The sequence below is a fragment of the Crotalus tigris genome, unplaced genomic scaffold (assembly GCF_016545835.1).
Source record: "Crotalus tigris isolate CLP2741 ecotype Arizona unplaced genomic scaffold, ASM1654583v1 scf7180000017683.1919423, whole genome shotgun sequence".
In the NCBI taxonomy this organism is placed as follows: Eukaryota; Metazoa; Chordata; class Lepidosauria; order Squamata; family Viperidae; genus Crotalus; species Crotalus tigris.
The window spans coordinates 846,361-1,126,228 of NW_024096563.1; the positions used below are offsets into that span (position 1 = coordinate 846,361).

The 279,868-nt window shown below is 43.8% G+C and overlaps 17 protein-coding genes across 40 annotated transcripts in view; 11 read left to right on the forward strand and 6 right to left on the reverse strand.

Moving 5' to 3' along the window:
* Positions 1 to 15,446: 15,446 nt before the first annotated feature.
* On the reverse strand, positions 15,447 to 19,019 carry ISLR2 (immunoglobulin superfamily containing leucine rich repeat 2). Of its 2 annotated transcripts, none has more exons than XM_039337500.1 (2): positions 18,882 to 19,019; positions 15,447 to 17,689 (listed from the first exon to the last, which is right to left on the reverse strand). In XM_039337500.1, exon 2 carries the CDS (start codon positions 17,680 to 17,682, stop codon positions 15,541 to 15,543), a length of 2,142 nt encoding a protein of 713 aa, XP_039193434.1. In that variant the 5' UTR covers positions 17,683 to 17,689; positions 18,882 to 19,019; the 3' UTR covers positions 15,447 to 15,540. The 2 variants fall into 2 exon arrangements, with proteins under 2 accessions (XP_039193434.1, XP_039193433.1); XM_039337499.1 differs by lacking the exon at positions 18,882 to 19,019 and adding an exon at positions 18,404 to 18,543.
* Positions 19,020 to 25,852: 6,833 nt separating this feature from the next.
* PML (PML nuclear body scaffold) lies at positions 25,853 to 38,051 on the reverse strand. Its single transcript, XM_039337570.1, has 9 exons — positions 37,913 to 38,051; positions 36,713 to 36,899; positions 33,214 to 33,690; positions 31,711 to 32,294; positions 31,175 to 31,230; positions 30,360 to 30,458; positions 28,330 to 28,582; positions 27,129 to 27,181; positions 25,853 to 26,366 (listed from the first exon to the last, which is right to left on the reverse strand). Exons 3-9 carry the CDS (start codon positions 33,687 to 33,689, stop codon positions 26,364 to 26,366), a joined length of 1,524 nt encoding a protein of 507 aa, XP_039193504.1. The 5' UTR covers position 33,690; positions 36,713 to 36,899; positions 37,913 to 38,051; the 3' UTR covers positions 25,853 to 26,363.
* A 2,007-nt stretch (positions 38,052 to 40,058) lies between these two features.
* Positions 40,059 to 53,307, forward strand: LOC120305555 (protein PML-like). Of its 2 annotated transcripts, none has more exons than XM_039337571.1 (8): positions 40,059 to 40,330; positions 41,827 to 42,305; positions 44,132 to 44,709; positions 47,140 to 47,177; positions 48,785 to 49,058; positions 50,357 to 50,415; positions 51,315 to 51,447; positions 52,265 to 53,307. In XM_039337571.1, the coding sequence occupies exons 1-8, from the start codon at positions 40,280 to 40,282 to the stop codon at positions 52,984 to 52,986; spliced, it is 2,334 nt and encodes a 777-aa protein (XP_039193505.1). In that variant the 5' UTR covers positions 40,059 to 40,279; the 3' UTR covers positions 52,987 to 53,307. The 2 variants fall into 2 exon arrangements, with proteins under 2 accessions (XP_039193505.1, XP_039193506.1); XM_039337572.1 differs by having other exon boundaries at positions 44,189 to 44,709.
* A 2,735-nt stretch (positions 53,308 to 56,042) lies between these two features.
* On the forward strand, positions 56,043 to 62,472 carry ZP3 (zona pellucida glycoprotein 3). Its single transcript, XM_039337501.1, has 9 exons — positions 56,043 to 56,691; positions 56,829 to 56,947; positions 57,260 to 57,363; positions 58,011 to 58,188; positions 59,645 to 59,762; positions 59,869 to 59,960; positions 61,122 to 61,252; positions 61,602 to 61,724; positions 62,301 to 62,472. The coding sequence occupies exons 1-9, from the start codon at positions 56,248 to 56,250 to the stop codon at positions 62,417 to 62,419; spliced, it is 1,428 nt and encodes a 475-aa protein (XP_039193435.1). The 5' UTR covers positions 56,043 to 56,247; the 3' UTR covers positions 62,420 to 62,472.
* Positions 62,473 to 64,312: 1,840 nt separating this feature from the next.
* On the forward strand, positions 64,313 to 69,372 carry COMMD4 (COMM domain containing 4). The gene is made up of 8 exons (XM_039337573.1): positions 64,313 to 64,374; positions 65,221 to 65,292; positions 65,490 to 65,555; positions 65,874 to 65,913; positions 66,968 to 67,087; positions 67,412 to 67,492; positions 68,155 to 68,331; positions 68,922 to 69,372. Exons 1-8 carry the CDS (start codon positions 64,372 to 64,374, stop codon positions 68,960 to 68,962), a joined length of 600 nt encoding a protein of 199 aa, XP_039193507.1. The 5' UTR covers positions 64,313 to 64,371; the 3' UTR covers positions 68,963 to 69,372.
* Positions 69,373 to 71,339: 1,967 nt separating this feature from the next.
* NEIL1 (nei like DNA glycosylase 1) lies at positions 71,340 to 82,474 on the forward strand. Of its 2 annotated transcripts, XM_039337575.1 has the most exons (10): positions 71,340 to 71,480; positions 72,161 to 72,592; positions 73,836 to 73,955; positions 74,585 to 74,648; positions 74,737 to 74,839; positions 75,951 to 76,078; positions 77,957 to 77,984; positions 79,082 to 79,143; positions 80,281 to 80,521; positions 81,950 to 82,474. In XM_039337575.1, exons 2-10 carry the CDS (start codon positions 72,162 to 72,164, stop codon positions 81,970 to 81,972), a joined length of 1,200 nt encoding a protein of 399 aa, XP_039193509.1. In that variant the 5' UTR covers positions 71,340 to 71,480; position 72,161; the 3' UTR covers positions 81,973 to 82,474. The 2 variants fall into 2 exon arrangements, with proteins under 2 accessions (XP_039193509.1, XP_039193510.1); XM_039337576.1 differs by lacking the exon at positions 73,836 to 73,955.
* Positions 82,475 to 83,131: 657 nt separating this feature from the next.
* MAN2C1 (mannosidase alpha class 2C member 1) lies at positions 83,132 to 102,000 on the reverse strand. The gene is made up of 26 exons (XM_039337574.1): positions 101,640 to 102,000; positions 99,980 to 100,105; positions 99,464 to 99,587; positions 99,119 to 99,189; positions 98,544 to 98,721; positions 98,172 to 98,361; positions 96,100 to 96,206; positions 95,516 to 95,626; positions 94,876 to 94,968; positions 93,749 to 93,865; positions 93,495 to 93,590; positions 93,199 to 93,344; positions 92,367 to 92,490; positions 91,769 to 91,890; positions 90,998 to 91,083; positions 90,299 to 90,469; positions 89,875 to 89,957; positions 89,213 to 89,307; positions 89,015 to 89,119; positions 88,487 to 88,643; positions 87,748 to 87,891; positions 87,082 to 87,191; positions 86,708 to 86,787; positions 85,431 to 85,579; positions 84,109 to 84,212; positions 83,132 to 84,030 (listed from the first exon to the last, which is right to left on the reverse strand). Exons 1-26 carry the CDS (start codon positions 101,756 to 101,758, stop codon positions 83,901 to 83,903), a joined length of 3,138 nt encoding a protein of 1,045 aa, XP_039193508.1. The 5' UTR covers positions 101,759 to 102,000; the 3' UTR covers positions 83,132 to 83,900.
* Positions 102,001 to 102,187: 187 nt separating this feature from the next.
* Positions 102,188 to 128,115, forward strand: IREB2 (iron responsive element binding protein 2). The gene is made up of 22 exons (XM_039337577.1): positions 102,188 to 102,421; positions 104,437 to 104,526; positions 107,439 to 107,604; positions 108,723 to 108,860; positions 109,465 to 109,683; positions 110,167 to 110,236; positions 110,853 to 111,036; positions 112,326 to 112,465; positions 113,444 to 113,615; positions 113,712 to 113,812; positions 115,406 to 115,522; positions 116,988 to 117,147; positions 117,805 to 117,940; positions 118,392 to 118,476; positions 119,035 to 119,191; positions 120,487 to 120,611; positions 121,537 to 121,641; positions 121,716 to 121,858; positions 122,586 to 122,733; positions 122,821 to 122,943; positions 124,357 to 124,542; positions 124,969 to 128,115. The coding sequence occupies exons 1-22, from the start codon at positions 102,403 to 102,405 to the stop codon at positions 125,077 to 125,079; spliced, it is 2,895 nt and encodes a 964-aa protein (XP_039193511.1). The 5' UTR covers positions 102,188 to 102,402; the 3' UTR covers positions 125,080 to 128,115.
* A 2,010-nt stretch (positions 128,116 to 130,125) lies between these two features.
* On the forward strand, positions 130,126 to 134,487 carry HYKK (hydroxylysine kinase). Of its 2 annotated transcripts, none has more exons than XM_039337586.1 (5): positions 130,126 to 130,336; positions 130,862 to 131,214; positions 131,986 to 132,128; positions 132,661 to 132,844; positions 133,691 to 134,487. In XM_039337586.1, exons 2-5 carry the CDS (start codon positions 130,869 to 130,871, stop codon positions 134,134 to 134,136), a joined length of 1,119 nt encoding a protein of 372 aa, XP_039193520.1. In that variant the 5' UTR covers positions 130,126 to 130,336; positions 130,862 to 130,868; the 3' UTR covers positions 134,137 to 134,487. The 2 variants fall into 2 exon arrangements, with proteins under 2 accessions (XP_039193520.1, XP_039193519.1); XM_039337585.1 differs by having other exon boundaries at positions 130,127 to 130,398.
* Positions 134,488 to 135,369: 882 nt separating this feature from the next.
* Positions 135,370 to 145,255, forward strand: PSMA4 (proteasome 20S subunit alpha 4). Its single transcript, XM_039337587.1, has 9 exons — positions 135,370 to 135,449; positions 136,565 to 136,589; positions 137,544 to 137,586; positions 139,072 to 139,234; positions 139,525 to 139,602; positions 141,070 to 141,158; positions 142,334 to 142,464; positions 144,101 to 144,224; positions 144,913 to 145,255. The coding sequence occupies exons 2-9, from the start codon at positions 136,587 to 136,589 to the stop codon at positions 145,065 to 145,067; spliced, it is 786 nt and encodes a 261-aa protein (XP_039193521.1). The 5' UTR covers positions 135,370 to 135,449; positions 136,565 to 136,586; the 3' UTR covers positions 145,068 to 145,255.
* A 1,085-nt stretch (positions 145,256 to 146,340) lies between these two features.
* CHRNA5 (cholinergic receptor nicotinic alpha 5 subunit) lies at positions 146,341 to 157,775 on the forward strand. 4 transcript variants are annotated; one of them, XM_039337583.1, is made up of 7 exons: positions 146,603 to 146,739; positions 148,718 to 148,844; positions 150,732 to 150,883; positions 152,167 to 152,211; positions 152,603 to 152,712; positions 153,451 to 154,285; positions 155,220 to 157,775. In XM_039337583.1, the coding sequence occupies exons 4-7, from the start codon at positions 152,185 to 152,187 to the stop codon at positions 155,379 to 155,381; spliced, it is 1,134 nt and encodes a 377-aa protein (XP_039193517.1). In that variant the 5' UTR covers positions 146,603 to 146,739; positions 148,718 to 148,844; positions 150,732 to 150,883; positions 152,167 to 152,184; the 3' UTR covers positions 155,382 to 157,775. The 4 variants fall into 4 exon arrangements, with proteins under 4 accessions (XP_039193518.1, XP_039193515.1, XP_039193517.1 ...); XM_039337584.1 differs by lacking the exon at positions 148,718 to 148,844 and having other exon boundaries at positions 146,341 to 146,739; positions 153,451 to 153,744; positions 155,220 to 155,393; XM_039337581.1 differs by lacking the exon at positions 148,718 to 148,844 and having other exon boundaries at positions 146,343 to 146,739.
* A 23-nt stretch (positions 157,776 to 157,798) lies between these two features.
* CHRNA3 (cholinergic receptor nicotinic alpha 3 subunit) lies at positions 157,799 to 170,142 on the reverse strand. 2 transcript variants are annotated; one of them, XM_039337578.1, is made up of 6 exons: positions 169,595 to 170,142; positions 165,054 to 165,193; positions 164,653 to 164,697; positions 162,203 to 162,312; positions 160,107 to 161,124; positions 157,799 to 159,118 (listed from the first exon to the last, which is right to left on the reverse strand). In XM_039337578.1, the coding sequence occupies exons 1-6, from the start codon at positions 169,677 to 169,679 to the stop codon at positions 158,990 to 158,992; spliced, it is 1,527 nt and encodes a 508-aa protein (XP_039193512.1). In that variant the 5' UTR covers positions 169,680 to 170,142; the 3' UTR covers positions 157,799 to 158,989. The 2 variants fall into 2 exon arrangements, with proteins under 2 accessions (XP_039193512.1, XP_039193513.1); XM_039337579.1 differs by lacking the exon at positions 165,054 to 165,193.
* A 3,246-nt stretch (positions 170,143 to 173,388) lies between these two features.
* CHRNB4 (cholinergic receptor nicotinic beta 4 subunit) lies at positions 173,389 to 182,040 on the reverse strand. Its single transcript, XM_039337502.1, has 6 exons — positions 181,849 to 182,040; positions 178,443 to 178,588; positions 177,774 to 177,818; positions 176,401 to 176,510; positions 174,867 to 175,839; positions 173,389 to 173,824 (listed from the first exon to the last, which is right to left on the reverse strand). The coding sequence occupies exons 1-6, from the start codon at positions 181,901 to 181,903 to the stop codon at positions 173,684 to 173,686; spliced, it is 1,470 nt and encodes a 489-aa protein (XP_039193436.1). The 5' UTR covers positions 181,904 to 182,040; the 3' UTR covers positions 173,389 to 173,683.
* A 24,333-nt stretch (positions 182,041 to 206,373) lies between these two features.
* Positions 206,374 to 227,918, forward strand: UBE2Q2 (ubiquitin conjugating enzyme E2 Q2). 2 transcript variants are annotated; one of them, XM_039337588.1, is made up of 13 exons: positions 206,374 to 206,637; positions 214,992 to 215,093; positions 217,592 to 217,696; positions 217,978 to 218,034; positions 219,031 to 219,168; positions 220,105 to 220,189; positions 222,426 to 222,486; positions 223,264 to 223,354; positions 223,494 to 223,552; positions 224,514 to 224,562; positions 225,027 to 225,122; positions 225,721 to 225,796; positions 226,330 to 227,918. In XM_039337588.1, exons 1-13 carry the CDS (start codon positions 206,455 to 206,457, stop codon positions 226,359 to 226,361), a joined length of 1,134 nt encoding a protein of 377 aa, XP_039193522.1. In that variant the 5' UTR covers positions 206,374 to 206,454; the 3' UTR covers positions 226,362 to 227,918. The 2 variants fall into 2 exon arrangements, with proteins under 2 accessions (XP_039193522.1, XP_039193523.1); XM_039337589.1 differs by having other exon boundaries at positions 206,375 to 206,637; positions 225,721 to 225,787.
* Positions 227,919 to 228,728: 810 nt separating this feature from the next.
* On the forward strand, positions 228,729 to 242,013 carry FBXO22 (F-box protein 22). The gene is made up of 7 exons (XM_039337590.1): positions 228,729 to 228,894; positions 231,662 to 231,794; positions 232,629 to 232,725; positions 234,218 to 234,313; positions 236,551 to 236,715; positions 237,999 to 238,164; positions 239,957 to 242,013. Exons 1-7 carry the CDS (start codon positions 228,791 to 228,793, stop codon positions 240,381 to 240,383), a joined length of 1,188 nt encoding a protein of 395 aa, XP_039193524.1. The 5' UTR covers positions 228,729 to 228,790; the 3' UTR covers positions 240,384 to 242,013.
* Positions 242,014 to 243,078: 1,065 nt separating this feature from the next.
* NRG4 (neuregulin 4) lies at positions 243,079 to 268,796 on the reverse strand. 6 transcript variants are annotated; one of them, XM_039337611.1, is made up of 9 exons: positions 268,660 to 268,796; positions 264,243 to 264,317; positions 256,209 to 256,285; positions 252,658 to 252,723; positions 249,265 to 249,358; positions 246,201 to 246,350; positions 245,556 to 245,761; positions 244,685 to 244,776; positions 243,079 to 243,565 (listed from the first exon to the last, which is right to left on the reverse strand). In XM_039337611.1, exons 4-8 carry the CDS (start codon positions 252,665 to 252,667, stop codon positions 244,763 to 244,765), a joined length of 474 nt encoding a protein of 157 aa, XP_039193545.1. In that variant the 5' UTR covers positions 252,668 to 252,723; positions 256,209 to 256,285; positions 264,243 to 264,317; positions 268,660 to 268,796; the 3' UTR covers positions 243,079 to 243,565; positions 244,685 to 244,762. The 6 variants fall into 6 exon arrangements, with proteins under 6 accessions (XP_039193545.1, XP_039193540.1, XP_039193543.1 ...); XM_039337606.1 differs by having other exon boundaries at positions 244,685 to 244,895; XM_039337609.1 differs by lacking the exon at positions 256,209 to 256,285 and having other exon boundaries at positions 244,685 to 244,895; positions 268,660 to 268,795.
* TMEM266 (transmembrane protein 266) overlaps positions 246,357 to 279,868 on the forward strand; it is a 67,279-nt gene continuing 33,767 nt past the window's right edge. For 3 of the 10 annotated variants that reach the window (XM_039337591.1, XM_039337600.1, XM_039337603.1), the window contains exon 1: positions 246,357 to 247,904. The gene's annotated coding sequence lies outside the window, so the exon portion shown is untranslated. Of the gene's footprint in view, positions 247,905 to 257,123; positions 257,409 to 268,649; positions 268,713 to 268,833; positions 269,076 to 279,868 lie in introns of those variants that run through there. The other 7 variants (XM_039337594.1, XM_039337601.1, XM_039337592.1 and 4 more) reach the window with 5 other exon arrangements.

The window sequence follows — 279,868 nt, forward strand, 5'->3', positions numbered from 1 at the left end:
TTGGGCAGCAGCCCTCCTTGCCAAACAGCTCAGGCTGTGTGTGACACCAGAATAACAGAATAACAGAGTTTAAAGGGAGCTTGGAGGTCTTCTAGTCCAGGGATAGGCAACCTTGGCTCTTTTATGACTGGTGGACTTCAACTCCCAGAATTCCTGAGCCAGCGTGGCTCAGCTTGGAAACCTCTCTCTTTCCCCTCAGCATGGCTGGCTCAGGAATTCTGGGAGTTGAAGTCCACGAGTCATAAAAGAGCCAAGGTTGCCTACCCCTGTTCTAGTCCAACCCCCTGCTCAGGCAGGAGACCCTATACTAGTGATGGTGAACCTTTTAGAGACCGAGTGCCCAAAAACCTCCCTGTCCCCCTCCCACCCCACCTCTGCCCCCGCTCTGCCCCCTGCCCCTCCTGCCCCTACCCCACCCACCCACCCCTGCCCCACCCACCCACCAGGCCACCCACCACCTCCCTGGCCTATCGCAGATTGTCCAGGCGGCCCAGCAGCACCATGGCGGCTACACCCTCCGCCCGCACCATGCAGCATCATCTGTTTGCGACGGGGCACGAGGGCAGAGTCTTATACCTGCCCGGCTGCTATGTCCTTGGCTGTACTGCTCCGCACAGGCCGCACCTGGGGGCGATTCTCCTCCAGGGGGGCTGCTGGTGAGGAGGGGGTCAGGGGGAAGGCGGGGCTGTGGTGACAGTGCGTGTGCCCACAGAGAGGGCTCCGAGTGCCACCTCTGGCACACGTGCCATAAGTTTGCCACCACTGCCCTATACCATTACAAATAAAAGATTACTTCTTAAAAAACATCCAGTGATGGAGCACCCACAACTTCTGGTGGCAAGCCATTCCACTGGTTAATTGTCCTCCCTGTTAGGAAATTTCTCCTTAATTCCAGGTTGCTTCTCTACTTGATTAGTTGCCATCTGTTGTTCCTTGTCTTGCCTTCTGGTACTTTGGAGAATAGGCTGAGCCACCTCTTCCTTGTGGCAGCCCCTCAAATATTGGAACCAATAAACACCAATAAACAACAACTAGAAAATCTATGGCCTGTCAGCTTTTCCTTTCAGAGATATTTATTTACCTCAACAGAGAAACAGAATGATCCAGGGCAAAAAAGCAGTAGGAACTGAGTGACTGTAGATGACCAGGTTGAGCCTGAAGGAGGCGTCAAGTATGTCATAAGTCACGAATCCCTGCACACTTGCAAGAGATCCAAGTCCAGCCCACCTTGAATGCCTTCCTTATTTCCCGCTCTTTTCCCTCGACTGTTAGTTGGTCAGATTCTTGTAGAGAGCTTAAGCTTGTAATAAATCTTTATACTCATTTGAACTGCCTAAATCTCCTGATTTCCCCAGCGTTTGACTCTGACTTCCTGCCAGCTTGATTATGGTTGACTGTCCTCCAGCTGAGATTTATCTCCTCAACTTCCAGAGGACTCAGCCAGGATTGGTCTACTGAAACTCTGGGAAGCAGCATGGCACCACAGCTGCACCGAAGCAATCACAAATTTGCCAAATTTCAATTCTCTCGGAGTCATGGGTCTCAGATTTTGAATATGTTTTGTAGGTTAGCCCGATTCAGATACATCAATTCAAACATGGTGATCCTATGATGCCCTATTTTGCCTAATGGAAGATTACAAACAATTAAACAGACCCAAGAGTTTGAGTATGATTTAACTGGGTTAATTAAAAACCCAACTCGCCATGAAACAAAATATGAGATGGCAAGTAACGTGGGCCATACAAACCAACTCTGGAAGGCTATCAAAGCATCGGCCTTGGCAAAGTCTCAGATGATTAAATTAAAAATTGCCCACAGAACCGATTCAGATACTATCCATAGTCCATGGCAGATTTTCACTCCTGCTTTCTTATTTATTTTTCCCTTCCTTTGTACATACTCACTTAAAAATTCACACCTTCTCTGTCTCCTCCAGGCTGTAAAGCACAGATGCGGAGGAGTAAATAAAATGGAGATTGTCTGTCTCCCCGATGAATAACAGATGAAGCAGAGTCTCTAATCTGACTCACTGGCTGCTTTGGACTGAAGTAATGTCTCTTAACATAAGCAATATATTCTAAAGCATATAGATTAAAAAAAAACCTTGCTCTGTTTTCCTTTTTTTTGTAAAATGACTACAAAGGCTAGTTCAGCTTACGTGGGAAGGCAAAACAATCGGTTGACTCTGCGTGAGGATGTGTGTTTCAGGTGTCTCAGACAGCAGATGTGGTAGGCTAGAGAAGATATCAAGGTCATCTTTTTGGCCTCCTCCATCTTGGACTTTTATGAGGCCACCTGTCATCTCCTCCCCTTGCTTTTTGAGCTTGCTACCTTCTGGTGTGGTGATTCTGCTGTCCATCCACCACTTCTCATAATACACTGAACATAGAATAATAGGATTGGAAGTGATCTTGGAGGTCTCCTAGTCCAATCCCCTGCCCATGGCAGGAGAAAGCTTCCAATCCGGTCCTCACCCATTCCAAGACTTCAGGAGATGTTCATCTCATCCTTTCCATCAAGGTATCTGCCCATAGTTTCTTCTTTCAAACTGTTTCTGCAGAAGAAGGAGTCCACCCCTTCTTTAAACACCTGTTGTTCTCCATCGATGAAAAATTGGATGTCAACCAATCACAGTCCAATTATCTGTGATCTGTTCCTTTAGCTACCAGATCCAAGAGGAGTTTGGGACTGGATTCAATCGATCTCCCCTGTTCTTCCTTTTTCCCCAGTTAGAGGAAACAGGCCAAGAACAGGCCATCCAACTGATGGATGATGCTTAAGAGTTATAGATCCTGTTTGGTCTTCTGAGATGGAGAGTCTAACTTGGGAAGGGATAAGTATTCCTATAGAGCAGGGGTGTCCATCCTTGGCAACTTTAAGATTTGTGGACTTCAATGCCCAGAATTCCCCATGCTGTAGCCCAGTGGTGGCGAACCTGTGGCACAGGTGCCAGAGGCGGCACTCAGAGCCCTCTCTGTGGGCATGCGCGCCTTCGCCCCATTCCTAGGCCTTCAGCTGGGTTTTATAAAACCTTTTCACTTTAGGCCTCCGCCACCGTGTGCAAAAAAAAAAAAAAAGGTTCAATCCATCAATTTCAACTTTTTGTGGGGAAAAAAAAGATCTTGCAAAGTTGGAATTGATGGATTGAACTTTTTTTTTTTTTTTTTTTTTTTTTTTTTATTAAAGGTTTTATAAATTTTACAAAAAAAACAAGAACAATACAGAACAAAAAACAACACATACAAAAGAGAGAAAAAAAAATTAAACAATACATATAAAAAAAAACCCCCACCCCACACCCCTCCCAAAAACCCTCCCTTCCCCCCCCCTGAGCTTCCCAGAGCAGAATATAGGCTTAAGAAATAATAAAAAAAAAATAAAAATTAAATTAAAAACTCTATATTTATATATATAAAAAAGATATCTATAATATATATAAAAATAAAACTTATGAAAAGGCTATATAATATTTTTGTATACCCAATCTAAATTGTATAAATTTTATCCATTTGTCCCAGATAGCAAAAAACTTCTCTTGCGTTTGTTGCTTTAAGAAAGCCGAAATCTTTGCCATTTCCGCCAGATAAGCTACTTTAAAAAACCATTCCTGCAATGTAGGCAAAGATTCCTTCTTCCAATATTGTCCAACTAACAGCCTCGCGGCTGTGATCAAGTTTAACATCAATACAACCTCCTTTGTATCACAATCTGTAACAATACCTAACAAAAATAATTGCGGAGTGAATTTTACCCTCCTTCTAAAAATTCTCTGGATATTCCACCATATTTTGATCCAAAATGCTTTTATCTCTCTGCATGACCACCAAATATGATAATAGGAAGCCTCCTTATAACCACATCTCCAGCATTTAGGTTGCACGTCAGGGTACATGTAAGACATTTTTTGTGGATCAAGGTGCCATCTATAAAACATTTTATAAAAATTCTCCCTTAAATTCTGTGCTTGAGTAAATTTGACATTTCTCACCCAAATAGTTTCCCAGGTGTCCAATGAAACTGGCTCACCAAAGTTCTGCGCCCATCTAATCATACAATCTTTAATTAGTTCCGTTTCTGAGTCCAATTCAACTAAAACCCCATAAATTCTCTTAATGTGGGTTTGTCTTTGATCCTTCAGTTGCTTAATAAGATTTTCATCTTCTCTAAGAAAACCCACCTTGCAGTCCATCTTCCATCTATCTAGTAGTTGCCTATATTGGAACCAAGAATAAGTAAAATTTTCTTGTGCTAATTCTTCCCGTGATTTTAATTGCCAGTTTTGTCCATCCCATTTAAGTAACTGTCTATAGGACACCATATCCATTTTAACCCCTCTTTTTATTCCCTCTATCGCATGCCAAGGTATAGCCCATAATGGTACTTTAAAATCACTTTTATAATATTTTCTCCAAATCCTAAGTAAAGAAATTCTTAAAATATGAGATTTAAAAGCCCAATCTATTTTTTTATTAAATATTAAATAGGCATGCCACCCATAAAGTAAATCCCATCCCTCTAGATAAAGTATCTCAGAATTTGTCAAATTTACCCAGTCACTAATTAATGTTAAAACCACCGCATCATAATATAATTTCAAATTTGGTACCTTGAGTCCACCCCTCTCATGGATTGAACTTTTTAGTCCCACCCAGTCTGTTGTTACCACCACAGCCACGCCCACCCAGTGGGCCACACCCAACCAACGGGCCACACCCACCCGGCACCCGACGATGCATAAGTGGATTTTGGGTTGCAGTTTGGGCACTCGGTCTCTAAAAGGTTCGCCACCACTGCTGTAGCCCTTACCCTCGGGAATGTTGCCCCTTCAGATATCAGGAGGATCCCAATCCTGCTGGTGATTTCTAAGACCATGAAGAAGAGTGGGTTGGGTGCCTGAGCCTGGAATCTCAAGGGGGTAAAGGGTCCCATTGTCTGGCTGTATTAACATCCATAGTAACAATTTTACTTGGTGCTGTGTATATCTGTGCACTGATGAGGTTACCTAGTTGGGTAATGAAACATCTGCAAGAAAACAATCAAGCTCAGGAAGCACCAAGGACTCCACAATCTTCCTCTTCTCCTCCTTCGCTGCTCCTTCTTCTTCTTCTTCTTCTTCTTCTTCTTCTTCTTCTTCTCCTCCTCCTCCTCCTCCTCTTCTTCTTCTCCTCCTTCTCTTCTTCTTCTTCTTCTCCTCCTCTTCTTCTTTTTCTCCTCCTCCTCCTCCTTCTTCTTCTCTTCCTCCTCCTCCTCTTCTTTTTCTTCTCCTCCTTCTCTTCTTCTTCTTCTTCTTCTTCTTCTTCTTCTCCTCCTCCTCCTCCTCCTCCTCTTCTTCTTTTTCTCCTCCTCCTCCTCCTCCTCCTCCTTCTTCTTCTTCTCCTCCTCCTCTTCTTCTTTTTCTCCTCCTCCTCCTCCTCCTCCTTCTTCTTCGTCCTCCTCCTCCTCCTCTTCTCCACTTCCTTCTAGCACTGATCATGTTACCTAGTTGGGTAAGAAAACAACCAAGCTCAGAGAACACCAAGGGCCCCACAATTCAACCCTGAGCCACGAATATTCTCTTCCAAAGATATATTTATTTTATTCTCCTTTACATGTTTGAATTGCTTTTATGTTTTATGATGTACACAGGTTGAGATGGGCAGCTGTAGAAATCAAAACAAATCAAATAATATAAAACCTGCAAACTATTACCCCCAAACTGTACACCTTCATCTAATCAGCAGGAGTCAAAATTGACTGGAAGGCACCTATCTTACACATAATGGCTGCGTTTCTCGGAAGAGACACTTGTCATCTTCCCTCGTCTTTCTTCTACTTCCCGCTCCCGAAGGGATCCATGGCGTATCCTCCAATTCCAATATCTCATCATAACTAGATTCCCCGGAGAATTATTAGGTGGGAGGGGGCCGAAAGGGAGAGAAATCTATTACTCTCTAATTAATTGGAGGCAGAGAGGGTTGCGTTTCCCCTCTCTTTTCTATGTCTTAAAGCGAGAAACTCAATTAAAATGTGTCCACCAGAGACCATTTTTCCATAATGAGAAAGTCTACATTTCTAATGCACCGTAAAAATGTTGATATTGTCGCCCGCTCTGGAGAAAGAAGATTTATGCCATTTTGGTTCTGATAGTCAGATCAAAATCGAACAGATGCTTAAAGAAAAAAAGAAGAGAAGAGAAGAGAAGAGAAGAGAAGAGAAGAGAAGAGAAGAGAAGAGAAGAGAAGAGAAGAGAAGAGAGGTGACAAACATATGTTACTTTTTTTGTTCTGGAGGGTTTGGCCTGCAGAATGTCCCCATTTTGCCCTCTGCTCAATTCTTAGACGGTTTCATTTCCTTTAAAATAATGACAAATCGCCTCCCCCGCTTTACAGATAGTTCTCAATTTACGACCCACAATTGGGACCAGAATTTCCATCGCTAAGCAAGGGGGTTTGCTAAGTGAATCGTGCCCAGTTTTACCACCTTTTTTTTTTTTTTTTTGGCCACGGTTCTTAAGCAAAGCGCGGCAGTTCTTAGGTGAAGGATGCAGTCGTTAAGCAAAGCCGGCTTCCTTTATTGACTTTTCCTGTCAGGAGCTGTCAATCAGGGCCCCAGGATGCAGCAAACTTCATAAATACACACCAGTTAACAACCCTGGGGATGTGGCGACAGTCATAACTGTGAGGATGTCCAAGCACAGGTAATCTCCAACATACAACCGCAACTGAGCTCAAAATTTATGCTGCCAAGCAAGGCATCTGTTAAGTGTGTTTGCCCCCGTTTTACGACCTTTCTTGCCACAGTTGATAAGCAAATTGCTGCTGTTGTTAAGTGAGTCACATGTCATTAAGTGAATCCAGCTTTCCCCATTGGCTTTGCTGGTCAGAAGGTCGCAAAAGGGGATCATGTGACCCTAGGACAGTGATGGCGAACCTTTTAGAGACCGAGTGCCCAAACTGCAACCCAAAACCCACTTATGTATCACTGGGTGCCAGGTGGGTGTGGCCCACGCGGCGGGCGCAGCTACAGTGGGCTTGGCAGACTGGGTGGGCGCGGCCACTGGATGGGTGTGGCTGCAGTAGTCATGGCAGATTGGGTGGGCATGGCCAGGGTGGGCGTGGCCACCTTGATGTTGCTTATGGGGAGGGACACCTATGGGAGACGGGCAGGGTTGGGGGAGATCCGGGGGTTTTCTGGCGGGTGGGATGGTGGGCTCCCCAGTGGCAGCTCCAGGCTGGCTGGCCTTAAGCCAGTGATGGCGAAGTTTTAGAGACCACATGTGCTGGGGCGATGGCGCATGCCCACAGAGAGGGTTCTGCGTGCCGCCTCTGTCACGTGTGCCATAGATTCGCCACCACTGCCCTAGGACACTGCGACCATCATAAATGTGAGTCAGTTGCCAAGTGTCTGATTTTTGATCACGTGACCACGGGGAGCCTGCAACAGTCATAAGTGTGAAAAATAAGTCATTTTTATTTTTAGTGCTTGTTGTAACTTTGAACGGTCACTAAACGTCAGTTAAGGACGGCCTGTAATTTTTTTTCCCATTGCCATTTTTCAAATGGTCACTAAACCAATGATTCTAAGCCGAGGCCTATCGCAATTTTTAGGGCTGTTGAAAATATTTGAATGGATTCTCCAAACTTGATTAGACTGAAACATTGGACGAAAAAAACACCACAGATAATCCAGACTATATTGAACGTTTGGGATCCGTGTTCATTTTAAGAGCCAGTTTGCTCCCGTTTGGTGCAAATCCCTTCAGAACATAATAAAATCTATCTTCCAACTCTAACAGGATCCATTATCCTCCTCCTCCTCCGTGGAGAGACAGGGAGACGTGCTCTCCATACGAATCGTGCTTTTAATCAGAGGGGAAATTTACAATATCATTAGCTGCAGGGATAGGATCGCCTCTTTGGACAAAGGAGAGTGCCTTTTTCCTAACAGTTCACTGTGTTATTGTGAGAACATTGATTCCTTGTCTTTTTTCACAAGCAAGCACGTTCCTCGAAACCAGTGTGAATTGTGAAGGCACAGCAGGTTCCTGCTGGATGCTGTGAATGCATTGTGAGTGACATTGTCACTCTCCAATCAAGTTCTCTGCTTGAAACGCCGGTCAAATGGCTTCACTGCATTCACGCTTTTGTTTCGTGGTTTTGCTGTAATCCAAGAGTGTCAAACTCAATTTCATTGAGGGCCGCATCAGCATTGCGGTTGCCCTGGGGGGGGGCGGGTGTGTGTGGCCAGGGTGGGTGCGGCCTACTGGGTGGGCATGGATGGAGTGGGTGTGGCCTACTGGGTGGGCCAACTCTTCATCATTCGCCTCAAGGGTGCCTGTGGATGCCTGGGCAGGAGTGGGACAGATCTGAGGGTCTCTGGCAGAAGGGGGCGGGACTGGGGCAAGCACCAAGGCATGGTCCATTTCTTCATTCCTCACAGAGGGTGACCCCTCCCCAGCATGCACCCAGGGGCAGGGGCAACGCGGCAGGGGCTGGTTCCTCACTGTTTCCAGATGGTCTTGTGGAGCTAAGACTGAATGCGTTTCAGCATAGATGGCCACCACAAAATTGTACATTGGCTCCTAGCCAGCCTGGGCCAGGGCCAAGGCAGTGGGGGCCGTTCCCTCACTGTTTCCAGGATGGTTTCATGGGCCACATGAAACCACTTTGCGGGCCACATCCGGCCCCCTGGCCTTGTGTTTGACATGTCTGCTGTAGTCCTTCAAGATTTGACCGAATGACTTAAATACAGGAAGTCCTCAACTTATGGTCACACCTGAGACGGGAATTTCTGTTGCTAAGTGGGGCAGTTGCAAGTGGGTTTGGCCCCATTTTACAACTTTTCTTGCCCCGGTGGTTAAGTGAATCACTGCAGCGCAGTTGTTAAATGAGTAACATGGTTGTTAAGTGAATCTGGCTTCCCCCGTCGACTTCGCTTATCAGAAGGTCGCAAAAGGGGATCACATGACCGCGGGATGCTGTGACCGTCATAAATATGAGCCAGTTGCTGAGCGACCAAATTTTGATCATGTGACCCTGGGGATGCTGCAGTGGTTACATGTGTGGGAAAAAAGTCATAGATCACTTTTTTTTTAATGCCGTTGTAACTTCAAACGGTCACTAAATGAATGGCTGTAAGTCGGGAAAGTCCTGCAGTCCTTCAGGGTTTGAATAAATGGCATGCAACTGCCCTAAGTGACTGGCAGAAACATGAATGGGTAGGTAGGATTTGACAGGTGAGGACTGATAAGATTCCTTGTGCAAAGCTGGCTTGTCCATCCAGGCACATCTTTCTCTCTCTCCCTCTCTCTCTCTCTCTCTCTCTCTCTCTCTCTCTCTCTCTCTCTCTCTCTCTCTCCTCTCCTCCCTCCCTCCCTCCCTCCCTCCCTCTCTCTCTCTCCTCTCTCTCTCTCTCTTAGAAAGAGTGCAGTGAAGAGCAACAAATATGATTAGGGGACTGGAGGCTAAAGCATATAAGGAATTGGGTCTGTCTAGTTTAATGAAGAGAAGGACGAGGGAGGACATGACAGCAGTCTTCCAGTATCTCAGGGGCTGCCCCAAAGAAGAGGGAGTCAAGCTATTCTCCAAAGCCCCTGAAGGCAGGACAAGAAGCAACGGATGGAAACCAGCCAAGGAGAGAAGCAACCTGGAATTAAAGAGAAATTTCCTGACAGAGAGAACAATTAACCAGGAGAATAACTTGCCTGCAGAAGCTGTGGGTGCTCCATCACTGGAAATTTTTAAGAAGAGATTGGACAACCATTTGTCTGAAATGGTGTAGGGTTTCCTGCCTGAGCAGGGGGTTGGACTAGATGACCTCCAAGGTCCCTTCCTACAATTATTATTATATGGATCATCGCACAGTCAGCCAGATGTTCAGACTGGATTTGGGCATTTTGTCTACCTATCGAGTCCTTACCCAGGACCTGGGATAGGCAGATGTGGATGTTTGATGGTATTACAGATATCGTCGCAGGATGGAAGCATTTCCTAATAAGGCTGCCTTTTGCAATTGACTAATAGCGAATTTGTCAATGCCAATGGTGTTCAAGTGGTGCTCCAGTTGTTTTGGGATTGCACCCAAGGAGCCTATGACTATTGGTACTACCCTTGCTTGCTTTTGTCACAGTCTTTCTAGTTCTATTTGTAGGTCTTTGTATTTTGTTATCTTCTCCAGTTCTTTCTCGTCTATTCTGCTGTCTCCAGGCTTTGCCACATCCACTATCCAGACTTTTTTGTCTTTTTTATCGACAATTGTTAAGTCCGGGGTGTTATGTTGCAGGTGCTTGTCTGTTTGAATTCTGAAGTCCCAGGGCAGTTTAATTTTATCATTTTCTATGACTTTCTTTATTTTATGATCTCACCGGTTCTTGCTTACAGGCAAATAATATTTCTTGAAGATCTTCCAATGCACCATTGTTGCTACTTTGTCATGCCACTGCTTGTAGTCAGTCTGTGCAATCTTCTTGCAGCAGCTTATCAGGTGGTCCACTGTTTCTTCAGCATCTTTGCATAGGCGGCACTTACTGTCTGTTGCTGTCTTCTCAATTTTGACTTTATTATTATTATTATTATTATTATTATTATTATTATTATTATTATTATTATTATTATTATTATCATTATCATTCATCGCACAGTCAGCCAGATGTTCAGACTGGATTTGGCATTTTGTCTACATATCGAGTCCTTACCCAGGACCTGGGATAGGCAGATGTGGATGTTTGATGGTATTACAGGTATCGTCGCAGGATGGAAGCAGTTCCTAATAAGGCCGCCTTTTGCAATTGACTAATAGCAAATTTGTCAATGCCAATGGTGTTCAAGTGGTGCTTATTATTATTATTATTATTATTATTATTATTATTATTATTAATTAGACGTGAACCTCATTCAACTGAACATTCAAATTGACTGGCGCTGATGGTTGACACGGGTTGCTGCCAGCATCCTAGGTATCAACCAGGTACCTCCTTAAAATGTAAGATGTTCCGAGTAGCGCAGTTTTTTGTAGCAGCATTATTATTGTTGTTGTTGTTAAAATAAATAAAATAAAAATGAAATAAAAAAATGGAATAAACTCCTGCTGTAAGAATGCAGAAAGGGGACCGGCTGCCCAATTTACAACCCCTGTCGATTCACGTCAACTCGCGCTCCGTGCTGAAAAGCGACTAAAGCGTTTGATGCTTGCCAGATCGCTGCATCCTGACTGCGTTATCCCCGAGACAGCAACCCGCTTCGGAGAACGGCTGCGGAAAGGAGGAAAAAAATGCTGAAATAGTCCTGGCGTCTCTGCCGAGGCAGGAAACGTGCTGCTTTGCGCCTCCTGCCTTCTGCAAATTAGCTCTGCTTGAAGCAGGAGAGGAAGCCAAGGGCCCCATCTGCTCTGGAACACCCCGCCGGGAGAAGCAAGGTTTTCACTTTTCAGGTTCTGGAAGGCCAGCCTAAAAGGGTGTGTGTGCGCGCGCGCGTTTCGTTTCACAACTGAGGTTTTAGCCATTGGGGGGTGTGCAGCCTGCATCGCTGCCTGATATTGGCTAACTGAGAGTCAGTTTGGTCCCTTGGTGAAGGCATCAGATGAGTTCCGAGTTCTGTCTTAGGTGTCAAAGCCAGCTGGGTGACTTTGGGACCAATCAGCAGGAGACAATGAGATTTAGTCCCACCTTAGGCATCTAAAGTGGTTCGGTGACTTTGGGCCAGTCAACAGGAGATGGTGAATTCTAGTGCTGTCTTGGGCACCAAAGATGGATGGGTGACTTTGTCTCTGTCTCTCTCTCTGTCTCTCTCTCTCTCTCTCTCTCTCTCTCTCTCTCTCTCTCTCTCTCTCTCTCTCTCTCTCTCTCTCTCTCTCTCTCTCTCTCTCTCCTTCATCATCTACATCTATCTTTTCATCTTTGTTGTCTGTCTGTCTGTCTCTCCATCATATGTCCCATCTCCTCTTCCTCTTTCTCTTCCTCCATCTCTTCCTTCTCCTCCTCTTCATTTTTATTGTGTGTCACATCTCTGTCTGTTAGTTTCTCTCTCTCTCTCTCTCTCTCTCTCTCCCCTCCCTCCCTCCCTCCCCATTTTTAATTGATAATCGTGCTCAGGAGAAGGAGTGGAAACATTTGGGGCAGAAAAGCGTGGAGCCAGGGGAAAAAATGGCTGAGGGTTTTTTTGGGGGGGGGGGAAGGGGTTTGTAATCCAGCGTATTTTCCACCGGGGATCTCCTTCAACTCCAAAGTTAACTTGCGTTCAAAGTTAACTTTTCCAAATCCTTCTGCCACGGGATGGAATTTTGCGCCAGTTTTATTTTTTTGTTTATTTTGTTTTATTTTCACGTGTGGGTCATCCTACCTGGATAAGGTAAATCTGGCAAGTGCGCTCTTGCTGCTTCCCGCTTCTGGAATGTTGTAACCCATTCAGCATTCCCGGACTGGTTCCCCTCCCACTACAAACCTCATGTTCCTCCCTCAGCAAAGCCTAAGGCTGGGGATGATGGGGACATTTACCCCAAGGCTCTTGGAACGCTTCGGACTGGGCACCGCTGGTGTAAGCAGGATCCATTCGAATCTCCAGCCTGCGCAGATCCAAAAGTATCTCTGCCAATCCTCAAAATATCAACCTCCCTCCCTCCCCCCCCTCTCACACACACACAAATATATACGCGCAAACGTTGTTCTTGTTATTTGTAAGGCTCCCCTTGTTTCCAAAGCGAAAGCTGAAACGAAGCGCCGCGCAAACGCGAGAGCTCCGCGCGGCATTCCGAGTGCCCAAGAGCGCGCGAAGTCAAACGCCGTTTGACTTCCTCTTTGGACCACGGAGTCCATATGGCACGCCTCTCTCTTTGCCAAGAATCGGGAGTCTCCCGTCGGCAGGCTGAGGCTCTGAGACCACCCCCCCCCCCGCGCTTTCTTTAAGCCAAAGTCTGTTCCAGTAAGCCTTCATCCCGTAGCGCCCTCTCTCCTTTCCTTTTTCTGATTTTTGCACTTTGAAACGATTAGATAAGCTGGGGTCTCCTCCAGCGGACCCCCCCACACACACACACCAATCCCTGGGGCCAAATCTTCGAATTGCCTAACAGGAAAGGCTTGCTAACAGTCCTTTCAAAGTTGCGCTTTGAGCAATCCTGACTACTCTTTACAAGGCCAGATCCTAAAGTTGAAACTCAAGTACTTTGGCCACCTAATGAGAAGGAAGGACTCACTGGAGAAGAGCCAAATGCTGGGAAAGACGGAGGGCAAGAGAAGAAGGGGACGACAGAGAATGAGGTGGCTGGATGGAGTCACTGAAGCAGCAGGCGTGAGCTTAAATAGACTCCAGAAGATGGTAGAGGACAGGAAGGCCTGGAGGAACGTTGTCCATGGGGTCGCAATGGGTCGGACATGACCTCACAATTAACAACAACATTAAAACAATAACAACGCTGGAAGGGATCGTGGAGGTCTTCTAGTCCAACCCCCTACTCAGGCAGGAAACCCGATACCATTTCTGACAAATGGTTGTGTTTTCGCCATTCTGGTTATTGTTTTGTTTTGTTTTGTTGTTGCTGTTTTGGTAAAATTACTACTTCCCCGCGCGCCCTCGCTGCTGGCTCAAATTATCGCAATTCAAGTCAACCCGTCCCTAAAAACTTAATTACTCCCCTCCTCAAATTTGTCTCCTCCCTCCACACACAAACGTAATACACCGAGGGCGCAACTTTTTATATGCGAAGATCTGTGAATGTAGGGACGATTAAGCTCTCCAGAAAATGAAATGGCGATCCGATATGATTAATTTTGGTAAACCGAAGCGGGCTTCTATAAGTTCTGATGAGAATTAGCGGGTGGGGGGGAGGGAGGAACGGGACAAGGAGGAAAGGAAGAGGGCAAGTCCCTTCTGGCAAAAGACCCCCCCCCTTTTTTTTTTCCAAAACTGGCAGCCAGGGGGATTAACCTTGCACTGTTTTGTTTTTTATATATATATTCAGCATAAGCGGGGCAACGAGATACTCTGCATTTCTATTACAAAGATTTTGCAGAGAGGAATCGGGGTGGGGGCAGCAAAGGGGCAGAATCACGGAGTTTGTTTTTTTTTTCATCCCATTTGGAATTCAATCTGTTAAAAAAAAAAAAAAGCAAAATTCTCCCAGTTCGCCAAATAAGGATGCAACAGAGTAGGGTTGTTGGATTTTTTATTTTTTATTTTTTGCTCTGTTTTTATTGGACTTTCCATCTACAGAAATATACCCCTCTTGTGGCTCGAATTTGATAGTATCATTAATTCTTCTTAGACTTCAAACCATCATCGTATACAGTATTTAAATGGTATTATTTCTCCCAGCCCTGGAGAGGAAGAAAAAATTGTGCTGTTTCTTACTTGATCTTTTGTTGTGTTTGCATTTTTGTTGCGTTATTTTCCTTGACAAAAGTCTAAAAATGTATGCTAATAAAACCACAGGTTCACTGATGCAGAAACAATTTTGCTCCCAAAATCAGCAGCCAGACCCACCAATATTTTTTTTCCTTTCCTTTTCTTTCCTTTCCTTTCTTTTCCTTCCTCTCTCTTTCCTTTCCTTCCCTTTCCTTCCTCTCTCTTTCCTCTCCTTTCTTTTTTCCTTTTTTCTTTCCAGTCTTTAAATGCCATCCAAATACCAGCCAGGGCAGGAAAACTTATCTAAGCAACTATTTCTACTGATTAAACGTTTAGGAAACACGGATCTTCATGAGGGAAACGCTTTGGGTGGGGACCCCGGAGGGAAAATCCACGAGGGGAGGAGGGTGGGGCTAAACACGGCCTGTTTACTCGACTGAATGAGGCCACCAGCGGTCCAAATGCACACAAATACACTGACACGTTTCTACAGCACGGGCTCCAATATTATTCACACGGTCAGAAGAAACCCGTTCCTTTGGCTGGACCTTCCCGGATCTGCTGCCGAGCAGCGACCCTGACTCGGGTTATCGGGGTAGCGTCTTCACGACCAACTTTCCAACCCTTTATGGGATGAAAAGGCAAGGCAGCTTGTCCGGGCGGGTTGGCCCGCGGGAATAAAGGACGGGAACTGTCCAGCAATCGCGACCTCCTGAAACTAAAACGGGCGCGCTCTTTCGTAGGGACGCCAGTCGTTCAGGCAGCCACTAGCCACCCAAACCCCGGTTCTACTCCATCCTTACCTTTGGATTTTGACCCAGAAACGGATTCAACCCGAGTGAGGGAAAAGGAGGGGAGACACGTGTCAAAGAGAGAGGAAGGAAGGCCAACACCGAGGTTTGGTGCATGTACAATTTCCGACTTCAAAACCGGAGTGCGAATTTCTCCACCGCTTCGCTTCCCCTCCCCCCGACGGACCCCTTCAAATGTCCGAATAGGTCAGCCCCCCCCCCTAAGAAAGAGCTGGGGAGAGAAAAAACACGACCCCCAAAAATCCCCACCCCAACTCCCACCCCACCCCGACCACAGCCAACCTAGGCTGAAATCCCAATGTCCCGCCCTTGTGCCAAGGGGAGACCCTTCCCAATAAACAGCTCGCTGGATCCGAGGCTCCGGCGAGGCGGGAGCGCCTCCGAGTTTTGGGAGGGGAGCCGGCCGGACCAGCTCAGCGAGGTGGGGGCTTGTAGTTGCCGTTGATCTCCTGGGAGATGGTCACGGCCTCGGCCCCGAGCGGGAGGCGGTCGCTGTACTCCGAGCCCCCTTCGAACTCCTCCGGATTGGCTTTGGACTGGGATTCCGCCAGGGAGGCAGCCGCCAAGCTGGGGTCCCTGGCCAGCTGGCCCCCGCCCTCGCCGGCCCTCCCCTCCTCTTCCTCTTCCTCGTCGTCCTCCTCCTCCTCTTCCATCTCCCCCCGGCCCACCTCGCTGGGCTGGTAGTTCTTCTCCGACTCCAGGTAGGAGGCCCGGGGGTCGAAGTCGGCCGCCATGTGCTTCTCCATCTGGTCGCCGGGGTTCTGCGCCGCGCGGAGGATCAGGCGGTAGGTCTTGCCCTGGTACTTGGAGAGCAGGTGGCAGCAGGTGGCCCCCAGCAGCGGGAGGGTGGCCAGGGCCAGCAGGAAGGCGCTGACCACCACGATGATCAGCAAGGAAGGCACCTCCCTCTTGGTGCTGAAGACCACCTGGATCTGGCACTCCTCGCCCCCCGCCAAGCTCAGGCAGACCGAGTAGTTGGTGCCCGGGACGAGGCCGCGGAACCAGTAGGAGTTCAGGCCCTCCTCGATCTGCGACCAGCGCACCAGCCTCGGCGGCGCCCCCCGACGGCTCTCCTGGCACAGGTAGAGCCGGCGCAGCTGGCCCTTCTCCCGGCCGGAGAAAGGCGTGATCTGCACCTTGGCTTCGCGCTCCGACACGTCCAGCGCGATGACGCCCAGCTCGAAGCTCTGCGGCTTCAGCTCCGCGCTCTGGTTGAACGCGTGGTTGGAGACGTAGCGCAGCGGTTGGATCGCTCCGCCGCTGCTCCCGCCGCCGCAGCGAGGCTCGAAGCCGGCCGGACGAGAGGCCGCGTCCGTCCCCGAGTCGGAGTCGTCGGGCCCTGCACTGTTGCCGCCGCCGGGCTCGTCAGGATCGCGCGCAGCGTCTGGGACCGGCGGCCAAAGGAGCTTGCGCGTCTCCTCCGGCTTCATCACGCTGTTCTTGGACGCCTTGCGCTCCCCGGGCGGCGCTTTGGCCTCGCCGTTGGGGCTGCCGACGGGGTCCTTGGGGGCTGCGTCGGCCAGGGCCAGGCGGAGCGAGCTTTGGCTGCTGCCCACCTCGTTGGCCGCCACGCAGGTGTAGGTCCCTTCCTCCTTCTTGCCCAGGTGAGGGAGCAGCAAGGTCCCGTTGGGGAAGGCGCGGAAGCTTCGCCTCTCCCCGGCGCTGGCCGGTGGCAGCGCGTTCAGCCGGTCGGCCTCGCTGCCCGCGATCTCCAGCGTCTGCCCGGAGGCTTCGATCCGCCAGGTGAGCTCGGGCCGCGGGAGCCCCTCGGCGTGGCAGTGCAAGGCGAGCGCGGAGCCGTAGGCCAGGCTCTGCAGCTCCGGCTGGGAGCTGAGCCTGACGGCGGGCGCGGCGCAGCGCATGTAGGGGACCTTGAGCAGCGGCTGCCCCTTCCAAGCCTCGGGCGCGGCGCAGACGATGGCCTCCCGCTCCGGGATGGAGATCAAGGTGTGCTCCGTCCAGTTCTTCAGCCACATGAGCTGGCAGGTGCAGTTGAAGGGGTTGTTGTAGATCTGCAGGTGGGAGAGCGAGCTCAGCGGGTCGAAGGTGCCCTGGGCCAGGCCGCCGAAGAGGTGGTTGTTGATGCGCAAAGAGCGCAGGTCGCCCAGGGCGGCGAAGGCGCCGGCGGGCAGGTGGACCATCCGGTTGTTGTTCATCTTGAGCAGCTGCAGAGCGCTGAGGTTGCGCAGGTCGCTCCAGGGAAAGTCGGCGATCTGGTTGTGGCTGACGTCGAGGTTCTTCAGCTGGCCCAGCACGGCCAGCGTGCCTTCCTCGACGGCGCGGATCTGGTTATGGGCCAGCCAGAGCGAGGTGACTTGGGTGACCTCGGCGAAGGTGCCCCGGGCCAGCGCCGTGATTTTGTTGGCCGAGAGGCTCAGCGTGGTCACGTTGGAAGGCAGCCCCGACGGCACCGTCTGCAGGTCTTTGTAAGCGCAGTCGGCAAACTGTTGCGCGTATTTGTCCACGCAGGCGCAAGGCTCCGGGCAGCCGGAGCTGGGCACCCACCAGAAAGCCGAGGCCGCCAGCCAGGCGCGCAGCAGAAGCGTGGCCACCATCTTGGATCTGCAGGGGGGGGAGGAAAAGAGAGAGAGGCTGAGAGATGCTTGCGCTCCCCCCCCCCCGGATCCCCCAGCCCCTTCCAGGACCCCATAGTCAGACACTCCCCGTCTGCTTTCCTTCCAACCTGCCCCCCTCCCGTGCCTTGAGACCTTTAGCAACTCCCATCATCCCCAGATAATGGGATTCTCGGAGCTGCACCCCAATATTCCATGCCAAGGAAGACAGAGACCTCCAACAGTCCCACAGTCCCACCCCCATCATCCGCAGCCAGAAGAAGCACCTCACACAACCTGCGCTGGCAAGCCGTGTTTCCACGCCAATCCTCGGGGCTTGGGGGGGGGGCAGAGAGCCGTCAATTAACCATCCGTGCCGGGTTCTTACGACCCAGGAGCTCGACACGTGTTTGGCTCGACAGCTGAGTTGACGGCGCGCCAATGTATTCCGCCCATTGGATATCGCCCGTCTTCCTTCTTTATTCTCCCTTATCCCGCTTGAATCTGATCCTTAACCAGCCTGTCTATCCCGGGAGTTTCCCCCTTTACCTTCCACGCCCCCCCCCACCCCGCCCGTCCTCTCCCTTTTGGCACGCGCCACCCGAAACGGTTTGCGAGCAGGGCTGGGGAGGGGGGGGGCTGGAGGTTCGCAAAGCTGTCCCTTCCCATCACCTTATCTGTCTATCCATCTACCGTCCGTCTGCCCCCTTTCAGGTCTACTTACCTCACTAAGCCATGGTTTAGTCAATCAACCACTCCTTGGGCTAAGATATAAACTGTGCTTGGGCTGCGCTGATCCAGAGCGAGTCGCAAGCAGGAGCCTTCTCTGGCTCGCCTCGCCTCGCCTCCTGCGCTCTCGGGACGCCTGGATTCACAGCCGGCTAACCTCCCCCCCCCCAGAAAAAAAACAGCCCCCACGTGTCTGGGTGCTTTAGATCTAAGGACACTTTCTGGCTCCCCAAGGAAGGCAAGCAGCTGACTTGAAACCTGCTCCCCCCCCCGCTTCTCCTGAAGCAGATGATGCCCCGCCTGGCTTGAGTTACACCCCCCCCCCCGCCCTGCCCCCGCCCAGACAAATGGGACCTGCCAACGGGGGCTTCCCTGGCGGGCGAGGGAGGGGGGTTTGCTCCTTGCGCCTACAGGTTGCTGCCAGCTCTCCAGCCTCCCCGGACCCCGTCCCTAGCCTCACCCAGACCCCTTACCGCTTCAGTTGGGGCTCCGAGAGCGTTTCCTTCGGGGGCCCTGCGGAACTCCAGGCATGGGACTAAGATCGCCTGTGGCACCGCCCCACTCGGGACGGGGAGCCGCCGTGGGTCCTTCCTTCCTTCCTTCCTTCCTTCCTTCCTTCCTTCCTTCCTTCCTTCCTTCCTTCCTTCCTTCCTTCCTTCCTTCGGGATGAGGTTGGCCGTCGGGAGGGCAGCGCCTTTCCGAGTCTCGGATTTTCCCCGGATCGCCCGAGAGGGTCTCGCCCCCTCCCTCTCCTCCCGCTCGCCGCCCACCGCCCCTTTGCCAAAGCCTCACCTTCGCTCAGCGGAGCTGGCCAGCCCGAGCGCGCAGCCCAGGCGCCCGCGGACGCGCCCAGCCCGGCCCGGCCCGGCCCACCTTCCGTTTCTTGAGTGGGTGTGGAAAGCGCAGCCCCCTCCCCAGCGAAAGCCATGCAAAATTTAGCATGTCAAGAGCCCTCCAAGCCTTCCCCCCCCCCTCTGCCCAGCCCAAGCAAGGATGGAGGGGGTATTGTTATCCTCCTCCTCCTCCTCCTCCAACTGGGCAGCTGTGGTAGGAAAGCCAGGATCCAGACGAAGGGGAAAATCTAGATAATCATCTGAACGGGTCCGCTATGCTTGTTCTTCCTCTGCTGGGGCTGCAGTGGTTTTCTCCCTTTCTCCCTCTGATTTTTCTATCCTGAATTCAAATCAGAACAAATGGGGGTCTCTTCAGCTGGTCTCTCCCTTTCACTTTCCTGCCTTGGGGGCCCAAAGAGGGCTACCCCTTGGTCTCTTAACTGCCCCCCCCTCGCGCCATCCTTTGAAATTAACATAGGCGCAAGGGGCTGGGTCTGTAGGGTAGGCTTTTTTATTTTTATTTACTTTTATAAATAACTCACGGTGGTGACTGTATCTGATACGCCTTCCTCCTCCTATTTCCCCCAGCACAACCACCTTGTGAGGTGGGTTGGGCTGAGAAAGAGAGAGACTGGCCCAAATGCACCCAGCCACCTTTCGTACCCAAGGCAAGACTAGAACTCCCCATCTCCTGGTCACCCAGTCAGCTTTCATGCCTAAGGCGGGACTAGAACTCACTGTATTCTGGTAATTGGCCCAAAATCAGACAGCAGGGTATTGTGCCCAAGGCAAGACTAGAACTCACAGTCTCCTGGTGATTGGCCCAAAGTCATCCAATTGGCTTTCATACCTAATGCAAGACTAGAACTCACGGTCTCCTGGTGATTGGCCCAGTCACCCACAATGTCTCTATAGCAGACTGCAGTGATGCCAAAACAACACGCACAGGCTGCTCTCATGACACAAAGGCCTTCCTTCTACTCTCGCAACTCAAGGTGCTGATGGTGTTTCCCAACCTGGGCGACTTGAAGATGGCTGGACTTCAACTCCCAGAATTCTCCAGCCACCTACCCATTCCTGCGCTTTATGATTTGTTGTTTTTGGAAATCGTATCTGTTTTGGAAAAAGCTAAGAGTCATTTCATTGACTTGCGGGGCAGAAGAAACCCGCCGCCTTTTAATTTTCTTGTTTCTCCCACTTCACTATAACCCAGATGGTTTGCCTCAGTATCTCTCAACCTTGGCGACTTGAAGATGGGTGGACAGCACAGCTGGCTGAGGCATTCTGGGAGTTGAAGTCCACCCATCTTCAAGTCGCCAAGGTTGAGAAATACTGGTTTACTTTACAGAAAGAAATGAATTCCTGTGGGATTTGATAGATTGATTGATTATGTGCCTTGACGTCCTTTTTTTACTCCTAGCAACCACATAGATTTTCCCCCCATGATGATGTGTCCCTAATTTGGTTCTTCAGGTCTTCCACCGTCACCGCTGTATTGGAGTCCATCCCCCTTGCTGCTGGTGGTCCTCTTCTTCTCTTTCCTTCCACCATTCCCAACATCAAAGCCTTCTCCAGAGAGCCGGATCTTCACATAAGGTGTCCCAAGTAGGATTATTTGAGCCTGGCTTTTTGTTTGTTCCTTGAGCAAGAACTCTGGGTTGATTCGTTTAATGATTCAGCCACCAGCACCACCAGAGACAAACACCAGGATTAGGGTCAGACCAACAATCAAGCAGTCAAATGTGAATATTGATCACATGGGTCATGGGGATGCCATCATAACTTTAACGGTCATTAAACAAACTTTTGTAAGTCAAGGACCATCTGTAAAGTTTTTGCAAATCTCCACCTCGTTGTGTCTAGTTTATTGGGCATTACACACCAGGCATAACCATATCCCGAGCAGGGGGTTGGACTAGAAGATCTCCAAGCTCCCTTCCAACTCTGTTATTCTATTCTATTCTATTCTATTCTATTCTATTCTACAATTTATTCTATCCTATTCTATTCTACAATCTATTCTATTCTACAATCTATACTATCCTATTCTATTCTATTCTACAATCTATTCTATCCTATTCTATTCTACAATCTATTCTATCCTATTCTATCCTATTCTATCTTATTCTATTCTATCCTATTCTATTCTATGCTATTCTATTCTACCATCTGTTCTATTCTATTCTATTCTACAATCTATTCTATCCTATTCTATTCTACAATCTATTCTATTCTATTCTATTCTATTCTATTCTATTCTAATCTATTCTATCCTATTCTACTATTCTACAATCTATTCTATTCTACAATCTATACTATACTATTCTATTCTATTCTATTCTGCAATCTATTCTATCCTATTCTATTCTACCATCTATTCTATTCTATTCTATTCTATTCTACAATCTATTCTATCCTATTCTATTCTATTCTACAATCTATTCTATCCTATTCTATTCTACAATCTATACTATTCTATTCTATTCTACAATCTATTCTATTCTGTTCTGTTCTGCTCTGCTCTGCTCTATTCTATTCTACAATCTATTCTATCCTATTCTATTCTACCATCTATTCTATTCTACAATCTATTCTATTCTATTCTATTCTATTCTATTCTACAATCTATTCTATCCTATTCTATTCTACCATCTATTCTATTCTATTCTATTCTACAGTCCATTCTATTCTGTTCTGCTCTGCTCTATTCTATTCTATTCTATTCTATTCAAATGTTTTCTAGGACAACAGTGGCTTGCAAGCCGCTGTCCTTGGTCAGTAGGGACTCATCCCAATATTTGAATAAAGGCTTTTGATTAGAAGCATAAGCCAGTTACAAAGCTAACTGCTTCTCCAAGCTAACTTCACTGAGAATTTATGTCGCTGAAATCGGCGGCATAAATTAAATCCTAAACTGTGCCCCTCGGCTTTCATTACTTCGGGACAGGGGAGGCGAACGAGTGAAATCAATTTTCATAAATGCAGTGGATTTCTGCGCTGCGAACGAAACTCTGCCACCGGCTCTTGCAGAGATTGTTGAGAACCATTTAAATTAAGCAATGCATAATTAATTGCTGCAAATCGAGCTGGCTGAATATTACAGCTGCCATTTCAGAGGATTAGTTCAAACTGGCAGTGCTATTTACGGCTCCGAAAGGTAAACTGTTATTTTACAGGCAATTTAAAATGCTCGCACCTTCTTCACTTGAATGAACTGGGGCAATGATCTGGGGCAATTAAAATAACATTCAGAGAAGAGCAACTAAGATGATCAAAGGCCTGGAGACTAAAACATATGAAGAACAGCTGCAGGACTTGGGTTTGGCTAGTCTAAAAAAAAGAAAAAATAGGGGAGACATGACAGCAGTGTTCCAATACTTCAGGGGCTGCCACAAAGAAGAGGGGGTCACGTTATTCTGCAAAACACCAGAGGGAAGGACAAGAAACAATGGTTGGAAACTGACCAAAGAAAGAAGCAACCTGGAATTAAGGAGAAACTTCCTGATAGTGAGGACAATTAACCAGTGGAACAGCTGGCCTCCAGAAATCGTGGGTGCTCCATCACTAGAGGTTTTTAAGAAGAGGCTAGACAGTCACTTGTCTGAGATGGTATAGGTTCTCCTGCTTCAGCAGAGGCCTGGACTAGAAGTCCTCCAAGGTCCCTTCCAGCTCTGTTCCATTCCATTCCATTCCATTCTATTCTATTCTCTGTTCTATTCTACAATCTATTATATTCTATTCTCTGTTCTATTCTATTCTATTCTATTCTATTCTATTCTACTCTATTCTCTGTTCTATTATATTCTATTCTCTGTTCTATTCTACAATCTATTCTATTCTATTATCTGTTCTATTCTATTCTATTCTATTCTATTCTCTGTTCTATTCTACAATCTGTTCTATTCTATTCTATTCTCTGTTCTATTCTACAATCTTTTCTATTCTATTCTATTCTATTCTACTCTATTCTATTCTCTGTTCTATTATATTCTATTCTCTGTTCTATTCTACAATCTGTTCTATTCTATTCTATTCTATTCTCTGTTCTATTCTACAATCTGTTCTATTCTATTCTATTATCTGTTCTATTCTACAATCTGTTCTATTCTATTCTATTATCTGTTCTATTCTACAATCTGTTCTATTCTATTCTATTCTACTCTATTCTCTGTTCTATTCTATTCTATTCTGTTCTATTCTACCATCTATTCTATTCTATTCTATTCTCTGTTCTATTCTACAATCTATTCTATTCTATTCTATTATCTGTTCTATTCTACAATCTATTCTATTCTATTCTATTCTCTGTTCTATTATATTCTATTCTCTGTTCTATTCTACAATCTATTCTATTCTATTTTATTATCTGTTCTATTCTACAATCTGTTCTATCCTATCCTATCCTATCCTATCCTGTCCTGTCCTGTCCTATTCTATTCTGTCCTATTCTATTCTATTCTATTCTATTCTTATTCTAAACTACAGCATCCAGAAAAAATTCTTGGCCCAGCCTCTCAACTCCTCCAAATATTTATAATAGTGTTCATTGTAGATGTAGGTTTTACACATTCCAGCTCTATGTCATGCATATTTCAATATGGCCAATGCAGATTCACCCATCAACATCCAGCCTGTTTTCTCACGCATGAAGGCGAATCTACGTGTCCCAGGATAATATTTGCAGGATCCAATCTGGGTCGGGTTGCCAAGACCAGAGATTTAATCTTTTGAGCTTTTGTTCTGGTGCTGGAGTCCATCCTCAGGGAACATCTCTCTAGCAGCACAGGTATGTGTGGTACAGGTAGACCTTGACTTACGACCACAATTGAGCCCCAAATTTTGGTTGTTAAGTGAATTTTGCCCCATCGTAGGACCTTTCTGACCACAGTTGTTAAGTGAATACTGTGGTTGTTAAATTAGTAACACAGTTGTTAAGCGAATCTGGTTTTCCATTGACTTTGCTGGTCAGAAGGCCACAAAAGAGGATCACGTGACCTCAAGACTGTCATGGTCGTAAATGCAAGTCAGTTCCCAAGGCTCTGGATTTTGTTCACGTGACCATGGAGATGCTACAACGGTCGTGTCCCTTTTTTTCAGGGCCGTTGTTAACTTCGGCCACTAAGTGAACTCTTACACGTTATTTATATGGTGCCTGTTGTACCGGTATGTGGTTTTTTAGTTGTCGATTGGGATGTTGATGGCTGGTTATTAAGTTGTTGGCCGTTGTTTCCTCGTGCTGCCAAGCCCTCGTCTCCCAAGTACTTGATAAGCTGATGGTAAATCAGCACTCCCGTTTCCCAGGCTTCAATCACTTCCCTGGCTGTTTTTGAGCCTGCTCGTCCGACAATCTTAGTAACTGCAAATGTCTGTTTTGTACTCACCCTGTAAGACTGAAGCGATCCAAATTGTTTCATAGAAAATATTTTTAAAAACTGCAACTGGGAAGCAGTGCTTTAGCACAGCTTCGCCCCATCTGAACAGATCCAGGGTATGGACTTCACTTCCCAGAATTCCCCAGCTAGCAGGGCAATCGCTGAGAATTCTGGGCATTGAAGTCCATGCAACTGGTGGGTGACTGCTCTGCCGAGGCTGTTTGAGAACATGGATGCCCCTTTTTCATACAGACGAGGATACAAATAGTCCTCAATTCAGAGCCATTCATTTAGTAACCATTTGAAGTTATGACAGTGCCGATAATGCTGATTTATGACCGGTCCTCGGACCTACATCCATTGTGCCCCCATGGTCACAAGAGCAGAATTTGAGCACCTGGCAACCAGCGTGTACTTATTTATGAAGATTGCCACATTCTGGGTCATGTGATCACCATTTGCGATCTTCCGAGTAAGGAGCAAAGCCAATAGAGGAAGACAGATTTGCTTAACGTCTGTGTGATTCACTTAATGACCCCAGTATATTGATGGTGTAACCTAGTTTGGTAATGAAACGTCTGCAAGAAAACAACCAAGCTCAAAGAAGCATCATGGAGCCCTCATTTCAACGCTGAGCTACAATATTCTCCTGTATCTCTTGTATTCTGCTCTTTTGAGGCACCAAGGCAAGGCAAGTAAACTCTTCTTGTGTTAGAGTGCCACCTGCTGTTTCTTGTCTTTACACCACACAAACAAGATGCAAACTTCACAAAACAGGCTAGTCCAACGGTGGCGAACCTGTGGCACGGGTGCCAGAGGCGGCACACAGAACCCTCTCTGTGGGCACGTGCATCGTCGCCCCAGTCCTAGGCCTTCATCTGGGTTTTATAAAACCTTTTCGCTTTAGGCCTCCACCGCCGTGTACAAAAAAAAAAATTCAATCAGTCAATTTCAACTTTTCGTGGGGAAAAAAAAAAGTTCTTGCAAAGTTGGAATTGATTGATTGAACATTTTAGTCCCACCCAGTCTGCTGTTACTACCACAGCCACGCCCACCCAATGGGCCACACCCAGCCAATGGGCCACACCCACCCGGCACCGGACGATGCATAAGTGGGTTTTGGGTTGCAGTTTGGGCACTCGGTCTCTAAAAGGTTCGCCATCCCTGGGCTAGTCATAATGTGCTTTATTTGCTTTGGGCTTAGCATATTGGGGGAAATTAGCTTGTAAAACCTGTTTATTTATTTCCCTTTTTATTTATTTTTTTACAAAAAAAATTCAAGGCAGCACACACACACACACACACACACACATTTTATTCCTCTAGTTACTGAGTCATAAAGCAGGCAAAAAACCCCTAAGATTATTTGGAAGAAACTCCTAGCAGCACAGACAGGTAGCAAAACTCAGAAACTGAGCGGAGAGATAAAATATTTTTGTTCAGTAATCCTATCTGACTCTCCCCCCCCCCCAAGGCCTGTGGATCTGAAGAAGATTAGCAATGCATGATTCAGTGCTTGTAATTACAGGCTGGCTAAAACTGCACAAGGAAAAAAGAAAGACAGTCCTTTTCCATGATTCAAAGGCCCCGGAGTGAAACAACAGCTCCGAATTGGGGCTATGAGGCAGCTATCTACTCTTCAGGGATGTCATTAGCAGAAGCACAGGAGAAAAGTGCCAATTGCACATCCATCGTGCGACTGCTAAGTCAGGCTCAGCTTACTGGAAACCGGTCTGGAACAAGCAGATCGTCACTGGAAGAAAACAAACAAACAGACAGAAATCTCAACCAATTTTACTGGATCACACCAAAAGAGCACCAGACTTTCCCAGTGTTGTGACCACAATTCCCAGAATTCCAGGGCTTTTGTGACTACAATTCCCAGAATCCCAGGGCTTTTGTGACTACAATTCCCAGAATTCCAGGGCTTTTGTGACTACAGCTCCCAGAACTCCAGGGCTTTTGTGACTACATATCCCAGAACTCCAGGGCTTTTGTGACTACAAACCCCAGAATTCCAGGGCTGTGACTACATATCCCAGAATTCCAGGGCTGTGACTACATATCCCAGAATTCCAGGACTATGACTACAACTCCCAGAACTCCAGGGCTTTTGTGACTACAAACCCCAGAATTCCACGGCTTTTGTGATTACATATCCCAGAATTCCAGGGCTTTTGTGATTACATATCCCAGAATTCCAGGGCTGTTGTGACTATAACTCCCAGAACTCCAGGGCTTTTGTGACTACATACCCCAGAATTCCAGGGCTGTTACGGCCACAAATCTTCCTGTTGCGTCAACAGGGATGATGAGAAATGTAGTCAATCCATATCTCAAGCAGTGTTTCTCAACCTCGGCAATTCGGAAGAGGTGTGGACTTCAACTCCCAGAATTCCCCCGTCTGCATGGACTTCTGCACGTCGAAGTCCACATATCTTCCAACAGCCAAAGTTCAGGAGCACTATCTAAAGGCCTCACAAATCCTGAAGGGCAAGGTCCTCGTCACACTCACCACAGCGTCATCTTCGGTGTCATCAGAACTACTGATCACAATACTGGCGACCTCTGCAGAAAAAACACAAGTGTGAATGCCACACAATGGACCGAGTCTTCCTTATTTAGCATCTTGGAGGCCGGGAGCATCTGAGGATTCGGACTGGCCCATTGGTGTGTGAAGGGCTGTGAGAATCCCCTCAGGAGGCAGGGGGAAGATCCATAGCTCAATGGCTGGATAAGAGGAAACACGGCCCTCAGAAGGAATGGGAGTGAAGAAAGCAGCTTGGAAGGGACCCTCCCTAGATGATACGATAATAATAATAACAATGGTAATAACAATAACAATATAAAGTTGGAAGGGACCTTGGAGGTCATCTAGTCCAACCCCCTGCTCAGGCAGGAAACCCTACACCATTTCGGACAAATGGCTGTCCAGTCTCTTCTTAAAAACTTCCAGTGTTGGAGCATTCACCGCTTCTGGAGGCAGGTGGTTCCACTGATTAATTGTTCTCACTGTGAGGAAGTTTCTCCTTAGTTCCAGGTGGAACAACTTGCCACCAGAAGTTGTGGGTGCTCCATCATTGGATGGTTTTGAAGAAGAAACTGGACAGCCATTTGTCTGAAATGGTACAGGGCAGTGGTGGCGAACCTATGGCACAGGTGCCAGAGGCAGCACTCGGAGCCCTCTCTGTGGGCACGCATGCCATTGGCCCAGTCTTGCCTCCCTCCACGACCCCCTCCTCACCAGCAGCCCCCTGGAGGAAAATCGCCCCTGAGCATGGCCCACATGGAGCAATGCAGCCAAGAACATGGCAGCCAGGCAGCGCAGACAAGACACTGCCCTCACACCCCATCCCGCACAATTGATGCTGCAGGGCGCAGGCAGAGGGTGTGGCCGCCATGACGCTGCTGGGCTGCCTGGGCGATCTGCGGCAGGCCCTGGAGGCGGTGAGTGGTCCTGTGGGCAAGCAGGATGGGGGGCAGAGCGGAGGCGGGGGCAGGGGTGGATCGGGGGCGGGGCCAGTTTTTGGGCACTCGGTCTCTAAAAGGTTCGCCATCACTGGTATAGGGTCTCCTGCTTGAGCAGGGGGTGGACTAGAAGACCTCCAAGGTCCCTTCCAGCTCTATTCTGATTCCGATTCCAGGTCCACTTTGAAGGGTGTCCTTTCATCGTCTTCCCGGGGTTCAACCTGTGTGATTGTTGCTTCTCCTCCTACCTGATTCACAGATCCCAGCAGGTGAGTCTTCCCTGGGCCCAAACAATTTGGCACCTTCTTTTTGCTCTGGCTCTGGGGTCGATTCACGATTCAGGGGTGGAGACCTGAGAACCTTCTCCTGAACTTGCTTGCTGGAGACTTCACGAGCGCTGCACTCATGCTCTTCCAACTTCATCAGCTTGGGTGAAGCCTGGATGGACTTCTCCAACTGGGTGATCGGTCGCTTAGCACTGGGTGACGTAATCGAAGTGGTCTACAATCCGGATCAAAGAGATTTCCATCAAAGAGTTGGACTGAGCCAACGTAGGTTTTTGCGAGCAAGACAAACACAGTCAAAGTCTCCAACCAACACCCAACAATTAATGTCCCAAGTTTGTAGCGAGTCCTTGACTTACGACTACAATGGAGCCTCAAATTTCTCTTGCCACGTGAGACAGTGGCTAAGTAGGTTTGGCCCCATTTAAAGTCTTCTCCTGCCATAGTTGTTAAGTGAATCACCACGACGGATAAGTTAGTAGCCGGTTGTTAAGTGAATCTGGCTTCTCCCAATTGACTTCGCTTGTTGGGAGGTCGCCAACAAGCGTCATAAATTGGAGTCAATTGCCAAATGTCTGAATTTTGTTCACCTGACCGTGGGGATGCTGCGACAGTCGTATGCGTGAAACCAGGTCATGTCACTTTTTTCAGTGATGTGGCAACTTGGTATGGTCACTAAATGAACTGTTGTTAAGTCGAGAATGACCTGTAGGGATGACTCAGCTGGCTATCAAGACAGTCCCTGTCTAAATATGGATGATTTTTTTTTCCTTTGCAATTTCATTTCATGCCCCTTTTAAATGCCTATGGCTGCACACGGTTTTTCATATATTCCAATGAGGTTGCTTATTGCATTTTTTTTTTTTTTGCTGGTTTATTTTACTCTAAGACAGTGGTTCTCAACCTGTGGGTCGGGACCCCATTTGGGGTCGAACGACCATTTCACGGGGGTCGCCAAACAACGCAGTCCACCATTTTTTTCCCCTTTTCCTTAGTTGTGCTACTCCCTTTTATTCTATTGGCTTTTGAAAGCCAATAGAATAGACTCTCTTGAATAGAGTCCAATTCTATTGGCTTTCAAAAGCCAATAGGAATTTTTCCAGGCTGTCTCTGCCCTGCTGAGCCCGCCAAAAGTCCCATTCTGCAAACGGTGCTGCACCAGTTGAGTAGTCCTTGACTTACGACTGATTGAGTAGTCCTTGACTTACAACCGGTTGGGGGTCGCGGCATTAAAAAGGTTGAGAACCACTGCTCTAAGACAAGGTTAGTCAACCTTGGCTCTTTTATGACTCGTGGACTTCAACTCCCAGAATTCCTGAGCCAGCATGGCTCACCTTGGAAACTCTCCCTTTCCCCTCAGCATGACTGGCTCAGGAATTCTGGGAGTTGAAGTCCACCAGTCATAAAAGAGGCAAGCTTGCCTACCCCTGCTCTAAGAGCATTGCTTACAAAAACAACACGGAACGATAGAAAAAAAGATCCTCAGTTAATATACAAACTCCAGATAGATCCATAATCTAGCTGTTTGGCCGGTTCTTGAGTCAGTCCTCAAGCCCACCTCCCCAATTTCTCCTTAAAACAATCCTAATTGTCTGGTCTTTGCCTCAAACAGGAATTTCCTTTCCTATCAGAATAGGTTTCACTGCTTACACTATGGGAGGTTTAAAAAAGTAATAAAAGAAAGCAGTGGATAAACTAATACTATTTCAGTCAGACCTGCTTGGTGTTTTCAGAGGGGGGAAAAAAATGAGCAGGTAACTTTTTGGGGTCAAATGCATGTTACCTTAGCTTAGAAGCAAAGCCAAAAAGAACTCATTTCAGAGTAGAAATATTTCTACCCCTGCTTCAAGGAAAATTCAGTGAAAATTTACAGATTTTTTCCCCGTTATGATAAATTGGAAGCCCCCCCCCCCAAAAAATAAGCTGAAACTGACCCGCAGAGAAATCTGAACAGGTGAAACAACGAAAAGCTATTGCAGATAACCAACACTTACAAAACCTTGTGGTGTTTTGGCAACACTGACGGTGTACGTGGGCCTTTGTGTTTTCACCCCTTGGGATCTGGGTGGAGTTTTCTCATTGTGCAGACTATCCTGCAGACAACAACAGCAAAAAGAAGAAGAAGAAGAAGAAGAAGAAGAAGAAGAAGAAGAAGAAGAAGAAGAAGGAGACGGAGAAGGAGAAGGAGAAGGAGAAGGAGAAGGAGAAGGAGAAGGAGAAGGAGAAGGAGAAGGAGAAGGAGAAGGAGAAGGAGTAGGAGAAGGAGAAGGAGAAGGAGAAGGAGAAGGAGAAGGAGAAGGAGAAGGAGAAGAAGAAGAAGAAGAAGAAGAAGAAGAAGAAGAAGAGATTAAAACGAGTTTTAATGCAAACAGAGGTGGGGAGAAGGAAGCCGGTCTACATGATATTCCTGATAAAGATATTTGAGACATGCTATTATACAAAAAGTCCTCGACTTATGACTGTAACTGAGCTTAACATTAGTGTCATCGTTTGGGGCAGTCGCTAAGCAAAGTCAATGAGGAAGCCAGATTCACTTCACAACCGTGTTACCAATTTAACAACTGCAGTGATTCACTTCACTTAAGTCACAAAACGGGGCAAAACTCACTTAAGAGATTTCTCAACACCATAAATTCTGAGCTCAGTTGTGGTCTTAAGAAAAGGACGACTTGTCGTTACTGATCAACCTTCTGCCCACAGGATAGGTGACAAAATAGGGTCCTGTGATCCAGACTCAGGCCCAGCATCAGTGGCCCTCACCATCTTCGACTGCAGTGTCCACTTCCATATCCACCCAACTCAAGCTTACCGAATTGACCAGCGAACAGCAAGATCCGGGCGTGGAAACTGTACACCCAAAGGCATCTAGAAGCAGAACAGAGAATTAAGACTAGATTAAGGGGATCAAATTTTGGGCTGAAGGCCTAGGGTTCTGCCTCGATTCTTCAACCAAGAGACAGACCAGTTGCTCAGCACCAATTCCTAAACAACGTTCCACAGTCTGTAGTGACCAAAAGTGTTGGTACTACAACTTCTCCAATCATCGTGTTACTCATCCTGCTTTTTTCATGGACTTCAACTCTCAGAATTAGCTGGCTGGGGAATTCTGGGAGTTGAAGTCCACAGGTGCCCAGTTTAGACATCCCTCCTTTACAGATTAGGGCTCAGTTGGGTTCCCCATCAAAAATACCATTGGTATCGATATGGCTGTAGGCTCCTTGATGACTGTCCCACAGATGTCTCCACAGATGTTCCTTTATGATCTTCCAGTCTTGTTTAAGACACCATTGCCCCACCCCCAGAAAAAGGACAACCACAAGAACTGGCTTTTCAAAAGCTTCTCACCTTCTCCTCTGACTCTCCTAAGCAGATCTTGGAGCTCCCCTTTGACCTCATCAAAGTTCTCCACTTGGATCCGAAAGCTCGAAGCGGGCAACTTCTCTTTCTTGAGCCTCTCCAGGGAGTCTTTGATGAAGGGTTGCATGTCCATCACCTCTTGGTCCGAGGCAAAGAGGTCCATCTTCTCCACCAGCTGCTCACCGGCTTCCATTCGCTTGAGGAACTGCTCCGTAGACTCCAGCTTCTTCTTGGCTTCATCTTGCTCCAGACACAGTCGTCGGTCCATTTTCTCCACAAGTTCCTCCCCCTTGTGCTGGATCCACTGGACCATGTCCTTCACCTTCTTCTGGATCAGCTCTCGGGTCTCGTTCCGTACCTTCTCCAGCTTCTGCAGTCGCTCCTGGACTTTGTGATAGGTGCTCTCGTAATTCCTCTTCTTCTCCACCAGCTCCACCTTGACCTTGCTTAGTTCCTCCTTCCGGCTCTCAATTTCCACCCGGATGTCACTGTAAAGCTTGGCGTTGTAATGTTCTCCATCGAGCAGGGCACAAGAGCAACACATGGGTTTGTGGCAGCCACGACAGTAGATGCTGTTAAGCACAAGAAGACCAGTTATTGTTGTTGTTGTTGTTTTAAAAAAAGACACCCGAATCCTTTCTGTCTTTTCCTGGATTAAAAAGATGGCATTGCCAATTTGTTTTCAAGTAAAATGAGTAGATCTCAAGTTACAACCGTTTGAAGTTAGGAAGGTATAGGAGATGAGCAGACTGAGCCCGAGGGAGGGAAGGGTCAAGGGCATCATCCCTCTGAAATCCCTTCACGCTCACAAGAGATCTCAACTTACAACCCTTTGAAGTTAGGACGGTGTAAGACAGTGGCTCTCAACCTGTGGGTCGGGGTCGAACGACCATTTCACGGGGGTCGCCAAACAACACAGTCCGCCATTTTCTTTTCCCCTTTTCCTTAGCTGTGCTACTCCCTTTTATTCTATTGGCTTTCAAAAGCCAATAGAATAGACTCTCTTGAATAGAGTCTAATTCTATTGGCTTTCAAAAGCCAATAGGAATTGTCCAGGCTGTCTCTGCCCTGCGGAGCCCGCCAAAAGTCCCATTCTGCAAACGGTGCTGCACCAGTTGAGTAGTCCTCGACTTACGACCGGTTGAGTAGTCCTCGACTTACGACCGGTTGAGTAGTCCTCAACTTACGACCGGTTGGGGGGTCACGGCATTAAAAAAGTTGAGAACCACTGGTGTAAGAGATGAGCAGACTGAGCCCCAGGGAGGGAGGGGTCAAGGGCATCATCAGTCTCGAATCCCTTCGTGCTCACAAGAGAACTAAATCCCGCCCACCTTGAATTCCTTCTATTCTTAATTCCCGCTAATTTCCCTTGACGGCTAGTAGTTCAGATTCTCACTGAGATCACCAGCCCCCAATAAACCTTTATATATTTGTTTGAACTGCCTGGAGTTCCTGATTTTCCTCTCTCGGCTGCCAAGGAAGACCCCTCACCTTACGATCTGATTGTTGTGGCTGGGCTCGGCACAATAGAGGTTGCAAGTCTTCCTCGCCCCTTCTAGAAAACTCTGGGCCGTCTCATTCCTCAGATCGGCCAGCCGCTGGGTCTCGTGGCTTTTCTGCTTCATGTACCACTGGTGGGCTTCGTAACACTTCAGGCAAAGAAACTCCTCGCACTTGACACACCAGAACTCTGCTCCTCCTTTGCAGAGATTGCAAAGCAGCTCCTGATTCCTGACGATCTTCTGGTAGGTGTTGAGCTTGGCCTGGAGGTTGATGAAAAGCAGGTTGTCCTGAAGCGGAAATCTCTGCGAGGTCTGGATGGGGATGGCGCAGATCGGACACTGCCCAGTGGGCTTGTTCTCCTCGAGGCATTCACTGCAGAGGGTGTGCAGGCAGGCTAAGAGTTTGGGGTTCCTGGCTTCTCTCTGGCACCGCGCGCACAAGAGGAACTGGAAGTCTCCCTCCATCCTTGGAGAAAAAGCAGAGAGGACAAGATGAAGCCCATGGAGCTAAGAAGAATGACCATCTGGACAATAATTGGACTTCAACTCCCAAAATTCCCCTGGCTCCGGAGTTCTGGGAGTCCAAGTCCACCTTTCTTCCAGCTGCCAAGATTGAGAAGCGCTGCTTTAGTTGGTGGACTTCAACTCCCAAAATTCCTTAGCCAGCATTGTGGCTGTGGGATTCTGGCAGTCGAAGTCCACCCCTCTTCCAAGATCGAGAAACACGGTGCTGTAGTATTTATTATTATTTTTTTATGTTGGGTTCACACACTCCACGTTCAAACCAGGCTGAAAAAACAGCTTTCCTTGGAGCTTTGAGGCCTTCCAAATGCATTAGGTGGCTTCTGCCCCCAGGAGAATGCTGGGAGTTTTAATTTAATATATGTGGAGGGTGCCTAATTGGGAAAAGGGAGGGTTAACCCCATCTTTTCCTGCTTCCCAAGGAAAGAGAATTGATTTTTTTTTCTCCCCTGAAATTTATTTTCCCATTATCTGGAAAAGATATGCCCCAGATGTTTGCACACACACACACACACACACACACACACACACACAGAGAGAGAGAGAGAGAGAGAGAGAGAGAGAGAGAGAGAGAGAGAGAGAGAGAGAGAGAGAGAGAGAAATGTGTGTGGAATAGGAAGCTATTAAAAGCAGAGGCAAAGCAAGCAAACATTGTGTCATTAACTGTAACAGTTGCTTTTTCAGTACAGGTGGTCTTACAAAACTTACAAAAGTGCATTTAGCGACCATGCAAAATTACAACAGATCTGAAAAAAACTGACTTTTGACTATTTTTCACACTTAGAACCGTGGCAGCATCCCCATCAAAATTCAGACACTTGGCAACCAACTCATATTTATGATGGTGGCAGCGTCCCAGGATCATGGGATCCCCTTTTGTGACCTTCTGACAAGCAAAGTTAGTGGGGCAAGTCAGACTCACTTAAGGACCGCATGGATAAGATAACCTTTATTGTCATTTTTTACTATGAGCACAGTGGCCCACATTAAAAATGAAATTCTTGTCACTTGCTCTCAAAAGACAGTATACGTCTACCCACACCCCTGCATAACACACATGTACACATGCTATATACATATATATGATATATATCAGTGGTGGCGAACCTATGGCACGGGTGCCAGAGGCGGCACTCAGAGCCCTCTCTGTGGGCACACACACCAGCCCCGCCTCCTCCCAAGGGCCCCTCCTCACCAGCAGCCCCCCCAGAGGAGAGTCACCCCTGGGCACAGCCCACGCGAAGCAGCGCAGCCAAGGACATGGTAGCCAGGCAGTGGGGACAAGACTCTGCCCTTGCATCCCGTCGTGCGCAGATGATGCTGTGGGGCATGGGCGGAGGGTGTGGCCACCATGGCGCTGCTGGGCTGCCTGGGTGATCTGTAGCGGCCAGTGGAGGTGATGGGTGGCCCAGTGGGCAGGACGGAGGGGGACGGGAGTGTGGTTTTTGGGCACTCGGTCTCTAAAAGGTTCGCCATTGCCCAAGATTCTACAAAGGGCAGCCACATGTTGAAGAAAGCCTGGCTGTCTGATCAGTATTCTACCAACCGGCATATCGACTTGTTACTGGCATATCAGGCGTTAAGGCATCATGAGCAATTGCGCAAGAGGTCAGAAGGTGCAAATCGACCGCTACCCCCCTCCCGTATCGTCATCCAGGATAGAAAAGTGAGGGACCCTAACCACATAACAACTGATATACCTGCACAATTAAAAGACATGACAATTAATGATACAGGAGAACGGACTGGACCGGCTACGAGATCGAAGAGAGCAAACTAATGCTGTAAGCGCAACTGAGAAGTCACTAACCCAGTGGTGGCGAACCTTTTAGAGACCGAGTGCTCAAACTGCAACCCAAAACCCACTTATGCATCGTCGGGTGCCGGGTGGGCGTGGCCCATTGGGTGGGCGTGGCTGCAGTGGTAACGGCAGACTGGGTGGGACTAAAAAGTTCAATCAATCAATTCCAACTTTGCAAGATCTTTTTTTTCCCGCGAGAAGTTGAAATTGACTGATTGATTGAACCTTTTTTTTTTTTTTTTTTTTGCACATTGCTGCGGAGGCCTAAAGCGAAAAGGTTTTATAAAACCCAGCTGAAAGCCTAGGACTGGGGTGACAGTGCACGTGCACACAGAGAGGGCTCTGAGTGCCGCCTCTGGCAACCGTGCCATAGATTCGACACAACTGCACTCACCAGTATAACCACATGAAATGTCAACAACACATTGGACCATGATAGTAGTAGGAGTAATCATACAGCAACATCGGACAGCCTGACATTACATGATAAGCATATTCAGCCTATAACGGGCGGCAGGAAGCAAAGCAACGGGAGTCAGGCAGACATTGGCTAACACAGTTGAATCGCGGTTGATACAGCCAATCACATGTGGGCAGCAAATTGACAGACCTATTACGTGCTCGATGACCAAATTACTGACATTTAAAGGGCTATAAAAAGCAATGTCTTTCCAATGTCAGCTTATACTTTGATAATGTTAGCAGTGGCTAACATAAGCTTAGTACACAATAACATTTTTTGTCCTGGAGATCAGTATGTCTTTTTTACAAACACACACACACACACACACACACACAGATAGACAGATATAGATGTGTGTGGTGTGTGGGTGGTGTGTGTGTGTGTGTGGCCTAGGGGTCAACACAGCTGCCTAACGTGCAAGTAGCCCAGGTTCGAATCTCAGAAGGATATATATATATATTTTTTTTTACTTTAAAAATACGAATCCCAGGTATGTTTTCCTACATATATCTAAACCCATGCATATATATTAATCCTAGTCCATTTTGAATACATAGCAGAAAGAGGAAGATTGACAGCTCACAAGGCTGATGCTATATAGAATCTGGATGTTCTGCTTCGAAAGCCACACAGCTCCTCCCAGCGGAGGTTCACATGCCACAACTGTGACAACAAAGACGGTGAAATGGGGCAAAAACTCACCTCGCGACTGCCTCGCTTAGCGACAGAAACTTTGGGTTCAATTGTGGCCGTAAGTCACGGACTACCTGAAGGCACCCAGTCGGGAAGGGTTCCTGGATCCAGAAGAAATTCAGATCAAATGTCTCACTTTGCTTCAATTTCTGCTCCCAACAAAGGGAGCCTGGTTGGTTGCCAGGAGCTTCCGCCACTGTGGGACAAAGTAAAATAGTTTAACTTGAAACCAAAAATCTCTCGGGGAATCTGTGCAGTTTGCTTGGCAAGGATACGGAATCGCCAGACTTTTTTTTTCCCCAAAAAATGTTGGGTTTTTTTCCCCTGCCCAATTGGGTTTACCACCCTAGGTTTCCTGGTGGTCTCCTGTCCCTCCACAGTCTAATTCATTTAGGGAACTCTCCAAAGAGAAGGGGGCTAACTGTCCCTGAGCAGAGTATGCTTTAAGTATAAGTTGGGGACTTACTGCAGTGGTTCTCAACCTGTGGGTCGGGACCCCATTTGGGGTCGAACAACCATTTCACGGGGGTCGCCAAACAACGCAGTCCGCCATTTTTTCCCCCTTTTCCTTAGCTGTGCTACTCCCTTTTATTCTATTGACTTTTGAAAGCCAATAGAATAGACTCTCTTGAATAGAGTCTAATTCTATTGGCTTTCAAAAGCCAATAGGAATGGTCCAGGCTGTCTCTGCCCTGCTGAGCCCGCCAAAAGTCCCATTCTGCAAACGGTGCTGCACCAGTTGAGTAGTCCTCGACTTACGACCGGTTGAGTAGTCCTCGACTTATGACCGGTTGGGGGGTCGCGGCATTAAAAAGGTTGAGAACCACTGACTTAGTGCAACCGGCAGATGGATCACACAAGGAGGGATGCCAAGAAGCAAACAAACCAACCAATTGAGGTTACACTACAGGGGGAAATCCTCCCCCCCAAAGCACCAACGCAACCTTTTTAACCCCCGAGTCCCATCACCCGGGGATACGAGAAATCCTCCTTTCTCGGGTCGCTCCCAAATCCACCCCCGGGTTAAGCACGTCTGGACGAGGTCAACGAGCCGCTTCCCCGTTCCTTGATCGGGGGGGGGGGGGGAAAGGCAGAAGGCCCTGCAAACTTGTCCGCGGGTTGCAACCCCGTAACGTGAGAACGAGACCCCCCTTCCCTCCCTCCCTCCCTCCCTCCTCCCTCCGAGACCCCCGGGAGAAGGAAACGCACCCCAGACCGCAAGGCAGCGAATGCACCCCTGAAATCGGCGGCAGGAAGGAACAGCGCGGGGTTTTGTGGGGGGGGGCAGGGGGTGCCCTTCCCCTGCTGGAAGCTGCGGCCGCTGGAGAGAGAAAGGGGGGGTGGGAAGCTACCCGCCCACTGTCCCCCACCCCGGAGCAGGCGGAGAAGTGAAAGTTTCGTTTTCTCCTCGCGAGGAGCAGCGTAGCCGAGGGAGGGAGGGGCAGGAAGGGGCGGTTTGCAAGGAGGAGGAGAATCAGCTGCAAATCCTGGGGAGGGGGGAGGGGAGGAGAGAGAGAGAGAGAGAGAGATCTGATGCGATCGACTGACTCAGACCGCGCTCCCTCCTTCTCGGAATACCACCCACCTCCAATCTCAGAATAACAGCGTTGGAAAAGACCTTCCAGGGGTTCTCAACCTTGGCAACTGTAAGACTTGTGGACGTCAACTCCCAGAATTCCTCAGCCAGCAATGCTGGCTGTGGAATTCTGGGAGTTGACGTCCACAAGGATTCCGTATCCTTGCCAAGCAAACTGCACAGATTCCCCAAGAGATTCCAACAGCGTGGGAAAGGATCTTCCAGGGGTTCTCAACCTTGGCAACTTTAAGACTTGTGGACTTCAACTCCCAGCAAAGCTGGCTGAGGAATTCTGGGAGTTGAAGTCCACAAGTCTTAAAGTTGCCAAGGTTGAGAACCCCTGTAGTCCATGGGTAGGCAACCTTGGCTCTTTTATGACTCGTGGACTTCAACTCCCAGAATTCCTGAGCCAGTCCACGAGTCATAAAAGAGCCGAGCTTGCCTACCACTGCACTAAACGGTGCTTCTTGGGGTTTTTTTTAAATCAGGTCTTCCTTTGCCTAATGTTTCCCTGGCAGCCAGCTGGAGAAACGGGGACGGGTGGCATGGGGGGTGGGGGGGGGTAGGAGAGGAAAGTGGGGTAGGGGGGTATGGAAACAGCCCAAAAAACCTCTGAAGATCTTATGGCCCAGCCTTTCCCCAAGCCATCTCCTCCCTAGGTCGCCTCATTTAGACACCTCTTGAGAAAAAGACAATCGGGGTCTTTGGCTGAGCATCTTCAAAAGGTGGGGGAGTTTAAGCACTAAGAAACAGTCACAGGCCTGTCTTGAGCCGACAACCCCTGTCGTGTTTATTGCTTTTATATTCCTTGTTACATACACAAGCTTTCTTAATCATTCAGTGCTTGACAATGGTTTATTCATTGGATAATTCTTTTATCTAACAAACTATTTTCTAGTTACATATTATATGGTCAACAACTAGATAAAGAACAAAGACAGGAAGATAGAAAAAGAAAGGAAGCCTGTGATCTGTTTCAGTACGTGAGGCGTTAGGTCAAGGGGGTGTTCCCTTACCTTTTGGCTGCTTCACTGGGGCAAAGGGTATAGAATTATGAGGTTTGTGGGGGTGCAAAGCAGGGCAGTATGCTGCATGCGCATGTTACCCCTACAGGGGAGGGGCCCAGCTTTCTTCTAAAGATGAAGGAGGGTCTACAAAAGTTAAGATGGCTCAGATGTTTCCAAAAGGTGCCCCAATGCTTCTAGGTTAATAGGGGCAAAGGGTTTAAAAGGCGCCTTCTGTTTTTTCAGTTGGGCATTCCCTTTTTCTCAGTGGGGAATTCATTGCGCCTGTTGGCCTCCGAGCTGTGAATTGGGGCAGAAATTTCAGATCCCAGAAGTTCATGGAAAGAGGGCGATGGAGGGATGTGGACCTTCCTTCCTTCCTTCCTTCCTTTCCTTCCTTCCTTCTCTTTCCCTCCCTGCATCCATCCTTCCTTCCTTCCTTCCTTCCTTCCTTCCTTCCTTCTCTTTCCCTCCCTGCATCTTTCCTTTCTCTTTTCCTTCCTTCCTTCCTTCCTTCCTTCCTTCCTTCCTTCCTTCCTTCCTTCTTTCCTTCCTTCCTTCTCTTTCCCTCCCTCCATCTTTCCTTCCTCCTTTCCTTCCTTCCTCCTCTCCCTCTCTTTTCTTCCTTTCTTTCCTCCCTTTCCTTCTCTTCTTCCCTCCTCCCTTGCTTCCAGATCTCTCTCTCTCTCTCTCTCTCTCTCTCTCTCTCTCTCTCTCTCTTTCAATGCTGCGTAGGATGAACTGCCTGTCCCTGGAGTAAAACCCCCACCCCCACCCCCTTGCAAGGACGTGCCCCCCACCCGAGAAACGTCCGAATCTTCCTGACAGGGGGGAGGGGAGGGGAAGAGCGCGCAACAGGCTTCAGTTTCTCGTGAGTCAGAGGCTTAGAGTTGCGGGGAAAACGAAAGTTGGGTCTCGCAGTTCGCGGGAAACGAAGGATTCCTCCTCCCCGCGGGACGGAGTTGGAGCAGCTGCCCACGTCGCTAACGAGCTGCGATGGACGAAGAAGCCGCCTCGGTGCCGGAGACGTCCGCCTCCCGTTTGACGGTAAGCTTCGGGGAAGGTTTCTGCGGTTTGTTCCGAAGCTCTGCGGGCAACTCCGGAGCAGAGAGAGAGCAGAGACTTACTTGGCCCAGAATGCAGAGCACTGCCCTCCAGTTTGGGGGGGGGAGAGGAAGAAGCCCCCTCCCCCCAAAAATCCTTGGTCCCACCTAAGTGTCTTAAAACTGGGACCTGCGGAGCGAGAGGGAAGACGCTGGCTTTGAGCGTCGGGGGGGCTGCCCCGTGGAGAAGGGCTTGTAAAGATCCGTGCCCCCCCCCATATTCAGCCTCTCTCCCCCCCCAGTAACTGCGGTAACTTTGAAATGGTCACTAAATGAAGTATCGTATCTCGAGGACTACCTGTAGGATGACATGAACTAATTGTCATGGTTCCGATAGACGAGACCAGTAAAAACAGAACTCCAAGGCAAGAGATTTCCTTAAAGAACACATTTATTGGCTACAAAGTACCAGCCCTTTCAAAAGTGAAACCAAGACCAAAGTTGGGTTTCCTAGCAAAAGCGTCAGCAATGACCTTGGTTCCCACAGAACACTTTGTGTTCTAAAAAACTAAAAAAATACTCATCTCCCCTCCAAACTCTGTGGCACCCGAAAACGAGGTGGAAATGGCTTCAGCCAAATTCGTTTGCAGGGTTGACACTAATTCTACTTTATTTTAAGGCTACATGAACAGAATCTTGTAGGTCTGAAGGTACAGGCTTCCTGCTTTAAGCAGGTTGATTTATTCAAGAGGTTCCTTCCTAATTTTATTCCTCTGACCAAAGAGACACGGAGGGTTCCTGCCTCTCTTCTTTGATTGTTGCTTCCCTTCCCTTCGTCCCCCAAGGTCGCCCACGGGTTCCTTTACAATTATTGAGAGTAGAGAAAGCAGTTGATACTGGACCATCAAGCTCAACCTCAGCCTCCTGAAGAGGAGTGGACTTCCACTCCCAGGAACCCCTTAGCGGCCTAGCCTGTTATCTGGGGGAATTCTGGGAGTTCAAGTAGCTGAGGTTAAGAAACACTGGGCAGATGGGTTGAAGATTTACTCTCCAGGACTTCTGGCTATCCTCCAGATTTCAACTCCCAGAATTCTCAGCTGGGGCCATGCTTGCTGGGGAATTCTGGGATTTGAAATCAACCAATCTGGAAGCTGCTGAGATTGGCCAAGATTGGGCGTAGAATTTCTACTGAAAGGTGAGGCCAAATCCACAGCGTTGGAAGGAAACCAAACAAGGAAGCTAATTCCAGTTGTGTTGTTAGGTCCCTTGTGTGCTTTTTGGTTTGCAGTTGACTCTCTTCTCCCTCCTCAGAAAGAATTGAACAAAACCAAAATTGTTGGATGGGAGGGGCTCTGAAAAATGGCCACACCCAACTTTCTATCCGTTCCAGCTAGCAGCGTTTCATTTCCTGCTTGTATTAAAATACAAGCATTTCAGTTGCATTCATTAAACTGAGTTGGGTTAATTTAGACATTTCTTTCGCATCTTCTCCTTCCACAGGAGATGAATGAGGAGCTACAGTTCCTCCTATGTGACAGATGCCACTCAGAGGTCCCACACCCCAAACTCCTGCCCTGCCTTCACAATCTCTGCTCCACGTGCCTTGAGGAAAAGCCGATCGATCTGTGTGTCATCTGTGGAACTCCGTACTTCCACCTTGCAGAGACCCCTGAAAAGCAGGATAATGTGTTCTTCGCCAACCTCCAAGTCAATCTTGATCTCTACCAGAAGGTCACGGGGAGCAAAGAATCGGTTTGTAACAACTGTGAGAAAGAGGCAGCGTTTTGGTGTTTCAGCTGCAAAGAGTTTCTTTGCCTCTCGTGCTTTCGAAGTCACCAGAGATATCTGAAGAAAGAGAGTCATGAAGCCAGGCTGCTGAAGGACTTCCAGGCAGAATCTTGCAAGGAATTCCTTTCAACCATCAGAATGCCCAACACCATGTTTTGTTCCAAGGAGGGACACAATAGCCAGATATTAAGGTAGGTTGTCCATCTATGCTTCATTCTCAAAGTGGAGAACCTCTTTTAAGCCACCACCCTGTTGCCCACTGGCTGGCTTTGCTGTCTGCCCAAAAGCTGATGGTTTTGGAATCTGGAGCAAGAAGCAGTGAGCTTTGTGGCTCCAACAGACATCTGGAGCGAGGCGTAGAGAAGCTTTGAGCTAACTAGCTAAGATAGAACAAGACAATGGGAAGAACAGAAGTGGCCCCAGCTCTAATGAAATTAAGTCCCGGTTGGGTTTCCAGGACACTCCACACGATTTGGAGAATAAGTCCCAGTTCATTCAACATTCTGTGGCATAAGGCAATAAGTGAATAGCCTCCAAAGCAAAGTGTCAGGAAATAGATAGGCAGCCTTTATTGTCATTCTTTTTTACCGTGGATATAATGGCACACATTAAAAATGAAATTTAGTTGCTTGCTCTCAAAGTGTACGCATACATAACCCAATGAGTTCTCATTCTTGCAGATGAGTCTCCAATTTCTCATGAGGGAAGCAGCTTAGCTTGGACAATCATGAATCTGGATATTTCTTTAGGGACAATTGTTCAAGCCTTGTTGGTTTGAACTAGGCTAGGGGTAGGTAACCTTGGCTCTTTTATGACTCCTGGAGTTCAACTCCCAGAATTCCTGGCTTAGCATGGAAACCTCTCCATTTCTCCTCAGCATGGCTGGCTCAGGAATTCTGGGAGTTGAAGTCCACGAGTCATAAAAGAGCCAAGGTTGCCTACCCCTGTCCTAGGAAGACATTTCTCCCAATCTTCCAAGGTGTATATAGTGTATTTCCTCCATAGTTTTAATCTAGTAGTTCCAAATATTACTCAACAGGTAAATGGTTTTGTCCTCTTTAATGGGATTGTGACATTGCTTGAAGATGCTCAGGTTTCTAACATGACTGCACTGGGGGCTAAAGACCCAGTTTTGAGATCCCCTGCAAATGAAGTGACCGGGGATGGACAGCAGCTCCAGTCAAAAATCATATAAAATTCATATATGGTTAGAAAAAATGATTAAAATGCAGATAGAATTTAAATCTGAACTGTTTCTACTAGGAATACTAGCATCTAATTATGGAAAAGAGAATGAATACTTAATATTACATGTATTAACAGCTGCGAGAATAGTATTTGGCTTTGCCCAATTCTGGAAAAATGAAAAGCTACCATCCGACCAAATTATTATTACAAAAATATTGGAATGTGCAGAAATGGATAGACTAACTTTAAGAAATCAAAGAGAAAGAAGTCACAATTTATTTTAAAACTTGGGAAAAATTCTACCAATGGTTAGCAAGATGACAGAATGAGAAAAGGCTATGAAATTAAATAGGGTAAATGATACTTTTTATTCAACATTTATGTTATCTGATTGTTCTGAATATTTTTACATTTTCGAATTTACGTATGTAATTATAATTAATAAGCAGTATATCAGTATTCATAAGTAATAATATTCAATTAGTAATATACTATTAATGGTTTAGCAATTATTGTTATTTTTAGAATGAATGGCTAATTTCTCATTCTTATGATTGGTGATAAATTTATCTTGACATAGCTGTCTAGCATTATATTAATTACTGACATTCAATATGTATACCCAGATGACAATCTGCTTGCTAAAGCGTTGATTTATTGTTGGGGGTAACCCCATTATTGTACCTATCCCTACCTTTGGTTTAACACTTGTTTTCTACCCTATGTTATACCCTACCTATTCTATTCCCTCCCCACCCTTAAAAAATCCAATAATACACACACACACACACACACACAAATCATATGCTTTGCCTTTCTTGATCCCCAGCCTTTACTGCAAGCAATGTTCTCAACCTATGTGTACCATTTGCACCCTATTGGACAGCAAGCACCTGGGTCAACATTGTGACATCAGCAAGGAAATACAATGCAAGCAAGAAGAATTGCAAAACATGAGCGCGGAGCTGAAGGAGAAGAAGAACACTTATGACGAGACCTACAGCAGCCTTGAGAAACAGGTGAGGGACATGGAGCAGTTGAGGAACGAGATGACAGAGCTGATCCAGCAGAAGATAGAGCAGATGATCCAGTGGCTGCGAGAAAAGGGCAAAGGATTCTTAGCCGAAGTAGAAGCCCATCATAGCTACCAAGTGCAAGAAGTAAATAAGAAGCTGCAGGAGACGGACGGAGTGGTCCAGAGAATTACATCCAGCCAGAGGTTGGTGGAGAAGTTACAACTCTATGCTTCTGGCCAGGAGGTGTTGGAGATGCATCCTTTCCTCAGAATGTCCATGGTGGACCTCAAGAAGAAGCAGCCATCTTCCGTAAGGGGAATCGAAATGAAGACTTTCCTGGAAATCAAGGACCAACTCCAAACTTTGCTCGACAGAGTGACAAAAGAGAAAGGTAAGGTTTCGCAAAGATACGCAGGCAGTCCTCGGTTTACAACCGCCATGGGGATTTCTGTTGCTAAGCAATGCAGGAGATGTGGAAATTCTGATGCAACTTATTTTCATATTTGGTGGACTTGTAAAAATATTAACGCTTTTTGGATTATGATTTGGTGGAACATTCAAAATATTTTTAAAAGGAAGATAAAGTTTATTCCTCAACTACTTTTATTAGGGATTTTTGAGGATTTTGATGTTAAAGAAACTATTTTAATGTTGAATTTAATTACAGCAGCAAAGTTATTGATAGGTCGATATTGGAAGAAAGATTCGTTGCCTACATTAGAAGAATGGACATTTAAGGTTTCCAATTTGGCAGAAATGGCTAAAATTTTGCTTATTTAAAGGATCATACACAAGAAAGATATATTATGGTATGGAGAAGATGGATAGATTATATTCAGATTAAATATGGAACTGAAAAGTTCCATTTATTTTATGATTAAAAATAAGTATTATTAATAATAAGGTTTAAAGGGAGTTAAGGGTTAAGTATGATATTAATTGTACAAATTGTTAAACTTGTTTATCTTATGATTAATATATTTGTTAACTTAATTAGATTATGTTTAATATGTTTGATATACCCTGTATTTGGTTCCGAGAAGTGGGGGGTGGGTGGGGGGTAGGGGAGTGGGTTATTGGATTTATTATATAATTATTAATAAAACTTTTTAATAAAAAAGCAATGCATTTATGAAGTGAGTCATCAGGGAACTGGGTCCAATTTTAGGATCCTTTCTACCACGGTCATTAAAGGGACTTCTGTGGTCTTTAAGTGAATCCAGCTTGCCCCACTGACTTTGCTCGTCGGAAGCCACCCAGAGGTGTCGGAGACAAGATGGGGAGCAAATAAATTTCACAATCAATAAAACTAGGAAAGACGCAAATGGAATTTATGGCAGTTGACCGCAGGATGCTGCCAACTGCCAAAAATGTGAGCTGGTTGCCAAGTACCCAAAGTACAACCACATGACCGTGGGAATGGTTGTAACTTTGAGGACAGGTTATATATTATAATAATAATAATAATAATAATAATAATAATAATAATAATAATAATAACAACAACAACAACAACAACAACAACAACAACAACAATAATAATAATAATAAAGTTGGAAGGGACCTTGAAGGTCATCTAGTCCAACGCCCTGCTCAGGCAGGAAACCCTGTACCATTTCAGATAAATGGTTGTCCCATCTCTTCTTAAAAATGTCCAGTGTTGCAGAATTCAGAGCTTCTAGAGGTAGGTCGTTCCACTGGTTAATTGTTCTAACTGTCAGGAAGTTTCTCCTTAGTACTAGGTTGCTTCTCATCTTGATTAGTTTCCATCTGTTGCTTCTTGTCTTGCCTTCAGACACCTTGGAGAATAGCTTGACTCCCTCTTCTTTGGGGCAGCTCCTGAGATACTGGAAGACTGCTATCATGCCCCCTCGTCCTTCTCTTCGTTAAACTAGACATACCCATTTACCGTTCCTTATATATTTTAGCTTCCAGTCCCCTGATCATCTTTGTTGCTCTTCTCTGCACTCTTTCTAGAGTCTCGACATCTTTTTTATATTTTTTTCCAGGGCTGTTTTAACTTTAAACCATCATTAACCTGGAATAGTAACCGGATTCCCTATTTTGCATGGGAAAAATCCCAGATTTACATCCTAAGTGTCTTGAATTAAAAATTCAGCGAGAGAAAATGGGACGGCCTTACTTGGGGGAACACAGAGACCCAGACGACCGTGGAGTTGGCTGCCCCCAGGAGAACACCTCCCGGCTTATTTTTATAATGTTTTTATCATGTTAAAGCTTTTATATTAATTCTGATTTAATGTTGAGTTGATTGCTTCTATTTTACACCAGCCAGAGCCCTTCTCTGAGAGAGAGGGAGGGCAGATTAAAAATACTTTATATAAATAAATAGGTAAATAAATAAATAAAGACATGGAGGCTCGTGGCTAGTCCCAGTAGAGCAATCTTTGCGCAACCAGTTCTTTCCCAGAGCATCTGGAGCTACAAAACCAACACCAGGTACCAGTTTAATAGTGCCTTTTAAGAGGCTAGCCCAACTTTGGCAACTTTAAGACTGTGGACTTAAACTCCCAGAATCCCCCAGCCAGCCATGCTGAGGTATTCTGGGAGCAGAACTCCACAAGTCTTAAAGTTGCCACGTTTGGAGACCCACTGGGCTAGAGTCGTGGCACGGAACGACTTTAGTAATTCTGGCTGAATTTAGTCTATTATCGCTCTTTCCAAGGTCCGAAACACCTAGCTTTCTGGATGAGACCATGTTGGCATAAACCAGCAGAAACTGTAGAACGACGTTTTTATGACTGTGTCTTTCACTCTGCTGCCCAATTTTCTAACCCTTTGGTTTTTCTGCCTTCTTCAGAAGCTGATCCAGCTAAAGCTCAAAGAGAGCCTCCAAAGGTGAGAAGGCTGGCATGTGCAACTTATATAGTGACGGCAGGTTACCCTGTGGCGGTTCAAAATCAGGAGCCTTTGTCAAGGAATGTAAGGTTTTTAAGAAGAGATTGGGCGACCATTTGTCTGAAATGGTGCAGGGTCTCCTGCTTGAGCAGGGGGTTGGACTAGAAGACCTTCCAACTCTGAATTTGTTTGTTAAAAGGCCTAGGTTTTGTGAGTTACGGCACATGTTATCAGATGGAAATGTTATTGCCAATCAAAATATTACGACATCAGTGTTGGCCCTGAAAATGAAGATTCAGGTTTTGTATTAGATCAATGATGGCGAAACTTTTAGAGACCGAGTGCCCCAAAACTGCCCCCCAACCCCGTCCACACTCTGCCCTGCCCACTGGCCCACCCACCACCTCCACCTGGGCAGCCCAGCAGCGCCATGGTAGCCATGCCCTCCACTCGCACCCTGCAGCATCATCTGCGCGCAATGGGGCGCAAGGGCGGAGTCTTGTCCCCGCTGCCCAGCTACCATGCCCTTGGCTCCGCTGCTTCATGTGGGCCGCGCCCAGGGGCAACTCTCCCCCGGGGGGGCTGCTGATGAGGGGCTGTGGGAGGAGGCGGGGCTGGGGAGACGGTGCGTGTGCCCACAGAGAGGGCTCCGAGTGCCGCCTCTGGCACCGATGCCATAGGTTCGCCACCACTGTATTAGATTGTGTACATTCCTGTATAGGTGGTAACAGAATAACAGAACAGCAGACTAATTGAGCTGGAAGGGACCTTGGAGGTCTTCTAGTCCAACCCCCTGCTCAGGCAGGAAACCCTATGCCATTTCAAACAAGTGGTTGTTCAATCTCTTTGTCAACGCTGCAAATATTGTATATTTTTGCTTTGACAATATGCAGAACTGTCTGGTATTTTGGGGGTTAATACAGAGCAGAAGGGGGTGGGGGCAAAGCAGTGGGAAAGAAAGAGGAAGGAAACCTTTGATCTTCACACTAATTGGATAATGTGATATATGACAGTTAATTTAGGGAGGGACCATGCTGATAATTAAACTGCTCAGAGGAAGAGAATTTAGATCTTAGCATAAGCCTCCGTTATGCTTGTGCCGACATTTTGTAACAATAAAAAACTTTTAGGAAAATCAATGCCTGGAAGTTCTTTGAAGTGTTTCATAACCATAACACTCTTCTTAAAAACTTACAGTGGTTTTTGACTTATAAGCACAATTGAGCCCAGAATTTCTATTGCTAAGTGAGACATTGGTTAAGTGAGTTTGGCCCTATTTTACGACCTTTCTTGCCCCAGTTGTTAAGGGAACCACTGCAGTTGTGAAGGTAATACCGCGTTTGTTAAATGAACCCAGCTTTCCCCGTTGACTTTGCCGGTCCGAAGATTGCAAAAGGGGATCGCCTGACCCTGGGACACTGCAGCCATCATAAATACGAGTCAGGGGATACTGCCAAGGTCATAAGGGTAAAAAACAGCCATAAGTCACTTTTTTTAGTGCCGTTGTAGCTTTGATCAGTCACTAAACGAATGGTTGTAAGTTGAGAACTACCTGTACCAAAATACAGGTGAATAATATCATCATGGTTTTTTTTTTTTCCTTCTAGGACCTTTTGGGAAAGTCACCGCTCAAAAGGAAATACGCTGAAGGGGAAACAAACACTGACAGCTATCCAAAAATTGTCAAAATTGAGCCATTAACTGATGAAGAATGGAATGCTTCCCCCAAAGCGTCTTGCAGCTGTTTGACGATGGATGAACCAGGGACCAGTTATGGATCCACCGGTGGTGGCTTTGTCTCAGGAAGTCCAGGGGGCCTCAACAAAAACCCATTTGATGGTCCAGAGAGTGTTGATGGCTGCTCAGATTTATCTGATCCAGGTAGCGTTGTATCCAGGATGCTTCGTCTTGAAATTTCGAGAGCATTTCAGTTCATGCATAAAATAGATACTCTTTTTTGGAGGTGTGAAGGACAGTTTCTTTTCTGGGTGAGGTTCATGCCAAGGAAGGCCTGAGATAAAGCTGCCACGATACAATGATTGATGAAAAGACCTTTTGATTATTTAAAGGAGCAGTTATCAATGCCTTATAAAAATTACAAGCAATAGATTATTTATTGGTGTCCCTGCCTTTATTATGTTTATAACTAACTCGGCAAACATACTTAATACTCCTTCCTCTGCCTGTTTTTCCCTAAAAACACAACCTTGAGAGATGGGCTTTCATGCCTAAGAACTCACCTGGCCTCCTGGTTTCTACCTGTAATGCAAGCTTGCATTACACAAAAGCAATTTTTTTTAAAAAAAAAAAAGAGGAAGAGATAGAGTAAGCGTTAATTTGGGAAAAAAAATATTGGCTAAGTTGACCTTGACCCTTGTTTGATGGTCCTTCATATAATATTCTCTGAACCCAAAGAGATCTAAGTTTGGTTTGAAATGATTCAGAGGAGATATGGCCAACCAATATTCCATATATTTTAAGATGATCAGTGGTAATATTCCTTGAAACTATTTTTTTTTAAAAAGGATCTGTATGATCTAGAGACTATCCTAAATTATTCGCTTGAGAAATTGTACTTCAATTATTACCTGCCTCAAATTCCCCTTCTCACTTCTCTGCATGGGAGTCCTAGTTTACTTATGAATGCCAGACAAATTGTGGCATTTGAAGACTCTTAGTAGCTAAGTGAAGCAGTAGGTGTGAATTTAAATGGACTCCAGAAGATGGTAGAGGACAGGAAGACCTGGAGGAACGTTGTCCATGGGGTCGCGATGGGTCGGACACGACTTCGCAGTTAACAACAACAACAAAAGTAGCTAAGTAGATGGAAGGAAAGGGAAGAAGAGAACAACCAGCAGGTAGATCAGGCCCAGAATTCCCCAGCCAGCGTGCCTGGTTGAAGAATTCTGGGAGTTGTTCACAAGTCATAAAAGGACCATGTTTGAAGACCCCTGAAGTAGTGACGTGTTGCGACGTATTGCAACTTTTTTTGCATTGCCGGAGCTGGGGTGGGCGCGGCCTCTGTATGATTCAACCAGCCTGCAGGCGGGCAGTTTGGCACCCCTGATCTATGTGGTCATTAAGACGTGATGCTGACTTGATGGAACGTTGTCATAGAAGTAGCTTTTCATTGTGATTTCATTGTGGCAGCTCCTTCACTTTTGTTCTTTCTTTGGCAGAAGAGGACTCCTTGATAAACATTTCTTCAGAAGAAGAATCCACTGAGGATGAATCCGGGGTGAGGGCATAGTCACCTAGTTCCAGAATGTCACCTCATTGGCATTCTCCTCATGAGTTTCTGCCCCGATGATTTGTAGACCAACAAATCTGAGGACACCTATCTGTGCCACCTCAAGAAATGATTCACGGATCCTCCTGTAAGGACCCACCCCACTTTGCATCTTAAGAAGACAGAACTCTTGGAATAATTCTTCCAACAGGAATCCTTTATTAAGAGAGAATGGTTGCAGGCATGCTAGACAGGATTTGGGGTTCAAGCTCTCCCATTCAAGGTTTTAAGGGGTTCCCCAGTAGTCCCACCCAATCAACCCCCCTTCCAGTGATAGTTTCAAGTATCACAATTCCGCCCCCTTTCTTCTTTCTTCCGTCTGGATGGAGACTTCAGATAACTACATGAAAGGCAACTACCCTCCTTTGGTATGCTAACACTTCGAGGTTACAATAAACACACATTCAGCATTCCACTCTTTGAAGTGTAAAGAAGGAAGTGAGGGCCATAAAGCCCCTTTGTTCTCCCCTTTCTCTCCCTCTTATGGCAGAATCCAGAGAAGGCAGAATTGGGAGTTTCTATATTTGATAATTTAAAGATGAAATATAATTGGATTCTGACACCTCCTTTCACTCTGTTGACTGGGATAGCAGTATCTCAGCTGACTCGGTTATTTGGTTATTTGGCCCGTTTCATATGACTTCTTGTCATGAAAGGGGGATCTTAACTTCAATTTATTTACTGCAATATATCTGTTGGTTCTTGAAGTTGTTATAAGACTCTTCCCTGGACAATTGAGCTCCATGGTTCAATTCTTCCAGTTTTTACCAAATCATCACGATAGAGGGGACAAGTCAAATAATTCTGGATCTCCAGAGCATCACACTACTTGTTCATCTTTTTTGCAGGCCTCAGTCTTGCCTCTGGACATCAGTCCTACATCACCAGTTGACCAGGAAAGCCCAATGAAGTATCCGTGCAGCACATCTGAAGATCTTAGCTTGGAGTCCAAGATCATATTCTTTGACCTCAAGGTTCTGCGTAAGTATCCTTGGTCTCCAGGATATTTCTGATCATATGTATCCTGGGAGCCATATGTGGTCATCTTGCCTGAAGTAGGTCAACCCAATCTTCTGTTTCCTAGAATGACCTGTAACCACAAAGCCTGAGTGACCCCATCACCTCACCCATGAGGGGTGCAGGTATCCCCAGAAGATTCCATCATTTGTTCTTCTTCAGTTGTTTCTGTAGAGGAATGTTCTTACTACATGTTGGGTCTCAAAGGCTGATCACAATCTTTTTTTATTTAGCAACCAAGAAGAAATTTTCAGTATTATTTGCTCTTTCAGCATTTATCTCTTTTCCTCCCTGTTCACTAGTACAGGTAGTCCTTGAGTTATGACCACAATCGAGTCCAGAATTTATGTTGATAAGTGAGAAACGTGTTAAGCAAGTTTTGCCCTGTTTTACAATTTTTCTTGCTTCATTTCATAAGTGAATCACTGCAGTTGTTAAGTTAGTAACACGGTTGCTAAGTGAATCTGACTCTCCCTTGACTTCACTTGTCAGACGGTCGCAAAAGAGAATCACATGACTGCAACCGTCATAAATGTGAGTCAGTTTTCAAGCATCCAAATGTAAATCACATGACCGTGGGGAGGCTGCAATGGTCATAAGTGTGAAAAATGATCATAAGTCACTTTGTTCAGTGCTGTTGTAATTTCAAACGGTCACCAACTATGCTGTTGTAAGTTGAGGACTACGTGTATTCTTATTTTTGTTAGGTATGAGAACCATTTTAAGATCCATAACTTTCATCCATCAGCCCAGACCAATGAAGTCTCTCTTTTCATTGCAGCAGGAAACATCCTTCACCTGGTCGCGCTTGGAGAAGAAACCCCCCCTTTCAGTGTCATGATTTCTTGCCTCAAAAACACAGATGACAAAGTCTGTATGCATGGAGTGGATGAGTTCCTGGAATATCTCAGCACCCTCCATAGGCCCATTTTTGTGGGATACAAGTTATGGTCCATGGAACTGCCTGCTCTGCTTGATTCCCTTCGAAAGATCAACAAAGAAAAACAGTTTAAAGAGTCCATCTTTGGTTTCCTGGATGTTTTGCCCTTCATCAGAGAGAAATTCCCTGAAAATCCGAATTATACACTGAAAAAATTAGACAGGAAGTATCGTCAGGGCCAGTTGGATTGCACCAAAGCAGGTGAATGTGCCATAGCTCTGAAGGAGCTCTGCACCTTCTTGAAAATTAACCCCGTGACCCAAAAAAACCAGATAATCGCCTGTTCCAGCTTCAGATGTTACTCCTCCCTTCAACCACTCTGGGAGAAGAAAGTCCTCACCCAGCCCTCCAGGCGGACTTTGGCCCTACACAACATCTCCCTTCTCAAACTGCAGTCTGTCTATCAAAAAGACCCCGAGAAAGGGCTAAAGAAACTCTGCAGGCGTTTGAACACCAAACGGAGGACGGGCGAGAAAAAAATTCAGAGGTTGAGCAAGATCCGCAGCTATTTCCAAAGCCTCCCCTCGTCATCTCAATGTTCTTCACTTCCACAGATTTGTTAAATGACACTCTCATTTTTATGGGATTAGTAATAGTAACAGTAATAAAGTTGTAAGGGACCTTGGAGGTCATCGAGTCCAACCCCCTGCTCAGGCAGGAAACCCTTCAGATGCTTTGGAGAACAGCTTGACTCCCTCTTCTTTGGGGCAGCCCCTGAGATATTGGAACACTGCTATCATGTCCCCCCTCGTCCTCCTCTTCGTTAAACTAGCCGAATTAAGATTAAGTCACCCCTCTGTACACAAGGGAATTACCTTGAAATAAAACCACACAGACTGGCTGGTACATCTGGCCAAAGAGTCTGTGACTTGAGTTTACATAGACCACATCATCGTGTTTTATGGAATCCACCAAAGAGGGTTATTAGGTTGGTGCATTAGGCTAAGCCATGAGCCTTGATTTGCAAACCACAACGTGACAAGATCACGCACATGTAGAACACCTGGTTTTTGTATAGGAAATGGTAAAGCTAGAATGCAGAATACAACTATTTTTAAGGCACAACTTGAAATTGTCTGGGCCCCAGTTCCCAGAATTGGGAGAGGATTGAGGACCAGACATTTTCAAGTAGCCAAGATTGGAAAGCACGGGTTTAAGATAAGATCCGTTTGTCTTTCCTACAAATATCACATTGTTATACAGTATTTTGGGGTGGGGGAGGAGCAGAAGCCTACTATAAAATCCAAGCAGGGATACTGCATCGAGCTATCATACTTTGTTTGTAGCTTGTGTAAGGTCTCAGTTCCTTATGTGAACTTGAGATATTAATCTAATCAGATAACCCAAGCAGAGACTTCTTGATCAAGCAGAACTTTATTTGATCAAATTAAGCAGCTGGGTGGCCAACAATCTGGAACGCTGGCAGAGTTATGTCAGAGGTGCTACACCTTAGAAAGTTGGTAGCATTGCTTTATAAACTTGGTTAGCCAATGAAAATCAAAGAGAGCCATTATATCATAAAAAGATATCAATCATTCCTGTACACTCCAATAATAATAATAATAATAATAATAAAGTTGGAAGGGACCTTGGAGGTCATCGAGTCCAACCCCCTGCTCAGGCAGGAAACCCTATACCATTTCAGACAAATGGCTGTCCAGTCTCTTCTTACAAGCCTTCAGGGATGGAGCATTCACCGCTTTTGGAGACAGGTTGTTCCACTGATTAATTGTTCTCGCTGTCAGGAAGTTTCTCTTCAGTTCTAGGTTGCTTCTCTCCTTGACTAGTTTCCATCCGTTGCTTCTTGTCCGGCCTTCAGGCGCTTTGGAGAATAGCTTGACTCCCTCTTCTTTGGGGTAGCCCCTGAGATACTGGAACACTGCTATCATGTCCTCCCTCGTCCTTCTCTTCATTAAACTAGACATGCCCAATTCCAGCAACCGTCCTGCATATGTTTTAGCCTCCAGTCCCCTAATCATCTTATTGCCTCCTTCAGTATATTGCATCCATATACATGTTTCCCACACTTGCATGAAATTTCTCTGGTGCAAAAGCTGGTTACAAAAAGCAAGAAAGCAACAGACTAAATGATTTTCCTTTGTTCCAGAACCCTTGTATAGTGTGAAACAGCCCAGAAGATCAGGAATTTCCAATTCCCACAAGGATTAACCTTGCAAGTCCATGAGTGGCTGAGCTCACACATTCTGCAGCTAAAACATGGCTAATGTTAGATTCTTTTGAACCAGCCAGAATGTCTGTCTAGTAATAAACTAGCATATATGAATTAGGGCTTCCAAACATGACCAACTTAATTTTTATACAGCAACTAAGTAAAAAGAAATTAAGCAATTCAGCAACATGTCCCGTTTGATATGTGTAATTTTACTCAAAAACACTGGAACAAAGCAGGGGTCTTCAAACTTGGCCCTTTTATGACTTGTGGACTTCAACTCCCAGAATTCCTCAGCCGGGCATGCTGGCTGAGGAATTCTGGGAGTTGAAGTCCACAGGTCATACAAGGGCCAGGTTTGAAGACCCCTGGCCTAAAGCAAACCTCATTCTAGACCTAGGTTCAAATTCCCTACCTGACCTCAGAACTTGGGGGAGAAAGCAGTCAAGTTCCCTTCAGGTTGTTTCTGCAGGGGTAAAATTAGGGGAGATTCTTACATAAATCATATTAAGCACCCAGAGGAAAGGTGAACCTCTTGTTATTATTGCTTTTGAGTCTGAGGGCCCTTAGATGCCATCCTTGGTCTTGCAGGTTCAAGACATGGTGGACCTGCCTAAAATTCTTCTCCCAGTTTCTAAGTCTTGTGGAGGCTTCTATCTTTTCTCCTCCAGATCCTTCTTGTGTGTCTCTGGAGATTCTCAATCATCCAGGTCATGGTTGTCCCACAGGTACTTTTTTTCCAAAAGGCAACAGGACTTTCTTAACAGAATAACAGTTGGAAGGTGTTGAGTCCTCGGCTTAATGGCGAATGAGCACAGAACATCTTGTAGTGTCAAGAAGTCTTTATTGTAGTCTCTTCTGCTCTGTTACAGCTCTGAGGCTCGCAGGCCTCTCTGCTTCCTTAATAACGTTCCCCGGGCAGAATGGCAACAATTAGGCGCGCTCCGCACCTCGCGCATGTGCGCGAAGCCGGCGCCAGCCAGTCTGGTCCCGGGCAGCTTGCAACTGCCCAGGACCATTGCAACATCCTGAGCCTGCCTTTGCAGGCTCAGGACACAACAGAAGGGACCTTGGAGATCTTCTAGTCCAACCCCCTGCTCAAGCAGAAAACCCTATACCAGGGGTAGGCAGCCTTGGCTATGCTGGTTCAGGAATTCTGGGAGTTGAAGTCCATGAGTCATAAAGGAGCCAAGGTTGCCTACCCCTGCCCTATACCATTTCAGACAAATGGTTGTCCAGTCTCTTCTTGTTTTTTTTTTCCTCTAAAAACATTCCACTTCTCATCCATTAAGCTTCTTCTGAAGAACGGAAGAAGCTTCTTGGATAAGAAGCAAAATATTTTTTTTTTAAAAAAAAACAAACCCAGAAAGTTTGCTTGTTTTTTGGAAAAAGCACCTTTGGGATACTCAAATCCTCTTTGGCCCTATGCAAATCTAAGTACTTTCAGGAGAGTGGCTGAAACTTTTAACCTACATTAATCTCTCCTTCCCCCCCCCTCTGGCTGCAGAGCGCTTGCAGCTGGGGGAGATGCAAAACTTCATATTTTTGGGGTTGCTTTGCAGGATTTGCACTGGCTGCAAAGAGAGCTGATTAGCTGCCTGATTATTGAAGTCAGGTGAGAGAAGATTGGCCTTCAGGAGCTGGAATAAAAAGGATGCTGGGCAGATGCTGGTCTCTTCTTCTCCGGCTTCCTAGAACAGACAGGATGGGACCGTTACAGAATTTGGCCATTGTTTTAGCTTGTTGGGTAATTGGGGAAGTGGCTTCTTTGGATCCCTGGGATTATGTCTGGAGGTATTATAACACTCCTGCCCCTGCGAGGCAGCCTTATATGCCTTCTGGGGTTGAGACTTACCCTTATGCTTGGGTAGATGCTTCTCAGGCCCGAGCTTTGTCCCTCCTGTCACCTGTGCTGGTCCAGTGTGGAGAGGCCCAGGTGATGGTGACTGTGAAGAGAGACCTGTTTGGCACCGGGAGACTCGTCCAGGTAGACGACCTGAGTTTGGGTCCATCTGGCTGCCAACCCACGGCCTACAATGCTGCCGAGAACACGGTGATCTTCAATGTAGGTCTTCATGAGTGCGGGAGTGTCTTGCAGGTAAGGGTGGAAGAGTCTGCAAATCTGTGTTTTTCCCATGCCATGAAATTCCCCTTGTACTGTATGTGGCAAGCACTAAATCCACTTCTGGTTTATTGCTGCATCTCCCTGGTCTCATCTTTCCTTCTTTTCTCTAGATGACTGCTGAGTTTCTGGTCTACAGCATCAGTCTCCATTATAAACCCACCCCTTCTTCCCACAGTGTCATTGTAAGAACCAGCCCAGTTGACGTCCCCATTGAGTGTCACTACCCAAGGTAAGTTTGGAGGACGAAACTAACAAAAATGTGGGGTTGGCTTGAGTTTTGGGGGCAGGGGTCTTCAAACTTGGCCCTTTTATGACTTGTGGACTTCAACTCCCAGAATTCCTCAACCAGAGGCATGCTGGCTGAGGAATTCTGGGGATTGAAGTCCACAAGTCATAAAAGGGCCAAGTTTGAAGACCCCTGTTCTAGAGGGTCAAATAGTGTATCATTTTCTTCACCTGTGGCAACAGAATTTCTGGTGGGAGAAAAAAACCACTAAATCACTTGTTCTCTTTGGGAGACTTTACCTGTCTTTATTTCCAGGAGAAACAACGTAAGCAGTAGTGCAATCAAGCCAACGTGGATTCCATTCACATCAACGATTTCTGCAGAAGAAAAACTACGTTTCTCCTTGCGTTTGATGAATGGTACTCCTTTTTATGTGGTTACTAGGAGTTGGAAATGACTTCATGGCCCATAATTGCTTCCAGAAGCCCCTTATTTCTTCATGAGTCTCATGAACACGAGGGTCCAATGAGATTAAACCTTAATTGTGCACAAGTAACTTTTTCTTCACATTGGCATTAGTCAAACCATTTTTAAACTGTTGGTTAAAAAAAATTGACCCCACTTTCCCATAGCTTTGTGCATAAGGCCAGATCATGTTTGTCCAAATAGTCATATGTGCATGTGTACATATGCCACGCAAACCATGTTACAGAATTGTGCACACGTACTTCCTCAAGTCGCAATTTTGCACAGCTTCTGACTTTTTATGGCAATTCCAGAATTGCTAATAGTCCTTCAAAATTCTGGGGAAAATAATGCAGATGTCGGTGTACCTTCTGGATTCTGCATATTTCAGAAGACTGCAGCCGATTCGATGGTATCCAAAATTTAAAAATGGTTTGACAGGCCAATATAAAAATTAAGATGGGATGCACATTGGTTTGCAGACATGATACATGGGAGAAAAAAAAGACTATTTGTCCAAGTTGCATTCCTGATCTGAACTGGGCTCACTTGGGTTGAAATTTGCATCCAAGAAGTTGGGTATGATGGTTTTGGTTTTCAGATGGCTGGAACGCAGAGAGAACCTCCAACGGCTATCAGTTGGGAGAAATCATGTATATTCAGGCTGAAGTAATAGCAGAAAACCACACGCCACTCCGGCTCTTTGTTGATAGCTGTGTGGCCACGCTGAGCCCAGAGGCAGATTCCAGTCCCCGCTATCCCATCATCAATTTCAAGGGGTAAGAGTTCTATCTCTCTTCGCACTTGCACTGAACATTTTTATTTGAGATAACTCACTGCTCCTGGAGATCTTAAAGTTGCTTGTTCAGTAGCAAAATTGCACTGTGTCCACTTAAAATGGTCATCACTATGGGGTAGAATGGCCATCGGGAGCAATAACCTTGCTTACATATGAAAATTGCTAATAAAGGAGAATATTTGGGTTGAAATGAGGGGTCCTTTGATGCAGCTGTAACCTAGTTTGGGTAATGAAATGTCTGCAAGAAAACAACCAAGCTCAGAGGGCGTCAAGAACCTCTGGTGAAACTTGCTAAATTTGTACGAAGAATCAGGTTTTCCCTTTTTATCTTTTGCCTTCTGGCTCTTACTTGCAAGAAAGTTCTTGTTCTATGCTTGCGTCCACAAAGAAAGCCATCAACTCATCCCCGTTATCACGGCTGGGTTGTTACATCGCCTCCTGACCTGCTTTTCTCTCTGTATGACATAAAAATTATATTTTAACTTGATGGCGCTGATTGCTTCGGTTTCTATCTATCCCCTTGTGTGTCATTTGTGTTTGAGGGTAATCCGGCAGGTAGTGTGGTTTTCCCTGGTCATTTTGAAGGATCAGATGAAGGAATATACGAACAGATGAGGCCCCGGGGATCGGAGGAAAGAACGTCTGTGGAGATAATATGAATTCTGAGAGAAATGTTTTCTCTTGTCTTCATGTCACGGCCTCAAAACAAGCGAGGAAAAAGCTCTTCTTTCATCCTGCTTACTGTCCAGTTGTAATAGGGGATTTGTAATACAAGCTTGCTAACAGTTGATAGCATGACGAGGGGGGGGGGCATGAACAATGAAGCGAGGAAGACTCACATGTCAGAAACCACTTAACCAAGATCTTGGATGCAAGAATAGCTCACTTACAAGAAAAAAACCCCAAACCACAGAGTTAGAACATAGAACTAGAAACTTCGCAAGATAGCCGCAACCTGGGGTAGGCAACAGGAGGCGTGACATTTAGCTGTTTTGCACAGCAAGCGAGAAAGCTTTAGGGGGCTGTAATCCAGGTAACCAATCTATATTATATGTAATGCATGCATTATTAGGGGGAGGGCAAAGGGATATATGTGATTCACCTTCAGCTATAAAAAATGCTGTAAAACTGTAATCAGCGCCTTGGCTGCCTTCAAAGCCAAGGTCCTTATATCTTGGTACCAAAATAATTGTCTCACACCTTCTCTTTGGTGATCCACTGGCTTCGACTCCAAGCTAAGGCCCAGTTTTTTGGACGATAATTTCTGAGTCAGACTGGGAGCTTTGGGGCTAAAGAACAGACTCGCAATTTCATTTAAACGCAAGGTTCAGATAGGCCTGTTGTTTGCACAACCACGCTAAAATGCAGAGTGCACTAATGTGTAACCAAGTGTGTCAATAATAGGAAGCATTGTTGACGGGTGTTGTGTCCTCCAGTTGCCTGGTAGATGGAAGATTTGATTCCAGCTCAACCTTCTTATCACCAAGGCTCAGGGATGACATTCTTCAGTTCACAGTAGACGTCTTCCGGTTTAGCGAAGACCCCCGAGATCTGGTAAGAGGTCGCCTTCTGAAGCCCAGCTCCTAGCAGCAATATTTTTGAAGTCTCACTCTTCATCATGCCATAACCTAGCTTAAACCACCTTTTATCTTGTTCCTAGATCTACATCACCTGTCATTTGAAAGTCTCTGCAGCTACTCAAGCCCCCGATCCTGAGAACAAAGCTTGTTCCTTCCATCAGGCTAGTAACAGGTAAGCAAACTGACATTCCTACAGGGTGACGCCACTGTGCTAAGCCATGTGTCACTGTAGGAGGACCTTAGTAGGCTTAGTCGACCAAAATGTGAACATGCAACTAGTTTCTTTGATATAATTTATCTGCTTCTTTGGAGAAAAAAAAGTTTTAGATTTGTTTTATTTTGGAAGACTTAGTGATTATCTTGTTTTGAGCTACACACCAATAGTTTGGAAAGCGGTTTCTAACCTAACTGGCTATTGCATACTGTTCTGATTCCAAGAGAGATTAATTTATAAGCATTAAGGACCTTCTCGGCTTCATACAGTGGTTTGAAGAACACACTTTTCCTTATTTGAAGACATGTTCCGTAACTGAGTGTCCTGATAGATGAACCTATTAGCAATCTCAACTTTGTATACTAGTTCATATGCCTGATTTTTCTCTTACCCCTTAACCTATTAAATGACTTATTCAAAATGTTAACATTTGTTATAGAGGGGTTAGCTGTGCTTGGTACAAATAGAGTAAGGATATTTTGCATATAGTGAACTTAAGAGGTTTGCATAAACCACAGATGGGGGAGTTCATTAACCAGAAACCAACCTGGGTTCCAACTTAACAACCTTGTAAGCCCAATTGCTCTTAGGCTAAGTAGATCAATGGTTGAACCTAAGAAATTAACTACCAGTAATTTAGGATATAGCCAGGTATCCATCCTTTGGTCTATTACAGTGGTTCTCAACCTGTGGGTCGGGACCCCATTTGGGGGTCGAACGACCATTTCACGGGGGTCGCCAAACAATGCAGTCTGCCATTTTTTTCCCCCTTTTCCTTAGCTGTGCTACTCCCTTTTATTCTATTGGCTTTTGAAAGCCAATAGAATAGACTCTCTTGAATAGAGTCTAATTCTATTGGCTTTCAAAAGCCAATAGGAATTGTCCAGGCTGTCTCTGCCCTTGCTGAGCCCGCCAAAAGTCCCATTCTGCAAACGGTGCTGCACCAGTTGAGCAGTCCTCGACTTACGACCGGTTGAGTAGTCCTCGACTTACAACCGGTTGGGGTCGCGGCATTAAAAAGGTTGAGAACCACTGGTCTATTAAGAAGGGGAAGTATTGGATGAAATCTCATTATATAGGCGCAACCTTACAGGAAATGTTTCCCTTTTTTCACCACAGCTGGGTTCCAGTTGAAGGAACCGCAGATATTTGCTCTTGTTGTGAAACCCAGAATTGTGTTCGAACTACTGGTCAAGGCAGCTGGGACAGATGGGGAAGAAGATTGGGCAGAGATGTGGCTGCTAAATTGGGTATGTATCAAGATTAGGCGGCATAGGTAGTGAACTATTCCCTTGAATGATATTCAAAAGTAGTTGTTCTGGAAATATTAGCTGAGGGTCAATCATGTCACATTCTCTGAGATTGCCTGGACCAAGTCCCTGTAGTTTTCTTGGCAAGGTTTCTCAAAAGTGGCTTGCCATTGATTCTTTTCTAAGACAGAGAGAAGGTGACTGGCCCAAGGTTACCCAGTTGGCTTTGTACCTAAGCTGGGATTAGAACTCACGATCTCCCAGTTTCTAGTCTGATGCCTTAACTACTACACCAAACTGGCACTCTCCACCTTAACACGAATATCTTGTTAATCTTGTTCTCATGCAGATAAATCAAAGGAGGCAGATGCTGACGTGATGCTCGGTCCCATCCTCATTCTTGACTCGTACATGACTTCCAGAACTCCTCCTGACAATCAAAATAAGAATTTGGTCCTCTCAGCAGAACATGGTACTGTAACATGTTAATTATGGAGTTCAGACATTGTGTTAATCCATGATTTGCTGACTAAACCATAACCGGATATATTCGTACCACTTGCTAAATCAGAGGTGTGTGGCTTTTGTAACCTTGGGGCTGCAACAGTCCCCATAAATTTTCCATGTGATTACAATTTTTTGATCTGACAGTCTGCAACCATTACTCCCACTAGATGTAGTATTAACTGTATGAATTTCAGTGAAATTCTATATAATTGTTTGACTTAGAGCCAGAAGAATGGAATCAGTTGAAGTTAGCCTGATTCTTTCAACAGACTGGCAATAATTTCGCCCAATTATAAATTTACATGGAACTTTTGTTAAGATCTTTGACAGTAGCAGGAGATTCTCCGAGCAGAAATTTGGGATAAAAGTCACCTCAATGGCACTTGCTTATCATTAAGTTCCACTCTTTAGGTTTGAAGGGAAGGGAATCCGGAATGTTAAGCTCTTTGTTTTCTACTGTGTATGATATTCTTTACTTTTGATTTTCACTGCAAAAAAAGCTGTTTAAGAGAATCCAGTACTGTTCTGTTCTTTTTTACAGGATTTTTCCAAATTCCTTGGATGCTGGTGGGGATCATCCTGATAGCCCTTACTACAAGCTTGGCCTTGACCACTCTAGGAATCTTTTGTACTAGAAAAAGACGTTCTAATTCTTCTTAAGATGTTGTGCAATGTGGAAGGATGTTAAAATAAACAAATCAAGACGTAAAAAAGACTTATTGAACAAGGTGGAGGGGAAAAAACAAATATAATGGTGCTTGCATAGAAAACATCTCAGAAGCATCAAAACAAAGACTAAGTGATTTGTACCTGCTAGGTCCGTGCTCACTTCAAAAAAAATAATACAGAATTCCTTTGGACCTCACACAACCATCACATCTCCCTGCTCTTAACTGAAGTAAGGCTTGATTTTTCAAGGCTGCAACTGAGCCTGAAGAACAAGGAGTCATTTAAAGAGTTGCATTCACTATTAAGATTGCAAAGATACTTTCTTATAACTCCCATTCAGTCCTCTATGGGTCCTCCTAAGGTTGTGGTCTAATGTTATGTTAGGATATGACTTGCTTCAAAGTAGTTTGATAAATAAGGCCATGTGTGAACTTAGTTGATTGTGGTTTAAATCAAACATTTGGGTATATGCTAAGTATATTCAGCTTAAATCTTTAACATCACTTCATAAGACTGCCTTGTAAATAAAACACAAATTAACTGAATGATGAAAACTGAGTTTCTCAAGAACAAACTAGGCCATTGACTCTCATTTAATAATAATAATAATAATAATAATAATAATAGTAATAGTAATAATAATAATAATAAACAGACAAGCACCTGCAACATAACACCCCAGACTTAACAATTGTCGATAAGAAAGACAAAAAATTCTGGATAGTGGAGGTGGCAGTGCCTGGAGACAGCAGAATAGACGAGAAAGAACTGGAGAAGATAACAAAATACAAAAACCTACAAATAGAAATAGAAAGACTGTGGCAAAAGCGAGCAAGGATAGTACCAATAGTCATAGGCGCCTTGGGTGCAATCCCAAAACCACTGGAGCACCACTTGGACACCATCATCGGCATTGACAAATTCGCCATTGGTCAATTGCAAAAGGCAGCCTTACTAGGAACTGCTTCCATCCTGCGACGATACCTGTAATACCATCAAACATCCACATCTGCCTATCCCAGGTCCTTGGTAAGGACTCGATAGGTAGACAAAATGCCAAATCCAGCCTGAACATCTGGCTGACTGTGCGATGATCCATAATAATAATAATAAAGTTGGAAGGGACCTTAGAGGTCATCGAGTCCAACCCCCTGCTCAGTTCACCCTTCAAAATTACCAGCTCCTCTTATCATGCGGCAAATTTATTCATTTATTTAAAAGTATTGCCCAACCAGCTCCAATGAACTCTGGGCAGCCTGCAGAATAAAGAACATTAAAAACAGCTTAAAATATTGACTCGGATTTGTTTTGCAGATTTGGGAGGAAAAGTACTGTGAAAAGCAGAATAAGGGCTCTGATTTAAAAAATACTGCAGAGAAGCCCACTAATTTCAAATACAACAGAATAGTTTGTTTTGACCAAGTGTGATTAGTCACGCGAGGAATTGTGTTACAGTTTCAAACAAAAAGCCATCGAGGTGCAAAAAAAATTCTATATTCCTGTGGGCAGCCAGGAAAGCCTCCCCAAAGTTCATTTTGTATACTGAATTACTAACAGATACGGAATGGCGAGATTTTGAAGTAAAGGCTGAAAAGGGCTGACGCGCATTAGCTCTTTAAACACCTGCAGTTCCCACGACCAATAGGAGAACACGTGTCGCTATAGCAAGAAGCAAGAACCTCTGACGGTCAGCTGACTTGTTCACGGTCAGCTGATTGCAAAGGAAGCTCTTCAGGGATTGGCCAGAAAGAAGTAAATAAGGGGAAGCTCTTCAGGAATTGGCTAGAAAGCAGACAGCTGGGGGAAAAAAAGAGAAGCTTTTCACGGATTGGCTAGAAAGAAGTCAGCTGATACAAGGGGAGCTCTTCAGAGATTGGGTAGAAAGGAGAAGTCAGGTGACTCGCTTTGTATAGGGAGGAGGGTGTTGCTCAGTTCAGGGGAAGATGGTGAGTGCGGGGGGAGGCGCGTGGAGGGGAGCTTTATTGCTAGCAAGGCAAGAAGGGGGGGGGGTATTTTAAAGGATTAAAGGAGAAAGAGCCCAGATCTTTAAAAGAAAAATTGGTGCAAGTGCAGAGTAGTGCATTTGTCAGTGCAAAATCTCAGTAATTCTGAAATGGGTGGACTTTCGATTCCCAGAATTCCCCCAGCCAGCTTGAATTCTAGGAGTTGGAGTCCACCTATACTGGCTGGGGGGGGATTATGGGAGTTGAAGCCCATGCATGCTAGCTGGATGAATTCTGGGAGTTATAACAATAATAATAAAGTTGGAAGGGACCTTGGAGGTCATGTAGTCTAACCCCGGGCTCAGGCAGGAAACCCTATCCCACTTATGCTGGCTGGGGGAATTCTAGCAGATGAAGCCCATGCATGCTAGCTGGAGAAAGTCTGGGAGTTATAACAATAATAATAAAGTTGGAAGGGACCTTGGAGGTCATCTAGTCTAACCCCAGGCTCAGGCAGGAAACCCTATCCCACTTACGCTGGCTGGGGGAATTCTAGCAGATGAATCCCATGCATGCTAGCTGGAGGAAGTCTGGGAGTTATAACAATAATAATAAAGTTGGAAGGGACCTTGGAGGTCATCTAGTCTAACCCCAGGCTCAGGCAGGAAACCCTATCCCACTTATGCTGGCTGGGGGAATTCGGGCAGATGAAGCCCATGCATGCTAGCTGGAGGAAGTCTGGGAGCTGGAGTCCATGCATGCTAGATGGGGGGATTCTGGGAGCTGAAATCCACCCCTCTTAAAATTGCTGTGATTGAAAAGTACTCAGATTTTCTTTCTTCCTGCCAGAGATTTCGATTCTGTGGAGATTTGGACTGTCCTGACTGGGTCTTGGCAGAAATTAGCACTTTGGCTAAAATAGTAAGTGATTCCCCCCCCCCCTTGAGTTCTATGAATATTTTAATTATTTTAAGGTATGGGGGTTGCTGGCATTTTACTACCTACTTGAAGCTGGATTTGCCCCATTGTATGATTTTGCCTGACAACTACCGTTTTCCAAGGGAGGATTTAAAAAAAACGAAGATGATGGTTATGACACATTTTTGTCTTTTTTCCAGTCTTCGGTGAAACTCAAGCTGATCTGTGCCCAGGTTCTGAAAGATGTGCTCGGAGAGGGCATTGACGTGAGTTTATTCTCAATCTCTTTTGTGGATACTTGTCAAACTTGGTTTGCATAAATCCAGAATCGGTAAGAGAGAAGCACTTTCTGATTAAACCTGTGGAACGTTATTTTTTAAATAATAGATTCATAAATCAGTTGCCCCATTCATAATTGTGTTTCCATGGCAAATGAGTGCTTAGATTAGTGTCTCCCAAATGGTGTTCTGTAAATTGAAAATTCTGGGATGAATTTAAAAAAAAAACCCTTAGAGCTGTTGGGACTTTCCCAACGTTAAGTTTGAGCTGAGCTAAACTAGAAATTGTTCTTTTGTCTCTTTCAGTATGACAAAATCCTGAAGTTAACATCAGATGCCAAATTTGGTGAGTGTCCTTCCCTTCTATGTTCAAGGCCTAAGTTAGGATACAGCTAAGCCATTTCCTACCCTTCCAACATTTCTCAACTGAGAATTGAGAATCGGGGTTGCATTTATTTCCTGAGTTTAGTATTGGTGCTGAAAGCAAATTTGTGCATGGGGAATGCGTACAAAGTGTTGTGGTTCCTTACTTGAACTGGTATCTTTTTGCAAGAGACTTGCAAAATTGGTCATGTCCAAGGATCCAGAAAAATATGGCAGTATCTTACATGTCCATTCCAAACTACAGAGACGAGTGTTTCTCAACCTTGACAGCTTTAAGATATGTGTCAACGCTGCTAACATCGGATGTTTTTGCATTGACAACAGATGGAAATGTGGCCATCTTTTTCCCTTTCGCTTTTAGAGTTTGATGATGCTGGGAGGGTGTGTGTGTGAATGAGAGTCCAGCTAGACATAACAACACTAAACTTAGCATGAGAATCAAGGTTATTGAGCCCAGAGCTGATGAAGAATTGGCGAGCTGGAGAGGAAGCCCACGCTTCAAATTAATTGGGGAATGTGATTTATGACTATTAATTGGAGGAGGGAATTGTGCTTTGATACTAGGTGCCCCGGGGAGGGGAATTCAGTTTTTGGCGTTGATTATGCAGGGCCAATATTATGCTACTCAAATAAAAGATTCTTTAAGGTAAACAATGCCTCAAAGTTCTTTTGAAGAGTTTCATCTGTTGGAACCATATGTGAACTTCAATTCCCAGAATTACCCGGCCAGCCATAATACTGACATAGATGGTGGTTACGTTCTTTTCCAAAATGTTGATTCACAATAGGTAAATTTTGAACAAAATGATAGTAGTTTCAACAAACCTACACAGTTTTGGAGCAATTCATGGCCTTGGGCTAATGGCAGAGTGGTGTTTTTCTACCTTAGCAACTTTAAGATGTGTGCACTTCAACTCCCAGAATTCCCCAGCCAGCATAAGTCACTTACATCCTTTTCAATAACACGTGTTAGTCTGAAGCTCAGATAATTATATTTCCTTTCTTTTCTGCTGCAGAAATTGGAGACGTGAAAGCCACTGTGGCTGTTCTCAACTTCATTCTCTCAAGTGCCGCCAAATATAACGTGGACTCTGAGTCTCTCTCTAGCGAACTTCAACAGCTGGGGCTGCCCAAAGGTGATTTTGGGGGTTATTGCTTTTAAAAGCATAAAATGTTAACGGTTCCTCAGAATAACCTCTAACCGTAAATAAAATTTTAGAAGTTGATGGAGTTAGAAGCTAGTGGGAGAATGAAATTAGGTATACCAGGGTGGGGAACCTTGGATCTTTTATGACTTGTGGACTTCCACTCCCAGAATTCCTGAGCCAGCATGGCTCAGCTTGGAAACCTCTCCCTTTCCCCTCAGCATGGCTGGCTCAGGAATTCTGGGAGTTGAAGTCCACAAGTCATAAAAGGGCCAAGTTTGAAGACCCCTGACTTAGTGGATGTCTTGGTTGCAGAGCACGCCGCAGGATTGTGCCGGTCCTACGAAGAGAAACAGAGCGCTCTCCAGGATAGCCTGAGGAAGTGCAGCCTGAGATGTAAGTCAACCTCCTTTGCTGGTGACAAAACGAATGGTCACTTTAGGGAAACGGTCCACTGCAGCCTTTTCCCCCTGGGCTGAGAAGTTTTTGCTTTCTTATGGGAAGATTTCTCAGCACCCCGAGGGGCTCACAGGTTGATTGGAGAAAGATTCTGTAAAATGCCAACAAGGCTGAACCGCCCTGTCAAGGAACACACAAAGCTGCTCTTCTGAGACTGGAATTTTCAGAGCACCCGGGAATACAGGTAGTCCTTGATTTACGACCAGACATTTAGCGAATGTTTGAAGTTATGACAGACCCTTAAAAAGAGATTTACGACTCATTCAAAGTTTTGATGTCTAGACCCCCTCTGTAGTCACATGACCGCATTTGGGGCGCTCAGCAACCGGCCTGCATTTACGGCGTTGGAAAGGCAGATGGAATTCTGTTTCTGGTGCAACTATTTGACTTGTTTTTTTTTTTTAAAAAAAGATGTTCCTGTTTCTTCTCTTTTCTTTTGGAGAGTTGCAAGTAGCAGATGAAACACGAATTAAAAATTGCAGTAGATTTTGGAAGCTGTGATCGGGTGAATTCCTTGGCAATGCTCTTGACACATGCAAGAGGGCTAGTGTCTTGCACAAATGATGTGCCTAAACGTTTGATTTTTTTCCTTCCTGCAGTGAGTTGCCTGGATTCTGTTTCGTGGAGAGTGGATTATACGCTTAGTTCCAGCGAGCTCCGGCAAGTCAACGAATCTGTCATTCACCTCAAGCTGAACGTGAAAGATGTCGACCGGAAGGTGACAGAGCCTGTGGCAATGACGTTGTCCGCTGAAAAGTTTCGCGTCTTACTTGCTGGTGAGGAGCTAAATATTTTTTTACAGCTTGGAGGTTCAGGGGTTGCTTGTATCTGCCAGAGCCTTATAACAAGAAAGGCATCAGGAAACCCCTTAGCTTTATTTAAAGAGGCAAAACATTCCAATTTCTCTTTTAAAATCTCCAACGACAACAGGTCTCAATCCTTTACTTTTCCATCTGCCTCTTTCTAGTCATCGTAGTGGGCACCACTTTGTAGAAGAAGCCAGAAGACTGCTTCATCACACAGCGTGGAAAGATACATATTTTAAAAAGGAACAAACCTTAGAGTGTGTCCGTTAATAATCTGAACAGGGTTGCAGTAGAATTCTGGTGAAAATTGTTCAGGATGTCCCATTTTATGGCATCCCAGAAACATCCCTGTCCTGGCCTTGGTCTGCTTAATATTCCTGGCAGAACATAAAGCAAAACCTTTGAAATTAGACATTTCATGGGAGCAAAGGGATCTATTTATTTTATTACATTTTTGTGTGATTCTTGCTGGCTCCTGGGGCCATGTGGTCTTTTAGGCCACTTATATTTATCGTTAGATTCCTTTCTTCTTTTTTTAACCTCCTATTTTCCCTCCTCAGAACTAAAACAGGCTCAAGCCATCATGAAAACCCTCGACTAAGGAACTCCGGTTGCTATCAGGTCTAGTCAGACGAAGCTTCATTTTGACCACAACCAAAATGTCTCCACTGGATAGTGATCTCCCAGCCTATGAAATACAAGCAAAGCAGCCAGATGGGCTTAATGTCCATTTCCTAATAGGCCAGATCAGCAAAACCTGTGGGTGGGTGTCGGTGTGTGTGCAGAGTGTGGTAGTATAGGGACATCTTGGTCACAAGCATCCAACCCCTGCCTTAGGAGAAGTCTATCTGTTTTTACGTTTTTTCATTTGAGCATCAGTTGTCAAGGAAAACTTAGCACAGGTTTTGCTCTTGTGGCTCTGCCTAAGAAATATGCAAATGCTGCCTTGGGTTTTTTTTCTGTATTTCATTAAAAGCAGAAAATTAAATCCCACATATGTGGCGAAAGCTACCTTTGTTGAGTCTTGTGTATTGGGCAGAGCTGTGGCCTCATTGCTTTGGGCTGGAAAGGAGATTAAAAAACAGTTTGATGTTTGTTCGTTTTAAGGTTTGAGTCCCGAGTGAGGCACATAAGCAGATTTGTTGAAATTGGAATTTCTCAACCTCAGCAACTTTACAGCCATGTGGACTTCAGCTCCCAGAATTCTCCAGCCAGCATTCTGGGAATTAACTCCATACATCCTGGCTAAGGAGTTCTGGGAGCTGAAGTCCACACATCTGAAAAGTTGCTGACGTCGAGACACGCTGGTTTAAATGAAATGCCATCACCCCGTTGTTCAAGCCAGCCACCTCCTGGCTTAATGGTGTAAAGCAGTGTTTCCCAAACTTGACATTGCTGGCTGTGGAATTCTGGGAGTTGAAGTCCACATGCCTTAAAATTGTCAAGTTTGGGAAACACTGGTGTAAAGCATTTGAACAAGGACCAGATAAATCCAGGTTCAATTACTTCCATACCCTCAGAAACTTAACTACGGTCTGTAAGTTCTGGATAGTCGCTTCTCGGCCCAGTCTACCTCACTGTGGCCACCTAATGAGAAGGAAGGACTCACTGGAGAAGGGCCTAATGCTGGGAAAGATTGAGGGCAAGAGAAGAAGGGGACGACAGAGAATGAGGTGGCTGGATGGAGTCACTGAAGCAGGAGGTGTGAGCATAAATGGACTCCAGAAGATGGTAGAGGACAGGAAGACCTGGAGGAACGTTGTCCATGGGGTCACGATGGGTCGGACACGACTTCGCAATTAACAACAACAACCTCACTGAGTTGTTGCTGTGGGGGAAAGAAGGCTGAAGGAAGCTTCTTGGATCTCCTGCCTGAAAAGCTGTTATATCTCAAATACATGAATAAATAAGTGGACATTTGATTTGCTCAGTCCTAAAGGCAGTGCCCGTCTTTCACCTCTGTCACACTCAGCTTTGACAACAATATCAACCCTGTGTATCCCAGAAGGAGCGTGCCAAGTGGTTTTATAGGTTTAAATGGCGTCTGTTCTTCTATTGGGGGAGGCTTCTTTTACGTTTTTATATATTTTTGGTTACTGATGTTTATGATTATTTCTCCCATTATCTTTCAGATTCTTTTTGTATAGTATTGTTTGTTTAGCCTTGTGATAACGGTTTTAATTGTTACTATGTTTACCCGCTACCCAGATTCTAATAAAAAAGAATATTTGCAGCTCAGAACTGATCTGTGGAGTTCTTGGTGCTGTCTCCACTGAGTTGTTTTCTTGCAGACATTTCATGACCCAGCTAGGTAACATCAGTGCTGACCTAGAGTCTCTTTTGGTTAGAAGAGCCGCTATACAACAACTTTTAATAATATGCATTAATCTGTGGGAAAGAATCGAACAGAAATAGAATAGAATAGAATAGGAATAGAATAGAATAGGAATAAGAACAATAGAATTAGAATAGAATAGGAATAAGAACAATAGAATTAGAATAGAATAGGAATAAGAACAATAGAATTAGAATAGAATAGAATTAGAATAGAAGATTTATTGTAATTGTGTAACAACGAAATTAAGTGCTGTCCACACAGAAGTAAAAACAAGTAAAAACATGATTATATACACACATCCTTCACACTCTGTTCACCATTGGGCTGCCCCTAATATTGCACTTCAATGTTGCATTATAGAGCAGCATTTAATATTAATATTAAAACGACTGCTTTAAACCATCTTTGTCAAATCCACGCCAGAAGTTCGGTGCCCGATGCCTCCCCTCGTTGCAAAAATTCACGACCGCCGCCGTTTGCACAGAAAATGTCCCACGCGTGCACATGGCAATACTAAGCCCTTATCCCAGAAGCGTGAGCGCGCCCCTCGGAAACTACAACTCCCAAGATGCTCGGGGGTTCCTCTCAACCAATAGGAGCAGGGGGGGCGGTTCCCTGCATTAACCCTTCGCTGGCCGGAGCCGAGGACTGCAGAGAGCAGCGCGTGGCTTCTGGGCAGCTGCAGGGTTGGTTGGTTGAAGCAGGCAGGCTGTGGCCGGGAGCGCTGCTTGGTGCCCTTTCTCTGCCCTCGACTTTTGCCAGTCCCACCTTTTGGGCTCAGGTGAGTTACACCTGCAGGAGTGGATCTGGGAACAAGGAGGAGGCTGACTCGCCAATCAGCCAACAGCTGAACTGTAATTGTATTTTAGCCTAAAACTTAAGTTTAAGCTTTTTTTGCTCGTAGAACCCCTTCCTGCTTTTAAAAATGATGGACCTTTTAATTTGTGTCGGTTCTGTTTATTAACACCAGTAAAAAACAGACAAACAAAGTCTTGGGTAGAACATTTATTTCCTGCCTTGTGTAAAGGTAACAGTAGGGAAACCCAGGCGAGACAAACAGAAATAAAATAGGTGTCATGAAAAACTAGTTTTCATTCAAATACGCGTCCTAAAACTGTATTTTTATAACACGTAAATAATAGAAGAAGGGCATTGTTTTACATATTTGCAAATATCTTCAATAGCTGGGAAATGGTTTTTGATTTGGCAGATGGCCAGGCTGGGGGGGAGGGTCTGGGGGGGATTTTCAGGGGTGCTCAGAGTATGTTGGATGAGAAAGGTAGTGAACTGCACTCCCCCCCCCCCGCATTTTCAACTCTGGAAGCAATACAATAAAAACAAGATTATGTAACAAGGAAATAATGACTCATTAAAACATGCCTGTTCATGCTTTTCTCCTATGGTTTTACTTGCCCTTAAGTCTCTTTTCTTCTCCTCCTCTTTTTCCCCATTTTTTCCTAGGATGCCGGAGGGCCCAGAACTCTTTCTAGCCTCCAGATACATCAACGCAGCTTGTGCAGGAATTACGTTTACGGGGAAGGTAGAAAAATCCGAAGTTAGCAAAAATCCGGAGGTGCCTTTTGAGAGCGACGGATACCTAATCTCGGCTGCCTCCCGGGGCAAAGAGTTGAAGCTCACTCTCACCCCGATTAAGCAGGAGGGTTCCAAAAAGCCCCCTATGGATCTTGTGTTCCGTTTCGGCATGAGTGGGAATTTCAAACTGGTCCCAGTTTCCGACGTGCCCAAACACGCTCACTTGCGTTTCTATACCCAAGAGAAGCCACGCCGAGTTCTCTGCTACGTGGACGTCCGGCGTTTTGGCAAGTGGGAGGTGGGCGGCACCTGGCAACCGAACCGAGGGCCTTGCGTCATGTTGGAGTATGAACAGTTCAGGTGAGGGGCTGCCTCCCAACCCGCCTGCCTCCTTACCCAAGGCCTGGTTTGTATGAACATTTCAACCGCTTTGATGTCCTTGGAGTTAAAAATGAGAGGTTTTTTTTTTATTTTCATGAATCGGCATAGCAGGAAGGAAATCTTGTGATTGGTCCTCAAGGAGGGGTGAATACAACTCCCATCATCCACCAGCTAATGGCTGGAGGGACAAGGATTGTAACAGCACAGATTTAGAAGGAGCCAGTTTGGAAAAGGTTGGGGTGACGTGAGATTATCCCTTACAATCAAAACTGGGATTTATCGTATCAAGTTCGCTTCGTCTTAAAACTTGGCAAAACCCTGGAGGTAGAAAGAAGCATGAGAAAGAAACTCAAAATAAGCCCACTTTGATTTTTATTTAGTGCAGTGGTTCTCAACCTGTGGGTCGGGACCCCATTTGGGGTCGAACGACCATTTCACGGGGGTCGCCAAACAACGCAGTCCGCCATTTTTTCCCCCCTTTTCCTTAGCTGTGCTACTCCCTTTTATTCTATTGGCTTTTGAAAGCCATAGAATAGACTCTCTTGAATAGAGTCTAATTCTATTGGCTTTCAAAAGCCAATAGGAATTGTCCAGGCTGTCTCTGCCCTGCTGAGCCCGCCAAAAGTCCCATTCTGCAAACGGTGCTGCACCAGTTGAGTAGTCCTCGACTTACGTCCGGTTGAGTAATCCTCGACTTACGACCGGTTGGGGGTCGCGGCATTAAAAAGGTTGAGAACCACTGAGTTAGTGCATGATGGGCAGAAAGAAACTTGGAGAAGTTTTCAAGGTTCTGTTATTACAGCCTATATTACAATAAAGGATCTGTGTAGTGTTTCTCTCTTGATCCAGTCTACTTCAAAGGATGATCTCATCTTGAAAGCCTGCCCACCTTTGTCTATTTTACACTAAATGAAATCATGTTGGATTATTTTTTTGTCTCATTCTACTTTAAGGCTGGTTGCACCTTTTCCAACTGAAACGGTTGTGGCTCTTGAAAGTGTGTGGTTTTTTAGTAAACTTCGCCAGAAAAAATACTACTAGAATCTTCCCATTTTTTTTGCTAGACTTGACTAACTCCTACAGTGCCTTTGATCTCTGGGTTGCATAATCTCTTCTCCAAGTTCTTCCTTCATGCCTCTTTCATGCCTTCCTCAAGGCATCTCTAATTTCCTTCGCAGAATCCCAAATATTCCCTGCTAACAAGTCGGGACTTGCTTTCCAGGGAAAACATCCTGAGGAATCTCTCGGACAAGGCCTTTGATAAGCCCATCTGTGAGGCTCTGCTAAACCAGAAGTTTTTCAATGGAATTGGCAACTACCTCCGGGCTGAAATTCTTTACCAGTGAGTCTGATTTATTTAGGGGTCTCTCCACTGGGGTCTGCTGGAAAGCAGAGGGAACTTTGTGGTCCTGTGTTGGAGAATCCAGAAGATCTTTTTTGGATTCAAGGAAGCATCTGGAGAAAGCAAGTTGGAAGTTGCGTTAAGACTTGCAGATGGACCATAGAGATTTCAAGATGGAAACTGTTCCATGTATTTCTAGACTCGGAATCCTGTCCTTTGAGCTCCAGATGTGGGTTTACAGGCAATATATGCTATTGGGGTCCTTGGTGCTCTCTGAGCTTGGCTGTTTTCTTGCAGACGTTTCATTACCCAACTATTTAACATCATCAGTGCTAGAAGGGGGGAGGAGGAGGAGGAGGAGGAGGAGGATTGTGGGGTCCTTGGTGCTCTCTGAGCTTGTTTTCTTGCAGACATTTCATGACCCAACTAGGTAACATCTTCAGTGCAGCTACTAGCAACCTACCCTGCAAACTAACATCCTTCATTTTCAGGAGAGAATAAAAAAGGGAAGGGAGAGGAACTTTCAAACTTGCAAGACTGACCCTTTGAGGGAGTCCAGACAAGAAGCATCAACCATGACTACTATATACCCTCTGAGCCTTTAACCACTTTTCTCCGATTTCTTCTAGATCAAAAATCCCTCCCTTTGAGAAAGCACGGACCGTTCTGGAAGATCTGCAGCGTGGACTGCAGGTAAGATGTTAGAAGTCCAAAGGAATCCCTTCTGTTGCCTATTTAGAAAAGATTTCTGTTTATCCGACTTCCTGTCTCCGCATTTCAGCTTTCGGGTGCGACAACTCTCAGCAAGAAAGTGAAATTGAAACGAGAGAACCCCGACTTGCTGGAGGTCTGTCACCTGTTGCCCATGGAGGTTGTGAATCTAGGTAAGCACCCGGTGGGGGCCCCAAAGGACTCCCCCCATTTGAGAAGGGTGAGATTTATGTCAGTTACAGATAGTGCTCAACTTGTTTAGTGACGTTTGCAGTTTGTTGCTGTTGTTAATTGCGAAGTCGTGTCTGGCCCATGGACAACATTCCTCCAGGTCTTCCTGTCCTCTACCATCTTCTGGAGTCCCTTTAAGCTCACGCCTGCTGCTTCAGTGACTCCATCCAGCCATCTCCTTCTCTGTCATCCCCTTCTTCTCTTGCCCTCCATCTTTCCCAGCATCAGGCTCTTCTCCAGTGAGTCCTTCCTTCTCATTAAGCGGCCAAAGTATTTGAGTTTCAACTTCAGGATCTGGCCTTCTAAAGAGCAGTTACGTTTGCAGTTACGACATGAAAAAAAAAATGACGTGTGCCCAGTTCTCACACTTAAGGCCATTGCGGCATCCCCGTGGTCATGTGTTCAAAATTCAAATGTTGGCAACTGACATGTACTTATGACTGTTGCAGTATCCCGGGGTCATGTGATCACCATTTGTAACCTCAGCAGGCTTCCGAGAAGCCAAGTCAGTGGGGGAAGTCAGGTTCCCTGAACAAATGCAGTGATTTGTTTAACAAATGGGACAAAAAGGTCGTACCGTGTGGCCAAACTCACTTAACAACTGCTTGGCTTAGCGGTGGAAACCTTGGGCTCAGTTGTGGAGGTATGCCACGGTCACAATGAAGCCCTAAACGTCTGTGGTTGTGAGACACTTGTTAAGTGAATGTTGCCCCCTTTAAAAACCTTCCTTGCCACACGGGTTAAGTGGATCCCTGCAGTTGATACGTTATAATAACTTAATAATCCAGTGATTCAGTTGATCTGGTTTCCCCATGGACTTTGCTGGTCAGAAGGTCACAAGAGGGGATCACATAACCTTGGGGACACAACAGACATTAAGTACAAGCCAGTTGCCAAGCATCTGAATGTGGATCACAAGATTAAGGGGATGCTTCGAAGATCGTGACTCTGAAAAACGATCCTTTTTTCAGTGCCGTCGTAACTTTGAACGGTCACTAAATGAACTGTTGTAACTCAAGGACTGCCTGTATGTCTCGGCTTGTCTTCACCTAGGAAGTGGCAAGGGATATGACCCCACCAACCGAGAAGATTTTGCCGTCTTTGAAGAGTGGCTGCACTGTTACTCCCTTCCAGGCATGAAATACCTGCGTGATGCCAACGGCAGGACCATCTGGTTCCAGGTAGGGATACAGGTGACAAGCAACGTTTGCCCTCTAGGTGAGATGATGGAGCCATCTTTGCCTTGGTCTGAAAGCTGCACCAATATCTGCCTTAGTGTGTTGTGCATAAACGCAACCATTCTCACCTGTAGGCGTGGCTAACAGCTTTGTATAGAAAGGAAGTCTCCGCAGATGTGTTCTCTGTCTTCTGTTTCCTGCTGTAACTGCTGTGTGTTGGAGACTGCTGTATGAACACGTGTGTGTATATATATTGTTCCTGGTGTATGATATTGTAGATCAGTGGTTCTCAACCTTTCTAATGCCGCGACCCCATAATACAGTTCCCCATGTTGTGGTGACCCCCAACCACTTATACATCACTGGGTGCCAGGGGCGTGGCCAAAGAAAAGGAGGGAAAAATGGCAGACAGCCTTGTTTGGCGACCCCCGTGAAATGGTCGTTCGACCCCAAACGGGGTCCCGACCCACAGGTTGAGAACCACTGTTGTAGATAGTGTAAGATAAACCACCATTTAATATAGACCACTGCTTACTGTGTTTACTCCTGGGTTATCTCAGCGCAATAAGACGATGCGTGCTCTGACATATTATATATGTTAACAGAATAACAACAGAATAACAGACTTGGAAGGGACCTTGGAGGTCATCTAGTCCAAGGCTTTTCAACCTTTTCACCCATTGTACCACTTTTAGGATATGGCAACATCCGAGTACCACCAGTTGCCTAGCAAGGGGTCAAAAACTTGATGACACCCCCCCAAAGGAAAAAAAGTGATAAAGTACAGGTAGTCCTTGACTTACAACAGTTCACTTAGTGACTGTTCGAAGTTACAATGGCACTGAAAAAAAGTGTCCCCCAAGCCACAGCCAAGCAAGACACCTGCCTGCCCGCCTGACCGCGCTCTTCATCCTGTCTGAGGTTTCCATTGTTGTGAGCATTTCTGTTGAGGATTGGCAGCGAGGATGGGGTGGGGGGTGTTTGGTTTTTATTCCCCCTGTCTGCTGGGTGGTTGCAGCAGGTTTTGGTCACTTCACACGACCCTGGGACACTGACCATCATAAATATGAATCAGTTGCCAAGCATCTGAATGTAAATCACAAGACCCTGGAGATGCTGCAACATTCCAGCTGATCGGCACTTCTTCTAGGCTCAGCAGAAGCACCAGGATCAGCGCTGAGCTCCAGCTGGAGCCTGGCGCTGATCCTGGTGCTTCCACTGAGCCCTGACAGTCCCAAATAAGCGCTGATCCTGGCATTTCCACTGAGCCCTGACAGTCCCAAATAAGCGCTGATCCTGGTGCTTCCGCTGAGCCAACAGCCCTGCAACTCCAGCCATCTCTCGCTCAAGCTTGTGCGGTGCTGCCACCGGTTCAGCTCATTCCCCTCCCCTGCTACCCCTTTTCTAGGATGGTCGCGTACCACCTGCCAGGCGCCAATGTACCACAGGTGGTACCCATACCACTGGTTGAAAAGCCCTGTTCTAGTCCAACCCCCCGCATGTTGATGTGTTTTCAGTACAAGGTGGAGTTGTGTGTTCTTCCTCTTCATTTCTCAACTATTACATCAGTAACGTTCAGGTTTCCCAGGCATCATAGCACAGTGGTTAGAATGCAGCACTGCACTGCTCACTGCCAGCAGTTTGATCCTGACCGGCTTAAGGTTGACTCAGCCTTCCACACTTCCGAGGTCTGTAAAATGAGGACCCCAGATCATTGGGGGACAAGAGGCTGACTCTGTAAACTGCTTAGAGAGGGTTGTAAAGCACTGTGAAGCAGTATATAAGTGCTATTGCTAGTGCTATTGGATGATCAATACTTACATATAGCAAAGATGGCCTAACTCTGTTCCAAGAAACCTGAATTATTTTTCTTCCATATAGGGAGACCCTGGACCGCTGGCCCCAAAAGGTGAGCTCCACTTTTACATTTCCAGTAGTTTGAGGAAAAGAGAAAATGAGAAAGGGTCCCCCCCCCCCAATACCAGAGCTTTTCAACCTTTTCACCCATTGTACCACTTTTAAGATATGGCAACATCCGAGTACCACCAGTCGCCTAGCAAGGTGTCAAAAACTTGATGACCTCCCCCCAAAAGGAAAAAAAGTGATAAAGTACAGGTAGTCCTCGACTTACAACAGTTCACTTAGTGACTGTTGGAAGTTACAATGGCACTGAAAAAAGTGCCCCCCAAGCCACAGCCGAGCAAGACACCTGTCTGCCCGCCCAGCCGCGCTCTTCCTCCTGTCCGAGGTTTTCATTGTTGTGAGCATTTCTGTTGAGGATTGGCAGCGGGGGTGGGGTGTGGGGGTGTTTGGTTTTTATTCCCCCTGTCTGCTGGGTGGTTGCAGCAGGTTTTGGTCACTTCACATGACCCTGGGACACTGTGACCGTCATAAATATGAATCAGTTGCCAAGCATCTGAATGTAAATCACAAGACCCTGGAGAGGCTGCAACATTCCAGCTGATCGGCGCTTCTGGGCTTAGCAGAAGCACCAAGATCAGCGCCGAGCTCCAGCTGGAGCCTGGCGCTGATCTTGGCGCTTCCGCTGAGCTCTGACAGCCCTGCAGCTCCAGCCGTCTCTCGCTCAGGCTTGTGCGGTGCTGCCATCGGTTCAGCTCATTCCCCTTTCCCGCTACCCCTTTTCTAGGATGGTCGCCTACCACCTGCCAGGTGCCAATGTACCACAGGTGGTACCCGTACCACTGCTTGAAAAGCCCTGCCCTATGCAGCAGCATATAGGCTGGCATCAAAGGTATTTGCTAAGATCTTAGTCCCAGGCAATTTCTACTTGCAGCCAGAAAATTTCAGATTTCACTGCTAGCTTTTCTGATTAAAGGATCCGGGGATTAAAATTCTCTGCTGGAAAACAGAAACCTAAGCTAGAAAGATGTCTCTGACTAAGAAGTCACCTTTTGTTCCTGTATCATAGAACACAGAATAACATTGTGGTTAATTAAGAAATTAAGATGGCACTGATCTAATTGTGTGTAATGTTTTGAATCCCAGGGGGGAAATCTCAGAAAAAGAAGACACAAGCAAAGTCTAAACCAGCTGTGCAGAGTTCAAAGGTAAAGGTATATTATCTCTTTCTCTGGGGAGATTATTTACCGGAGATATTAAGGTCTCTCCCTTTTGTCTATGTCTCTGCCTCTCTGTGTAAAGTTCCCAGAATTATTAGCTAAGTTCCTCTACCCTGGAAATGGGAGTGGGAAAAAAAAAAGAGAGAGAGAGAAACAAGCAACTGGATAATTGTTCCAAAAGTCAAGAAAACCAGGGCAGATAGAAACCTCCTAGTCCAATATTTGATCATTTAACAAGTTAGTGCTTTTTCGATCTGTTAACTGGATGAACTTGGTCACGTGTTTGCAATTCGGGCAGTTGACAGACGGCTCGCGTTTACGGCCCTTGCCGTGTCCTGTGATCCTGTGCTTACTGTTTGTGACCTTCTCGGTTCAACGGGGGAAGCTGGCTTTGCTTAATCCACAACAACAACCAAAAAAAAAGTCATAAAATTTGGTGTGATCATTTGTTGTTGTTAATTGCGAAGTCGTGTCCGACCCATCGCGACCCCATGGACAACGTTCCTCCAGGTCTTCCTGTCCTCTACCATCTTCTGGAGTCCATTTAAATTCACACCTACTGCTTCAGTGACTCCATCCAGCCACCTCGTTCTCTGTCGTCCCCTTCTTCTATTGCCCTCCATCTTTCCCAGCATTAGGCCCTTCTCCAGTGAATCCTTCCTTCTCATTAGGTGGCCAAAGTACTTGAGTTTCAACTTCAGGATCTGGCCTTCTAAAGAGCAGTCGGGGTTGATCTCTTCTAGGACTGAGGTGTGATCATGGGATACCTCATTTAAGAACGGCCCCACGTTAACGATGAATTTGCTAGTGCAGCTTGTGGTCATAGTGCGCACGTAGATCTTACAGTTCTAAGAATAAAGTCTTGCTGATCCCGTGTGATTTTTCTACTTAAGATGGCGTCCCTCAAGTGGCCGTTCTCCCCCTACTCAGTTGGGAGTTCCATCTTTTATGTCACGTATTAGAATGTGAATTTGGGGACTAGGGAGTCTCCGCCTGTCGTAACAGGGCCACATTTGAGATGTCTGCAGGTCCCTCTGCCCGAGATCAGTTTTTGATCTCAGGATTTTATCCACCTCATTCGAGGGGTGGATTGGCTTCTCCGAGCATCTGTGTCCGTCTCTGCAGGCCAACAAGCCAAAGAGGAACTCAAGCAGCAGCCCTGCTCAGAAAGAAGTTAAGGGAAGGAGGAAACTTAAACCAGAGGATGGAGTTATTCAAGAAAAGGAGGATGGCAGCGTGGTGGGCAAGAGAGCCAGCGGTCCCAAGACCAGATCTCAGAAATCGTCTTCCGATTTGCAAGAATCGTTGCCGCCAAGTTCACCACCTCCAGCACGGAAGAGACGAACGCCTGCTCAGAAAAAACAGAGTGAGAAAGATAACCGATCTGGGGTTTAGGAGGGCTACCTTTTTTTTTTTGTAAAAAATTTTTATTTCAATTTTACAATACAATACAATCATAAAAATACTTAAGATAAAAAATAAAACAAATTAATACACCCCATTTTCGGTATTGCTCACCCATTTCCCCCCAAACCGCATCCACCCTCTAACCAACTTACCTCTTTCCCCCTTCCTTCTCTTTCTCCCTCACTCCCTTTCCTCCACCTTCCTACCTACTTCTCACCTTCTATGAGGGCTACCTTAAGTCTCTATCCACTAGGTCAGTGGTGGGGAATCTATGGCACGCGTGCCAGAGGCGGCACTCGGAGCCCTCTCTGTGGGCATGCATGCCATGCCCCAGAGATGGCAACTGTCCCTCTTCAACCAGCCACCTGCTAACTTGCCAAGGTCCCACGTGGTCGGAAGCATCCCAGCACGGCTAGTTTCCCTCCCCCGTCCCATCCCTCGTGGCCTCGCATGCTCTCCTTTTCCTGGGCATGACCCACTGCATCGCCTCCTCAGCTATCAGCCCTCTGTCCAGCTCAGGGGTGGCTTCCCTGAACTTCTGGTGGCGGGCTGAGGAGCGCCAGAGTGTGGCGGTCGAGGGGCCGGCAGGCTGTGGCTGCTGATGGACACTGTTGGCCCCCATGCGCTCACTGGCCTCTATGTGCAGGGGCCAATGGTGTCAGGCAGCGGCCGCCCTGGCTCCTGTCTCGCCTTGCCCTGCGACAATGGCACCCCTGCCCTGCCTCGCCTCACTCCGCAGGACGAGCCTCCTGCCCACTGCCCCACCTGCCAGAGACCCCCTGAATCTCCCCCAACCCTGCCTGGCCCCCACAGGCGTCCCTCCCCACGAGCAACATCAAGGAGACCATGCCCACCTTGGCCACACCCACCCAGCCTGCCATGACCACCACAGCCACGCCCACCCAGTGGGCCATACCCACCTGGCACCCAGTGATAAATAAGTGGGTTTTGGGTTGCAGTTTGGGCACTCGGTCTCTAAAAGGTTCGCCATCACTGCACTAGATCCTCTAACTCAGTGGTTCTCAACCTTTTTAATGCTGCGACCCGCCCCACAACCGGTCGTAAGTCGAGGACTACTCAGCTGGTGCAGCATCGTTTGCAGAATGGGACTTTTGGCGGGCTCAGCAGGGCAGAGACAGCCTGGACAATTCCTATTGGCTTTGGAAAGGCAATAGAATTAGACTCTATTCAAGAGAGTCTATTCTATTGGCTTTCAAAAGCCAATAGAATAAAAGGGAGGAGCACAGCTAAGGAAGAGGGGGAAAAAATGGCGGACTGCGTTGTTTGGCAACCCCCGTGAAATGGTCGTTCGACCCCAAATGGGGTCCCGACCCACAGGTTGAGAACCACTGCTCTAACTGTTATTCATTTTCCCTTTTTATCTAAGGCACCAGCAATCTCAAGATCTAAACGGGTGAAGGCTTCCTAAAAACCCTTCTCAGTGCGGAAGGATATTTGCATAAGCTTCAGGTAGATCTTCCCGCTCCAGTGGAGGAGATAAATGCAGCTTTGGGACCCAAGATTACCAACTGAAGGACCTCATGAGCTTCAGGGAGAGAACTTCATGCTCCAGCCAAGGAGATAAAATACAAGCTTTTGATCCAAGATTGCCAGCTGAGAACTCTCGTTGAGACAATGTTTTCTTGCCTCGTTGACCAACTTTTAAACTTAGCGTTATGCAGATTCCTTGGATATTACTTAACGCTGCTTTTAAGAAGCTGCACCTATGGAGGAAAAATGCCTTTGGTTTCACATTGTTCTGACAAGTGGAACTGAAAGGAGTCCAGCAATTTGAATAGTTCCCGCCTCTCAAACTTCTGATTGTGGGAAGAAAACCCACAGAGACTCTCCAAAGGTTCTAGACAGCGAATGAGTAAGATTTAATCTTCAACAATTAAATCAAATGCTTTTATAACAATGTGTGTATGTTTTTTTTTAAAAAAACTGTTTTTATATGCTAATAAAAAAAAGATCCTGCTTTAAAGTTGCTTTTTTCTACATCAGAAGGAGCCGAGGTGGCGCAGCAGTTAGAGTGCAGTACTGCAGGCCACTTTAGCTGACTGTGTTCAGCAGGTCAGCGGTTCAAATCTCACCGGCTCAAGGTTGACTCAGCCTTCCATCCTTCCGGGGTAGGTAAAATGAGGACCCAGATTGTTGGGGGCAATGTAAATATATATATATATACATTGCTTACTGGTGTACACCGCTTAGAGAGTGCTTGCACTTAAAGCGGTATATAAGTCTCATAAATAAAATCAGAAAACTAGATTGTTTGCAAGGACCCACCTCAATTTTACATCTTAAGAAGACAGAATTCTTTAATTTTTAATTTTTATTTTTATTTTTTTTATTTTTTAAGCCTATATTCTGCTCTGGGAAGCTCAGGGGGGGGGAAGGGAGGGTTTTTGGGAGGGGTGTGGGTTGGGGGGTTTTTTTTATATGTATTGTTTAATTTTTTTTTTTTTTTTCTTTTGTATATGTTGTTTTTTGTTCTGTATTGTTCTTGTTTTTCTTGTAAAATTTACAAAACTTTTAATAAAAAAAAAAAAAAAAAAAGAAGACAGAATTCTTGGAATCTCTCTTCCAACAGGAATCTTTATTAAGAGAAACTGATTGCAGGCATGCTAGACAGGGTCTGGGGAATCCTCTCCCACCATTCAATGTCTTAAAGTGTTTCCAAGCAGCCTCCACCCCACAGTTCTTCCGGGCGATTCAATCCGTCAGTCTGCTCCGTCCGCACGATCACTCATTCTCTCTTTCTCCAGATTCCAGGCATTGCATTCCCCCCCCCCCCTTTTTCCCTCACTGCTGGCAAAGGGGAGAACTTCAGAGGGAGTAGGAGGAAAGGCGATGGCTGCATTGTTATGGTTAGTCCTCTCGAAGAGAATAAACAACCGGTCACTTCGGTCACTTCATAGTTAATGAAGGAAGTGAGAGTCATAAAACCCCCATGCTTACCCTCCTCCCCTTCCGTAGTATGACAGAATCCAGAAGAGAGTAAGAATTGGTTTTATACCAGAGTAGGTAGATAGAAATGAAATATAATTGGATTCTGACATTGTTGAAGCCATGATCCCGAACTGTACTCATTCATTCAACAATTGCTTTTTAATTATTATATTTTGGGGGGCATATTTCTTGATCTTCCAAGAAGCTAAATCAATGGGGGGGGGAGCTACATTCACTTAATGACCGTGTGATTTGATTAACAATTACATGATTCGTTTAACAACCATGGAAGGAAAAAATATCGTAAAATTTAAGTGACTCAGTTACAGCATCACTTAATGATGGAAGCTCCAGTCTCAACTGTGATCATGCTCATCAACTGCTGAGCCTCAAGCCCTGCTCTGTCCTTTCAAGACCAGCAAGATAGAGAGTATTTGGAAGGGCCTAAAGGAAAGCTTCAGTCGATGCTCTTCCAGAACCAAGGAGATGTGAGGATCAGGTCTTTCAAGGAGGTCACACCTGCAAAAAGACAGGGATGCTGTCAGAGTTGAGTCTTTGGGGAAAAGCTGGCCATTGAGACACCCTCTTTCCACTTACACAACCGCCTCATGGACCGGGAAGCCCATTTGGAGCCAGGTGTCAACTGTGCTGCCGTGGGATTCGTAAAGTCGGATGACCAAGGCGTCCGGCCTGTCCTCAGCCTGGGGAAAAAGACCCCAAGAAAGATCCCCTGGTCAACTCAACTCCGTTCTTTCCTTCCTCCTGTCCTGCTCTTGTAAGATGCCGCAAGGGACAGAGAACGGTGGTGCCCGACGAGTTGAAACTCAGAGAATCTTCACAGAGAACCCCAAACTTCGCTCAAATGTTCATCGAAAGCATTGGAAGAAAAGACTGGCAAAATTCAGCTAAGCTGGCTTCCACATTGAACATAAAGCTCACTAAGTCCCATTAGTTTTGTGATAAATGTTTAATCGTGTGGGAATGAACTTGGGAGACAGGAGGAAGAGCCACAGACTAGACCAGGGATAGGCAATCTTTTCACCCCTTGTACCACTTTTAGGATATGGCAACATCTGAGGACCACCAGTCGCCTAGCAAGGTGTCAAAAATTTGATGACCAAAAAAAAAGGAAAAAAGTGATAAAAGTACAGGTAGTCTTCGACTTACAACAGTTCGCTTAGTGACTGTTCAAAGTTACAATGGCACTGAAAAAAGTGCCCCCCCAAGCCACAGCCGAGCAAGACCCCTGTCTGCCCGCCCAGCCGCGCTCTTCCTCCTGTCCGAGGTTTTCATTGTTCTGAGCATTTCTGTTGAGGATTGGCAGCGGGGGTGGGGTGGGGGGGTGTTTGGTTTTTATTCCCCCTCCCCGTCTGCTGGGTAGCTGCAGTAGATTTTGGTCACTTCACATGATCCTGGGACACTGTGACCTGGAGAGGCTGCAACATTCCAGCTGATCGGCGCTTCTGGGCTCAGCAGAAGTGTCAGGATCAGTGCAGAGCTCCAGCTGGAGCCTGGCGCTGATCCTGGTGCTTCCGCTGAGCCCTGACAGCCCCGCAGCTCCAGCCATCTCTCGCTCAGGCTTGTGCGGTGCTGCCACCGGTTCAGCTCATTCCCCTCCCCCACTACCATTTTTCTAGGATGGTCGCGTACCACCTGCCAGGTGCCAATGTACCACAGGTGGTACCCGTACCACTGGTTGAAAAGCCCTGGACTAGATTATGTGTCAGAACAGCAGCAGCTGAGGCCTAGAAGGAATGGGGGGGGGCTTGCAAATCTCTCAGAAGGGGACCTTCCTCCATTGTTTGGATTGAAAATGCAAGAGGGGAGAAATGTATTTTCCAGGCTTGCAAGACGGTCCAGAAAGAAAACATGCCCAGATGAACTGAGTTTAATGATTGGATTTTCCTTTGGCTCTTTACCTGCTTTACCGTTTCCAGAACAATAGCTGGAGACAGGACAGAAAAGGCACTCCAGACTGGACCCGGCCCAAGAGGAGAGCCCTCTGTTCCATGAAGAGGAAAATTCAAGTTGTAGGCCTGCCGGATTACCTCGGCATCTTGGAAAGAATCTGTGGGTGACAAAGCTGTAATAGTCAGGAGTGTTATTTAAAGTTGACCCCCATCGGTTTGGGGGTATAGCTTCCCTTCTAGTTTTCCCGGTGTCTTCCCACTGGCCCAACATCTGTGCTAATGGTACGATTTATCAAAGACAAAATCAACAACCGATTTGCAGAAACTAACTAAATAACAATGGGAGGGAGAGACGGAGGGAGGGAGAGAGAGAGAAAGGAAAGGAAAAGAAAGGCAACAGGAAGGGAGGGAGGGAGGAAGGAGAATAAAGAAAAAAAGATGTTTAGAACAATGGTTCTCAACCTTTCTAATGCCGTGACCCCATAATACAGTTCCTCATGTTGTGGTGACCCCCAACCACTTATACATCACCAGGTGCCAGGGGCGTGGCCAAAGAAAAGGGGGAAAAAATGGCGGACAGCCTTGTTTGGCGACCCCCGTGAAATGGTCGTTCGACCCCAAATGGGGTCCCGACCCACAGGTTGAGAACCACTGCTCTAGAAAGAGTACAGAGAAGAGCAACAAAGATGATTAGAGGACTGGAGGCTAAAACATATAAGGAACAGTTGCTGGAATTGGGTCTGTCTAGTTTAATGAAGAGAAGGACGAGGGGGGAACATGATAGCAGTCTTCCAGTATCTCGGGGGCTGCCCCAAAGAAGAGGGAGTCAAGCTATTCTCCAAAGCGCCTGAAGGCAGGATAAGAAGCAACGGGTGGAAACTAATCAAGGAGAGAAGCAACCGAGAACTAAGGACAAGCTTCCTGACAGTGAGGACAATTAACCAGTGGAACAACCTGCCTCCAGAAGCGGTGAATGCTCCAACACTGGAAGTTTTTAAGAAGAAACTGGACAGCCATTTGTCCGAAATGGTATAGGGTTAGTTGCCTGAGCAGGGGGATGACCTCCAAGTTCCCTTCCAACATTATTATTATTAGAGGATGGAGGGAAGAGGGAGAAAAAATAGAAGCAGAAGAAAGAGGGAGAGAGGAAGAAGATGGTGAAGAAGAGGAGGAGGAGGAGGAGGAGGAGGAGGAGGAGGAGGAGGAGGAGGAGGAGGAGGAGGAGGAGGAGGAGGAGAAAAAAAGAGCAGTCTGCCAAGATCAGGTTCTTCTCAGGTGTTGCTTACCCAGGTGAGGCATCACTGCATAGGTAAACTGGTGACGTCCAATATCTGCAGTAGCATCTGGGGACTTTGGAGCCCGTAACCTTCATGGGAATCAAAACTTGTATTATCCAGTCATTCACACCCTTTGCTTTCGTTCTTAACGGTCCAAGCAGCCAACGTTGATAGGAATTATATCCCGCCCTTTTAGTGCGTTAAACGCAACTCAAAGTTGCTAAACCCCACGATAACCCTACAAAATATCAAACCGTCGGCAGGTACACAAGGCAAAAGTTAAAAAACAAAACAAAAACCCAACCAAAGCAGGCAAGGCCAAAGTCATTCCCAAAATCATTTCTGCCGTAACCCAGGCATTCCTACCGTTCACCAAAACTCACAGGGAGAGACTCATCACATTGCCGTGGACCGAGCAGCCATATTTGCAGTCGTTCAACAAGGCAACTCCAAAGCCGTGCTCGGACAGGTCTGCCCATTTGTGACTCCACACCTTAAAAAAAGCCAAAAGGAAAAGTGAAGTTGGTTTCAGGGCAAATGTGATTCTGGAACACTTCAGAGTGCCTATCCAGCAGGCAGGATCCGTCCATTTTCATTAAAACTGGGGGGGTGGTCAACGAGGCATGGCGCAAACTTAATTTGGGCTTGAGTCATGTGGGAAATCTGTCAAGCGCTAGGGGAAATCAGGAAATCCAAGCAGTTCAAATGAATAGAAAGGCTTATCGCAAGGTTTAGCTCGCTACAAGAATCTGAACTACTAACGGTCAAGGGAAATTGGCGGGAGATAAGGGTCAACGGAATTCAAGGTGGGCTGGATTGAGGTCTCTTGTGGGCACAAAGGGACTCGAGACTGATGACGCGTTTGACCCCTCCCTCCCCCCTCCCTCCCTCCGGCTCAACCTGGTGTGTGAGATGGAGGTGTGGTCCAAACATTCAAGATGGGGGCCACCATGGAGCCATTGAAGAGTCGTACGTTAAAAAAAAAAAGCCAAGCAGAATTTGGATCACTCCCATCATGGGAATACCAGTTAGGAGAAGAAGAGCCTCACCTCAAACCGGGCCCAATCCCAGGACGTGTTCCAATGTGTCGGTCTCTGCAGGTGGCCAAACTGGATCTCGTAAGTGGCATTTGGGCTCCGAACCTTGGCTGGAAATTCCACCTTGAGGAACTTGTGAGCTTCGTTCCAGTCAACCTGGAAAGCAACCAAGCAATTAAAAAAAATAGCAGATATCCCCCCCCCCCCCAATTGGCGACTCTAACTAAGGAAGGGAGATCTGCAGATCAGGAGTGTGGGGAAAAATGCAATGCGCAGCAAACTGCTGTGCTTCCCCCCTCCCACAAATCTCATAACCGTTTGATATCCTTTGTCCCAGTGAAGCAGCCAAAAGGTCATATCCTTTTGACTTAATGCCTCACCTACCTAATATGCTTAGTTCCTTCTCCTATCTCTTCCTGCCTTTGTTAGTTCCTTCTGTTTTCATCTCCCTGTATTTGTTCTTACCTGGTCTCTGGCCATGTAATGTGTTACTAGAAAATAGTTGCTTACATGAAGACATTTTCCAATGAAGAAACCTTTGTCAGCATTTAATGGTAAAGCCTATGTATGTAACAAGTATATAAGAAGCAATAAACTCAAGAGTTTGTCAAGCTGTGTCCTGCAGCTTCCAACCTCTGCTCAAGACATGCCTGTGTCTTTTTCTTAGCGTCTTACACAGGAGAAGAAAGACAAGCTGAATTTTACCCAGCTGGTGAACATTTCTGGGGAAAAGAGAAGAAGACAAGCAAACCTGGGTCTGGAAGGAGATGTAAGGACTCGCTGCATCCAGGATAACTTCTTGGGTTAGGACACTGCTCTTGCTGAGCTGCAGGGAGAAAGTCACGCTGCCCCGCAGGCCACCAGGGATAGAAATTTCCAGGGGTTTTAGGAGATGGGTGATGGGCTTCCTGGAAGAAAGAATGGCTAGGACATTACTGGCTCAAAATTATAGGTTAGTAGTCCTTACATAAGGACCGTTCAAAGTTACGAAGGACCCACCCCAAAGTACTTGATGCAAGATTTAAAGTTGCAATGGTCACAGGAGAACTGAAAATCAGGGGCGAATGCCCATAACAAAAGCCAACCAATGAACACAGAAGTAGGCGGGGCCAGCTTCGAAGTAGGTGGGGTTACTTCCCTTCCTCTTCCTCTCAATAGTTTGGGGGGTGGGATTTCTTTTCCTTCCCAGTAATTTTCTGTTCTTAGGAGTTAAATCACGAGTGATCCAACCACTGCAGTTTGCCAGCCCTATAAGCCGAAGCTTCTTCAGGCTCCTTACCTGGTCTCCAGGTGATAATCCATCACATCCCAGGCATCCCAGTACAGAGGGACGTCATCAAACATCACAAATTGGTTTGCTTGGCAACCTTCCGGAACAGCCTCCCTGCAACGAGAAGACCAACGCAGTGGTGTCAAGTGGGAGAAATGCCCTATTTGCAGAACATAATACTGACCCTGTACTTATAGGAAGAAATACCTTTCCGGGTGGAGCAAGGAAAGGGAGACTATCCGTCCCAAAGGATCCAGGCAGGCTTGGATGATACCATTTGCCAATGTAACAGAATCATCTGCCTGGGGTAAAAACAATGAAAGATTCCCTATGTGTCAGTCTTCCCAGGTCAAACAGACAGGAAACATGACCAGGTGAGCTATTTCTACTTTATTGTAAAGCTGCATTAACAGAATCTTGCAAGTTTGAAGGTACAAATCTCCCGCCATCTCTTTTATAGCCTGAGAAGCTAAGGAGGGTCCCTTCTGAGCCTCTTTCTCCACCCATTATGCAGCTCTGGGACATGCCCTCTCTTATCTGACTATTCTCTAAAACTACATTAACAGAATGTTGCAAATCCGAAAGTACAATTCTCCCAATGTCTCCTTGACAACCCAAGAAACAAGGGAGGGTCCTTTGTGACCCATTTTGCATCCGTTATGCAGCTGTGGGCTGTGCTGTCTCTTATCTCACGTTCCCTAGGCAGCTTTGACGCCCATCTCCCAAGGTCTTTCCCGCATGCCATTATAGTGTGTTACCACCATCCCAAAAGACAGTCATTCTCTGCCTGTCGCTTTTCAATTTCAATCCTCATTTATCAACCGTTCAAAGTTACAACAGACCTTCAAAAAAGGTTACAACAAGCCCACCTCTTTACTGACTGTCACAGGATGTGGAGGAGGTAATGACTCTTGAAGAACACAGAAGCCCATGCTGGGAACTGTCACCAAAGCTGGTGTTGAAAGACACAGAAGGAGACAGAGGAATTAGATCTTTTCAATCGATTCCCAATCAATCTAAAGAAAAGTGCATTTGTTTAAGGTGGCCAAAACACTCTAAAACTGAAGCAATGTTGCCACCTAAAGCAGTGGTTCTCAACCTGTGGGTCGGGACCCCATTTGGGGTCGAACGACCATTTCACGGGGGTCGCCAAACAAGGCTGTCCGCCATTTTTTCCCCCTTTTCTTTGGCCACGCCCCTGGCATCCAGTGATGTATAAATGGTTGGGGGTCACCACAACATGGGGAACTGTATTATGGGGTCACGGCATTAGAAAGGTTGAGAACCACTGACCTAAAGTCTCAGATCCTTGGGGTCCAGTTCTGGAAATGACTTCAGTTCTTTCCCAGGGTAAAGTGTTGATAACCAGGAGGGTATCACTGCTCTTATCCCTGTTGGCCAACAGCTCTCCGCACAAAGAACGGGTGGCATCTTTCAGAAGTTGAGCTCCAGAACTTCGGATTTCTTAGAGGAAGGAGAGGAAGAAAGAAAAGATTCCATCAAAGGACTGTCCACATTCAGAATGAGCTATGGCGAATGCTGCATATTAGAAAAGAAACCCAAGGTCTAGTGTGTTGCAGAAGAGATTAAATCAGAGTTATAAATCTAAGCCTCTTTCATAGCCCTCATTTGGAGACTTAGTCCTTGTATAGTGGAGGAAGAATCTCAGATCTTCTAGTTTTCCACTGTATATTGACCTTTCCTCTGCCCTGTTTCTCAAGATACCACAATCTAGTTTTAATGGTTCTATCAAAAGGAAGAAAGCTGTCTTCCGTTGAGCAGAACCATGGAGGCAGATAACCATGGATGTCCATCAGGACGGGCACTGAATCACCAGAACATCAGGACTGAACCTGGTGTTTTGAATCAAACAGTCTACCTCTCGTGGACCAAACCAAGCAGCAGAACCGTAGGACTCTAATGGCCATTTATGGTCCCTGAGCTTTGGCAGCTGCCTAACCAAACCAATTTTCAAAGTTGGTTCCTTCTCACCTGAGTAGTACCTCATGGCATCCTCTACTACAAGCTGGATACAACTGCCTGGTAAGACATCATGGAACTGGTTCAAGAGCAGCAGCCTGCAGACAAAAAAGAGAGGAGTGGGAGAAGGGATCACGCACACATAGAGAATATGGAAGACCTTAGAAAGATGCATCTGGACCTACTCATAGTTTGGTGTAATCAGGAGTGTTATGTAGCTGGACTAATTATTCGGCATAAAATAGCGGGCTCACAATTATTTTGCTCTAATGTGTCATTTGCACCAGCCTCGACCTGGTGATCCAACTGAAAGGTCAGATTCTCATAGTACTTTTATTAAATTTTGTGAACATACGGATTAAAAAACAACATAAACTAACAATCAAGAAAAAGATGAAGAGGAAAGAGATAAGAAGCTCGTTTTAAGGTGTTGAACTAAGAGTTGAATGTAAGTGCCTTATACATCTCGGAAAAAGTCAAAAATCATTCTTTGTGTACATTTTTGTTTCCTTTTTTAAAAAAAATAAGTTTCTACACCTCTAGTTCTATCTCTCTCTTTCTACTAAAATGTCAGATTCTCGTGTTAAAGTTGAGAAGTATCTTTCTAGCTTGCATTGTTCTGAAGGGACATTTGCTGTAACACTAATTTATCTACAGAAACTCAACATGACAGCTTCTCTTCCCCTTTTAATTTATACATATCTTATTGGCTATCAGAAAGACCAGTCCCAATTCCACAAACTTCTACACTCTACAAAAAACCAAAATTTTGCATTTGCGTACCTCCAAAGGTGCTGAAGCTGAGCAGAAGGATACTGGAAAGAACTTTTTTGCACCAGAGCCAAACTACTCAGGATCTCGACATCATGGAGTAAACGCTCACATTCTCTGTTCCCCTTTTTAATCTGAATCCAGAGAGAAAATAATAGGATTTTATACAAAATGTCCAGCGACTTAGAAATAAACATGAAAAATGAGGCATCAGGGAATGGAAACAGATTAGAAATCCTATTGAGATTGCAGTTGCTAAATTACTACAATTACTCATTACTCAACGGGTACTGGAGGACCCCTTGAAGACCATCAGCACTGACAAAAATCATCAACCGTCAATTGCAAAAGGCAGTTTTACTCAGAACAGCTTACATCCTGCGACAATTCTTTTAACACCATCAAACAACATCTGCCTATCCCAGGTCTTTGGAAAGGACTTGATAGGTGCATAAAAATGCCAAATCCGGTCTAAACATCTGGCTAATCATGCAATGAACCATAATATTAATAGATACATTCCAGATGTACTGTTTTGAATCCTGGAGCCTGCAGTGAAGCATTAACAGAAATGTCTATAAACTTCCTATGATGCCTTGTGCAGTCTCACCTGCCCATGAGTTGTGTAGGTGCCATTATGCAGTTCCAGAAACAGTTCTCCAACCCAAGTAGAGAGTTGAGCCTTCTCCTCCTCCAGGGCAGAGAAAAACCGATCTGGGACAGACATTTGAACCCTGCATGAAAGAAAATCACCACTGCAAGGAACACCCAACCAAGACAATTTTGGTCTCGCATTCATTTAAGGAAATTGCTCTCTAAGGCAGTGGTTCTCAACCTTTTTAATGCCGCAACCCCCCAACCGGTCGTAAGTCGAGGACTACTCAACCGGTCGTAAGTCGAAGACTACTCAACTGGTGCAGCACCGTTTGCAGAATGGGACTTTTGGCGGGCTCAGCAGGGCAGAGACAGCCCGGACAATTTCTATTGGCTTTGGAAAGCCAATAGAATTAGACTCTATTCAAGAGAGTCTCTTCTATTGGCTTTCAAAAGCCAATAGAATAAAAGGGAGTAGCACAGCTAGGAAAAAGGGGGAAAAAATGGCAGACTGCATTGTTTGGCGACCCCTGTGAAATGGTCGTTCGACCCCAAATGGGGTCCCGACCCACAGGTTGAGAACCACTGCTCTAAGGCAACATTTTCTCAACCATGGCAACTTTAAGATGGATTTCGACTCCCAGAATTCCCCAGCTGGGCATGGGTTAAGGTTGAGAAACAGTGCTTTAAGGCAGGGGTCTCCATGCTGGGTGAGGATTTCTGGGAGTTGAAGTCCACAAGTCTTAAAAGTTGCCAAGTATAGGCTGTAAGGCATGAGTAACCAAGCACAGAATGTTATTTTATTTTATTGGCTTTGTTTCTGGTTTGTTTAGCCAAGAGAAACCAACCTGGGTAGACCATCTGTGTCCTTCATTCTCAGCAGCCTGTCCAGCATCTTCTGTGTAGGGCCCCCTCCTCCATCTCCAAATCCAAAGAGAGCGACACTGTGATTCACACGGCCCTTGTCCTTGTTATTCTTCACTGTTCTTAACATCTAGGAGAGAGGTAGCACAAGGAGGAGGGCAGATTTCCCATTCACACATTATTTGGCACTTCCTATCTCCAAAGGAAATGAAGCTGTAATTTATTGGGTTTGTTTCTTCTGCTGTGAAGATGGAGAATCACTTTTGCTGGGTTTACTCACCTCCTCCACACGACCGGACAATCCATAGGAATCCGCAGGAGGGAAGTGAGCCAAAACCCGGGATCCATCAATGCCTTCCCAGGAAAAGGTGTTGTGCTACAAGAGATTGCAGATAGCCAATAAGCCCCCCAGTCCCCAATAAGTTCAGTGTTTTTTTTTCTGAAATAAATTTCAGACTGACATCAAGATGAGACCAACCACTGCTCAGCGGGTCTCTGTGTCCAGGTTTATTTGAATTAAACTATAAATCTTACCGGGAAAGTGTTCACCAGATTCCAACTCAATTTCTGAGTTAAGAAACGACATATCCCGCAGCCACGCATTATTTGTGGCAGTTGTGCTGAATAGCCAAATGTATCAGGCAACCAGAACTGGTTTGAGGAGAAAAAAAAATGGCATTGTCTGCGAAGAGCTGGCATTAAATACATAGAACAAGCTGAGAATAAAAATGCTGATCGTAGGAAAAAAAACACAATTCACTGGAAATTGATGTTGGCCATGCAGAATGATGAAGTTCAGTTTAGCTTCTTATATAATTATGGGAGAGAGATAGTAGGGAAGGCCCTAGGCCAGTGGTTCTCAACCTGTGGGTCGGGACCCCATTTGGGGTCGAACGACCATTTCACGGGGGTCACCAAACAATGCAGTCCGCCATTTTTTTCCCCTTTTCCTTAGCTGTGCTACTCCCTTTTATTCTATTGGGTTTTGAAAGCCAATAGAATAGACTCTCTTGAATAGAGTCTAAGGTCCAGGCTGTCTCTGCCCTGCTGAGCCCGCCCAAAGTCCCACTCTGCAAACGTTGCTGCACCCATTGAGTAGTCCTCGACTTACGACCGGTTGAGTAGTCCTCGACTTACGACCGGTTGGGGGTCGCGGCATTAAAAAGGTTGAGAACCACTGCGCTAGGCAGTGAGTTCTAGTCCTGCCTTAAGCATGAAGCCAACTGGGTGATTTTGGGCCAACTCTCTTTCAGCTCTAGAAAGGAGGCAATGGTTTATCATTGATAAACCACTTTTGAAAAAAACTTGCCAAGAAAACTGCAGGGACTTATCCAGGCAGTCACTAGGAGTCTAAACAAAAAATTATATAATTATGGGAAAGTGTAATCCCTTGATTGCCCTACCCAAAAGCATAGGGTGACTTCAAATATTCCTTAGTTTCCAGTTTGGCAATTTAGTTTAGGATTTATGCGCAAGTTGAGCAGAATTCACTGGACTGGCATAGGAGTTCTTTACGGTCCCTGCTGCTATCCACATTTTAATTCAACAGGCAACCCTGGTTTTGATTTAGGATTTGAGGCTACAAAAATGCTATCCTTCCAGGACTGAAGAGCATTAGGGAAACACATGAAAGGCAGGAAAAGAGGAAGAAAGATACGCACCTCTAAGCACAGCTTCCCAAATTCCTGCTGGAAGAAACGCTGTCCCTGCAGGAACTGGCGAACCATGGATTCTCCACTTGGAAGGTTTCCATCCTGAGAGGGAATAAAACATCTGTGTTTTTACACCAGGGATGGGGAACTACGGCCCTTTTACGATCTGTGGACTTCAACTCCCAGAATTCCTGAGTCAGCATGGGGGGGGGGTTTGAAGTTCACAGATTGTAAAAAAGCCATCGCTCCCCACCAAGAACCGAATCCCCCCATCAGTAGCCAACCTCAGTTTACCAACTGCCTTCCACCCAATGTTGCTACCGACTAGCATTAGTCTGAATCTTCCATTCAAGGTTCTTGAGATCTTGAGTATCACAAGGGTGAGCAATATCACTGTTCTACTTTTTGCAGAACCCACTTTCTTTCCATACCTGACCTCCTGCGCTGCATCCAGATGAAGACAAGGACAAAGGTCAGCTGGGGGCAGCAAGGAGGGAGGGTCATAAAAATAGGCAGGTCCAAATTGTGTTCATGGGACTATGACAGTGATGGCCAGAATTTCACATGTCCCTTTCTTCAGCAGTCAACATTGCAAGCCTTCACTGAATGAGTGGTCAGTAAGCAAGGACCACCTATAATGCAGCCTTACCATTTCCACCCAGGTTCCCCCAACTGGTATGAAGCGTCCTCTTTTGGCGAATTCTTGAATTGTAGCATACAAACCAGGGTAATAGGACTTCACCCATTCAAACTGCTGAGCCTGTAGACAAAAAAGCAATATAAATGTCCTAAAAATGTGTCTTTCCACCCTAGCTGCAGTTTACACACCAAAAAATTGCAGTATTAATATCTGGACACAGTGGCTAGTTTATAGGGTTTCTCATTGATCTAAACCAGGGGTCTCCACACTTGGCAACTTTAAGACTTGTAGACTTCAACTCCCAGAATTCCTCAACCAGACATCTGGCTGAGGAATTCTGGGAGTTGAAGTCCACAAGTTTTAAAGTTGCCAAGTTTGGAGACCCTTAATCTAAGCAAGCAAATAAGATTATTATAGGGATTTAAAATCTGGTTAAGTGTGTCACTGAATAAGCCATAACTGTTTGGGTTCATACACGGTCTAAGCAAAAACCACAATAATAGCATTCATATCCAATTCCAAAACCAAAGAAACCACATTATGGTTAACACACATGAACACATTTAAAAACTGGGCACTTACATATCAATTACCTGTGAACAGACAAATGTGAAGTCCGGGTTCTTCTCCATCAGGCGTATGACAGTTACCCAGCTGCGTGCACATTTACGGACCGTCTCTTCATAAGGCCACAGCCAAGCTAAGGTTACAATTGCAAGCAAGCAGTTCACAAATACATTTGCTTTGTTCTTACAGGGTGCTTAGAGGATTGTCTATAACCGTAATAAAGATTTTTCAGCTGGATAGAAGATGGTTTATTTATTAAGATTTTAATTTTAATTTTAGAGCATAGTTGTTTTAGCCACGTGTAGGATTGTCCAATGCCCGGAAATCATGATTAGGAATCAAGCTAAAAGCTTTGCAATGACTATATATGAGATTGATATTTTTTTTTTTAAGTGCTTGTTGGAATTCTTATAGGATTGCCTTACTCTTTGCAATGCAAGTTGCGACTGATGGCACTATAATGTCCTTGAAACATATGCTGATACTGTGCAGTGAGAAATTGAGAATAGAGTGGAATGGAGTGGAATGGAATAGAATAGAATAGAATAGAATAGAATAGAATAGAATAGAATAGAATAGAATAGAATAGAATAGAATAGAATAGAATAGATGGAGTGGAGTGGAGTGGAGTGGAGTGGAGTGGAGTGGAATGGAATGGAATGGAATAGAATAGAATAGAATAGAATAGAATAGAATAGAATAGAATAGAATAGAATAGAATAGAATAGAATAGATAGAATGTAGAATAGAATAGAATAGAATAGAATAGAATAGAATAGAATAGAATAGAATAGAATAGAATAGAATAGAATAGAATAGAATAGAATAGAATATCAGAATAGGAATAAGAATAGAAATAGGAATAGGAATAGAATAAGAACAGAGTAGAATAGAATAATGGAATGGAATGGGATGGAATGGGATAGAATAGAATAGAACAGAACAGAATAGATTGTAGAATAGGATAGAATAGATTGTAGAATAGAATAGAATAGAATAGAATAGAATAGAATAGAATAGAATAGAATAGAATAGAATAGAATAGAATAGAATAGAATCTGGAAGGGACTTTGGAGGTCTTCTAGTCCAGCCCCCTGCTTAAGCAGGAGAACCTATACCGTCTCAGACAAGGGACTGTCCAGTCTCTTCTTAAAAATCTCCAGTGATGGAGCGCCCATGATTTCTGGAGGCAAGCAACACAACACTAGGGCTATGTGCCCAAAATTTCTTTCGCTGAATCTATACAACGCATGGTGTATTTTTTAAAGCTAAATACAATCACAACTGAGGCCAGAATTTTGGTTGCTAAGTGAGATGGTCATTAAGTAAATCATGGCCAGTTTTATGGATTTTTTTTGCCGCGTTTGTTAAGCAAATCCCTGCAGTTAAACAAATCCTGTGACCATTAAGCAAATCTGACTCCCTTTCTCCCCCCCCCCCACTTAATTTTACTTGTCAGAAGCCAGCTTGGGAAGGTCACAAACGGTGATAACCTGAGTCCATGATGCTGGTTGCCAAGTGGCCCAATTCTGATTACGTGATCATGGGGATGCTGTGAGGGTCTAAGTGTGAGGAATGGTTGTTAAGTCACTATTTTTACTTCAAAAGGTCACTAAACAAAATGGTTGCAAGTTGAGGATTACTTGCATATCATCCTTCACTCCTTTGCCTAATTCAATGGTTCTAAACTTTTTTAATGCCGCGACCCCAACCAGTTGTAAGTCGAGGACTACTCAACCGGCCATAAGTCAAGGACTACTCAACTGGTGCAGCACCGTTTGCAGAATGGGACTTTTGGCGGGCTCAGCAGGGCAGAGACAGCCTGGACAATTCCTATTGGCTTTTGAAAGGCAATAGAATTAGACTCTATTCAAGAGAGTCTATTCTATTGGCTTTCAAAAGCCAATAGAATAAAAGGGAGTAGCACAGCTAAGGGGGAAAAAATGGCGGACTGCGTTGTTTGGCAACCCCCGTGAAATGGTCGTTCGACCCCAAATGGGGTCCCGACCCACAGGTTGAGAACCACTGGCCTAATTGTATTAGAAGGCCTGGCAGATGTTTCCTAGACTGAAATATATACCGCGCGCACCGTTCCTACCAGTATCAATGTGGCAATGGCCCATGGCATGGATGATATGCTGGCTCTCTCCGTTCTTCTGGCAGAAAACAGAGCGGGCCAGTTCATGAACAGCCGGGAAGGTTGCAGGGTTGTCGACATCACACAGGTTCACCATCTGGTTCGCTACATAAAGCGCTTGGAAGCTCCGCTGGTTTTCCTCTCCGAGGAGCTTAGCAGGAAAAGAAAGATAAATTTTACGCTGATCAGTCAAATCAAGCTCGCCACCAAAACCTGCTTCAAATTGGAACCCAAAAATATCTGGGGATCAAAAGTTAAAAAGCAGAAATAAGATCATATGCCCCCTCCCCCCACCTCTCACTCCATTAAAATGGCAAAAACGAGATATTTCACCTTGGCCATGTCCAAGAGGATTTCAAAGTCCACCAGAAGCTCACGGACATCCCGGTTGTAAATCACCAGCTCTGCTCTATTCAAGGAGAACGTTTTGTCCAGATCTGGGGGTGCAATCATGCTGCCCTTCCCAGCTCCGAAGAGACCATTGCAGGCAACCTCCAGATAGAGGGTCAAGCTGCAGAAGGGGAAAAGGTGCCTATTACCTTTCTGTTTCAAAGAATCCATGGGCCTGGATTAGGTTCCCAGTGATTACCCTGACACTGCAAAAACTTCCCACCCCAAATCATCTGTTCATCCCTCCGGCAAATAATTTTTCTTTCCACTGGAATTTTGGCAACTTACATTGTTCCAGTTTTATGTCAGCTGATTATGCATTGCGAGCAATGTGCATTTTCAAGACCTGGCATTTCCGGGATAGGATGGCTATCCAAAGTTGATTAAACAGTTCAAATACTTTTAAGCATATCTCTATACGAAGATTTATGTCAAAATACTGGCAAGGTTCATTTCTATTGAACTGCTAGAACAGGGAAGTATTATTTCCATAACAATACTGCAAAATACTGACTCACCCATGAAGGTCGGTCTCCTTTAGACTGTCAGTCAGCATATAACTGGTCTTCTCACCTTCTCGAGTCAAACTCTGATAATGGCAAATAATATATAGTTGGACAGGTGAACAGGAAGACTGTATTGTCAATATAGGTGGTTCTTGAATTATTATGTCCATTACATTCTTTTGTAAACATTTTATTTCTCTCCAGCATTTCCCCCAATGAATAGCATTTGAGGCAGTTTTATTTATTGTGCACTTGCCTTTTTATCATGGGGGCAACGTTTTTTTGGGGGGGGTGTGTGGAGAGCAAAAGAATCTCAAAGAGGATCCAGCTGGTGATAATTTCATGACAGCCACTTACCTGAACGGGCTGGGCATCCCTCCAAACCATTCCTTCTCCATCGCTTTCCCAAAGAAGATGCACTTCCTTTCCTGTCCATTTCTTGGGAATGCTGAGTTCTACTTTAAACCAGCAGGTGTGCCACCTTAGAAAAGTGACACTAAAATTGTCAGGATGCCACAGATTCCATTAACTAAAAAGTACAATGGTTATACCCTTTAAACATTGGCAACCTGAAGATGTCTGAACTTCAGTTCTCAGAATTCTCCAGCCGGCATTATTTTTAGAAATAACTTCCACCTCTTTTCTCTGCCGCAATAGCCCTGTGAGATGGATTGGACTGAGAGAGTAACTGGTCCAAAATTCATTCAGTTGGCTTTCGTGGCAAATGAGGGACTTGAACTCATAATCTCCTGCTTTCTAGCCTGAAGCCTTAACCACTAGGCTAAAGTGGTTCTAAACTAAAGTACAAACCCTTCATTTTGTTCCCTTAAGAAATGAGATGGGAAATTCAGCTATGAATAAGGAAATACTTACGTCTGTCCAAAGCTATCTCCAACTTTAATAGGGCTGAATTCTTCCCCAATAGCTTCACTGTATGGAATTCGTTTAGAAGTTTTAAAGTAAGACAGAGACGCCAATGCACATCTGTCACCAAACAGCCTGTTAAAAGACAAAAGAATAATGCATTTTCAGAGACTGAAGATAGCATATTCCTCCCTGATAAACTTCTCATGGTCTTCCAGTTCTTCTACATGATTTAAATTCACATCTGCCTTATTAGGACCAGATTCATTAAATAAAGTTCCACAAAAGCAACTTTTCCAAAACAAATGGTGTTAAGGCGAATTGAGCTCCAACATTTATAATCCACTACTGTAGCTAGAGGGAAAACTTCTATAGCTTAATTAAAATGGGGTTGACTAGTTTCTGGATAGCTTGGGCAAAGGTTAGGGTTATGAATTCCAACAATTGAGTTAAAGTAATCAACGGTTAAAATTAACCATTGATTAGCATACAATGCAAATTCCTAGGATCACAATTGGTGTTTAAGCGTACAAACATGTTTGATCAGTTGCTTTTAAAAGCATTTAAGGATTTTTCTCTCTTTCCTCCCATCTCTTTCAGCTTTCTGTCCTGTGAGAATGATCAATAAGCAGTAGATTAAATGAGTGTTTTTCAAACTTGGAATCTTTAAGATATGTGGACTTCAACTCCCAGAATTCCCCAGCCAGAATGGGGAATTTTAGCAGCTGATGTCTACATATCTCAATGTTAGTGAGGTTGAAAAACACCACTGTAGAGCATGAGAAAGTGCTATTATGGCACACCTTAAATTTGCCAAGTTTACATGATGCCTGAACAACAAAAATCTTCAAGTAGTGCTTTCCACACGCAGCAACTAATTAAAACTATCAATTAAATTGCTGCCATTAAAACTGCTTCCAAAGGAATGCAAGCTAATAAAAATTGCTCCCAGCCAACATCTTCCTTCAAATTCAGTGCAGGCGATTCTAGCCACGCGGTTCAAAGCCACCTCTTCTGTGGCCCAAGAGATAACATCACCCTTAATTGAGAATAAACAAAAGTCAGCCATAGAAGAAAACTCAATATTTAGTAACCACATTGGAGCTTCTGTGCTTTTTAATTGTAAAAGGTAAAGCCTTCAGTCCTGGATTGGCCGTTACATAAACCTTTAAAATTGCTCCATTTTCTTCCCCCTTTCTTTGCAACAGAACAATCGCAGCCTTTTGGAAACAGTACAGGTAATCTTCGACTTACAACAGTTCATTTAGTGACCGTTCAAAGCTACAATGGCACTGAAAAAAAGTGACTTGTGAGCATTTTTCACACTTACAACCATTGCAGTATCCGCATGTCACATAATCAAAATTCGAATGCTTGGCAACTGACACATATTTATGACGGTTGCAATGTCTTGGGAATAACATGATCCCCTTTTGCAATCTTCTGACAAGCAAAGTCAATGGGGAAACCGTATTATTAACTTCACAACTGCAGTGATTCACTTAACAGCTGTGGCAAGAGAAGTCGTAAAATGGGGCAAAACTCACTTAACAAATGTCTCACTTAGCAACAGAAAATTTGGGGATCCATTGTGGTCGTAAGTCGAGGATTACCTGAACTGGGGCAAATGCAGGGGAAGGATTTAGCGAACGGACCAGCCCTAGCCCACCTGCCCCGAAGGTTACAATCCACAAAATAATCCTGCGAAATGAATTTTTCCACCCGTTCGAAGGTGGTGCGCCGGTGCTTCAGCAACGAGGCCTTTAAATCACTCCTCGCTCCTGCCATGCCTTCTTCAGGACCAAAGTTGTTTTGCTTCTGGTACGGCTTCCTAATCCTTCCCTCCGACCCTCAGAGGGTTAACAAAGGTTCCGCCCCTTCAGGGGAAAATGCATCGCAAGAGGCCGAGAAGACAGCGCATGCTCACGAAGGAACAGGGCCGCCTGTTAGTTTTTACCTAGACGCACGTAGGCTCGGTCTGCCCCTAGCGGCGCAAGGAAGAGTAATGAACTTTCCTTGATGGACCGCTCTGCTTTCCCAAGGCCGACAGCTTCCCAGCTCTCGCGAGATCTGCGCCCTGAAGTCTCGCTCCTCGCGCCGTTATCCCCCTCCATCCTTTAACCCGAGACAGAGGGAGGGGGAGGAGGAGAGGCGGGCACTGACGCACGCGCGCCGCCCCTCACGGCCGGCCCAAACCTCGCGAGAGCCTGCGCCGCTTTCCTTTCTTGCGGGCGGCTGAGCTCTCGCGAGAACCGGGAGAGCCCCAATGAGGGAGCGGGGAGGACCGGGCGGAGGCGCTGAGGGGCCCGCCGGTTGTCTCTCTCCCTCCCTCGGTGCCTCGCGGTCTTTGAGGGCAGGGCCCCGCGCCCCCCTCGGCTCTTCTTCTGCCCTCCCCACCCTCCTCCCGGGGCATCCTTCTTCGGGAGAGGAACATGGAGGCGGCCCGGGCAGGTCAGTGGCGATGGGGAAGGGGCGGGGACGGGGGCCAGGGTGGCAAAATGGCCCCTTTTCCCTTTGTGCCCGCCGGGACCGGCCTCCCCTCGGTGAAAGGGAGAAGGAAGCTGTCAGCCATCTTTCTCGCTTGCTTGCCTCTCCCCCCCCTTAATTAGTTTGGCCTTTCCCAGCCTGGTGCCCCCCCCCTCCGCAAGATACCAGCATATGTGGGGACTACAATTCCCATCTCTCTCTCTCTCTCTCTCTCACACACACACACACACACACACACACACACACACACACACACACAGCCTTTCTGGGCTTTAGGCTACAATTCCCGTTTCCTTTGGGGTGCAGTTCACATCATCCCCCTTATCAGGACTATGAAGCCCCAGTTCCCATCTGGGATACAACCACACCCATCATCCCTGTCCATTTCCCTTGGGGTACCGTTCCTCTCACCCCCCCCCCTTATCAGGACTATGAAACCACAGTTTCCATCATCCCCTTCTATGCATCTCAGCATCCCCATTCCAGCTTTGAAACAACCATTGCCATCATCCCCTTCCAGCTCCTTGGACTACAGTTCCCATGGCCCCTCTCTCGGGTTTATCAAACAGTAGTTTCCATCATCTCTATCCATTTCTTTTGGGCTACAGTTCGTATCATTCCCATTCCAGAATTGTTAAACAACAGTTCCCCTCATCCGCTTTAATGGGCCTTGGGCTGTTATTCCCATCATCCTCATTCAAGGTCTGTTAAATGGTTCCCATTATCCCTTTCCATGGGCCTTAGACTACAGGTCCCATCACCCCATCTAAAATCTGTTAAGCTGTGGTTCCCATCATCCCTGTCCTTTTCCCATGGGCTGTAGTTTCTGTCATTGCAATTCCAGAAGTGTTAAATAACAGTTCCCATCATCCCTTTCCATGTCTCTTGGCTACAAGACCCATCATCTGCAGGCCTTCTGCATTCTTCCCATTTTCATGCTCCCTATCCACATTGGCTTGATTCAGTTCTGCCTTTTTCGGTGCTCTAAGAAATGACAATATTGGAGGCTAGACAAGAAAAATATTGAACAAGAGATTAGCAAAATAAGGGGCTGGTTTCTTTTGCCTGTTAATTTTTCTGCTGCAGTACATTCCTCCATCCAGATCCCAGCTCTGTCTGCTGTCAGAAGATCTGTATGCTTGCATAGTAGAAAAAGTGGAGATGAGTGGGAAGCACGCTTTTTCTGTGTGGATTTAAAAAGCAAAGTAGTCTCCAGCAAGTCACAATCTTTCTTCCTGGGATTCAGGGATATATCCACATGTTATGGACAAGACTTCCTTCTGAAAGTTTTAAACCTTGGGTACCATTGGAACATTTGTGATAGACTCAAGCACACTTTGTATTACCCCTCCCAAAGCACTTTTATTAAATAAAGTTCACTCACTATGGTAGAGGTAAAGACAACTTTCTCCATAATTTCTCAAGTACTAGTTATACGTAAAGAATATATGTTTTGCTCTTTAACATTTTAGTTTTAAAAAAGTTGTTTTGTCTCCAGAATATTAAATATAATTTATCATGTATTAATGAAGACAATGAGTTAGCTCTTATGTTTAATTGTACTGAGATTAGATTAGTATCAGTGGGATTTGTTGCTTAAGATTTAAGCTCTATTGTTTTCAGTTTCCAAGTATGACTAAACCTGGATGTGGCCCAATATTTACCAAAGTGGAATTAGATCTGTATAGTGTTTGGGGAAAAAAGTAATGTTATATATAGAATCTATTATGTATCTAAATTCCACTTAAATTAGAATAAAAGTATATATAAAATATAGTATCCACTGCAAATTTATAGGAAAAATACAGGAACATGTTTAGTCTTGCAATCTAAATATTTTTTAAATTTAGTAGTAAATTACAGTGCATTTAATGGGTATTACTCATAGTGAAAATGGATAGGATTGCAGCCTTCCTACATACTACACACACACACACACACACACACACTGAATAACTAATAATCTATCTTTTTTTCAGGACACCTGTTCCAGCACTTAATTGAAACACTGAGCGACAATGCAGACAAAAAGTTCTACAACATTGCTAAACTAGGAGGCACCAAATATGGTAAAAATATATTTCAGTTGTATCTTTCTAATATAAACCTAATAAATCTAATCTCGTTAAGATTTTCTAAGTGGTCTTAAAACGAATTTGAGGATTGGTGGCCTTGTTACTGAACCCATTCTTGGGATTATGCTGCAGAGTTGTAATCCTTAATGCTTTCTCTATTAAAACTGTTTGAATTAATGTGCCTGAGGGTTGCTATTAACTTCCTTCTTCCCGGATATTCAAGTTCCAGTTATAAATAGGCACAGCCTCCTTTGAATTAACTGTAGTAGGCCGTTAATGTGTTTTGGGTTTTTTTTTATACTAAAGAAAGTTTGTCCAGTTTAACTTCTGCTTGCTCTTTTTTGGTTCTGAGAGAAACCTGTGAACCCCTTTCATAACACGGTATTGCAAAATAATATTAACTCCTCTGGTAACAGTATATCTAGAAATGATCTTCCTGAGTTCAAACATATTCATTTTGTTCTGCTTGAAAGGTTTGGTATATTTTCAAATTAATGGAATCTATTAAGTGAATTTCAGAGAGGACTGCAGAAAAAGCTTATTCAGAATTATAGCCTTTGTTTATCAGTTGGTTCAGCTGGGTGTTGTCACCCTGCTGTCTTCCTTATCTTTTAGGAAAAGGACGGAAATTCTGCTTGCTATGTGTACTTTTCAAGAAGCAGATAGTTGACCATATAAAACTGTCTCTAAAAAGCATGATGGGGGAGTCTATTAATTGCTCGCATCCTTCCAGAAGATGACCGGGATAAAAATATATTTAATTTACACTACACAAACGTGGAGGTCTTTTGAAAGAGGAGCTTGAGTTGCTCATCTGGTCTTTCAAATTGTTTGTCATTTCATTTATATCCCCCCTTCCTTCCCTAATGAAGTGCATTGAATCATGCATTTGATTCCTGGATACATGTGAAATCTCCCCATACGACTATTGAAAGTTGAGATCAGAGTTGTTAAGTTATTGATGAACTGTTCTTGGTTCTCTGTCACATTGAAAACCTTTAGGATAGTTGTAAAATTGTTTGGTAGTCACCGGAGTGTATGTTTTGGAATAAGAAACCATGTTAGGGAATGTCTGTTTCTTACTTAACAGCCCAAACTGCCAATACTCTTGTCAGTTCATAAACACTTTTCTATATGGTTAGCCTTTGATGAATCACTTAATGAGGGAGAAATTACCTTATCTGCCTTAGAAAACTCAACTAATTTAAATGAAGCTAGTGAAGCCTGCAGCAATAGTTTGCAACCTTCAGTTGAAAAATTATTATGTGGGTCTACTGACACAGGCTTGCTTTATGCTTATTAAAAAGAATAATTGCTTTTTCTTTCCGAGGTGGTGGTTGCAAGCTCATTGACGTGTGGCAGACTTGCAGAAATTTCCAGTGCCCTTGGACAAATGTTCTCATAATTCATTACTACAGAATTATCTTTCACCTCTTCTGCAATCCTTAATAAAGTTAGCAATCTAATTTTGAAAGGTTCCCTAACTAGCAGCTGTCCCTATTGTTTGTAACAGTGCCGGATTCCAAAATCCAAGAGCAGAACATGTCAACTCTTACTCCTGGCTTGTACTCAACCCTAAGGAAACTAACACCAAGAATACCAGCAAATGCTTCTTAATGTTTTGCATATTTTCAAACGATGCTTAAAGGAAAAGCAATTCAATTGCCAGCTCTTGCAGGTTATAAAGTAGGCTTCTCCCATATAGTGCAGGTAGTCCTTTACTTACGATGACAATTGAGTCCAGAATTTTATGTTGCTAAGTGAGACATTTGTTAAGTGGGTTTTGCCCCATTTTATGACCTTTCTTGCTCCAGTTGTTAAGTGAATCGTTGCAGTTGTTTAAGTGACTCTGGCTTCCCCCATTGACTTTGCTTGTCAGGTCGCAAAAGGAGATCACATGACCCCGGGACACTGCGACCATTGTAAATATGAGTGAGTTGCCAGACGTCCAAATTTTGATCACGTGACCAAGGGGATAATGCAACAGTCCCAAGTGATCATAAGTCACTTTTTTCAGTGCTGTTGTAGCTTTGAACGGTCAATGAACGGACTGCTATAAGTTTGAGGACTGTCTGTAATCAGGATATAGCAGCTGTCTTATGTCAAATTAATCTGTTGGACTAGCTCAGTTGTACAGATAGTGTTGTATCACAGCTTTATAATAATAATAAAGTTGGAAAGGACCTTGGAGGTAATCTAGTCCAACCCCCTGCTCAGGCAGGAAACTCTATACCATTTCGGACAAATGGCTGTCCAGTTTCCTCTTAAAAACCTCCAGTGTTGGAGCACCCACTGCTTCCAGGGGCAGGTTGTTCCACTGGTTAATTGTTCTAACCGTCAGGAAGTTTCTCCTTAGTTCTAGCTTGCTTCTCTCCTTGATTAATTTCCATCCCTTGCTTCTTGTCCTGCCTTCAGGCGCTTTGGAGAATAGCTTGACTCCCTCTTCTTTGGGGCAGCCCCTGAGATATTGGAACATTGCTATCATGTCACTCCTCGTCCTTCTCTTCATTAAACTAGACAGACCCAGTTCCAGCAGCCATTCATTATATGGTTTAGCTTCCAGTCCCCTAATCATCTTTGTTGCTCTTCTCTGTACTCTTTCTAGAGTCTCAACATCTTTTTTACATCGTGGTGACCAAAACTGGATGCAGTATTCCAAGTATGGCCTTACCAAGGCCTTGTAAAGTGGTATCAATACTTCACGTGATCTTGATTCTATCCCTCTGTTAATGCAGCTCTTTATCTCCCCGGGCAGAAATCCCTTTATTCCAAGATTCTCCAAACTTGTCAACTTTAAGACTTGTCGACTTCAATTCCCAGTTTCCTAATTTAGAAGGAAGCCTATGGCAGGGATAACAGCACCAGCGTTTATCCTCAAGCAACTTAGCTACTCTGTCCATTTGCAGATCTCCTGCCTTACACCATACGGGTCATGTTGGAAACGGCCGTCCGCAACTGCAATGGTTTCCTAGTGAAAGAAGGAGACGTGATGAATATCCTGGACTGGCAAGCCAAACAGAACAATGTTGAAGTGCCCTTTTGTCCTGCCAGAGTCCTCCTCCAAGATTTCACGTAAGACCCGCTTTTTCCGAGTTCTCTGTTTTAGTTAGACCCTGATGAGTTTTCCTAAATGTCCTGGGTGGGCCTTTCCGAGTATTTAGATGGTCAGAAATTCAGGTCGTATGAGTTTATCTTGGCACCGGCTCCGAAGCAATAACTAGAGAAAGTCTGTTAGGATTGAAATAGTGAAAGATCATTACAGCAGGTTGAATGTTTCAGGATAGCTCCATGCAGGCATTCAGACAGGAATTTTTCTGAGTCTAATTGACAGATTGGTCATCCACTATGCCCCCAACCTATGCTAGTCAACCTATGATGGGACTTGCATGTTAAATGTAGCCATGATGTGCCTGTGTAGTTTAAGCTTTGCATAATACAAGAAACCATCTATTATCATCTATGGCAGTGATGGCAAACCTTTTAGAGACCGAGTGCCCAAACTGCAACCCAAAACCCACATGTATCGTCGGGTGCCAGGTGGGCATTGCCAGTTGGGTGGGTGTGGCCCATTGGGTGAGCGTGGCTGCGGTGGTAATGGCAGAGTGGGTGGGACTAAAAAGTTCAATCAATTCCAACTTTGCAAGATCTTTTTTTTTCCTCGAGAAATTGAAATTGATTGATTAATTGAACCTATATTTTTTTGGCACACGGCAGAGGCGTAAAGCTAAAAGTTTTATAAAATCCAGCTGAAGGCCTAGGACTGGGGCGATGGCACGCGTGCCCACAGAGAGGGCTCTGCGTGCCACCTGTGGCATGTGTGCCATAGGTTCGCCACCACGAATCTATGGTTTAGAGCAGGGGTAGGCAACCTTGGCTCTTTTATGACTCGTGGACCTCTGAGAGTTGAAGTTCACGAGTCATAAAATAGCCAAGGTTGCCTACCCTTGGTTTAGAGCAATGTGTGAACTCAGCCGCTGTGGCTTAAACCAGGGGTCTCCTCCATGCTGGCTGAGGAATTTTAGCAGTTGACGTACACAAGTCTTAAAAAGTTGCCAAGTTTGGAGACCCCTAGCTTAAACCATAGTTAAATCACGGTTAATCCTCTTGATGAGATGGATCCCACCTTCTTTGGATCTACATTGCTGGTCTTTTAGATATACTAAGTAGAAAACATTGTTCCTGTTTGCCAGTGGAATTCCTGCAATGGTGGACTTTGCTGCCATGAGGGAAGCAGTGAAGAACCTCGGAGGAGATCCCACCCGAGTCCATCCTGTCTGCCCAACAGATCTTACGGTGGACCATTCTTTGCAGATTGACTTCAGCAAATGGTACCCGTCGAATTGTCGGCTTCCTTCTATTTTGCTGGGGACAGGTGGATGGAGCCCTGTCTTGAGGGTGGAATGCTTGTCTTGAAGGGGGTAGACTCAAAAATGGGGTGTGTGGAGATGCTGAGTTGATCTAATTTAGGTACACTGAATCCCCTCGTATTGGAAGCAGGAATAGGGAATTTCTCTCACACACACACACACACACACACACACACACACACATTTCTGGGATTTTCCATTCCCATCAACCCAATCAGATGTTGAGGTACCAATAAAAGGCAACCAGTATATTACAGAGGTATTCCCCAAATGAAATCTCTCTCCCTCCCTCTCCCCCCTCTTCTTTCTCTTCTTTTATTATTTATTTATTTATGAGACTTATATACTGCTTTAAGTGCAAGCACTCTCTAAGTGGTGTACACCAGTAAGCAATGTATATATACATTTACATTGCCCCCAACCATCTGGGTCCTCCTTTTGTCTGTGGAGACTAAAAATCAAAACAATTCTAAAGTTCATGTCAAAAGTATATTGTAATTTAGCATAATAAGGATTCAAAGGATTGCAAAGAACAAAGCATTCTTTCCATTTCATTTTTGCCTAGTGCAATACAGAACGCTCCGAATCCTGGAGGCGGTGATCCCCCACGACCCCCTTCCTCAAAACTCTCCCCGCTTAAAGCTCCTCGGAAGCTCCCATGCCGAGACCAGTCCAGCTGCAAAGGACCGTGTGATGGACAGTCAAAACGGAACCCGGGCCAGTTTTCTGTGCAGATCGAGAACACCCCCCTCTTGTGTCCTTTTCATCTTCAACCAGTGCCTGAGTAAGCTTGCCTTTTTACGTTTCCCTCCTGGCTTTGCAGGGTCATTTCTGTTAGGCAGTCAAGAGCTGTCAACTAGCAAGACTGGCTTCCACCCAGATCTTACCTGTACTCACCTATTAAGCTTACTTTGGAACCAATATCAAACCACCTTTGTGGCGAAGGATTTTCACTGATGGGAAATTGTATATGTTTGTTTGTTTATAAAATTTATTGGCCGCTCATCTTACCTAGGGTAACTCTGCATGGCTTATAGTCATCAAAATATATCTATACGCATACAATTAAAACATAAATAATTAAAATGAAACATTAAAACCTAAGGACACATGGGAAATACCACTTTCACCCTCTAACATTCTATTTTTCATTGTGCAAAATTTCCTGGAACGTTAGCAAGAAAAAAAAACATTTCTTTGGGCTGTTTTTCTAAGTACTGCAGATAACGGTTTTAATATGTTTTTTCCCCCCCTTTCGTCTACTTAGGCCTGAAACAGTATTTAAGAATCAAGAGATGGAATTTGGAAGAAACAAAGAGAGACTCCAATTTTTTAAGGTACGTTGCTTTGAAGGCAACGTGACCCAGAAGAATTTGATAGAAAGGCATTGATTATTATTTGTTATGGATTGATAAAGATGTGCCAAGATCAAAAATGATCTCCTCTCTTCTTTCCTACTATATAGAGGAGGAACGGGCACGGCAAATTCTCATATTAATCCCCACTTCCCCCTAGGAAAGGAATTAGGAGGAGGAAAGTAGCCAGCCTCTCTTGGGATGCAATTCTCAGAATTTGCAAGTGCCATTTATTGGGGAGATGTCAAGAGCCGAGGTGGCGCAGCAGTTAGAGTGCAGTACTGCAGGCCACTTTAGCTGACTGTGTTCAGCAGGTCAGCGGTTCAAATCTCACCGGCTCAAGGTTGACTCAGCCTTCCATCCTTCCGGGGTAGGTAAAATGAGGACCCAGACTGTTGGGGGCAATGTAAATATATATATATATATACATTGCTTACTGGTGTACACCGCTTAGAGAGTGCTTGCACTTCAAGCGGTATATAAGTCTCATAAATAAATAAATAAATAAACAAGAGTGGAAAATGCTGATTTAGGAAGTGTGAAGCTAACATGCCTTTTCTGTCTGTCTGTCTGTTTCTCTTTTTATGAATTAAACTAGTGGGGTTCCAAAGTTTTCAGAAATGTCTCGGTAATTCCTCCCGGGACAGGGATGGCCCATCAGATGAATCTGGAACGCCTGTCAAGAGTAGTATTTGATGTCAAAGACTTCCTTTATCCTGACAGTGTTATTGGCACAGATTCTCATACAACCATGGTGAACGGCTTGGGAATCCTGGGATGGGGTAAGTCGCCTGAAGAGGCTTGTGAGTATCTTTCTAAAGAGTTTAATTGGGGTGATATTGGTACAAAGATTATTGGTTATTTTTAAGAACGGGGTGGTTGGCAGCCCAGTGGCTCCCCAAGTGATTTTCAAATGTCAGCCTCATGGTGGTCTCTGTTGCTTAAATTGTAACACTTTTAGATTACAGTTCAAACGACAGGACATGCAGTGCTCAGAAGAGATGAAAGATTGTGGGCAAAAATATTTCATATAGCTATTACTGCACAGAGTTGTTCCCTTTGTCTTCAAGGGAAGTGGTTTTTGTTTGTTTGTTTGTTTGTTTGTTTTGGTATAAGCATGTTCTTGCACTCATCACTATTTTGAGATTGTGCCCTCTGGTTTCCTTTCAGTCCTTTTAAGAATTGTGGCCCTGTATTTACAATTAAACAATAGCCCGCAAAACGTACCTTTAAAACAGTGGTTCTCAACCTGTGGAACGACCATTTCACGGGGGTCGCCAAACAACGCAGTCCGCCATTTTTTCCCCCCTTTTCCTTAGCTGTGCTCCTCCCTTTTATTCGATTGGCTTTGGAAAGCCAATAGAAGAGACTCTCTTGAATAGAGTCTAATTCTGTTGGCTTTCCAAAGCCAATAGGAATTGTCCAGGCTGTCTCTGCCCTGCTGAGCCCGCCAAAAGTCCCCTTCTGCAAACGGTGCTGCACCAGTTGAGTAGTCCTCGACTTACGACTGGTTGAGTAGTCCTCGACTTACGACCGGTTGGGGGGGGTCGCGGCATTAAAAAGGTTGAGAACCACTGCTTTAAAAGGAATGGATATAAAGAAGGTATCCAGGGTTGTCATCTTAATGTTCCTTGGAAGACCAGATGCCGAATAATTTTCTTCCGAAATATATGTAGAAGCTGTGGAGAAATATACCTGTTTATATCATGAGTGGAAGAAGTGTAAAAATGGGTATTGATAATAATGCAACCTTAAATCTCATAAAATCCTTGGGGTGATGTATATAACATACTTTATTTAGGCATATAGCCAAAAGCCACATATAGGAAGAAAATAAGGTCCAGATCCAGGTTTCTTTTGCTGAAGATGAAAAATGTTACGTTTACCCACCTAAAAGTCCACTCTGTTTCATCTAAGGTATATGTCTTCCAGACATGAATTTAGGGCAGTGTTGAATTTTTCCAGTGCAGCCTGTTTTATACATCAGACGAAAGAGCGCTTGGATAAAGATTTCGCATTGGTGTAACGCCTCCGTCTTTAAGCTGTTCAATGCTCTTCTTGCCCCATCTAGGGATGGGTGGAATTGAAACAGAAGCGGTCATGCTGGGTCTTCCCGTCACCCTCACTTTGCCCAAAGTGGTTGGGTGTGAACTGACTGGGTCGGCCAGCTCACTTGCTACATCCATCGACGTAGTCCTGAGCATTACAAAGGTACGTCAAAGCTCTCTCTGGGGCCAGAGAGGCAGTGGGGTCATGTACAAGCAGCCACCAAAGGTAAAACCCAGAGTTGTGAACCACAGGATGGATGGCCATATCTAACTTTGAAATAAATAAAATTTTTAAAAATCTGTGGATTTCTCAACCCCACTGCCACTGACCAATTATTTTGCAAATCCTCAATACAGATAATAGAGGCCCTGCCAGCTTCATGACTCGGCAGCCAAATCTATACTAAAGCAGCCATTCTTGGCAAACATTCAGTGTTCTTCCCACACTTGTTACTACTTAGCTGGATAAAGCAGCACTTGCCTCTGGGAAGTTGTAGAACAGCAATGTTTCATAAGGAGAAGTTGTCATTGCAGTAAGATTTAATCCTACTGTTTTATTTGGGAAGAATTGGGAGGTTTCTGCCTTCTGGGCACCCTTGTATCGATTATGGTTATCAGATGAGCGTTAACGCTGTAATTACAATTGGGTTATGTCATGGCTCCTCTGTGCTTGTTTGTACGCTGAATAAGGAAGAACAAAATTTTGCCAGAAATTGGCCAAAAAAAGGTTGCGGATCACAATCACGTGACCACAGGACTCTACAACTGATCATAAATGCAATCCAGTCGCCAAGCTCCCGAATTGTGACCACAGGAGCACTGGGGCTGGTGCAAAGGTCCTAAAGTGCGAGTACAGCTTGTAGGTCACTTTGTCCATGAAGCAACTGAACTGTCATTAAATGGTCGTAAGTCGACGGCTACTCCTATTTGATGTAGATTTTGGCTTCCCTGTCAAAATAATTTGGCAGGCGGTTCTTAATGTAACTACTGTGTCTCTTGCTGGTTAGGAGGGGCCTAAGTCTGATGGATTCCCGTTTTTAAAACTGCTTACCATTTATTTAAAAAAAAAACAGCGATGCTGTAGCGTTTCCCCTTGGCCGACATATGATACTGGAGAGTTCTTCTTTTTCTGTCTCCATAGCAACTAAGACAAGCAGGGGTGTCTGGAAAATTTGTGGAATTCTTTGGCCCCGGCGTTTCCCAGCTCTCCGTCGGGGACCGAACCACCATCGCAAACATGTGCCCTGAATATGGTGCAATTCTCAGCTTTTTCCCCGTAGATGATGTAACATTAAAGCACTTAAAGCATACAGGTAAGGCTGGCACCGTAGGAGGAGATTTGGTTGGCTAAAGCAGCATAATTGCTCAAGCTTTGCAGATAGGATCAAACTTTTGAATTTTTCTCATAGGCTTTGATGACACCAAACTCAAGTCCATGGAGACGTATCTTAAAACTGTGAAACTGTTTAGGAATTACCAATATTCTGCTAAGGAACCTGAATATTCCCAGGTAAGCACGGAGGGGGCCAGCCTGTTTCAAAGTTACTGTGTTTCTGTTTGCCCCCCCCTCGTCTTTTTTCTTCAAGATTTGCCTTTTCATTCGAAGGCCTTTATTAAACCCCCGAGAAAATAACCATTTCTCTAGACCAGTGTTTCCCAAACTTGACAATTTTAAGGCATGTGGACTTCAACTCCCAGAATTCCACAGCCAGCAATGCTGGCTGTGGAATTCTGGGAGTTGAAGTCCACATGCCTTAAAATTGTCAAGTTTGGGAAACACTGCTCTAGACTGAGGCATTTTACACTCTTTCTTTTCAAACAGGTTGTTGTGTTCTCGTGGTAACATCTAATGAATTATTGGCAAGGGAATAAATTCCTTTTTGATACAGTTGATGAGTATTTTATTCTTATTTCATACTTCTTAACCACCCATCTCCCTCAGAGAGAGGGCTTTGCTGCGAAGGCTTCTTGAATGAAATATCACTAGGACTTTTGAATAAATGCCATTATTTAAGTGGTTGATCTAAAGCAGGGGTCTTCAAACTTGGGGGCCAAGTCTGAAGATCCCTGATCTAAAGCAAGGCTTTTCAACCAGTGGTATGGGTACCACCTGTGGTACATTGGCACCTGGCAGGTGGTACGCGACCATCCTAGAAAAATGGTAGTGGGGGAGGGGAATGAGCTGAACCGATGGCAGCACTGCACAAGCCTGAGCGAGAGACGGCTGGAGCTGCAGGGCTGTCGGGGCTCAGCGGAAGCACCAGGATAGCACCAGTCTCCAGCTGGAGCTTGGGGCTGATCCTGGCGCTTCTGAGCCCAGAAGAAGCGCCGATCAGCTGGAATGTTGCAGCATCTCCAGGGTCTTGTGATTTACATTTAGATGCTTGGCAACTGATTCATATTTATGACGGTCACAGTGTCCCAAGGTCATGTGAAGTGACCAAAACCTGCTGCAACCACCCAGCAGACGGGGGGGAATAAAAACCAAACACCCCCACTCCACCCCCAATCCTCAACAGAAATGCTCACAACAATGAAAACCTTGGACAGAAGGAAGAGCACGGCCGGATGGGCAGGCAGGTGTCTTGCTCGGCTGTGGCTTGGGGGGCACTTTTTTCAGTGCCATTGTAACTTTGAACAGTCACTAAGCGAACTGTTGTAAGTCGAGGACTACCTGTACTTTATCACTTTATCACTTTTTTCCTTTTTTTTTTTTTTTTTGGTCATCAAGTTTTTGACACCTTGCTAGGCAACTGGTGGTACTCGGATGTTGCCATATCCTAAAAGTGGTAAAGTGGGTGAAAATGTTGAAAAGCCTTGATCTAAAGCAGGTGTTTTCCAATAATATACAAACCATAAAGAGCTATGGAATTCAAGATACTGCCTTTTTTTTTAATGCCAGCTTGTCCTCAGAAATGTTTGTTCGTATATTCTAAATCAGAATAACAAGAGTTGAAAGAAACCTTGGAGGTCTTCTAGTCCAACTCCCCTGCTTAGGCTAATTATCCTTGCTTTTGGCTTGCTCACTTTAAAAGCCAAGCATCAGCACAACAGCATCAGTTGTGAAGTAAGAACTAATTAACCATTTCCCCCCCCCCATCAGATAATACATATCAACCTGGCTTCTATAACGCCGTATGTAAGTGGTCCCAAAAGGGCCCAGGATAGAGTGGCTGTAACGAACATGAAGAGCGACTTTCAAGCATGCTTAAGTGAAAAGGTAGGTAAAGTTTCGAAAGTCCATCTGGCTGGATAGTGGAAAGCCGTTTCCTATCGGTTGGAATGTTTTGAAGATTATAAGAACTATCTAGAGCAGCGGTGGCGAATCTATGGCACGGGTGCCAGAGGCGGCACTCGGAGCCCTCTCTGTGGGCACATTGCCCCAGCCTTACCTCCCCCCGCAATCCCATCCTCACCAGCAGCCCCCCTGGAGGAGAGTCACCCCCGAGCATGGCCCACGTGGAGCAGTGCAGCCAAGGACATGGCAGCCAGACAGCATAGACTCTGCCCTCACGCCCCATCGCGCACAGTTGATGCTGCGGGATGTGGGCAGAGGGTGTGGCCACCATAGCGCTGCTGGGCAATCTGCAGCGGGCTCTGGAGGCGGTGAGTGGCTCTGTGGGCAGGCGGGGTGGGGGCAGAGCGGGGGAGGGCAGGGGGTGGAGTGGGGACAGGGCCAGTTTTTGGGCACTTGGTCTCTAAAAGGTTCACCATCACTGATCTAGAGCAGAGGTCTTCAAACTTGGTGTCATGGATGAAACCCTTCAAAAGAACTTTGAGGCATTGTTTACCTTAAAGAATCTTTTATTCGAGATACAAAGTATTGGCACTACATAGTTAAAGCCAAAAACTGAATTCCCCTCCCCTGGGCACAAAGTAGCAAAGCACAATTCCCTCCTCCAATTAACAGTCATAAATCACATGTCCCAATTAGCTTGAAGTGAGGGCTTTCTCCCCAGCTCTCCAGCCCACTGGGCACAATATCCTTGGATTCCCATGGCTGAGTTATTATTGTTATGACTAACTGGACTCTCATCCACATCCCCCCTCCCAGCATCAATGAACTCTAAAAGCGAAAGGGAAAAGATGGCTACATTTCCATCTGTTGTCAAAGCAAGAACATCCGATGTTAGCAGCATTGACACTTGGCCCTTTTATGACTTGTGGACCTCAGCCAGGCACGCTGGTTGAGGAATTCTAGGAGCTGAAGTCCACAAGTCATAAAAGGGCCAAGTTTGAAGACCCATGATCTAGAGCAGTGGCCACTTTAAGAGAGGTGGACTTCAACTCCCAGAATTCCAGGAGTTTGAAGTCCGCCTCTCTTAAAGTGGCCTGAGGTTGAGAAACTCTGCTCCAGAATGCAGCTTTTCAGATTTGAGTACCATAGATGCAGGAAGCGTGTTCTTAAGGTAGCCCTTCGGTTTGCGACCAAACCTTGGGAATTGGCCGTTAACTGCTTCTCCAAAACCCATCATAACGGAAGTAGGGGACACAGAGTTTCCATTCCAAATGAAATCATTCGTGGCCTTTCAGGTTTTTTACATTTCTGTCGTGAGGGTTGGACTGTGCAACATCATAACCTGTATGGGTCCCAGAGTTCTGGTGTCTCCTTTCTTAACTCCCTGACAGGGAAGAACGTCTGGTGTGTGGTGGGACTGACTGCAAACCCCTGTTTGATCCTCTAGGTTGGCTTCAGAGGCTTTCAGATCCCCGCCGAAAAGCAGGGCAGGGTCATTCCTGTTGAATATGAAGGAAATGAATACACGTTGGCTCACGGATCGGTCGTCATTGCTGCCGTCATTAGCTGCACCAACAACTGCAATCCCTCCGCAATGCTAGGAGCAGGTACGCGGGCTTCTCTGGCATTTCCTACATCACGTTGCTATAAACCAGTGGTCCTCAACCTTTCTAATGCCGCGATCCCATAATACAGTTCCCCATGTTGTGGTGACCCCCAACCACTTATACATCACCGGGTGTCAGGGGCGTGGCCAAAGAAAGGGGGGGGAAATGGCAGACAGCGTTGTTTGGCAACCCCCGTGAAATGGTCGTTCAACCCCAAATGGGGTCCCGACCCACAGGTTGAGAACCACTGCTCTAAACGATCACAATTGGGAGCTGAATTTCCATTGCTAAGCGAGGCGGTTGTTCAGCGAGTTTCTCCCCTCCCCGACTTTATGACCTTTTTGACCACCGTCCTTAAACGAATCACTGCCGTTGTGAGGCGAATTGTGATGGTTCTTAAAGTGAATCTGGCTTACACACACACACCCATTGACTTTGCTTGTGGGAAGCTGACTGGAATGGTCACAAATGACGATAGTGTGATCCTGGGATAAATACACGCGAGATGTCAAGTGCCGACGTGACCGTGGGGATGCTGCGGTGGTTGTAAATGTGAGGATTGGTTGTAAGTGTGAAGACCAGCTGTCCTCCACTTGCAAAAGGAAAAAAAAAAGCAGTCGTGGCATTATTGTAACAGCGTCTTCCCTTTTCCATTAGGTTTATTGGCTAAAAGAGCCACTGAAGCTGGTCTGGCTGTTAAACCTTACATACGAACCAGCCTGTCGCCGGGGAGTGGAATGGTCACCCATTATCTCAGTTCCAGCGGTGTATTACCATACCTCAATAAACTTGGGTACTATTTTCTTTGCTCTAATTTGTTATTTTTTTACCCGCTTTCCACAGCTCTGTGTTAGCCTTAGCAGAGAAGATTCCATTTGCTTTTTTTTTTTTTTTGCTTGTTTTATTTAAAATGAAGATGCCCATTAGTGACCCTGCATCATGCCCACCCAGCAGTTGTCTTACCGCTGAGCAAAGTCCCTTCAGACGAGTGTTTCCCAATTTTGCTAACTTCTACATAAATGGACTTCAACTCCCAGAATTCTTGGCAGTGGCCATACTAGCTTGAGCCATTCTGGGCGTTGAAGTCCGCCCATCTTAAAATTGCCAAGGTTGAGAATCACCGCCCTACTGATTTCAACCTTGAAGCCCCGGCTGTTGTGCAGCAGCCCTTCCCTAGATTTCACAAATGCCTTGGTTATTGAAATGCAGTGAAAATGTGAATTAATTCCTGCTTTTCACTGTAGGTTTGAGGTCATTGGCTATGGCTGTTCCACCTGTGTGGGGAACACTGCCCCTTTGCCAGAAGCCATTCAGAATGCAATTGTACAGGTAAGCTTTACTTCGTGAGCTATCTGAGCAGAGTTTACATTTTTGAAATGCTGTGTTTTGATAGGAGAATGCTTATTGTAAATAAGATTTTGTCCTTGCTTATTCAGCTGGAAGGGGAGGGGGAGATGGGAGAGCAGATCTTGTTTAACTGGGACACCAATGACCTTAAAACCAGTAGGGATTGTTTTAGCAATCCCCTGGTTTAATGCACCAGGATAGAAACCAGGTGACAGTGAATGCTAGTCCTGCCTTAAAAGCCAGCTGGGTGATTTTGAGTCAGTCTCCCCATCACCACCTCTTTCAGTCTAACTTACAAGGTTGTTGTCACGAGGAAAATAAAGAGGAAAGACTGTTAGGTTCGTTGGCTGCCTTATTTATCAAATTAATAAAGGCGGGGAAATAACCACACAAAAACTACATCTGCAGAATTTGGTTGCTTTCGGCTTAAGAACCAGTTCTATGGCTTGAGTAGCAGGGAGGTAGTTTAGGAGAGGATGAGAGTACCAAGAGAGAGAAAAAAAAATCCCATTTTCTTCTCTTTTTGTTTTTCCTGTTCAGGGTGACTTGGTGGCATGTGGCGTTGTGTCTGGAAGCAAAAACTTTGAAGGTCGCCTTTGCACCTGTATCCGCGCCAATTACCTGGCTTCTCCATCCCTGGTTGTTGCTTACGCGATCGCGGGAACTGTGAATATTGATTTCCAGACTGAGCCACTGGGTAACTGTGTTCGTCTAGCTTGAATTTGTCATCAGAATGACATTGTCAAAGGGAGCTCACTTATGTAGGAGGAAAAGTCCTGTTCTATAGTGCTCTTTGGACGATTATCTACAGTAGTGTTATTCTGGAACGTATGTAACCCTAACTAGAGAGTGGCTTAGAGAGCAAGTATCAATATGTTAGAATATCTGGCAGTTATTGGGTTAAATGCTAGGTATGTTGATGGGTCAGTGGGAGGAGTCCAAAAGGTCATTGGGAGACTTCCTGGACACAAGCCACATGGGAATATCTTTGTCTGTAAGAAGCATGGGCCATGGAAGGTCACACAATGAGCCTGAGTCCTTATAAAGATGGTATGAAGAGCATCATTCTCTTACCTAAAGAGACGGTCTAAAGAAATGGACAAAGATGTATTTTCCAGGAGTATCAACCGCAGTGTGAATGCAAGTAATCTTTTAAATCCAGTCAGATAGATAACTCAAAAGAAAAGATCGTATAATAAACAAAAATATATTTATTAGAAAGATTACTTGCATTCACGCTGTGGTTGATAATTCCTGGAAAATACATCTTTGTCCATTTCTTTAGACCGTATCTTTAGGTAAGAGAATGATGCTCTTCATACCATCTTTATAAGGACTCAGGCTCATTGTGTGACCTTCCATGGCCCATGCTTCTTACAGACAAAGAGATTCCCATGTGGCTTGTGTCCAGGAAGTCTCCCAATGACCTTTTGGACTCCTCCCACTGACCCATCAACATACCTAGCATTTAACCCAATAACTGCCAGATATTCTAACATACTGATACTTGCTCTCTAAGCCACTCTCTAGTTAGGGTTACATACGTTCCAGAATAAGTGTGGTTTGTTAGCAGTTGCTGTGCCCTCAAACCTGTATTCCAGCATCTTTTGACATAAAAAACCCCTCTCCGTAGAAAATATCTGTAGTTCAAGATGGACTGTAGAGTCCTTAGTGCTGTCTGGTGGTTTTCTTGCAAATCTTTCATTACCCAACTAGGTAACACAATCAGTACTCTATGATCACCCATCAGAGCACCATCAACACCTTCAGAGCACTGACCTTGTTGCCTAGTTGGGTAATGAAACGTCTGCAAGAAAGCCACCCAGCTCAGAAGAGCACCAAAGATCTCACAAAAACTCTCAAAAGTGCCATCTGTGATCCCGTGTTCAACGTGTAAAAGAAAAATTTTGGACTTTACTTACTTACTTTTCACTTCTCTGAGTAGCTTTGGCTGACTGGATTTTATCTCTACCATTCTCCAATTTCTTACAGGGGTGAATCCTGAGGGCAGAAATATCTTCCTGCGTGATATTTGGCCTTCTCGGGAAGAGCTTCAGCAGATAGAAGAGGAGTTTGTGATAGTGTCCATGTTTAAAGAACTGAAAATAAAATTGGAGGTAGTTTTATCGTTTTTCTTTCGTCCGAGGAAGGCTATACAGGTAGTCCTCAGCTGACAACTGTTCATTTAGTGACCGTTCAGAGTTACAGCAGCACTAAAAAAAAGTGACTTACAACCTTTTTCTACACTTAATGACTGTGGCCACGTGATCAAAATTCGGCCGCTCGGCAACTGACTCATATTTATGGCGGTTGCCGTGTCCCGGGGTCACGTAATCCGCTTTTTCAATTTTCTGACAAGCAATGGGGAAGCCATATACCAGTGATGGCAAACCTTTTAGAGACTGAGTGCCCAAACTGCAACTGAAAACACACTTATGCATGGTCAGGTGCCGGGCGGGTGTGGCCCATTGGCTGGGTGTGGCCCATTGGCTGGGCATGGCCCATTGGGTGGGCATAGCTACGGTGGTAACGGCAGACTGGGTGGGACTAAAAAGTCAATCAATCAATTCCAACTTTGCAAGATCTTTTTTTTTCCCACGAGAAATTGAAATTGACTGATTGAACCTTTTTTTTTTTTTTTTTTTTTTTTAGACAGCGGTGGAGGCCTAAAGCAAAAAGGTTTTATAAAACCCAGTTGAAGGCCTAGGACTGGGGCGATGGCACGCATGCCCAAAAGAGGGCTCTGAGTGCTGCCTCTGGCCCCCGTGCCATAGGTTCGCCACCACTGCCATATACACTTAACAGCCACGTTACTAATTTAACAACTGTACTTAACAACTGGCAAAAAGCAAGGTCGTAACATGGGGCAAAGCTCACACTTAACAAATGTCTCATTTAGCAGCAAGAATGTTGGTTTCAATTGCCATATGTCGAGGACTACCTGTATACCATTTGGGCATAAAGCAGGATCAGAGGACCAGAAACAAAAAGGGTGCTTGTTTTTTGTTTGTTCTCTTGCAAAAATGGCTCCTCCTTTTCCAGAAAGGAAATAAGCGTTGGAACTCCCTGGAAGCCCCTGAGTCCACTCTGTTTACCTGGGATTCAAAGTCTACCTATATCCGATGCCCTTCCTTTTTTGATAAGCTGGTAAGTGGGCCGACGTTCGGCGTGAGCGCGTCCGTTCGGAACATGCCAGATGCTCAATCCTGTCTCTCTTTCAGGCCAAAGAGCTGCCGCCTCTCCAGGCCGTTGAAAATGCTCACGTCTTGTTGCACTTGGGCGACGCTGTCACCACCGATCACATCTCCCCCGCTGGAAGCATTGCCAGGGGGAGCGCCGCTGCGAGATACTTGATGACTAAAGGGTGGGTCTTAAAAGAGGAAGGAGAAGAGCAGGATGTCCAGTTCCTCCTCAGAAATTCTTTTCTTCTGGCAGCGATAAACAGAGCAGGCCTCCTTGATTGCAAAATGCGCTTCAGCCTTTTAGACCAGACTTTGCCGTAAACCAGAGGTCTTCAAACTTGGCCCTTTGATGACTTGTGGACTTCAGCTCCCAGAATTCCCTGGCTGAGGAATTCTGGGAGTTGAAGTCCACAAGTCATCAAAGGGCCAAGTTTGAAGACCCCCTGGTCGTCCCCGACTCATGGCAGTAATTGAGCCCAGAATTAAGAGTCGTGAGTCATTGTGGTCGTTAAGCAGGTCACCAGGTAACTGCCTGACTTTATGACTTTTTTTTTGAGGTGGTCCTTAAGTGAATGCTGCTGTTGCTAAGTGAGTCTGTGGGGAGGGGGACATCGGAATGTAGAAATTGGATCATAAGTACCTTTTAGGAGTCCCTAACTTTGAGTGGTCACTAAGCAATCAGTCATTAAGCAAGGACTACTTGTACTGTATAAAAATAAGGTATAATTAATACAGAGCAGCAGGGTGGAGGGTTAAAACATAATTTAAAAAAAACAACAGCTCAGGGCCAGATATTTATGTATGAAAGTGAGATTGTGTTTTATCTTTCCAATCATAACCCTCCATTCATGTGTGTGCAGGAAACCCTTTTTTAAAACAATATTTGTTTAATCAATCTCTTTTTTTTAGCCTCACACCCCGTGAATTCAACTCGTATGGTGCTCGTCGGGGGAACGACTCTGTGATGACAAGAGGCACCTTTGCCAATATCAAGCTTTTAAATAAATTCATTGGCAAGCCAGCTCCTAAAACAATCCACTTCCCAACAGGACAGACGGTGAGGTTATCGTCTCAAAGGAAGCTTATTATTGATTATCTAACCACAGTGAATATCTGGTGACCAGGCTCTCTGTCCTAATTGCAGCTGGATGTGTTTGACGCCGCTGAGTTATATCGGAAAGAAAACATCCCTCTGATTATCTTAGCCGGCAAGAAATACGGATTGGGCAGCTCAAGAGACTGGGCCGCCAAAGGACCTTTTTTACTGGTATTCCATTTTTACTTAAATCCATTATTATTGTTGTCGTTGTTATATACTTCACCCTGATTGATTTTTTTCATGAAGCTGCCATCTTTCATTTTGTAGAACATAAACTGCCCCTCAGTCTCTCTTCTGAAAACATACAAACTAGTCTCTAACACCAGTCTACGACTGATAACTGTAAAATAGGTGAATCTATTTATTTATACTTATATATCAAATTGAGAGACTGCCCCTCTCACTCACAGAACCACATTCTAGGCAGTGTGTAGACTAGAACCCCACATAGTCTTGAAGTCATGGTTTCACGTAAATGTTGTAAGGGATTGTTTAGAGGTCCAGATAATCCTGGTAGGTTAGGCTGTAATAATTGCTGCATTTATAACAGTGTTTCCGTGCGCCTCGGCATATGCTCATGCTGGCCACATGACCGTGGAGATATGTCTTAGGACAGCAAACCCCCCACCTTTTGGACACCAGGGACCGGTTCCGTGGAGAGAGGTTTTTCCGCAGACCGGAGGGGTGTGTGGTTTTGTGTGCTGCCTGCAGCCCGTGGATGGGGCTTCGCTTGTTTGCGCAGACCGGTTTCTGGCCCAGTACCGATCCACGGATCGGTGATTGGGGACCCCTGTCTTAGGACAGAGCTGACTCCTAAATGGAGGTGAGCCCCCATCCCATAGAGTCAGACATAACTGGTCAAAGGACATTACCCCTGAATTGTATCTGAAGAGGGATGAAGAAAGGAGAGGAGAGAGAAGAGAGTAAAGGAGGGGAGAAGGAAGTAGGAAGGCTGGAGGAAGAGGAAAGGGGAGGAGAGTGTTGAAGGAGAGGAGAGGAAGAAGAGGGAAGTAGGGAAGAGAAGAAAGGGAGAAAGAAGGTAGAGAAGAAGGAGTGTGGATGCGGTGAAAGGGGAAATGGGCGAGCAACACCAAAGTTATGTGTATTTATTTCATTTTGTTAAAAGTATCTGTATGTGAGTGTGGAGGGAATGTATGTTAATATCTGATAAGTATTACGGTATATGTATGGGGGAGAGTTTGGAAAAATAAAAAATTATTAAAAAAATAAAAAATAAATAACTGGTCAAAGGAAACCAAAACCTTTACCGATCTCTTTCCTCCGTTTCTCTTAGCGATGGTTGCTTGCATTTTGGAGTCTGGTGCAGTGCTAGGAGGCATCGCTATTCCTGTAGACATCTTCTCTTCGATAACCGCCAGGATCCCCTCCCCAGCATTTTTCCGAGGATTGCAAATGAGCCTAAACTTGCGTAGGGATCCCAGTGCTTCTGTTTGTCCCCCTGTTTATTAGCCTTCCCAGAAAACTCAGGATTCTCCGTTTTAAAATCCAGACTCCTGGATTAGAGCAATACGGCAGAATTAGACAGTATCTGAAATGGATCAAACTTTTCCCCCCCCACAGGGAGTGAAAGCCGTGATTGCAGAAAGCTACGAGAAGATGCACAAAGGTCACTTGATCGGCATGGGCATCGCACCCCTTCAGTTCTTCCCGGGGGAGAGCGCACAGTCTTTGGGCCTGACTGGCAAAGAGCAGTTTTCTATCTTCTTCCCTCAAGAGGTATCGCCTGGAATCGCCCTCTGTGTAAAGGTATCAGCCCTTTCACTTCGCTGTGTGATTCCATGCAGCATTTGATATTGGGGGGATGTTTGCTTTCATCATATTTTTCCTAAGCCTTTTTTTTATAAGGGGGTAGAAGAGCGAGAAAAGGAAGAATAAAATAAGACACAAAGTAAATAAGCGGGTGGTTGACAAACTTTATTTATAGTGGTTAAATTTTGAAACCACCTACCTCATTCACAGAGCGAGTGGGTGTATTTATATTTAATATTAGATTATAATTTTCAACATTGAATGTATTATTTTGGAAACAACAGGTTGTTCGCAAAATCTGTGTAATGTAGTCAGCAGAAACGGGTGGCATCCAGTTTCAAATTTTAGTATCCCTGGAAAAGACAAAAGTCTTTCACTGACCTGTGAATTTGTCTTTTTGTTTATTTGTTTGTTCTTCTGAAGACGAGTACTGGCAAAGCATTCCAGGTGACTGCCTCGTTTGACAGTGATGTGGAAATCACCTTGTACAAACACGGCGGCATGCTGAACTACATGGTCCGAAGGCTGTTGTAAAGCTGTTGTAAAGCCCTGTTCCCACCTCGGAGGACTGCCAACTCAGCCAGCCTCTTGAGGCCTCAGCCCGGGCCTTCCTTTCCCACTGGAACAGCTGACAAGCCCCATTGTGCTCAGATAACTTTGTTCATGGATGTAAAAGATTGTGAAATTGTTGTAGTGGCCGCAGCGAGGTCCTCCTGGATTTTAAAATACTCCGAATGGTGCTATTGACGTTGTTAGACATTGACGTTTGTGTGTGTTGTGAAAAAAGAACTGTAAGTATGAGGGGAGGGGAGGGTTAATCTTAGACCATTTTGTATATAAATTATGTGAAAAACCTGAAACTGAATTGTGAAGATTTTAAGCCAGATTCCTTGCAGTTCTTTTCTCCCTTGATTTTTTTTTCTTTGCACCTTTTACCTTCCTACTGCGGTTTCTTGGTTTGAGCATAGCACATGGTGTAATGATGTATGATTCCCTTGTTTTAAAATTAGGAGGATCCATAGTTCTGAAAATGAACCAAAACACCCACCACCCTTAGATCCAATTTATGGTATCAGCCACCCACTAGAAAGTTTAAGGAAAACTGGCATAGTATGGGTTGTTTTTTTTTTGTTTTTTAACCAGCCTTCCCCTGTTTCAAGGGTGGGCAACTCTGGCTACTTTATTCCTATGGCTCAGGAATTCTGGGAGTTGAAGCCCACTGGTCATAACATTGTCATTGTTGCCCCACCTCTGCTCTATTTGGTGCCTTCCAGAAAAGGGGGGACTGTTCGCAGCGGCCTCATCAGGTGGACATTTCTGGGAATTGGCCCAGACACTGAAGGGGATGGTCTCCGAGCAAAAATCTTGCTCTGTGAAAAATTCCAAAACTGAAATTCAATTGGAGGAAATGCTGTTTTCCAAATAGAAGCTGCAGTGACTTCTCTGGCCTCGTAGCAATCCTTCTGAGGAATGGCTATCATGGAATTTAATTGGATTTATTTTGTCTCTCGCTTAAATAACATCGGCTTTCTTTTCTCAACTGGCTTTGGCTGTTAACAACTATTGAGAATGTTGTCTGCTCCTTAAAAGAACAGAGAAGAATTCCTGTTTCTTCTCTTCCGTTTGTGCAGTGAACAAAACCTGTTGGGTTTATAAAGTGAGTTGTCTCCGAGTTTTCTTCCAATCATTCTGCTCCTTCCCAAATTCTGAGCAGCAAAGAATTTCTTAAGTCCCCAGATGTTTACGGTAATTTTTGGTTTATTATTAACGGGAATTTCTGTAGCGGAAATATCCTGAGCTCATTTAAAAAGTCTCTTCCGCTTAAGATGTTTATAGACCTGGGTTTTTTATTAAACCAAACAGACCCCATGTAATAGAATAAGTACTTCTACTAAATTCTGTGTCACTAAAAGTATATATCCTGACGTTCTGAAAGACAATTTAATTTTCACACTTACTAGATTATTTTTTTTAAGGCCAAATGATTAGAAATATGGATTACAGAGGCAGCAATAAAAATCTGGAACATTTGTGTTCGGTCCCTTTGAACTTAGGTATTTTTCCAACAAGCTCCTTAATCTACAATCAGAGACATTTTTTCTTGAGTCCATATTTTTTTTTCTACCATATCAGCTGTGCTTATACCTTATAGTTTTACCATTGGTATCTTTCCTTTGTTATTGAATTATTATTTTTTCGGATTTGAATGAAATGCTTGAAGTTCTGTCTTGATGATCACAAAGGGCAAAAGATAACGATATCTCACTTTTGGTACCTAAATTATTATTATTATTATTTTAACTTCCAGGCATCTTCCTTATTGCTAGGTTCCAGGCACTGTTTTTCTCTCCTCCCAAGTAAAATTGCATGCCCTAAAGAAAACCAGGGTGCCTTATAGACACACCCCACGGTCCTCTAACCATGCTGGCTGGGGAATTCTAGAAGTCCACAAGTCTGAAAGTTGCCAAGTTTGGAGACCCCTGCTTTAGCCAAAAAACCAAAATCAACCCTCCTAATTTGGGATATTTTGTTTTTCAAAACTTGTAATTGACATTGCTGACCCTTTTAGTAATCTGACAGTCGCGTGAAGTCAAACATCATCTGTGAATGGTCTCCGTCTATCTGTAGGTGCTGATCTCTGACATTCTTTCAAATGGGTGGGTTCAAATGACCAGCTTCCCCCAGCCCAGCCCAGCCCATCTCAGATTATTGTTTTTGTTGCATATGTATGATCCCACCTGTCTGATGATTCTGGCCTACAGATGTTAGAAGATCCGTCCAACTGCAGTTCTCCAAATGTCACGTCCAAATTATGATCCATATTTTAGGTCAAACTTGGGGGTGGGCAACTATGGGGACTTCACGAGTTGTGGACTTCAACGCCCAGAATTCCTGAGCCAGCCTGTGGACTTCAACTCCCAGGCTGGCTCAGGAATCCTGGGAGTTGAAGTCCATAGGTCATAAAGTAGCCATAGTTGCCCATCCTTGGTCAAACTCATTGACACGGCTTGGCTTTTTCCTCTTAAATTCAAAAGATAATATTTTGGAGGTTGCAACCCTATCCTTTTTTTTTTTTAAAAAAAAAAACAACTTCAATTTCCTATGAACATCTGGGAAGAACTGACTATAAATAGATTGAATGGGAGAGGGACATAATGTGTGAACCAGCAAAGAGCTTGGCAGAGAGTCCTCATAACCCTCCTGACTGACATTGGTACGTTGTCATTGAATTAAAAAGCTGAAAGCCCTGAGCTGACCAAATCTCGAAAGATTTCAGACAGCTTTAGAAGAAAGGGGTTTTTGAAAACACTAGTCCTCACCTCTGGAGGACCTTAAAAACCTCTTGAACGATATCGCAAATCTGCAGGCTTACATGGATTAATTCCCTTTCTAAACCGATAAAAGCATAATGATTTAGACACTGTGATAGGAGACCTGTGCAGTGCCATTAATTGGAAGCAAAACCACCGAATTCTTTTCAAGTTGGCAGCGCACAATGCATTTTAATCAGAAGGCACTGGGCGTTCCATAACCTACCATAATCCTGGGCTGTCGTGAGGCAAAAAAAAATCACAAAAACTGGAAACAGAGCCGAGGTGGCGCAGCAGTTAGAGTGCAGTACTGCAGGCCACTTTAGCTGACTGTGTTCAGCAGGTCAGCGGTTCAAATCTCACCGGCTCAAGGTTGACTCAGCCTTCCATCCTTCCGGGGTAGGTAAAATGAGGACCCAGATTGTTGGGGGCAATGTAAATATATATATACATTGCGTACTGGTGTACACCGCTTAGAGAGTGCTTGCACTTAAAGCGGTATATAAGTCTCATAAATAAATAAACATGTCCAGTTTTCGCATTCTCTCTTCGATTTGGCTTCTGAAAAGAGCCATATTTGAGCCCTTGATTAGGTTGTCACTAAACTAGGGGGGAGGGGGAGAGATTTTTTATCAATTATACACAGCAAAAGAATACCTGCATTTTATTATTCTCAACACGAGCCACTGCAACTGAATGTCTACTCCTTTTAAGCCAATGTTAATAGATTACAATGGTTTCCAATTCACTAATAAGTATTGTATAGACCTCTTAAAAGACAGAAGTTCAATTTGCTGACAATTGTGCATAAAATGTTAAACTGATGTAAATTATTTTTAATAAAGAAAAGTTGTACCATGTCTCGGCTGCAACTGGTTTTTCTTTTGAACTACCTTTTTGGCAAATCTTCTAGGGGACTAGATTAGTAAAAGCTGTCGGCTATGGTAAAGTGGCTAAGGACATTCATAGCTTCCTGAAAGGTTTGTGATGTTGCACAAGGTGAAATGAACCAGGGTTGGCAAAAATCACTTTTTATGAATTGACGCGTTTGAAACAGCTTCCGTGGCAAAGATATAAACAGCTATCCAGATTCATTGAAAAGAGATGGGACTACATAGGAATCAAGCAGAGGCAGCTGGATATTTCCATGGTGAATTCTTTCACTCAGTCAAATAAGGAAGAAAAGATTCTTCCTTGAAATTCTTCCAAGTTAGATTTGAACTTGACGTTAAGTGACCAGTTAAACAATCATTTCTGTACAGAGAATGTATATGCATCATTACAGAGGTCTGAAGCTCCCCATAATGTTCAGTTGAATCTAGCAGGAAATCTCTCACCTGAAATCTTAGATTTGCTTTTCTTTACATTCAGGATTTGTTTAATCTTATTATAGAGATAAAATCTTAAATCTCTCTGTTATACTCAAAATTTATTTCTTGGTCCTCCTGAGAGTTTGGGGCAGGGGGAAGTGAAGTGTAAAGTTGGCATCCTGTCTTACTTAGCACGACTTTATTTAACTGGGATGCACTGAATGTCTTAATTGAGCGTGGCTTTGCCCAGCAACAAAGTCACAAATCTTAATTAGTGAAATCAGTTGGCTTTACACAATCATTCAAAATCAAATCACGTTAACAGCCTAGTCCCCTGTGTGAAGCCAGCTATTGTCCTGGGTTTCGAGGTTGTAAAATTTTCTGCGCCAAAGCATCTGTGCAGCGTTTGAGCACCTAACGAAATCGTATAACCGTCTTGGAAAAAGTTGGATTTATTTCAATTGCCTCCCCACCCTTAAATCAGTTGTTTCCCAACCTGGGGAACTTTGAGACGTGTGTACTCCAACTCCTAGAATTCCACATGCCATTTAAAAGTTGCTAAAAACGCTGCCTTAAAACCTTAAACAGACTTTGCAGTTCTGCAGAAATTGCAGACCAAAGCAAAAAGAAAGGGAAAAAAGCATAAATGGTAATATAGGAAGAGCATCAAAATGACAATTCTTCGGATGTAAAATTCCTTTTTAAATGTCATGGATTGGGGGGGGGAGATATTTACGCTCCAGATGAAAATCTATTCAATGTGGGCTTTTTAAGGTGATCTTAATAAAAAAATATGGTGACTCTGCCATCAGAAATACACGGAAAGAGGAATATAATCATTAATTAGACTTGGGATCAGAAAGGGGGCGGGAACTAAATTCCTTACAGCCAATTAGAAGCCTCCTTACAAACTGTCCCCAGGCGACGACAAAGCAATGTCTAAGCCTGACTTTGATTGGACGGCAGCAGAGGCTGTGGCTTTGCAGGATTGCGGGTCGGATTTTCTCAACTTGTGAATGCAGTTAAATTTATTTAGGATTATTTTACTCTTGGCCCTGTCCAACCGGCTGCTGTACTGCCCCATCTGGAAAGAAAATATTGCATTCTGCTTTAAGTTGCACGCACACACGTGGAAAACATTTCAGGTGATCCCTGCGGACCCTGGAGAAGGTAACAACCCTATCCTTGCACAACTGGTTTACGGTGAAGAAATTTGTACGTTTGTTGCCCAGGTAAGACCTCCAATTTGAGTTTCAAACAGAAATTCTGCCCTTCCAGGTGCACACGTTTTGTTTTTGCCTTGCAGCATGCCTTTAATTAGAACATATTTATATATGTATGTATGTATGTATGTATGTATGTATGTATGTATATATATATATATATATATATATATATATATATATATATATATATATATATATATATATATATATATATATATATATTATATATATATATATATGTTGCAATCATCTGACTTCTCTCTCTCTTAATATAGGAAGTTAAGGAGGGTGTTTGCATATCTGGTGTATTTGGAATAGCAAATAATCCTGATTCAAATCCGCGTATTTCTCAACCTTAGTGCCTTCCCAGAATTCCCCAGCCACGAACTTTGGACTTTGCCTTTGCAATTTTGCAATTGCAGCTACTGATAACTACGATAAACCCAGGTGTTCTCTTGCCCCTCTTTAGATGCACCATGTCTTCTGGAGACCAGCAGCAGCTTCGACCCCTGATTAAGCCAACATTCACCGAAAAACAAGCCGCTGAACTGGTCCGAAGAATATTTGGCCTGGAAGTCTCCCAGCTCAAATCGCTGCCCAGCTATGATGATCAGAACTTCCACCTAAGTGCTGCTTCGTTCCCCGAGAAAGGAGAAAGCACTCGGGACTTTGTCCTCAAAATTATAAACGCTGAAGATAGCAAGAATACAGATCTTATCGAGGTGCAGACCCAGATAATGATGTTTCTGAACAGCGAAGGTTTTCCCGTGGCCATGCCCCATCTCACCCAGGATGGCAAAGTGATGTTTCTGGAAACAGTAGGTGAGGAAGCTGAACATATTGGATGGCATTCAAATTCTGCTTTTTTTTCCTTGGAGATTCTTACCCCTCCAGGTCCCGGTTGTCCCAAAGAGGCTTTTCCAAAAAGCAGCTAGATTTTCTTTTTTTTTTTTCCTTGAGGAATTGAAGAAGCTTCTTGGATGAGAAGTGAAACATTTGTTGAGGAACAAACTAAGAAGGTCCAGTAATCTTTTGAAAAGCAGCTTTGATACTTCTGCTGTTTGCTTCTTACGGGGGACTTCATGGCTGGCATGGGTACAACTGAACGAACATGCCCTTTGCTGCCTCTTATCTTGCTGTATTTATTTTTCAAAAAACAAGGCTATTAGTTCTGTGGACTAATGCGTGCATGAAGAGTGCATAACTACAGTATGTTATCCTAACTAAGTTCTCTATGGAAGTTGTTTTCCTTCATTAATAGTAGTTGGCACTTCCGGTTTTGGGCAAAACTGTGCCCATAGCTAACCATTGGTTTTCTTAATGACCCTTGCAAAAAGAACATACAATCAGCAAGTCATATGACCGATTTGTTTTACAAACATTATGACTTACAACCGTACGGGAGAAGTTCCATTATGGTCATAATTTGAGGAGGACCTGAATAGGATTGTGTAATATTCCACGTGTACTTTTTAATGGTAAATATTTACCAAGAAGTTTGTTCCAAACTGGACTTTTTTGATAGAGATGCGTCTCAGCTGGGCAATAGCTGCAAAGCGACTTAGTGATTTAAGGTCTCTTTTTACCGCTTAGATACTGGATCCTCCACCCAGACGTTTGCGGTGAGGTTGCTGAGCTACTTGCCAGGCAAAACTGTGGCCACCCTCCCTGTGACTCCTCCAATTCTCTTCGAGATTGGACAGATGGCAGCGCAGCTGGATAAAGTGCTGGCAGAGGTGAGGTTTACAATGCTTTACAGAAGGAAAGATGTGGGAATTTATTAGTAGAATTTGATCCCAGGTTTGCCTGTCCAAGAGACTTTGCAGCTTTATATAGAGAAGGTGTATGGGAAATTTACTACATGAAAGCTTCCAGTTGAAACCACACTTTATATCAGCCAGCCAACATGGCTGGTTAGGGAATTCTGAAAGCTGAAGTCCACAGGTCTTAAAATGGCCAACCTTGAACACCCCTGCAATATCTATTTCAATTGGGCATTCAATAATTACAACAGTCTAGCCAGACAAATAAACAATAGAAACCCAGGATATTTGGGCTTTATTAATGCTTTAATACCGCCTTAATAAAATACTTACAACCTGGGATTTCTCAGTGCAATTTAGGAACAAGAATATCCATACTAATTGCTGCATTAGAACGAGAAAACTCTGTAGGGTCATCGGTCTGGAATAATGTTACTGGGTCCAAAAATGTGTCCTGCCTTGCAAAAAAAATAAAGATTTATTGTGTTTTCTTCTCACTTCAAAGAAATTCCAACATCCGTTGATAAAAAGCTTACACAGAGGTGAATTTATCTGGAATCTGACAAATGTTCCTTTTCTGAAAAAATACATTTATGCTCTTGGCAAGAGCGAGCATCTGAATGCAGTGGTGCAGGTGATCGAGCAGTTCCAAATTAATATCATTCCAAAACTGAGCACCTTTCGGCCCTGTAAGTATTTTTATTCAGTGTGATAAGATCTTCTCTTTTGTTTTTCCTTTGCATGGGCCATGTGAAGCAATTTGCTGTTGTTTTAATTGTTGCAAACCATTCAGAGGTCTTCTTTCCTTCCTTTCTTTCTTCCTTCCTTCCTTCCTTCCTTCCTTCCTTCCTTCCTTCCTTCCTTCCTTCCTTCCTTCCTTCCTTCCTTCCTTCCTTCCTTCCAAATTTATTTGCCAGCCATCTCAACCATAAGATAACTGTAGGTGGCCTACAGTGTAACAAAACACTTTAAAAATACAAATCATTATCTATGAATAAAACTAAAAGATTGGAGGGGGAGTAGGCTGAGCAAGTGAGGAGATTGGATTTTCTCCTTATTAATCTATCAACCACCTCCAGTGTGATGTTTCCCCATTGTGAGATGGGCAGCTATACAAATTGGTTGGATGGAGAATGGATGGATGGATGGATGGATGGATGGATGGATGGATGGATGGATGGATATAGAAACAGACAGACATGGCTGGTTGGTTGGTTGGATAAATGGAGATGATAAAGATGTTTAGACAGATAGATAATAAAAAGACAGACAGATGAGAGAGCGAGATAGATAGATAAATAGATAGGTAGACATAGAGATAAAATGCCTCCAGTGGTGAATGAAATCTGTCTCTCTGCCATTTTGCAACAACTGATTGTAGCCTCACCCACCAGAATACCTGAGAAAAGGTCCATTCCTCATTAAGGCCACTCTAATTGCTTTGTGATGTGAAACAGCACAGTCGTCTACAAAGATCACCATCCCACCATCTCTGCTCCCATAATCTCTAGTGACTTTCTTTGTCCTCTGCCTAGGCATCAATCATGGAGACTTCAATGATCACAATATTCTAGTCGACCTTGTTTCAACATCTCCAAATCCACAATACAGAATCTCCGGGATTTTGGACTTCAGCGATATGAGTTACGGCTACTACGTGTTTGAAGTCGCCATCACCATCATGTACATGATGATCGAAAGCCAAGAGCCTCTCCTGGTGGGCGGCCACGTCCTGGCTGGGTTTGAAAGCGTGGTTCCTTTAACCCCAGAAGAACGAGACGCTCTATTCCTCCTGGTGTGTGGGCGGTACGCCCAATCCCTTGTGATTGCCGCTCACACCACCCTCCTGCACCCCGAGAACGAAGAATATTTAATGATCACAGCCAAAACGGGGTGGAAGCATTTGATGATGCTGGTTGAGATGGGCCAAGAGATAGTTGAGCAAATCTGGTTCCAGACAGCAGAATCGTATCGGAAATGATCCGTCAGCATCTCTGAGAGCACAGTTATGGATGTTATCAAGTTGGAACCAGGGAAAAATCAGCAAAAATTTAAAAGCCCCAACTGCAAAAGGTTTACGTGGCTAAGAATTGTTTTCCAGGCCCAATGCACACTGGTTATACATGTAAAACAACGTTTGGTTTTATTTTGGCATGTGTGCCAAAAGAGGGAAAGGAAATGTCAAGCCCTGAATTGTCAGGTTTTTGCATTCAGATGTTCAGCTGGGAATTTGTAGCAACAACTAATCTTCATACAGAACAGAAACTTGTTGATATCTTCATTAGCACATTCTGCACTTTGTTGAATAAAGTGATGTTCTTCATAGTTTTTATCAGAGGATTGGTGTGAAGTACTCTCAGCTTTTGGCCCTATCCGGTGTATAGAGAATCATACAAAATTGTTGTAACTCTTCTCCTGAGCATTCAATAGCTGGTTTATTAAACTGTGTACATCTGCATAGCACAAAAGCCCCACGTGCCTTATCAGACTTGATATCGGTTTTAAAAATGGGAAATCCAAACCTAATGTGAAACTTTATTTCCACCTCAAACCTATCGCCTCCTCTGGACAACTCCACAATAGGCTGCAATACAGGGACATTAGCAACCCCATTGACGCCCAGCCTCTTCTGTCAGTCCTGCAATAAAGACCAAATTGCTGCTGGATTTCAATACAATATATAGATAAGACCAGTTGCAAGGCGTAGTCTAGTGTGTTTACATATTTACTTTCAAAAGACAAAACACAACATTGGTTTTTTTTCACTCCATACACATGGTTTGGAGCCCTGAGTCTGAATATTAGTTTGACAAAATTCACCCTTGCTTCAGCTCCTTTCATCTCCATGCAAGTTTTCTTGACCGTACAGAACATGGTTTGCCACCTCTTCTCTCGAGATGCTTGTTCCCAGTCTAACCTATGCTTTGGATTACCTGGTGGTGCCCCATCCCGAGTCCTACCCTACTTATCTTTTCAACATTTTATTACCCTTTGGTTTCATTATAAATTAAGTTTCCATGCCAACCACGCAAGGTCAGCTAAGAGCTGCCCTCCGTTGAGGCATGTTTTATTTATACCCAAACACTATTGCTCGAACCTTTTTCGTTCCCCCAATTTCTGCCTCGACTGCCCACAACAAACATGGCGCTCGAGGCCACGCTCCGGAATTCCGGCTCGAAAAGGAGTCCTCTAGGACTCGACATCTGTAGCTTTGCTCCGTCTCGCGCCGGGGCCGGCTCCCTGAGCGGCTCGGGAGTGCGCAGGCGCGGGCGACCATTTTGGAAGGCGGCGGAGGTGAGTGGCCGCGAGTGGGGTCTCTCTCTCTTTTCGGGGCGGACGCCGCCGGGTCGGAGCCCCTCGCGGGGCGGGGTGGTGGGGCGAGGGTGGCCTCGGCCGCCGGGGGGTGCTCCTCCGCCGGCTGTCTCCGCGGGACTGTCGCCTTTCTCCCCGGCCCGGCTGGAGGATGACTGTGCAGCTCCGGGAAGGAGGCTCTGGATGGGGGGAAATGACGGATGGATGGGTGGATTGATAGACAGGCAGGCAGGTGCATCGATAGGTAGACCGGGGTGGGGGTGAGGTAAGTAGGTAAGAGGTAGGTAGGTAGGCAGCATAATAGGTGGGGTTGGGTCGGTGGATAGTGGCAGGGAATTGGACGGACGGGTGGATGGACATACAGACCAATGGGGCTATTGCACAAAAAAGTATAACAATTAACGGGCTGGATGGATGAGGAGGTGGGTAGGCAGGTAGGTGGATGAGTATGCAGGTAGGAAGATGGCTGGAGTGGTGGCTGGAAGGAAGAGGAGGGAGGGAAGAAGATGGGAAGGAAAGATACATAAGAAAGGAGACAACAGGAAGGAAGGAAGGAAGGAAGGAAGGAAGGAAGGAAGGAAGGAAGGAAGGAAGGAAGGAAGGAGAGAGAGAGATACATAGGAAAGGAAGAAGGAAGGGAGATTTGTGGGATATCCTGGAGGAGTCTAGTTGAATGCATGGGAAAGTGAATAGGTCATCCAGCTCTTTTTGTGTCTAAGGCAGGACTCGAACTCATGGTTACTGGGTTACTAGCTCAAGACTCCTGTCATTTTATTAAAGGCCCAGACTCATCCTGTACTCCTAGCCGTTTGTTGATGATGGCAATACTCCCGAAACATTGAGAAAGTGCTTCTAGTTTTGCTTTCACAATTCACAAGTTAGTTTTCAATGGAAGGCTTTAAGCAAAATAAAATATCTTTTAGTTACTCTACTAGCTTAGTAGCATTTGCGGGCAAACGATGAATCTTTGCTCCCATAATATGATTCTTTTAACATCTTTTCTTCCAGAGGCCAGCTTTTCTTATTGTCTCAGCACAGTTATATTGCTGTCAAATTTCTAATCCATGCATAATTCAGGTTTTTTTTCTCTTTCACAGTGTAGTCCAACCCAGAAGCACCATGGTGAGTTTCTGCATCCCGGTTTCATAAACATTAGGTTATGTAAATCATAAATGTTAGGCCAGTGGTTCTCAACCTTTTTAATGCCGCGACCCCCCCCAACCGGTCATAAGTCGAGGACTACTCAACCAGTCGGAGGTCGAGGACTACTCAACTGGTGCAGCACCGTTTGCAGAATGGGACTTTGGCGGGCTCAGCAGGGCAGAGACAGCCTGGACAATTCCTATTGGCTTTGGAAAGCCAATAGAATTAGACTCTATTCAAGAGAGTCTATTCTATTGGCTTTCAAAAGCCAAAAGAATAAAAGGGAGTAGCACAGCTAAGGGAAAGGGGGAAAAAAATGGCGGACTGCGTTGTTTGGCGACCCCGTGAAATGGTCGTTCGACCCCAAATGGGGTCCCGACCCACAGGTTGAGAACCACTGTGTTAGGCTGTGTATAACAGAGTAGCTACTGCAGTCTTGTCCATTCATTTTCAGAAATCCATTTTATATTGAAGTTATTAAACATGGTCCCCTTTTTATAACAATTCCACCTGCCTAAAGCAGTGTTTCGCAACCTCGGCAGCTCGAAGATGTATGGACTTCAACTCCCAGAATTCCCCTGCCTTGAGAATAGCATTTCATACATTGTATTACCTGCCCTTCCCTTTTTTGGGGAAAAAGTAAACTCTGCTTCTCAATCACTACTTTGGGCTCCCGATGAGTTTTTATTTATTATTAAATTTATACGCTGCCCATCTTCCCGATAAGGCAGCTCTGGGCAGCTTATTCGAATTTGGCTTAATTTCATCTGGAATGCAGTGGAGCGAGCAAAACCTGACTGAGGGTTTGATGGCTGCTGCCTTCAATCCTTATTCCAAAGGTGCTCCTTACTGTACCAGCAATTGGGAGTAATATGACCACCCTTTTGTCATGGAGTGCTTTATTCATTAACAACACACACTTTTTCCTTGCAGTCTCGAAGATATGATTCCCGAACGACCATCTTTTCCCCCGAAGGTAATTACGTGGCAAAAAGAGAAGCAGCAAGAACCAGATAGCCATGTAATCAGAGATGTCCTAAAATGATTTTCAAATCTGTGATCCCCTGTCTAGGATTATGTCATAGGTAGCAAATTAAACAAGTTAGAACAATTAATCAATGGAACAACCTGCCTCCAGAAGCGGTGAATGCTCCAACACTGGAAGTTTTTAAGAAGAGACCGGACAGCCATTTGTCCGTAATGGTGTAGGGTTTCCTGCCTGAACGGGGTGGGACTAGATGACCTCCAAGGTCCCTTCCGACTTTATTATTATATTATAATTATATTATTATAAATATTTGGTTCTTAATTACCAAACAATAAATATTATATTTTGCATTAACCTTGTTTTTTTTAAAAAAAGGAGAGTTGGGAACATATAATTTCATTCCCTTTTTTCGGGTGAGAGAGAGCTTGGTTTGAAGAGGATTGGGGGGGGGAAAACATAACTGTCTTCTGGTACTTGAGGAGCGGTCTCAGAGAAGGGGAGGGGAAAATCAACCTATTCTCCAAAGCACCTGAAGGCAGGACAAGAAGTAAAGGGTGGAAGCTCGTTAAAGAGATCCCATCTAGAAGGAAGGAGAAATTTTCTGACATTGAGAACAATAAATGGGACAGCTTGGCTCTCAAGAGTGATGGGTGCTACATCACAGAAGCTTTTCAAAAATACACTGGTCAGCTATTAGACCAGGATGGTATAAGGCAGTGGTTCTCAACCTTTTTAATGCCGTGACTCCCAACCGGTCGTAAGTCGAGGACTACTCAACCGGTCGTAAGTCGAGGACTACTCAACTGGTGCAGCACCGTTTGCAGAATGGGACTTTTGGCGGGCTCAGCAGGGCAGAGACAGCCTGGACAATTCCTATTGGCTTTTGAAAGCCAATAGAATTAGACTCTATTCAAGAGAGTCTATTCTATTGGCTTTCAAAAGCCAATAGAATAAAAGGGAGTAGCACAGCTAAGGAAAAGGGGGAAAAAATGGCGGACTGCGTTGTTTGGCGACCCCCGTGAAATGGTCGTTCGACCCCAAATGGGGTCCCGACCCACAGGTTGAGAACCACTGGTATAAGGTCTCCTGCCATGAACAGGGGTTTGGACTAGAACAGGGGTCCCCAACCCCCGGTCTGTGTACCAGTACCAGGCTGCAGCATGGCAGCAACTGGTCCGCATAAACAAGCAAAGCCCCATCTGTGGGATGCAAGCAGCACACAAACCCACGCACTCTCGGGTCTGCAGAAAAACTTTTCTCCATGGAACCGGTCACTGGTGCCCAAAAGGTTGGGGACCTCTGGACCTTCAAGCTTCTTATCCAGCCCTATGATTCTATGTGGGTTTTTTTTGAGGACGTGCTTTTTCCCTTCTAGCCTAACCATTATACAAAACGATTGGCTTCAGTATCCTGATACTTCAGTAAAAGGTGGTGGCTTCAAATTTAACACTGCTCTTCATGGTCTTCTCCTAGGCCGTCTGTATCAAGTTGAATATGCAATGGAAGCCATCGGACACGCTGGGACCTGCTTAGGAATTCTTGCCAACGACGGAGTCTTGCTAGCAGCAGAAAGACGGAATATCCACAAGCTTCTGGATGAAGTCTTTTTTTCAGAGAAAATATATAAACTCAACCAGTGAGTGAGATACTGGAGGAATTTATCTTTTTTTTTTTTAATCTGTATGCTTCATAAACCCTCTCCTTGAAGTCAAGTTCTTGGATATCTGCTGGAACTTAAAAGATCATTGGCCTTCAACTCCCAAAATTCCCCAGCCAGCCTTCCCCAATGTAATGTCAGCCTCACCATCGGCATCTGTAGTCTATTGCTGTAAGGCCTGTGATAGTTGGCAAGGTTGGCACAAACTGATGGCTGTAGAATAGACCACAAATCCCTCTGGTCTCACTCAGATCACTTGTATGTTTCAGAGATATGGCCTGCAGCGTGGCCGGCATAACTTCGGATGCCAACGTGCTCACCAATGAACTGCGGTTGATTGCACAAAGGTATGAGGGTGGCCTGACTTTCTCAAGTTGGTGACAAGTCACAGGTGTGCCTGGAAATTAAGGTTCATCAGGATGGCAAAACAGCTTGAATTTTTTTAAAAAAATATGTTTTATTAATTTTTTTACATAATCACCTTAATATTTGGTAAACCGTGTTGTCTGGGTTTACATTTAAGAAACATTCACTAACAGTTGATTTCTATAATCTATAATCCACATAATAGCTTTGCTTGATTTCCTCTTTTTCCCATAATGTTCTCTTTTACCAACCTTAAGTAAATACAATTCTTGTTGTTTTAATGAATGATGATTGAGTAGAAAAGTTTTCTAATATTTCTACAGATAATAATTACATCAATATAATATTCCTTTTTTATCTAGTCATTCTGGTTGTCTCATCATAGATCCTGTTTACAGTTCTTGTTTACATTTGTTTTTCCCACAATGTTCAAAACATTCTTACTGGTTAAGATTTTCTCAAAGTTAATTACATTTAAATATTTAAGTCTATTTTTTCTCATGTAAGCCAACCCAATACTTTTACCTTTCTTAAGGAATACATAAGACTAAAAAAAGAAGAATAAGAATAAAAAAATAAAAAGATAGTATGCTACTTAAAATCCCTATTTTCTATAAGCTAATACATATTTATTTCCAAACATTTTTGTTCTTTTTTACCATAATTAAAAATATATTTAATCTTTAAATGTTCCATTTAATAAATCTAGTCCTCTAGTCTTTTAACGCTTATTCAAAAACAGCTTGAATTTTTATTGCGTCATTAAAGGCAAGAAGCCATCAGGAGGAAGCTTCTCTTTAAAATATTTTTAATTAAATGTGCACATTTAATTAACTAATTAATGCAAGGGGGGTGGAATATATTCAAAATTGCGCAGGTGTTTCTAAGGGTCTCCAGGGTCTTCCATGTTAAGTGCCCCCAAAAAACATTTTTCAGAAATTCAGAGGCAGCCTTCCCAAAGAGCAGTTAAAGGAAAAAGAGAAAATCCAGATTATTATTTGAAGGAAAGGGGAGTTGGGTTGGCTTCTCAGAATTTCATCTGGCCTTTAAAAGCAACGTTTTGGATTTTGTGTCCCTTTTTTTCTAAGGCTGGATCTTTCTGTGCTGTATAACCCTCCAAATTCGGCTTATGTTATAGCCTGGTTGCAACAGAACTGGGCATGTTGCTAGAGACAAAGGAAAGATTGCTGAGGAAAATGAAACAAAGGAAGACTAGAGACTACCCTTAGTCTTATTTTGAAGAAAAAGAAGTCCTAAAGTTTGATTTTATTCATGATAAAGCTTAATGGCAGGGCTGTTTCTATCCCCATTAAAAGAGAGAAGGATTTCAAGCTCTGTTTTGTTTTCACAATCTTATATTCAATCTCTCTTAGAGTTCTCCAGAGGGCTTTCTTACTTACGTACAGTTTCTGCATCCTTGGCATATTTTCTGAATTTTCATATTTCAGATATCTGTTGCAGTATCAGGAGCCAATTCCTTGTGAACAGTTAGTAACAGCCCTGTGTGATATCAAACAAGCCTATACACAGTTTGGAGGTAATGTTTGCAATTGTCAGATGAAATTAACTGTGACAGAAATTCCTGGCTCATGGAAAGAACAGCTGTAATTTTCTTGTGGTGTGTTGATGGATGCTTTATTGAATCTAGAAAGCTAACAAGGTATGACAGCTCCATTTCTGTCTGATGAAGTTAAATCACTCCAGGGAACAGAATTCATTTCCTTTAGGTCTGCCCCAAAACTCTGCTTGAAGGTTAGAAAAGACAATTTATTTTTTAAGTTGTTTTTTTTTTAAAGAAGCTAATTCACAGATTTGGGTATAACCAGTCTGTTAATAAATAAATCACTCCCATCATCACCTGTACAGGTAATTCTTGACTTACGGCCACAACTGAGCCCCACATTTTTGTTGTGTTAAGCAGGACGTTTGTTAAGTGAATTTTGCCCTTTCTTGCTATACTGGTTAAGGCAGTGGTTCTCAACCTGTGGGTCGGGACCCCATTTGGGGTCGAACGACTATTTCACGGGGGTCGCCAAACAACGCAGTCCGCCATTTTTTTCCCCTTTCCCTTAGCTGTGCTACTCCCTTTTATTCTATTGGCTTTTGAAAGCCAATAGAATAGACTCTCTTGAATAGAGTCTAATTCTATTGGTTTTCCAAAGCCAATAGGAATTGTCCAGGCTGTCTCTGCCCTGCTGAGCCCGCCAAAAGTCCCATTCTGCAAACGGTGCTGCACCAGTTGAATAGTCCTCGACTTACGACCGGTTGGGGGGGTCGCAGCATTAAAAAGGTTGAGAACCACTGAGTTAAGGGAATCACTGCAGTTGTTAAGTCAGTAACACGGTTGTTCAGTGAATTTGGCTTCCCCCACTGACTTTGCTTAGCAGAAGGTCGCAAAAGGGGATCACATGACCCCGGGATACTGCAACTGTCAAAAGTACATGTCAGTTGCCAAGCATCCAGATTTTGATCATATGACTATGGGGAGGCTGCAACTGTCATAAATCATTTTTTACAGTGCTATTGCACTGTAAAGTTGGAATGGTCACTAAACAAACTTGAAAGTTGAGGGCTACCTGTAGTATAATTTTATCCTCATGGAGCAGTAATGCAGAGCAGTCTGTTAAATCTTTCTTCTCGGCGAACGTCAGTGTTTTTCCCTTGGTAATGCATTGGCTTAATTTAAATCACCAGTGTCCTTGTGGTTAACAGGAAAACGTCCTTTTGGTGTTTCGCTGCTTTACATTGGCTGGGATAAGCATTATGGTTTCCAGCTGTATCAGAGTGATCCTAGTGGGAATTACGGAGGTTGGAAAGCCACCTGCATTGGAAACAACAGCGCTGTAAGTTTATTTTGCTGTCTTTTCAAATTTTGAAACTGCTCATCTCCCCCACAGAGAGACTTTATAATAATAATAATAAAGTTGGAAGGGACCTTGGAGGTCATGTAGTCCAACCCCCTGCTCAGGCAGGAAACCCTACACCATTTCAGACAAATGGCTGTCCAGTCTCTTCTTAAAAACTTCCAGTGTTGGAGCATTCACCGCTTCTGGAGGCAGGTTGTTCCACTGGTTAATTGTTCTAATTGTCAGGAAATTTCTCCTTAGTTCCAGGTTGCTTCTCTCCTTGATTAGTTTCCACCCGTTGCTTCTTGTCCTGCCTTCAGGCGCTTTGGAGAATAGCTTGACTCCTTCTTCTTTGGGGCAGCCCCTGAGATACTGGAAGACTGCTATCATGCCCCCCCTTGTCCTTCTCTTCGTTAAACTAGACCAGGGGTAGGCAACCTTGGCTCTTTTATGACTCATGGACTTCAACTCTCAGAATTCCTGAGTCAGAATATCCAATTCCAGCAACTGTCCCTCATATGTTTTAGCCTCCAGTCTTCAGTGTTCATGTTTTCTCCTGCATGTTTGAAAGCTTAATGCAGGGGTCCCCAAGCCCTGGGCTATGACCCCCCACTACCAGGCCTTGAGCCTTTCAGAACCAGGCTGCATAAGTGGAGGGCAAGTTCATGCGCGCATCCCCACAATGGAGCTGTGTGTGTGCTTGCTTGCCATAACATATGGAACCATCCCTTCTCCTCGCCCCCCCCCCGCCCCCGGTCCCACTGGTCCGCAAAGCCAAAAAGTTTGGGGAACTCTGGCTTAAAGAACTTCTAACTTCTAACACTGTAATTGAAATTAGGTAAAAATTTAAAACAGGATATGGATATGTATGTTAAAATATATTGATAAATGTCTTAATTGATCAAATTATAATTAGCAGTGTATTAATTTGAATGTGATATAATAATCAAGGGAAATAGAGAGGGAATTTTTGATAATGCAACCTGAGATATGTACGAAAGATGTTGTTATTGGACTATTGATTACCCAATCACCACGCTGCTTCCTTAATATTTGGATTTTTGTAAAACTGGAAAATTAATAAAACTTTTTTAAAAAAAAAGAACTTCTAACTTAGTAGGTAGAAAAATAATTGTGTGGAAGAGAAAAACCAAGGCTATTAAGGCAGGGATTTGGGGATCTGTAGATCCGGATTGTTTTACAGACTGGATTTGGGCAGGTTTCAGGCATTTTTTAACTAAGAGGGTCTTCCAAAGAAAAGTCTATTAACTTTAGATACGAAGTAAAGCTAATGTGCCTTTTCCTCAGAAACTCCTAATGGATTTTAATATTGCTGTGGCTCACTTTACATCATGCCTTTGTTCTTTTTATATTCTTGTGTTGGTTTTATTTTTAGCTGATGCTGGTGGACAATTAAGATATTTATGGTTATTTTGAGGAATGGAAGTATCGTACGTGTAGTTTGGAGTATCGGGCTTTGCTATTTTTATGTAGTTTTAGGATTGTAAGTTGCCCAGAGTCACTGGGCAGCTTTAAAAATTGAAGGAATGAGAGGATGGATGGATGGATGGATGGATGGATGGATGGATGGATCAACAAGAATCAACTACAGTGCTTTTCTGTTCTTTAACAGGCAGCTGTATCTATGCTAAAACAAGATTACAAAGAGGGAGATATGACTTTGAAATCTGCACTTGCTTTAGCTATCAAAGTCCTGAACAAAACTATGGACGTTAGTAAACTGTCAGCAGAGAAAGGTAAGCCTTGGATATGAAATCTTGGATATGAGTTTTGATTTCCTTAGAGAGGTGCTGTTACAACTGTTAGAATGTTGCTAGTTCCTGGTCTATTGTACTTACTTATTTAAAAGCTTGCTGAATTTTAGGATGGTGTAGTTAAAACAGTCCTGTTACTCCGAGTCTTTGGTAATTAGGGGCTTTGAATTGTCTTGAATTAGATTTTGAGATATGGATTGTGAATTTATATCTTCTTGTTTTAATTAGCCCTGTTGACTTTAGTAGGTAATTGCATTGTTTTATAAGAATAATAACAGTTTAAATCATGTATTGCTACCTATAAAGCTCCTGAAGTCTTCAAATGGGGCATGGTAGAAAAGTTTGCAATAAATGTGTTGGGCTATATCACCTCTCATAATGCCAAAGATAGTTTTCTACAATATTCTGGGTGCTGTGAAAAATTGCTTTAAAAATGCCAATTGGAAAACTAGTACAAGAGATCTTTAATAAGTTCTCTGAGGTCCACTTGGTTGGTATATTTTTTGATGCAATCAGACCTCATTCAGACATTCTTCCTTCCTTCCTTCCTTCTTTCCTTCCTTCCTTCCTTCCTTCCTTCCTTCCTTCCTTCCTTCCTTCCTTCCTTCCTTCCTTCCTTCCTTCCTTCCTTCCTTCCTTCCCATCTTCTTTTTCATCTTTTATGTTCCAGTTGAAATTGCCACCCTGACACGAGAGAATGGAAAAACGATAATAAGAGTTTTGAAGCAAAAAGAAGTAGAAGTATTGATAAAGAAACACGAACAAGAAGAAGCCAAAGCAGAGCGTGAAAAGAAAGAAAAAGAGCAGAAAGAAAAAGATAAATAAATCAAGTACCCCGAAGGAGGGTGTTTCCATAAACTGGCTCAGTTTTTGAAGGGCTGTTTATTGAATCCGTTCCTTTATATCACTGAAACACATCACCTCTTTCCTCAGTGAACAGAAATCTCTTTGTCATTGTATCTTTTATATTACATAATAAAAAAGTGAACAGTCTTGTCACAATAATAATAATATCCAAGTTTAAGTTACTTCTTCCTTGTCTTCCCTCTGCGTTTCCTTGGGACACTCTCTGGCTGAAACCACAAGATGCTGCAGCATACCAGATCTTGCTGATAGAAACATTTTCAGGTTTTCTTTTTTGTTATTGTGCTAAACTTGGGGTTCCGAGTGAAAATGAGGATTTACGCTTAGAAATGTGCACAGTGGCTTAAGGAGTTTTTGATCGTTGCTGGAATATTTTTAATTACAGGCTTCGGGAGAGCTTACTGAAATGCAAAAAAAGGGGGGGAAGCCTTCGTGAAATAATACAATTTAGCACTTTGCCAGGCGCTTTTCAAGGCAGCTGCTGCACAATTGCAGCCGTGTCTGGATTGATAACAAGACGGTGTCCTGGGAAATCAGTGCTTAACTGTTTATTAATTTTTCAAACGCTTTTGGCAGCACATAGCTCAACATTATGCTGGTTAGGATTTTGGATTTTATCAAGAGGAAAAGGGGGAAAAGGAGGCAAGGTACAGGAACTCCTTGACTTATAACCACAATTGGGATCCCAACTTCTGTTTCTAAGGAACGTGGCTGTTAAGTGAGTCACCGTTTCTCCCATGGTCGTTAAGAAGATTGCTGCAGTTGTTAAGCAAGGCACATGGTCATTGAGCAAGTCTACCGTTCTCCCTTCGCTTCAGTTATCAAAGTCAGCTGGAAAGGTTGCAAATGGCACACACAACTCCCAAGATGTGGCAACCACCATAACCCATGCAGATACCAAAGGCCTGAATTATGTGACTGCAGGGCCGCTGTGATGGTCATAAGTTTGAGGACCAGTTGTAAAATCTTTTTTTTTCAGCACCCTCAAAACACTAAACATTGTGTTCCATCTAGCCTCTCCAAGTAAAATGCAAAACCTAAGCTCTCAACCCACCTAAAAAAGAGTAATTGAGGAAATAATTCATCAGTTTTATTTATTTATAAATGCATCCGTGTATTTATTTATAAAAGTTTTTATTCCACCATTATTATTTTATAGATAACTGAGTTGCTACTCTGTGTGTCCTAGCTTTCTTTGACACTCCTCACAACAACCCTGTGAGGTAGGCTTACGAGTTTGACCGTTGTGGAGCAAAGTTTTGAGTTTGCTGAAACTTGGCCCTACCTACTTCAGGGCAGCACCTTCGCCAGTACAACGGAGGGAGCCTACAACTCCCATCAGCCCCTCGCTGAGAATGGAGCTGCGAGGCTGCTGGGAGTTGTAGGCCAATCCCAACTGTGGCGAGCGGCCTCGCGGCTTTCCCGCCCTTTCTAGCCACGCCCCGGGGCGGGGCTTGGGCGGCTGAGCGGAGACCGCCGGGCTTTCCCGGCTGAGGCGCGGCTGAGGAGAAGCGGCTCCGCGGCTCGCTCCACGTCCCGCGGCCGCTTTCGCCGCTCGGGGCCATGGCCGAGGCTCCCCTCCTGCTCCTCCTCCTCTCCGCCAGCCACGGAGCCTCCGGAGCCCGTTCTCTGGGTAAACGCGGAGACACGCGTGCAGCCCCGCGCTCGTGTGAATGCCTCAGCGCCCGAGACGCGCGCCAGGCGCCTGGCCCGCTTAGTCCAAGAAGAACCACGCAGGAGATGCTCGCGAAGGGGCAGTTATATCGGGGGAAGAAGAGCCAGCCAGCCAGCCCGGGACTGTCCGTCCAAATTAATAGGAATTTATATTGCGGGGGGGGGGAAAGCGAATAGGGTCCCAACTATTGCGCAGGAGTTTTGCTGCATGAAGTAGAAACTCTAAAAGCAGCCTGTCTGCTGGCTGTGGGGGCTTTGCATGGGCGGGGATGTTGGATATATTTATTAAAAGTGTTTATAAACTGCTTCCCCTCACGAAGTAACCCTGAGGTGGATGGGGGGGTTGAGGCAGGTGTGCATGGGCGTGCAAATTCATTGCTGCAGGGAGGGGTTGGAGGGGAGAGTGCATGAGTGTGCAAATGCCTAGATTTGTATGTGCATAGATGCAAGATATATATATATATCTTCTATCTTCCTGGCTATATATCTATCCATCTGTCAGTTCATCGTCCGTCTGTCTGTCTATCTGTCTATCTATCTATATTTCTCGCTCTCTATGTCTGTTTGCCTTCTGTCTGTCTATATCTCTCTCTCCCTCTCTATATCTGGTTCATCCATCCATACTTATATACATAGCTGTTGGATATGAGGGGGCGGCAAATACATTTCATAATAAGTAAAATAAAAGGATATATATGTAGTACTATATACTGGCTGCTTTTTCCTATTTCCATTCTGGGTTTCTCTATTTGGAAAGCAACTTCTATTGTTATTTCCCTGAGGCTGATGCCTCTGTAAGTGGGCTAAGGTGGGGGGGGGGGGTGTATTATTACAGCCTTATTCTGCTGTCGTATTGCAGGATTACTGTCCTTATCTGATGACAAAAAATTGCAACCTGATCTATCCAGCCTTTCCTAAGAGACACTGTAATCTGTTTTTGTAAGACTTTGTGTCTGCATCTGGAAGACTTTATCTAGAAGTGCAGATTCAAACATTAATAACTGCAGTGGTTAACTGAAGGGCAGGAATGGGTTTGCTACAGTCCAATGTGCTGCATTGGTGAGAAGGAAGAGGGGAAAAAACCCATATCTTGAAGGCAGGATTTAGCAAAGTGTTCATTCATTCATTCAAGCAATAACAAATGATTTGCCCAGGATGAACAAAATACTTTTTTGTAAACCAAAAGAGGGTCTGATTCTTATTCCCATTCTGTCTTTAGATAGACATCTGCCAACTGTTGCTCTTTCCAGTTTTTCAGAAGCCCTCGAAAGAGTTCATCTTTTCTCCCTTATTTTGCTGTGGCCGAAATAGAAAAGGAGTTTTCTGTTTTTACCAAGGGTTGTCACTTGATAAAGAGCTTTTGTGGTAGAGAATTTAATGGTTAAGACCGCAGGGACATATTTTTGTCTTGGGGAGACAGATATTTTCAACCTGACTTGAAGAAGGATTGAAGGTTTAGATATTATTTTTGTAACTCTGGATGTGTAGAATAGAAGTACAAGTTAGCAGAATGTCTTTAAGAGCTTTTCTCTGTATGTAATGAAAAGGATTTTTGATAGATCCAGGTTAAACAGATGTGCAGTTTGTGGTTTTTGTTTTGTTTTTTTCAGAAGAAACTGAGAATGCCAATGCAGTACTTATTCACATACACTTGGTTATTCCCATTCTGGATACCTGCAATTTCATTGCCCTCTTCTACTATTCTATGGCCATTGTTTTTCTCACTAAAACAGTTCCTTCTTTGATACATTGAAGTTGAAGGCAAGAAACAATTTTATTCAAATAAGAATGTTCCCAGGTGTGGTGTTTAAATGTAGTAAAAATAGAAATCCTATAGGTGTTTTGAGTCCTAATAGCTGCAAGGGGGATTCTTCAGTCATCTTCCTTCTGTGACAGATCGTATAAGAAAAAAAACTAATCTGAACCATTTCTTTTAGATTGTGAAATCAAATGAAGAAACTTTGTGGTACAGCTAGAGAACATCCAAGCTTATTGACATAAAATTAATCTAATGACTCAGTTACTGCCATGATGGCTACACCATTGGAAGACCTGAAGAACCAGGTTGGGGACAGATTCTCTTGGAGTAAATCCATCTCTTGTGCTTGCTAAGAGACAATCCCGACTTAATGGCACATAATCAGTTTTTAAAAATACAACCCAAGCAAATGGTGAATTGTAATAGAATTATTTCTAAAAGCAATAATCAAGAACCACATTTTGTGAACAGGACAGCTGCCTTGTGTAATCAGAACAAGTGTTGTTCTTTTAAACCAGTGGTTCTCAACCTATGGGTCGGGACCCCATTTGGGGTCGAATGACCATTTCACGGGGGTCGCCAAACAAGGCTGTCCGCCGTTTTTTCCCCCTTTTCTTTGGCCACGCCCCTGGCACCCGGTGATGTATAAGTGGTTGGGGGTCACCACAACATGGGGAACTGTATTATGGGGTCGCGGCATTAGAAAGGTTGAGAACCACCGTTTTAAACAGTTTGAATCACTGTTTCCTCACTGAGATTAAAAAAATAGGCTTATATTACTATAATTAATGGAACCTTTGTGTTTCATCAGCAGAAAGCATAGTCTTAGGTGCCAGGACCCAAGTCCCTGTTTAGCCACAGAATAGGGATGGCAGGATTTTCTCTGCTTCAGTAACCCGAAAATAGGGCTGTTCAAATCTTCCAAAAGAGGCACTCTGCAATGCATGAACCACATCTTTTCACGGAGTTGCTGCTTCAGAATTGTTGTTAGCTATCTTCTGCACGTGTGTAGCCATTTTATTTCATTTTTTTTTTTCAGCAAAAGAAGTTGGGCAGTTTTAAATGATTTGCATATCCCTAGAAGTTAATTATCAACGGACATCATCTAATGAGTTTGAGAATAGCATTTTATACATTAAAGTGCCAGAATAAGTATTGAAGTAAAATATGGGTGATTCAGCATGCTAGTAAATTCGAAATGGTTTCTTTGTTCTTCATTAAACAATTTTAAAGTGTCTTTGAATTGTTCCATTTTAAAATATGAGCTCACAGGCTAAGTTTAGAATGGAATTCTAAGCATATTACATGCAGATCCTACTAAAATACATTTTTAGCTAAATATAAATAGTATTAAATGATTTCATGATATTTAAGGTACAAAAATACAGTACTGGGTAATAAAAGTAACAATATCTTAGATACTTCTCACAAAATGCTAGGCAATGCAATTTATTAGCTTTGGGCGCCCTTGTACACATAAATATCCCCTTTCTATTCCTTGTAATATTTTCAATAAAATAGAGAAAGCAATGACTGTCATTTTTAGTTCTCCAGAAATGAACTTTCAAATGTGAAATATGTTGGCAATTGCAGTGAAAACAAATTAAGTTTTTTTAAGTAGAAGAAGGGCAATACAGTGTTATTGATACTGAAAATTACTGTTCAATACCATCCAAAATGAAATCTAACAGCCTAACTTTCAGCATGGAGCCTGAATGCTCTGCCTGATTTACATATCTATTTACATAAATTGTCGATTTGTATTCAAACCAATAAATCTATAGACTAATCGAACTATAAATAAGTAGAAAACTCATGCTTCCATAATTTTTGCTTTTTTCATCCTTAACTCTTCATCTTCGATCTACCACTGGCTTCTGGGATGGTAACTTAAGCATAATACTGTTTCCTCTCCAGTAAAACATAACTTGGAGATAGGTCTCTCATTTATGTTTTACATTTTTAGTGCATTACCATCCAATATTTTATTGTCAATGTCAAAAGCTAAATCTGCAGAATACCGATCTGTTCTTGTATTCCATGTATTTAAACAGAAGGGAACTGCGGCTTTCTGTAATGCTTAACCTTATGCCAAACTTCCTCTATTGTGATAAGGCCAATTACATGACTTAATATTAAATATTGTCTCTGGCATTTTTAAATATAAAACTTTATTGTCATCCTTTGTGCAGGTACATCTGAACCTTCTTTTATTGCTAAAAGTGAAGACCGTTTATTTAAACATTTATTTGAAGACTATGAACGATGGGTTCGTCCAGTCGAGCACTTGAATGATACCATCAAAGTAAAATTTGGTCTTGCAATTTCCCAGTTGGTAGATGTGGTATGTTAGGAAATTGATATATTTTAAAATTTAATCACTCTGGAGACATATGTTGCCTGTTTGATAGAGTTTTTGCCATGTTTCTGAAACATAATAAGGCCTTACTTAAGCATACTTTATGCTTAAGATGTAGATGAAATTGCTTGCACATAGTAGTAATATGATTCCAGGGCAAGTGAAGACAGAAATTTCTCTCCCATCCCCACCCTAAATAACCACTTTGTTTAATCAGAGGACATATTAAGTGTGATAGACAGACTACCAACATGGTTTACAACATCAGGTGAATATTAAAAAAAAAACAAAAACATGTACCTCTAAGTCTGTAAGACATTAAAAAGATTCTGTGTCTTTTCTTTTAACTAATGTAAAAATATTCCTACTAGTAATAGCAATGATAATATTTTTGGTGCTCTGTATGCCTTACAGCCATTGGATTGTTCCACTATTGTTGGAGAGCAGTCATCCCAGTGGGGAGGAGATCTCAAGTGGGAAGTTAGGATGGACTCTAAGTAAAAATAATAGGGCAAGGTGTGACACCTCCTCTCTCCAGTGCCTTTGAGTCTTATCTAGTCTTTCACAGGCAAAAGCTGCCAGTCCAGGGGGATTCCTGTGGAATCTAGAACAATAAAGTAGCCTGTTTGAACTCTACAAGTGTGAGTCTGGTTGTTGATGCCTAACAATTATTGGGGGAATGAAATTCAAGTGTCAGCTGCTTCTGCTATTTCATTATGCCTTCAAGGGGCACATTGGAAAGGAAACACCTATTTAGGAGGGAGAAGCTACCAGAAGTCTTCCCAAGGTTCAGCTGAGATGCTAAAGCACTTTCTGGCTCTTACCTTCTAAACCAGTAGTTCTCAACCTGTGGGTCAGGATCCCATTTGGGGTCGAACGACCATTTCACAGGGGTCGCCAAACAACGCAGTCCGCCCTTTTTTCCCCCCTTTTCCTTAGTTGTGCTACTCCCTTTTATTCTATTAGCTTTTGAAAGCCAATAGAATAGACCAGTGGTTCTCAATCTTTTTAATGCCACGACCCCCAACCGGTCGTAAGTTGTGGACTACTCAACCGGTCGTAAGTCGAGGACTACTCAACTGGTGCAGCACCGTTTGCAGAATGGGATTTTTGGCATGCTCACCAGGGCAGAGACAGCCTGAACAATTCCTATTGGCTTTTGAAAGCCAATAGAATTAGACTTTATTCAAGAGAGTCTATTCTATTGGCTTTCCAAAGGGTCTGGTCGAAAACCTTTGATTATATTTAATACACTTTTCCTCCAATAGGATGAAAAAAATCAGTTGATGACCACAAATGTTTGGCTGAAGCAGGTGAGTCCTTCTTGAAAATGTTTTGAGTGGGTTTCTTCATAATGTCGGTGGATTGATGATTCATGCCCTTGGGTTATATCAGCATGGAAGATACAGTGGAAAAAGATAGATCAGGATTCCCTATCGATCCTGAATGATTTATAGTAAATCGGCAAGGAATTTTAAGCAGAGAGATGGATCTTCCAGAAATATTAAAACCATAAAACGTTCCTGGGCAAATGAACATGAGTCTAGTAAGTTTATCAAAAGTAACAAACAAAAATTACAAACAAATATGTTTTGAAGCAAGGTAGCCACTCCTCATAGTAACATAGTAAACATTTCAATTGTTGCTTTTGGAGCTGTTTCAGGTTCAAGATAAAATTGAAGATAAGTCTGTATTCCTTTGCAGGAATGGGTTGATGTAAAACTGAAGTGGGATCCTAAGGACTATGCTGGAATAACATCTATCCGTGTCCCTTCAGCTTCACTATGGATTCCAGACATTGTTTTATACGATAAGTAAGATTTCAGTTTTTAAAATATATTAAAAGGGCAGATCAGCCATATAGACTTGAGCCCAAGAAAATGCGGAAAACCAGGTTGAAAAGCCCTGGGCAGGTAATGAAATAAAAGAGTTTGTTGTCTCCTTCAATCTCCCAATTTTCCAAGGAGGACGACTCCCATGATTGCAGAGAGTTCTTACCCAGAGGGAATTAAGAATCGGGAGCGTTCCCCTTAATATCCTACCTTCACTTGTAGACTACGTTACTTTCTGGAAAAAATGAACAAGAAGCAGCAGAAATGATGCTGTGCAGATTCCCAAGAGACTGAATTCAGAGCAGCAGTAGAAGATAATTGGATCCTCATTTGAGGAGCTCATGTAAAGAAGTGCAGCGCCTCATTCAGATATTTGGTTTTATTTTTTATCTATTGGAGCAGAGAGTTTTTACAGAAGGGCGGGTATGTCTGCAAAAAAGATTCAGCTGTTCCTTTCAAAGAGGATCGTGTGACCATAATTCAAAATAAATTATCATGATAGTATTCATTAACCCCTATCTGTTTGTTCAACATTAATAATTTTAATTGTGGCTGGACCATATCTTACAGGGGTCATCTAACTCAATTTTTTGCCTGTAAAGGATTAAGCAGGGTTATACAATTTGAAAAAAAAAAAATTGCACTGGAAAAAGTAAACTTAGTTTTTTGTGGAAAACCATATCTTGCACCTTTCATAACCCTTTGCTGATATTCTTTCAGTGCAGATGGTCATTTTGAAGGGACATCTACAAAGGCCATAGTGAAACACGATGGCACTATTGTTTGGACCCCACCCGCGAACTTTAAAAGCTCTTGCACCATTGACGTCACTTACTTTCCATTTGACCTCCAGAACTGCTCCATGAAGTTTGGCTCGTGGACATACGATGGTTCTCAGGTGGATATAATGCTTGTGGATGAAGAAGTAGACAAAAGAGATTTCTTTGACAATGGAGAATGGGAAATAGTAACCGCAACGGGTATCAGAAGGAACAGAACTGACGGAAGCTGCTGGTACCCCTTTATTACCTACTCATTTATAATTAGGCGCTTGCCTCTCTTTTATACGCTCTTCCTCATTGTTCCATGCATAGGGCTGTCTTTCTTAACCGTCCTTGTCTTCTATCTCCCTGCCTACGAAGGAGAGAAAATCTCTCTCTGCACTTCCGTTCTGGTCTCACTCACCGTCTTCCTTCTAGTTATAGAAGAAATTATCCCATCTTCTTCTAAGGTCATACCACTGATTGGCGAGTACTTGGTCTTCACCATGATTTTTGTGACCTTATCTATAGTAATAACTGTCTTTGCTATTAATGTTCATCATCGATCCTCATCGACGCACAACGCGATGGCACCGTGGGTCCGCAAAATATTTCTTCGCAAACTTCCCAAACTGCTTTGTATGAGAGGTCACGTCGATAGGTACTCAGTACCAAAGGAAGAAGACACCATGGACACCCAGGGATCTGAGGAACCTAGGAATACTTTAGAAGCAGCCTTAAATTCTGTCCGGTACATTATAAGACACATTGTCAAAGAGAATGAAGTACATGAGGTGTGTGTTCTAGTTGTGTTGCAATTCACTGGTTGAGTTGATCGTTAGAAAGGGAAATACACAAAGTTATGCAGTAGAACCTTAATCTGGAGCCCTGGGTGTTCTCTGAGCTTGGTGGTTCGCTTGTGGACATTTCATTACCCAACTAGGTAGCATCATCAATGATGATGTTGATGGTGCTCTGATGGTGAACATCTTGCATTGATGTGGTAATCTTGTTGGCCCATGAAACGTCTGCAAGAAAATAATCTCAGAGAGTATCATAGACTCCACAGTTCAGTCCTGAGCTACTGATACTCTCTTCTATGAGAACCTTAATCTGATGGTTTTTAGATGCTGTGCTGTGTTTGGATGTCTTTTGAGAGGAAGGGGAATCTTAGTTATGCTGATGGAAACAATTCCTTCGGGGGCAACTTACAACATCTAAATCGCCAAAGAGCTTTTATTGTATTTTACTATGATCTCAGTGATAGGTATCATATGAATAACTTGGATCTATTGTTTTGGATCAAGATAGTGAAAATTTTGGATCCATAGCATGCAAAAAAAGTTAAACAATTTATATCGCTGACACATGTTTGTCCATGATCCATTTTTTCCAGTTTGTGTATAAAGTATGATTCAAGCCTAAAAAATAGCCTTAATAAGCACAGGTATTTTAAAATATACTGAGAATTTTTCATTCCCTGATGAAATTCAGTTTTAGTAATTAATATTATTCAGTAATAAGTAAAACCTACAGTAGGGAATACCTATTATAAAGATGGTTTATTTACTTCTGATTTGTATCCCTTCTATTTATTATGTTATGGCTTTTATATAGGTATATTGTTGCCTCTGCCTGCTTTGTTATTTTCTAGAACTAAACTCAGATACTGGTAGATCCGAATGCTTAAGGAAAGTTACTGAATTTTTATTTTTTATTTTTTTTTAGGTTGTGGAGGACTGGCAATTTATAGCTCAGGTGCTTGATCGTGTGTTCCTATGGCTGTTCTTTCTGGTTGCAGTTACTGGATCCCTGATGTTGTTTCTTCCTGTAATTCATAAATGGGCAAGCAAAATAGTACCAGTCAATGCTGGGATTGTTAATAAATAAATCTGTGAGCAGGGGCAGAATTTTAACAGTGCTTCTAGGGATGCTAATTCCTAGCTATCCTAAATTCCTAGATATCCTAAACTAATAATGAAATATCTGAGAATGCAAGTGGGAGGGAAAAATTCATGGTGATATTTAACCAGGAAAATTGTAAGATGGATGTTTTTCCCCTCTTAATTACAGCCTTCCTGGATTCCATCAGGATCTTAAGATTATTTGCAGAATATTATAGCAAAAATATTAACATGACACTTTAACATTTAAGGTGTTTAGGATGACCATCATTGAAACTGCTGTGGCAGTGGATGAGGATAAGTTTTGTCAAGTGTCAGGGCAGGGATCAGGTGCCCAGGAAATTGGTGGTTCTGGATCCAGAGACTGAGCACAGCAATGAAAAAGAGATTTTTAAGTTTTATTGTGAAGCAAACAAATTTAAAAACTTAACATAAAAAGCACACCGGCCAAGCAAGATGATACCGAAATCTCTTAAAAGCTGTCACGACCTCCTTAATAACAACAGCACAGATGCCCCACAGCACCCAGTGCTAGGCTTTCTGCAGAAGCTCCCAACTTAAAAGCCAGTACTAGAGTTTTTGTTAAAAGCTGGCACCGTGGCTTCATTGCTCTGTTTCTGTAGTCACAAGGCTGCGAGACCTGACCTTGACCAGATGGCACATAACTCAAAAGTGAGATATTCACAGATTAAAAAGAAATCTTTGCACTATGTGAAGATTCTACAGCCCCTCTTCGCCTTTATGCAATATTCAAAAGTTAAAAAAAAAAGCACATTTGCTCAGAATGAGCTCTGAACTTCTAGACCAGAGGTGTCCAATCTTGGCAACTTTTAAGACTCTGAACGTCAACTCCCAAAATTCCCCATCTAGCTAGTTGGGGAATTCTGGGAGTTGAATTCCACAGGTCTTTAGATTGGACACCCCTGGTCTAGACTTTTCTTAATATGAAGGAATCTCTTCTTGAATCTGTCATATCTTGCAAAATTGACCACCCATCTCCATCTTATGTGTATCATATTATGTGTTCTTTCCATACGTCTTTACTGCTGCTATTCATGTACTTTATGCCCTATGTTAAATAAATACATTAATATGAAGGAGAAATCAAAATATGCCACTAAACTCCTCAAAATACAACAGTTTTCCGCATCGCCACTACAGAGGAATACAGTACATTTTAAATTTTTTTAGTCCTTTCATGTGACAGTTGAGTAATCCTTGTAGCAGGCGAGGGCTCTCTGTCTCTTACTCTTAGCCTTTGATTCCTAAACTGTCACTCAGAATTAAGCTCAGTTTGCCAAGGAAGCGGATGGAGTGGGTTAGGGTGAAAAGGGTAAGGCAGAACAGAAAGTAATGAAATGCACAAGTACAACATGGAGTGTTTTGGAGTTCCTAATGCAATTTCCCTCCTATATAATCTCAATTTATATTTCTTGTGATAACCGAAGGATCTGAAGTCTGCTAGCAATTTCTGTGATTGTAAGAAAGTAAAGACGTCCTAAAATCCGGCTCAACTCCCATGCAGTTTTCTTCATAACCTTGCAGAAGCAATTCATTATTCCTTTCTTAGAAGATTTTGTTTGACTTCAGTCTAACCCATTTGCTGAATAATATGTGTTGATTACAGAAGTTGCCATGAAGTATCTGGGGTGTGCGCCTTTATACATTTTTCATTAGGCACAAATGCCTTCCATCTTCTGTGAAGAAAATCTGCTATATAAGTAGACCTCAAATCAGAATCAACAATCAAATCATGGAATGAAAAATATGCTACAGGAAAGGTAGATAGATACAGTAAATATGATTTTAATATCATTTAAACAGACTTTTAAAACACACTTTTAGAGAGATGATAGACAATTGGAAACCTTTTGGGTCAATTATACAATAGTTCAGAAATGAATGTTTGTGGTGATACGAGCTGGGGGTACTTCGCTGTTCTAGTTGTATTTTGTGTATAGCTGTGAATTTTTAAAATATTTTTTTAAAAATCAGGTTTATTTTTAGATTTTAGAAATGTATATTGACTGCACTTTAAGGGTAATAATTATAGATAATAAATGTTGCATTTGATACTTGCTGTTATTAAGTTTGTAAATCTGAGGGAAATTTTTGAATTATATAATGAATTTCATTCGGAAGCCTTCAGTTGGAAAGTGGGTTAATTAAAGATTCCTTAATATTTCTCTGCGTTGCTTAGAGGTTTTTGTATCTTCCTCTCAGCCTTTTTAATAGAAGTAGCCGAGATTTGTTACCTTTAATGGAAAAATCATTCCTGATCTTTTCGTTTGATTTAGCTGAAAACCAATGCTTACTACCATCTTATTTGCATTTGTCTGCTGCAATGCCCCATGTTAATAAACAGTTCTCCAAATCCTTATTAATGTTCCCTTTTCCTTCTAATTTGCTTCTCAAAGATTTCTTTGAAGCCCTTGACCAAACCCTCAGTTTGACTTGGTAATGTAAAATGGATGTAGATATCGATAAAAGAGAATATTTGTAGTTCAGGGTTGAAATACGGGGTCAGGGCTGACATATAGTAATCCAATATATTTTATATACTAGTGGCTTGCCCTGTCAGTGCTGGTGGGAGCAGTCTTGGTGGTTCCTTGATTAGGCGATTTACTTTTGTCTGAGTTAACTACCCAACTAAGATGAGAGCAAACTTCACTCCCTTTTACCATGGATGATGTTACCTAGTTTGGTAATGAAACATCTGCAAGAAAACGTCCAAGCTCAGAAAGCACCCAGGACCCCATGGATGCACATATGCTTCCTTTGTTTTTTTCTACTTCTCTTCCACACAAAGACAGCCTTTCTTCTGCTCTATCTACTTTTTAAAAAAAAAATTATTATGAATCTGGATGAGCTGGGAATTTGTACGGTTGGTTCCAGTTAACTCTTAATTTTTAAGAAATGGCCTTTTCGAGTTCAGCTTCTTGGAATGTGCATAAGTTCCTTTTGTTGTTCCTCTTGGCCTAGCTGTGGCAAGTTGGTTTGCAAGTTGGTTTATAATTGGTGCAAATGCTTTTGTATAACAAAGATGATCTGTGGTGACCATCCTTGGAATTTGGTTTGTATTAGTCCAGTTATGCCTCTGATTCCAGTGATGCTAAATATTTCCAGCTTAGGCACTCAAGAAACTGTTAGGTCTATAGTTAGCTGGATCTGCTCGGTTTCCTCCCTTATATATTGGTACTGTTGCTGTCATTCCCTAGTCCTTGCAAGATAATTGTTATCTGATTTTAATATATGGCTTGTTAAAATTGCAGGGATCTGCATTTTTGTATTAAAGAGATGGTCCTGACTCTCCTTGTCCAAACTTATGCAGAATAAATTAGTACTATTTTAAGGCTTAATCTGAGAACCATAAAAATTCTCTTACTCTCAAAAGAGGAAAAACCTAGACATGAAAATCCTTTAGTCTTATACAATAGCTCAGAATAATACAAATCAGTTGTTTTCACTTCTATATGTTCTTCTGTATCTTTATTTTGGAACTCAAAGAAGCAGAAATAAGTAGTTCAACATCAGTGTAATGTGTTTGGACACCAAAGAAGGGAAAAAAAGTCCTTTTTTGCTGTGTCACCTTGTTTAAACTTCATCTCTGATCAGCAGTGGTTGCAGGAACAATCCTGCTGTCCCCAAAATACACACGAGAATAAATACCCACAGGAAAATACGATCAATTACCATGGCAACGTATTTCCAGTCATCTTGAGTCTGGAAGAAATAAGCAAAAAAAATTATATCAATTTTTGAATAATCTATTTTGTGAGCTTGCTGTGCATATTTCAAAGCCATTGGCACAGTTCTCTGCAGACAGTACAATAATTAGTTTCAAAAGAAGGCTTATGTGGAACATCTGCAGAAGGCGGATCCTCAGATCTTCTATCTTAAATCTAACTTGGGGGGTCGGGAGGGGACTTAAATGAAAAATAATGACAAGTCTTTGGCTCCTGACTTTCTTCCTTGCCTAATTTGGTTATCTTTTTAACTCTGAGGATGTACTTGTTAAGTATGTGAAGGTGAACTATTCCATGGAAATTGAAAGGCATTAAAATTATGGATGAACCTGTTTCTGTGGAAGATAATTTGCAAAAATATTCCTCTTTGGTTTCAAACAAATATTCAGATCACTGTAAACCAACTTGATCTCTAATCACAAGTTTTGGTGAATAAGTATCTCCCCTATTTCCTTTGTAAAAAAAAAAAATCAGTCTTTTCTACTATTGTTAAAGAAATAAAATATTGTGTGGTTTTTTGTTTTTCTTTTTGTACTGGTTTCTGTGTCTTAAGCACTGTGACCGTTCCATCTTGCAAGTCACAAATGGCACATCTTTATTGCCTGCAGAAGATCCAATGAGCTGTTCTGTTTTTGGATACTTCCACAGGCACCTGGTAGAAAGTAGACATCGCCTGAGACTACACAAGATCGTGGTCAATCAGAGCAGATGCTACTTTGGTGAGATAGGGAAATGGCCAAAATGGAGATGGTGCAGAGCTATTCGTTGACACCACAGTTGTCCAATCATGGCCATTTTAAGACTTATGGACTTCAATTCCCAGAATCCATCAGCCAGCATGGGAGTTGAAGTCCACAAGTCTTAAATTGGCCAAGATTGGACATCCCTGGTTTACAGTATGGCCTTGCCACCATGAGCCCCCCTCAAGTATGTTGTGTAAAGTGGGAATTAAAATACACCCATACCTCCTTGGCTTTATTCTGCAGTTTCATAGTTTCAGCAATGTATTTGATGCTGTCCATCACATCTCTCATTTCTGGTGATATAAATGAAGATGAAAACAAAGCATCCATGGATTCAGAACTGGAGCTCTGCGTCAGGTTGCCGGTCCCCTTCAAGTATGTTTTATGCTCATGTAGGCAACACGCATGTGTAAACCCTCGGCATGAGAAGCAGTCTTGACAGCACGTGCTGTCAGGTATACGGATGAAGTTCAAAGGCGACAGCTCTGCACTGGAAGAAGGCTTCACTTTCTCAGGTCTGCCCTCGTCTTCATTGCTGGGGGGTCGCGTCATGAACATGATGCGGGGGAGAAAGTTGAGGAAAACCATCTTCACCCACTCGGGCATGGTGTGCGTCCTGGAAGTTCTGTAGTGGACGTTAAGTACAAAGATGGTGATGACGATGGAGAGAGTGACAAACAACATGGTGAACAGGAGATACTCTCCAATCAACGGGATCACCAGTGACGTGGACGGAATGGTCTCCGTTATGACCAGGAGGAAAACCGTCAAGGACAAGAGGACCGATATGCACAGAGTTATTTTCTCACCACAGTCTGATGGAAGATAGAACACCAACACGGTCAAGAAGGAAATCAGAAGGCATGGAATGATCATGTTGACGGTATAAAACAAGGGCAGACGTCTCATGTACAAAGAGTAGGTGATGTCTGTGTAGAAGGCGTCGCAGCAGTTGTACTTGATGTTATGCTTATAGCCGGGGGCTTTGATAATGGCCCACTCCCCATTTTCCCAGTAATCTTTGAGGTTCATGGTGGAACCAACGAGGACTAAGTCAATCTGAGCTTTGTCGTAGGTCCAAGAGCCAAACTTCATGGTGCAGTTCTGGTAGTCGAAGGGAAAGTAGGTCACATCTATTTTACATGCGCTCTTAAATATGGCCGGAGGCATCCATGTGACATTTCCAGTGTAATTGAGCAAGGCTTTCGTTTTGTCGTCCACCTGGAAGTCTCCAATTGCACTGTCAAACACATTTGAAATAACGGGTTGAGTGTAGAATATGTTCTGGCAGTTGGAATCGGTTATAAAAGTGACTGAGCAACCTATCCTGGCGAAATGTAGGTGGGGAAGAAGGATCCTCAACTATAGCTCTTAGGTTCTGCTCCCATGACATGCAAGCATCAACTCAATGTTGGGCATTTCTACGGAGATTCTCAGTCATTGGTTGTCCCAAACTGGACATTTCCGCTTCTCATCCAAGAAGCTTCTTCAGTTCTGACAGCACCTTTGGGTCAATGCTGAGCAATACAGAACATAGCTCTCAAAAGTGTATTGACTGCAGCAGTCACGCCTATCACTCCCTATCTGGTGATTGGGAAAATACTACTAATGTAAATAAGTCATGCCTCCCCTCCTCTCTCCCTCTCATACACATAGACATGCACACAGAGAGAGAAAAAGAGACGTGGTGCAGTGGTTAGAATGCAGTATTGCAGGATAATTCAGCTCACTGCCAGCAGTTCGATCCTGACTGGCTGAAGGTTGACTCAGCTTCCGTTCTTTCGAGATTGGTCAAATGAGGACCCAGATTGTTGCGGGGAGGCAAATATGCTGACTCTGTAAACTGCTTAGTGAGGGCCGTAAAAGCACTGTGAAGTGGTATATAAGTCTAAGTGCTCTTGTTATTTCTTGGGGAAAAAATCATGAAGGCTTCCCCAGATATTGAGATTTAACCCAGTAGAGCCGAGGTGGCGCAGCAGTTAGAGTGCAGTACTGCAGGCCACTTTAGCTGACTGTGTTCAGCAGGTCAGCGGTTCAAATCTCACCGGCTCAAGGTTGACTCAGCCTTCCATCCTTCCGGGGTAGGTAAAATGAGGACCCAGATTGTTGGGGGCAATGTAAATATATATATATACATTGTTTACTGGTGTACACCGCTTAGAGAGTGCTTGCACTTAAAGCGGTATATAAGTCTCATAAATAAATAAATAGTGTGGTGTGTTCTGCTTGGAAAATGTTACAATCATCTCTCTGGGATAGTAACTAACTAGAGTAGGTATGTTATGGGAAGAAAATTTAATCTAATTCTGTAATCTTACTTGTTATATAACACGATATCCGGCTTCCAGATCTTATTTGACGGCACTCGGACATACTGCACACCACCATACTTCTCTGGATCCCATTTGAGTTTGTAATCATTCCAAATCTGGTCAAAGAAAAGTGTGAGATATTTCAGGTTAATCCAAAGATTAACCCTCAAGAAGAAAGAGCCTTATACCATCTTAAGGACAAGGAAGCATCCTACAGGGAGTCCTTGACTTAAATGGGTTGAAGTCACAATGGACCTGGAAAAAGTGGCTTACGGCCCATCCTCAAAGTTACAACCGTCGTTCTACCCACCTCTGAATTACCATGCAGGCATTTGGCAACCAAAGGCATGGCCAGCTGGGGAATTCTGGGAGTTGAAGTCTTCAGGTGGTTAAGGCTGAGAAACATTGTGCTAGCCACATCTTAGGAAGTGTGGATTTCAACTCCCAGACTTCTTCAGTTCCAGCTTAAGACCATAAAAGCAGAGCTGGCAAAAAGCCAGGTGGTAGAATTTAAAAAATAAAATCCCCCAGCTAATGGTGGATAGAGAGCATGTTTGTTGCTTTTTACAGGCAGGAACATTTCTGCAAATCACTGCAGAGAAATGTGGGCCAACCACACTGGGATTTGCTCCTGGCAAGCGATACCCACCCTGTCCCGGATACCACTTCAGAGAGCAGCTTGCAAATGCAATGCAATTCATTAAGCACAATGGTTCTCAACCTGCGGGTCGGGACCCCGTTTGGGGTCGAACGACCAATTCACGGGGGTCGCCAAACAACGCAGTCCGCCATTTTTCCCCCTTTTCCTTAGCTGTGCTTCTCCCTTTTATTCTATTGGCTTTTGAAAGCCAATAGAATAGACTCTCTTGAATAGAATCTAATTCTATTGGCTTTCAAAAGCCAATAGGAATTGTCCAGGCTGTCTCTGCCCTGCTGAGCCCGCCAAAAGTCCCATTCTGCAAACGGTGCTGCACCAGTTGAGTAGTCCTCGACTTACGACCGGTTGAGTAGTCCTCGACTTACAACCGGTTGGGGGTCACGGCATTAAAAAGGTTGAGAACCACTGGTTTAGCAGTTCAGGAAGAGAATTAAAAGTAGACCTAGAATAGTGGGCCAGGTGGGCCTTTAAAAGAAGTGCATCCAATTGTGAACACCTCTCTCTCTCTTCTCCCCCCCCCCCCCGTAGTCTTTCTGCCTTCCCTGTGAGAGAGGCCAGAAGAAGCAGGTTTGATAGAGATGGGTTGCCTCTTGTTGAACCCCAAACAACTCTTTTCCTGTGACTCCCCTTTTCCACTGCCTGCGGAAAAACCAAGGCCAGTTTGACCTTCCAAGCAAGTGGGTGAGTGTGTTTGTGATTTTTCTCTCCCAAAATGTAATGCAAGCAGCCTCTTGTTTTACAAAAGACAAAGGAGACCCTCACTTCAGAGCAGGGATGTCCAACCTTGGCAACTTTAAGATCTGTGGACTTCAAAGCCAGCTGGGAAATTTGGGGAGTTGAAGTCCGCAAGTCTTAAAAGTTTCAAGGGGCGAGTAAGCTTGACAACTTCAAGACCTGCGGACTTCAGCTCCCAGAATTCCCCAGCCAGCCAGGTTGTAAAAATCGGGTACGTGACATGATGCTTAGTTTATTAGTACCGCTTTATAAAGTGTTAGTAAGACCACAACTCAAATCCCACATCCAGTTTCAGTCACCACATTGTAAAAAAGATGTTGAGATTTTGGGAAAAGTGCAGAGAAGAGCAACTAAGATGATTAAAGGCCTGGAGACTAGACTAAAACATATGGAGAACGGTTGCAGGAATTAGGTATGGCCAGTTTAGAGAAAAGAAGCACTGGAGGGACATGATAGCGGTCTTCCAATATTTGAGGGGCTGCCACAAAGAAGAGGGGGTCAACTTAAAGGTTCCAAAGCACCTGAAGGCAGAACAAGAAACAACGGATGGGAACTAATCAAGGAGAGAAGCAAGCTGGAATTAAGTAGAAGCTTCCTAACAATGAGGATGTTGTGGGTGCTTCATCACTGGAGATTTTTAAGAAGAAATTGGACAGCCACCTGTCTGAAATGGTATAGGGTCTCCTGCTTGAGCATGGGGTTAGACTAGAAGACCTCCAAGGTCCCTTCCAGCCCTAATCTGATTCTGATTTATGACTGCTTAATGACAAATTTCCTAATCCCTATTGTGGTCCTAAGATTCCTGACCACTAGGCGTCAGCAGTGTATTAAAAGTGTCTAAAACTCTTGAATCCACTTCCAAGACATCAATCTCAGGTATAACTCTTATTTATTTTAAAAACTGTTTGGATGTGCGTGTCTAAGTAAGTTACTGTGTGTTGCCCCCCCCCCAAAAAAAAGTTAAGAATCCTAACTCCTGAAAAGTTGAAATGCTAACACAGCATTTCACTTTTTTCTTCTCCCCATATTTTTTTAAAACAGAATCTTTTTGTTCTTTACTTACATGCTTCAGCCATAAATTAGTCTCCATAATCTGGTTCACTTCGTCCTGAGGGAGAAAAAAATGCATGTGCCATATTTAAAACTTAAATTATGTAAAGCTCTGATGAGCATTTGATCTAAAACAGCCAGCAGTTAGTACTTGTATTAGACACTCTTACAGTGTTTCTCAACCTTGACAATTTTAAGGCATGTGGACTTGAACTCCCAGAATTCCACAGCCAGCATTGCTGGCTGTGGAATTCTGGGAGTTGAAGTCCACATGCCTTAAAATTGTCAAGGTTGAGAAACACTGCTCTAGGAAATCACACTGCTACAGATTAAACGGGGGGGGGAGGGGGAATGGAAAATACTGAGGATGCTCCACCAGATGATTCTAAAATAAAAGGCTCTCTAGTTACTCACCACTTTGACTAGCTGTGACAAAGACACTTCGAACCACACCATGACGGGATCAGATACATTTTCAACAGGCCTGATGATTTTGTTATAATTGGCAAACAATTCGTTATACAGCCGGTGCTCGTTGTCGGAACAAAACATGCCTGGAAAACATACCACAAATTTTCAATACTCCTCTGAGTATTGAACCTGCTAAGAACTAGAATTGACTGCTAGGTCAGTTAGGGAAGCCTGCTCTTTGCCCCTATCTAAAAGCAATTCTATAGGCTTTTACACCAGCTACGAACCATACCTGGATGTATGCCGGAGGGAGGGGGTGAAAACATACCTACACGTAGTCCTCGACTTACAACCGTTCATTTAGTGACTGAAGTTACAACAACACTGAAAAAAGTGCCTTATGACTGTTTTTTCACACTTATAACAGTTACCGCCCCCTATGGTTACATGTTCAAAATTTGGATGCTGAGCAACTGGTTCTTATTTTATGACAGTTGCAGTGTCCCTTTTGAGACCTTCTGACGAGCAAGGTCGATGTTCCCCAGTTTTATTTAACGACCATGTTACAGCTGCAGTGATTCCCTTAATTGACTGTGGCAACAAAGGTTGTAAAATGGGACCATATATTAACGAATGTCTCACTTAGCAGCAGAAACTTTGGGCTCTGTTGTGGTTATAAGGACGACCTTATGTCACCTTTTAATAAGGTGACCAACCGTCCTCCTTTAGGGAGGACAGTCCTTCTTTTGCAAGTTCTGTCCTCTCTCGAAAAGTGTCCTCCTACATGTCCTCCTTTTCGATATTTGAAGACTAAAATCTGTAAATCTCCGTATTCGATCGATGCCAATCCAATCCGTTGCATGTGATGTGATGTATTTGTATTTGACATGACGATTCGTCAAGGCTCGGTACAGTGCGGCGAGACGCGATTATGAGATGTATGCGCTCCGCAAAGGAGAATTGTTTTGAGAGAGTGCACCGCATGCAAGAGTGCACCACGCGCAAGAGTGCGCTGTGCACAAGTGGCTTTGTTTACTTCTTACCAAAACATGACATGGCACACACACACGCATTAGACTCACTTTTTTTTCCTACAATTTATTTGTGTCCTCCTTCTCATTGTAAAAAAGTTGGTCACCTTACTTTTAAAGCTAGAGGCTAAGATCTTGGCTCATCCCTGGGTTCTGTTCCCTTTGCAACAAAGCAATGATTTTCCCCTTCTGCTATGCAGAAAATCTTCTCTGGAGATGAATCAATTTGCCAGCCCAGCTCTTGTTCTGTGCTCCCTAAAACTATCCCCGCCGCCATTACCAAAATCTATCAGAGGGCAAATTGGGATCTAAGACAATGGCTCAGAGTTCATTATCCCGAAGGAATATGGTAGCATCTTTTCAGATTAATAGCTGCTGCTTTTTAATAAAATGTACATGTCTGAAAAAGTCCTTTCGGTCTTCTGATTTTTGGCTATTGTAGACTAACAAACTCGCTTCCTCCAGTTATCCAGAAGGAGGAAGTGATACAATTTAATTTCCTTAATGCCGATGTGGCAGGCACAGAAAGCACAATTTGCAACGTCTGTTTGAGAGATGGAATTAATGTGGACCTGCTTCTTGTGGGTTTGTTTGTGTGTTTTCTTTTTGCTCTCCCTGGTAAATTAAAACCTTGGGAAAAAAGCAACTTAATTAAAAAAACAAACAAACCTAGGGAAAAACAGGCTAATCTGGCAAAGGCACTTGTTTTATGTTAGGTAAATGGTCTTGATTGATTTGGAATGGTGCAACTCTATATTGGATCCATTTATCTCTAGTATTAGATTTTTTTTCTCACATGAATGGGGCTTGCTTTATTGCTTTAGTCGTCAAAAAATAAATTCATAGTAATAAAACATTTTGTACTATGCGTTCTTGCATTAACAGAAGGCCCTTGCTAGCTTATCATATGTGGAACATAACCAGAGATGAAATGATATCTTGCCAGTAGATTAAACATCTTTGTCTTATGTACATTTTCTCAAGCGGATAATAATCCATGAAATGATTTAAAGACTTAATCGGAATTGCAGATGGATAGAAAGATGATAAGTAGATAGATACGATAAATAGATAAAGATGAGACAGAGCAATATAGAAAGATAGATATATAGAGATGATAAAGATGAGACAGATATATATATATATATATATAGAGAGAGAGAGAGAGAGAGAGGGAGGGAGGGAGGGAGAGGGGGAGAGAGAGAGAGAGGGAGGGAGGGAGAGAGGGAGAGAGAGAGAGAGAGGGAGGGAGGGAGGGAGAGAGGGGGGGGGAGAGAGAGAGAGAGAGAGAGAGAGAGAGAGCTGCTAAAATATGCATTAATACATATTGAAATATTTAGTGGTTGTCCCAAAACCACACCCAAAGGGAATTCTGAATCAAAATCCTTTTGCAAGCTAAGTTTGGGAAGGTTATAACTGGAAGAAATTCATTGAGGGAAAATGAGAAAACTAGGGCGAAAAGAAGAGAAAAAACAAAGCAAGGAACCAGGAAGCTTTCCCCCTCATATAAACAAACAGGGGCACTGTTTGCTTATATACGCCAAGCTGTGTTGGCGTATATATCCTGAGTGCCTCAAAAGATTCTAGAGAAAAGCTTGCCCAGAGAAGTCTGAAATTCTGAAGAATTTGAGTCAGTGGTCTGATGGGAATTTATCTTCATCTAAAGCCACTTCTCCCGTTGCTCTGAGGACACAACGTTTCTTCTTCTTCTTCTTGTGCCCTATCCATTATCGGACGTTGGCGATCATGTTAGCGATCCTGTTTTTATCAGCAGCCGCACAAAAAAGTGCTGCTGAGTTTTGTCCAAACCAGTCCCTGAGATTTTGAAGCCACGATGTTCTTCTTCTGCCTGGACCTCGTTTGCCTTCCATCTTTCCCTGGAGGATTAAATGGAGTATGCCATATTTTTCTGGGTGTCGCATCCCCTGTCCGAAATATTCTAATTTTTGTTTTTTAATTGTTTTGATGATTTCCCTTGGCTTTCTCAGGCGGCTTATCCCCTCCTCATTTCTGATCTTGTCAACCCAGCTTCTACGTAACAGCCGCCTGTAAATCCACGTTTCAAATGCTTCTAGTCTCTTCAGGTGGCCTTCTGTCAGAGACCCACTCTCTACTCCATAGAGAGCAAATAAGTTATTCAGGTTCAGATTTAGAATAGAGCTGGAAGGGACTTTGGAGGTCTTCTAGTCCAGCCCCCTGCTCAGGCAGGAGACCCTATACCATCTCAGACAAGTGGCTGTCCAGTCTCTTCTTAAAAACCTCCAGTGATGGAGCACCCACAACTTCTGGAGGCAAGTGGTTCCACTGGTTAATTGTTCTCACTGTTAGGTTGTTTTTCCTTAATTCCACGTTGCTTCTCTCCTTGATTAGTTTCAAGGAGACACTAATTATAATTATATCTGAAGCCTGAAGAATTGTTTCGGGTGAATAGAATTTTCAGAGACTTTAAATAGCTCGTTTTTTTTTTAAATTCAGAAAGCTGTGTTAGGATAATTTGAAGCAGCTCCTTCTCAATAAATAATGCTTAAACTATAAATACAAAAATAACCACTTATATTCATTTGGATAAAGTTGAACACCTAACAGTGGCTAGGATGAAAGGAAAAAAACCTAATTTAAAACTCCTTTAAAAATAATGCATTTAACTTATCCTTAATGTTATATGCTACTGATAACTGAGCCATCCTCTTTTCAGACATTTGAAATCCATGAATTTTTGCATTTTTTATCTTACTTGGGAAAAAGAAAGTTGCAATGTTCTCTTTGCTAAAAAGGTATTAAATTCTGGGTCACTTTGTGTAACATTCTTCAAAGACAACCCTCTTAAGGGGCAAAATAGTCTATTTTCTCGGATGCATAGAATTTTAACTTAAAGATATCTTTACTAATAGTCTCCAGGCACTCTTGTGAATATTAAATATTGTCTTTGGCATAAAATGCTTTTTCATACTTGCCTTGTTTTATCGTATCTGTATTTCTTTACCCACCGGATGGAGCTGAGCATTTACTGGCCAGATGTAAACCTTTGGCTCCGTCCAATGGGTAAAGAAATACAGATATGATTTTATACATACATACATACATACATACATACATACATATGGCAAATTAAGAGATTACAGTGTTATAAAAAGGGAGAATTTCTTTACCCAGCCAGTTTACCTGTTGAGTTTATTTGAACACTCACTGTTCACAGCAGCTATCTTATCCAACTGGACTTCCTAACCAACATATTGTTGTTGAAATTTCAAGCTTAGCAGAAACAGTTGCTGCACACTTTCCCAATTCAATGTACAAAGCCAGTCCCTAAACATTCACGAGAACTATAAAGTCCGCTATTCAAGACAATAGGCAAGAGGGAAGAGAGAAACTCTGCACCACGTACTAAAATGGCGCAAACCCCACGATTACTTAAAAGATACCTCTGAGCTCTTGTGAAGGTCTTCCCATCTCCTGTTCGAACTCCACCCAAACCACACAAAAAGAAGGCAAAGGCAGAAAAATCTTTCTCACCTTTTAAGAAGAAGGAGAGGAAAAGCAATGCGATCAGCATGCCAGACTGCCTCGCCATGGCGTTCTGAATTTGCCACTCAGCCATAAACCTTCCTGGAAACAAAGTCAGTTGGTGGCATTTTACCCACTGGGACTTTAACGAGGGAAGGAGGCATTCATTAGACACGGGCAACCGTCAGCACCCGGCAGGCAGACTTCTGGGCTTGCCAGCTCTTTCTTCTCTCTTTCTCTCTAATGACAGCCCTGCCCCTTTGCTGACAGCCCCCAGCGAGGGACGGGCGCTGGTTGCCCACACAGCTGCAGGGGCAGAAAAGCAGAGGCTGACACCTGTACCGTAGAAGCTGGGTTAATTTGTCTGTTATCCATGCAGGGCAGGATTAAACCCATCCTCAGAATTTCATGCCAAAGTCTTCTCTATTCTCCTATCCACAAAAAATAAAATAAGTCTGATGAAATGAAAACAGGATAATGGAATTGTGGTTGCTGAGCTGGCTTGCCTTCAAATAAGATTTTTGGAGCAGAACGCGGCTGGCAAACCCTGTTAATGAATTAGTTGATGCTGGACCCCGGCTGATGATGATGACTTATGGCTGGAACGTGGAGCTTAGGCCAGCCTGTCAGGCCCAGGAGCCAAACAGCCCCGTGGGAGCAGTTCATGAAGTTGCTTTGTGGAAATAATTCATGGCTGGGGGGGGGGGTTGTGTAGTAGTGGGTGTGTTTAAAGCAGAGAAGTCAAGTCCCATTTTTTCTCTCTCTTAATAATAATAGTAATAAAGTTGGAAGGAACTTTGGAGGTCATCTAGTCCAACCCCCTGCTCAGGCAGGAAACCCTATACTATTTCAGGCAAATGGCTGTCCAATTTCTTAAAAACTTCCAGTGTTGGAGCATTCACCGCTTCTGGAGGCAGGTTGTTCCACTGGTTAATTGTCCTCACTGTCAGGAAGTTTCTCCTTAGTTCTAGGTTGTTTCTCTCTTTGGTTAGTTTCCATCCGTTGCTTCTTGTCCTGCCTTCAGGTGCTTTGGAGAATAACTTGACTGCCTCTTCTTTGGGGCAACCCCTGAGATACTGGAACACTGCTATCATGTCCCCCTCGTCCTTCTCTTCATTAAACTGGACATACCCAATTCCAGCAACCGTTCCTCTTGATGAGAGGCACACTTGCAAGTCCTCCCAGAAAAGGCTTGGGGGTGGTCTGAAGCCACCACCCCGATAATGACGAGGATGCTATCCATTCACATCACGTCCAACTCTTGGCGATTCTGTGGGTCAGGTCTCTCCACATCTTTCTTCTACAGGTAGTCCTCGACCTTACGGCCGCAACTGAGCCCAGAATTCATGTTGCTAAGTGAGACATTCATGAAGTGAGTTTTGCCCCACTTTACGGTTTTTCTTGCCGCAGTTGTCAAGCAACACCCTGCAGTCGTCCAATTAGTAAGGCTATTGTTAAGTGAATCTGTCTTCTCCATTGACTTTGCTTGCCAGAAGGCTACAAAAGGTGGTTGCATGATCCCAGGACTGTCATAAATATGAGTCAGTTGCCAAGTGTCTTTTGATCGCGTGACCCTGAGGATGCTGCAACCGTCATAAGCGTGAAAAACAGTCATAAGTTACTTTCTTCAGGGCTGTTGTAACTTTGAATGGTCACTAAATGAACTTTTGTAAATCGAGGGATACCTCTATTTCTTTGAGTTTTGTGATGCTCTGCGTGGTGTCCGCTTTGATGGTACCCAGTCACCGTGTTCTTTGGCCTCCTGGTTTCCTTTTATCGCTTACTCTTCCAAACAGAATTGCTTTCTCTAGTGAATTGCCCCACATCCCAGGGCCAAAAATAAGTGAGACCCAGTTGTGTGATTTTGACCACCCCAATAGGTGTTGTCCTGTCTGATGAATTGATTAAATACACAGAATAAGAAGCATTGATTGGACTTAGTTTACCTTGACATGTCCATGCAAGAAATCCACGTGTTGCTTTTGTTGTTCCTCAGCCATTTTTTGAAGTGTGGGTCCTTCTATATCAGCAAAATTGTAGTGTGGTCTTTGGCCTTGCCCCCCAAAAATTGTGACCCTCTTTTTTGAATGACCGTCTCCAGCATTATTAGTGACCTCTCTTAAGGCCGATCAACCTCTCTGTGCTTCTGACATTTTAACACAAATTCAGCAGTTAACGAGGAGGCTGACGGACTATCGTTCTATGTATAAGAAAGATGCTTTGCTCCTTTATCTGGGCTTTGTGAGACGGACTGAAAAGAGTTGTGTTGATTTTGGAGAATGAGAGTTAGGATTTGCGGGATGCTGCTTTACTTCTAACCTCATCTTTTTAGGAAATGAATATTTTTGTCTATGTCAACCAGGCAGGTGAAATCCTTCATCACATCCCCTCCACCCCACATTTTTCAAAAGCAAAGCGTCTCTCTTTATTGTAGGTACTGATTTCTTTCTTCTTCCTTTGCAGATGTGGATAATTAACTTATCGGGTTCATCAAAGTTCGTGATTTCATAGTGCTTTTTATTTATTTATTTTTGAGAGCCTCGTATTCCATAGCTTTGTTTCCTACAAATCGGAGCCCAGCAGCTACTTTTAGGAAAAGGTATGGGGAGAACTTATCACAGATTTAAGTCACCTCACGGTAGACCTTGAGTTAAAAGAGAATGTAAAGTTTGTGATTTGGTTCTCCTGCTATGCCAAGCCATACGATAGCTTGCTTATGCCTTAGAACAGTGGTGGCGAACCTTTTAGAGACTGAGTGCCCAAACTGCAACCCAAAACCCACTTATGTATCGTCGGGTGCCGGGTGGGCATGGCCCATTGGCTGGGCGTGGCCCACTGGGTGGGCGTGGCTGCAATGGTAACAGCAGACTGGGTGGGACTAAAAAGTTCAATCAATCAATTCCAACTTTGCAAGATCTTTTTTTTCCTGCAAGTTGAAATTGATTGATTGAACCTTTTTTTTTTTTTTTGCACACAGCGGCGGTGGCCTAAAGCAAAAAGGTTTTATAAAACCCAGCTGAAGGCCTAGGACTGGGGCAACGGCGCGCATGCCCACAGAGAGGGCTCTGAGTGCCACCTGTGGCACACGTGCCATAGGTTCTCCACCACGGCCTTAGAATTTGCCTATTGTGGTTTATAATCCATGATATTTGGATGATGAATGTGATACAGTTTTGTTAAACCACGAGTAAAAAACACCCGTGGTTTAGCACAATATACAAGCCAAGCCTGAATGTGGAGGTCCTGCACTGGGCCCAGATTTATAGATTGTCCTCAACGTATGACTATAGTTGAGATCATATGACCCTGGGACACAGCCACCATCATAAGTACATGTTGCTTGGCAAGCACCCATATTTTGATCACATGAACTCAGGGACACTGTGATGGTTATAAGTACGAGGATCAGTCATGTCTCTTTTTTCAGTGCTGCCCTAACTTGGAACAGTCACTAAACAAGTGGTCTTAACTCAAGGACTTCCTGTGTACTCACAGCGCACATATACTCTATTGCAAAGTGTTTCTTTGGGCCAATGATATATCGGCCAACAAAATAAATATTAAAAATGCTACCAAGATAGTGCTGATTTCCAGACCTTCCTTATTCTGAAGCACCCCTCAATTGCTTTTACACTTAGTAGCCTACAGACTCATTAATCAGAGCAGGTTAGGATTCCATTTTGCCCAATCTTGAATATAGGGTACTACGTAAGCCTTGGGAAAGGAGGAAGTATATATCTGTAGCATGATGCATGTACCAATTTTTAAAATGGAAAGAAAAAACGGAACAACAGAAAGCGAAGTGACATAACAAAATCTTTCCCACACAAAATACTTAAGTAAAATACTCTTTTAATACACAATCCTTGGACATGTAATGCCATGTGATTACATGTTACAGGTTGCCTACCTCTTTCAACCTGCTCTGTGTAGATAGTCTTCTCAGTAACGGTGTTACATGGATTATTCATGTATAACTGGGAAGGGGCAGTAAAAAGAAACAAACCAAGGTCTGTATAAATCTTGAAATTGAAACTGTGGAACTCAGAACTTCCCATCCTGTGAATACGCAGTCTTTGGAGTTAGATTTAGCTCAACTTATGGGCTCATGGCAGGCAGGTGGTTTTGAAAAAGGGGCTGCAGGAATAATCCAGTGGTTCCCAGCACACACACAAAGACAAATATCCAGAGGAACAGCCTGTCCACCACCATGGCCACATATTTCCAGTCTTCAATGACCTGGAAAAACAAACCAATTAAATATCTTTAATAAACTGTCCATTGTGACATTATCTCTTGCTTTCATCCCAGCTCAGTTTTTTCAATAGTCTTCCATGGCTTCCTTTTTGCAATTCAAGAATCAACCCCTGTAATAACGAACTGGGAAGATGAAGACTAAAAAAAAAATGGATAGAAACAAATGCTTCAAATTCACACAGAGAAGAAGGAAAGAGAGGAGAAGAGAGGAGAGAAGAGAAGAGAAACCTTAATTTCCCCAATCCTTCAAAAAACTAATCAGGACTGAGCTTGCTAATTGTGTATTTCAGTTAAAAAAATGGATTCTTGGCATTTTTCTTCATACAACGTTTGTCAGTATTTTACAGTGAGAAGCTACCTCTTTTAATAACAAGAGTGACCCATTAGTAATGCAGCTGTTCCTACTAGAGAGAGGGAGGGTGAAGTTTTCAACCCTTTTATTCTCAAATGGAAGAAACTGGGTTGTCTGTTTTTTTTTTTTTTTTTTTTTCAGTAGGTCTTAGTTAGGAGTAAGGTAAGAACTAAGGAGAAATCTCCTGACAGTGAAAACAATTAATCAGTGTGGAACGGCTTCCCTTCAGAAGTTGTGGATACTCCATCACTGGAGTTTTTTAAGAAGAGGCTGGACAACGATTTGTCCAGAATGGTATAGGGACTCCTGTTTGAACAGGGGGTTAGTCTAGAAGACCTCCAAGGTCCCTTCCAATCTTATTATTCTATGTTCCAAGAGTATGCCTCCTCTGCCTCCCAAGAGGGCATGTTTGACAAGAATTCAGAAGAGTTCCCTTCTGCTAAGAGTTGATTTACTACAACTGGTTGTCAGAAATGCCCCTTGCAACCATCTCTATGGTAGCCGATCTGTCCAACAAGCAACCCAATACTCATCCCTCAAAATGAGTGATTGCGTCTTTATCTTCCTTCTGCACGAGAGAACAAGTATCTCAAGCTCCAGAGAGAAAGGAAATTCTAGGATTTTGGGAGGGGGAGGAGGAAGCGGCGGCAGAGTGGTGTGTGTGTCACTTACACTCTCATTGTTATCCTCGCTCCTCATGTGGTCTGCTATGAAGCTGACTCCCTCAATTGCTTCTTGGACCTCGGGAGAAAACTTCACTGATGATCGTAACCTCAGGTTTTGATGGCTGCTGCTGTGATCAGGGTTGTCCGTCAGCTTCACGTTGTACCTTTGGCCTGCTGCTGTGTTCACAAAGTAAGTGCAATCTTTGTATGTGCTGGAGAAATCGGAAGGAAAAGACTCCGCTTTGTTCTTCTTGCGGTTGCTCAACCGTTGACTTGCTGACTGGTTGTGTGGTCTCCTCATGAAGAGGAAGCTTGGCAGTCTCTGAAGGAAGACCACCTTGACCCACGGAGGCATCGCGTGGGTGCTGGGAGACCTGTGGTGGACATTCAGCACGCAGACGCTGGTCACAATCGAGAACGTCACCAACACCATGGTAAACATCAGATACTTCCCAATCAGTGGAACGTCAAGGGAAGTTGGAGGAACAATTTTGGAAATCAGGAGCAGGAAAACGGTCAAAGCGAGCAGGACTGAGATGCACAGAGTTATCTTCTCTCCACAATCGGATGGCAGATAGAACACCAAGATGGCCAAGGATGTGATCAACACACAAGGTATGATGAGGTTGATGGTATAAAAGAGAGGCTTCCTTTTGATGATGAAGTCATAGGTCACATCCACGTAGTTTGGATCTAAAGGGTTTTCCGTTCTTCGTCCCGGGAGGGCCACGATGTCCCACTCCCCGCTGGGGGTGAAGTCATCCATACTGGCCGAGCCAGTTTTCAAAATCATATCAATTTCAGAGTGGTCGTAAGTCCACGAGCGGAATTTGAGGGTGCAGTTTTGTTGGTCGAAGGGGAAATGCTTCACTTCAATCTTGCAGGCACTTTTGTAAATGGCTGGCGGCATCCACAAAGTGCTTCCGTTGTGCTGAACAATCACATTTGTGTAGACGGAGACTTCGTAGGTACCATCCGCACTAATGAAGCCCAAAAGCAAAAGCATAAAAAAAGAAAACACCATTTTTAGTTATTTCTTTAACAAAACTATGGGCTGCCACAATCCGCATTGACTCGATAGCATGGAATATATCAAGGCTCTCCAAACGTGGCAACTTTAAGACTTGTGGACTTCAACTCCCAGAATTCCCTAGCCAGCCAGCCCCAGCCAGGCCCACAAGTCTTAAAGTTGCCAAGTTTGGAGACCCCCATACTATATCATGGATTTTAACACGAGTTTATAGTTGGCGTGAATCTTTTAATGCTATTCATGCTCTCCTGAGGGTAACATCCATTTATAATTAAGCAATTAAAACAATTTAGGACTGAACGCTTTCTCCCAGACTCACAATTCTGCAATCAACAAAGTGTATGCCATTAGGAAGCAAAAAAATGCCTCATTTATCCTAAGAATGATTGTCTTGAACGTTGATTGCAATCGGTATTTTTTTTAAAAAAAATTAATCTCAAACTAACATTGGCCATGGAGCGGGAGAGGCACTCCATGCATAATCTTATCTTATGAAGAGGCACCAACTTACTTATTGTACAGCACAATGTCCGGGAGCCACACTTTCTTCGCCGGTATCCTGAGTTTGTGGATGCCTTCATATTCTGACGGTTCCCAAGCTAAGCGGTAATCGATCCATTCCTTAAAAGCAGCACATAGCAACATTTCACTGACTGTCCCTGCTTTGCAGAAAATTCAGAAAGAGTCTGGATGCACCTTCTGACAACTTCAAGGAAGACATCAGCTTTCGGAAACTGCAGCCCCCTCCCTCAAATGCAGGCAGCGTGACTGAGGTGGGATTTAAGGACAGGGTTAAATGCCTCACCCTCTTGTCTTAAATTCCATATCACTTGAAGCGTTTCACGCATGAATGAGCCACGGCAACTCATGAAAATCCGAAGCCTTCCATTAAATGGTCAGGTTTAAAAGGCGCTATCAGTTGCGTTCTCTCTAGACTATCGCAGCTTTTGCTGGTGGAGGCACAAATTGCTAACAATTCTGGGCTGAGTTTTTTTCTGCTGATGGTAATGCTGGTTTGTTTTAATCGTACCTCCAGTACGAAACATAAAGTTACATTTGGCAAAAAGCTGACTCTTGATTAAAACATGAATTATATACAAGGTAGCAGAACTTCCCAGCTGTAATGAAGTATCCTCATCTGGAATTGTCCCCTGCCACAAAGGGAAAAAAAAATGTCCACCACCATTTCCAGTTTGGAAGGTCCGTGGGATTCATTGAAACTCCTGGGAGTGAAATTTCAAATCTAGGGGTTCAGATGGAAGCTCTGTAAAAGATCACTCGCAAAGGGATGAATAGCAACTGAGAACAGCCATTTGTCTGAAATGGTATGGGGTTTCCTGGCTGAGCAGGGGGTTGGACTAGATGACCTCCAAGGTCCCTTCCAAGTTTACTATTATTATTATTATTATTATTATTATTGATCATCGCATAGTCAGCCATATGTTCAGACTGGATTTGGCATTTTTGTCTACCTATCGAGTCCTTACCCAGGACCTGGGATAGGCAGATGTGGATGTTTGATGGTATTACAGATATCGTCGCAGGATGGAAGCAGTTCCTAGTAAGGCCACCTTTTGCAATTGACTAATAGCGAATTTGTCAATGCCAATGGTGTTCAAGTGGTGCTCCAGTTGTTTTGGGATTGCACCCAAGGAGCCTATGACTATTGGTACTACCCTTGCTTGCTTTTGCCACAGTCGTTCTATTTCTATTTGTAGGTCTTTGTATTTTGTTATCTTCTCCAGTTCTTTCTCGTCTATTCTGCTGCCTCCATGCACTGCCACGTCCACTATCCAGACATCATCATCATCATCATCATCATCATTATTAAATGTATACACTTCAAAGTTCTAAACAATATTAGAGATTCCCATAGAAATTTACCTGGTTGAGCCAAACATTGGTGGTCATGATCTGTTCCCGTTCATTCTGAAGGAGAAAAGAGACAGAGGTCACACACTGTCAGACAGAGCTTAATTCTAGGGGATTTGGTAGAGCAGAGCAGGAAATGGAACATAAATTTTAAAAAATATATCCATTGCTGGAAGATAGAGTAATTGTAGACTAAGGTTTCTCAACCTCAGCAATTTGAAGATGTGTGGATGTCAATTCTCAGAATACTAGGAGACATTTTAAAGTTGCTAAGGTTAGAAATACTCAGCTAGACTCACAGTCTGGGATTATAGATGTGCAGTATCTCATTTTACCCCATCAGGCATGTATACACATACGACCACACTAAAACTCTGGAGCTCTTTTACAGATATATTTAAGTACGCAGAACTATAAGTTGCAATGAATATTCCCTGAAACTTAAAAGCAGAACAGCAAATAAACTGGCCAACGGTGAAAAGTAGCTCAAGTGCTCTTTTTATTGATGCGTCCATCCTTTCATTTGCATTCCTTCCGTTCCTTGAAATTGAGCCTTTTGTTCTGATTGTATTTACGATGGAAAAATTGTGTATGTGCATACACACACACACACACAACACATGCTGCTCAATGACTGTAATAAAGTCTTGCTACTATGACTTAGAGTTTGAAAGCACCCACCACATTGATAAGCTGGGCCAGGATAACCTCCAATTGTATCACAACTAACTGTGAAGAATTGAAGGCTGGGCGAATTAAGTTGTTGTAGCGTGAAACGTTGAGGAGATGGTTCATTAACTTCTCTTCAGCATCAGCCGACTCACTTCCTGTAAAGTAGAAAAGAAAGAACTGGGTCACAGAAAGGAGGCAGAATCCTGTCCTTGATAAGCCCATCACAACCTGGGACAAGATGATAACCTTCAACCCATGAGAGTCCTTCAGAAAGTTGGCCAGCTCTTCGTTGGCCAAAGATGATAATAACCAGCTGAGAACGTGACAATTTCCTGAAACAACTCATAACTTTTCTTTTATGCTTCCCCTTAGAACTGGAACCATGTGCCAGAACACGTGTAGGCTATTGTTTTCTTTGTGGATTAGATCTAGAACTATGCAACTCAGTTGCAGAATACAGAATAACAAGAGTTAGAAGGGACCTTGGAGGTCTTCATGTCCAACCCCATGCTCAAGCAGGAGACCCCATAACACTCTGGATGGCTGTCCAATCTCGTCTTGATGTGTGTCTTTTTTTCTGGTTTGGCATTGACCTGTTGTTGTCATTCTGGCTTATATCCATGGCTAATAGTTCCATCCATCAAATGAGCTCTACTCACTGGGGTTAACAGACTGAGGGCAAACAATTGCTTGTGTTAAAAATACACCTAAAAAGACCTGGTGGGCTTAGGAAAGGTCAATTCAAAAGCAGATTTGAAAATCTCTTTGAACACTTCCGTTGCCCTCCTCTTCTCTCCTCCTCTCTGTCCACTTAAAGAGTGCTCCAAATTAATAAGCTCAAATTTTAAATGGGCCATGACCCATCCTATTCTAGTGTCTGGGGCAACTTTCCCCTTATTTTGTGGCTGCGATCCACTAGATGTCAGCAGATGGCCTGCACAAAGACTTTTGTGAGGCCTGTGTGTTTGTGTGCAGAAAACCCGCTCTTTCTGTGTTTTCAAAAACTCATCGTTTCCCATTATTTTAAGAATCGTTGATCCTGACCAAATTAAACACTGAGCACTTGATGCATTAAACCAGTGGTTCTCCACCTGTGGGTCGGGACCCCATTTGGGGTCGAACGACCATTTCACGGGGGTCGCCAAACCACGCTGTCCGCCATTTTTTTCCCTTTTCCCTAGCTGTCCTACTCCCTCTTATTGGTGGCCACACCCACTTGGGGGTCACCACAACATGGGGAACTGTATTATGGGGTCACGGCATTAGAAAGGTTGAGAACCACTGCATTAAACAGTCAGATTGATAATTCATCCTTTTTACGTGTTATTCCTAAAGACTGCTTCCCCCCTCCTTTTGTCTCCATGAATAGATGTGACCAGTACAGTTTTTCACCTTGCCTATTAAATTATTTTACATTGGACCCAGAATACAGGCTGTCTGTGAAAACTCTGGAGAACCCAAGTGGCTAGTTTTTTTAAAAAACAAACAAATGGGGGGGGGGAACAGAAGGAGAGGAATCCAAGTATGAGTGATTTAATAAACCACCCGCCAAATGATCTGGGCAACTTATGCGCTGTGACTCCAACAGCTGGTTTATTTCCTGCAGCAGTCCCACAGCCAACGTGCTTATCTAATAATTCAAGGGGGGAAAAAGTCACCCGTCAGAGAAAGCACTTTAAAGCGAGCATCACTTTGGAAATAAGGATTGATTTCTTTGCAGGGAAGCTGGCCAACAAACTTGCAGAGCCCTGCAATATCGGTCCATTAAAAGGAGCCCATTCTTCTCTGTCCTCCAAGACTGGTTAATGCCAGGTTTCTGCAGATAATCAGATGGATTGCATCACTTCGGGATGGGCTTGGAACACAAAACCCATCCTCCCCAGGCAGCAAATGCCCTGTCAGTTGGAAATGGATGGGAACCCATAGTCCAAATATATCTGGAAGCCGCCCAGTGCAAGAAGGCTGGTTCATCTTGACGTGATATCTCTACTTAGATCCCCGGGCTGTACAAATATTTTGTACCAATTCTACATTCTGTCCACAATTCTGTCTCGCCTCTTCCTTTCAGTTGCACAACTGGGGAACTGAAACATTCGATTTCATTTTGGACCTTTTGCATTCTTTCCACTCCCTGACTTTCTTTCCTCTTCTAGGTAACTTTTCTCTCTCTTTTTTTGGTCTAGGTAATTTTTGTCTGAAAGACACTCTTTTGAGCTTTTAGCTACTCCTAATAAAAACATTGCCCACTTACAGATTTTGGAATTTAGCCTTGAAGAACCGACACAGTAAATGATTGTCTTTTCTACTCCCACCCCTTCCCAGAAGTCTGTGTAGAATTTCAGTTTTTCTAACCCCAGTAAGTAAAAGGAAGGAGGTTGAAAATGTAGGCATCCCCTTCCCCTCTGTTACTGAACGCTATGGTTCTTCTCAAAATCCTCTGGAATTTGTGACTTGCTCCTGACACCAAAACAAATTCTACACTCTAGGGCTCTCTAGAGGTACAGCACAAATGCAGCATTTGAGACAAGTAAGTTCTAATGGAAAAAAGAGCCCAAGAATCCCGCCTTAACATAACCAGAGGGGGGGGGGGGATTTTAAATCCAAAAGTGGATGTCCCATTTTTTAATCTGGCCTCTGACCTTCTTCTTTCCACCCATTCCTCTTGTGGACGTCCAAAAAAACGAGCAGGCTATAATAAATCAGGCGTAGCTTGGAAAATGGATTAACTATAGTAGAAAGAGTCTTTGTGAAAAAGCAGAGAAATAGACAGCGGACTTAACAGAGCACCCTCCCATTTCAGCCCATTTGGAATTATTTCAGATAATGGTTATGAAATCACATTACCCGATTAATCAGTCTTTATTTGCCGGATGTACTGCCACTTAGTGCCCTGCTAATCAGTCTTTATGATGGTATTAGCAGGAGACGTAGCGAAGGAAGACTGTTTATGCCTTGGTCACTCTTCGGGTGCACGTATGCCTCCTTAAACTACTTTTTAAAAGCATCAGAGGAATGTCCAAAGAAAGAGCAGTCAGAATTTGGCCACAGTAAACCTCAAAATGGACGAAAACCGAATAGATCTCCTGCAACCTAAGTATTCTGTTCTGATTATTTCCATTGCTATCCACGGATCAAAGGAAACATCTTCACCAAAACCAATTTGGTTACACTGTGACAGCAGACCCATCTTGCTGAAACCACAAAATGTGTCACAACGACCACGTAGACTTCCTTCAACTTTTACCCCTTGACACCCCCCCTTCACACACACACACTTTTTCAAGGAACAATTTTCCTAGCAAACGAGAGACTTATTTCAAGGAACAGGAGGAGGAAGATAGGCAATGCTTGCAAAAAGTCTGCAAAGCTTTTTTTATTATTATTTTTAGAGTACAGAAGGAGAAAGGTTACTCACCGTTAATAGAAAAGGAAAGCACAGCCAAGACAAAAAATGGGTCTGTATTCCTCATGGCAGTTAACAAACCGCACCCCCACCCCCCCAGAGTTAAAATACTGTTGCTCCAAAACACCGCAGTTGTGTGGAGAAGAGGCAGGAGTTGTGAGGACAGGACAGGCGTTGAGGAATCAAAGCGAAACAGGGCTGGGAAACAGCTCGGAGCTGCAAAAGGTGTCTGTATAGGACCCAGTAGATCTTCCAAGAAGGGGGTGGTGCTTCCTCTGGGGGGGGCCTCCCTCTTTGCAGCTGTTTAAAGACAAGGCAATGGGGAAGATACACCAGTCTGGATCGATTCAGGATCAAAGGGACTGTCTTTAGGGGGCACCTGCCCCAGACTGGCAAAATTTCCCAGGGACTCACGAGCATGTAAAGGGCTGAGTTCTAAAAGGGATGCGATGCAGATTTTGCAATGCCAGTGGAGGGAGGGGGCAGAAGGATGGCACGGCAGCTCTCAAATGAGCGAAGCCTGAGAGAGAACCTCATTGGAAAAGCATCAGCTCCCCTCTCAGAGTTCTGCTGATTATCTATCCTAGACTCCACAAATGGAACAGAGGCCAGGAGAACATAAGAAGTCCATCTATGTTGGGATGAAGGAAGAGGAGTAAAGAATTTGCTTCCCAAAACTACCAGATGAGGCTCCTGATGGTTTCCCCCCCTGATGTTCCTTGATGTACACTTTCCCAAGTTATAGTCCCTGCAGTAGAGGCCATGTGGAGTAAGGAAGATGTTTTACTACAACTTTTGTTTCCCGAGTAAAGTTGAGCCTGGATTTTGAGAATGTCTCTGACCAGGTGCCAAATAACTCAACATATGAAAATGCAATGAAAGATGCACCATTGTGATTAAAACTGGCAAATAGTGGGTTAACCAGGCCTTCATAGAAAGAAGGGATATTCAGTTGGGTCAAAGTAGAAGAAACTGAAATCTAGGTTGGTTTCTCACTTGAAGCTCATGGGAAATTCATGGTCAAGACCCAAAAGACTCCACTGATGTTGGCCCTCGGAGATCAGCCGGGTGAAATCTCCAACTCTTAAGTTTGTGGTTGGTGATTTACTCTTTTCTTGCAATTCCAAATATACTTCCTTGGGAGTAAAATCCCTGGGATCACTCCACCTTAGCAACATGAAAGGGGATGGACTTCAATTCCCAGAATTCCCCAGCCAAAAAGAGAAAAGGTTGGGCCAAACAGTAACCTTTCTATCCCTTAACCAGGTAAACTTGCAAACTCTCATTGGATATCTGGAAAAAAATGGCAGCATTAATATTAACTCAGAAACGGTTCTGGGAACTTCAGCCAAATTTAGTGAAGTGTTTCCTGCCTTTAGGATGAAGCTTCTTGCTGCAGATCCAGCCTGTGCCATGGCAGGTCTGGATCTGGATCCCTCCTTGGACTTTTGCCTATAACTGGTTCAGCAGAAGATTTTTGCTTAGAGCGCTTTGGATCTCAGCCTATTTCCAATGCACTGGATTTGGCACTGCAGTCAAATCCAGTGGGAGGGGGCGGGACACCTTCCGTGGTCTGGAAAGCAAGGACCCGGCACCTTTACAAGTCCCTGCCATTCCCATAAGTGCAGAGATGATGACAAATACCTTGGGGCAGTGGGAATTGTAGTCTTCTGGCAGTATCCACAGCCCCAAGGTATCCTACCTTATCGGAAGGATGTATTGATGCAATTATCCTATAAAAACGTATTTCATACATTGCTGCCTCTGTGTTTTCAGGTTGCAGGTTGCCTAAGAAATATAAGAAAAAAGTTTCTAGCAGAACTACCAGATTCTGTAACAGCTTTGTTCCCTATGCTATCTATCTGGTAAATTCATTTTTCTCACCATGTGTATGTATACATCCGAACTAGATTGTGCTGTTTCTCTGGGTCATATATGTTTGTGTATGTGGGTATATGTATTATTATTATTATTATGGTTGTTGTTTTGTTGTTATTTTATTGTTATTTCATGTTTATGCAGTGTATGCAATGGAATCTCTTTTTAATGTATCAATGTACATTTAAAGTGACAATGAGATTATTCTATTCTATTCTATTCTATTCTATTCTATTCTATTCTATTCTATTCTATTCTATTCTATTCTATTCTATTCTATTCTATTCATAATAAAAAAGTTGTTTCCTAACATTAACAGGATGCACCTTTCCATTGCTGCGGCGCTATGGGAAATCTTCTGACTCTCTGCTTTCACAACTGACTGGTTCAGAGAGCAGGAAACATAAATATGAAAAGTTCAATGCTCAGAGCTGAGATGGGGATTTCTCCTGCACTCCAGGTGTTCAAGTTGAAGTCCAGGTAAGAAAGCAGAGCTGTCCTGCCATTAGCTCTCTCTTTAACTTTGGAAAGACATCAGTTCCACAAAACTTCTTTTACTTAGCCAACCATATGAAGAACCATTATGTTTAGATTAATAGAATAAGAATAAGACTAGACTAGACTAGATTAGACTAGACTAGACTAGACTAGTCTAGACTAGAATAGAATAGAATAGAATAGAATAGAATAGAATAGAATAGAATAGAATAGAATAGAATAGAATAGAATAGAATAGAATAGAATAGAGCTGGAAGGGACCTTGGAGGTCTTCTAGTCCAGCCCCCTGCTTGAGCAGGAGAACCTATACTGATCAAGCCATCACAATAGGAGAAAAGGAACTCGGGCAACTGGAGGGCTAGTCTCAAAATCCAGCTCCTATAAATAGGAGAATGAGAAGTGGCCACTCAGAGTAGTGCCAGCATAGTACAGCATTTTGAGAAGAAGATTCATGTGGGTCAGTTGGCTTAAGTGTCTCATAAGAAGCCTATTGATTAAAAGTGGGAAGCAGAACATTGCCCAAAAAAATGTGCACCTCCCTTTTATGCAAACTTGCTATTGATTAGATTTTAAAACCAAAATAGCACAAGGTAGAGGTCTTTCTATTAAGCAGCCACCGCGCCTTTTAGAACCAAGATATGTTTTCCTCGGTACTGTAAATAGGCCTATCGTGAGTAAGTCCATCCTAGGGCAAAGTTATAGGGACAATCCCATCTGTAAAGCAAGTAAATCTGAGTCATTCTAGATCTGTGGGACCTCAACTGCCCTGATGTCCTAGCCGGCAAAGAAGGATGTAAAAAGGCCAGTTCTTTGCAGTTATTTGTGAAGTTTCTTCACGCTTAGATACCACGAGAGAAACTTATTATACAAAGGTACTAAAAACCAATTTCTTGCTCAAGTGCAGTTGAAATGGCCGTGAAATTGGGCGTTGTTTCATGCGAATGCTTTCAGATATTGAAACACCATAGAATGGATGGAGGGCCCACCTCCCTTTGGTGAGAACCTGATTCATGGAGGAGAACCAGTTTGGTGCAATGGTTAAGGTGCTGGTCCAGGAGACAATGAGTTCTAGTTCCGCCTTAGACATGAAATCTGGCTGGGTGACTTTGGGCCATTCACCAGGAGACGGTGAGTTCTAGTCCTGCCTTAGGCATGGAAATCGGCGGGTAACTTTGGGCCAATCAACTGTCTCACCCCAACATACCTCTCAGGATTGTTGATGTAGAGCAGTGGTTCTCCACCTGTGGGTCGGGACCCCATTTAGGGTCGAACGACCATTTCACGGGGGTCGCCACACAACGCAGTCCGCCATTTTTTTCCCCTTTTCCTTAGCTGTGCTACTCCCTTTTATTCGATTGGCTTTTGAAAGCCAATAGAATAGACTCTCTTGAATAGAGTCTAATTCTATTGGCTTTCAAAAGCCAATAGGAATTGTCCAGGCTGTCTCTGCCCTGCTGAGCCCGCCAAAAGTCCCATTCTGCAAACGGTGCTGCACCAGTTGAGTAGTCCTCGACTTACGACCGGTTGGGGGTCGCGGCATTAAAAAGGTTGAGAACCACTGATGTAGAGAAAATAGGAGGAGGCGGGAGTTTTAGATATGTCTGCTGCATTGAATTACTTATAAAATAATAAAGGCAGGATAAAAATCTAATAAATTTCTCAACTTTTGGCCTCTCTAGGCGATCCTTTTCTGGAAAAAGAAATACAAGAACTTGGCAACTTTTAACTAATCATTTTTTCCAAGCAATTGTACCCACACATAAAAATGAGGCTATGGTATCAGTGAGACTGGAAGTCCTGGTGTAACTTAATTCATGAATACAAGAGGCATTTTTAACAAAAATTGTTTTTACAGCTACCAGGGTTGCTGGCTATTTTTTATTTTTGTATGACCCTTACTTGAGGTGCTTCTGTCCAAGGTCCTGAAAGCCCAGATTAATTTTGCTACCTAGCAAAATAAGCTTCAAAGGATTCACATGGTGGGTTAAGTTCTCATTTGCTGAGCCATCATTTATGACTTAAATTGTCTGGGCTAAGCCCGCCTGCCAACTCATAGACTGTGGTGTCCAACTCCATAATCAGGGCTCTTGCCAAAGAAGAGGCAACGAACAGTCTTGCAGCTGGGAGCTGAACATTTTTTCTTTTAATGAAGACAAGAGTATCAGAAGATGGGGGGCATTGTTAGCTGTAAAATACCCATTTTTTTTAGAGGGAAAAGACTGGTCGATGTAAAAGAAAATTCACAGCTCCAGGAATTTAAGTCAAGTTACAAAGATGGGATGACCTGACTTGTCAGACCCACTTTTTTCTGCCTGAATACTCCCTTCTTATGGGGCCCAGGGGCATTTATTGAAAGAAAGGTAGTGCTTTGTTAGCCTTTTTGTGTGTGTGCTTTTATTGCTCTTTTTTTAAAAGAGAGAGAGAGAGAGAGAGAGAGAGAGAGAGAGAGAGAGAAGAGGGGGGGGAGGAATCTCATGGGATCTAATCTAGATGGTGGGAATCTCAGATGCATGACGGAGACCTGTGAAGCAATGAAGAAACTTGATGGTTTTACTGATGGCCAGGATCTATCTACAGGTAGTTCTCAACTTACAACAGTTCATTTAGTTCAAAGTTATAACGGCACTGAAAAAAGTGACTTTTGACCGTTATTCACAGTTACTCCTTTTGAAGCAGCCCCATGATCCTGGGTTCAAAATTCAGATGCGTGGCAACCAGGTCATACTTATCCCAGTGGTGGGATTCAGCCAGTTCGCAACACTTCGGCAGAATCGGTAGCTAATTTTTTGTTTTCCAGGTCCAGAATGGACTTCCGGAAGCGGCATCCACGCAGAGAACCGATTATTCACCTATTTGAATCCCACCACTGATTATTATCTATCTATCTATCTATCTATCTATCTATCTATCTATCTATCCATCCATCCATCCATCTATCTATCATATCTCTATCTATCTATCTATCTATCTATCTATCTATCTATCTATCTATCTATCTATCTATCTATCTATCTACTATCTATCATATCTATCTATCTATGTCTGCTATCTGCCTCTCTTTATCTTTATCTATGTATCATCTATCTATCTATCTATCTATCTATCTATGTGTCTGTCTCACTCTCTCTCTCTCATCTGTCTGTCTATCATATCTATCTATTTCTCTCTCTCTCTCTCTCTCTCTCTCTCTCTCTCTCTCTCTCTCTCTCTCCTATCTATCCACCCATCCATCCATCTATCTATCTACCTACCTATCCAGTGGTGGGATTCAGCCAGTTTGCACCAGTTTGGCAGAACCGGTAGCTAATTTTTGGTTGCCCAGGCCCAGAATGGACTTCCGGAAGCGTCATCCACACAGAACCAGTTGTTCACCTATTTGAATCCTACCATTGCTTAGGACCGTTGCTGGGTCCCAAGGTCATATGATCAAATTCAATGGGGAAGGCGGGTTGACTTAAGAACCGAGTTACTAACATATCAACTGCAGTGATTCACTTAACAAATGGGGCAAGGAAGGACATAAAATGAGGCAAAACTCACTTAACAAATGTCTCACTTATCCACAGAAAGGGCTACCTGTACAGTACATAGGAAAAAATTAGTTTTAGTATTTTCCTTTAGTTCTGCCCGATTTCTCTTCTTCTGCATCCGATTATTTAGGCTGTAGACGTCCCTGTCCTTAAGACAGACCTTGTTTGGGAATAACAGATTGCACGGGTACTCTTCCTTTTCAAATTATCCAGCCAGTTCTCAAGCCCCTCATTTTTTTGCTTGATGGTGACAGATCCTTAATAAGTCCATGCATCAGAGAAATGGAACGGCCATCCTGAAAATTAAGTAGCCTCAGAGCAGCTCGTTGTGTGTTTGTTTTCAGAAACGGCCTGCCTTGTTCCCGTAGAGGATTTTGCTTTGGGGAAAATCTCAGAAGTCGCTTTGGAAAAGCCCGGCCTAGTTCCAGCATCTTATTCCTTGCTGATTCAGCAGACCACAGCCACTTTGTGCTATGCGGCCTTTCGAACACAGAGAAAACTGTATCCTGTGGCTAAAAGACAAAGATTTCTGCAAGCTGCATTGGAAAGCCATGTTCGCACTCCAAGGTCACGCTTTAACTTTAGCCAAGGGTCTCTGCTCTGCTTTCACAGGAAGCTTCGGAAGGGAGGAACAGGACTTGGCTGAAATTGGGAGGGGTTGGGGGGGCTGGGCTGAATGGGGTCATCAGAGTAGGTTTTTAAGACAACTCTCTAGGACAGGGGTCCCCAACCTTGCCAACTTGAAGACCTGTGGACTTCAACTCCCAGAATTCCCCAGCCAGCCATGGCTGGCTGGAGAATTCTGGGAGTTGGAAGTCCACAAGTCTTAAAGTCACCAAGGTTGGGGACCCCTGCTCTAGGATATTGATCAACAGGGGTGTTTCTCAACCTTAACAACCTGAAACTGGTTGGACGTCAGCCAGCACACCACAGCACAGCTGGCTGGGGAATTCTGGGAGGTGAAGCCCACCCAGCTTCGAGGTGCCAAGATTGAGAAACATCGATCAAAAGAATGAAATGGAAATCCCCTAATTCAGCATCTCCAACCTTTGTGACTTGGCAACCCATCAGAGGGGAGGAGAACCAGGCTGTGTGAGTAGTAGGCTGGCGTGCACTAATGGGTGATATATAAGCCTAAATGCTTAATCTATCAGAACAGAGCTGGAAGGGACCTTAAAGATCTTCTAGTCCAATTCCCTGCTCAAGCAGGAGACAAGTGGCTGCCCGGTCTCTTCTTTAAAACCTCCAATGATGGAGCACCCACAGCTTCTGGTGGCAAGCTGTTCCACTGGTTAACTGTCCTCACGGTTAGGCAGTTTCTCCTTAGTTCCAGTTTGCTTCTCTCCTTGATTAGTTTGCATCCGTTGTTTCTTGTCCTGCCCTCTGGAAAATAATTTGACCCCCTCTTCTTTGTGGCAGCCTCTCAAATACTGGAATGCTACTGCTAATGCTATCAGCAGCATATAAATTTGATATAGGCTATCCTCAACTTAACAACACTTCACTCAGTGACAGTTAGAAGTTACAACGGCACTGCCAAAAGTGAGTTAGGACCATTTTTCACACTTAGGACCTTTGCAACATCCCCATGATTTGCATTAGGACACTTGGCAACTGACTCACATTTGTGACCGCTGCAGCGTCCCAGAGTCATGTGATCTCCTTTGATGCACTTCTGACAAGCAAAGTCAAAGGGGGAAACCCAGATTTGCTTAACAACCGGGTTACTGACTTATCAGCTGTGGTGATTCACTTAACGACTGTGGCAAGGGGGGGAAAGACTCACTATAACAATTTTGTCAGTTAGCCACATAAATTTGGGCTCAATCGTGGTCATAAGTTGAGGACTACCTGTAAATACATTTGATAAATCATCCTACATAATGCATCCTCCAATATAATAAAGCAGATGACTGCATTAGAGGAGTTCCATTAAAAGTGGGAAAAAATCTCCTTATTTGAGATAAGATAATAACCTTGTCATTTTTTTACTGTGGGCACAACGGCACACATCAACAATAAAATTTAGTGCCCACTCTCAAAGTGAAACACATACATGACACATACCTAAACATACTATGAACTACATATGTATAGACCCACATCCCTACATATACGTAGCAAATAAATAATAAATAATAAATACTGAATATATCTTGAATATATAACAGAAGGAGGAAGCTTGAGAGTTCACAAGGTTAATGCTGTATGGAATGAAACTATGGCTGAATCTGGATGTTCTGCTACAGATACCACAAAGCCCCCTCCTCCCAAAAGGGAACAAGGAAAACAGGTCGTGAAGAGGATGTGTAGTGTCCCAGATGATCTTACGGACCCTGCTCAAGCAGCGCTTCTGTGCTATGTCCTGGATGGGAGAGAGGGAGCTGCCAATGATCTTTTCGGCCATCCTCCTGCACCGCCTTCCTGTCTGAAGCAGGGATGCCTCCAAACCAGACTGTGATGCTGTATGACAGGATGCTCTCGATTGTCTCCCTGTAGAAAGTGGTCAGGACAGGGGAAGGAAGACGTGCTTTTCTCATGCGATGCAGAAAATTCAGGTGCTGCTGTGCCCGCTTCACCAGTTTCTCGCTGTTGAGCGACCAAGTCAGTCTACTCGTTAGCTGCACACCCAGGAATTTGATGCTGGTAACCATTTCCACAGGTGAATCATTAATGCACAGAGAATTTGTCGCTGTGCCTGCCTTTTCTGAAATCAACAATGATCTCTTTGGTTTTTCCGGTATTTAAAACTAGGCTGTTTTCCTTACACCAGTTCACCAGCCCCTCAACCTCCTTGCGGTAAGCTTCCACCTTGTCATCCTGAATAAGGCCCACTACTGTTGTATCATCTGCAAACTTCATAATATGGTTGGTGGCAAACCTAGCACAACAGTCATGGGTCGACAGGGTGAACACTTAAGATGTGCTACAAGTTTAAACTCTTTTGCCTTTCCCCATTTGGGGTTAGGATATGTGTTTCTTCAAGTCAAAGTCACTTCCCAGGTCTTTTTGTCATGTTTTCTTATTAAGTTTCTTCAGAGGCTCTGAATTTATCATTTGTGCTGGGTGGAAAGCAATAATTTGTAGTGACATCATCTAAGAGGCCTGCGGGCAAAAAGCAAGAGGGGGGGGGGAGATGTTTCACATTAGCAAGGAAAAGAAGAGAGGAAACCAGAGGGAGGTGGGAACTAAAAAGGAAATCTATCTCCAGTTCGGAGCAATAAACCAGTTTAATTCTAAAAGCTGTACAGCCTCCTGGGCACCGAGAGGATCCGTCTTCGTTAGGAAAGCCAGAAGCTGAACAGCTGCCACCTTTGTGACAGGAAGAAAAACATGACAGGGATAATTTAGGATTTTAGGGCTTCAAAAGGCAGAAAAAGGTCTTTGCTTTTCAAAGGAAAAGGAAAACTAAGAAGTTACAAACAAGCCAGTTTGGAGTGGAGCAGCATGGAGGTGTCAGTAATAAATAAATAAAATGAACAGCATGTTCTTCAGATGGGTTAACAGAGGGGTGTGAGGCCTGCTCTTTAGAGAGCTGGTCCCTAACTCTGACCTGAGATAATCAGTCTTAAGAGATTAACCATGTTATGCTGTGGATAAATACTAACATTGGGGTTAGTGGGTGATAACTGGAGAACATGCACCATTGCTGGGGATTGGGGTATTTCTTTTTTCTTTCTTCTTTTGTTTGTTTGTTTGGAAAACCTCATGAAAACCTTATGGTACCTATTTGTACTTTCAGGAATCCTGCAAGAGAGGCCGCGGTTATGCCCATTTTACAGGCAAGGAATGAAGGATGAGGCAAAGGAGAAATTATGACTTTGACCAACTCTACCCAAAATAACTGCTGGAATATCTACGGCAGTGGTTCTCAACCTTTGTAATGCCGCGACCCCCCCCCCAACCAGTCGTAAGTCGAGGACTACTCAACCGGTCGTAAGTCGAGGACTACTCAACTGGTACAGCACCGTTTGCAGAATGGGACTTTTGGCAGGCTCAGCAGGGCAGAGACAGCCTGGACAATTCCTATTGGCTTTTGAAAGCCAATAGAATTAGACTCTATTCAAGAGAGTCTATTCTATTGCTTTCAAAAGCCAATAGAATAAAAGGGAGTAGCACAGCTAAGGAAAAGGGGGAAAAAAATGGCGGACTGCGTTGTTTGGCGACCCCCGTGAAATGGTCGTTCGACCCCAAATGGGGTCCCGACCCACAGGTTGAGAACCACTGATCTATGGAGAGTCTCAATCATCCAGGTCATGGTTGTCCCAAAGGTGCTTTTTCAAGAGTCAACTGGACTTTCTTTGTTTTTCCTTGAAGACGTTTTGCTTCTCATCCAAGAGGCTTCTTCGGTTCGGACTGAATGGTGGGGAATGGAAGGACTGGCTAACGACCAGATGCCTGCAAGGATATATAAATCCTTCCATTCCCCCACCATTCGGTCAGAACTGAAGAAGCTTCTTGGATGAGAAGTGAAACGTCTTCAAGGAAAAACAAAGACAGTCCAGTTGCCTTTTGAAAAAGCAGCTTTGGGACAACTTGCTGGAATAGCTAAGCTTCTAGAGCAGGGGTGTCTAACCTTGCTCCCCCCCCCCCCCGCTCTAGAGATTCTACCTGGGCTTCGGTAGGCAGGTGAAGAGAGGAAAATGGTGTTTGAGACCAAATGTACTACAATCCTTCTCCACGTGGCTTTCACAAATCTTGCCCTTCTTTCTCTCCCTTCCTGTTAAGCTGTGCTTGAAAATGGAAGGAACTGACCTGAAAACAAGTACAGCTCTCTAATCCACAGAGAACATTTTGAAAAGCAAACTCAAGGCTGCCTGCACTGAAAAACACAACCGTTCAGTCCAGGTAAGTGATTTCTCCTTAAAACCTTCCTGAAAATGCAGAGTAAAAAAAAAAAAAATGCAGCTGGCATTGGCCAAGGTCTCAGATTCGGACCTTACTTCAAAAGTTCAGGACAAACTTCGAATGGTCGGTAAACAAATAATTGCAAGTTGAGAACTAGCTGTAATATTTTCATTGCAATGCTTCCCACTGAAGGGCCAGTTAGGGCCCAGAGAGCAGTGGAGGGGCAGATGGGTGTCTACTTACCATGTTTGCAAAATAGGAGCATCCAGGCACAAGAGAAAAACTATTAGCAAATTTCTGAGGAGGGTAAAATTTTCAGAAGTTCTCTCTCCAAAAACAAAAAACCAAACCCCAACTTCAAGGCAAGGACTCTGAAATAAAAGACACCATAGCAGACATCAAAAATGCTCCACGCTACAATATTTAATCCCAGATGCCGCTTTTCTTTCTTCTTTCTCTCCTCTTTTTTCTTCCCTAACTGTACATTCACATACATGTTTATTTGTGCGTTTAGTTTTTTTGGCCCGGGGCTAGGGACAGAGTTTTCTTCTTGCAAAAAATGAGAACCTTATCAGCACTGTTTCCTTCTCTGCAATCCAATTAAACCTCGCTCGCAGCTCTCTGCTATTCTATTTTAGTACAGAAAACTCTGCAGCTTTGGGCTGGCAAGAAAGAAAAAAGCCATCCAGCAAAGCTGAGTCAGCTACATGACACCAGCAATGCAATTTCAGGATTCTGCTCTGATTTACGTACCCGGATTTCTCGGCCATAAGGCACTTTTTTTGGCCTGAAAACTTCCCAATCCGTGTCCTCATGTGGGCAATCTCAGGTGAACAAACCTGCACAATACACCTTTATGCACTGTGATGAAGTAGTTATGTAAAACATGTTTTTTTTTTAACTTTGGTTGCTGAAGAGAAAATTTCTTCAAAGCTCATCCACATAGACCAGTGTTTCTCAACCTTGACAATTTTAAGGCATGTGGACTTCAACTCCCAGAATTTCACAGCCAGCAATGCTGGCTGTGGAATTCTGGGAGTTGAAGTCCACATGCCTTAAAATTGTCAAGGTTGAGAAACACTGACATAGACTGTCGAATGTCTACAGACTGCCCTCTGGTGCTCACGTTGGGAAATAGCACCCATCTCCGGATCCCTCGCGGTGCTAGTCTTGAATTATGTCATTTTATTAGCCCAGAAAGAGCATGTAAACAAAAAATGACAAAAAATCAAGGAAGGCTAGCACCAGGAGAATCGCAACCTTACAGCCAGATATTTCTTCCTTAGGCTCTTCTTTTCAAGATTCATCTCCGTGAGTGAACAGATTGTAGCGCTAATACTGGCAGCCCAGGGTTTCTGTTGCTAAGCAAGACAAAAAATGGTCATTAAGTCCCTTTTTCAGTGCCCTTGTAACTTTGAAGAGTCCCTAAATGAACTGTTGCCCCTGTATTGTTCTTAGTGTACAGTGTCATCTGTGTCAGGTTATCAAGGATAATGGGAAATTCAAATTAAAGCCGGCTTAATAAATCGTGCGTAGCTAGATACACAGACAGACAGACCCTTTATTGGCTGGAAAGATTAAACACATTTCTGAAACTCTTGAGAAATCTATAACAGAAGAGGAAAAGAATTAATGAGTGGATTTCCTGGGACACCACAATGACTGGCAAAGTGACCGTAAGGTTAGTTATTAAGAAAGAGAGGAGAGAATAAAAATATATAGCATCCGAGGAACAAGCAGTGGGATATGAATATTTAAATACAGATGCCTTTCCTTTTTTCCATGCAGCTAAAAAAAAAAACAAAGTGGGTTTAGTCATCCCAAGAGCCTGGAGAAAGCAAATGTTCTCTCTTAGGTTGATTTGTATTAGATTCTTATTTCGCTTTTTCCATCTGATTTCTCCATTAGGGTTTTTACAAAGCACAGTGTGAGCGAACAGCTTTCTAGCTAAAGGCAACCTTAGCGTTACCAAGAACCTGAAAGTCAGACTTTGGGGAATACTTGGATGATTCAGAGATAGTTTAAAAGCAAAAATGCCAATTCAGAAGCTCAACATCTTGTTTGTTAGTCTCAAAGGAGTGCCTTTCTCCCCTCCCCCCCTGCAAACACACCATTGGGAGCAGCAAACACCTGGGCAGGGCGATTTGAACAATTTTAATTTTAATCAATTTCCTACTGGTCACTTGAGTAGAAAAAGTTGCATCCTGCTGGATAATAAAATCCAGTGAATCGATTAAAAAAAAGAGTTTTGAGGTGCAGACCCCATTTTGATCTTTTGCTCCATCCATGACCTTCCGAAGGAAGCTTTGCAAGGAAACAGGTGCCCGTGATAATGTGGAATGATGAACAATCACTAGAATAATGATGTGTCTGCATAATTACTGAAATAGTGCTGTGTTAGTAGTATGTGACTAACCTAATGTGCATTACACTCGGATACAATGTATGTAGCAAACTCTCCATTGTATACCTGTGAGAGATGAACCTAATGTATTACAATGTGTATTTCAATGTGTATTCCTTTGTTCCTGAGGGGGGGAAAAAAGGAAAGTATAAAACTGAAGTCTGAACCCGCCCTCGGGGTTCAGAATTGCTGTTGCTATTGCTTCTGAACCTGCGCAATAAATCTCTCTGCTAAAACCCTCTGGCATTCATAAGAGTCCTTTCGTTTTCCACAAGAATGATGTTTCTCTAGAACAGTGGTTCTCCACCTGTGGGTTGGGACCCCATTTGGGGTCGAACGACCATTTCACAGGGGTCGCCAAACAATGCAGTCCGCCATTTTCCCCCCTTTTCCTTAGCTGTGCTACTCCCTTTTATTCTATTGGCTTTTGAAAGCCAATAGAATAGACTCTCTTGAATAGAGGCTAATTCTATTGGCTTTCAAAAGCCAATAGGAATTGTCCAGGCTGTCTCTGCCCTGCTGAGCCCGCCAAAAGTCCCATTCTGCAAACAGTGCTGCACCAGTTGAGTAGTCCTCGACTTACGACCGGTTGGGGGTCGCGGCATTAAAAAGGTTGAGAACCACTGCTCTAGATCCCCAAGGGTCTCAGCTGCAAAGCTCCTGACTTTTCAGTGGCTGCTCCATATTTCAAAAACTGAACATTGCTTAGAGAGCAACTTTGCACATTTAGACTTCGGCCTCATAAAAATGAAGGGTTTCTGCTGCCTTGCTTGGCTCTTGGCCAGATGGAGATGTAGTAGTTTCCTCTTGGTCATTGTCTCTAAAGGAGCTGCATGTTGAGTTCATCAGGGCTGGAAACCAAAACACACAGATGGGGCTGCTCTCTCGCCTTAGAGGTCAACTGCTCAGTTTGCATGTAAGAGTTGGAAGACTCTGATATGATAGCCATCTTCCAGTACTTGAGGAGCTGTCACAGAGAAGAAAGGGGCCTCTTCTTCTTGAAAGCACCTGAGGACAGGACAAGAAGTAATGGATAGAAGCTTATCCAAGAGAGAAGCAACCTAGAACTAAGGAGAAGTCTCCTGACAGCTAAAACAATCAACCAATGGAAAGACTTTCCTCCAGAAGTTGTGGGTGCTCCATCACTGGAGGTTTTCAAGAAGAGACTGGACAGCCGTTTATCTGGGATGGTACAGGGTCTCCTGCTTGAGCAGGGGGTTGGAATAGAAGATCTCCAAGATCCCTTCCCATCCTCCTATTATATGTTCTATGAATCCCTAGACATAATACCATATGGCCAGGGGGATAGCCAAGCCAACAATTTTCTTTTCAACAAAAGTTGAACAGCAACATTAAAATCTACAAGGGAATGTCCAGATCAGGTGGAGGATACTAGAAGATCAGTAGAAACAGACGCTGGGATGGATCGCTGCATCTTTCTGTTCTAGAGATGACCCTAAATTTAAGCCTGGTAGTTCAGCAACCCTGGGAATCAGCCAGTGGGGCCCGTAGCAGTTGCTTTTAACCTCGCTAACCTGCCACTGTCAGCCGCAGCTGTGGCTCACATGTCAGAAGCAATTGCATCTCTTGAGGGCAGGAAAATTCAGGTGGCTTTCAGTTAAACCCTTAAACTGTGAGGGGGAAGGGGGGGAGGAGGAGGAGGAGGAGAAGAAAAAGAAGGAATAATCAACTTTTGCAGCATAAAAAAATAGCAGTCTTGTTGAGATGAGACTTTCTTAACAACCAGAACGGTTGCTTTATCCCACCCAGTGTTCACTTAACAATCATCACAAAAACGGTAACATTGGGCTAGTCACATGGGTGTCGTGCTTATTGCAAGCATAATGGACAGGCTCCAGTATGGTCATCAGGTGAGGACTTCCTGTACCTCCAGGCTGCTAATTTTCATGGAGACACCGTGGAGTTGGTGGCAGCGATGTTGAGGAGGCCAGAAGGCCTTCTCTTGGTCACAGTCCCTGAGATTTTATTAACCATCCCCCCACCCCACCCAAACTGAACAAAGAGACCTACTGTAAAGCCAACAATGCTCCCCACCCATGGAGCAGGTGCATGGGTTAGTCATTCCCTTCCAGAACTGAGCTCAGCAACCTTCCCCAGGGGGGGTCTCTGATGATTGGGTGGGACGTATGGTCTTCATCACTCCAAGCGGGCAGCTCGGAAGAAACGGGCTCTGCTGGTAAAACTAGGGCTTGATCCAGGCCACAATTCAATTATGCAGCCGGAGATTCAATTTGACGAGCAACGAATGTCTTCTTGGGCCGAGGAAGAGAACATCAACGCAGCAGGCAAATTCATGCTCTGACAGCTTAAATTAAGATGAGGCTTTGCCAGATGTCCGTTTTTCCCTCGCAGATAATTCAGTTCAGCCCCTATCAGATGGGGCCTCCAGGGGCTGGGCGTGAGTCCTGTTTGTCTTGGGAAGTTGGTTGAAAGCTTGAGGGAAAGTACAAAAACTCAGCATAGAGCATCAGCCATGAACCATAGGGCCAGAAGGGACATGGGAGGTCTTCTAGTCTAGGCTGGCTCAGAAATTCTGGGAGTTGAAGTCCACGAGTCATAAAAGAGCCAAGGTTGCCTACCCTTGTAGACCAACCCCCTGCCAAGGCAGGAGACCTTAGGCCAGTGGTTCTCAACCTTTTTAATGCCGCGACCCCCCCAACTGGTCGTAAGTCAAGGACTACTCAACCAGTTGTAAGTCGAGGACTACTCAACTGATGCAGCATCATTTGCAGAATGGGACTTTTGGGGGGCTCAGCAGGGCAGAGACAGCCTGGACAATTCCTATTGGCTTTTGAAAGCCAATAGAATTAGACTCTATTCAACAGAGGATGGAGGGGGGCCTCATTCTGTTTTCCACTGCAAGGAGCAGAAAAGGTTTGGATGCTTGGCAACTGACCTGCATTTATGATGGTTGCAGTGTCCTGGGGTCACGTCATCCCCTTTTGCGACCTTCTGACAAGCAAAGTCAATGGGAAAGCCAGATTCACTTAACAACCGTGTGACTCACTTAACAACTGCAGTGATTCGCTTAACAACGGTAGCAAGAAAGGTTGTAAAATGGGACAAAACTCACTTAGCAAATTTCTCACTGAGCTACATAAATTCTGCGCTCAATTGTAGTCGTAAGTCGAGGACTACCTGTATTCTGCTGTCTCCAGGTAGAGAGAGAGAGAGAGATGATGGAAAAAAAGATAATGGATGGAAAGATAGATAGATAGATAGATAGATAGATAGATAGATAGATAGATAGATAGATAGATAATGATAGATAGATAGATAGATAGATAGATAGATAGATAGATAGATAGATAATGATAGATAGATAATGTTAGATATAGATAATGATAGATAGATGATAGAGATAGATAGATACATAGATAGATAGATAGATAGATAGATAGATAGATAGATAGATAGATAGATAGATAGATGTCATCTATGTGGATTTTGTAGAGACAGTGGAGGAGAGATAAATTGCAGTTCATGTGCCAGAGAAGCCAAACATCCTTCTACTTAAGTTCCTTAATCTAATCATATCCTGTTTTCTGAGTAATACGGTTTTATTCAACAGAACAATTCACCTTTTATCATATATATGTAGCACTGCTAAAATAGACTATAATTTCTTCCCCATTTCCAGCAGGGACCGTCCTTTTAAAATGGGTAGCTTGTTATTTACTTACTTACTTATTAAATTTGCTTGCTGCCCATCTTGCCATGATGGGCAGCTTTCTCTCTGTGTTGCTAAAACTCAAAAAAATTAAACCAGGGACTGTTGCAATTGCAGTATTATAAGCATCCACCTTTTACATGTGTGCAATGTGCGGTTTTGAGATTTATCCACGCTGCCCATTGATGTGGGCCTGGCATGGTGGGATTTCCCCACAGTGCTAAACTGTGGTTTGCTTAATCCTCATTTGTTGAATAAACCCCAATCCAAATAAGACCGCATTCAAAACAGGCTGGCTAGCCACTGCGCCAATCCCTCCTTTCTCCTTGTTTTGCCCTACGTGACTTTCCAGCAATTTGGCCTTGGAAACGCAGCTGTGAATGAGCCGAGAGACAGCCGGCTTCTGCATTTATTCCTAATTAAAATCAATGGCCTTGATGTGAAATGCGACAGCAGATCCTGTTCATTTGGTGATTGCAGCAAAGATTCAGCAGGGATTGTCGGTCATAAATGTTTCAGTCCCGGGATTTGCAGCAAGTGATTTGATTCATTCTTCCTTCCAGGCCTGAACACTTGCTGTGCTTAACTTAATAATTATAAATAATGAATTGGGAGGGTGTTTGTGTCTGTATTGCAACCTCAGTTTTATCTCTGGTCTGGGGGCTGATCTTTGCACTAAGGGACCCCTCTTCAACCCTTTGCAGCTGAAATGGCACTTTCCCCTGTCCAGGCAGTCCTCAACTTACAAGGGTTTGTTTAGTGACTGTTCAAAGTTACAACGGCATTGAAAAAAGCGAGTAATGACTGTTTTTCTCACTTACAACCATTGCAATATCCCATGGTCATGTGATCAAAAGTCAGATGCTTGGCAACTGACTCACATTTATGACTGTTGCCATGTCCCGGGGTCATATGATCCACTTTTGCGACCTTCTGACAAAGTCAATGGGGGGGGGGGGAAGCCAGAGTCACTTCACAACCGTGTTACTAATTTAACAATGGCAGTGATCCATTTAACAAATGTGGCAAGAAAAGTCGTAAAATGGGCCCAAACTCGCTTAACAAATGTCTTACTTAGCAACGTAAATTCTGAGCTCAGTTGTCCTCAATAATTCGAGGACTTACCCCGTATTCTCCATATCTCTGCCCAGGAATTGTTTGCATTTTAAGAACAAAATGAAGATTCGGTTACTACTTTCTGTCAAATGGTTCTCAGCCCTTCCTTTGAGCACTGCGCAAGTTTTATTCTCTTTTGGAGAATAAAAGGTTTCACTGCTCACATTATTTGGGAGAAGCTATTTTGGGGTCCTGTGCAGTAAGTAGAAGGGGGGGGGGGGAATCACATTTTGTTTGATGCAGCAGTTCCACAATCCATTTCATCAAAGAAAGGACAGTTTTACAAGAAGGTACTTAAAAACCAGAAAGGCGGGGGGGGGGACATTGTGAGGGAAATCACTTTGCTGAAAATGAGCTAGAATCGAGCAGTTGGCAGCTTTACGGCAGGAGGCAAAATTTGGCCCTAGGGACTCACAATCATTTGGAGTGTAATCCCAAACACATCTCTCTGCTGATGGGAGTGACTTGAAAACTGCCTGGAAAAGAAACAGGGTGGCAATAAAAGACTGCATTGTGAGATGTGTCTAGTCAGGTTTTCAGCCATCTGTGTACTTTTTCAAAATCTTATTCCATCACCACAATTATCCCTTTGTCCACGTCATAACTTCTGTGCATGGGCTATTCTTATTGGACTATTTTGAAGAAGTGCATTCTTTCCTTACATGTTCCTCCCACCCTGATTTTTATGGACTTCAACTCCTAGAATACCCCACCAAAAGAGCTTTTTTGATCCTCCATGGAAGAGTGTTGATTCTTCAAAACAGTCCTTCTCAACCTTGGCCATGTGAAGATGGGTGGACTTCAACTCCCAGAATCCCCTAGCCAGCTATGGGAACAGGAGAAAGCTGTACCTTTACCTACATTTCTGGCTGGTTTGACTTTACTTGTACTGCAAAGCAAAGATCAGGCTTCTGTTCCTTCTGATCTAGCTGTAAATTCGGCACTTCCTACGCATGCGAAATTAATCTTTAAAACTCAGATGGCTGAGTGCATAAGACAGAGCGGGCTCCCGTAGGGTTAGGTGAGCATTTATGTGAAATATATGTCCTCTGATCCGTTGCACTGAATCGTAGCATGCTAAATGATTTATAGGGGAAAACAGGCTAATTCTGGTGGTGTAGAAATTCAAGAAAGCCATAAATAATGAAGGCAGGAGAAGCAATTATTTGGGTATGAATTAGTTGAGTACTAGGCCCGACATCGGAAGGGGGTGAAAAATAGAGAGATAGACTCAGCATCTTGGCTTTCAAAATATCGATGTCAAAAATATGTTCTTGGAAACCCAGCGGTGCTTTTCCAAAAGGCGACTGGTCTTCCTTAGTTTAGTTTTGTTTTTTTCCCTTGAAAACATTTCCCCTCTCATCCTAGAAGCTTCTTCAGTTCTCGGTTGAGAAGCAAAATATTTTCAAGGGAAAATAAACCCAAGAAAGGGTTAACTTGGGTTAACACAAGTGCTGCAAACTTTCAAACGATCGAAGAGTGGAAGCAGAAATGGAGATTGTATTCTGACCTCACTTTGGTATCCTTGCAGGGAAAAGGACCATCTCAGACAGAGATGAACAAGGGATGGAGGCAAATAATAATAATAATAATAATAATAATAATAATAAAAAATTAACTGTAGCATGTAGCTGTTGTGCAACTGAACAGTGGGAGCCAAACAACAGTTACCCCCCAAAAAAACCTTCAGGCTCTGAAGGTGCGCATCCTGGGGATGGTTTGTATTTAATTTGATGGATCATAAACTCCACCGCAGGCCGGCTAGTTCTCCTTTGTTTATTGGTCTTTCAGAATTTGCAGAAGATGCATTACTCATTAGAAAATCACTCTGAAAAAGGAGGCAGGGGGCTGGGGACAGGTCTCCTGCAAGCAAAGGCTCTCAGCTGTGTTAATAGTTCAATCAGGATTTATCTACCGGTCATTTAGCCCAAGGAAAGCTAACTAAAAATCTTCAAATGCACAAAAACGTAATAGCACCTCAGAACATTGCTTGTTTTCCTAGTACTCTCCAGGATGCTTTAGGGCTCAATATGCAGATAGTCCTTGACTTGTTTAGTGACCGAAGTTGCAACAGCACTGAAACAAGTTTTTCACACTTATGACCGTTGCAGCATCGCTGTGGTCACGTGCTCAAAATTCGGGCTCTTGGCAACCAGCACATATTTATGACGGTCACAGTGTCCCGGGGTCACGTGATCACCTTCCCAGAAGGCTTCTGACAAGCAAAGTCATTGGTGGAAGATAGATTCATTTAATGACCGCATGACTCATTGAACAGTGGTCTGCTTAACAACTGTGACCAAAAAAAAAGTCATAAAATGGGCCAAAACTCACTTAACCAACTGCCTTGCTTAGCAATGGAAATTTTGGGCTCACTTGTGGTCATGAGTAGAGAACCAACGTTTGGCGTTTGTAAATGCTATGAAGTTGCTTTTAATTTCTTTCCTGGCTCTCCTCCAGAGGCTCTGTCGGAAAATCTAGTATTTTGTGGTCCTTTGCTGCCCTCTTGTGGTTGTCTATGCCATTAAAGCTTTTGTTCCATTGAACTAATTTTTTTCTATACTTCCACTGGGCCCTTTTTCAAGAAGGGCCGTGAGAAAAACTATTTTATATATATATTATTAGTTTTTATAGGAGTAGGAATAAGGTGGGGTTGGGATTGGGGTTGGGATTTGGGTTAGGGTTAGGGTTGGGGTTAGGGTTTTTACAAATAACATTTTCAATATTTAGCAAACAGCATAATGTCTGGTTCATGTGTTTAAAGCAAAAAACAATGAGTAAGTTAATTATCATAAACAATATGTTCATTAATCGCTCGATGGTCTTCTTCTTGCTAATATATATTCAAAGTTACATATCACATTCCTTTCTCTCTAATTCATTTTTCTAGCCATTGATAAAAAATATCCCACGTTCTAAAATATACTTTTTTCTCTTTTATCTTTAAAGTCAATCTATCCATTTCTGCACACTCTAAAATTTTCTTAATTAATACTTCTTCAGTTGGTAAATTTTCATTTTTCCAATATTGGGCAAATACAATTCTTGCTGCAGTTAGTACATATAGAATTAAATATATAGTCTTTCTTGTAATTTGCTCCTATTGTTCCTAACAAGAATAATTCTGGCTTAAAGTCTATTTGTTTTTTAGTCATTTGTGAGAAAAACTATTGAAGCTTCTTTCTCCCACCTTGACCCCAAATCTTGGCAAAAATCTCCTGCATGAATAGAAATACAAGGGAGAGAAAAATCAGCTTGGGGGAGGTTACCCGTTTCCAACAATGCGGCATATTTAAAGCCTGCCTCTCCAAGGATCATGCTTTATTTGTGTAATATAATAAATTGTGCCATTTATTTTTCAAATTTGTAGAGCTACTCAACTCATGTTTAGGAATCTGGGTGGCTTACAACAGTGGAAAGAATTTAAATCAACAATGCCACAGTTTAAAAAAAAAAAAAGAATATAAAAGCATATAAAAATTTCATCAAGCATCCTAAAAATTCGTGAACTTCACAGCTGAGACAACCACATCTATTAATAAGGCTCGGTACAACCCCTGTATGTATTTTTCCCCATTTTATCCTGCTTTTCTTTTTATTTTAAAATATAACCAGTCCGGAGACGTTCTAAAGCTCTGAAGGCCTTTAAAAAAATAAAGGGACGTTGTGAAGTAGAAACGTAATTAAGATGAATATAAGTGAGTGTAATAAAATAACTATCATAGCCAGGAACCACAAGACAGCTTGAAAACAACAAACGGCAAACATCAGTCACAACCTAAATACTGAAATCAGCCGGAGGAAAGGTTTTAGTAATCATAAAAAGCTATTTTCCTTCACACCTCAACTTTAGCAAGTACCATCAAAACTGTTGAGGACAGGAAATTCCGCAATGAAGGACTCTTATTGCTTTTTAGGACTGGAAGTGCTGATGGTGGGCTGGCAAGCAAAAATATTTTGGGCAACACACACCACACTCTCAAAGCTTTAAACATTTTTTCTGGAGGAGGCACAGTGGTGAAATCCAACTAAATTCAAAAATCAGGAGCTTGGCAAACACCTTTTCAGATTAACACAGTTTAATAAAAAGTTTCACATTATTGTTGTTGTTGTCACACACCCAGCCAGATGTTTCAACTGGACTTGGCATTTTTATCCACCTATTGACCACTTTCTAAAGACCTGGGATAGACAGATGTGGTTGTTTGATAGTGTTGAGGGAGGCTCAGCCAATTTCACTGTATACATGTTACACTTTGATAATGAAGGGTTTATTTATTTATTTTTATTTATTGATAGTCTCATTGCAAAATGTAAGCTGTTCTAAATAAAGATGCCTTTTGCAATTGACCGACGGTGATTTTGTCAGTGCCGCCTATGGTATTTAAATGGTGCTCCAGATATTTTGGGATGGTTTTTATTCTGGGTTGATCACACAATCAACCAGATGTTTAGACTGGAATACGGTATTTTTGTCCACCTATTGAATTAAAGGTATTGTAGGAAGTAAATCCATAGGGATTTTGTCAATTGCAAAAGCCAGCTTTATTTGGAACTTATATCTTGCAACAGTACTTTTAATGCCACCAAACAACATTTGCAACATACAAGTTTAATAAACTATAATGGTTTATAATTTCAATTGTAAGTGGTTATTATGATTTGGCACAGTCAGCCGGATATTCAGACTGGATTTGACATTTTTATCCACCTATTATTAATTTTTATTATTAGGCGTGAACTATTTTCTTATAAGCAGGTCTATGTACCATCGCCAAGAGCTGGCGATAAGATCAACTACCTTTTATTGAAGCAATGCACTGCTTTGAAAATAATTTTTGGTTAATTGAATGGAAGATAAAGACTCTCTCTCTTCCCTCCCCCCCCCTTTCATTTTTCCACCTCTGCAAATTTTGATGCAGCTACGCAACTTGAGGTGACGTTACAAAGGAAAGTTGTCTACTTGGATGTAATTGCTTTGGAAATGGGTAAGTTTTTTTTTTTAATCTTCTGAGAATGATATCCCAGTTTACCTGCATTTATTTGGAGCGAAGATTTGCTAGTTTTAATTAGTTTCTAATGAATGCATGTGCTACAGTGTTGTGATATTCCCCGGCCTAAGTACACACGCTCAGAAGATAGCAGTCTGAATGCAGCACCAGTGGCACATAATTGTAAAGATGTATTTTTTTAAAAAATGGCTAAGATGAGATTTTGGTAGGCCCAGAAGCCCACGGAAGAGAAGCTTTTTTTCAGAGGGAGTTATTTTAAAGATAGTGTTAAAAAAAGATAGCCTTAATGTGTTTGATTGGATCAGCTGCCCTTAAAAGTGAATTTTTCTTGCAAGTCACCCTATTTGTTCCCACAGGGTGCAACGTAACTTTTTCCTCTGGCTTAGATCCCAACTCCCATTATCCCCAGTGAGCCTCAGACCAATAAACACCTTTCACAGGGTGGATTTTGATGATTTCAGCTCCCATCATCCTTTCACCAGGAAACAGGAAGATTCTGTGGAGGGCACCAAGTTGGGGAACTATCTGCCCCGACCAGCCTGCCCCCCCCAAAATCAAATTCCATTGTCCCATCCTTGTGGGGATGATGGGACCTGAAGTCACCTTGGAGAGAGGGATGAAGGGAAGTAGATGCTTTTTAGAGCCCAACCCCATCCTCTTGGGGACGATGGGAGATGGAATCCACTGAGTTTGGAGAGGAAAGCAGGAAAGGAGGGGAGGCAACTCTGACCCAATTGCTCTGAGGATGATGGGAACTGGAGTCCTCCTTATTTGTGGGGGAGGTAACCCTTCTCTACTGGGGACTGCCTCCATCCTTGGTGAGGATGGGTGCTGAAGTCCTGCTGGGGGAAAGGCAGCCCCTTCCCCACCGGAGACCCCCCCATTCTTGGGGATGATGGGTGCTGGAGTCCTTGTTGGAGGAGAAGCAGCCCCTTCCCCATTGAGACCCCTTTTTCCTTGGGGATGATGGCCCTGGAACTCCCTGGAGGGGAGGCGGCCTCTTCCCCACCGGGGACCCCTCCCCACCGGGGACCCCTCCATCCTTGGGGATGATGGGTGCTGGAGTCTTCGTTGAAGGAGAAGCAGCCCCTTCCCCATCGAGACCCCCTCTATCCTTGATGGCCCTGGAGTTCCCCTGCAGGGAGGGGGGAGAGTCAGCCCCTTCCCCACCGGGGACCCCTTCATCCTTGGGAACGATGGACACTAGAGGCCCTCTTCGGGGTTCGTTTGGGGAGAAGCAGCCCCTTGCCTATCAGGACCGTTGCATCCCTGGGGACGATGGGTGCTGGAGTCCCTCCTTGGGCAGGGCCAACCCCTTCTCCTTCGGCACCCCCTCCCTCCTCGGGGATGATGGGCGCTGGAGTCCCTCCTTGGGCAGAGCCAACCCCTTCTCCTTCGGGACCCCCTCCCTCCTCGGGGATGATGGGCGCTGGAGTCCCCCTGGCTGGCCAAGGCAGACCCTTCCCCAGGGGCCGGGCCGGGACCCCTCCTCCTTCCCTCCCCCCTCCCTCCCTGGCGGGGGGGCGGGGCGGGGGAGGGCGGGGAAGGGGCGGCCCGGCGGGGCTCGGCCGGGCGGCGGGTGGGGCCGGCTGGGCTGGGCTGGGGCGGCGAGGCCTGGAGCGGCGCGGCGATGCGGCCAGGATGGCCGTCTCGGGGCTGAAGGCCGAGCTGCGGCTGCTCGAGTCCATCTTCGGCCGCGACCACGAGCGCTTCCGCATCGCCTCCTGGAAGCCCGACGAGCTGCACTGCCTCTTCGTGCCCCCCGCCGCCCCCGGCCCGGCCCCGCCGCCGCCGACGCCGCTCGCCATCCACTGCAACATCACGGTGCGCCGGGGGGGGGGGGAGGCGGGTCGGGACGGGCGGGGGTCGCGGTCGGGTCTTCTCCCCTCCTTCTCCCGGCCCCGCCGGCCGGCTGAACCCCCCCCCACAGGGAATTGGGGAGGGGGCACCGGGGCTGCCCCTCGCCCCCCCCTCCAGGCTGCCAGTGGGGAGGGGGCTGGTGGTCGCAGGGCAGACGTGGGGCCGAGGGAGTCTCTCTCCCCCCCCTTTGGAGAGCGGGCACTGCCGGGGGGGGGCCCGAGGAGGACCCCTCCCCCCCAAAGCTGGAGGGTCTCGTCTAGAGGCGGAGCGGGGGGGGGGTCGGGCAGAAAGCCGGGCTCGACGGGGAGAGGACGCCTTCCTTCGGGGAGGGGGGGAAGGGGAAGCGCCCCCCAGCGCTGCAAGCCGCCGCTGAACTCTGTGCAGGCTCAGAGGCTGGAGCCCGTCGCGGGCCAAGGTTGGCCCGACGCTCCGGAAAGCTTGGGAGGGGAGTGGGTGGGTGGGTGTGAGGACGCCGCCAGAAACCGCACGTCCCTTCCAAGGCGTTGGGGGGGGTGTGTGTGTTGTGTTGTGTTGTGTGTGTGAGAAGGACTACATGTCCCATCTTAGAGAAAACCTGGCTGGCGGTGGGAAAACTCTCCCCCCCCCCCAATTCAGATCTCTCGTCTGTCTTTCTCTCTCCGGAAATTGGGCTTGAACTCCCCAAGTTTTGAAAGGCGAATGGGAAAGGAAATGTCCCCCCCCCTCCCGTCGCTTCCCCCCCCCCCCCGTCTTTAAACAAACAGTGTAGCTTTCGGCTCGATTTTGCAACAAACAGGAAGCCCAAACATTGGAAGACGCCGCTGCGCTCGGCTCCTTCCGCTCCGAGTTCTGACCTAGGGCTTAATTTTTTTTTTTTTTTAAAGGGATGGGGTAGGAGGGAGCAAAGGCCTTTCCCCCCCCCTCTTTTTTTGCCCCCCCCCCCTAGGATTAAAGGGGCTGTTTCTGAATGAAGGGAGAATTCAAAAGCCTCCACTGGTTAGCATTGCAAGGAACTGGGGGGGGGGGAAATAAAATAAAATAAAATAAACCCTCTTCTTTTCTAATACAGGTTGTTCTCAACTTATGGAGCCCAAAATTTCTGTTGTTAAGGGAGACGGTGGTTAAGTGAGATTTAAGACCTTGTCAAGTGAATGATTGCAGTTGTTAAGTAACAAGGGGGGGGGGGTAAAGCAAAGCTGGCTTTTGCTTGTCCGAAGGTCGCAAAAGGGGATCACGTGACCTCAGGATGCTGCGACCGTCATAAATATGAGTCGGTTGCCAAGCGTCTGTATTTTGACTAGGGATGCTGCGACGGTTATAAGGGGTGAAAAAATGGTCCCAAATCACTTTTTTTCAGTGCCGTTGTAACTTTGAACGGTCATTAAATGAACGGTTCAGAGGAGGGTTACAGTTCATTTCGGAACCAGCCTTGGTACGCTTGAAAGAGGTGGATTTTCTAATAGAGAAGCAGGCAAAAATATTCCTCTCTCATCTTTAAGCCTGGAATTAAGGAGGGGGTGTCCGAAGCAACTCCTGTTGAATTAAAGGAAGTGAGGTAGACTTAGGCAGACCCCATTCAAAAGTAAGATTTTGCCAGGGCAAAAGATTGTGTAATTTGGGATCTCTCCAGCTTGGCCTGGCCATTTCCAACCTCCCTTCAAATGAGCTTCTACTTTATCAAAAATTAGGAGGGCATTTGGGAGTAGAATTAGGCCTGAAGGGAAGATCCATCACTGGAGGTTTTTAAGAAAAGACTGGACAGCCATTTGTCTGAAATAGTATAGGGCAGGGGTAGGCAACCTTGGCTCTTTTATGACTTGTGGACTTCAACTCCCAGAATTCCTGAGCCAGCCATGCTGAGGGGAAAGGGAGAGGTTTCCAAGCTGAGCCATGCTGGCTCAGGAATTCTGGGAGTTGAAATCCACAAGTCATAAAAGAGCCAAGGTTGCCTACCCCTGGTATAGGGTTTCCTGCCTGAGCAGGGGGTTGGACTAGATGATCTCCAAGGTCCCTTCCGATATTATTATTATTATGGATCATCACATAGTCAGCCAGATGTTCAGACTGGATTTGGCATTTTGTCTACCTATCGAGTCCTTACCCAGGACCTGGGATAGGCAGATGTGGATGTTTGATGGTATTACAGATATCGTCGCAGGATGGAAGCAGTTCCTAATAAGGCCGCCTTTTGCAATTGACTAATAGCGAATTTGTCAATGCCAATGGTGTTCAAGTGGTGCTCCAGTTGTTTTGGGATTGCACCCAAGGAGCCTATGACTATTGGTACTACCCTTGCTTGCTTTTGCCACAGTCTTTCTATTTCTATTTGTAGGTCTTTGTATTTTGTTATCTTCTCCAGTTCTTTCTCTTCTATTCTGCTGTCTCCAGGCACTGCCACGTCCACTATCCAGACTTTTTTGTCTTTCTTATCGACAATTGTTAAGTCTGGGGTGTTATGTTGCAGGTGCTTGTCTGTTTGAATTCTGAAGTCCCAGAGCAGTTTAATTTTATCATTTTCTATGACTTTCTCTATTTTATGATCCCACCAGTTTTTGCTTACAGGCAAATGATATTTTTTGCAGATCTTCCAATGCACCATTGTTGCTACTTTGTCATGCCGCTGCTTGTAGTCAGTCTGTGCAATCTTCTTGCAACAGCTTACCAGGTGGTCCACTGTTTCTTCAGCTTCTTTGCATAGGCGGCACTTACTGTCTGTTGCTGTCTTCTCAATTTTGACTTTATATGCATTTGTCCTTAAGGCTTGGTTTTGTTGTTGTTGTTGTTGTTATTATTATTATTATCATCCCTCTTGGAAGCATTCAGATTTAATGCAAACACCAAATAAAACTCCTAACCTTGCAAATGGATAACATAAAACCTTTTCATTGGAATTTTTCTTCTTAATTTCTTGATCCACTTTAGTTTCGGATCAAGGGTTGAATGGCAGGAAACCCTGACGTTGACATCGGCTTTTCCAGGCAGAGCAGGGAGTGAGTAATCCATAGCACTCCTGCTATGGGTTACTCACTGGGGCTTAACAGGGCCCCAGTTTGGCGTGGGCATTTGTATGGGCTAAACTGGAGTCCTGTAAGAACTTGTCCCAGCTTTGCCCGGACAGGCAGTGTTCTGGTTCCGGCAGTGATCCTGCTTGGCAGGCAGAACCCCCCCCCTTTTATTTTGCAATCGCTCTCCGGCTGGCTTCAATTTCCCTCTCCCCAAGGGGGTCAGGGATCACAGTTTGCAAATCCCTAGGATAATTTGCTTAAAAGCGGTGATATCTGTATAGACCAGGGGCAGGCAACCTTGGCTCTTTTATGACTTGTGGACTTCAACTCCCAGAATTCCTGAGCCAGCATGGGGGAAACTATGGCCCCCTCATGACTTGTGGACTTCAACTCCCAGAATTCCTGAGCCAGCGTGGAGGAACTATGGCCCCCTCATGACTCGTGGACTTCAACTCCCAGAATTCCTGAGCCAGCATGGAGGAACTATGGCCCCCTCATGACTCGTGGACTTCAACTCCCAGAATTCCTGAGCCAGCATGGTTCAGCTTGGAAACCTCCCCCTTTCCCCTCAGCATGGCTGGCTCAGGAATTCTGGGAGTTGAAGTCCACGAGTCATAAAAGAGCCAAGGTTGCCTACCCCTGGTATAGACCATGGAGAGAATCCTCCATTGAGTGCAGTTGTAACTATGAATAGTCACTAAACAAACTGTTGTAAGTCAAGAAATACCTGTATTTTTATTATGGTTGGGGGGAGAAATCAGTTATGGTAGAATTGAATATGACATTATGCATATATTTAATTTGGTGGTTGGGGGCTAGAGAAAAGCATTTGGCCCTGGAAGACAGAATCTTGTAATGGGCAGAGGGAGAGAGCAACGGGGGGGGGGGGTTGCCTGGAGCATGGCATGGTGGTCAGTATACAACTGGGGGGAGGAGTAGGAGGGGGGGCTGCCTGTAGCTCAAAAATCCTCTGTTTGCAGAGCCTGGGGTGCCTTTTTACAATTGGCCAGTACGGTTTCTGCCTTTTTAAACCAGCCAGAAAATATTAATGTAATCCCTAAAGGCAAAGTTTAAAATACTCTCCTGGTCACTTTTGACTTTTCTTGGCAGTATATGGAAGAGGTTTGATGTTGCTGCTTATTTTATTTTTCCCAGCCTCCCATTCTGGCACACCATGGTTGTCCCCCTCAACCAAACACCAACCAGATCCAGCCATGTTTGGACCCGGTACTCTTCCCCCAAACCCTTTTTGCAGGGAATTAAATGGGAGATCAGCCCAGTGGGGCCTCCCTCCCTAGCCCTGCTTTTCATCATCAAAATATGTTCCTTTTCCTGAGCTGCCTCAAAATGTTGGTGAGGGTCCTGAGTGGGAAGCCCCTAGCAGGAATTCCATTTGGGGAATGCTGTTCTCAAGAGACGGGAGATCCGGATCGAGCAATGGCGAATGGCAGAGAATCACAGGAGATTGAGGAAAGGAGATTCCATGCTGTGGGGATTGTGTTGAGTTGAACTAGAAATACACACAGGAGTTGTCTGCTGGCAAAGAAGTGCAGACAGGCTGGGAGGGAAGAGTCCGAAAATCAAAAGGAGGCTGGCAGAGATCCTGGGGGTTGGGCGAGATTGAAAAATAATCAAGATCATCCTAGTTTTGAGCGGAGACCAGGATTATTTCTGGGACAAAAATATCCAGATCTCCTGCTCCTTAAATCTCACTTAGCTCTGTTGCTTAACTACAGGAGCTGCTCAGTCCTGAATCTGTAAAATGGGACTCAGAATATTTCTGATGGGATTCCTCCCCTCCTTACCAAGCTGTTGTGCAGATTAGATTGATTTCTTCCTCTGCTGTAGCCATGGCTGGTTTAAAGGAGGGTTTGTTGCCTAGGCCAAAGTTGACGAAGTTTGCAAGGCAAGGCAAACACTAAACTTACTTTTACTGGCTGCCATGACTTTAGTTCATGCAACAGGGCTGGGTGAGAGATCCTTCACCTCATTAATCAATGAGCCAGGTGGCTTTGGTGAACAGAACCATATTTAGGCACCGCCATGTAATTTTGCTTGTCAAGGCTGTTTTGGGGAATAGGAAAGCCGTCCAGCAGATGTTGGTTTTGGTAGAAGTTTGAAGATGTTGCTTCTTTCCTTGCATCCTCTCACAGAGAAAGGAAAATGCAAATTGTTCCGTAGCCCTGAGATTTTTGTACAGCTTTCTTCAATCTTGAGTGCCTTCTGGGTATTTAGAACTACACTTCCTATCTTCCCTAGTTATCACCATAGAAGGACAAAGCTGTTGTCAAACAATGAGCGTGGCTCGGGTTGTGAGCTGTCCTTGAACGGCAGGATTCTGTGTCCTTGCTAGACACTGGGTCACCAAAACAGGAATTTCAATCAAAGGCCTCGTCAACCTCACCCCGTGGCTGGCACACTGCCTGCTGCAATCCCTGTATGGGGGAAACGGTAGCCTTTGTGCCAGGAAGATAGATAGATATTCTTTTTGGGACAGAGCTGTCTTTCTCAATCTTAGCAAGACTTCAACTCCCAGAATTCCCCAGCCAGCCCTGCAACAACCATGCAATTCCCATAAGAACTGCAGGTTCCCTTAGCAAGCGTGGGGGTGGGGGGGAAGTCATAAAGTCAGGCCTATTTAACTACCACCTTGCTTAGCAACTAGTCCCAATTCTCGACGTGTTTCGAGGACTACCTACAGAACTCGAACCCAACTCCAGGCAAAGGCAACATTAATTTGGTCCTGGATGATGTCAAGTCACCACCCCCATGCGTGGAGGTGCTGTGCCATGCGCAGCAAACAAGATGTGCCGCCAAAGGGAATTGTTTGTTCCACGTGGGACAGAGCATTGTGTTCAGGCAAAATCTTTACGCAGTCGAGCCGTGAAGCCGTCAACACCCTGGATAAAGAAAGCAGCCAGGGCAACTTGTCCCTGGACACTGGCATCCTCTCACGTCCCAGGGATGGGCTTCAGATCTTTGGGGATGTGGGCAAGGGGTGGCACTCAGCTGGCCTTGGCTTAGAGGCTAAGCTGGGCCCACCCTGGTTGACATTTGGGTGGGGGACCCTCTGGGGAATTCCAGAAGTTCTGGATAAACAGAGGAGTTGGAAAAGGAAAACGGCAAATTTGCTTCCACAAAACAGCCCAGAAAATTACGTGAGGCTTGTAGGCAGAGAACCCTGGCAGCCCGTGATCCTCAAAAATCAGGAGGCATGTGGACGCACATTTCAAACCCTCTTATTAAAATGATTTATAATAAATCACTGCTAGACTGAAAGGTGTTCTGACACTCCTCCTGATCGGGTGTATCTGGGTGTTGGTAATTCAGAGGCAGGTTGTAAAAAAGACAGTGCAAACATTGCGAGAGGGAGCAGCAGGTCCAGTCCGGTACTAAAATAAAATCCGAGGCAGACTCTTTGATCTGAAGGTGAGCAAAATGGCTCCTCATTAGCATGGTTTGCTTTCACAGTTGCTAATTGCTGAGGGCAAGCCGTGGCTCCTTGATCATCGGAAAGGGAAGTCCACCCAATTACAGAGGCAGGAACAAGGATGGGGATGGACCCTTCTCTGCTTCTAAAGCAGGGGTTCTCAACCTTGACAACTTTAAGACTTGTGGACTTCAACTCCTGTTCTAAAGAGATGGGGTTTTTTTGGGGGGGGGGAGAAAGCCAGCAGCCCTCTCTCCCTGATAAGTTAGTCTTCTACCTGCAAGGAATTGGATCTGTTTGAAGAGTTTTGCAACGGTTGGGAGAGAGAGCAGAGCTGGTGTTAACAATAGCAGGCCCAGTTCGTATTGACCTATATATCTCCAGACCTCAGTCGATGAGGTCTAGGGAGATTCTCAAGCATCCAAGCTGGGGTTGTCCCAAAGGTGCTTTTTTCCAAAAGGCAACTGGACTTTCTTGTTCTTTTTTTTTTTCTTGAAAACTTCATTTCTTATCCATGAAGCTTCTTCAGTTCAAAGAAATGTCTTCTTTCTTTCTTTCTTTCTTTCTTTCTTTCTTTCTTTCTTTCTTTCTTTCTAAATTTTATTGGTTTTTAAAACATAAATCACATAATAGTCGGTTAAGAGTGTGTTTGCTTGGTTTACATTTGTAAGGAAAGATCGTTAACACTTGATTTCTATAATTCGTAATCCACATATTCCAACACATGTCTCTTTTTCTCTTAAATATTCTCTCTGGTGGGTCCCATCATCTATATTCTAAATTTTCATTTAATATTTTCAATATGAATCAAGAGAGTTTTTCCGTCTGTTTTTCCCCAACTAATTGTGCAATTTATTCCAGATTTCATAATAATCTGTGTCACTCTTATCCTTAAGTTCTAATGTCAACCTATCCATTTCCGCACAGGATAAAATCTTATTTATTACTTCTTCTTCTGAGGGTGTCTCATTATCCTTCCATCTCTGTGCAAAGGCTAATCTTGCTGCTGTTAGCATCTGTAATAATAGGTATAGGGATCCTTTATTGCAGTGTTTCTCAACCTTGACAATTTTAAGGCATGTGGACTTCAACTCCCAGAATTCCACAGCCAGCAATGCTGGCTGTGGAATTCTGGGAGTTGAAGTCCACATGCCTTAAAATTGTCAAGGTTGAGAAACACTGCTTTATTGTATCTATCCTTAGTGATACCCAACAGAAAGAGCTCTGGTTTTAGCTCAATGTCCTGCATTAGTATCTCTTCTAGCCGCTGTTTTATCAAATGCCAAAATTTTTGTACTTTTGAACATTCCCACCACATATGATAGTAGGTCCCTACTGATTCTTTACGTTTCCAACATTAAAGAAATGTTTTCAAGGGGAAAAGCCCAGTTGCCTTTTGGAAAAACACCTTTGGATCAAAGGGTGATGCCAAACCAGCCCTGCCCATTAGACGTCGCCTACCTCGCAGGGTTCGTTGTAAACTTACCGCAGGGACCACTCCAGCTTCCTGGGGAGAAGGGAGGGACTCTCACCTTGCTTGCCAAGGAAGAGCAAATGCCATTTTCGGCCAAGGGCTGCAGAGTCTGCCCTGATGGCTGTGGCATCGAGATAAGTTTTGCCCATCTGTGAAGTGCGATAAATGCAAACAGCGTTTATCCAGATAGGAACCGTTGTTTCCTTTGGGGGGGAGGCAGAAATGCTGGAAGTGTCTCTCTTTCATTTTCAGTGCCGGCTGCCACTTCTGGTTGCATCAGGAGCAAAACAAGCAGATTGAATCATGACATGAATTGGTGGGTTTTATTTTCTGGTGGAGAATCATCCTATAATTTCCAGAATCCCCGAGGCGATGCTAAGGCATTTGTGAGTTTTCTGTGCTAAGCTATTTGTTCTCCCTCACGTTGCAGGAGTCTTACCCGTCTTCGTCGCCAATATGGTTTGTGGAATCAGATGACCCCAACTTGACTTCAGTGCTGGAGCGATTAGAGGATATTAAAAGCAATACTTTGGTAAGAAAAATCCATCCTGGAGCTTTCTTTAATCTGAGGGGGGCCTCGGGTTCGAATCTCAGAAGGGTTCAGTTTTTAATGACGTTCAACTCGGAGAGTTTACCCTCCATCCAGCAAAGCCCTTCACAAAATAACAATGATCTCATCGGGTCAATAATGTATTTTAATTACTAACACCAGAGCTAAATAACATTCACAAATCCTTCAGCAACTGCAAGTCAGGAAGTGAATAAATGCTGCTTCAAGGTGGGAAACCTGCCTGCAGTGTGCTACAGAAGAAAACTATTTTTGCAAACAAACTTAGACAGGGTTATTATTTTGATTTACATCCCCGTGTTCTGCACATGCAGGAGAAAGCAGGAGGAAAATCTCTCTTTCCAAACATCGTTTCCAGCACCTTGAAGGCCCAGTAGGTAGAAATTTGAAAAAAGAACAGCTTCCTTCTCTTATCGTCGTCCTGCAGCAAGCTGGATCCTGGCTTCGAATGCTGGCTTCTGTTTTCCCTTTTGTCTTTAGTCATGCTGCAGTTCTCTTTTTTATTGGCAAACTTAATTGTCTCCCTGCTGGCACTCAGAACCCATTTTTAATGTTTGTCTGTGCAGCAATTGGATTTTTGAATTGCTTTCCCTAAGCCAGCTGCCAAGGGTTTTATTTTCAGAGGCTGGAGAATCATTGACTAATTCCAAGAACTGTGGAAAACTAGTACAGGCCAGTCCTCAACTTACGACCACAGATGTTCTGTTGCTAAGCAAAATGGTTATTAAGTGAGGCACGCCTACTTTTTTGCTCAGCGTATCGCTGCAGCTGTTAAGTGAATCACCGGCCATTAAGCAAACTCAGCTTCCCCCCCCCCCCCGTCAACTTTGCTTGCTATGAAGGTCGCAGATTTATTTATTTTTATTTATTTATGAGACTTATATACCGCTTTAAGTGCAAGCACTCTCTAAGCGGTGTACACCAGTAAGCAATGTATATATAGATAGGAATCATGTGACCCCAGAGCTCTTGAACCATCATAAATCCTTGCTGTGCACCCAAATTATGATCACGTGACCGTGAAGATCGTGTGATGGTCATAAGTGTAAGGATCAAGTTGTAAGACTCTTTTTTCCGCGCTGTTGTAAACTTTGAACAGTCGCTAAAATGAATGGTTGTAAGTCAAGGAACTAAAGAGAAGGCTTCTGGATCAGGTTTGATGTCTTGATTTTTCGTGCACTCTGGCATGAATTTTGATCAGAGGAGGGAGTGGATCAGGGCTTTCTCTGCCCATTTTGCTAGAATAATTGGAACAGAGCAAACTGTTTCCAAAGGAATTTAGTGAGGGCTAAAGATCTAACTCTAATAAGAAAAGTACTAGATCAGTGGTTCTCAACCTGTGGGTCGGGATCCCATTTGGGGTCGAACGACCATTTCACGGGGGTCGCCAAACAACACAGTCCGCCATTTCCCCCCCCCCCTTTCCTTAGCTGTGCTACTCCCTCTTATTCTACTGGCTTTTGAAAGCCAATCGAATAGACTCTCTTGAATAGAGTCTAATTCTATTGGCTTTCAAAAGCCAATAGGAATTGTCCAGGCTGTCTCTGCCCTGCTGAGCCCGCCAAAAGCCCCAGTCTGCAAACGGTGCTGCACCAGTTGAGTAGTCCTCGACTTACGACCGGTTGGGGGTCGCGGCATTAAAAAGGTTGAGAACCACTGTACTAGATGTTTCCTTGATCCCTGGATTTGTTAGTAGAGACCGCTCGCCTTTGGCTCGTAACTCAAGGGAAACCAGCGTTCCTTGTGGGACATGAGCTGAAGAAGCAGGAAACCCCCCCCCCAACCAGTGTGGAATGGGACAACTCGCTGCAGCCAACTCACCACACCCAACTCACTGCGGGACAATTTAACAATTCAATTTAATAATTTAAAACAAATTAAAAAAGTTATTTGAATTGACATCATTTCCCATTTCATTCTGTCCCTCCTTTTACATCCTTCCTTAAATGATTCTGCTCCACCACTTCTTCGACATTAGTGTAATTCTTGAAGCAAGTTTGTCCCATCTTGAATTGGCCATGATGAGCTGGCCGTGTTGAATTGTCCTAGACCAGTGGTTCGCAACCTTTTTAATGCCGCCACCCCCAACCGGTCGTAAGTCGAGGACTACTCAACCGGTCGTAAGTTGAGGACTACTCAACTGGTGCAGCACCGCTTGCAGAATGGGACTTTTGGCGGGCTCAGCAGGGCAGAGACAGCCCGGACCATTCCTATTGGCTTTGGAAAGCCAATAGAATTAGACTCTATTCAAGAGAGTCTATTCTATTGGCTTTCAAAAGCCAATAGAATAAAAGGGAGTAGCACAGCTAAGGAAAAGGGGGGAAAAATGGCGGACTGCGTTGTTTGGCGACCCCCGTGAAATGGTCGTCCGACCCCAAATGGGGTCCCGACCCACAGGTTGAGAACCACTGGCCTAGACCCAACCACGGAGGCCTCTTTCAATCGCCTTTTTTCCCCCGCAGCTTCTCCAGCAGCTGAAGCGATTGATCTGTGACCTCTGCCGACTCTACAACCTTCCCCAACATCCGGATGTCGAAATGTTAGATCAGCCCTTGCCATCTGGCCAGGTAAGGAAGGCCCTGTTGAAAGGCCTTGAGGACACAGGACTAAAAGTTCTGCCAAGCAGGCAGAGGACTGCACAGTTTCATCCCACGGGGTGAGAGAGGTGACTCAGAAGTCTGTCATTGCTGGCCAGAGCGAGTGGCTGTTTGAGGGATGCTCCACGGTGGCTGTCCGTGCAGGCCAGGCGTTTGTTGACACCCCTAGAAGCTCTTGGCTTCCTTGCTCAAGTCATCTTCGTGGAGAAGGCAGTTTGTTTAGTTGATGAGGATCTTTTACTGTGTTCTAGAATGGAACGACCGAAGAGGCGACATCAGAAGAGGAAGAGGAGGAAGATATGGGTGAAGTAGGTGGCCTTTGCTTGCTTGCAGCCTACTCTTCTCTTCATTTTTGCTTCTGGATCTTTATCTGTCCAGAAAACGAAGGTGGGAAGGTCTAAGGAAGTCATCGGAGGTCAGTGCTCCGACCTAGTGCTCTCCAGATGTTCTGGATTCTAGCCAGCAACGAAGAGTCCCTCACATCTGGAAGGCATCAAATTGTCTTCCGTATCGTCTGGTTCCACCTCTTAGAAAGCCCCTTTGTTTGAACCAGTCGGATCTTCTCCCAGAGCTGGCCTGGTCTGGATCAGTCCAGATTAACAGAATAACAAGAGTTGGAAGGGACCTTGGAGGCCTTCTAGTCCAACCCCCTGCTCAGGCAGGAAACCCTATACCATTTCAGACACATGGTTGTCCAATCTCTTCTTAAAAACCTCCAGTGATGGAGCACCCACAGCTTCTGGAGGCTGGTTGTTCCACTGGTTAATTATTCTAACGGTCAGGAAGTTTCTCCTTAGTTCCAGGTTGCTTCTCTCCTTGATTAGTTTCCATCCGTTGCTTCTTGTCCTGCCTTCGGATGCTTTGGAGCAGGGGTTCTCAACCTTGGCAGCTTTAAGACTTGTGGACTTCAACTCCCTGAATTCCTCAGCCAGCTTTGCTGGCTGAGGAATTCTGGAAGTTGAAGTCCACAAGTCTTAAAGTTGCCAAGGTTGAGAACCCCTGCTTTGGAGAATATGTAGGACACCCCCCCCTCTTCATTGTGGCAGCCCCTCCAATATTGGAACACTGCTATCATGTTGCCCCTAGTTCTTCTTTTCATTAAACTATCCAGTCCAGATCTTCTGTAATCTTCATGCTCCCTTCCGCTGCTCCAGTTGTGGCATTGTAAGCCTTGCCTGTTCCTATCCTAAAGTCTTCCGGTAGCCTCTCCTGGCTGAGAAACAGGCGTGATCCACGCAAACCGCCGGATGGCTGGCGTGTTCCTGAGCTTCTGCTTTCCAGCACTCTGCCATCTTGTCTTTTAGGACATTGATCTGGATCATTACGACATGAAGGAGGAAGGGCCTGCCGAAGGGAAGAAATCCGAGGATGAGGGCATCGAGAAGGAGAATCTGGCCATTCTGGAAAAAATCCGAAAGAATCAAAGGGAGGATCACCTAAACGTAAGTGCTTGGTAGGTGCGAGGAAAGGGATCCATTAGAACAGTGGTTCTCAACCTTTCTAATGCCGTGACCCCATAATACAGTTCCCCATGTTGTGGTGACCCCCAAGTGGGTGTGGCCACCAATAAGAGGGAGTAGGACAGCTAGGGAAAAGGGGGGAAAAAATGGCGGACAGCGTGGTTTGGCGACCCCCGTGAAATGGTCGTTCGACCCCAAATGGGGTCCCGACCCACAGGTGGAGAACCACTGCATTAGAAAGTTTATTGCATTTCCCGTATGAAAGAAACGAAAGCGGAAGGAGGGCGTTAGAGGCACCCCACGCCTTTTCGCTGGCCTTGAATTCATGTCATTTTAGACTTCTGAAGGATCACCTTGAAATGGCCTGTATTGAAGGTAGACCTCAATTTATGCCCACAATTGAGGCTGCAACTTCCAGGGCTAAGCCACGTGGTCATTGAGTGAGTTGCACCCAATTTTACCTTCTCCCCCCCCCCCCAAAGTCACTAAGTGTATCCTGCATTGGTTTTGCTAGTTGGAAGCCTCTTAGGAAGATCCTAGATTGGCTTCCAAAATTGGCAATGTTACAATATGTGGACTTCAATTTCCAGAATTCTTCAGCCAGCCTGGCTGGCTGAGGAATTCTGGGAGTTGAAGTCCACAAGTCTTAAAAGTTGTCCAGTTTGGTGAGCTTGGGAGACAAAAACCCATCATAAATACCTGCCTGTTGCTAAGCACCTGAGTTTTGATTACATGACCATGGGGACATCGTGGCAGTTGTAAGTGTGAAAAAAAGATCCCTTTTTTTCAATGCTGTCATAACTTCAAATGGTTATTAAGTAATGGTTGTAAGTCGAGGGCCACCTGTATATGGTATTTTTATTTTGCATTTTATTTGAGTAGATTATATCTTGTTTTTCTCCCTTTTTCTGTCTGCAGGGTGCAGTTTCTGGATCTGTCCAAGCATCGGATCGATTAATGAAAGAGCTCAGGGATATATATCGGTCACAAAGTTTTAAGACAGGTAAGTGTTTTTTGTTTTTTTTTCTAATGGAGCAAATAATGTGATACCTTACATTATAGGCATAATTTCTTTTGGTAAGCATAACTATGGCTGCGATTCCTAGCCTGCTTAATCTAGTCCATAAAGTCCATGGGAAGCTTTTAAAGAGAACAGGCATAGATTTTCACCACCAATCTGTAAACATCTGGAATTACATATGTGTTATATTTGTGTGTAAGAGATACGATATTTAGATGATGCACGGTGTTTGCTTGTTTTTATCCAGCTGGGCTATCAGAATGTGATTTCTAAGTGAATTATCTCTCTTTTGTGCCCTTTTTTCAAAAGATGCTTTTAAAAAAAAGCTCACTTTTCTTTGTCTTGAAATGGAAAACTTTTTTTTTTTACACCTTCTCAAAATACCACAGGTGACATGGCAAAGAGACGTCAGGAGGCCTGGCTATTTGCGTACTTCAGAGAAAGTGCTAACGAGGGCAGGTTGCAAAGCCCTTTGCGCTCATTGCTCTAGAGCAGTGTTTCCCAAACTTGACAATTTTAAGGCATGTGGACTTCAACTCCCAGAATTCCACAGCCAGCAATGTTGGCTGTGGAATTCTGGGAGTTGAAGTCCACATGCCTTAAAATTGTCAAGTTTGGGAAACACTGCTCTAGACCTGGGTCTCAATTAAATTCAGTAGCACCTGCTTGGCCTTCGGGAAGCATGGTGTGAGAGACGGTCCTTTTTTTAGCTGAAAATGATGTTTTTTTGGGAGCATGTTTTTTGTTTTTGTTTTTGCAAAAAAAGCCCGCAAGTAAGAAAAATGAATTCATTCTCCCCGCTTGCAATTTTTTCTTTTCCACTGATTGTTTCATCTGCTTAACTGAGCAGAAGGCTTCCTATTGTGTCTTCAAAAAACAGTGCTTGCCTTTGGTCTCCTCTCGTATTTGTTGCTTATACAGGTATCCCTTGATTTACAACAGTTCATTTAGTGACGTTCAAAGTTACAACGGCACGGACAAAAGTAACTTACGACTGTTTTTCACACTTAACGAACGACAGTTGCAGCATCCCTGGGGATCACGTGATCAAAATTCGGGCACTTGGCAATTGACTCGCATTTATGATGGTCGCAGTGTCCTGGGGTCATGTGACCATCCCCTATTACGCCCTCACAAGCAAAGTCAGTGGGAAAAGCCAGATTCACTTAACAACCGTGCTACTAACTAAGCAACTGCAATTATTCACTTGACAAGAAGAAAGGTCGTAAAATGGGGCAAAACTCACTTAAGAAATGTTTCCCTTAGCAGCAAACAAATCAAGGACTACCTGTAGTAGCCTTTCCTACCTCTGGATACCCAACGAGCAAGAATGCTTGCTTGTAAACACCAATAAAGCGCTGGGTAAATTCAATATTTATGCCTAAGGTTCAGAATGCTGCAGGGTGGTGTTGTTTGTTTCTTTTTTTAAATTCTACCTCCATCTTTTCCACTGGTTAAAGAGCTGCATCCTGGACTGCTAGTTTAAAACAACAACAACAACAACAACCAACCAAATTGCTAAGCTTCCTCCCACAGAATCCTTCCATCCTGTTCACGGATGTACTGGAGAGCTTTCTAATGACTGGCGTGACATGCAACCATCTGTCCTCTTGGCTGACTTTGACGAAGCTAAGCAGGGTTGACCTGCTTAATGTTTGGTTGGGAAATGTCCAGAGATGAAGCCACCCTTATGGTGCAAATGACAATGGAGATTGTCAGTCATCCAGGTTGCAGTTGCCCCATAGGTGCTTTTTCCAAAGGCAACTGGACTTTCTTTGTTTTTTGTTTTTCTTGAAGACTCTTCACTTCTCCTCCCAGAAGCTTCTTCCGTTCAGAAGAATGGAAGAAGCTTCTTAGATGAGAAGCGAAACGTCTTCACGGGGGAAAAAAGTCCCAAAGAAAGTCCTGTTGCCTTTTGGAAAAGCACCTTTGGAATAGGGAGCAGATGCTTTGCATCAAAATGGTGGAACCGTTGAGTACCCCCCGCTGGGTCTGCGTCTGTTTATGTTTTCATACTCGTGCAAGTGTCTTTTGTTCAGAGAACCTGTCCTTGAATACAAAGTAGGGGGGATTCATAGAGATATTGAAAAGTCCTTGATATTAAAAAAAAACTTCTGTGGACCGAGTTGGCTGGTTTTGAAACTTAGTGAAGTTCCCATTGCAAACCGATTACCTAATCAAGTGCTTCTTTTTTCCATTTCCCCCCCTCCCCCCACAGGGATTTATTCAGTGGAACTTGTGAATGACAGCCTATATGAGTGGCATGTGAAACTTCTAAAGTAAGTCTGCTTGCCTTCCCTTCTGCCCTGTTCTGTGACGAGAGCAAGGATTGACACTCAGCAAAAACTCAGATCTGAGACTTACACACACACACACACACACACACACACACACACACACACACACACACAGCTCTTGGAAAGTCTACTCTCTTGCTGCATTTTTACTTTGTCAGCCAAATAGCAACATCTCTTTACTGGAGAATTAATCCCCTCCAGAGGCGCTGAGACTACAGGTACCCCTTGAGTTAACGACGGTAATGGAGCCAGCCCGTCACGGCTGCAAACTGAGTCAGTCGTGGGATTGACCCAGTTTTGCGACCTATTTTGCAGCTGTTGTTAAGTTGAAGTAATGGTTCCCATGGGCTGGTTATGTCTTAAAAAAAGACTTCCCAGGGAAGTCTGTCGTAACTTCAGTTGCTAAGCAACCGGTCGTAACTTGAGGACTACTCCTATAGGTCCCAGAATTCTTTCTTAATTCCAGCACCTCGGAAGAGTTGCTTATCCTTTGCATGGCATCCAGAATTCATTTGAGCCCTTAATTATGGCAAGTCACTCCCTAGGGCAGGGGTGGGGACCCTTGGCTCTTTTATGACTTGTGGACTTCAACTCCCAGAATTCCTGAGCCAGCCGGATGGCTCCCCACCCCTGCGCTAGGGAGATATGGTTGTGCCTTGAAGAGAACATGCGAGATAGGAAGAGGGATTGGTCAGCCGTCCTTTGGCCTTGCAATTCAATTATTCCATCTCTTCTGCTTTTTCTCTCTCTCTCGTCCAGGGTCGATCCTGACAGTCCGTTACACAGCGATCTCCAAGTCTTAAAAGAAAAAGAAGGCGTGGAATATATCTTGCTCAACTTCTCTTTTAAGGTAGGAAGGAAAGAAGAAGCAATTCACCAGTGCAAGACTGTTTCTTTTACTCAACGTATTCTCACCACTCTCACCACTCTGGGGAGTCAACCGTCTTTCCCAAGATGGAGGCTAATGCTTCTCTCTTTATTTGTTTCAGGATAATTTCCCTTTTGACCCTCCGTTTGTAAGAGTGGTCTCTCCAGTGCTCAGTGGAGGGTAGGTCCATTTTTTAAAATTAAATCATTATTCAGGAATTACAAATCTGATATTTCAGCCATTATTCAGGAATTACAAATCTGATGTTTGTCTTGTGTTCTGGACACTTATTGATGCAGCTTTTTCAAGAGAGTAGCAAGAGAAATACAGGTAGACCTATCATCTAAGGTTGGGTGTCAAGAACCCTTTTTTTTCTATCCTCATTCCTGGAACTGGACTGTCAGCAGTCAATCTATTTCCTTTGAGTGTAAAATATTTGCATGTGAGGTGTTAAGGGGATTCCTGCTCTAACTGGGGAGATATGAGCAAGAATCAAAAGGGTTAGAATTTTAATGTTTATCAAGATTTCCTGAGCCTCTTAGAGAGTATAGCAAAATGCACTGTGAAAAATGCCCCAAATGAAAATGAGATGGTTGTCACAAAAAGCAATATCGAAATAATTGCACGGTGCTTATTTATCTTCTATAACTGCTTTTCTGCTAAATTATTCTCGTGGCAGCGTTGATTCCCAAACTGTTTGCAGCTCCAGAACTGATTTTATAGTTTTTGATGGTCTCGGTTTCCAAACTGTCACCTGTGGAATGGACATGGTACAGAGACAAAAAAAAAAAGGGGGGGGGGAGATTTTTCAAATTACTTTAGAGCCTTTGGCTCCTGTCTTCGTAAGTTTAACTAAGGAAGTTTGTGTTTAAATGTGACTTTTAACTACTCATTTTGGAGGTAGCTAATATAGACTGGTATAAAATCTCGCCTCCCACTCCCTCTATAGATTGGGGGGGTTTTACTTATTTTAATATTAATTTTAATGTTTTAGCTTTTAATGTCTGGTGTTTTAATGCTATAATGGTTTTATTCTGTTAGTGTTGTCAGCTGCCTAGAGATGGGCGGCATACAAATTTTAATACCTAAATAAATGAAGAGCTATTGGAGATGTTCTCAGTGTGCTTTTTATATGTCTCAGGTACGTTCTGGGTGGAGGTGCCCTTTGCATGGAACTTCTAACTAAACAGGTAAATGCAGGGCTGGAGGGTGGCTGCCCATGGTGGAATTATCACCTGACCTTTATGTCCTGGTGGGCCTTGACTTATGACCACAACAAGTGGTTGTTAAGGGAATCGTACCCGATTTTATAATCTTTTTTTTGTTTTTGCCACAAATCACTGAAGTTTGGCTTGTTGGGAGCTACCTAGAAAGGTCACAAGTGGACATCACGTGACCCCAGGAAGTTGCAACCGTTGTGAATGCATGCCAGTTGCCGAGGGTGCAAATTGTGACCCCGTGCTCAGAGGGAATGCCATGGCAGTCCTAAATGCAAGAATTGGTTGCAAATCCCTTTTTTCAGTGCTGTTGTAACTGAATGGTTGCCAAACAAAGGTTGTATTGTAAGTCAAGGGCTTTGTGGTTACCCCTGACTCTGGAGGACTTCCCTTCACCTTCTTCCTCTCTCCCCTGGACCCTCCCCTGTGGTTTTTAGGGTTGGAGCAGCGCCTATTCCACAGAATCGGTCATTATGCAGATTAATGCCACGTTAGTCAAAGGAAAAGCCAGAGTACAATTTGGGGCAAATAAGGTAAGCGACATCAGTGTGTGTTCCCAGCTGTTGAAGTCTTCAGTTTGTCTGTTCCACTGCAAACCAGTTGGCTTAAAAAGCAGGGGATCATTTGATCACCTAATGGCCAGGTTTTAAAGCAAATCCATTTAATCGAAATACGATTGGAAGTTCTTCTCCCAGATTGCATACCAGGGTTTCTCAATCTTGGCCCCTTCTAGATGTATGGGCTTCAACTCCCAGAATTTCCCAGCCAGCTGTGCATGGCCAGGAGTGAGTTAGGAAGCCACATAAATTTTCTAAATAAAATGAATAAAAACTCTCCTGGGTAAATGAAACAGTAGTGCACTTTGTACCTGTCGCTAGCTTCTTTTAAAGCCCAGCATTGTTGGGGACCCAGTCAATGTGGTGTGTAAAGCATGGTTTACATCTTAAGGTGTGTTGATTGAACTGGTGCATTTGCAGTTTATCCCAAAAGCCTAGTTAGGTTTTGTCTTAGCACAGCATGAATATTTCTGTATAAATCTCTGTCCACCATCTCAACCTCTTCTTTGTGCAAGCTGATTTTGTCTCCTTAGAAGGGAAACATAAGCATTTAAAGCCATTCTCTCTCTTCCAGACCCAATACAATCTAGCGAGAGCACAGCAGTCTTATAAATCTCTAGTACAGTTGCATGAGAAAAATGGTATGTATGGTATGTATGTAAAACCCATAGTTTTGTAAGTATAACATCAGAAGACCCTGGGGATGCTGCAGTAGTCATAAGAGTGAAAAATGGTCATAAGTCACTTTTTTCAGGACCGTTGTAACTTTGAATGGTCACTAAATGAATTGCTGGAAGTCGGGGACTCCCTATAATTGGACCCTGGGATAATCATTATTTTCTGCTTCGGAATCAGATCCATTGTGTTGATTACTCGGTGGAGCTGGAAATAAAAAGTGTATTTGTTTTGCTCCTAAGTTGTTCCCACGTGCTACACACAACCCTATAAGCCGTATACAAACATGAATTTTTTTTACACAGAGACTTCTATCTGCAGCCTTTTTATGTTTCAGAGACCCAGAAATGTGGTGGACCAGTGTCCTTCAGTGGGTTTTCAAGGCATACATCTCGGCATGCATTCTAGACTTCAGGGATACTATATGAAATTATTGTAAAGCATAAATGTGTCTCGTTTGCCATTGTGCCGGCATATTTGTCAATGTGTAATTATTTGCTTCTTCCAGGTTGGTTCACACCTCCAAAAGAAGATGGATAATACTGAGGGCCACACTACATTTGGACTAATATCAGTAAAAGATTTTATTTCCATGCAAACTCAAGCTATAAAGGCCCCATAACAGCTCATAAATAAATTAGTGGATATCCAGTATAAATCACAGCCATACTGTTCTGCTCATTGGACTAGTATTTTGAACAGAACAATTTAATACTTTCCTATATTTTCCCAATGGATTGAGCTTACCTGTATTTTAGTACTGAATCCCTCACACTGGGTTCTTGGTTTACTAAAATTTCCTATCGACTTTTCTATGCACTTCAGGGTTTTTTATTTTCTCCAGAATGGACTGCAGAGGATTGCAATATATTTTATTTAAAGTCAGCCAAGAGGTATAAAGTTAGTTTGATAATGTGTTGTAGAGTTTTCAGATCTTGTAAAACCAATCTCTCTTTTTCCAGGCTTAAAATTTGAGAATGTTTGTAGAATTTCTAATTTGAACGGTGATATGGGAGAAAGTTTGCAATGTGAAAGAATTAAAATGTTTGGGTTTTTTTTGTTTTTTTGTGGCTGTCTTGAGGTTAGAACTCCTTAGTTTCAGCACAGCCAGGCTGTGCCAATAAAACTTTGCAACGGGTCAATATCTACTAGGTTGCTGAGCTGTTCTGATAATTCTCAAGAATGAACCCTAGGTATAAAGCTTGAAAATTTATTTAAAATTCCAGAAAGCCTCTTTATAAGTTCAGTTCCATTAACGGGTTGTTGCAATCATTTGTAGATAATGAACTTAAAAAGCAATGAGCAAAAGTCAAGACACTCCTTATTTTTTTAAGAAGACCAATTTTTTAAAAAAACAAAAGCCACGGAATTCCCAGGAAAATCTTGATTCAGATTGGTGGTCTCTTTTAAATGTCACCATCGTCATGACCATGGATTTTGTTCAGAAAATAATTCTTTTCCTTTTTTGGAAGACCAATTTGGATTGGAAACTGCTGTGAGCCAGTAACAGCTTTATTATTGCCTTACCTTTAAAAAAAAGCAGGTATTTTAATTTTTTAGAGTTGAATTTGGGGTCACTTTCTTTATTCATTGGAATTGCATTAAAGGAATTAGCATTTTTCTTTCCAAGACCAAAAATGCCTCAGTTCTCCTATGTCCCACCATTTTCACCTTCAAAGTTACATCTGTACTTTCTTTGATACCCAAAAGATGATCGCAGATGCTGGACTTCAGTTTGAAAGACAAGATTTAAAGACTTCTGCCTGGTGGAACTTTATTTCCTATGATGATTTCCAGGATTTTGGCTTACTCGGTTGTACATATTGTTGCTATTGAATTGTCTTAGCCGCCTTAAAACAGAGGACAAATTCTATGAGTTTCCTATAGCTCATTTGAAAACCTGAGGCTAATATTTTGGATACCTTATCAAATTGTTTAATATTTCTAATGGACTAGCACAATGACAGGTGCATACACTCGACTTCTCTATTTTTATTTTATTGGGAGTTTCATTTAAAAAAAAATTCGGAAACTTAGCAGTGTACAATAATCTGTAAACTTGCATCAAGTTTATGAATAAATGAATCATTTTAAGCATTCTGTTACTGCAATGTTTCTGGAAGAGCCATTTTTGGGGGGGAATTGAATGTGATTTTAAGTTTGTGTAAATATCAAGTGTTAAAAAGTTGGACTGATTTTGAATTTTTAGAAATGGTAAAAGACAAAAAAGTTCCTGGTACACAACAGTAATTGGAAACTCAACAATTTCCAGGGACTCCTTGACTTGCAAACAGAATTTCTGTTGGTAAGCAAGGTGCTTAAGTCACATCCAATTTTGCAACGTTTTGTTGTTAAGCAAAATCTATTTCACTTATTTGCTAAGTGAAACATTTGCTCCATTTTCCGACCTTTCTTGCCACAGTTAAGTGAATCACTGCACTTGTTAGTAACACGGTTTTAAGTGAATCTCGCTTCCTCAATTGATTTTGCTGGTCAGGTCACAAAAAGGGGATCACATGACCCCAGGACATTGCAACCGTCATAAATGGGGATGCTGCAATGGTCATAACTGTGAAAAATGGTCATGTCAGTTTTTCAGAGCCGTTGTAACTTGGAATGGTCACTAAATGAAAGTCGACTATCTGCACTATTCTATAGTCTCCCGACCACAAGCTGAGATCATAGAGATAGGAAAAAATAGTATAAAGGTCGACAGACTTCCGGTCTTCCGAGTCCCATTTTGCGCTTCGTAGTGCACGGGCTAAGGAATGCTTGCCATAGAGATGCCGAAGGATAGAGCGGCTATCCTTGATCACTACAGACCGAGGGCGGTTTCCGGGCTCCTCCCCGCGCGTCGATCTCCACGGCAACGGAAAGCGTCGCGTCGTCGATGGCGTCAGCAACGCGCCGGAGCTTCCGGGACGCTCCGCTGGTGCTTTTCCGGGGCGCTCGCGCGGCCTGCCGTTGTCATGGCGGCCGATCCCAAAGGCGGCTACGTGCTGAGCAGCCTCGCCGAGGTGGTGGAGCGGATCCTCGGCTTCCTGCCCACCAAAGCGCTCCTGCGGGCGGCCTGGTGAGCAGCCCGAGGGCCGCCGGGGGGCGCGCCCGGGCCGCGAACGGACCCGGAGGAGCGACGGGAGAGGAGCCGGCCCTTGAATGGAGGGGGAGGGGGCTGGTGGTCGTAGCCACGGAGGGAAGGGGGGAGCGGGCAGGGGAAGGTGAGAAAATGGCGGTCGCAGCGGAGGCAGGCAGAAGTCCGAAGGGAGCAGCTGACTTCCCTGGGAGGGGGGCTTCAGAGGAGGAGGAGGGCCCCGTCGGCTGCAGTTGCCCCCCCCCCCAAATACAGTGATTGCTCAAGTTTGGCCTGGCTGTGCTCGCTTTGCAACTTGGAGGCTGGACACACACACAAACATTAAGGTGACCAACCGTCCTCCTTTAGGGAGGACAGTCCTCCTTTTGTAAGTTCTGTCCTCCCTCGAAAAGTGTCCTCCTTTGGAGATGTGGCTGTTTGGATGCTACCTATTATCATATTTGGTGGTCGTGTAAAAATATAAAAGCTTTCTGGATTAAGATATGGTGGAATATTCAAAGAATCTTTAGAAGGAGGGTAAAATTTACCCCGCAATTATTTTTTATTAGGTATTGTTATTGATTGTGATGCTAAGGAAGTTGTATTGATGTTAAATTTGATTACAGCCGCAAGGCTGTTAGTAGGACAATATTGGAAGAAGGAATCTTTGCCTACCTTACAAGAGTGGTTTTATAAAGTTTCTTATTTGGCGGAAATGGCAAAGATTTCGGCTTTTTTAAAGGAGCAATCGCAAGAGAAATTTTTTGTTGTATGGGAAAAATGGATAAATTTTATACAATATAATCTGGATATGGAAAAATACCATTTAGCTTTTTTATAACTTTTATTAAAAAAAATTTTTTTTGATATTTTATATTTTTTTCTTTTTCCGTCTTTTATTTTCTTTCCTCTCTTTTTCTTTTATCTTTAATCTTTCTTTCTCTTTCTTCTTCTTTCTCTCTCTCTTTCCTCTCTTTTCTCTCTCTTTTTTAAAGTATTTTTTTAATGCTTATATCATAAATATTTTATTATTAATTATTTTATAAGTTGTGAAAAATTGTTTAGGTTTTTAAAAAAAATTTTTTTAAATGGGCCTATATTCAGTTCTGGGAAGCTCGGGGAAGGGGGAGGGAGGGGTGGGTTTGGGAGGGATTGGGCGAGGGTTGTTTTGTTTTGTTTTTGTTGTTTATTTGTAAAACTTTTAAAAATTTTCAATAAAAAGAAAAGAAAAGTGTCCTCCTACATGTCCTCCTTTTTGATATTTGGGCTTTTTTCCCCCTCATAGAACGCTCAGAACGGCATTCCGGCACCTTTTTTTGATTATTTTTTTTTCAACTTTTGCATGAGCTGTGCTACTCCCGCTATTGGCTTTTGAAAGCCAATAGGAATTGCTGCTGAGCACGCCAAACACTTGGCTGGCAAACTCTGCACATGCAAGTTGTCTGTATTACTGTTGCAATGAATACAATGTTTTTTTTTTAATTTACATTTTTTCTTCAATTTATTTGTGTCCTCCTTTTCATTGTAAAAAAGTTGGTCACCTTAACAAACATCCATCATCTATCTATCTACCTACCTATCATCTGTCTGTCTGTCTGTCTATCTACCTATCATCAAATTTATATCTATCCATCCACCTACCCAGTGTGGCAAACCTATCCAATACTCCTGCCTCCTCTTTTCCACACAGCAATAATTCACTGGGGTAGGTTGGACAAAGGAAGAGAGACTGGTCCAAAGACACCCATTGTAGAAAGTGAGGAAAAACCACTTTGTCGGACTTGGCAGATCTGTTATGATAGCCATTCTGAAAAGCAAGTAGTTTTACGTTTCCTGTAGAGTTGATTTCCTGGTCTGATCTGGAGGCTGACACTTGAACTGAGATGGCCAAAGTCTCCTAGCCAGCTTTCCTGCCTAAAGAAAGACTAGGACTTACACTCCGCTGTACTGGCTCTCGGGAAGACTTTTCTGACTGTAAGAGCCACCAAAAAGTGGCACAGGAACATTCCAGCCACGTGAAGTTTAAAATAGTTGGGAATGGTGTATAGATTCTCAGCCAAAAAACTTGGATTAGCTGGAGAGGGCTAAGACAGAGTTAAAACAGAGGCCCCCATTTCCACTCCATTTCTCAGGAGTTGTCCTAAGGATGTGATCATGTGTGGCCTTGAAGGCTCTCCACTGTGGCCTGTGAGTAATAAGATTGTAAAGTGTTAATACCACTTTACCAGGCCTTGGTAAGGCCACACTTGGAATACTGCATCCAGTTTTGGTCACCACGATGTAGAAAAGATGTTGAGATTCTAGAAAGAGTACAGAGAAGAGCAACAAAGATGATTAGGGGACTGGAGGCTAAAACATCTAAGGAATGGTTGCTGGAATTGGGTATGTCTAGTTTAATGAAGAGAAGGACGAGGGGGGACAGGATAGCAGTGTTCCAATATCTCGGGGGCTGCCCCAAAGAAGAGGGAGTCAAGCTATTCTCCAAAGCGCCTGAAGGCAGGACAAGAAGCAACAGATGGAAACTAATCAAGGAGAGAAGCAACCTGGAACTAAGGAAAAACTTCCTGACAGTGAGAACAATTAACCAATGGAATAACCTGCCTCAGGAAGTGGTGAATGCTCCAACACTGGAAGTTTTTAAGAGACTGGACAGCCATTCGTCCGAAATGTTATAGGGTTTCCTGCCTGAGCAGGGGGTTGGACTAGATGACCTCCAAGGTCCCTTCCAACTTTATTATTATTAATATTAATATTATTATCTCTGTTACAGTGTGTGCCAGCTGTGGCGGGAGTGTTCCCGCAGAATCCTGCGAACGCAGCAGAGCATCACCTGGGTCTCTGCCCTGGAACCAGGCCCATCCAATACCCATGTCCTGGTCCACGTGTTAGCTGAAGACATTGAGGTAAGCAGTTTGGAGAAATTGACAGAAGCAGGTCCTTTGGTGGTGGTTGTTGTTGAGGTTCATTCTCTAAATCAGCATTTCTCAGCCTTCACAACATTAAGCCGTTTGGACTTCAATTCCCAGAATTCCTCAGCCAACAGGTATAAGTATCCATGTTTACTTAGACATTTTATAGAAATTAGGCGGGAGGTCTTACTTTCCTGGTATTCTTAAGATTGCAGCTCTGAATGAAACATCATCTGTTTGCCAGGCTAGCTTTCCTATTTGTTAAATGATCACATTATTGAGTATGTTTTTCTAAACAAAATAATGATTGTTAAGAAACAATCTTGGACTGTAATTTCATCTTTTTTCAGTGGCTTAAGCTAAGGAGCAGCTAAGCTTATTCAAGTTTTATTGGGTTCTAGGAGAAGAAATATCTGTAGCTCAGACTGAACTGTGGAGTCCTTGGTGCTCTTTGAGCTTGGTTATTTTCTTCTAGAGCAGGGGTCTGCAACCTTGACAACTTTAAGACTTGTGGACTTCAGCTATGCTGGCTGAGGAATTCTGGGAGCTGAAGTCCACAAGTCTTAAAGTTGTCAAGGTTGCAGACCCCTGCTCTAGACATTTCATTACCCAGTAAGTAACATCTGATGATCACCATCAGAGCACCAGCAACACCAGCAGAGCGCTGATGATGTTACCTAGTTGGATAATGAAATGTCTGCAAGAAAACAACCAAGCTTAGAAAGCACCAAGGGCCCCAAGTTGTATTTGGAGTTGTGCTTGTTTTTCCTGCGCAGGAAAAGTTCCTGATGTGCATCCATCATGTTGTGCTTTGCTTTTGCATTACAGAAAGTTCAAGTCCTCCCTCAGACAGTGTTGTATATAATAGCAGACGCAGAGACGGTCAGTGAAAACAGAGAGTTTTGCGTCTATGGTCTGAAGAAAGGTAGGTGGCCAGCGAGACTGTTCTTCCCTCATCAATGAGCTGTCCTTTTAGTCGTTGATTTATACACGTGGAACAAGGGAACAGTCCTCTGATTGGACGGTTTGGGTTCTGTAGATAAAATGGTAGCCTTGAAAGGAGCTCTCTGCTCTGTCGTGACTTGGTTAACCAACCTTAGTGTAATGTACGGCAGTAATAAAGAGTGTTGATGTGGGTCTATAGTTAGTTGATCTAAGTCACTGAACTCTTTAATATGTTAGAATTTCTTTTTATTGGCCAGCTGCAGGAGCACGAAATTATACTGCTGGAAGAATCCTATGGAGCAGTATTTTTTCAAACTTGGCAACCTTAAGGTATGGACTTCAACTCCCAGAATTCTGGGACTTCAATTCTGGGGAATTCTGGGAGTTAAGTCCACACCTCTCAAAGTTGTCAAATTTGGAAATCATTGAGGCAGGGGTTACCTTGATCTGCTCCATGGATGACCTTGGGAGCGGACAGCTAGGAGAGGTTGCTGCTGCTACTTTACAAACTTTTTATAAGGTAGCCTTAAGAACTTTGAAAATAACCAGGTCTTTTTTGTCCGTGCATTTGGAAAAGTACAGTTAAATTCCCGGAGGATAGATTAGATAGATTAGACCAGTGATGGCGAACCTTTTAGAGACCGTGTGCCAAAAACCCGCTGTGCCCCCTGGCCCGCCCCCCTGGCCCACCCCAACCCCAGCTCTGTCCCCCCTCTGCCCTGCCCTGCCTGCCCGCAAGTCCACCCACCACCTCCATGGCCCGCTGCAGATCACCCAGGGGCCTAGCAGTGCCATGGCGGCCACACCCTCGGCCCATGCCCCGCAGCATCAACTGTGAGTGATGGGACGTGAGGGCGGAGTCTTGTCCCTGCTGTCCGGCTGCCATGTGCTTGGCTGTGCTGGTCCACGTGGGCCACATCTGGAAGCGACTCTCCTCTGGGATGGCTGCTGGTGAGGAGGGGGCGATGGGGAGGTAGGGCTGGGGTGACGGCACGCGTGCCCACAGAGAGCGCTCCGAGTGCCGCCTTTGGCACGTGTGCCATAGGTTCGCCACCACTGGGTTAGATTATGCAAACCACCCTTCCTTGCAACAAACACAGATTGATAGCGGGGAATGTTTGCAGCTCAGGATTGAAACAAGGGGTCCTTGTTGCTCTCTGAGCTTGGTGGTTGTTTCATTACCCAGGCTAGGTAACACCATCAGTACAAATACAAATCTCATTTTCATTTCTTGTCACTTTGTTCCTGTTAGAAGCCTGCCCCAGTGACCCATGAATTATCCAAAAACTGATTCCTGAAAATTGTGAAGACTTAACAGTGATGGATGTGGGACTTTCAAGCAGCTCTCCTTATTTCTAGGAATCTCCATGTTTACTGCAGCACTAAAATACTTGGAAAAACTGGGTGCTGCCCCCAAAGTTATTATTGATCCTGCAGGAACTTGGACTAATCATTTTTCGTTGTGATTATAGCACGGCGAAGATACAGTAAAGAAATTGCCGCTGCCCTGGAAAACCTGCTGCCCACGCGATGCCAGGTGCTTGGACTTGTGACACCTGGGGTTGTAGGTAAGGAGAACCACCTCAACAAAATAAGCTCCCTGAGTTTTCCCCTCGGTATGGCTATACGTCCAAACCGGTCTTTCCACCTTCCTCAAGGAAGCAGCATTCTGTGAAGTTAATTGCAAATAACCTTCGAATTTGGACTTCTGATTAGAATGGAAACCGTTCCCAGGGGCTCACAAGTCCCGGGGCTTAGCGGATCCCCGGTTCTCTCTCAGGTTTGGCTCAAATGAACTGAAAGGACTGTAATTTTGAATGGCTTCACATTCACAGTTGCTTTGGAAGTGATGTGGTGCCAAGCAGATCAGGTTACCAAGCAATAATCAAGTGGATAAGTACTTCTGCTTCAGAAGTTTTTTTTTTTTAATTAAAAATTTTTTTATTTTCCATTTATCCAACATAGTTATACAACAAAATTCACTTTACAAAATAAAATAAATTCATAACCATAACCATAACCATAGGTGCCGCTTGCTCCTTCCCTCCAAGCTGTATCCACCCTCCCTAATACCTTCCTTACTTCCCTCCTCTTTCTCTCCTCCCCTCACTATCTTCCCCTCCCCTTCTCCTCTTACCATCCTACTTCCTCTCTTAAGAAGAAGTTGTAATCTTATTATATCTGGGTGGCTGTTCAAATCTTCATGTTTTTCCTCTGAATTCAGAGTGACAAAAATTGTCAGGTATGCCAGTTGGGGATTCTGGCAGATACTGTGTAAACCAGGGGTCTTCAAACTTGGCCCTTTTATGACTTGTGGACTTCAACTCTCAGAATTCCTCAGCCAGGCACGCGTGCCTGGCTGAGGAATTCTGGGAGTTGAAGTCCACAAGTCATAAAAGGGCCAAGTTTGAAGACCCCTGCTGTAACCCATGTTTAAAAGGCCAGGCCAGGCTCTCCTCATCTACTGGTGGAGAGAGATGGGATAACCAAACCCTGTTAAAAAGGTCAGTGTTTCAAAATACAAAAGGCAAAGTCTGCTTTTGTCCCCTAATAGCTTCTTACAGCCTGAGAGGAGAAGGTATGTTACATTTGCAACCTAAGTGTATTCTACAAACACTTGGAGAACCAGTTGGAACTTAAAAAAATCCTACGGAACTCTTTCAGAGATCTGATTGAGAACCTAAGAGGTTTTGCCTTTTCCCACTTCCGTGTTCTCTCATTTTGTCTGGATGGCCCTTGAGATTATTATTTTTTTTTTGCATCCCGGTTACCTGAAACCCAGCGTAACTGGAGGGCGACCCACGCCACCTGTGCTGTGCAGGTGAGCTCTGCTAAGCTTTGCAAGGACATTACAAGTCCCACCAGAGTTGGTTTGCTGAAGCTCTGGTGCCTGCCATCTGCGGGTAGTCCTCAACTTACAACAGTTCATTCAGTGACCGGTCAAAGTTACAGCGGCACTGGAAAAAAAGCGACTTGTGTCTGTTTTTCACATTTAGGACCACTGCGGTATCCCGCGATCAAAATTTAGATGTTTGGCAACTGACTCATATTTACAATGCATGTCAATGTCTCAAGGTTACGTGATCCCCTTTTGTGACCTTACAAGCAAAGTCAATGAGGGAGTCGGATTCATTTAATAACTGTGGCAAGGAAGGTCGTGAAATGGAGCAAATCTCACCTAAGAACTATCTCGCTTAGCAGCCAAAGCTTTGAGCTCAATTGTGGTCATAAGGGGAGGACTATCTGCAAACCTACCAAAGAATAATAGGAAGGATGCTTCGGCCTTGAGTTGCCCAGGTTTTGCTTTATGCCAGTGATGGCGAACCTTTTAGAGAGCGAGTGTCCAAAAACTGTCCCCGTCCCCTGCCCTGCCTGCCCACAGGGCCACTCACCACCTCCAGAGCCCACAGCAGATCGCCCAGACAGCCCAGTAGTGCCATGGCGGCCATGCCCTTTGCCCGCACCCCGCAGCATCAACTGTGCACAATGGGGCATAAGGGCAGAGTCTTGTCTACACTGCCTGGCTGCCATGTGCTTGGCTGCGCTGCTCCGCGTGGGCCACACTCGGAGGTGACTCTCCTCCAGGGGGGCTGCTGGTGAGGAGGGGGTTGTGGGGGAGGCAAGGCTGGGGCAATGGCTCATGTGCCCACAGAGAGGGCTCCGAGTGCCGCCTCTGGCACCCGTGCCATAGGTTCGCCACCACGGCCTTACGCTCCTTGCAGAAAACGGGAGCCTGTTTAAAAATGATGTTAGCCGTCTTGAAACATGAGATTAACCCCTAACTGCTCTGAACGTCGCTTTTCAGTTACTCCCCAAGGCTCTGGCAGCCACCGTCCCATAGAGGTCGAAGAAGGAGAGGCTGGCTTCGCCCTGCTCTTCCCCAAAATCGATGGGGTGAAGATTCAGACCTTCCATTTTTTTAAAGACCCGAAGAGGCAAACCATCAATGAAGAAGAGTTTGCTGAAGCAGGCAAGCCAAAGCTGGAACTGTTAGAACTCTTGCTATTTTTTATTATTATTACTATTATTATTATTATTTTTAAAAGCTGTCACAGTGTGGGATTTTAATTCCCAGTAGAGTTCACGAGATTGTAAAAGCTGCTACAGCTGACCCTCCTAAGAGGAACATGGGCTTAACGGGTGCGAGGTGGGAATTGCTTTGAAAACCTTTTTCATGCTGTGTTGGAATGTTGCCATTTGTGATGTGATGTTTGGCTGAAAAGAACAGGAGAAACGTAGTGATTCTTTGAAGCGAATCGTCTTTTCCAAGTCACCCTCCCATTTTTTCCGTACTAATTTGATCTAGGGGGGAAGGCACCAAGCTAAAAACTGCAAACTCCTCCTTCTCATCCTGCCTTAGGATGCAAGGCAATGGGTGGCTTTCGGCCAATCACCAGGAGGCCGTGAGTTCTAATCCCGCTTTAGGCATGAAAAGCAGCTGGGTGACTTTAGGCCAATCACTGGGAGGGAGGGAGTTCTAGTCCTGCCTTAGGCATAAAAGCCGACTGGGTGACTTTGGACCGGTCAGGCTCTTTGAGCCCAACTCCTTTCACTGGGTTATTGTGGGGAAGGAGGAGGAGGAGGAAGGTGTATTAGATATGTTTGTTGCCTTGAGTTCTTTATAAAAATAAATAATAAAGGCAGGATATAAATCATATTTTTCCACCTTAACCATCAGACCCAACTAAGCCAGAGACCAAAGATTCCTCTTCCGGAACAATAAACTTCAGCCAACTGGTTTGTTGTCCAACTTTGTGCATCTCCCTGCTAAAGCATAACTAGTCCCCGTAGTATTAAACAGGCTTTTTATAATGGGGAGGGAATATAGAGTCCTTTTTTTTTTTCCTAACCATATAAGCAAGCAAGTCAGTGTGTTATTTGCCGCTTTCCTTGCTGGGCTGCCTGTATTCTGACATGCCAAAACTGCCGGTTAAGTTTGTCCAATGTGAAACATACGATTAGAGCCTTACCAAAACCAAAATAAAAAAACCCTCCAGGATTGTGTACCAAACAGGTCAGAAATTTGCCAGAGGGCTGTTATGTTATTCTCTTGTGGGAATCTCTTCTTTTGATACGTGCCCGGCTGCTCTATCCCTTTAGGGGAAGTAGGTCAGAAAAGTAAATAGATGCAGCCCGTAAACTAAACGGTGCGTGACGTTTGGCATCTTACCATTATTATCAGCAGAATAATATTTCTGCTGATAATAATGAAATATGAATATTTCTTTCCTCTCTCTTTTTTACTCCCATCAGGCCTTAAGAACAACCCCGATCTCAGAGCCGTGCTTCTCTTTGGATACAACACCTGGAAGTCGGGATCGACACGGTTTCTCCGCCAAATTGTCAATCGCTTGAACGAAAAAAGCATCATCTTAGCGGGCGGATACGTAGAGAGCATCACATCCCTGACTTCAGAGAAGTGGGTATCGGCCGGGGGGTCCTCCGGGGCTTCTGTTGTTACAGGTAGTCCTCCTCTTACAGATCCCAGATGAGCCCAAAGTTTCTGTCGCAAAGCAAAACGGTCGTTAAGGGAGTTTTGCCCCATTTTGCGACCTTTCTTGTCACAGTTGTTAAGTGAATCGCTGCAATTGTTAAGTTAGTAACCTGGTTAAGTGAATCTGCTTGTCAGAAGGTTGCAAAAGGGGATCACGTGACCCCGGGACACTGCGACCGTCATAAATAGGAACCCATTGCCAAGCATCTGAACTTTGATGATGCTGCAAGAGTCGTAAATGTGGAAATTGGTCATAAGTCACTTATGTACCTTCAAACAGTCACTAAATGAACAGATGTAAGTCGAGGACACTCTATATGCTTCAGTGAGGTTGGCTTTTATCTGTTTCTAAAAGTCTCAGCTTCTCTGTTGTTAGAGGCTGATAAAGTTGTTTTAAGTTAAGAAAAGCTATGTTGGACCAGGCCTTCCCACTCACCACAATCATGTGACCGCAATTTGCAAAGTTTTTTGCCGGTTTCCAGCTCCTTTTTGTCTGGTTTTTGGCCAACCCCCCCCCCCACACACCCATAAGAATACACTGATGTGCTTAATGGCCAACGGCATACGCTGGACAGTGATCACCACATTCGCTTAACAACTGCCGCAAAAAAAAGTTATAAAACGGAGTCCAGTCACACGAGTGCCTTAATAACTGTTATGATTTTAACAAGGGAAAATCCAGGCTCCGTTACGGATGTAAATCGAGGACTACTTGTATATCTTCATGTTTTTATTTCCTTTTCAAGGAACAATCGGCATAGGATGCCTGAAAAGTCCTTCCTGATTGGGAGTCGGTCACTTTCATTCGCGTCTAGCCTTAAGGGAAGAAGAGGGATTTCTGTAACTGCTCCTACAGCCTGTCACTTTTAAAACGCTTCGTGTTCTGCCAAGCTACCTCGTTGACTTGTCTAAAATTAGAAGTGCTAATGATGTGTGTGTTACATCCCTTACATCCCTTTCGTCATCTTTGTTTCCTCACTTCTCTCCTTCTCTCCCTATTTGAGTTATTTCCTTTATGGAAGTTAGAAGACACACACTCGCTCCTGAGCTCCCTAGCCGTTTAGGTTTTAACCAGCTTCTGGTTAAGAGGCTAATTGATTTTTTTTTAAAAAAAAAAAAAAAGCAAGAAGCTTGAGATTTTCAGAATTTGGACCTTTCGATGCCTTCGGAGAATTTTGTCAGGGAAAGTGGACAGGTTGATTTCGTTGCTTTTCCTCAGTTTTGTGTTGGGAGGAATCGGAGGCCTGCAGTTTGGGAGGCCTAAAAGGCACAGTTGGGAGCTAACCGTAGTGTATCGTTCAGGTAGTCCTCGACTCACAATCACAACTGGGACCATCACTAACGGAGGCGGTTGTTCAGTGAGTCGCACCCAGTTTTACAAGATTGTTTGCTGTGGACATTAAGTGGAACATAGTCGTTAAGCAAACATGGCTAACTCTGCTCATTGTAAGCTGGTTAGGAAGCTCACAACGGGCAAATCCCCGGACCCAGCAACCCTCCAAAATACACGGCAGTTGCCAAGCGCCAAATGTCGATCACACAACCGTGGGGATGCTGCGGCAATTATTAAGTGTGAAAGCTGGTCATAAGTCACTTCTTTCAGACCCGTTAAATAGTTGAGGACTACCTGTATTGCTTGGCATCGCTTGTGGGCCATGTTGCGTTGTGAACCACCTGCTTCTGACTCTGTTTCCCCCCACACACACCTCTCTTTCAGTCACAACCAGCCTGCCGAGATGTGTGGTGTGGTGGGCCTGGCTTTCAGTGGTCCCCAGATCCGGTGCGCCTCCGTCCTGCTGGATCAAGACGTCACGGACGAAAAGTCGGCCGAAGCAGCCATGCAGCGCCTCAAGGCGGCCCACCTTCCCGAGCACCACAGCCTGGCCTTCATGTTTGCCTGTGTGGGCCGGGGGTGCCGGTTTTATAAAAGCAAGCCCAACCTGGAAGCAGACGCTTTCCGAAAGTACTTCCCGAACGTGCCCCTGTTTGGCTTTTTCGGACACGGGGAGATCGGGTGCGACCGGATCGTGACGGGGAATTTTGTCCTCCGGGAATGCAACGAGGCCAAGGATGACCTCCTGCACGGTTACACCACGGTCGTGACGCTTCTGCATCTCGGTTCAGCTAAAGCCAGTCAAGCTTAAAATCTCTCTCTCTCTCCCTCTCTCTCTCTCTCTCCCTCCCTCCCTCCCTCCGTCTCTCTCCCTCTCCCTTCCTCCCTCCCTCCCTCTCTTTTTTTTTTTTTTTTTTTTTTTTGCAATTATCCAATTGCAGCTGTCACCAGGCTGCATTAATTGTGCGAAACATGCCGTTCTGGGGACACTTCAAAGTGCCTCCTAAAAACAAAAAAGAAAGCCGTCGTGTGGACTGTAAGTCTCGCCAATTACGTGATCTTAAATTAGGGGAAGAAAAGAAGATTTTTATCCTCCATTTCTGAAACCAAAAGTCTTTCCTTAATTTACAGTAGATTTTTATTTCATTCCAGTTGTTGCAGATAAAGGTGGTTAGTATCACCGGTGGTTTCCTTCTTTTAGTGGATTACTGAACAAATCAGCCTCTGGACTAAGCCTGTCTTAAGCTGTGACTATCTTTTATTGTTTGTCTCTGGAAATACAAACCTTCAGGTCTGAACTGAGCTCTTTAAATCATCTGTTAAGGTAAGGTGGCAAAGTACCCATAGAAGCCCAGTCAAATTTGAAGCCATGTTTGCATTGAATATTCATCGTTTTGGTCCAGAGAGCATTGGGTGGTCTGGATTCTTGGGCTTATCTTGATAAAACTTTGCAAGTTGGGCAATCTTGTTCACTGGTTAGTTTGCGTTATAAATTGTACTAGTTGCCTGCTTAATAGCTTTGATTGTAGAAAAAGATTCCTTGGGGATTTCTCAGGTCTTAAATATATGAAGGAACCCCAAGATTTGTCTGATATGGTTTGGATTCTACTGTTGAGGGGTTCTAAATATGAATTTTCGGGACCTGGGGCTGTCTAAATGGCAACAATCATTTAAAGCATAGACTAATATGGTTTTCTTCCTGAGCAGACATGTGCAAACTGCCCCCCCCCCAACCCACTGCTTTTATCAATGTAGGAAAGTTGAATGGCAGCAGAATTATATGATTGCAAGATGTTAACTTGATATTCAGCTTTCTCTCTGACATTAAAGCTACTGGAGATATTTATGATTTGACTTAATGCCCTAGGGCTGTACTGGGGAAGTCGGACAAATGTAAATAAGGTAACAGAAAATTAAAGACACGATTTTTCTCTCAACTGCAAGTTATATTCTTTCTGTCTTCCTCCAAAAACAGAGCACCAAGAAGTTTTGTTTTTCCTCACCAAAATGTGCTTGTTTTTTCCATGAAAAATTGAAAACCGCGATGCAAGAAAATGCCATTTTTTTCTCTGTGGATACATGCGTCCGTATGATGTATTTTGGGAGTCATTGCAGACTTGTCTGCTTTTAATCCTGGAAGAAACACAGTTTGCAGGACTAGCTTTAGATGACCTACTTAATCATGTAGCTGCTCGTGCTGTTTTTGAATAAATGAAGGATGGTAAATCTGTCTGTTAAAGTTGGCATTGAGGTGTGCTGGGCACACCAGAGTAATTTGATTGCTTAAAAAAATCTCTTGAATTGAGACTGATTCTGGAGAATTTTGTAGATGGTCAGTCAGTTTTCTGGGTAAATTTACTGGGTAATGTAAAAACAAGTTCAGTTTTGGAATTGTAATGCAGAGGTAAGATTGTGTTAGAAATAAATCCATTTACAGCCAATAGTAGCTTTGCTGTTAATTGCGAAGTCGTGTCCGACCCATCGCGACCCCATGGACAACGTTCCTCCAGGTCAGTGGTTCTCAACCTGTGGGTTGGGACCCCATTTGGGGTCGAATGACCATTTCATGGGGGTCGCCAAACAACGCAGTCCCCCATTTTTTTCCCCTTTAGCTGTGCTACTCCCTTTTATTCTATTGGCTTTTGAAAGCCAATAGAATAGACTCTCTTGAATAGAGTCTAATTCTATTGGCTTTCAAAAGCCAATAGGAATTGTCCAGGCTGTCTCTGCCCTGCTGAGCCCGCCAAAAGTCCCATTCTGCAAACGGTGCTGCACCAGTTGAGTAGTCCTCGATTTACGACCGGTTGGGGGCTGCGGCATTAAAAAGGTTGAGAACCACTGCTCCAGGTCTTTCTGTCTTCTACCATCTTCTGGAGTCCATTTAAGTTCACACCTACTGCTTCAGTGACTCCATCCAGCCACCTTCTTCTCTGTCATCCCCTTCTTCTCTTGCCCTCGATCTTTCCCAGCATTAGGCCCTTCTCCAGTGAGTCCTTCCTTCTCATTAGGTGGCCAAAGTATTTGAGTTTCAACTTCAGGATCTGGCCTTCTAAAGAGCAGTCGGGGTTGATCTCTTCTAGGACTGACCGGTTTGAATCATTCTGCAGGTCTGTGGTTGCCATCTTCTCAAATGAGAGGGTGTGCAAAAAAAATAAAGAAGCCTATGGAGTAATTGATAGCTTCATGAGTAAGAAGAACAGAAGAGTTGTGGAACTTTACAAAACTACATATACTTTTGTGTTAATTTTTTAGATTTTTTTCTCCCTCAGCTTTCTTTCAACTCATTTCTGAAACAACCATCTTGTGAGTAGACTGGACTCAGAGAAAGTTACCCCCCAGGACCAAGGTGGGCCAGAACCTGAGTCTCCCTAATCCTCGTCCTTAACTATTACTCTACTCTGGCTTGGTCAGATATTATTTCTTAATCAGTTATCTTTTACAACCAACTGATAACACGTGAATGGATTTTAAACACCGATTATTTTGAGACACCCCAGACACCAGTCTTTGGAGAGAAAAGGATAAACTTTATTTACAAATGGAAATGTTTCAAACAAAAAGAAAAAAAAAAAGGAATACAGTGACTATATCGTGACCCTAAAAAGGCTCACTAGATATCACCGTTGTAAGTTGTGGAAACCTTTACAGAGAATGGCTCTCATTTTGTTCACTAAGCTTGCTCCTGACATGCAAAGTCCATTGCAGGATACCAAAGCGTAAAGTTGATTTTATCTTCAGTAAAAACGGATGGAAGGGATCCGACAGCTTTCCAATACTTCCTACTAATGTTCGGAAATACTTTAAAAGCATTTTGTCTATTTTAATTACTGAGGATGGAGTTGATTCTGATTCTGCTCTTAGCATCTCCAGATATCTCTGACCTCCTGTGTCTGGGAACAGTAAGAACATAAGCTGTGCATATTTCTGCATATATATTTGGTCCTGTAAATCACGTTCTTCTTTCAGAGTATCTGGGAACGCCGATACCGATGCCTGAAAATCACAGAAGACAGTGGCTTTATTAGATTTTTTTTTTAAAAAAAAAAATGTCAAATTACACATTATCTTTCCCATCATTTCTGTCAAGACAGCTTGCAAAAGTATTAAACTAGCACACCGATGTGTACCCGCAGGAATTAATTAAGCACATCAGAAATGAGGAACTGAACATTCTCCAGAATACAACGAGCAATTTTAACTCATTTTCATTCATCTGCTTATCCTCTGAATCCGTTTTGAAGATCTCATTTAATTATTATGTGTCGCTTTGTTCAGGGAGGAATAAAAAAAACTTTCTGGCATTTACTTAGCAGTATTTATTTCGGGATCCGTCTGGAATTCTTTAACACTTATTCTTGATCAGGTAACATTTTTGTTTGTTCCCTGAAACAATATTGGGCAGCATTTTGCGGTGGATCACAATGGACCGTGAACCAACCATGTGAGACAGCTACAGAAAAGGAAGGATGGTGCTTGCATCATTAACAGAAGTATAGAGTCAACATCAAGAGAAATTGCATAGGCTGCACTCTCCCTAGAACACAGCATCACTTTGAGGCTCTGGAGACCGAAACATTTTTTAGACAGTATGTAAAAATGATAGGCACCTGGAAGGAAAAAAACTATCAGTTCCCATTTCCCTGATAATTTGTTCACAGATAACAATTCTTGTCCCTGCCCATTCTCCTTTAAAAAAATCCTTTGTGCAAAAAATATAGGCCAATACGATGCATTCATAATTTTTGGCAAAGCAGGTTGCGTTATTCAACCGTGCCTCAATAGGTGTCTAGAATCATCCACAGCACCTTCGTTCTCACTGTGAGCTTTTGTAGCAGGTGAAAATTACTGGACACCGCCTGAGCAGACATTCCCATTTTTTCCCCTTTATCAGGATAGTGATGTATTAGAATCTTGTGACCTTGTTGCTTTTGTACAAAAATGCCCTCTCATAATAAAAAATGAAAAAGTTGGGAAAGTATGAAAAATTCAGAAAAGAGGTGCACGTAACATGTCAAGAGTTCTCTGGGGAGCCCCTCCTCCTTTGAAATGGGATCCTAAATATAACTGGCCTTGCAAATTTTTAATTAGCGCAACAGCTGCCCGTCCTCTTACCATATTCTTCAATGGGGTTTCAGCTTTTCCACTTCTGCTTCTCTTGCAGCTGCTCCATAATTTCTTCTTTGGATTTCTTTATTTGGTTATTTCTGAAAAGACACCCTTTCCATCAGATCCACAGGGTGCTCTTTTATGGGGTGTGTGTATTGAATTGGGAGTTGGGGTCTGCAGCGGTCCAGGACTTGGGATGGGGGCTTCAGGTGCATGACTGTCAAGCACAGGAAATCAGTTCAAATAAATAAAGGTTTATCGCAAGCTTAAGCTCTCGACAAGAATCTGAACTACTAACAGTCAAAGCAAATTGGCGGCAGATAAGAGTCAAAGGAATTCAAGATGGGCTGGATTGAGATCTCTTGTGGGCACGAAGGGATTCGAGACTGATGACGCGCTTGGCCCCTCCCTCCCTCCCTCCCTCAGGCTCAGCCTGCTCTTCTACAGTGACCTTGATTAAGTTCGAGGGGTTTAGGCTCCCTTTCAGTCTTGACTCCATTTCCTATTTCAAAAATGGGAGTGGGGAAACGATCCATTCTCTCAGTCGCTTCGGACAGCCAGATGAATGGCACATAAACTTCCGTAAATAAATCGGGTGATGATGATTCAACTGCTGGTGACTACAAAAGTGTGCGTTTAGAGCAGGGGCCTCCAGCCCTGGCCACTTTTAAGACTGTACATCGACGCCCAGAATTCCCCAGCCAGCATAGCTTGCATTAGGTTTGTACTTGAAACTGGCATAGCTGGCGGGGGAATTCTGGGAGTTGAAGTCCACAAGTCTTAAAAGTGGCCAGGGCTGGACGCCCCTGATTACAGGCTGCAGGCAGCTTCCCTACCCCTTATTCCCCCCACCTCCTTGCACCTGCAAAGTACTCACTGTTGCAAGCATCGCTGCTGTTTCCCTCAATCAGGTGTTCGCCGCGCTCCAGGGCAGTGGCCCGCGGAATCTGGCCTTTCCTGGCAAGAAGGGATAAAGGGAGTGAGACAGCAGAGAGACAGAAGGCGGATAATCCGAGGATGCCGGTGGGTTTTAGCTTCCTCTCTCGCGCTCCTCGATGGAAGTGGCTTAAAGCTATAAATGGCCTGAAACAGAGTCAAAGATTTAGTTCTTGGCGTTCTTTGTGCGAGTCTTTCTCAACTAAACGCTCTTATAAACGGGGGTCCTCTCGGGACGATGCAGCTTGCCTTGTTGGCAAATGAGTGCCAGCATCCCATGACTCAGCTTTACGGTTTTTCTGAGGGTTTTTTTTTTTTTTTTAAGCCGAGGAACTAAAGCAGCACGGACGGATTGTGAATCAACTGCCCACAAACACACTATTATCTCACAGTAGTAGAGTTTATCTGAGAATGAAATGGTCTGAGCTACTTTTTAGAAACAGACAAGGAAAATGACATGGTCTGGTCAATATTAAAGAACAATGCCAAGTACATTAAGTATTTGATTCCAGAATGGGAAGCTTTATTCCGGCCGTTAAAACAGCCTGAATCTCTTTAGGTCAATATCTAATTTCAGCTGCTTTACCTGCAAAGGAAAAAAATTGCTCCAGCTACCAGGACGCTCAGAACGACGACCGAAGCCAACACAGCGACAAACAGTTCTCCCCTTGAATGACTCTTGATGCTCGGGAGCAAAACTGCTTCACAACGAGCTCCTGTGTAGTTGTCAACACACCTGGGAACAAAGATGAGTGAGTTTGTGAACTGAAACGAAGCCACCTTTTTTCCCCAGATTGGTCTCTGCTCTCTCCCTCTTAGCTTCCTCAGTCACCTCCAATACCATGAGCGTCAGAACCACAAATGAGGAATTGTGGAAAGTGTACTTTATGCAGGGCAGGTAGTTCCCCGTTTGTCATTTATTTGAGTCGCACTCTGTTCTGCAAGAATTCGAAGGTAGCATGCCTGCTACTCCTTCCTCCGGTTTTACCATCCCTGAGTAACTAGAGAAGTGTTTCTCGCCCTTGGCAACTTGAAGACAAACAGACTTCAAGTCCCAGAATGCCCCAGCCAAACGTGTGTGGACTTCAATACTCCAGAATGCTGTTTGGGGCATTCTGGAACCTGAAGTCCATATGTCTTCCAGTTGCCAGAATTGAGGATCAGTAAGTTACAGACAGTCCTAAATCTGCCAGGCTGAAAATGTTACAACTGTCTTTTCATTTTCTGCATGGGGGTTGTTTTGAGTAGACCCAGTAGCCTTGGAATCTGGGAAATGGCACGCCCCCAAATGTGCAGGTTTGGTCTCTGAAAACACAAATCTCCACTGCGTAAGGAAACATTGAAGTGCAAATCTAACAAAAGATTCCGGCTACTAAGAAGGATTGAAAAATCTGAATAATAAAATAACCCAGTGCTGACGACGGGGGGGGGGGGGGATACTTGAATCAGCAAATCATGGGATATGAGAGATTGAGGCAAAATGACACTGTTTGAGAATCAGACTTCAAAAAAAGTTTGCATTGGCTCGGTTTGAACAATACAGCAACTAAAATTGCACCCCAACCAGAATGAAGGCCGTTTGAAGGAGGCTTACAAAAATTAGGACGTGAACTGAGAAGAAGTTAAGATCTTTGAAAGATTCCCTAACCGCATTTGTAATTATAAGGTGACCAACTTTTTTACAATGAGAAGGGGGACACAAATAAATTGAAGAAAAAAAAGTGAGTCTAATGCATGCGTGTGTGTGCGCCATGTTGTGTTTCGGTAAGAAGTAAACAAAGCCACTTGCGTGCGGCGCACTCTCCAAAAAATTCTGTGCGGAGCGCATGCGTCTCATAATCATGTCTTGCCACACTGTACTGAGCCTTGTCACGTCAAATACAAATACGTCACATCACACGCAACGGATCGGATCGGCATCAGTCGAATAGGGAGATTTACAGATTAATCTTCAAATATCGAAAAGGAGGACATGTAAGAGGACACTTTTCGAGAGAGGACAGAACTTACAAAAGGAGGACTGTCCTTCCTAAAGGAGGATGGTTGGTCACCTTAGTAATTACAATGTGCACTACAATGTAATCTTGGATCTATCCGTAATGGATTAATATGCACGAAATTCCCAGAACTGAATGTTAAATTGGCCCCTGAAATTAAGTCTGCTTCATGATTCCACTTTCCATTGGTTGCAGGGGAGACTTCAGGGACATGAGAACGTCCTATTGTCACTCTGGCCCAGCAGATGTTAGCCAGATCATTGTGTGAGAATCGCTTGTTCTACAGATCTGTGGTATGTATGCATATATATATATATGTTTATGTTTTGTAGGCTAATCAGTCTTTTAGGAAAGAAAATCTACATTTTTAAATGTTGTAGGTAATGAATAAAACTGGAGGTACGCTTTGGCCCCGGATGATGCTTTGTAAATCAAACGGGTTGCTTGTAAGCAGGAGGAGAGGGGAAGAAGGAAGATGGAACAAAGTTCCCTATTTATAGAGACCTTTTTACAGTATATCTAACAACAAATTAGCACCTGAGCTATTTGGAAGTAAAAGGTTATTGGAATAACAAAGTACAGATAGTACTCAACTTACAACAGTTCATTTAGTGACCGTTCAAAGTTACAACAGCACTGAAAAAAGTGACTTTTTCACACTCAACGGTTGCAGCCTCCCTGTGGTCACGTGATCAAAATTCAGATGCTTGGCAACTGGTTCATATTTACAACGGTCGCAGTGTTCCTGGGTTCATGTGATAAACTTTTGCGACCTTCTGACTAGCAAGGTCAAATCCAGATTCGCTTCACAATCGTGTGGCTGACTTAATAAATGCCATGATTTACTTAACAACTGGGGCATGAAAAGTCGTATAATGGGGCAAAACTCACTTAACAAATGTTTCACTTAGCCAGATAAATTTTGGGCGCGATTGTAGTCGTAACCTGAGGACGACCTGTGCACAAACAACCCATATTGAGGGCTGAGGTACTTGCCTTTTACTATCTCTGTGGGATTTGCTACTGCGCTGATTTTAAAAAGCCTCTCTTTTCACTTAGGAAATATTTCCTCTTCCACTGAAATGCTCACTTTGACCATAAAGTGCAATAACTGTTTAGTGCTGAAAGGTAAACGGGAATTATCGATTCCCACATCCTGTGCTTGCTTATTTATTCAAAGGAATGGTGTAATTCTGGGCACACACATCCACTTGGTTACATAAGGTTTTCTTGCGTCACGAGTCTCTGAAATGATCTGATTTAGGCAACGGCTCTGATACGGTATCCCTTTTCCGGCTGCAATCTGTCAGTCTACAATTAGGCCAATATTGCTTGGAATTTCCTACTGTTCTCTCTCATTCTCTCCAGGGATTTCCCGGAGGCTTCGTGCCTGGGAAATTAGCTGATGCAGAGGCTCCAAAAGACTTCCCTTAAACAAGCACTTTTGTGGCTGGGTATCACATTTTTCAAGTTCAATAAAAACACAACACCGGGTCGAATTAGCAAGGACAGCTCTAAAAGGGGGGGGGGATATTTCTGCCATTTGAAAATCCTCCCTTTCAGCTAATGCACCAGCCAAGGGGCGAACTGTACGGTTTTGGGAAAGCGATTTGTCTTAAACTGCAAAGCGGAATTGTCCGTTGCTTAGCCTACCTGCAAAAAGGATTGGAAGCAGTAGGTATGGTATAACAGATGCCACCATTCAGACAGAAAGATCCGTAACTGCTGCCACAGAGTTCTTCATGATCTAAAATGGGTGGAAAAAAACAAAACCTCTAGACTTGAGCACGGCTTCCTTTTTTTTGCATAAATAGCACTCAGTAAAATAGAAGAAAAAAACACAAGGAAAGGATTTGCAATTAATGCAAAGAGTTTTCCTAGGAAAGCCTGAAGGTTTCATACGCAGGTCGTCCTTGAGCAACTTACAACCATTTGTTTAATGAAGTTATACCACAGCACTGGGAAAAAAATGACTGGCAGCCGGTTCTCACACTTATGACGGCTCAGCATCCCTGTGGTCACATGATTAAAATTAAAACCAGCATGTATTTACAAGAGTTGCGGTGTCCCAGCATCAAATGACCGCCATTTATAGGGGGGTTTTTTTTTGATAATCCAAGTCAATTGGGGGGCTTGGATTCACATAACAGCAAAAAAGGTCATAAAGCAGGCATTTTTAGTGGCTTGTTTATTTCTTAGATTTATATGTCACCCATCTCACAGAGTTACAGCAACTCTGGATGGCTCACAATATGATTAACAACTGCATCACTTAACGACAGAAGTTCTGATTCCAAATATAGTCTTAATAGAATAGGACAGGACAGGACAGGACAGAACAGAACAGAACAGAATAGAACAGATTGTAGAATAGAACAGATTGTAGGATAGAATAGAGTAGAGTAGAGTAGAGTAGAGTAGAGTAGAAGAGAAGAGAAGAGAAGAGAAAAGAAGAGAAGAGAATCTAGTTGGAAGGGACCTTGGAGGTCTTCTAGTCCAACCCCCTGCTCAGCTGAGAAATACATGTATATTGCCCTGACTATTGATATTCCTATCAGTAGACTGACAGCCCATGTGGAGTTGATCAAGTCCAGTCTCAGCCACAGAATTTCACACATTCTCTCTATTTTTTTCAACCCAACTACTCCCAGGATATGGATGCGATGAGGAAAAATAAGATGTGGAAATGCCCTGTATGCCACCTTGAGCTCCTCAGGAAAAGTTGGATAGATTTACATTCTATAAATAACAATTTGTCATCTGAATGAAGGTCCCACATAGCCAGGAAGAAAAAGGGGTGGGAATGAAAAGGTTTTTAGGTGACAGCTTCTTCAGAACTCAAATTTCTCTCAACCAATTTGTTTACAATAAATATCACTAAATAAAAGAAAATGTCTGCCTGGGAATATGGTGTACTATATGCAACAGAGATATAAGGAGAACTGGCTGGGTGACCTTGGGCCGGTCACTTTCTCTCAGCCCTAGGAAGGAGGCAATGGCATGTCTGAAAAATCTCACCAAGAAAACTGCACCGTCTTGTCCAAGAATCAGACACGAACAGAAAAAAAATAAAATAACCGTATCTATTGCTCTGAATAAATGTTTTACCCAAAGTCATTGAACATATCTCAAATATTATTTTGTTATTTTTGAACATTAAAGCTGTCTCCATGAAAACGAAGCATCACCTGGGGCTGAAAGTGGTGCTATGTTGCACAGGAGGTGTGAGAGTCATTGCTATTTCTACCATCCCTGAAAATGGGGCCATAAAATGGAGCCATAAATATCTTTATTTGGAAGCAGGGAACATTCACCACCCTGCAAATTGTGGGGACTCTTGGCCCATTTCCTCTTGCCCAAATTCCAAAAAGCAAAGCTAATTCGGAGCCTGATATTTTCAGTACTCTCTACCACGCTCTCTCTAGTAAAAATGGGGGTGGTGGGAGTGTTTTTCATGGCAGCTACCCCTGAGATCTTCCATCCTGGCTGTTACATCATAGATCGGGAGGGAGCCGTGCCAGCAGGGTGGGGAACAGTCCATTAATTCTCTACATCAATACATTTGGTTTATAGACTCATAACCTGACCAGCTGGTTTATCCAGTACTGCTCTTTGCTAACAAACTAAACTCAACCAACCAGAATTTCTATTTTTACGCTGAAGACTTTGCTTGGCGAAGACATTTGCTTCAGATTTTTAGAGAAGAAAGGAGAAGAGCCTTGATTGTGCCAGACGTTTGTGTTTTGGACACGACAGATCTGAGGTTAAGACTGCAACCTGTGTGTCCAGGTCAAAATAGTTAAAATAACAAAGTTAATGGTTTAGAAGCCAATAATTTGTTAGAGATAATGCCTAGAATTAACATCTCCCATAAACAGAAAGCTGGAGTGTCTTAGCAAATATCCCAACATCTGAGGAATAAAATAGGATTCTGCAGAATCCCAGATCATACTTGCCAAAGGACAGAGCGATGCTGTCTCATTCCTACCTTCTTGAATTATCTATTGAGCAAGCCATGGGATAATAGCAATAGATCACCTCACCTCCCTGGAGTTCAGTTTAGACAACTCAGCCAGAAGAATGCCACAGTCCAAAGAAACTAAGGAGAACTCCTCTTCATTTCTCATCTCATAAAGAAAAATTCATCATTTTGACATCCAGTCGTGATCTAAGCATCCAGTCTTATCTAAAACATCTGCTTGCACCAAAAGCATTGAAGCAAACGGTTTCTAAACAATTCCAAATACTTTGGGGCAAAATAATTTATTTTTTTCAGTACCCTGCCCAGAAGGAAATTTGCAATAAGGCGGCAACTGTTTATGACTTTAAAGCCTAGATTTGACTTTTTGAAAGTTCCACTCCTATGTTTTAAAATTTGGGGGGAAATGAATATGATGGAGTTAAAGGTTTAGGTCTTATGAGTCAGTCATACCTGCCTGCTGGATTTTTGTTATTGATCTACGTGCAGGCTGAGAGACAGGACAGACAAGGAGATGAGACGCTCAAAACCAGACTAACAAGGCAATCTGAAACGCTAGCTGAGAATTCTCCAGGCAAAAGCTTGACATCTCCATTCCTCACAAGAGGCTTGAAAAACACATCCATCGTGAACCGTGGGAGGAAATTTGCTTAATGTAAGGATTTTAAGGTATCAACAACAATCAAGCGATTATCAAAACTAGACTGCAATTGACAGTTTGATTCTGGGTTCTGAAGGATATCTCAAATTATAATTTGTCAGTTTGGCTACAATGGTACATTGCACTGATTTTAAAAGGCAGAAATGAATTATACCCCAGATGTAATGAGAAGGCCAATATAAACAACACACTTGTCCATATCCACAAATCATAATTTAGAACGTATTTGAGTTCAGTATATAAAGTACTTTGAATTCTCTAAAGAATTCAAGGTGTTAGTATCACATTCAGACCAGCCATCAAAACAATCAAATGCTTATATTGTACATCTAGATATGTAAGAGATACATTATTCCAAATAGGTATAACTTAATGCTAAAATAAACAAAAATATTCATGGAATTACCTGTTCGCATATTATTCTGACCACAATTTGTAATTCTTGGACACAGGCTATTCTTCAAAAATTGCCCTGCAGGAAAAAAAAACACCTTGTTTTAATCCAAATGTCTGCTATCTGATTAACTGCTACTTGGGTTAAACATCAAACTGAATACATTACCTTACTTACTACAGATAATGAATGACTTTAATGCTCTACATGAACTCAATTAATTTTAAATATAATGGCAAATCTTCCTTGCACTTGCCAAAACTTTGTTGGCTTAATGGTACTAATTTGAAAAAAAAAATAGTCTGGCTTTTTTTAGGTTACTTTGTTCCAACAGAATTGTTGGATTCCTGGAAATCTTGCAAGAAATAAATGAACAATGCAGAGATTCTTCAGATGATCTGATGAATTAAATTCACTGAGTTGATTCAGAACTAACCTTACATTTTAGCTGTTTTATAATAATCCTTTTCTGGGAGCAGAATTTTTGGGTACAGCCGCAGCATATCCTGATGATGTCATGTCAGTGTGTGGTGTCCAGTGTTGTCACTTCGTATTTTTTGAGATAATACTTTAATTTTAAAATCAGAATTGCATCCCTGATCTTATTTAAGATTGGCAGGCAAAGCTTCACTGTATTAAGACTTTAAAGAACTACGTGACCCTTAATTAAATACTTCTGCTTGCAATTAAACCCCATTTTGTTGCTTTCTAATAACTGAGTAAAGTTGATCCTATTAAATGACCCACTTAATTATCTTAATATCAATTTCTGAATTGGTATGGAGGAGGTTACATTAGTATTTCCCATTTGGTATTAGCATTTTCTCATGCTAAACAGAAGAAAATAACTATAAAATTTAAGAGAGCAATCATTACTATATTTTAAAATTTAAAATTTCAGAGAGAGGATTCTTAGGCTGCAATAGGACTTAAGCTGCAGGGCCCTCTAGCCCAGTGGTTCTCAACCTTTTTAATGACGTGACCCCCAACCGGTCGTAAGTCGAGGACTAAACAGGTCGTAAGTCGAGGACTAAACTGATCGTAAGTCGAGGACTACCCAACCGGTCGTAAATTGAGGACTTTCCCTGCCCGGGAGCACCACGCATGCGTGGTGCCACCCCCTGCGCCGGCCGAGGCGTAGCTGGCAAGCGGCAGAGACGGAGCAGGCTGACCAATGGCTGGGCCACCAGCTGGCCCAGCCCAAGGGAGGTAAGGCACCCGCCGGAAAAGGGGAAAAAAATGGTGGACAGCCTTGCTTGGCGACCCCCGTGAAATGGTCAATCGACCCCAAATGGGGTCGCGACCACAGGTTGAGAACCGCTGCTCTAGCCTCTCCAATTTTATGGTAGCAGAACAGTAACTGAAACAGGGGATGGAAATGACCATGGAGGCAATGTTTTACGTGTGTGTTTTTTCCTCCAGAGGTTTGCATTCTTTTTTTTTTTTAAAATCATATACAAACGTGCAAGGACTACTTTTACTTTAATTGGGGCCCTGAACATCTTGCTCAGAGAGAGAGAGAGAGACCACTGGTATAATGAGCAGCATATAAGTTTAATAAATAAATAAATAACATTGGTTCACACCTCCTCAAGAACTCTTTTTATATATATATATATATTTTATTTTCAATTTTGCAATACAATACAATCTTAGAAATACTTCAGATAAAAAAAATAAGACAAATTAATACACACCATTTTCGGTATTGCTCACCCATTTCCCCCCATTTCCACCCTCTAACCTCTTTCCCTCTTCTTTCTCTTCCTCCCTCACCCCCTCTCCTCCACCTTCCTGCTTACTTCTCACCTTCTTCTATCCTCTCACTCCGGATGCAGTCCGGGGGAAATGCCCAAGCAATTCCTCTCTCCAAATTGAAACCTCAATATATATACAACAAAAACTATTTCTACTTGTCTGAACTACTAAAATTCCCACTCATCCTTCCCCACCCCCCTCCCCCCCTGATTTTCCAGAGCTAAGTACAGGATTATACAAGTATACTAAACATAATCTAATTAAGTTTACTAATTATACAAAAAGCAAAATCATACTAACCCTTAAAGAACTCTTTAAAGAAATGCCCTGTGACCTTTCGCAATACACAACTTGCAGGTAGGGTACACCACCTCTTGGCTATTTGTAGCCTTCCTCCTGCAGGTCAAGAGGCTGGCTAAATCAATCTCAATTCAGTTGTGTCCTTTGGGAAACTCGTGGTGTGGCTTCCCCTAGCCCGGAAAGATCTTTGCAGTTACTTTAGCAAATGCTAAACATAGTTTGCTCATACCAGTTGTTTGTGAGAGAGAATGTGGACATCAAGAAACCACACTTTCTGACATCCACTTAAGAAATTTATAACGTATGGGAATATTTCACAAGTGCTGTGGTACAAAACACAAAATCTCCAGGAAACACCCCTTAGGGCAGGCTTATTTAACCTTGGCAAGTTTAAGCTCTGTTGCCAGAATTCCCAATCCCCAGGGGAACTCCCAATCTGCATGCTGGTTTGGTTCTGGGAACTGAGGTCCACACAGCTTAAAGTTTGCTAAGGTAGAGAAACGGGATGAGAGAGGCAGTCTGAAGGAAACAGGCTGTTCGCTATTGAAAGTAAAAGCTCATAAGGGAATTTACTTCTATGTAGGCATCCATAAGGTTTGGTTTCGTTTTATTTTAATCATATTGTAGGTATTTTTAATTTTGTATAGTTCATGGGGCCCACTGAGAATCACAAGACTGCAGTGAGATAGATATTCAGCAAGTAAATGAGCAAATAAATAAATGTAATCTCATTCAATTAGTTATAACTCTGAATCAGTCTGGAGAACTATCTGTTTTACAGAAGCTGGAAGGATGAGAAAAAGATCAGCAAGCTCACTCCCAGAACAGAATGTATTATCATTTCCAACTATTACTTCTTTCAGTTTATATAGGGCAAATAAAATTTGAAACCGGATATTGACAAGAAAATTCTAAGAGTTGATAAATTGCAGATTCAAATTATTTAAAAACCTAATCACAAAACTGTAATGCACATTTAAAAAGCAATTCTATGCAAATATAGTCCAAAATAAAATGAAGTGATTGCAAGAGAACTTATTTTCAGATATATAATATTTTAGCCTGAGGGAGATCTTGGCAAAGTAGCAGTTTTCTACTCCACTAAACAACATATTAACTTACATGCTGTTTTCCTCAAATATGTATTTGTCTGTTGTTGTTCTTTTAAAAAAAATATTTTCTTTATTTCTGCAGTAATGTTTTGAAAAATGGGATAAGGTAAACAGAATAACAGCATATGACCTTTCTCTTTGTATAATTTTGCTGCAAGAAATTTACACCAGAACTGCCTCTCGCTACTTAATTAATCATTAGATTACTTGTTTCTTTGTGGACCCTGAATTGTTGGTATTTAATTTTTGACTTGAAATATTTTACATTTGCATCAAAGAACATAAGTGTGTGCCATCGTTGTGAGAATAAAATCCTTGAAACAACCTCTTTGCTTATCAGTGAAGGATGATCAAGTATGGATTTATCAATAGGCGAGAAATGTCTATACTTACTCTATGACTATAACCAAATGCTGGTGCTCCTTGCAAGGTGGTTTGATGTCTTTACGGTTTTGCTACGTCTGCTGATTCTGCAATACATAGATGGAAATACAGTTCCTTGTATTATGTAAGTCTGGCCCCTGTTTTGCTTTGTGGCTTCTTCTTATGCCTCATCGACCTTATAGATAGGTAAGACAGCGCAGTTTTCAAAACAGCAAGCGGCCTCGGTTAGAACAAAACAAAACAAATGGAGAGGAGAGGAGCTTACCTGGGTGTTAATATCCCAAAGGCTTGCCCCAAATTAAAACCATGCACCCAAAGGTAAAAAGCCGTGTGCTCATCCACGAGGTTTGGCATTATGCACCTGATGCTTTAAAGCTGGAGATTTATAGGACGGCATCGTGCAACCTGGGTGAGGTTGACACACGCTCAAAAGTATACACAGAGGCCAAGTATGGGCTGGAGAACCGCCCCTTTGTTCTCTGGGAACGGAAGACCTGTCAATCTCCCAGGAGACTTTGATCGTAAAATGAAAATGCCCTGTCACTGACATTGGAGTGAACTTCAGAGCAGCTCCCAAATAGCAACACAAACAAACGGCGGACCCAATCTCTAGTTACCACATCGGAAGGGCACTTAATTCCCTTTCGACTCTACGAGGGTTCCAGGCTACTCGGCAGTGTCAGAGAAGCCCCTGCCTGCAATTGTATAGGAGCCACTATTTGCAACTCCTTCCCATAAGCGGTTGCAGTGTAAGGTCACTGCCCTTAGGACAGCCGAAGTGTTATTGATGTGACAAGGATATTTTTATCACCTGTTTTGCACATGGGGCACAGCCAGGCCAGACAGTTTTTTTCGTTGTGTGTGTTTTGAGGGGGAAGGAGATACAAACCCCCCCCCCAGTTTCACCAGCCTGACTTACGCACGGAAGGGTAAAAGACAAAGGGTCTTGAACTCATTGGGAGGGAAAGGGCACGGCTTCATGTGCACGCTGCCACCGGACCGACTCTCCTTGAGGTGGGCTTTCCAGGATTCAGAAGAAACATCCTAACGTTCTTGAGAGGCAGGGAAAGTCTGGGAATCCCGCCAGAGGGACAGCAGGAAGACCAAGTCTGTAGGGCAAAGGGAAGGTCGGGACAGCGGTGCGGAAGACTGGCAAGGCATTTGTTGCTCTTGGGAAATCGTCTCAGATTTGGTCAGAAGATTCGTGAGGTGAGTTTTGCCCCCATTTTACGACCTTTCTTGCCCCGGTTGTTAAATGAATCATTGCAGTTGTTAAGTTAGTAACACGGTTGTTAAATTAATCTGGCTTTCCCATTGACTTTGTGTATCGGAAGGTCACGTGACCCCGGGACACTGCGATTGTCATAGATATGAGCCAGTTGCCAAGAATACTCCCAAAGTATCATACCACGATTGTTTCACATTAATGTCTAGAACAGGGGTGTCAAACTCAATTTCATTGAGGGCCGCATCAGCATTGCGGTTGCCCTCGGTGGGGCTGGGTGGGTGTGGCCAGAGTGGGTGCAGCCTACTGGGTGGGCGTGGACAGAGTGAGTGTGGCCTACTGGGTGGGCATGGACGGCTGTACATTGTTCGCATCAAGGGGGCCTGTGGGGGCCTGGGCAGGAGTGGGACAGATCTGAGGGTCTCTGGCAGAAGGGGGGGGACCGGGGCAAGCGCCAAGGCATGGTCCATTTCTTCATTCCTCACAAAGGGTGACCCCTCCCCAGCATGCACCCAGGGGCGGGGGCGACGCGGCAGGGGCTGGTTCCTCGCTGTTTCTGGACAGCCTTGTGGAGCTAAGACTGAATGCGTTTCAGCATAGATGGCCACCACAAAATTGTACATTGGCTCCCGGCCGGCCTGAGCCAGGGCCAAGGCAGCGGGGGCCGTTCCCTCACTGTTTCCGGGATGGCTTCGCGGGCCGCATGAAACCACTTCGCGGGCCGCATCTGACCCCTGGGCCTTGTGTTTGACATGTCTGGTCTAGAAATAATGAGATAGACACTTTAAATATTTAACCCAGATAAGTTTAGACTTACTGAAAGTTTTGAATGTGGAAGGAGAGAATCGGGAAATGCCAAATCACAGTTCTCAGTTTTTAAAATTACCACTTTCAAATTCTGAATCCTATAATCACGTATATCAGAAATGGTTTTTTTTTCCCAGTGGACTCATAGTTCATTAAATCAGAGATGGTTCCCTGATGCTTAGTTGGCAAAAAGTACAAGATAATATAAACCATTCTTCATAGCTTATTGTTATACGTGAACCGGGCACTTTGGCTTATTCAGCAAATTCTGCATAAAATATTGTCAAGTTACCCCATAATAGAGAGAGTATTTTTGATAAACCCAAGGGCATGGAACCTATCCCAAGAGTTATTTTCCATAAACTTACTATTCTTAATCGGATTGTTGAAGCATCTTCCAGAACTCTAGATGTAGCCATGGGGAAAATAATATATATCTTGCATTTTGGAAGTGCAGCTATGGTAACTGCTCAAACAAGGCAAATCTCAGTGGTTGCATTATAGATAGGAATGCTGTGCTGACATGAAAAAAATGTATGGTTCCTGAATCTCTCCCAGCAACTGATTCTCTTGCTGAAATAGTTTGTGACCTGGTGTAGGAAATAATCTTTCTATCTGGAACTGACAGGGTGATTCACTCTGTTTGCAAAACGATACCATTTTACTTGAAACCTTGTCATAAAAATACGGTGACACATCTGCTGACATAGTCAGTGGAGTATTCGGAATTTTTTTTTTTAATAAAAAAAAAGATACTTCATGGTACACTCTTATTCTAGCCTGTCCTGCTGGTTCCATCCTTTCCGACTCTGAAAATTTCAGGGCAGAGACGGGCCTCCTTGTGTCAATAGTGGTATTGATCATTAAGTATCCAAGATATAGTCAGGAGGAAAGGTGGACCTCATCTCTCATTAGGCAAAACATTCTCCACATTTCCTACATCTTAGGACACCGTTTTCATTGTTGTTAGCTACCAATACATGGTCCACATCATAGTTTACCGAACTAACTGATTAAATGGTTTGGCTCGTCATAATTTAATTTCACTGTTGCTGTTTAAATAGTAAAAAAAAAAAGCAACTAAAATCTGCATCAGAACAACACTTTTATTAGAAGCAAAAAAGTGGGCACTTAGAATTAAATCCTAAAAAATTTCTCTCTCTCTCTCTCTCTCTCTCTCTCTCTCTCTCTCTCTCTCTCTCTCTTTCTCTCTCTCTCATCCTTGGCAAAAGTTGCCAGATTGGACCTGTGTCACTCAAAAACCATTCTTGCTTAGCAATGGAAAAATCCAGTTTTAAGTCCAGGACTACCTGTAAAGTAATATATTTAGCTGAAGAGAGAGAAAAATAGAAGGTGGCATTTAGTTTCTGCCTATTTGGGGGAAGCTGTTTCGTTGCGGATTGCTTGGTGGCGCTGGCCAAGCAAATACTAGATCAATAATTACAATTTATTATCCTGGTTTCCCCATTTGGGGTTAAAACGACCGAGACGTAGCAATGCAAGAATTGAGGTGGGGAGGAGGCTAGAGAGGTAAACACTGCTTTTGCTTTAGGAGGAGTTCTCATCTTACAAAGTCCTCCTTTGTTTTTGTGGCTTCAACCTTGGAAGAGACAAATCCTCACCTTCAAGGCATCGGTAGTTCAGTTCAGCCGATTAATAAATACGGCAGGGACAAAATTGATACAGGCAGAGCTCTGGGAAAGGAAGAAGGAATGATGAAGACTCTCCTCGTCCCCTACAGCAGAGCTCACGTATCACAAATGAATTCTGACTGGTATCCCAGCATTAATATAAGCATTTCCAATCTTTTGAATATGCAGGGGAGGCAAATCAAGGTAAAACCAGTTGTGAAAAGAAATGAATCGGTACAGAAGTTACAAAAATTCATGGTGCCATTATTTTTTTTCCTGAATTTGCTGGGGTCTAGGCTAGATTTTTTTAGAAAAAAAATCTTGGATGAGAGGGTAAACAATTTTCCTGCTGTTGCCCACAGAAAAGCCTACAGAGATATGGTCCCCAAGACTTGACTCAAGCAAGAGATTGGTAAAAATAATAGGTTAAAAATACGAAATATTTGCAACAAGATCTCCCCTGCCCAATAAGTGTGGCTTGCTTAATGCCAAACCCAAGTGAGGGACACCATTCCTACGTTTCTCCTTGAAGACTGTGGCTTGTTTCCTTCAGCTGTCCTGGATAGTTTATTCTTTACTCAGATATGGGTGGATGTAATTTGGTCAACCCTGGCATGGATAAGAACTGGTACTGATTTGGATGCTTTGATGCCTTTATCATAGGACAAGGTTTCTCAACCTTGGCAAGTTGAAGATAGGTGGACTTCAAGTCCCAGAATCCCCCAGCTAGCATAGGAAGTTCTGGGAGTTGAAGTCTACCCATCTTCTATCAATCTTCAATTTGCCAAAGGTTGAGAAACACAGTCATAGGAGAATAATTTCGCTTATTTCGCTAATTCATGCTGTCGATGCAACAATTATTTCTGGATCGGTACGATCTATCTAGCACAGTGGTTCTCAACCTGTGGGTCGGGACCCCATTTGGGGTCAAACGACCATTTCACGGGGGTCGCCAAACAACGCAGTCCGCCATTTTTTCCCCCTTTTCCTTAGCTGTGCTACTCCCTTTTATTCTATTGGCTTTTGAAAGCCAATAGAATAGACTCTCTTGAATAGAGTCTAATTCTATTGGCTTTCAAAAGCCAATAGGAATTGTCCAGGCTGTCTCTGCCCTGCTGAGCCCGCCAAAAGTCCCATTCTGCAAACGGTGCTGCACCAGTTGAGTAGTCCTCGACTTACGACCGGTTGAGTAGTCCTCGACTTACGACTGGTTGGGGGTCGCGGCATTAAAAAGGTTGAGAACCACTGATCTAGCATCCTCTCTCATCGGGCATCAACTGCCTATAATGGCAGGCATTAAAAGTGCTGTGAATTACAGGTTTAATTTGTGCAGGTTTGTGTTTTCAGTGTAGCTTTGTTTTCTTGAGATGCTACTCTGGTTACCATGGGGGGGGGGAAACCATCCTTGAGGCCTCTTGAGGTTTCCAGGAAGGTGTATTGTGACAACAAGATGATATTAACTGGTTACAGGCAGGTTTTACTAGAGCGAGAAAGGTGCCCTACCTCTTATAGTTTCTACCAACACATCAGCCATTTCTTTCTCTCAACGGATTGTTATTGCTTCTCAAACCAGAAAGCAGAAATGACAATTGTAAGAAACTTGAAGATAACAGAGAAAAGTAAAAAACCAGATGGTTTACTACTTAGCTATGTTTCTGCCTCTTGAAGCCTGAAATGCATGTGTAATATCCATTATTATAACCTTAACTGTACTTACTGTGTGGTTTTATTGAACTATGTGTAGCTAACATCTAAGTAAACTTGCTGAGAATCAAACCCTGCCTTTAATGACAGAACTGGGTTGTTGTTCCTAATAGCACAATAAACAACATGACAGAACTCTACCTGAACAATAATAACAGCGTAAATAGAGTTCTATTTGTTGACCCTGATCATCTCAAATGCTCTCTCCATTGCTAAAATCATGCCTAAGGGAGGAGACGGAGAAACTGGCGGGAGGACATTACAGCTGGTGACCACCAAAGGTCAATGCTGGCCTTCTGCTGGCTGCAGATGGCCCCAATTATCAATCCCACCACTTTCTTCCATGGACTTGAAAACTGGATGTATTTTTTTTAAAAGATCTTGAGAAACGCTGAAACCTGGTTTCTAGTATGAGGAATGAAAGTAGTAACTTACTGTGATGCTTGACAGCCACCATAATTCTAATTTACAAAGAGAGCTACTACGGTTTAAAAGACTAAGGCTGGAAGGGCGAGACTCAGCAAATAATCTGAAACATGCTAAATGCAGTTTGGAAAATAAGATGATCTAAGCAAATGCAAATGTATTGTACAATAATCGATTTACAAGTAGGCTTTAGATCAACGCCGGAATTAATGGTCTGTGTGGGAGAATTTTCTGTGTGTCTTGAGAAAGCAATATACTAAAGTGCGTAAAATTATTTCAGTTAATAAGCAAAAAAATGTGATTGATTAGCAACCAGGCATTTTTCAAGCTACCAAGTTTGCATTCTAGAAACATTTTTTCCCTGAACATTTAATTTAGAGTAAAGCAAGAAAGAACTTTTAAACACTTTAAAGACTTAAATCCTATTATTTAAATACTAGAACCGATCGATCAAAAATGAATTGTAGTCCTTCAGTGCCTTTGTGCTGTATTAATATTTTTTCTCATCTTTAAGATATTGCACTACTGTTGAATTTCAAACAAGAGAGTGCGCCATACTCTCCCAATTAATGAATAATATTCTGTTTATGATGTACATCCCATGGAAGGATAGCAGATTTTAATTCTAGCATCTCTGGGATTAGAATCTGAAAATGACAGAGCTGCATATCTGCAGTCAGTTCCAGCCTTGCACAAGAGGCCATTTATGGCCTCCATTAAATGAAGGTGAAATAGCTAAATATGAGACCACACGTCTACACATCTGTGCCTTCACTTTTGTAACAGATAACTGGATGGGAACTTCATACTGATGGTTTGTGGGGTGCTTCAAGGATTTAGCAGCTTCCCACTGCAATATCTGGTAGCTAACCCTAATTAACAAATCATCATCAGTACTGTATCATCATCATCATTTTAGCCATGGTCTATCCACTGCAGGATGAAGGCCTCTTCTGCCTGTTTCCAACCAATACGATCCTGAGCTTTCTTTTGCCAGTTGGCGATGTGGTTGATCCCTCTTGTTTTAAGTCTCTTTCGTGGACGCTTTTTATCAAGTGGGATCAAATAACTTAACAAATTATGCACTCCTAAATTCCACATTCCTCTTAAATGAATCAGACAAAGTCTGCCTGGACAAGTTGCAGCCTTTCCCAGAAGTAGAGTACATTTATTAAACTTAAAAGATATCCCTACGATGTCCTTCATTTAGAACCCTTTATGCACTGAAGTGGAGTCAAAGCAAATATCTCCCATTTCCTCCAGAAAAGCAGAGCTGTTGTGCTTTTTTTTTTTTTTAATGGTGCTTTAGCACATAATCTGTTGGAGCACAGAATAATAACGTGCCACTGAAAGGATGCTTGTGCAGCAAATGCGCAATATTCCTGACTCGGCACAATAGTAATGATCTGGAAACAGGAGAAGAGAAGCCAATAATTTTGCTTCCAAGCTGGTGGAGCTTGCAATGAAGCTGACCGTCTGTCGTACGTTAAGAAATTCCCACAGTACAAGTCGTCCTCAACTTACGGCCCAATAAAACTAAGTGAAATATTTCTTAAGTGAGTTTTGGCCCATTTCACAGCCTTTCTTGACCCGGGTGGTTAAGCAAATTATCGCAGTTGTTAAGTTAGCGACACGGTTGTTAAGTGAATCTGGTTTCCCCATGGACACTGCTTGTCGGAAGGTCACAAAAACTGATCACGTTGACCCCGGGACACTGCAAACCGTCGTAAATATGAGCCCCTTGCGGAGCATCTGAATTTTGATCACATGATCAGGGGAATGCTGCAAAGGTTGTAATTGAGTCCACAATTTTGGTCATAAATCAGGACAGTTGTAAAACATCAGCCTGTGACTAGACCCAATTTTATGGCATTTTTTTTTCCAGCATTCATAAAGAGAGAGCAGTGGTCTTTAAGCAAGCATCACGGTCGTTCAGCAAACCTAATGTTTGCCATGAGGCGTTTTTTTGCCGGAAACTGGACATAAATGCTGGTTTACGGCAAAAACACTGTGAATCGTGTTCTCGTGACTAGGGGGCACTACAAACAGCTGTAAATGTGGGCTGGGTGCCAGGGGGGCAGCAGAGGTCGTAACTTTGAATCCGGGTTGTCAGTCCCAGTTTGGGGGTCTGTGGTAACTTCACTGACTTTGCAGTAGGAGCCCCTTGGGGTTTCCTGACTCAGCAATTGGCCCACAATGGGCCAAACAAATGTTTAATAGATGAAAGACAGATGGTGGACGACAACTTACCTGCAATTAGTCATCTTTTTGTTGTGATGACAGAAGTTATTCTCAGTGCAGAGTTGATGCCAGTGACCTTCCTGCCTAAAGGAAGGAAGGACATTTATTAGGACTTTAAAAAGGTGAAACACGGCCATATATAAATTGGAATTCAACCCAATCTTAGATTTCCCATCTTTTGGCAAGTTTTGGCACAAATTGGTTCGATTGCTTCTTAAATACAGATAGTCCTCGACTTACAACCACAGTTGAGCCCATAATTTCTGTTGTTAAGCAAGACTTTTGTTAAGTGAGTTTTGCCCCATTTTTACAACCTGTCTCGTCACACTTGTTAAGTGAATCACTGCGGTGGATAAGTTAGTTACACGGTTGTTGTGAATCTGGCTTCCCCACTGACTTTGCTTGTTGGAAGGTCGCAAAAGGAGATCACGTGACCTTGGGGCACAGCAAGGTCATAAGTATGAACCAGTTGCCAAGCATCTGAGTTTTGATCACATGACCATGCTGCAAAGGTCGTAATTGTAAAAACGGTCATAAGTCACTTTTTTCAGTGCGGTTGTAACTTCGATTGGTCACTAAATGAATTAAGTTGAGGACTGCCTGTATTATTTTATACTTCAGTGTCCAGGGCACAAGGGATCTGTGAGAAATTTATTTTTTTTATAATGTACTTAAGCAACTTTTTTAAAGTTCATCTTGAATGGTCACTGTTAATTGTCCAGAACTTAAAAGCAGACCAAAAACAGTAGCTACTCCCTCCTCTTATTTTCCACCTAGGTCAAGGAACAGCCAAGAATAACGTAGCAACTGCCTTTTGCTGCTAATTGTTGCCCAGCTAATGAAAAAAAGGAATACACTTCCTCTGAATTTCAAGATATTATATTCCTACTGTCACTTTCTTAGTTTACCTGCCTATCTTAAGGTTTTGCTTTAAAAAGAGACCTGTAAGCAGGTGAAAATATAGGTGACTCATCCCTGCTTTAAAAATAATGCCTCTCTTAAAATAATCACTTTTTTGAAGAGGGGGTGATTTTTATTATTTATTTTAAAATGGATTAATCTGCTTTTTCAACATCTAAGCCAATATGTAAACAGCTTCAATAAGTGTGAATATGACTTCAGGAATAGTCTTTTGGGTTCCAAATTTATATCTCCTTTTTTTAAATGAAGGATTTAGTTCCACTGAACCTGGGAAGGATTTGACTTCAAACTAGTATGCATAACGTATTGTACGTTGTTAACAGTCTGTGCTACTGGAATGCAAGGCATATTTTCAAATAAGCCTGTACAGTCATAATTCAATATGTAGATTTGATCACTGTTGGCAATTTAAATGAGACAGAAATATATGCAGATGGAGTTTTGTCTGCCATGAAGCATTAAACTGCAGTTAGTTGTGCCTCAGCATAATCAAAATAATACTGAGTGGAAAGAACATATTTTGGATATGACAAATATGAAATATTCATTGTGTTAGCAATAGCACATGTAATAATCAATACAAGCAGCAGAATTATTATTATTATAATATACACAACAGTGTGAAATTGCAGCTGCCAGTTCTTCAGCTGGCGTTGGCCTTCATACACATCAACATCTTCCCAGGAACCTTGGATGTCCTAAATGTATTGGCGTAATATATGTGCAGATCCTTTTATAACTGATAAATGGACATTTTGTCAATGCGCAGATTACAAACTAAATATGGCCCAGAAAACCAGATGCACTGAAGTAGGGATGTATGAATGCAGTTGAGAACAGCTGTTCCATTATTTCTGAGTGCCTAGTTTCAATCTGGAATCTGTAAATCTGTCCACAGATATTGTGTATAAAATCATAGCTGCCGTACACTAACCAGGAAATCTTTGATAGCATAATTTGTATACATGTGTATGTATCATGATCATTTAAACTTAGGAGAACCCATTACCATTCAAGAGACAATGCTGTTAAGATATTGTTTGTCCTTCAAATAAACTTTTGAATCTTTTTGAATCTTGTTTGTTCCAAAGTAAGCCTGCTGAATTAGCACTGCAGCTTTAAATTCAAAACAGCATTTTCACCCATTCTTATTTTATTCAGTTGGTTTTTTTTTTAGAAATTTTAAACTTGACTGTGAGAGAGCATTGCAGTTGACAGGTTGGCCAAAATGAAAGCATCATATTAGAAATTAATAAAGACATAAATAAATGCATATCTTGGCTTAGAAGTTTCCCCATAGATATTCTTATAAATTATACCAGGATTATAAATTCAATTCTTACGCTCAGTATAAAAGACTTCATTTCGCATCAACCTGCCTTGCAATTAAAGTTTCTTATGATGCTGTTACAGATCACAAGAAATGACAATCTCAGTTGTGGTTTCTCATTTCACAAATTCTTTCCCAGAGAGACATGCCTCTATGTTTGCTTTCTAAAAGGCTAAGACTATATTGTATTGCCCATTATTTTATGGCCTACTATGCAACATTGTTTCCAATATTCCAATACAAGTTTAATTATTTATAAATAAATAAAACAATTTTGCTATATGTAAAAAAATTTGCAACAAATAAGTCAATTTGTTATTATTTTGATACTATAGCTCCAATACTCATAGACCCTGAATACTGAAATGAATGTAGCAATTTTAATAATTCTCATTTGCATAGCAAATTCCAGTTAAAAATATTAATTTTTAAATTTTAAAAAAACCACTTTTTACTACACAGCCCCTTTGTTCTTTTCACCATAAAGTGTATTTGACCAGGATTTTCCATGTTTGCTTAAACATTGCACCATCCGCATGTCTAAAATATGACTAACACACTATTCTTTTTATAACATTTTATTAATTTTTATGCCTCAGGTAAAGAATTAATTGGGGCAAACGACTGTTGGAGATAGGCATTTGCATTTATGGAAAACATAAAATTTCACAACAAAAAGACCTGAAACCTCATGGCCACGAAAACAGGGTTTGTTGCGTGGCTACCGTCCATCCTAAAATTCCGTAATAAAACTAAAGACACAACACCAGGTGGACTGTAGAACTATTTATACTTTTATCTCAGAATATAATCTGAAATATTGTGTCATGACTATGAAGAGTACCAAGCCTTTGAAGACACGCTTTTAGGCCTTTTATCTTGAGAGGCAATTAGTTATCCTAATAACGAAATCTAACTATTACAATTAATCCAATTTCTATTTTTTTTCATTTTCCCAAGCTCTTTTTGTTATCACATTTTAATCCCATTGTTATTGTAATTTAATTCAGATATCATTCAGATTAGCATGACTGCTATGGGGCTTTTGTTTTGCATTTTATTGGTTTCATTGACGATTATGATGCTATCCATTCAATCTTGTCCAATTTTTTATGATTCTGTGGAACCCATACAGGGGTTTTATTATCTTTCTCTCTCTCTCTCTCTCTCTCTCTCTCTCTCTCTCCTTCCTTCCTTCTTTCTTTCTTTCTTTCTTTCTTTCTTTTTCTTTCTTTCTTTCTTTCTTTCTTTCTTTCCTTCCTTCCTTCCTTCCTTCCTTCCTTCCTTCCTTCCTTCCTTCTTTCTTTCTTTCTTTCTTTCTTTCTTTCTTTCTTTCTTTCTTTTGCCTTTATTGTTTTTATAACTAAAGGTTGCAAACCTAATATTCCTTCCTCCTAATGTGAATGTGAAGAAATTCCTTTCTCCTGCTATTATTATTATTTTTTTTATTTATTTATTATCAGCCAAAAAAAAACCATTGGTTTTTGTGCAGAGGTCTCCCTCTCAAAGGGGCATGGGCAGCTTTAAAAATTTGATAAATAAAATATATAATACACAAAATTCCACCTATGTTTTATAGATTATTCACATTATCTATACTATATATGAAACAGTAGATAACCCTAGTAAATATTAGGCAGTTTATATAGATTAGATATTATAGGCATTTTATATATTATTATTAGTGTAATAACTGTAAGATTAGAGATTACTGTTTTTTATATATTGTGTATAAATACATCATGTTTTGTTTATATTACAAAGTAAAAGAACAAGGAGTTTTTATTAACATGATACAATGTAATATTAATCAGTATGAAATATGACTATTTTAATAAACACATTAACTATTTTATTGATAAATATTACTGACATTATTATAATTACATAGAATTATAATATATCCCCTCCCTCACAACCCCCTCAGTCCTTTCTCCCCTCCCCCAACCAAGAAGCCCCTCCCCTCATCAACCGCCCAACCCTTTTCCGGACTCCTCCCACCCCTCCCCTTCCCACCCCTCCCCTCTCATACTATTACTACAAACCCACCCACCCCCGCCACCCCCACCCCCGACAGACTCATCTGTCCGCCTCGATTGGCTGGCGACCGAGCGCGAGCGCGTCACGTGACGAGCGAGCGAGCGAGCGAGCGAGAGGCGGCGATCTCGTGCCCACCTGCCCAAGGGCCGGGCGCGCGCGCGCGCACCCAAGCCGCGCTCCTCAGCCGGGTCGGTTTCCAAGGCGACGGGAGGAGGAAGAGAGAAGAGGAGGAGGAGGAGGAAGAGGAGGCGAGGCGGGAGAGCGAGGCTCATGCCCGGGAAAAGGAGGCGGGTGGACGGAGGGAGGAAGGGTGGGAGCGGGCCCACCTCCGGAGGGGAGGGGGGCCGAGCGCGCTCCCTCGGAGAACGCTCAGTCGGCGCGCGGGGGACGCGCCGAGCTGGCAAGAGAGAGAGAGAGAGAGAGAGAGAGAGAACGCGCATGCGCGCGCCCGCTTCCCTCGCCTGCCCGCTTGCCTCTTGCAGCAGAGCGGAGCGGCGGAGCCCAGCGAGGAGGAGGAGGGTCCTCGGTTGCAGCAGCAGCAGCAGCAGCAGGTACCTCTCCCATCGGCCTCCGAGTCCCCGGGCCGGGGGTGGTGGAGGGGGGGGTCCCTGGCTCGCGTTTGGTCCTCCCGCCTTGCCCCTTCTCCCCCAGCCCGGCCTCCGCAAAGGGGCACGTGCTCACCTGCTGCAATGGGAGGCGCTGGGGTCCCCGATCCCGATGGCACCCGGGAGCCCTGCAAGGAAAAGGGGGAGGGAGAAGGGAGGGAGGGAGGAAGGAAAAAGAGGGGAAGGAAGGAAGGATGGGTATGGGAACGGGAAGCAGGGAGGGAGGGAGGGAGGAAAGGGGGAAAAAGGAAGGTGGAGGAAGGAAGGAAGGGATAGAAAGCAAAGCATCCTCTCAGCCCCAGCAGAGCATCCCACCCACCCTCCTCCCCTCCCTGTCGCCCACCCCTGCTGGGCATGAGTGCCCGTGGGCTTGGGCGAGGGGGGTCCCACCTGTCTCAAGGCTGGGCCATGGGGGGGGGGAGGCCAGGCATTTCCTAATGCAAGGGGGGGAGCTCAGGAAGGGGAAGCAGGGGATCTCCTGGTGCTGAAGAGCAGGGCATCCCTCCTGTAAAAAGCTGACTAAGAGCAGTGGCGTCTTCCAGCAGCTTCTCCCCGGATAAAGTCACTGGGGCTCCCTACTTTTCCTCCAACCAGGCTTTCCTCCGATAGGAAGATCTCCCCTGCAGCCAGGTTTTTTTTTCCTCCCTTCTCATCCATGCTCTTCCCATGTGCAGGTGAATAGGTAAACATCCCTCTTCTCCCATCCAGCTCATGCAATCCGGTGCAGAGGGGAAGATGAGGGCACCAAATCTCTGAATTTTATTTTATTATTATTATTCTCCTTTGCACTGGTATTGCTTCTGAGCTCCAAGATATCTATAAACGTGCTTTTTTTTTTTTTTTTGCAAAAGAACAAGAGCATTTTCTCAAGAGTGGACTGGCTGTCCTCAGTTTGTTTTCCTTACCAAATCTTCCGGTTGTATAGATCGTACATCTCAAAGAGAAGATGAGGTACCCTTGACCAAAAGGAGGAGTAGAAACTGCCTTCTGCATGTTGAAACGTTACAGTTCTTTTCTTTGCATTCCTTACACTCTGAATTAGAAATTGAGCTATGCTGCCTATCAAATGATTGGTGGGGGTTTGTCTGTTGAGACCTTAAGGTATTTGTGTTGATATTTTTTTTTTCTAAAAGGTGTATGGAAAAGATTTAACCTCGGAGAAATTATTTTAATTGCGGTTTTTGAGGCTAAAGCTTGGGTGACTTTTGGGGAGGATGAGAACTTTTCTAATTAAGCAAGATACTTGGTCCTTGAGGCTGGAAAATTTGCCATGTTATACATTACGAGCCTTTTCCATCCGTTAGTGGAGGAAAGGGGAAGGCAAAGGAAAGGAGGATAGAGGTTTAAAAAGGTTAAATCATGGCAACTGCATCAAAGTGTATGAGTTGCCATGATTTAACCTTTTTAAGATACTTTTGGCCTGTCTTGAATCTTCAGTTACATATGAGGGTAGAGGTTGTTCAGAGAGATGTCCTGTCAGATTGCAATAGCAAATTATATATTTCTGATTTCCCAAACTTGTCAGGGTCCAAGAAATTAACAAAAAATGTTTGGGAGTTATTTTATGATGAATCAGCTGGTCGTCTTTAAAAGGTGCATAATTTGCAGTTATTTTGACACAGGTAGCTATAAAATCGGTGTATTCACCTGTTGCATGTAGGTATCAGTTGCAGATCTCTAGCTTTCCCTTTTGTGATAGCATTCAAATTTTGTGCATTATATGTAATAAATATTTTAAAAGGTTTTTTTGTCAACCCTTACAATCTACTATAGTAAGGCTAGAATGAGTTATAAGAAAACAGTTCAGCTACGTGTTCTACCTGGGTGATATAGTACAAAGCATCTTTCAAAACAATAAAATTAAATTGATTAAGGATGAAGCTGAATATCCACCAGATCGAATGAGGTTACTTCATAGTAACTATGCTTATATGAATCTCAAGCATCTGTTGAATTTGAGAGCTTTACTCCTATTAAAGAAATCATGGACCATTCTTTAATAAAGCTGTTCAAATTTTTTAAAAATAATTGTGGGCAAAAAGCTCTGTCTCCATGCAGATAAAACCAGTATACATATAATATTTTAACAAATGGCAGAAGTTGAACTATATATATGTTGATTACATCCAGCTGCCCTGAGAGTTGGTGTGATCAACCATTCCTAATATATGAGCCATTTTGTTTATATACAGAAGAACAATTCATAGGGTCCATTTCTTGCATCTAGAAGGTTCCACTTCGATTCTCATTACTAAAAGTAAAAAAAAAGATTTCTTTGGTTATTTAGGACAAATCTCTATCCAGGATTCGGAAGAGCCAGTCAAATAGACAGCTGTGGCCTACAGAAGTGTTCCTCAACCTCAGCAACTTTATGATATGTGGACTTCAACTCCCAGAATTCTCCAGTCAGCATGTCCCCACATAAAAGTTCCTGAAGTTGACAAACACTGGATTATAGAGATCTGATTTGGGGATCTTCTGCTTTCCATGCACACAATTCCAAACCTCTACTGTATCACCTCCAGAATGGCCTCACCTAGTAAAAACCTTGGCGTTGTTGGGAGGGAGAAGGAGCCTTCAAGATCATGTGAAGTATTAGTACTTCACACACAACAGGCGCCATTTAAATACCACACACAGAATAGCCCAAAGCACACACCCTGAGGATGGGCTCCATCACAAGTCCGAAAGCTTGGAAGACTAAACATCTGGCGCCAGTGACCAACCCTGACTGGATCCTGCAACGTTATCCTGGGGCACCTATATTTGCCTTCATTCGTAGTATTACTACCGCTTTATAAAGCCTTAGTGAGAGCACACTTAGAATACTGTGTCCAATTTTGGTCGCCATATCATAAAAAAGATGTAGAGACTCTGGAAAGAGTGCAGAAAAGAGCACCCAAAGTGATTAGGTGGTTGCAGGAATTGGGTATGTGTGTTCTAATAAAAAGAAGGACTAGGGGGGTATGATAGCAATCTTCCAATATTTGAGGGGCTGCCACAAAAAGGAGGGGGTCAACCTATTCTCCACAGCACCTGAAGGCAGGATGAGAAGGAACAGATGGAAACTAACCAAGGGGAGATGCAATCTGAAGTAAGGAGGAATTTCCTAACAGTGAGAACGATTAACCAGTGGAACAGCTTGCCACCAGAAGTTGTGGGTGCTCCATCACTGGAGGCTTTTAAGAAGAGACTGGACAGCCACTAGCCTGGAATGGTATAAGGCAGGGGTTCTCAACCTTGGCAACTTTAAGACTTGTTGCCAAGGTTGAGAACCCCTGGTATAGGGTTTCCTGCCTGTGCAGGGGGTTGGACTAGAAGACCTCCAAGGTCCCTTCCAAGTCTGTATCTGTTTCATTCTGAAATTTCCTGGCATGATCATTGAGTTTCCGCAACTCCCTGCCATGCTACAATATTATATAACTTAAAGTGCTTTAAAGGAATTTCTTTTGCTGATAGCATAGTTATAGACATCAATGTTGCTTCTGAATTTGTCCATTCTGGACGATCATCATGGATCAGCAACCTCATCTGAGGTCATTTTTTATAGGTGTGGAATGCACGGAGATGTGGAAATGCTTGAGTATGGATGGATCCATTTAGCCTAGTACTCATCTATTTTTTAAAACCACCCTTTGACCTTGGTGTATCTTCTTATTCTTCATTCATGATAATCTTTTTTCTGTCTTAGTCTCCTTCCACTCAGGAGATGGGTAAGTTCCCTGGAAGCAGTCTTTGCAAGTGTGTGTAATTATTTTTGGCACTCTGCGTTTTGATGTTGTGATGTTAAAAAAAATATCCTGACAAAGGAGGTAGTTCTCCAGCCTAACCACATATGATCTATTTAAGTTAGGGGTCTTCAAACTTTTATGACTTATAAATTTCAGCTCCCAGAATTCCTCCTTTACACTTTTGAAGTTGAACTCTCTAGGCACATGCCAGTTGGATGAGGGAACTGTTTCAAAACATGCAATATTACTTTTTAAAAAAAACTAATTTGAAAATGTTGATTGGCACTTTCCATTTCCAAATGAATGGAATCTCAAGACCAAAAATAGGAAAAAAATGTCAAGATAATTTCAGACAGATGTGGGAACACCTTCCCACTCAGGCTATGATGCTTTTGGAAGGTTGTGAAGATTATTTCTGTACATGCAAAGACATCTTGGGAAGAGACTACGTCCCGTAGTTACGGTTGCAACATGGAAACGGTTGAGGCTGTCTTGTCTGGCACAACATTTCTGCACAAAGTGGGGAGGGCTGTTACTGCAGTCACCCTCTCGCTGTCAAGCCTTCTACATTGCCTGGGGCGATGGTGAATAAATAATAACAGCAGGATAATAACAAGTTTGAAGTTCGTTAAGTGATACTATAACCAGCCAAGAAAATATCTGTTGCAGGGATGTCCAACCTTGGCAACTTTAAGACTTCTGGACTTCAACTACCAGAATTCTGCAGGTGGCCATGCTGTCAGTTGAAGTCTGTGCACCTTAAAAGTTGCTGAAGTTAAGAAACTGATCCATACAAATTGGTGGTAGTTCTGTTGAAATACTAAAGTGACGGATGAAGAAATGCAGTTTTTACACTCTAAGGCAGTGGTTCTCAACCTGTGGGTCGGGACCCCATTTGGGGTCGAACGACCATTTCACGGGCGTCGCCAAACAACGCAGTCCACCATTTTTTCCCCCTTTTCCTTAGCTGTGCTACTCCCTTTTATTCTATTGGCTTTTGAAAGCCAATAGAATAGACTCTCTTGAATAGAGTCTAATTCTATTGGCTTTCAAAAGCCAATAGGAATTGTCCAGGCTGTCTCTGCCCTGCTGAGCCCGCCAAAAGTCCCATTCTGCAAATGGTGCTGCACCAGTTGAGTAGTCCTCGACTTACGACTGGTTGAGTAGTCCTCGACTTACGACCGGTTGGGGGTCGCGGCATTAAATAGGTTGAGAACCACTGCTCTAAGGGATGTTAGGACTGCAATTGCCCAAATTCAGATGCAGGATGGGAATCTTGAAAATCAATTCCCATGCCTCTGGAATGTACCATCTGGAGACACTGCCAGTGATTTTTTTTTCCCCCCCATTATGATACTGAAGATACCCTGGATTGCCAGAAATGATATCTTCCTTTTAGTTCTACAGATGATGCTTTGGAATATCAGTCGTCTGTCTGACTGTCCGTCTATCTATCTATCTATCTATCTATCTATCTATCTATCTATCTATCTATCTATCTATCTTTGTTAATAGTGCAAAGCTAATGTAGCTGTGTGAATGTGAAGCTTCCTTTTCTCAATGCGTTAGCAGAAATGCCAATTGAATTCTATTTCCAGAAAATGCTTTTGGGGTTGCGTAAATTTAAAAAAAGAAAAAAGAAAAAGAAGAAGCTTTATTTTCTTCCATTATTTTTCAATCTCCTTTCTTTCTCTTAAAATCCCCGGAAGAAAAATGCCTTTCACTTATATCTACAAATATTGGTTGCTACTGACAACCCAAAAAATAAACTCTGCCGACTCCTACTGAAATTTATTATATCCTGTGTCCCCATCGCACGTGGGACAGTTTGTGTGGCTCTCTCCTGTCGGTGGTGACCCTAGAGGTATTAAGGAAAGGATGATAAAGAAATAGAGCCCCCACGCACCCACACACCACCCAGAGAGAGTTTTTTTTCCCCTGAGCAAAGAACTGCAAATAACGTTTTGTGCGTCAGTCTACCAATGAGGGTGCAAAATTGGAAGGACTTTTCTTCCATTCTAGAAGTTCTAGAATTATCAACTTTGGGACCAACTTTGGATTCATTTACAGCAGTGGTTCTCAACCTTTTTAATGCCGTGACCCCCCCCAACTGGTCGTAAGTCGAGGACCACTCAACCGGTCGTAAGTCGAGGACTACTCAACTGGTGCAGCACTGTTTGCAGAGTGGAACTTTTGGCGGGCTCAGCAGGGCAGAGACAGCCTGGACAATTCCTATTGGCTTTTGAAAGCCAATATAATTAGAATTTATTCAAGAGAGTCTATTCTATTGGCTTTCCAAAGCCAATAGAATAAAAGGGAGTAGCACAGCTAAGGAAAAGGGGAAAAAAATGGCACACTGCGTTGTTTGGCGACCCCCGTGAAATGGTCGTTCGACCCCAAATGGGGTCCTGACCCACAGGTTGAGAACCACTGATTTACAGGTAGCCCTTGACTTACAACAGTTTGTTTAGTAACCATTCAAAGTTACAACGGCAGTGAGAAAAATGACTTAATGACCATTTTTCAGTTACGACTTTTCCGGCATGCCCCTGTTCACATGATACAAATTCAGACGCTTGGCGACTGGCTCATACTTACGACCGTTGCTGTGTCCCATGGGTCACCTGGTTCCCTTTTTTTGACAAGCATGGAGAAGGGAGATTCACTTAACAACCGAGTTACTGACTTATCAACTGCGGTGACTCCCTTAACAACTGAGGCAAGGAAAGTCATAAAATGGGGCAAAACTCAACACATGTCTCACTTAACAACAGAAATCTTGGGCTGAATTGTCGTAAGTCGAGGACTACCTGTATAAGGTTTTGTTTAAGATGTTTTTCAGAGGTTTTTAACTGCCAGCTTTTTATTCCTCCTGGATATCAGCCTCCTGTTACCTCCCACCATGGCTGGGCCTGGGCTAAAACAATAAGCAGTCGTGCATTTTAAATATTCCTTTCAAATTTTCTTTATCTTTGGGGTTAAAAATAACAACTCCGGAGTGCATGTTCGTGTGTTTATTGATTGTTTCTGTGTGTCCAAAAACCTATTCTGGCCCCTTTTGTTGCCATTCATTATACATTGCCCAAATAACTAATGATTCAATTAACTCCAGTTAGGCTTTGCTAATTGGGTCATGATCAGGTTTTCACAGCTGAAGTTGTGAAAACTTCATCATGCCCCAATTAGCAACACCTCTTCCATGTGCCCAAGCTAGGCTGGAAATCAATAGCTTAATTTCAATATTCTAGTTTTGCTTGGAGAAAAAGAAAAGCAATATTTTTCCCCCAAAAAAGTAATTTATACCAGCCTTACCAAGGGAAGCGATTTGCTACGTTTGGCTTTGTTCATTCCTCTTTCTGCTGTTCACCAGAAGAGAAGTTAAGGCAGCTAAATGCCATCGTCTGCCAAGAAGAAGAGGGTTTTCTGACGATTTGTGGAGTGCCAAGATTAGCAACCGCAAATCCACAGAAAACAAACGGAACAAATTAAGGGCAGAGAATCGCAAAACAACCCTCAGCCTTTAATTATAGTCCAGTAATATAGCTAGTCCTTGACTTACAACTGGTCACTTAGAGACTGTTCTGTGTTACAGTGAATCTCCGAGAAAACCTCTTTTGGGGCACTTGAGAAATAAATGCTATTTTTTGGTAAAACTGTGATAAATTGTCATAAATCATGGGCTGGTTGCTGAGCACCTGATATGTGGTCACAAAGCCATGGGGGGGCAGTCGGCAGAATTTCGGGTTATTAAGTACCCCAAGGCAGGAGTCTACAACCCCCGGTCCATGGACCAGTACCGGGCCGTGGCATGCCAGCAGCCGGTCCACACAAACAAGCAAAGCCCCATCCATGGGATGCAAGCAGCACACAAAACCACGCACCTCCTGTCCGTGGAAAAACCTTTCTCCATGGAACTGGTCCCTGGTGCCCAAAAGGTTGGGGACCTCTGCCCCAAGGGATGTCCCTTGTAACTTCAAACAGTCGCTAAGCGGCTGTCATAAATCGAGGAGCACTGGTAATTATTGTGATTCAGATTGGGGACTTGCGATACCCGTATATCTGTGTTTCTGTGTTAGCTGGCATCCTGAAATCCCAATGGCTCTTATTTCGAATTTTCTTTTAACCGAATATCAACGGTGTTGGAGGAGGTATGCAGCGTTCCGTTCATCCGCGGTGCCCCGTCTAACAAAGGCCCACCCGGCATTTTGAGAATCGCGTTAACTGGAGCCAGAGTAGTAGACCTGCGGTTCTATTTTTGTGCAGTGGGGCACCAAGACCTTGCAAAGCACAAGGCACGCAAAGAGTCGTCACATTTTGATTCAACATCCAGTCTAGCCTGGCAAATGCTCTGCCATATGTGATACCAGGAGAAGCAACCGTAGCTGTTTGCAAACCCTCAGCTTTAAACACCAAGCATATTTGTCATCAAGATTGAAACTGCAACTGGAGAGAAGATGGTTGGTTGGGTGTCACATTAATAGGACAACGTAATGGAAGGTTCAATCGTTCCATGCCAAAAGAATCTTAAAAGGTTAAATCCTGGCAACTGGAACAACCTTTATTAAAACTGAGACGTTTCGCTACTCATCCAAGCAACTTCTTCAGTCAAAATGAATATTTGGGTAGGCACAGAGGCAGAGAGCCAACTCCTGCCGTATAGACTGGCCCGTTTTGTCTATCCCAATTTTCATTTTGACTGAAGAAGTTACTTGGATGAGCAACGAAACGTCTCAGTTTTAAAGGTTGGTCCAGTTGCCTTGATTTACCCTGTTTAAGATATCAATAGGATGACCATATAGTACAGTTTTCTGTTAGATGCAGTTGATTTATTTCTAAGACCCGCACTTAGGCTCCAATTTCATACAAATTAAACGCTTCCTTTCTGGAAGGGTGCCCGTAGTGTTAATGACAAATGATAGAAGCCAAGTAATTCTCCATGCCAGCTTATTTCCTTTTCAGCAGGGTGGCTGTTTGGGCAAGCTCTTTGCTTCCTATGATTTGATTTGACTTCCCTAGTGTGATTGTTTTGGGTAGGAAGGAAGGAATAGCTTGGTTTGGTTGGCTATTATAAAGTTTGATTAGTTATAAACTTGCTTATAGAGGTAGTCCTTGACTGAGCAGTTGTAAAGTCGTGGTCATTAAGCATGCCACCATGTAACCGTTCTGATGTTATGATCTTTTTTGCAGTGATTGTTGAGTGAACCTGTTTACTTCGATGGGTGTTCTTATCCTGCCCTCTGGTGCTTTGGAACATAAGTTGACCCCCTCTTCTTCTTTGTGGCAGCCCCTCAAATACTGGAAAACTGCTATCATGTCCCCCCTGATCCTCCTTTTCCCTAGATTAGCCAAACCCAAAACTATTTGGCTGAGGGGGGGATTCTGAGAGTTGGAAGTCTTCAAGTTACCAAGGTTGAGAAACATTGCTCCAGAGCATAAAAAAAAAAAAAGACAAATGAAATTAAGTTTCTATGTCAGTTTTTAACCCAAAGCATGTATTTTTCTTAGCCAGAGAATGTTTCATTACGGGGAAGCGGTTAAAATTTATACCATAATTTCTACGAAAGTTTTTTTTTCAAAACACGTATGATATTTTCTATTCTAATAGCATTTCCCATTCTGTTTCTAGATATAAGCCAAACATTGTGTAATATTGGAAAGCTAGTCACCTAGTAAATTAAGAGCAGCTTAGTACTTTACCCAAGCAAAATGCACCTTAAAAATATTCCCCTGTAATTCACAGATCAGGAGGGGGCAGTTATGGCAACTTTATGACCTGTGGACTTCAACTCCCAGAATTCCTGGCATGGCTGGCTCAGGAATTCTGGGAGTTGAAGTCCACAGGTCATAAAGTTGCCATACTAGTTGCCCACCTGTGTCATAGATAGTAGAGCAGTGGTTCTCATCCTTTTTAATGCCGCGACCCCCAACCGGTCATAAATCGAGGACTACTCAACCGGTCGTAAGTCGAGGACTACTCAACTGGTGCAGCACCGTTTGCAGAATGGGACTTTTGGCGGGCTCAGCAGGGCAGAGACAGCCTGGACAATTCCTATTGGCTTTTGAAAGCCAATAGAATTAGACTCTATTCAAGAGAGTCTATTCTATTGGCTTTCAAAAGCCAATAGAATAAAAGGGAGTAGCACAGCTAAGGAAAAGGGGGGAAAAAATGGCGGACTGCGTTGTTTGGCGACCCTCGTGAAATGGTCGTTCGACCCCAAATGGGGTCCCGACCCACAGGTTGAGAACCACTGTAGTAGAGGTATCCGATGACTATCCCAAAGGTGCTTTTCAAGAGGCAGCTGGACTTCCTTATTCTCCAGAGCTGAAGAAGCTTCTGGGATGAGAAGCAAAACGTCTTCAGAGAAAAACAAGAAGGTCCAGTTGCCTCTTGAAAAAAACACCTTTGGGACAACCGTGACCTGGATGACTGAGAACCTCCGTAGACATTGTCCTATGATTAATGGAAAGTTCTGTGGCATGAGATCAGATGCCCAAAGCAGAGGTAATAGAGCTTATACATTTCCTAGAGATAATTGCAGCTCAAGGGAGAGTACTTGTCATATTGTTTTTCGTGCCCCCAAAATGCAATGCCTTTTTTCAATAACCCCCTGGCAGAAATGCCGGACCATGTGTTTATATTAAGGTTTCAAATATCCCCGAGTTACACAATCACATTAGCCAGAAATCCTATTGTGTTGGGATGCATTGAATATAACAGAAGCATCTCACAAACAGCCCCTGATGATACAGGAGTATTTCACATAACAAAAGTCGCATTCAAAAGGATTCTGGGTCAAAAGCCAGTTGTAGTGAAGTTCATTATTTATAGGATTTCTCTCCCCCCCCCCAACTTTGGCAGGATGCTCACGTTTGCATATAATATATTAAAAAAATAACAAAAGAAAGCATGCTAACTTGAGTGTGTAATAAATGCAATCATAACCTAAAACCAAAGAAAATAGAAGGCTAAACACATCAAATCCGATCAAAGGAAAACTACATGAGTGT

Bases quoted from the DNA above. Each gene is read 5' to 3' on its own strand.
- ISLR2 (XM_039337500.1), bottom strand. From the start codon at position 17,682: ATGGTGGCCACGCTTCTGCTGCGCGCCTGGCTGGCGGCCTCGGCTTTC.
- PML (XM_039337570.1), bottom strand. From the start codon at position 33,689: ATGGAGGGAGACTTCCAGTTCCTCTTGTGCGCGCGGTGCCAGAGAGAA. The intron at 32,295-33,213 runs GTGAGGGGTCTT...TGTGCTTAACAG, and splicing joins CACAACAATCAGATCGTAAG to CATCTACTGTCGTGGCTGCC. The intron at 28,583-30,359 runs GTAAGTGTTGGT...TCCGGATTGTAG, and splicing joins CCAAAACACCACAAGGTTTT to ACCACTTCGATTACGTCACC.
- LOC120305555 (XM_039337571.1), top strand. From the start codon at position 40,280: ATGGACGAAGAAGCCGCCTCGGTGCCGGAGACGTCCGCCTCCCGTTTG. The intron at 50,416-51,314 runs GTGAGGGCATAG...TCTTTTTTGCAG, and splicing joins CCACTGAGGATGAATCCGGG to GCCTCAGTCTTGCCTCTGGA. The intron at 51,448-52,264 runs GTAAGTATCCTT...TTTTCATTGCAG, and splicing joins CTTTGACCTCAAGGTTCTGC to CAGGAAACATCCTTCACCTG.
- ZP3 (XM_039337501.1), top strand. From the start codon at position 56,248: ATGCTGGGCAGATGCTGGTCTCTTCTTCTCCGGCTTCCTAGAACAGAC. The intron at 58,189-59,644 runs GTAAGAGTTCTA...TGTGTCCTCCAG, and splicing joins CCCATCATCAATTTCAAGGG to TTGCCTGGTAGATGGAAGAT. The intron at 59,961-61,121 runs GTAAGCAAACTG...TTTTCACCACAG, and splicing joins TTCCATCAGGCTAGTAACAG to CTGGGTTCCAGTTGAAGGAA.
- COMMD4 (XM_039337573.1), top strand. The intron at 67,088-67,411 runs GTGATTTTGGGG...TCTTGGTTGCAG, and splicing joins ACAGCTGGGGCTGCCCAAAG to AGCACGCCGCAGGATTGTGC. The intron at 68,332-68,921 runs GTGAGGAGCTAA...TTCCCTCCTCAG, and splicing joins GTTTCGCGTCTTACTTGCTG to AACTAAAACAGGCTCAAGCC.
- NEIL1 (XM_039337575.1), top strand. From the start codon at position 72,162: ATGCCGGAGGGCCCAGAACTCTTTCTAGCCTCCAGATACATCAACGCA. The intron at 74,649-74,736 runs GTAAGATGTTAG...TCCGCATTTCAG, and splicing joins ATCTGCAGCGTGGACTGCAG to CTTTCGGGTGCGACAACTCT. The intron at 77,985-79,081 runs GTGAGCTCCACT...TTTGAATCCCAG, and splicing joins TGGACCGCTGGCCCCAAAAG to GGGGGAAATCTCAGAAAAAG.
- MAN2C1 (XM_039337574.1), bottom strand. From the start codon at position 101,758: ATGGCAGGAGCGAGGAGTGATTTAAAGGCCTCGTTGCTGAAGCACCGG. The intron at 98,722-99,118 runs GTGAGTCAGTAT...CCCCTTCTGCAG, and splicing joins AAGGAGACCGACCTTCATGG to CTTGACCCTCTATCTGGAGG. The intron at 84,213-85,430 runs GTAAAGAGCCAA...CTTTTTCCCCAG, and splicing joins TTCTGGAAACGGTAAAGCAG to GCTGAGGACAGGCCGGACGC.
- IREB2 (XM_039337577.1), top strand. The intron at 107,605-108,722 runs GTAAGACCCGCT...CCTGTTTGCCAG, and splicing joins GTCCTCCTCCAAGATTTCAC to TGGAATTCCTGCAATGGTGG. The intron at 115,523-116,987 runs GTAGGTAAAGTT...TTGATCCTCTAG, and splicing joins AAGCATGCTTAAGTGAAAAG to GTTGGCTTCAGAGGCTTTCA.
- HYKK (XM_039337586.1), top strand. From the start codon at position 130,869: ATGTCTTCTGGAGACCAGCAGCAGCTTCGACCCCTGATTAAGCCAACA. The intron at 131,215-131,985 runs GTGAGGAAGCTG...TTTACCGCTTAG, and splicing joins GATGTTTCTGGAAACAGTAG to ATACTGGATCCTCCACCCAG. The intron at 132,845-133,690 runs GTAAGTATTTTT...TCCTCTGCCTAG, and splicing joins ACTGAGCACCTTTCGGCCCT to GCATCAATCATGGAGACTTC.
- PSMA4 (XM_039337587.1), top strand. The intron at 139,235-139,524 runs GTGAGTGAGATA...TGTATGTTTCAG, and splicing joins AAAATATATAAACTCAACCA to AGATATGGCCTGCAGCGTGG. The intron at 142,465-144,100 runs GTAAGTTTATTT...GTTCTTTAACAG, and splicing joins GCATTGGAAACAACAGCGCT to GCAGCTGTATCTATGCTAAA.
- CHRNA5 (XM_039337581.1), top strand. From the start codon at position 146,670: ATGGCCGAGGCTCCCCTCCTGCTCCTCCTCCTCTCCGCCAGCCACGGA. The intron at 146,740-150,731 runs GTAAACGCGGAG...TCCTTTGTGCAG, and splicing joins CTCCGGAGCCCGTTCTCTGG to GTACATCTGAACCTTCTTTT. The intron at 152,212-152,602 runs GTGAGTCCTTCT...ATTCCTTTGCAG, and splicing joins CAAATGTTTGGCTGAAGCAG to GAATGGGTTGATGTAAAACT.
- CHRNA3 (XM_039337578.1), bottom strand. From the start codon at position 169,679: ATGGCTGAGTGGCAAATTCAGAACGCCATGGCGAGGCAGTCTGGCATG. The intron at 165,194-169,594 runs GTGAGAAAGATT...TATGTTTTCCAG, and splicing joins CCTCTCCTTCTTCTTAAAAG to GCATGTTTTGTTCCGACAAC. The intron at 161,125-162,202 runs GTAAGATTACAG...TGTGTTTGACAG, and splicing joins GATATCGTGTTATATAACAA to TGCAATTGGAGACTTCCAGG.
- CHRNB4 (XM_039337502.1), bottom strand. From the start codon at position 181,903: ATGAGGAATACAGACCCATTTTTTGTCTTGGCTGTGCTTTCCTTTTCT. The intron at 178,589-181,848 runs GTGAGTAACCTT...TCTACTTTACAG, and splicing joins GCTTTCCTTTTCTATTAACG to GAAGTGAGTCGGCTGATGCT. The intron at 175,840-176,400 runs GTAAGTTGGTGC...GGGCTTCATTAG, and splicing joins GACATTGTGCTGTACAATAA to TGCGGATGGTACCTACGAAG.
- UBE2Q2 (XM_039337588.1), top strand. From the start codon at position 206,455: ATGGCCGTCTCGGGGCTGAAGGCCGAGCTGCGGCTGCTCGAGTCCATC. The intron at 220,190-222,425 runs GTAAGTGTTTTT...CTCCCCCCACAG, and splicing joins GTCACAAAGTTTTAAGACAG to GGATTTATTCAGTGGAACTT. The intron at 222,487-223,263 runs GTAAGTCTGCTT...TCTCTCGTCCAG, and splicing joins TGGCATGTGAAACTTCTAAA to GGTCGATCCTGACAGTCCGT.
- FBXO22 (XM_039337590.1), top strand. From the start codon at position 228,791: ATGGCGGCCGATCCCAAAGGCGGCTACGTGCTGAGCAGCCTCGCCGAG. The intron at 228,895-231,661 runs GTGAGCAGCCCG...TCTCTGTTACAG, and splicing joins GCGCTCCTGCGGGCGGCCTG to TGTGTGCCAGCTGTGGCGGG. The intron at 234,314-236,550 runs GTAAGGAGAACC...GTCGCTTTTCAG, and splicing joins TGTGACACCTGGGGTTGTAG to TTACTCCCCAAGGCTCTGGC.
- NRG4 (XM_039337606.1), bottom strand. The intron at 246,351-249,264 runs GTAGGCTAAGCA...CTTTGTTCCCAG, and splicing joins GCTTCCAATCCTTTTTGCAG to GTGTGTTGACAACTACACAG. The intron at 244,896-245,555 runs GTGAGTACTTTG...TGTGCTTGACAG, and splicing joins CAGCAGCGATGCTTGCAACA to TCATGCACCTGAAGCCCCCA.